Source organism: Chanodichthys erythropterus, chromosome 11, assembly GCF_024489055.1.
Source record: "Chanodichthys erythropterus isolate Z2021 chromosome 11, ASM2448905v1, whole genome shotgun sequence".
NCBI classification, from domain to species: Eukaryota; Metazoa; Chordata; class Actinopteri; order Cypriniformes; family Xenocyprididae; genus Chanodichthys; species Chanodichthys erythropterus.
In genome coordinates, this window is record NC_090231.1 from 6498001 (window position 1) to 6786358 (window position 288358).

The 288358-nt window shown below is 38.5% G+C and overlaps 1 protein-coding gene across 4 annotated transcripts; it reads left to right on the forward strand.

The window, feature by feature from the left end:
* The first annotated feature begins 35987 nt into the window (after positions 1 to 35987).
* Positions 35988 to 201411, forward strand: ntrk3b (neurotrophic tyrosine kinase, receptor, type 3b). 4 transcript variants are annotated; one of them, XM_067400335.1, is made up of 17 exons: positions 35988 to 36235; positions 61085 to 61159; positions 66550 to 66621; positions 107269 to 107337; positions 118432 to 118586; positions 121624 to 121766; positions 121856 to 121997; positions 128001 to 128306; positions 129151 to 129165; positions 132023 to 132072; positions 132174 to 132276; positions 169796 to 169984; positions 181163 to 181293; positions 184564 to 184736; positions 188660 to 188903; positions 198997 to 199155; positions 201226 to 201411. In XM_067400335.1, exons 1-17 carry the CDS (start codon positions 35988 to 35990, stop codon positions 201409 to 201411), a joined length of 2460 nt encoding a protein of 819 aa, XP_067256436.1. The 4 variants fall into 4 exon arrangements, with proteins under 4 accessions (XP_067256436.1, XP_067256437.1, XP_067256434.1 ...); XM_067400336.1 differs by lacking the exon at positions 129151 to 129165 and adding an exon at positions 129167 to 129169; XM_067400333.1 differs by lacking the exon at positions 129151 to 129165 and having other exon boundaries at positions 132002 to 132072.
* The last annotated feature ends 86947 nt before the right edge of the window (positions 201412 to 288358 follow it).

Below are 288358 nucleotides of genomic sequence, written 5' to 3' on the forward strand. Positions count from 1 at the left end.
GTGCTATATGCTGCGTTCACGTCACCTCGTATTTACCGGATTCTTGAAATGACAACACGTGACGTTATATTCGGAGCTGTTCACGTCCTCGGCACCACTATCAACGCCTAAATGAATCTACAGCGGCCACGAGGTACATGTGGGAGCTTTCAGAAAACTCCCAGCTTACAAGCTGTAATTACGAGCTCTACGAGGACGTGAACGCTTTTTACAAGCCAGAATCTCGTAACTACAGGAATTACGAGGCCGCGTGAACGCACCTATATATGGAGAACAATGCACACCACTTAGTTCATTTCTTTTTTAAATGGCGTTTATCGGTTTTTGCAAATGAACTCTTCAAATGTACAATGTACAAATATTGTAAAATGCAGTTTGTGCTTTTTTGTAGGAACAAAAAAGTTTGTTGTTGAAGAGATTGAGGACCATTTAGGGTTTTTATGACGACATATACACTATTTAATATTTCTATATTAACATAACACATTAACATATCTTCACTTTGTTGTTGTTCAGAACAACATCTACTTTGGACTCTGGCTCTGCGATAAATCTAAACATCAACACAGTTACCATAAATATCCTTCTCTCCTCACCACTAATTGAAGTTGTGGCGACAAAACTTAGTTGTAATCAATTTAATGCCTCTCTTTAAAGTAGAAAACAGCAACTCAGCACTTTAGCGAACATTCAACTTACCAAAAACACATTAGAGAGGGGAAGATTAACTTACAACAAATATTTTTTCACCTAACATAACCTAATAAACTCACAGACTTACTGATGCAGTCAATAGCATGCAAAACACTCACATTAATGGTTTTGATCAGATTGAAAAATGCTGATAAAGGCTGTTTTGGCTACTGGAAACCATTTGTCTATAGAATATAATTTGAGAGCTACTAGCATTAGTGTGAAAATGCGTCTTATAATTGTATTAAAAATGACGGCTTACAAATAAAGGCTTACATTTTTGTGTGCGACAAAGGATAGATTTATTTCCCTGCTAGGTTTTTTTGTGGTCTCTACTGGTAAACTGGACCCCAGCAAAGAGATGTTCTGAAAACAACTCAGCACTTCTTCTTTTCTTTTTCTTTTAAAGATTTTATGAGACAACTGTGGTTTATATAAGAACAGTTAAGCAGACTAAGGTCTAGAGTAGAGAATGCAGATTTTTTTTACACCATAAACGACTGTAAAAATACTGCGCATTGTAGTTTGTTGTATTAGCTTCAGGGCTTGAAAAAGCTATACTACAATAGTTTGAAAAAGTTCAGTGGCCTTGGAAAAACTGTTATTACTGTGGGTGTTTTTTCTAAGCATTCAGGGAAAATGCCTACAAGACAGTTTTGTACTTAATCTGTCACTGGTACTATTGCCCGGTTAGGGATTTGTCCTATGGACATAAGTGATACATAAATGGACATGGTGATTAATTGTGTGGCTTGTTGAGGAAAGGTGTGATATTGCTTTCAAGTAGTCTGACTTATGATTTTCACCTGGTGCGAACAAGAAGACTTACAGTGAAGGAAGAGACAGATCTAGATACCAGAATAACATAGACGTGATGGAGGTGTGATGGGGTCAGTCAAAAAAAATGTTATGTCTTAGTAAAACTGCACATTATATATATATATATATATATATATATATATATATATATATATATATATTTATTTATTTATTTATATATATATATATATATATACACACCGTTCAGGCATAACATTATGTCCACCTTCCTAATATTGTGTTGGTCCCCCTTTTGCTGCCAAAACTGCCCTGACCCGTCGAGGCATGGACTCCTCTAGACCCCTGAAGGTGTGCTGTGGTATCTGGCACCAAGATGTTAGCAGATCCTTTAAGTCCTGCAAGTTGCGAGGTGGAGCCTCCATGGATCGGACTTGTTTGTTCAGCACATCCCACAGATGCTCCATTGGATTGAGATCTGGGGAATTTGGAGGCCAAGTCAACACCTCAAACTCGTTGCTGTGCTCCTCAAACCATTCCTGAACCATTTTTGCTTTGTGGCAGGAGCATTATCCTGCTGAAAGAGGCCACAGCCACCAGGGAATACCGTTTCCATGAAAGGGTGTACATCATGGTCTGCAGCAATGCTTAGGTAGGTGGTACGTGTCAAAGTAACATCCACATGGAAGGCAGGACCCAAGGTTTCCCTGACTGGTCTGCAGCTATGCAGCTCCATACACAACAAACTGATTCACTGTGTATTCTGATACCTTTCTATCAGAACCAGCATTAACTTCTTGAGCAATTTGAGCTACAGTAGCTCTTCTGTTGGAATGGATCGGATCACACGGGCCAGCCTTCGCTCCCCACGTGCATCAATGAGCCTCGGCTGCCCATGACCCTGTCGCCGGTTCTGAAACACTGTATTTGGAAATTTTTCTAACATCTAGATGTCAGACATCTAAAATTCTTTTTGACAATTTTCATTTAAATTGCTGACCCCAAAATGCATTGGATCCTTATTTTTACAGTAAAAGTTGGGCATTTTTAATGTGGGAGGCTTGCAGTGACAGCCGCAGTTATTAAAGCTGGACAAAAGCACCTAAACAGCTGCTTGATGTTGCAAACTTGTATTTGTTATCATATTATTTTAGTTATTTAAAATTTTAATTTTAACCATAAACACACTGGTTTGTAGTGCAAAAAAAGTCACACATTCATGGGAATAAGCTTACTTCTACCAGAAAGACTCGGGAGGTAAGATAACGTAACACTGATATTTTTTACCAAACAGCAAGCAGAATATATAAGGTTAATGATCTTTGGCGTAGGCCCCATCCGTAGCTCACGTCCTGAGGGTTGCAGACTTTGCGTTTCCTGCCTGAAGCTGAAGGCAGGGGCGTAGCCAACCCCCGGGAAGTATGGACAGGGACCATCCTGGTGGTGGTGGGTTGGATGGAGGTGAAAGTTTGCGTCTGCAAACTCAGACAAGTGTAAGTACCAATCTTTTATATTGCAAGTGTTAGATAATGATTGGTTAGATCTGAATTAATAAGTGACATAACATTTGAGTCTTTCCGGCAGAACTTGCGCTAGAGCTTAATTTCTGTATTGAAAAAATAAGGAGGATAATTCGCAAACTGTTTGTTTTTTGACTTTGCCATTAAGCGCCCAGAACAAACTAGCATCTTCATAAAATTAAATCTGTATCTGATAATGTCTATAATCATTAGGAATGTGTCATTCTGGAGTATCGAGCTGTAAATGTCTCAGCTTCTGAAAGTATTCGCTGTAGACTTGCAGCTTACCATCTGTCTTCCTCAAGACTTTGGTATGAGCAAATAGTTTATACTGTCATCTTACTGTAGTGTCATCTATCATCTCATGTCTTAATGTTGCAGACCAGCACAACTCAACCTTCACTGTCTCTTACATAATGACATGGCCATGAATTTTCTTGCTGGAAAGGGTTTTGATAAATGAAAGCCCTGGGAAAGTACATTTTGTTTAAAAGTCTGTTTTTAATTTCCCCTCCCCTCCAAGATTCATTATTACTTCATCACGAGGCAGACACAGGACACTTTGTTGTTTCAAAAATTCATTTTAAGGAGCATATTTAAGATCATAATAATGTCCTCATCTCCTGGTTTAGTTAGCTAATAAAATGTCATATAAAATGAAAGCCCTTTGAACAACCATAATGACCTCACTAATAGGTACGCAGTGCTTTACAAGCATAATCCACAGAGCTAATTGTTGGTACCGCTAATAGCTTGCCGTAGCCTTTTAATTAAACACTAGATGAGCACAAAAATGGATCACTTTGCCTATCTATTGGTTCCTTCATCTTCAATAATTTACATTTAATCATGTCTTTCCTACATGTGCACTGTAAATAATGGCAGCCTTGATGGATATTCACACAATCTTGAGACTAGAAGAGAATTAGAGTCAGATTTATATAATCATGTTTAATGCTTCATGACCTCCTATCTATGAAATGTCATTGTCTGGTGTATGATAAAAGTATAAAAACATACTGGGTTCTGCTCCATAGTCTAGCATGAATACATTGTGAGTTGTGTTTTTTGTTGCATGTGTTTGCTGCCAATCATATCAGGATCAATTCATGAGAAGTTTTGTATTAACCTTTATTGAATCATTTACCTTATTTTAAATGCAACCAGCCTTTCTCAAGGCAGCTGTATGCCATCCTGCTGATATTTCATGAAATAAACAGAGAATTACAGATTCTAGGCATTGCCTGTGGATCAAAGCTAATGAGTGAATTGAAGAGAGAGAATTGGATTTTATTGAGTCATAATTGTATCACAGCTCTGCAGTGATCTCTATGTCCTTAAAGGGAACTATTATGCAAAATTCACTTTCATAAGGTATTTGAACACCGATGTGTGTGCGCAGAGAAAAAACAGCCTATAATGGTAAAAATCCACTCACTCATTTTGTTTTTAGAATTCCCATAAATGAGAAGCAATCTCTTCAAACGAGCTGATTTAGATTCCCCCCCACCGATGATGTCACCCCCCTATGATGATGTCACATACAATTGGAATTACTAAACAAGAGTTTCCTAGCTAAAAATTGCACATGAACACCGTTTCTGTCATTTTTGGTGCATGAGTTTGTCCTGTTTTGTTGTTGTCGATATGCTGGGGCATGAGTTGTTAAAGCTCTGCTTTCTTCTGGAAAGGGGCCCGGGAGCAACAGCTCATTTACATTTAAAGGGACGCACTCAAAAACAGTATGTTTTTGCTCACACCCCAAAAGTGGCAATTTTAACATGCTATAATAAATTATCTGTGTATTTTGAGCTGAAACTTCACAGACACACTTTTTAAAATATTTTTAAATGTGTGATGAACATTAGTTAGTAAAAGGGGACATCTGGGTGCAGGTAACACGGAGAAAGAGTATATTGTTCATTTGCATAAAATACAGAGATTATAATAATTTAATAATAGTTGAAAATCTGTAAAATTATTCTTTAATAAAGTGCATTGCTAATGCAACAATTGTCACCAAATGTCATTACGTCTATGTCCATCCACAAAATCTTGTAATATAGAAGTTTACTTGATTTGTATTGAGACTAAATGAATCATATTTGTTTACATTAACTGAACAGCAGATTTCTAGTTCCCAGCATGCTTTGCCTAGGAGTGGATGGGAGAATGAATTGGAAAATCAAAGTTTTTTCTTCAAATAGAGATCGCTGAACGAACAACTAAACAAAATAACATGTAATTTACTAGTATTTCTGGCAAAATGTTAATTGCTGCAGTCTATATATAATGTTTAATTAATCTGAATTAATTGTTTTAAAAAATTAATTTTCAATAACTCACTCATAAATACTTCACTTGTTTCATTACTGAATAAATCAGCATTTTTGAAAGAATCTCTTGAATGAATGATTCATTTACATATTTTTAAGTTACTTGTAATTGATACAATTGTTATTTGAAGCACAAAGTTACTTTTAAAAGGATTTGCTCTATTTTGATCGATTCCGTAGACATCAGTGTTTATATTTGACCTATAAACTTTTAATCGCAGTACTTCTGTGAAAATTTGAATATTTGTAACACAAAAATAACAATACTGTTCAAACAAAATTGCAAATACTGGTTGAAAAGACTGTTTGCTGTTTCATATGATTTGAATGCTGATTTGAATGTTCTGCATTGCGATCTTTTAACAGTTAATTGTGCAGCTCTTAAAGTGTGTTCTTTTGCACTTTAATCTGTTTGAATCATGTGTTTATGTTATACAAATTTGTGTATTGTTTTAATGTTAAAGGTCCATTTTGTCATTTAAAAAAGTTACTAAACTTGTTATTAAGAATCTAAGAGGACAACACTGTTTATCATTATATACTGTATCTTTTCTACCTGTTTTTGTAGTGTAATATAATACTGTGATAAAAGCTTCAACAGTTATATGAAAATGTGATACCGCCACATGCCTGTTTTTGTTGCACAAAGCATTTGAGTTGAGTTAACATGGCAGTTTTATGTTAAGAAAGTGCTTTTACTTGATGAACAGTAGGTTAATATTTTTTTTTTCATGTGTTAATTGGTTACTACCATGGTTACAGTCTCCTCCACACTGACGTCTTGTATTAAATTCAATATAATGATATTAAAATTTTAAAGGTATTTCTATTACACCGGTTGCAAAATTGAGTTTTCGCAGCAATGCCATAGAAGAACCATTTCAGGTTCCCCAAAAGAACTTTTCTGTGAACTTTTTTTTCTCAGTGTGAAAAAAATCTAAAGAATCTTTTTACACTATAAAGAATCTTTTGTGTAATAGAAAGGTTCCATGGATGTTAAAGGTACTTCATGGCAATAAAGAACCTTTATTTTTAGGATTGCATGTAGTATTATGAGAGTGGTGCGGAAAAAATGTAAAAAAAAATGTACATTTGTCCTCGGTTTCTGCAGCTGGTCATTGGATATGTAGTTGAGTAAGGTGTACCTGTGAATACAAAGATATGGTAATCTCCTCTTGGGCCGCATGGCACATAAGATATTCAGTTTTTCTCCCTGCACAAAATGTGCTGCTTCTTTGACCGTACAGTGACAGAGGCTGATTTCTGTCTGCTCAGCACTTCAATAACATTTCTATTCAGTGCTTTGACACTTAAGAACTGCAGTTTGCCTTCAATCAGGCGTTTCCACCATGGACGTGACCTTAACCTGCATAAGGTAATGCTTTATTCTAGGCAAGCTCTGCCTGGTGATATGCGCCCTGTGTCAGACTTTACCTCTACATGTCTATGTAAAACCAGAGATCCAGTGCATATGCAAATATATACCCTCTTGCTAAAAGGCACCAGATGATCAGGGATCATAACAAGTCAAATAGTCACGCTGTATTACACAGTTAATATTTGCTGTATTTCTCAGAGAGTGAATCAAATGTTAGAGATGACTCACTTCTAGAGACATCAAAAATGGACTGGAGTGGCTGCTTCCTCTCTTTCATGTCAATTGATTGTATCTTCACAGCAAATAGAAAGACAATATTTCCCTTTTATCGTCTTGGCTCGGGCGACAGGAAGCTCAAAACAAGGTTTTGCTGGGTGACGCATTTTCACAGCAACGCAGCAGAACTGAATGGTGTCCTTGGAGGTGTCTTGAAGACAGTTCGTGAGTGTCAGGGGGAAGTCAGTAGCGCTCTGTGACTATACTTGTTGACTGTCAAGGCCTCTGATACACCTGTGAAATTAAACACAAGCCTCGGGCTCTGACTCATCCACATATAAGACACAGCATTCACTCATTTAATGAATGACCAAATAGGAGTTCAGAATACATTTGTCATACAAAACGGTGAGTCCTTGATGATTTATTTTTTTAAAACTATCTCTTTCAAAGCTGTAATGCTGTATTTTTGTTCCGGGGCGTCATTAACTTAGTATTTATTTTTTAGAGGCTACCAGTGCCAGTCTTGGTTAATTTTTTTCATGTAAGGAGCCGTTTACACAACACCGTTTTCAGCTAAAAATGTAAAAAAATGTTGGCCTGAAAGCGCAAACTTTTGAAAACAGTATTCAAAGTGCAAGTTTTTGAAAATTATACCATGTTATCGTCTCTGTCACGAATATGGCTCCCGCGCCTCCTCCTCCGACCCACCGGAGGGAGCCGTCACCTGAATATTGACTTTCACCCATTCGGACTCGTTTCCCATAGGCCCTCATTCCTGGGACTGATTGCGCACGCACCTGCACCACATCACACTCACACTATTTAAAGGGTTAGTTCACCCAAAAATGAAAATTCTGTCAGTAATTACTCACCCTCATGTTGATACAACCATGTAAGTCTTTCTTTCATCTTCTGTTCACAAATTAATATTTTTGTGATTAAATATGAGCGGTGGAATACTCCTCCATTAGCTTTAAGGGGGCACAAACTTGTCCGTCCAGAAAGTCAGTGAAGAAAATGTTTAAATAGTCTTAAATATGCCACTACAGTGGCTCAACCGTACGTTTCTCAAGCGACGATAATACTTTTCGTGCGGAAAAAAACAAAAAAAAGAACGACTTTATTCAACTATTCATTTTCTCTCTTGTAGGCCTCTGACGTTAGTTCACGAGAGCTCCATGACAGATAAGCGAGAACTAAACTGACGACGGTCTTCTTCTACTACTACTTGTTACTGGCTGCTCACTCCTAAGGAGTATTACCGCCACCTAGTGTTCAAGATGAAGTGCTGGCATAGCTGGAAGCGCTAAACTTTGTTTACAAGCAGGTGAACGCGTGCGCTGTATGTAAAAACCATTATTTGTAAATATGTCGCCAGATTTTGACGTAGATGAAGTCTGTACTGACTGTAAACAGAAAAAAAAAAGAAATAGAAAGTGTTTACACACATAAGGATAGATGATAAAGAAAACACATTGTAAAAAGCTAGGCTGCACGTGTAATTATTCTACAGTCAAAACAAACCTACTTACTCCATAAATAAAGTGCCAGCCGATCCTTCTGGCCTCATACGTCTCTTCCAGTTCACTTTAGGCAAATTAAAAAACACTTCTAAAACACTTCGACTTAGCAGGGGCAGAAAACCGGGATCCTCGGTTATACAGCGAAATACACTTGTCCCATTGTCTGCGTTATCCAAATTTTCAAGCTGTGGCATGACAATGTCCCAATCGATGCAGCACATGCTCTCCTGTTCAGTTGGCATCGCCTGGCACTGATTACATTTACACCACCAGCTCTCCAATGCTCTCTGTCTTTCAGAAGCTTGAGACTGTGGTTGTGTTGCAGCGGCAGCCTCTTCCATCTCTTGCATTTCAATGTCAGTGTATTCAGGTTCGAATAAGTAAGGTTGGTTAAAAAAAGTCTTCATCTACGTCAAAATCTGCCGACATATTTACAAATAATGGTTTTTACATACAGCGCGCGCGTTCACCTGCTTGTAAACAAAGTTTAGCGCTTCCAGCTATGCCAGCACTTCATCTTGAACACTAGGTGGCGGTAATACTCCTTAGGAGTGAGCAGCCAGTAACAAGTAGTAGTAGAAGAAGACCGTCGTCAGTTTAGTTCTCGCGCATGCGTCATGGAGCTCTCATGAACTAACGTCAGAGGCCTACAAGAGAGAAAATGAATAGTTGAATAAAGTCGTTCTTTTGTTTGTTTTTTTTTTGCACGAAAAGTATTATCGTCGCTTGAGAAATGTACGGTTGAGCCACTGTAGTGGCATATTTAAGACTATTTAAACATTTTCTTCACTGACTTTCTGGACGGACAAGTTTGTGCCCCCTTAAAGCCACTGGAGGAGTATTCCACCGCTCATATTTAATCACAAAAATATTAATTTGTGACCAGAAGATGAAAGAAAGACTTACATGGTTGTATCAACATGAGGGTGAGTAATTACTGACAGAATTTTCATTTTTGGGTGAACTAACCCATTAAGACACACACATGCACACACATTGCGAAGTCTTGATTTGCCCCGATGATCATTTCTGAGCGTTTTTCTTGTGGATCGTTATTCTGTTGCCGTCCTGTGATTCACTGCCGCCTGCCCCTATCTCTGCCTGTGACCCGACTCTGTTTGATTGCCGCCTGTCTCGACCTTTGCCTGTCCCTGTTTATGTCTTTGCATGTCTGGCATGAATAATACAGCGTTTTCAGTCGTTTTCGCTGATCCGTGTGAACGGGGATTGTTTTGACAATGGTGTTATCTGTACGAGAAAAGTGCAAAAGAAAAACATTTCCGTTTTTAGTACATCGTTGTGGTGTAAACATACCCTTAGACAAGCTTATCAAGTGATATTGTTTTCAATTAATGTATAAGGTAACCTAAGTTCAAATCCTGGGGCCTGAGGTATATAAACATTGCATACTCACATTGCAATGCCTTTTTTTGTGCATACGCAATGTTTATACATCAGGCTCCAGGATTTGAACCCAGGTTACTATGTACATTAATTGAAAATAATACCACTTGACAAGCTTGGTACTTGGTACTACTTGACAAGCTAAAGTAAACTTAGCATAAATATGTGCGCACCTTACGGGAGCTGTAGACCGTACATACACCCTCTTTTAATGGAGAAAGAGAATGAATGATAATAATAATTCACTACTTTTGAAACTTATCAAAGAAATTGTCCAAAATATTATATATTGGGAGTTGCATTTCAAATCCACATGACTCTAAAAATAGCATCAGTTTTTATTATAATTTTTTTTTTTTTTTTTTTAATCATAGTTCAACATTGTTTTTCTCTTCAGTGTTTGCTGTTGGAAATATTTTTGTATTTTCTGTAAAATGGAACAGTGTAGAGTTAGTAACAAGCAAAGCCACATTATTGTGGCTGTAAATATGCTTTCAGTGATGAGGCAAATTGTTTGCAACTCCAGTGTTTGACAATGGCAAACATTTCAGATGCTCATTTATGCAGGACCACGAGTAAAAAAAATTTCCCTACCTGAATGAAAAAATGCATGTGAGGAATGAGAAATATTTGGAAGCTTGATTGCCAATCTTTATTTACTTATTTATTTAAAAGATGAGATACCTCACATAGGAGCAAGACTGATCAATGTTGTTGTGATTCTAGAGTATAGTTGACTGGATGTGGTTATAAACAGCTACCATGCACAACTGTGAAGCACAGTGATGAAAAATTTTACATTTAGTCTAGTTCAAGTTGAAAAAAATTAATTAGCACATATTAGAATGAATAAGAGCATATTAGATTGATTTCTGAAGGATCATGTAAGGATGTAGCTTTGATCACAGGAATAAATTACATTTTTAAACATATTAAAATAGAAAACAATTATTTTCTTTGGCCAAAACAATGGTTTGTAATGTGGGTGTGTTACCCTTTGCTCTTTAAAGAGACTATATTATTTTACAAAGTCTTGATTTTGTTTTGTTTTTTGGGTCTACTAGAACAGATTTTCATGCTTGAATGTTCAAAAAACACATTCTTTTTCACATATTTGACATTGTTGCAGCTCCTCTCTTCCCAGTCTGTCAGTAACGCTCTGTTTAGTTCCTGATTCTATGAAGCCCCTCCTTCAGAAAAGTGCAATGTGCTCTGATTGGTCGGCTGGAACAGTGTGTTGTGATTGGTCAACTGCTTCAAGTGTGTTTTGAAAATGTCACGCCCCTTACTCTAACCGCGAGTTTCAACCAAGCGGCAACCTCCCCCAGTTTCTCTTGCAGCCAATACGGAGGTGACTTAAACTGCAATTCATCGACTGGCCGCTAGGGACAGGCTCCAAAAGAGAGCAGAATCTCATTGAGTCCCATGTTAAAATGCCCAACTTTACAGCAGAAGAAAACATGTTTGCAGCCTGGTACAAATTGTGATATGTTTACCCTTTGCTGAAGATCCAATAAAAAGACTATAAATTCTATTCATTATATCAGTTTTCCACTGTGACAACCCATATTGCGTGACAGTATGTTCTGCTGTTAAGGTGTCATTATGTTTAATGAACTGTAACTTTTTACCTGGGCAACATGGTGGAAATTGCTAGTTGCACCCATACTCCCCAAGCCAATTATTATGCATACTAATGCATAAATATGTTTTGCAACTTAATGTTCTAGTTAAGTTCACAGTAGGTAATGTGGTTATGTATAATTGAAATAGAGTCCTATAGTACATAATGCAGATATGGAAGACTGTGATCTTTTCCTATCTGTCTTTACCTTTTCTAAAGTGCAAGAGTTGAGAAAGGTGACAGAAAACATCATTCACACATGGTCTCCAAGCTAACACAGATGCTCTCACCTTTATCACCTCGCTCATACACATCTCTCCTCTCACATATCTCTCCTCCTTCTTTTAATGCTGTTGATCAGCCCTATCTTCACCCACACTAGTCGCTCTGCTGTTGTGTGACACACACAATAACTGAGATACTTTCATCCCACATTATTTCCTCTTACTGACAAAAAACACCTGTACTCGATGTTCTTGAGGACGTTTTTTTTTTTATTTTTTTTTATTTCCAAATGTGTTCAGAACATGAAACAGGACTACAATTATTCTGCTCTTTTCATATGCTTTTCACACCATCTTCACTGGCACACATTTTAGTTGTAATTTTAATAGGCATAATTTAAAAGATGAATATTACTTAAAGAAACTAGATTTTTATATTTTCTGAAGAAAGTATGACTGTTTGCTTGTGCAAAACTTGCTAACACAATGCCATCCCAATACCCAGTTGCATTGCACCTTAAATTTTCCCCTTAAGTATGAGACTTAAAGGGATAGTTCATCCTAAAATGAAAATTAATTGAATAATAAAATTTAATGTATTATTTAGTGAAAATCCTGACCTTGGCTGGCGGTCTTCAGTGACTCTATTAACACTGTTATGTTATGTTGAGATTTGTCTGTTCATCTGAGGTCTTTTAAACAAATGAGATTTATATAAGAAGGAGGAAACAATGGAGTTTGAGACTCACTGTATGTCATTTCCATATACTGAACTCTTGTTATTTAACTATGCCAAGATAAATTCAGTTCTTAATTCTAGGGCACCTTTAGGTGTTACGACCAACAAAATCCCATAGACTTACATTGCCACTACTTCGCTTAGAAAAGTAACACCACACCTTTCCTGAACAAGCTGCACATTTTGAGGTATTTTAGGTTTGAAAAAACGCTAAAAAGCAAAAAGGAGGCAACATATGTCATATGTGATAATAGCACAAATTAAGAAAATTTGCTTAATGACATGGCACAAAACTTTAATTAATGTTAACGGTGTGCATCTCTCTCAAGCATTAAACTGCAGTTGGGTCGGTGAGCTGGAAGCCTTCCCTCTGGCTAACTGCCTAGATTGTCCATCTCAAATTCTGAGGCCCAAAGTTCAAATCCACCTTGGAGCTACAGCACGATCCACCCCATTAATTATTCTAAATTAATTATGACATAATGATCACAAAATCATGCTGGCTTATGACTGAAAACTGGGTTACCTTGTAGTTTTATTTCTTAGGGGAATCTTAAAGGAATATGCCATGCCAAATTCTCATTGCATTGCATTTTCAACCTGCAAAGTACTTACATTTATAACTTAACTTATCATTTATCAGCTGTTATAAGAGATGTTTGTGAATTCAGAGGGCGACATTGATGTCCAAAAAGAACACAAGACCCCTTTTACTTTCTTTGTTATGACCAAAGTTTCTGCCTTTGTTTCATAGAAAAAAATGACATACTGGTTTGGAATGACAGGGTTCTAAACAAAGAATATATATAGAAAGCCGGTGCACTCGTATAATTATGAATGGGAGAAAGTGCAACGCGCAATATGGCGGAATAAGTCCCGCCTTCTAAATAAGAGCCAATCAGCGATTGGTAAAGTCATCGCATATATAGAAACAGTCAGACGCGTGCTTCCTGTAGAGATGCGCACTTAGGACTGTGCATGCGCATTAGCTTCATCCAGCCTGAAAAATGCTATTTTTTTCATGATTCAAGCGTTTAGAAAAAAAAATTATGAGACACTTGTTGTCAGATTTCGTTGGTGATTTCAAATATGAAATTTAATCGAAAGCTTGGTGAACAACTTTGGAGAATTTGATTTGCATGCCTGAGAGGCGTTTCAAAGATGGCCGCTGAGTGAAATTACTTGTCTTAAAGGGACTTTGGTTCAAAATGAAAGCAGTTTTCATTTTTGGTAATCCTTTAAAGGTACAATTTGTGATATTTTTTTCCGCTAGAGGTCGCTAGAAGCCTATTCAAAACAAAGGCGTAGTTTCCACGGCACTGTTGTCATGTGGTTTCTACGTCAGTAAAGGCGGTAACAAAGGTAACTAACGTCATTGACAGGTGACTGCACTGCCCCGTGTCACGGTTTAGAATGGGAATTTTCTCATGATTTATAAGTAGTTGAAAACATTAGAGATATTGTTAGTAATCAGCTGGACAAAATATATAACAATAGCCTAGTGGTTTTTGGATATTTTACTGCAAAAATGTAGTGTAATCTTAAGCAAGTGAACAACCATTTTTCATACTGTACATTGTATGTTGCGATGCCTTAAATAACTTTTTAAGCATTTAAAATGAGATTTTAGTCTTTTCATTTTTTTTTTTTTGGACAAAATAATAGCCGATTTAATGGTTATCAGCCATAAAATAAATTGATTGCTAAATGGTATGCTGACAAAAGAATTATCAGCCATATCTGTCGCGAATTCTCTGTGCATGGACCTTTATTTTGATATTCTTTTGTATTACTTTGCCTGTGTTCAGCATAGATTCATATACGTAGATGTCACATTTGACCACTCCAGACACGTCGATGCGCCCGCCATCTTGTAACGGTCAACGTGTCGTCACTCAGAGTAAGAATCAATGATGCCACCACATTGAGTTAAATTGCTGAAGAAATGGGATAACCTTTCACAGGTGAGAATCTGTTTGTTTTTGTTTTTATATGTATAATTTTACAGGTTTTTATGCTATGGTAACTTTTCAATGTTGTATTAGCTAATGCCTTCATCTTCTTGTATTGTGTTAGTTTAGCAAAACTAACTTCATCTGCTGAAGTCTATTGCAGATATAGATATTCATACATACGTCTAAGGTTGCAGATGCTCAATCAGCTTGCTCTCGAATACGCTGACCATTCCAATATGGTGGATGGCTTACGTAAAGTGGCCCACAGAAATAGCCACTAATGAGGAATCTATGGATAGATATATATCTATGGTGTTCAGTTCCAGTGTGTTTAGTTCCTGTTTCATTGGTTCCCTTAGTTATTCATTGTTTGATTGATTAGAGTCTTACCTTACTCTTGCCACTGTGTATTTATACCCCGAGTTAGCCTCTGCTCTTTGTCTTGTGTTTACATTACTAGCTGGTTTGTATCTTTGGTTGATTCCTGGTTTCACATCCATAACTGTTTGTGATTTTATTTGAAACCATCTCAAAGTTTAAGTATCTTAAAAAAAGATTAACATTTCCTTTCATATAAAGTATACATAGTTTTCAAAGATTACATAAACTAATTCAGAAGAATAATACATTCTTTTGTGTGTGAATTATTATATCTGTCATATTCTTCTTTTTGTTCATATTTCACACATTTTTTTTTTGTGAGTTATTTGGTCGTCTCATCAACATAGCTATCATTAATTTCATATTCTGACATCTAGGTCATCCACTTGAAACAAAATCAAAATACATCCCATTGCACTATGGTGTCTGTCACTAATAATGAATGTATAGAGCTGAACTGAACTCATATGATGCAATTAAATGTCTGAATTGCTGATGATGTATGAAATGCTTGAATTTCTGACGATATATAATAATGTCTAATGTGCTGTTGTTGGACAGCTTTTGAAGCTTGGAGAGTTTTCCTACCTTTCAACTCACTTTTTCAAACTTGTCCTTGAACTGTATTTTCAGACAAGATCAAACAACCATCAGGATCCAGGATAAAGGTTCGCCTTGAGTGTCTTTGATGTGAGAAGAAATAATGAAACTAATGGCACCTTTCTTTGTGTAAGCATAGAATTAAAAAGAATATTCCTTACCTGCATAGCAAATGCACCAAAAAATTGCCTCATGATGTTTCAGTTCTGGTTTATTTATTTATTTTGGGAGAAATGTAATCAAATTATAATCTCATATAAAAAGGTATATTCATTTGTGATTTGTATTTAGCTTATGGATCATTTGGGGCAAAAATGTTTCCCAGAAGTTCCCTCTGGGATTTCCCAGTATATTTTTGTAAGGAAAGAAATATATACATGAACAAATGGTATCATTTCTGAGTGAAACTGTATTTGCAACTGTTCATGTTCAATTAACTTCAGATTGTCTTAAATGACACATATCTGAAATCATTTGAAAACTGACACAGATGCTGTTTTCAAATGTCATTTGCCTCCTGCTGGGCATTCTACATATTGTGTTTCTCTCTCGACATCCTCAATGTGAGAAGGGCGACAAATTAAGTCTAACTTTTTCATTGTGACAAACCTTGTCGGGGCCCTTTAGTAGACATGAATGTTGTCAAGTGCTGATCCCCAGCAGTTCTGTTGTTTGTGGTTCTGGGAAGTACGCAGCTTTCTATTTATTACCCTTGACTGACCCTCCTTTTAATTAACAGTTTAGAGATGGACAGAATCTAATTGTTGGTTTAAGAAGATGGGAAAACTCGCAACTTATGTATGTTATTAACAACACTGATGGAAAACAGCCTGTCACTACTGATCAAAAGTTTGGGGTTGGTAAGATTTTTGAAAGAAGTAAGTCTGCATTTATTTTGATCAACAGTAAAAACAGTAATATTATGAAATATTTTCACAATGTGATACACATGATCCTTCAGAAATTATTCTAAATATGCTGATTTGCTGCTTAAAGGAGACCTTTTCACAAGATGTAATATAAGTCTCTGGTGTCTGCAGAATGTGTGAAGTTTCAGCAATTTGCCATCGGCCTCGCTGAGGAGGAAGTCACCTGCCCCGCTCCCAATCCAGAGACCAGCCTGCCATGACCATTTGGCAGAGCCTGCTGTGATGAAACTGCCAGCACATCATGAAGTAACTAAGCTGGCAACATTACCCATCCCCAAAGGAGTACTCATGGTGTTCGAGGGCATGGAGTGGAGCCCCGCCTACACTCCCGTCACAGAGGGTGAGCTGTCGCTACCCATCTAGTCCCAGTTTTCCTGTGTCTCTGCTGGATCTGTCCAGCTTCAAGCCTCCTGCGTCTCCTAGGATCCTTCCCAGTCTCCCTCTCCAAACTCCTCTTCAAATTCCAGCTTCCAGTTCCTCTGCCCAGTCGCCACTGTCTCCTGTCAGCCCCTTGGTTCCTTCTTCTCTATCGCCCCTCTGAGGCGTGGATCCACCTTGTGCCTTACAGCATCCAGCTCCTCCTAGACAAAGGGATCCCCTAGCTCTGTTTCCAGCTGCTGATCCCGTCACTCCACCTTGGCCTGTCATCCAGACTCCTCCACCTTGTCGCCACTCTCCCTCGGCTCCACCTGGGACTATCGGCCTTAAGGCTTCACCGGGCTCCCTTGACCCTCTGGGTCCACCTTGGTCAGACATCCCCTCACTTACGCCTGTTTCACACATAATCCGTCTGCAGTGCGTGTGCGGTCCGTATGCAGTGCGTATGTGTTGCTGAAACAGGAAGCGGCCATTGTGCTTTCACACAGCACACGTTAGCAGTGCGTTACGAGATTCTCTAGTTTCGGCTTTACCAATACAACAATGGGTAAGTTTTTTCTTATTCTGTGTGTCGTAAATGTAAATACATATTGTAAATGCTAAAAATATCGTGAAAAAGAATTATCAGCATTATTACTTTATTTATTTTGCATGTAGTGCGTGTTGTTGACAAGAGAAAGGCCGTCGCGCTGTTTATGCTGTTACGAAGATTACGGAGGAGTAGAAGACGAGTGTGGGTTCACCCACTCAACCAGCGGAGAAGACAACTTGGAGCATATCACCACCTTGTCTCTGAACTTCGTCTCGACAGTGACCGGCACATGAAATACTTCAGAATGTCTGCTGAGCAAATGGATCAAGTTCTTTCTTTGGTTGGAGCAGACATCACAAGACAAACAACAACTTTTCGGTTGTCCATCGAACCAAAGCAGAGGCTTGCTGTTACACTGAGGTAAGGACAGTTTGAATACTTAAAAAGTACATGTGTACAGTAATAAATACAATGCTATGTTTCTTTAAATTTGTATTTATTAATGTATTTTGCATATATTTAAAATTTACAAATGAAATATTCAACAAGTGTAGTTATAACAAATATATAATACGTATAGTATATTACTTAACTATCTGAAGTGTAATATTCTAATCAGTCTTGCACATATGGAAAAAAATTTAAATATAAGATTAATAACAGCAACACTGCACACCTTGAAAAGAACATGAACGTAATAAATTATTGGCATGACCTAAATGAACAAATATTAAAATATTGCACACATATTAATAATTCACAATAAGCCAATAAGTGTAGTGTACATGTAACATTTCAGAACTAAGGTAACTGATGGTAAACAGCACCGGAATCCTGTTCTAATCCATGGTGATGGTAGGATGTAGTTGGGGGGTGACACATGGTGTGGGTGATGGGTCTGGACATTGTGGCAGGAGGTAATGGGGTGGATTGGCTGAAATCCTGGTGTTTGGGTACGTGACAACACAGGGCCAGCTTGAGTGGCTTGATGTTGTTGATTTTCATCGTCTAACTCCAAATTTGAAAGGTAATTGAGGATATGGATCTGTGCCCTATTTCGGTTCCTCGGATGAAGCCTGCTTAGTTTAGGCACTAAACTGAGTGCAAAGTAGTACATCTCATCCTCCTGTCTTGGTACATGTGGTGGAGCAGTAGTTGTTGGTTGAGTGATAATATCCAGAAGTTGTTGTTCAGTTGGACTAGGTGAATCAACTCTTCTCCTTTTTTGTCTCTGTCGACCTTCATTCCTTATTGACTGCACTCTGGGATGTAGGGCGGGTGTATCAGGTACTTGTGTTGATAGTGGAGGAGTACACGTGCCTTGGAGTGGTGTGGGGGCTGGAGATATTTGACTTTCCAGTGCAGGTGTTGCTGGCCTTTGCATAGCAGTAAAGGGACTTTGTGATCTGCTTAGCTGGCAGATCTCTGCATCAACATCCTCCTCAGCCACACTCATATCCACTGGTTCATCCTCCAGTTCCAAAGTGTTTTTTGAACTGAAATAATAACAGGTGTTATTAATTGTACATGTACAATGTAATATAGCTATGCATTTTGAAAACATTTAATCATTAATAAAAAAAGGTACTTCTGAAATGTTACAAGTATTGTTTCCAATACGTTGTTGAGTTATAATGTCAACATCTGACATATACTAACCTTCTGACTTGCATATGGGGCAACAGGAAAGACATCACTCGTTCATACTTCCACTCCTTGACAGTGCCACCAGCAGAACCACTAGGCATTTTCTTTTGTTTTTTACTTCTTACAAAAGCATCTCTTAACAGCCTCCATCGTCGCTTGCATTCAGTAACTGAAATAGAAAGTACATTTATAATTTAATACATTGTTGTTTCTTTTGTTCACAGATTCCTTGGCACAGGGGAAAGTTTCAGCAGTCTAGCATTTCAATATAGGCTCGGGATAAGCACCGTGGCTCAATCTGTGCACATGACATGCAGAGCAATTGAGCGGAAAATGATGGCCTCACAGTTACCTAAACCAACAGAGGAAATGTGGCAAAATATTGCTTCAAAGTTTTGGGAGAAATGGAATTTTCCTAATTGCATGGGTGCAATTGACGGAAAACACATCACCTTAGTGTCACCAGCACATTCAGGGAGCTTGTATTTTAATTACAAGGGAACATTCTCTATCGTCCTCCTTGCACTGGCTGATGCTGAGTACCGATTCACTTTTCTGCAAGTGGGTGACTTTGGAAGAACAAGCGATGGAGGAGTGTATAGTGGTTCAGCACTTGGACGAGCAATGGAGGCCAAAACGTTGTCTGTGCCTGCTGACTGCCCTTTGCCAGGGTCTGGAGCGCAAGGGCCAATGCCATACACCATGGTGGGAGATGCGGCATTTCCTCTCAAGACATATTTGATGAGGCCATTTCCTGGGAGGCAAATTCCACAATGGCGACGCATTTTTAACTACAGATTGTCTCGGGCACGAATGGTTATTGAGTGTGCATTTGGCATTCTTGCATCCAGATGGAGGGTTCTCCACACAAAGATGAATGTGAAGCCATCGAATGCTGATTCTGTGGTCACTGCAGCCTGCATTCTCCACAACTTCCTCCTGAATCCTTCCGAGAACCAAAGGTGGCTGGATGAGGCTGAAGAAAGAGGGGAAGTGCTACCATGTGTGAGAAATATGGGTGGCAATAGGGGATGCAGGGAAGCCTATGATGTACGCGAGAGGCTTTGCACATTTTTCAACTCCCCAGAAGGCTGTGTTTCCTGGCAAGAACAGATGATCTAGACTTGTATTATCATAATCAAAGAATTTGAAAATAGTCCTGCGTTGAACGTACAGGACATGTTGACTTGTAAATAGTTATATTTTTGTGTGTGGTGGTAGATAAAAATTATGGAAAATTGTTGAAAGGAAAAATAGTAAAAAATATAAAATACTTTAAATAGTTCTTGTCTCATTTTGTGTAAGGACAAATGTTTAGTTTTTCATAACATGAAATATTGAATATACATATTTGTACAAAAATATTTCCTTTATTTTTTTCAATCTAAATACATTAATGTTAATCTTAATATATAACTGTTCATATATTTGTCTGCCTGAATACATGGAAGTAAATCCAAATATTTATGATTATAAATATACACATGACAGTGACGTGACATAAAGCCAAGTATGGTGACCCATACTCTGAATTCGTGCTCTGTATTTAACCCATCCAAAGTCCACACACACACTGTGAACACACACCCGGAGCAGTGGGCATCATTTATGCTGCGGCGCCTGGGGAGCAATTGGAGGTTCAGTGCCTTGCTCAAGGGCACCTCAGTTGTGGTATTGCCAGCCCGAGACTCGAACCCACAACCCTAGGGTTAGGAGTCAAACTCTCTAACAATTAGGCCACAAGTTCCCCATTGACATTGATAATATGCAATTTTTACTTTTATTATATTAAGAACATAGACATTTAAACTAAAAATTGCATTTCTATATTCAAAATGTAGAAATGTATAATATTTACTAAAATGAAAAATCATCAAAATAGTAAATGTGTACTCCAGATTTATATTTATACATTATGTACACTTTCAACATACTTATTTAGATGTACATTGATACATTAAGACGTTTTATAACAACCTCATGGTCTGCCCTATATAAATGACATGTAAAAACATACAAATGTATGTACAACGAGCTATTTAATGCGTAAACTTAAATGTATACACCTACATGCTAATGACAAAAAAAAGATAGCAACACTACTGTATTCACGAACAACACATAGGCTTTACAGCAATAATATGTTTGTAATCATTTTGAAAAACCATAAACATAAATAACGTAATGTTATATTCTTTACGCTTATATATTGACAGTTGCTGGAGTAGTTTAGTACACATAAACATGACACAAAGATTTGAAAACTTACTGTCGACACCAACAGCCGACGAAACTGCTTCCCATGCCTTTTCCTTTGTAGTCAAATCTTTGTACAATGCATTCTGCGGGTCATACAGAAGTTTGTTTTTCGACCTCAACGATGAGCCGAGTGTCATCCATGTCGCCTTGTTTTTGAAAAGGTTGGTTTAGGTCCACCTGTCATTGCCTGCTGGGATGCGAGCCTCCAACGATGGGGAAAAACATATCTGATCGCATTATGCAACTAAATTTTTCATTTTTTTTTTTTTTAAATAAAATAATTGTTTTGAAATGATACAACTGAACTGTGAAATTGAAATGTTTCCTTTTGGCATGAATATAGCCTGTTGCTGGCATGCCGTTAAATCCTTAAAAAAAAAAAAATTCTTTATGTAATGTACTAAATGTACAAAGTAGTTTAAATGTGCATAATTTCAGTTTTTTTTACAATTTCAGGTCAATTCATGTTCATTTTGCCCACACACAATCTGCTGTGCTGCACTTGCAGCACATCAAAAATAGACTCGGTACGTAAACGATCGCTGCACTGCTGCAGACGCACCGCTCCTGGAACGCAATGACGGACCGCAACTGCGTGCAGTGTGAACGCTCTAATCCGTTAACATGGGTGCGTAAAAAAATACGCAACGCATACGCACTGCAGACGGATTATGTGTGAAACGGCCGTTACACTGCAGACTTGCGAGCAGTCCGCTATGCTACTTCTCTTCACCCCTATGGCTCCATCTGGCTCTGCCCTCCCTCCGGCTCCACCGTGGCCATCAGTTGCCCCGGCTCCACCTCAGCCCTCCGGTACCCTGGTTCCATCTCAGGTGATTGTCGCTGTGGCTCAGTCTCCGAAGCCTGCGGTATCACTCTGATTTATATCGCCTGTCTCCATCCATCATCCCCATGGCATCGAGTTCAACACCATGGCTCTTCCCTCCTCCTTCAGCTTTGCTGTAGGGCATCTTAGGGCTCCTCCTGCTCCTGTCTCCACCCTGGCTCTTCCCACCATCTTCGCCACCCTGGTCTTTCCTTCTTTGTCCCTGGTTCCCTTGCCTCTGCCTGCTCTGCATCCTCCTCCAGAAGTAATGTCAAATTTATGTTAATTTTAGTCCTGTTTTGTCTCTAGTTTTGTGTTTGCCTTCTGCTCACTTGTGTTACCTTGCTTGATAGCCTCCTTGGGTGTTTGATTAATTCCCCACACCTGTTCCCTTTCAGTCAATCAGCCCCTGTGTATTTAAGTCCTGCCCTGCGTCTCAGTCAGCTCCCTAGCTCCCTAGGTCGTGAATCAGTATATCATGTAAATGAGTGTGGCTGATTCCCTGATAATTGCCCTGACTACTAAACTAGGGAGCTGATTGAGACGCACCCCTTGTGTTCCCTCAGTTCATTTGTCCGTTGTCATGGATGTATATGTGGTTGTGTTTCTCTGAGTTATATTATGTTGATCATTAGATTAAAGACTGTTTGAGTATTTCCTGAGTCGTGCGCTTCACTACAGCCACCATTATCTGTGACTGTGACACAACCTTTTTATGTGGTCAGCTAAAAGAATAAATAATTCAACAAATACTTTAAAGGCAAGCATCACTAGTTCTACTGCTGCTGCAGTTTTAAATGACCAAAAATATAATCTATTTTTTTTTTTACATTAAAGAGGACCTATTATGCTTTTTTAATATAAATTTCTTCAGTGTGTAATGTTGCTGTTTGAGCATGAATAAGGTCTGTAAGTTCCAAAACACAAAGTCACTCCAGCGGGAGTTGTTCTCTATATCAGTGCTTTGCTTACTGTTTCTGAACTCCCTGAAATGCCTCAATTGTAATCTTGAGTTTTCTTCCAGGAGCATTCTTCCAGGAGCTTCCATGTCACAATAATCCTCATTTACCTAATTCTGCCTAAGGCATACGCTAATAAAGGGGCTGTGGCCTGGTTGAGTTGTATTCGTAGTGTGTTAAAACTCGGGGTTGGTAAGGGGCGTGAAACTTTTGTAACCATTTAAAGTGGTTGACCAATCACAACACACTGGTCCAGCCGACCAATCAGAGCACATTGCACTTTTCAGAAGGAGGGGATTCAGGAACTAAACAGGGCATTACTAAAAGGGAGGTGCTACAACAATGTAAAATATGTGAAAAATAAGGTTTTTTTGTAACATTGCATTTGCATTGCCACTCACAATTCATCTTGTGCCAACTGTACTTCAGAGTCCCAGCTAGCTGAACAAAAGGGTTTTTATAATTTCTTTTAATAGACACTGGTATGGTGACCTGAAAATCTCTGTCGCTCTCTCTCTCTCTGCTCACTTCTGATGAATCCATTTTTAATTAAGGGTGACAGAGTAAAGGTCCCCTGATGCTGTCTTTGCCTCATTCACTCACACTTTTTCTTTGTCGCTCTGTGCCGCCAACAGCAGTATTGTTTTATTAAACTGCTGCTACACTGATGGGGGGCATCAAGCCCCCTTTGGTATTGTCTCGCTTGACCATCTGATGTATTCTGAGGCTGCTAGACATTGATTCTACAGTGCGGTATCTCACAGTATGACGGAGACTCGTCTCCCAGGGGCAACCTACTGGGAAAAAAGATTGTTTGATGAAGTTCCTTGTAGAGAACTTCATAATGGCATCTGTAATCCCTCAAAAGTTGTCTGACTCATGGGGATTTTTTGATTCTTTAGAACAACACCTCCCTCCAACCCAATCCAAGCTTTTGATGTATTACAAGTCAAAGCGCTACTCTAATAGATGTTTGTTGAAAGTGGGTTTTGCTCCCATTAAATTAAGTTTTTTCTTTCAGAGAGCGCATCTTGCCTAAAATAGGCAACTGTGTCGCAGACTCTAAATTTTTTTGGCACCTGTGAAAGAGAGAGATCAAGAAAAGCTGATCAAAGTTCTTAGGGCAAACTGAAGCTCCCCTCAATCAGAACAACACATTCTGTGCACAATGATTGCTTCAACACCTCAGTGTCCACAATGATCTTGTAATAATAACTGTGAACAACAAAGCCAATTTGATTCTCATTAGTAAATTGCATATTTTCCTTGACACTTTCCATGAATAGGGTACAAAATCTGACTTCATTTAAGGATGAAAGGAGGTGATAAGCATTCAGAATATTTAGTTTGTCCATGCTCTTTATCTTTTATCTTTTCTCTTTACTTAAATGGTTGATCATTTTTCTTCCAGTAACCTTGGTGACAGGCTTGAAAATTAAGTTTAAGATTTATGAATTTAATTGTTTATAAAATTTCCATCCATTTGGATTACACAGTTGTTACATAAACAAACTAATAAATTGATGCATATTTGTCATGCATAAATTAAACAGGTACAGTAAGTAAGATTTAAAAAAAATGCATGTATTCAAATTGCTTAGAATCATCTGTTCATTTTTAAACCATTACATTTATTCAGTTAAAAAGTATGAACATTGTTAAACAAGCATTATTCAGTTAAATTGGACTTGTTTATGATACATATATAAACCTGACATTATGTATTTATACCAAACTGGGTTTATTAGTACTAGAGAAATCCTACCAGTTTCATTTAGGCTTATTTATAACTGACAAATATGTATCAAATTAAGTTTATTTGTTTATCTTAAAAATGTATAATCCAAATGGATTGACATTTTAGTTGCAATTCAAATAAATAAATCTCAAATTTAGGCTTAAATATTTTGAGTATATATGTCATGGTACAATGAAGATGAAGGGGATTCATTCAAACAGTCTTTATTAATCCAAAATTTCTCAGTACATTGGAATACCAAAGAGATAACACAAACCAGACTTCACATCAATGTGAACCGACAAAGCAACAGAATGAAACACATGGCTTAAATACATAGGAAATGTAATTGAAGAGAAACAGAACAGGTGCGTGGAATTAGGAACTATGTAAACTAATTAACAAACAGGGAACTAACTAGGAACTCAGACAAACAGAGTGAAAACAAAACATAACAGAAAATACACCTTACAATACAATACTTTAGTAAACATTTTTTTTTTCTTTACCAGTGGTACAGGTGTTACATGTATAGCTACATCTCATGTTAGATAAACTATTAACTAATTAGTATTATCTCTCTAAAGAATATAGGATTTAAGTAATTGAAATAATTTGGGACATTAGCTGGGATTCCATTACCAATTTGCACAAAACTTTTGCAATATTTTCTAAATGTCAATAAAAAAACTATTGCAAAATGATGGTGTTATGTAACCAAATGATATTTTTTTCACTGCAAAAATCATGTCAACAGATGTTAGTAGGTTAAAGTAGCCTATATCGCAATCACTGCACTAGCCATTATTTTTAATCGAAGGAGGCATATGCTTGCTATCCAAACATTAATGCTACATTCACGCCACCTCGTTATTACCGTAATCTTGAAATGACAACACGTGATGTTATATTCGGAATTGTTTGCGCCCTCGGACTGTGAATTGTGCATTTCTATGGCACCACTATCAACTCCTAAATGAATCTACAGCGGCCATTTCAGAAAAAACTCCCAGCTTACAAACCAGAATCTCGTATTTACAGTAATTACGATATGGCGTAAATGCAATGTCAAAAAAAGCCCCTTATACTTGGAAGCACTGACGTATGAGGTGTTTCTCCCTCCTATCTGCTTCAAGGTAAAATTGTGGCATTTCTTTGTTGTTTAGTATCCAGTATTCCCATAATTCGTTTGTCTTTTATGAGTTTAATAAAGAACTCTGTCTGGTCTTCGTGTCCAAACATGCCGTGCCATCTTTAAAGAATGATAGATGTTTCCATTGCATTGCATTTTTGCAAAATATTCCTTTTTCGAATTGCCTGAAAAACCATCTCATGCTAGTGTTTTTTTTTTTTTTGCGATATATGGGAGTTATTGTGAAATTGACGTGTTTCCATTGGGCATATTTTCAATTTGCAATTTTAATTTGTGCAATTTGAAGAGTAATGTAAATGCAGCTATTGTTTTGTATCCTATTTTTCGCGTAAAGCGCTACATATATAGCCTACAATATTTGCAACACGTTGTAGACTGCTTTTTCAATCAGCATTTGAGCAGACCAACATAAGATCAATCAAATGTCTCAATTATTAAAAGGTCAAGCCTTTTGCTTTAAGTTGTGTAATTTTCCAAATCCATTACATGTTGATAAAGGAACATATTGCTGCCTTTTTACCTGAGGCTTAAAATCTGGTGCTATTACAGATGGAGATGGTCCAAAAGATTGATTAGATAACCTCTCAGTCCAGAGAGAATTGCAGTTTATAATGACAGGCAGTCCTCAAACAGGTGATTAGGAGGATAATGTGTAAGCCGTAAGACTGCCACATTAAATGCAGAGGCAATAATATATGCCAGCATTTATGTTCAGAGAAGGACAAAGGCTGTATATGTGTCTTGACAGGTAAATGGAAACTAAAAGGCAGGAGGAGAAATATCTTTCTTTGACGATGTTAAAAGCAATTAACATTCAGTTGTGAAAAAGATTTTAAAGCTTTTAGAATGCTGTGCTTTGAAATACTTGAATAAGTTCCATTGAATGCACTGCAAGTAGATGTACACACACATGCATATGGATATATTGTTAATAGAAAGTAGACAAAATGTAATAGTCGCACTACTACACAGCGTAACAACAGATTCAGTTCAGATTTTGCAGTAGCACACACTCAAAAAACTAAAACAACAACAACAACAACAAAAAAACGCTGGGTTGTTTTTTCCATGGTTGGGTAGTTTTTGTGTAACCCAGCCGTTGGGATAGAGGCTGGTCAATCTCACTGACAGTATAATAATACACCCCTCCCCACTGCCCTCCAACGGTGACTTAGTTTACAACAGCAACCCAGCTGTTGGGTTACACTCCTATTACTATGAATGGGAGAAAGTGCAAGTCCTGCCTTCAAAGTAAAAGAGCCAATCGCTGACTGGTAAAGTCATTGCATCATTGCAGCTGCCGTTGCTATAGAAACTAAAAGACTGCGCATGTGCATTGGCTTGATCCAGCCTGAAAAATGCTATTTTTTTTGTCATGATTAAGCTTGGCAAAAAGTTTTGGAGAATTTGATGTTTCCCTATTCAAAGAGATAGGAGCTGCACTTGAATGCACGAGAGGAGTTTCAAAGATGGTCGCCGAGTGAAATTACTTTGTTTTAAAGTGACTTTGGTTATAAGGAGCCTGTCACAGTATCTTTCGGTTATTAGAGATGCAGAGCAGCGGTCTGAGGTTCGCAGTGGCCCACCCCCGGCTCAGATTTCGGCAACACACCGCTGCGCCTACGACAGGAATATGGTAACAAAAAGGAAGCTAATCGAAGGAGAGAAAATAGGAGAGAAAACTGGCTGCAGCGAGATTTGGATATAGTGCTTTTGTTGGTGTGAGGAAAAAAATAAGCGAAATATGATCAAATTTGTTTTCAAGTTGTATGTAAATGTTATTGAAAAAACTTTTAAAAAGCAATTTCATTTAATCTGCACGGATGTAGTGTCCGTGAAGTCACCCGTAGATTTCTGAAGAGCATTTTTGAAGCGAAAATGAGGCCACTGCCATCTTAGTAGCGCGTCACCGCATGTCACTCCCTGATAACTGAAAATGGGCAAAGAGGCGGGACGTGGCTAGAACTGAGCGGAGATGAAACCATGCCCGCCGAGCTCGACGTGATCATGTTATCAGGCTAAAGAAGCTATCTATCTCTTTAAGATACTATCTAAAAGATTAATAAAGAAAATTCTAAAGGTTTACTGTCAATTTTGTCTTTTTTACGATACAGATGCTCCAGCACTAGTAATTGTAATTTGTGCCAGATGTGCAAAACACATGAAAAATCAAACAGGACTTCATACCTTTATAATGAAATAGTGATCGCAAGATGAATCCAATCCGTGGCACTTTGGTAAAATGTCCATGAGTGTCCACTGAAAAAAACAAAAAACAGTACTTTTTGTCCAAAAAAAAAAGTTAAATCCATGAAATACTGATATATTATCCATTGTTTGCATCACATTTCTTCTGAATGATCTGCTGTCCATCATCGTTTTTCAATAAATTTTGCAATTTGAGCAGCGTTTATGTTGTAAAACTGTATATGATCGTATCTAACAAACAAATGAGGCGATTTAATTTTCAGCATTTTGGGTTAAGCCAGCAATATAGTAATTTTAATCAATAGTTGAGTTTAATAAAATTACCCAATGCTGGGTAATTTTGACCCAGAGCTGGGTTGCCAGTACTTTTTAACCCAGCACTTTTTTTTTAGAGTGCTCATTTTTGAGGGGTTTCTTTGAACAGGACTCTCTGGTTCATTAGAATCACTAAAATATTTTCACAAATTAAGGCACACTGTTCTTGGGGATGTTGTCATGAAACAAGTGTGCTTAAAACTTATTAAATATCCAAATTTGGACTGAAATCTGGGTTGAAATTTGTTGTCAGCTCTATGGTTCATTAAATAAGCGTATTTGATGTATTTGATGAGGGATAAATGCTGGCTTTTATTGGCTACACTTCAAGCTAAAGTGGATAATTTATTGATTGATTGATTTATTAACTGATTGTGAGGCTGTTCTCATGTTGCTCATATTGGAGAGGCACACTGATCTAAATAGGGCAAAACTTCTAAACCGACACATATACCACATACATAAAACACCCTCCTCTGGCATGTTATTACATCAACAAATTTCAAAATGTTCTTTATTATAATATTATAATTTTCTTTTTGCACCATTTATATTGTCACTTTGTAATGTCAATGTTCAGTGCAAGTGTCAACTTAATGTACAATCAATATGAACAATTATACGCTTGCATTTTTCTATTCTATATAATGCAGCTCATTAGTATTTTATGATCCATACCGAGGACAAATCAAGCATGCAGTACTTGTAACTAATTCAGTGTGATCTTCACACTGTCTTTCAAAAACAGTTCATCAGAGGTGTGATCTTTAAATAATTAGTCTGCACACACAATTCCCTCTGAAGTATATAAAAATACATAAAGACATGTACTGTAAATGACATATCGTGGTGTTTTGTCAAAACCTGGATGTACATTAACTTGACATGCAACTAATTTTCTTTCTTTTGTTGTTGTTGTGCTGTCTGTCTCGGCCGGTTTTGACATATCTAGAAGTGGTGGGATGCTGTGCTGACAGGCTTTAACGCTGAACTGAATGTGAGCCCTGCTCTTGTTTCTGCAGCCGATTTGACAGCTCCTCATAATTACCCTCGGGCATTCTGTCGCCTCAGGTATGGCTCTAAAAAACTAATGCACTTAAACTACGCAGTATCTTATTTATTCCTCATCAACACTAATATTGTGCACCATGCAGTGTCTTAAAAACCTCTGCCATTTGCTGTCATCCCATGTTGATAAGATAATCATAATATTGCATTAACCAATATAAACCACAATAATTATTTTTTCATCATTTTAAATTCCAAATGTTCACGTCTCAGTTTAAATTGTTAACTCTGTAACCTTGCATGAATTTTTTTTTTTACCTTTTGAATGATCAGGATTTGTGCATGAATGGTTCAAAATAACATCAGCTGATTGTTATCAGGTCATAACAATAAAGGCATGTTCAGCAATATCTGTGCTCTTGTTTTGTAGTCCTTTAGTTTGTATTTGTTCCAGTTCCTGTTTCTTGTGTTTTCCTCATTCAATGGCTGCATCCGAAAGCTTAGGCAGCTGACTTGTTGCCTCTTTGCCTTATCAGGCAATGACTTTATAGGCAGCGTTTGCGCACAACGCTAACTGATGGACAGACTTTTGAGGCTACTCAACGGTTTAATGATCTACAACAAAACAGTGAGAGCTTTAGAGAAATAGAGAATATTTAATTACTACAATAGTAATTTCTTGCTAGAAATGATATCAAATGTGGAAAACATTGTGCATTTACCGACAAACTGACCACCAACTGCAACTTTCAGATGCCATCTTTATTTTTCAGCTTAAAGGTACAATATGTAAAAATTTTGCAGTAAAATATCCAAAAACCACTAGGCTATTGTTATATATTTTGTCCAGCTGATTACAAACAATATCTCTAATGTTTTCAACTACTTGTAAATCATGAGAAAATTCCCATTCTAAACAGTGACACGGGGCAGTGCAGTCGCCTGTCAATGACGTCAGTTACCTTTGTTACCGCCTTTACTGACGTAGAAACCACATGACAACAGTGCCGTGGACAAATGCGGAAGTAGTGTCTAGCGTCCAGCAAACCACTAGCTTGCTTCAAGCAGTTCCTTATTTACTTCTTGCACGTTTTATGGTGGATTGTGTTACTTATTTATGGAACATAATTACTGTTTACCATCTGACGCTGGTTCTGTGGACAAGGACAGCTCCCGTAAACTCATGACCGGAAAAGCGGAAGCGGCGCCGGCGACTGTGTCATAATAAAAGTCCCGCTTCCCGTGAGGCATGTGTTGATCAATCGCTCCAGCTCCTCGTTCAGCTCCCGCAACACTCGCTCCTGCTCTGCTTCATACTACAGTAACGTTAATAATCGCATCCACGAACATGAGTTCTTCCAGACTCCAATCCCTATTCTTTTGCACCGTCCGTTGAGATGGAGACCACATGTCCCAAGTTTCTGCGCTGAAACTTGGCGTCATCAAACTACGCCTTTGTTTTGAATAGGCTTCTAGCGACCTCTAGCGGAAAAAATATCACAAATTGTACCTTTAACAGTCACAGAATGGAAAGCAGAGGATTGTGGGATATCAAAGGCAGTGAAGGATATATCTATACCGCCTTCAAATATTGATCAGATGACGTTATTGTATTGTTAGTCAGTCACCCTGATGTGTGTATTTAAGTCCATGTGTTTTTAGTCTTTTTTGTAAGGTCTTTGTAAGGTTTTGTAATTTACTAACCGTTCAGAAATATTCTAAAAGTTGTAACTTCTTCCTTAGTCTCTCCAGCAGTTTCTGACATTTTGGCTGCATGAGATTCTCCAGTTTTGTTGTTGAGTATCTGAAGCGTGAGCTGTTAAAGCTCCACCCTCTTCTGGAAAGGGGGCAGGAGCAGCAGCTCATTTGCATTTAAAGGGACACACACACAAACAGCATGTTTTTGCTCACACCCAAATAGAGGTAAATTTGACAAGCTATAATAAATGATCTGTGGGGTATTTTGAGCTGAAACTTCACAGACACATTCTGGAGACACCAGAGACTTATATTACATATTGTGAAAAGGAGCTTAATAGGTTCCCTTGAAGATACAGAGTTTCCTCATGAGGACCAAAAATAAAAAATAAAATGTCCGCACAAGGTCAAAAATTACTGATGGGTAACCACAACGTAAGGTTTACTAGGACCACATACCAAACACACACACACACACACACACACACACACACACACACACTGTAAAAATAACAGAAAAAGTACTGGCAGCTCATTACCTGGACATTATCCAGTAATTTTACAGACATTTCTATTAACCCTAAAACACACCTCAATGAAGGATTCTAAATACTGGTAAAAATTCTGTTAAAATAATACAGTACATTGTGACCTATTTTTACAGGGTTTTTTGTGTACATATCTAAAGCCTATTTTATTATATAAGACAAGCTGCAGAAGTCCATTTTCCAGAACAGCAACATCGTTGTGCATTTCAGGTGCTCATGAGGGCTATTTTTGAACCTGCTTGTTTTTGCATTGATTGCTCTGAATTACTTCTTGGAAGCCAGTGCTTAAAAGATGTAATGATCACGGTGAGCGGGTCACTGATTGTCTTGACTGTCCTCTTCCTGGATTTTAACATCAAAAGGTTTGGGGAAAGCAGGCCACAACCAGTTTCCTGCTGATCAGATGATGTGCTTTAGTCTAGCTGTGGTTTTCAGACCAGAACCAGCCAGTACTAGAAGGGGTGTGAATGGATTCAAAGATGGAGGTGTAAAACCTTGCATATTAAATTTAGTTCATCTCACAATGTACATCCTCTGTCTCTACTCGACAAACATATATTTGGCCGTAAATTGGTTTTAATTGTTTTAAATTAAGGTGTTTTATTTGTAGCACAGATTTTTTTGTGGTACACTGCAAAAAATAAAAAATAAAATCCGTAAAATAACAGAAAAAGTTAATTACCCAGACATTATCCAGTAATTTTTCTGACATTTCCGTTAACCCTAAAACACAGTACAATGAAGTGCAAAATTCTAAATACAGGTAAAAATAAATACAGAAAAAATGTTAAATTAATACAGTGCATTGTGCTCTATTTTTACTGATTTCTTTTTTATTATTTACAGCAATTTTTTACACTGTAGCTCAAGACTAATTTCACTAACTTGGTCTCTAAAATCTCTGGTTTTACATTGTTTAATGCAGACTTAAGATCTACAAAATGCATCCAGATTCTGGAATTTCAAGATGTTGTAAGTTGAAATGCAAGACAATACCACACCATTCACTTATTGAGCTCTTCTTAGAAAGAAAGGTTTATACGATCAAGTACTCAAATACTCAGAGGGCAACAGAGAATTCTTTTGCCATAACTGTTTATTTGAAAATGTGCATGAAGAGTAGATTTTAAACTTTGAATTCACTGAAGTCATTATGCATTTAAAAAAAAGTCTCTTTGGGGTTTAAAATGTATTAAAATATGCATTTCCTTATTGACTTGTTTGTCTTGCTCGTTCTGTGTTTGCAAATATTCTGAGCAAATGAGGAAAAACCAAACAATGTTACAATTAACCCTGTTAACCTCTGCTCATAGAAAACAATTAGCACTCATTTGGTAGGCTATACATACACACGTTTCATAGGATGTGTTCCATGTAGGAGGTAGCTGAGATATCACTGTAAGACAATAGTAACTACTGTAGAAGCTATTTATACATGACCATTAAAGTGACTTTTATTGATGTAAATCAATAGTCACTTTGTTTCAGTCACATTTAAATAAAAACTGTTCATTTCTAGTATTCTGGGTTCAATAAAGTTCAACTCTATATGTGGCATGCTGTCAATGACTACAGACAATATTTTGCACTCTCAATTTACAAAAACAAGCACTTGCAATGGAATGACAATGTCATAATATTAAAAAATACACATGGTCTTAAAGGATTAGTTGACTTCAGAATTAAAATTTGCTGATAATTTACTCACCCCCATGTCATTCAAGATGTTCATGTCTTTCTTTCTTCAGTCGAAAGGAAATGAAGGTTTTTGAGGAAAATATTCCAGGATTTTTCTCCATATAGTGGACTTCACTGGGGTTCAAGGTCCAAATGTCAGTTTCAGTGCAGCTTCAAAGAGCTCTACATGATCCCAGACGAAGGGTCTTATCTAGTGAAACGATCAGTCATTTTCTAAAAGAAATAAAAATTCATATACTTTTTACCCACAAATGCTGGTCTTGCACGGCTCTGAGATATGCCACGCATTACGTAATCATGTTGGAAAGTCACATGACGTAGGTGGAAGTACCACGGTAGGGCGAAAAACTCCATCTCATTTCCTCTTCCAACTTCAAAATCGTCCAACATCATTGTTTTCCCTTTTTTTGTAAAGGGCATTTGATATGTTCGCTTTGTAAACACTTGCTCTGTACTGCCACGTACGTCACGTGTAACCTTTCCAACATGATTACCTAATGCGTGGCGCATTGCAAGACCATTATGCCTCATTACAAGTACATGTAACATATGTAACAAGGACACTGTAAAATAAAGTGTTACCAATTTTTTTAATGAGTGAAGTATTACCAAGGACTATAGAGAGACAATTCACTCATAGTAATAATGAATGGGAGAAACTGCAACACGCAATATGGTGGAATACATCCCGCTTTCTAAGTAAAAGAGCCAATCGCTGATTAGTAAAGTCATTACATCACTGCAGCTGCCATTAGAATCCCGGTTCCCATAGAAACCTGAGACTCGCGATTATGACTGCACACGCGCACTGGCTCATCTAGCCTGAAAAATAATTTTTTTAAAAGTTATTTGAGCATAACAAACAACATTTATGGGAAAGTTCGATTTAATTGTAAGTTCGCCAAGCAGTTTTTGAGATTTCAGGATTTCCCCATTCAAAAGGACTTGGTCTCGGATGACCGAAATAGCTGCCCGGAGGCGTTGCAAAAATGGCCGCTGAGTGCACAGACTTTCCTTGAAAGGGACTTTGGTAGGCTATGGAGGGTATGCATCAACGTCACTTTCCCACCGTAAATGTGCTCCCTCAGCTGGACTGAGTGGCAAAAGAACCTGCTGCGTGACTGGATTTAATAGGGGAACTGCGAAAACGAGAGTAAAACTAACGAATTACACTAAAGGTTGGGACTGAATGTGTTCCTTAAAACTTGTCAAATAAACCTGACCCATGGATATTGACATACAGCCAGAAGTCGTATTCCTGACATTTATATGTGCCTGATTTCGACGCCGGGGAAATACATAAAGCAAATCTGCCTTTTTCGCACATTCACGCAGAAAACCAATGCCACTAGAGGGCGAAACCGCAGTCTTAACGGTAGACGGTGACGTCACATGCATACCCTCTATTACCAAAGTCCCTTTAAGACAAGTCATTTCACTCGGTGGTCATCTTTGAAACGCCTCTGGGGCATTCAACTGCAGCTCCTATCTCTTTGAAAGGGGAAACATCAAATTCTCCAAAGCTGTTCACCAAGCTTTCGATTAAATTTCATATTTGAAATAACCAATGAAATCTGACAACTGTCTCAAAAAAATTTTGTTTCTAAATGCTCGAATCATGATAAAAAACTGTATTATTCAGGCTGGATCAAGCTAATGCGCATGCACAGTCCTAAATGCGTGTCTCTTCAGCTTCATTTGGGAGGCGCGCATCTGACTGTTTCTATAGAAACCGGAGCTTCTAAAGGCCGCTGCAGTGACGCGATGATTTTACCAATTGTCGATTGGCTCTTATTTAGAGGGCGGGACTTAGTCCTCCATATTGCACGTTGCACTTTCTCCGATTCAAAACAACACGAGTGACGCGTTGTGTTATTCTGTAGTCTTTGCTATTACTGAGTGAACTTTTAACAAATATTTTAATTTTAATTTTTGTACAACATATTAAACACAACACAATGACATTTATGAAAACCCCTTTTCCATTTCCATTCAAAATAAAGGTTGAATGTATGAAATATTGTTGATATTTAAATTTACGTTTGGATGTGTTTGAAACCAAAATAGGCTACAAAATCCCCTCTAAAGAAAACAAGCATTTGTGTTATTGGATCTTATGACAACGTCCTCATGTGACAACTAACCCCGGACTTCTCACAAATCAGTTTACTAAAAAAAAAAAGAAGTCAGCGACAGAAAAGCAACGGCAATATGGGGGAAACAAAACCCATCACTAATGAAATAAATAGTTTTATATGAATGAATAAATCGTTTCATTATTATTATTATTATTATTATTATTTGTTATCCCCCACTGCGCAATAGTCTTGCATAAAAGCCTTTGTTGGATGAGAATCTGATTCCTCCTCCTCCTCCTCTTGCAGGTGTCAGTCTTAATTCTGTCCAGTAGGTGGGACTTTATACTCGTCATCCGGAGCATCGCCGCTCTCAGCAGTACTTTCCTCCAGCTTGGCCACTGAGAGCATCTCTATGATGGACTGTGGAAAGGAAAGTCGAGGCGAGTTGTGGCATTTGCTCTCGTTCTTTTGATAAGGCGATCAGATCACGAGCCAAGCCTCATATGATGTTCCCAGGCGCGCGCACTCTTATGTAGCAAACGCATCTAGACACTTAACACTCATATCTTCATCAGCGATCTCAACCATCACCATCCTAACCAGCCCTGGAAGACGTCGAGTCGTTTCGGACCCAACAGTCATGGATGTATGGTTCTGTTCTGCGGTTCCAGCGTTCACCTGGAGGCTTTTCTTTCTTTCAAGCATCTTCCAGGGTTATTGGAGCTCCATGCTCGATTGTCCGCCAACATGCAGCTGTTCGCCCACTGAGATCTATTGCAATAAGTCCGACAGTGGAAATTTCTTCCCTTTACTTGCTCTACAAGATCCGGCGGGCAATGGCAGTAACAATAATGACATTGAAGAGCTCTTCAGGAACATCACGTCCATGTAAGTGGGTTTCTGTGCGTCCCTCTCCTACTGCGCAAAATGATAGAAATATATATTTCACCGCGACTTCCTCACATAGGAGTCAAACTTGGCTTCCATATGAAATATGCATTATAATATCAACTTTTATTTTGCATTATGTTTATTTGAAAACTAATTCGATTATTTAAAGATTCACAATCTCCATTTATTTTTTCTTTAAAGGTTTTACGAGCTCATTTAAGAGCGTTTTAATATCAAACATTTTGAATTCGATGATGCTATTTCTGTTTTGCTGGCGCCAATTTTATGTCGTGCTTCTGCATTCATTAATAATCATAGCATGTAAGAACCTGTTTGCTTTCTCATTGATTTAATCAATGCAGCCAAGTCTGTTTTTCATATTATTGAATGAAACCTCTTTAGGAAACGTTCGGTTTGATATGACTGCCTTAGGCATTGGAAATAGTAGCCTATTGTCCACTCTGAAATGGATTGTTTGTGGGTACACATTAATATCCAGGTCTAAACATAAATCCGTTGTTGTGACATGTATATTATAGAAGTGATTGTAGTGATAATATAACACTAGTAATGACTGGTTTGAAGTGAACAGCAGTGCACCAACAGGTTACAGAGATTTCTTTCATTCAGCACTCTGGACAGCTCCTACAATCTGCTGGATGATTAAATGTACAGCCTTGATGTGTTATAAAACTTCTATATTCATATAGAACATGAGAGAGATAGCTATCTGTTTCTCTTGCTGCCGGTCTATTTTGCTGTCTGTCTGTTTGTCCTTTTCATGGCTGGCTGTACTGTGATACATGACAGTGTTTTTTTTCCATTGAAGACATGATTTATTTAGTCGCTTGCTCAGAAAATGGAGGGGATCCTTCAAAGTTTCAGTTTTTCAATCAAAGTGTCTGTTCTGCAAGTGTGGAATTCTGTATAAGAGCAGGTGTGTCTTTCTCACTGAGGTTTTTGAACCAAAATGTTTTAGCATTGAAGTGAAATTTATGTATTTAGTATTTTTAATGTTTTTGAAAGAAGTCTCTTCTGCTCACCAAGGCTTCATTTATTTAATTAAAAATACAGTAAAAATAGTGATATTGTGAAATATTATTACCATTTAAAGGAAATATTTTACTCTGTGAATATATGTTAAAATATAATTTATTCCTGTGATCAAAGCTGAATTTTCAGCATCATTCCTCCAGTCTTCAGTGTCAAATGATCCTTCAGAAATCATTTTAATATGATTTGATACTCAAGAAACATTTTGGATTATTATCAATGTTGATTTTTTAAGGATTATTTGATGAATAGAAAGTTTAAAAGAGCAACATTTATTTGAAATTGAATCTTTTGTAACATTATAAATGTATTTACTGTCACTTTTGATCAATTGAATGCATCCTTGCTGAATAAAAGTATTATATAACTTTAACCCCCCCCCCCCCACCCAAAAAAAAAAAAAAAAAAAACTTACAGCCCCCAAAAACAGTAGTGTATAATGTTACTAAAGATTCAATTTCAAATAAATTCTGTTCTTTTGAAATTTCTATTTATCAAAAAATGATGCTGAAAATTCAGCTTTGTCATCACAGGAATAAATGACATTTTTACATATATTCACATAGAAAAGAGTACTTTTAAATGGTAATAATATTACTGTTTTTACTGTATTTATGATCAAGAAGAAGAGAGAAGAGCAGGAGACTTCTTTCAAAAATATTTAAAAAAAAAAAACCTTAACATTTAAAATTTTTGGCTATATATAATAATCAACATATTTCTAATGCAACTATTGCAAGTTACCTAATGTAGCTTTTATAGCTATATATATATATATATATATCAGTTTTATTTCAAAACAGGACACTTTTGTGTCTTTTGTGATGTTCTTGCAATAGCATTTGAAACTTATCATATGACTTACAAGCACATCATCAAGTTTTTATGAGACCTTTTTTTGTGTTAAGTAGGTCAGGACTGCCATTTGAGAATTAAGAAGAACGTCAGGGTTTGGCTCTTAAATGCGAAGAACCGTAACTATAGAATGGCACTGACCCTGTCTAGCCCATGCAGTATTGGTTGAAGTTGTCCTTTAAAGCTAATTTGTGTTTAAATTTTGTTTGTCTTAATGGCTATAATAGTGATTTTTGTTGGGGAAGCTGATCGTAGATCAGTGTAAGCGGGCTACTCTGAGCCATCTGCGGGGGCCCCACTTTTACTGAGGAATATAAATGAAGCACCTTCTGAGGCAACAATCAAAAGACGCATTGATAACCTGTGGGAGCAAAGGAGGTTCAAAAAGGAAGTGCTTGAGATCTGGAAATGAGGCTCGGGTTGAGCTGTTCGAGCTTTTGAAGTTTGTTTCTAAGGTGATTGTATTTTAATTAGCTTATGATGAATCATGGAGACAAACGATAGTCGTGTTAGACATACTGTATAGAGAGAGAAACTGCAGAATTGTTGGTAGTCAGAAGCTGGATGCAGTTTTCTTCAATATTTCACAACAATCTATCAAAGATTTTGATACAAGTCTTGGGATTTACAAAGAAATTCATAGTGTATAAAATAATAGTTATTAATAATAGTGATTAAATGTCAAATCAGGAATAATATATATTATATATTAGTATACAGAATTGTGAGAAAATTATATATATATATATATATATATATATATATATATATATATATATATATATATATATATATATATATATATATATATATATATATATATATATATATATATACAATATGGTAAAAACAATTACAAAGTAAACTACAGCAGTAACATTACAGTAATGAGAAGCTAATGAAAATTACCGCTGAGAATAATGATAATTACAACAAAAAACCTTCAAAAGTAAAACATCCAGATGCATTATGGTAATGATAATTTTGAGGGAAATGTGCTCAAATCTCATGAAAATAATGAAATAATGACACACTGCAAAAAATCTTAGAGGTAATAAAAACTGGCTTCATTTGCTTAATGCGAAATATAATTTATTTTCCTTTTTCTTTTAATATTACAGTGACTGCCTGAAATTTGCCTGTACCAATTTTTACTTGACTACTAAAAGGGTCATGGCTCCTTGTTTAAAAAGTGATAATACATGTACAATCACATATTCCAAATGAATGAAAATGAATGAATAAGTTTGAGCTCCTTTCTCCCTCCTAGTCTATTCTCACTAAATGGGTGATGGGAAAGAGTTTAGGAGATGAGGAGAATGCATTAGTGCTCTACAGAAACAGTGAGGATTTGTTTTTGAACAGAGCTTATAGTTCTGTTTGAAGTCAGCTTTTTCACTACAATCAGTAAATGTATCCCACAATGTAATGCAATAAAGCGTTGATTTACCCTGCTGCTTCTTTAATTGGAAATGGCCCATGTCAAGCTCTGTCTGTGTGTTAATGGTGAGGTTTCTAGGTCAAAGCGAGCACTATTCTTTATAATTAGAGAGCCTTCAGATAGCTAAAGTTCATCTGAGGGAGCTGCAGTGTGTAATGCATAATTATGTTGTATGATATGGATATAGAGAAGCACAAAGAAACTAAATCTTGATCTTCTGTTCAAATTTAGCCAGGTTAAATTTCATTACTTAAGGCAAAACATATCATGATTTTACCTGCCAGTAGTTTTGAAAATTGAAGATTGAAGATTTTTACATCAAAAAACATCCTAATTTAGATTAGGCCATTTTTTTCCTCTCTCACTGAAAGACTCCATTTTGTTAGGCGTGCCGTATTCAAATCTTGGAATGGCCACTGCTATGATTGGGCAACAGTTTTGCATATTAAAATCAATTTCAACGTCCCCACTACACAAGTGGAATTGTTTTGACATGTTAGGATCACAAGGATGGCAATGCAAAAACTGTTTTTCCGCAATTCGGCACTTCTTGTAATCCTCAGAGGCGTCTCTATGGTTTTGTTGCTGGCGTAATCCTGTTTTTGCGTCTGTCTCGTATTTACTACTTCATGATGTGAATTGGGGGCGGGGCTAAAGAGGCAATAGTTGTGTTCGACTTCATGCAGCGCTGCGCAGACCAATCGGCGTTTGACTAGAAGCAGGTTAGACATTTTGTCTGACTTGAGACAGCCTCGACGACATGCGATTCGAGAGCAGCTTCTCAAGAGCGGCTGCGTGAGCTCTGATGACGACACAGCTGTTTTACTCTTAGTCAGATTTACTGCATGACAACGATCACGTGTGTTTCGTGTGTTTATTCTGAAAACTTCAGTTCCACTAATGCTCACAAATCTGTATTTTTATAACACTAAAAGCTCTTTTCATGTAGTTGCGGTGTTATATTGTGTCATGTTTATCAAAATAAAACTGATAAAAAACGTAGACCCCACTACATTGGTATTTAAATAGTATATGCTTATAACAATCAGGGATAACATTATGAGCACTGACAGGTGAAGTGAATAACACTGATTATCTCTTCATCACGGCACCTGTTAGTGGGTGGATATATTAGGCAGCAAGTGAACATTTAGTCCTCAAAGTTGATGTGTTAGAAGCAGGAAAATGGTCAAGCGTAAGGATTTGAGCGAGTTTGACAAGGGCCAAATTGTGATGGCTAGACGACTGGGTCAGAGCGTCTCCAAAACTGCAGCTCTTGTGGGGTGTTCCCGGTCTGCAGTGGTCAGTATCTATCAAAAGTGCTCCAAGGAAGGAACAGTGGTGAACCGGCGACAGGGTCATGGGCGGCTGAGGCTCATTGATGCACGTGGGGAGCGAAGGCTGGTCCGTGTGGTCCGATCCAACAGATGAGCTGCTGTAGCTCAAAGCAAGAAGTTAATGCTGGTTCTGATAGAAAGGTGTCAGAATACACAGTTCATCACAGTTTGTTGCGTATGGGGCTGCAGACCAGTCAGGGTGCCCATGCTGACCCCTGTCCACCGCCGAAAGAGCCAACAGTGAACACGTGAGCATCAGAACTGGACCACGGAGCAATGGAAGAAGGTGTCCTGGTTTGATGAATCACGTTTTCTTTTACATCACGTGGATGGCCGGGTGCGTGTGCTTCGCTTACCTGAGGAACACATGGCACCAGGATGCACTATGGGAAGAAGGCAAGCCAGCAGAGGCAGTGTGATGCTTTGGGCGATGTTCTGCTGGGAAACCTTGGGTCCTGCCATCCATGAGGATGTTACTTTGACACGTACCAACTACCTAAGCATTGTTGCAGACCATATTCACCCTTTCATGAAACGGTATTCCCTGGTGGCTGTGGCCTCTTTCAGCAGGATAATGCTCCTGCCACAAAGCAAAAATGGTTCAGGAATGGATTGAGGAGCACAACAACGAGTTTGAGGTGTTGACTTGGCCTCCAAATTCCCCAGATCTCAATCCAATCGAGCATAAGTGGGATGTGCTGAACAAACAAGTCCGATCCATGAAGGCTCCACCTCGCAACTTACAGGACTTAAAGGATCTGTTGCTAACATCTTGGTATCAGATACCACAGCACACCTTCAGGGGTCTAGAGGAGTCCATGCCTCGACGGGTCAGGGCAGTTTTGGCTGCAAAAGGGGGACCAACACAATATTAGGAAGGTGGTCATAATGTTAGCTCCTCCACAACTGAAAGCAGCAACTCTCGCTGACCGGTTACATCCAGCCGCAGCTGATGTCGAACACACCTAATGGTGTAGAAGTAGGCGTTGATCTTCTGCAGAGGCAATATTTTGTAACATTTTTAATGTCATACTGAGACAAAAACTGAAAGGAATCGTTCAATAAAAGGTGTTTTTGGGCTAACGGGAAAGAGTTCTGAAACTTACAGGATATTTTCATACTACAGAGAGTGACAAAGATGCGACATTTCAAATTAAATGAGCAAAATATCTCATTAAATGGATCACATCATGAAATAATCATCTGGTAGCTGTAGTAGCTGTAGGAAGAAAAAGGGAATCACACTTCTTCTCACTTTTGTGTTTTTTAAAGTTGGTGTCTGTTTCTCAAGGCAGTAAAAAACAAAGCTACATAATCGCAGCAGCACCAGAATGACAGCAGCGCGATGCCACAATGCCACTCTTTTTGACACTCCACAGATTTTGTCTGCCACCTCAAGACTACTTTCAAGGCGACGTTATTCCACCATGAAATATTGAACACTTTGAATCCATGAACAAAATTCCTTTGATCCTCCTTTTCTAGGTCACATAAAATCCTACATGCCACAAATTCCTTACCAACACAACTATTTTTAGATCCAATTTAATTAATATTTTCTCTCTTTGAAAGCTTAATTTGTGCACACTATGCGAGTAATGATTGCGTTTTAAGCTAATAGGGTAAAGACCTAGTCTGCAAAGTTTTGGATGCAGTCCACAAGACTGTATATTACAAAAAGCATCCTGATCCTACCTGCTGCATAACATCCTTGAACAGATTTCAGCTGCACTCCGGCAGAACCTTAGATGTATAGGTTTATATAATAACGTGAAATGGAATCTGTCAGACATTCACGCTTTTCCTTTTTTCCCTAGACTATGAGTCGAGTAGATATGGAGATTGAAATTGAAATACAGCAGAAAGATTTTAAATGGAAAATGTCCTATCCTATTAAAAGTGTGTACAGTTCTTGTCATGTGTGAGATTCTCCAAGGGCTTGGAATATGTGAAAAAGAGATGTATGAAAGTGTCTCAGAATCTGATTTGACATATATTACATGAAAAGACTGCTGTCACTGTCACTGTGTTTGATTTTATATAAAATTATTTCATTATAATCCAGCCTCAAGCGCCGTTCTTAGATTCCTTATTTCAGTTATGCATCTGTATTCATATTGACAGGTTTCTAAACCTGCTTACTGCAAACTTTTAAGGCAGCATCCTAACTATAATGGAACACTGTAAGTAAATAATTTGAAATACTCTACAAAAAAAGCAACTTTTACAAATAGCTCTCCTCACACAAAGTGCACAGGAGACTCACCGATGGTTTAATGTATCACTGCGCTACTCTAATAAGCATAAACATAATGAATGAAAAGCATAAAATAGTGCGGATAGTCTAATTAAAAAGTATGAAAAAATCCTAGATTTAAAAAAAAAATGTTGTATATATATATATTCTAAAATATTCTAATGTAATTAAATTATATAGGCTATATATTTACATTTTAAATAATTTCTTTTACTCTTTTTATGTAGATTACATACAAATTGAAGTCGGTTACTGATTCCAAATTACATGACAAAATAAAGTAATAAGCCCCAAGAAGCCTAACAACGCCCCTTAGCTGTTATAAATTCACTGTAAACCACAGCTTCACAGAGCTTATTACTTTTATAAAACAGTTACCACACAATAATGTTAAAAAAATATGTCTCAATGTAACATTCAGGAATGTAAAATCACTAAAAGCGTTCCTTCCACTGGAAAAACTAGTCCCTGACCGTGAAAAGCAAGAAGTATATAGAGTTTAAGTATACAGCTATTGACAAATCAGAATCAATGACTGGAATTAACCATTTTACAAACTGTTAAAAGTTAGTAACATAATCCATTACATTACATATTTAAGGTAATGTAATCTGACTACTTTTTGATTACTTTTAGATGAATTTTGATCTAACTCATTTATCACATTGATTTGAATAGGATAATCTTCTTGTATATATATATATATATATATATATATATATATATATATATATATATATATATATATATATATATATATATATATATATATATATCCATACTGATATAAAAAATACAAAGAGAAAGAAAATATATTCTATCCTTTGTTATCAACAACATGAAGTGCATTAAATATTACATTATGTAAAGGTTTCTCAGACTGGAGTTCATGAAGGAACTGCAGGGGTTTATGAGTTTAATGAAAAGCTATTAAGTAATTAAATCAAATGAAAAAACACTAACTAGAAAAGATTAAAAAAATATTTTATTTACCTGCATGTCATGTGATCATTAACTGGCATCACAGAACCGTGAATGTAATTTTATTATTATTATTATTATTATTATTATATAACTTATTAACTTAAAATCTCAGGGGTTTTTAATATATATATATATTAGACGTTTAAATATATTAGAGGTTCAGATGACAAAAAGTTGGAGAATCCCTGCATTGCATGTAAATATGAAATGAAGTGAATTTGCACATTTGAATGTGTTTGAAAGACAAAAGCTTTCCAGAGACATCAATACACGGTTAAATGAGTAATAATTCAAATAATAATGTTTGTCAGGAGCTGATTAGATATGCAATGTTGCAACATTTAGAACACTTGTTAAAAGTGAAATGATTTCTGTAAATCCAGTGATCAAATGGTCTCAGTTTTCAGTGATAGTCACATGACTGGCGACTGGTCTGTTTGTGCGATTCCACAAACCTGGAAGAGCTTCTGAATGTATACAAGCAGTAGGAAAATTAAAAAAAAAAAAAAAAAAAAAAATAGAATTATGAATAATTTACTGCCATAACTGAGAATCTGTTCAATCTGTAATCAGTAAAAAAGTAAATGATTATGAGTATGTATTTCAAAAATGTAATATAATCTAATTACAAGTAGTTAATTTTTGGAATCTGATTATGTAATCCAGATTACGTGTGTGTGTGTGTATAAGAAAACCTTTGAAATAAGTAATTCAGCTGTTGATTGCAGTAGCTTTGTATGTGTTTGCCAGCTCAAAAGGTTCAGTGTAAGCAGGAATAATAATAAAAAAAGAAGAAAAGCTTGCAGAAAGCTGCTTTTATGTGTCCCACAGCGACCACAATGGAAACGCAACACTTCCCAACCACTACTTCACAGTTGGGCTGCAAAATTTCTCACAGTGAATATCCGTCCTTACTTTATTTGAATCAGAATATAGTTAGTTAACACTTGTTGTAAGCGTGGGGAACTAGAGGAAGTCAGTGTTCACATGCACACACACTACGTTTGCTGTCCCAGCCGGTGGATTGCAAATTATGATCAACAGCATGTACTAGGACCCCAGATGGGATGTGTGCTTTAAACACTTTATTTTCACAGCCCAAAGTCTCCCAGATTTGCGTGCTGTATGTCATTTTGGGCTTCTTGCCAGTACAAAAGAGAACAGTGATCCAGTATTTTATTTAAAAGCTTCTCATACAACAATGGGCTACTCATCAGGGGATATGCCATGTATTGATCAACTTAAGACAAGAGAAGCTCTATGTGATAAAGTACTAGAAAGCTTGGTGAAAGACATACCTGCTCCCAGCACCCTGCTGCTGAAGTTTTGCACAATGAAATCAACAACAAGCCATTGACAGCATGAAAGTTTTTTTTTTTTTTTTTTTAATATTATTAACATGGTAGGTGGCCAGTGAAAATCTAATGACACCCAATAAAGACTGCCGCAATGGTGGTAAGGTTAAAGCAATGCAGTATTTACATGTAATATTTTAACAAATCATTATATAACACTAAATGACTTTAAAATGATGGTTTAAACTTGTTTAACTATGCCTTCCCTACACAACATTAAACTAAGTCACTTTTTTATTATTTTAGGGCTTCCTCAGAAGAAAGTCATACAGGTTTATAACGACATGAGGATGAGTAAATGATAACAGAAATTTCATTTTTTTAAGCCTTTTATTACATAAAAAAGTACAGTGTGTGTGCTCATGCTTGTACTCTATGTTCAATTATCTGGACATGTTTTTACAATTAAAGCTATGTACTAGTGTCTAGATTTGTATGTTATGACTTCCAGGCTGTAGGGTCCCTATAGGAAATTGTTTGGGTCCTCTACTGAGGATTGGATCTGGTGAAACATGAAGCAATATTAGTAATGTAATTCAGTGCAATAAGGCAATTCTCATTATACATATTACCCCCACCCCCCACCCCCCACCTTCAACACCATCCCAACACACACACACAGACACTTTTTAGTCACAGACTTAAAGGTGCCCTAGAACGTTCTTTCACAAGATGTAATATAAGTCTAAGGTGTCCCCTGAAGGTGTCTGTGAAGTTTCAGCTCAAAATACCCCATAGATTTTTTTAATTAATGTTTTTAACTGCCTATTTTGGGGCATCATTAAATATGCACCGATTCAGGCTGCGGCCCCTTTAAATCGCGCGCTCCCTGCCCCCCCAAGCTCTCGACTATAAACAGTGCATAAACAAAGTTCACACAGCTCAAATGGATCTTTACAAAATGTTTGTCATGCATGCTGCATGCATGCATTGATTCCTGTGAGTATAGTATTTATTTGGGTGTTTACATTTGATTCTGAATGAGTTTGAGGCTATGCTCTGTGGTTAAAGCTAACATTACACACTGTTGGAGAGATTTATAAAGAATGAAGTTGTGTTTATGAATTATACAGACTGCAAGTGTTTAAAAATGAAAATAACGACAGCTCTTGTCTCTGTGAATACAGTAATAAACAATGGTAACTTTAACCACATTTAACAGTACATTAGCAACATGTTAACGAAACATTTAGAAAGACATGTATGTCAATGTATGTCTTTTCCATGTACTGAACTCTTGTTATTCAACTATGCCAAGGTAAATAAAATTTTTGATTCTAGGGCACCTTAAAAACAGATACTTAACATGCTAGACAATACATGTCAATGAGCTTTCCTGTAGCTCAGTGGTTAGAGCATGGCACTAGCAATGCCAAGGTCATGGGTTCGATCCCAGGGATTGCACATACTCAGATACAAATGTATAGTATAATGCAATGTAAGTCGCTTTGGATAAAAGCGTCTGCCAAATGCGTAAATGTAAATGTAAATGTAATGAAACCTAGAGAACTCATTTACTCCTAAACAATAACTCTTTGAGTTCAGTTTGTGACTGTAATCTTGTTGGCATCACAGACAGCCTCACCTATCTGTTCAAAGACTGTAGAAACAGGTTCTGCCTCGGTTTCTGTCTGCTTTCTGCTGTGCTCAATGCCACTGTCTCCCGTGTCACACTCTGTGCTTCCCAATGACTTTCTGTCCTGTCAACTTCTTCCTCACATTGCTTTGCCAAGCCACAGCCTTCTTGCAAAACACTCACTGGCCACATTAGGTACACCTTGCTAGAACCAGGTTAGACCCCTTTTGCCTTCAGAACTGCCTTAAAGGGATAGTTCACCCAAAAATGAATATTTGATGTTGATCTGCTTACCCCCAGGGCATCCAAGATGTAGGTGACTTTGTTTCTTCAGTAGAACACAAATGATGATTTTTAACTCCAACTGTTGCCGTCTGTCAGTCAAATAATGGGAGTGAATGGGAACACAATCAATAAGAGTCGAAAACACTTGCATAGACAAATCCAAATGAAACCCTGCGGCTCATGATGACACATTGATGTCCTAAGACACGAAACGATCGGTTTGTGCGAGAAACCGAACAGTATTTATATCTTTTTTTACCTCTAAAACACCACTATGTCCAACTGCATTCAGCACTCGGTTAGTGAGGTCTGATCGCGCTCTGACAACGGAAGTGATGTCTCGCGCATATACTTCAATGAGTGCTAGACATTACTTACGTTGTCAGAGCGCGATCAGAAAAAAAAATCATGGTTTCCACAAAAATATCAAGCAGCACAACTGTTTTCAACATTGATAATAATTAGAAATGTGTCTCAAGCAGCAAATCAGCGTATTAGATGTGACAATGAAGACTAAAGTAATGATGCTGAAAATTCAGCTTTGAACACAGGAATAGATTACTTTTTGAAATATATTAAAATAGAAAACCTTTCTTTTAATTTGTGATCGTCACAGTCGGTTGCAAACAAATTTGAAACAGGATCTAATTGCAGTTGTTTTCAAAATGAACACGATGCAACAAAAATGCAACAATAACGGCAACTGAACCAAACGCAGGCCTTAAATACACAGTGAACTAATCAAAAAAGAAACGAGACACAGCTGACATGACTAATTATACAGGAGGTTAACTAGAAGTGGGAACAAAATAAACAGAAACAGAAAAAAAATGATAAACCAATTCAAATCTTAAACAGAATATTATAAAATATTATCTCCCTGACAGTGATAATATTTCACAATATTGTTGTTTTGATCAAATAACTGCAGCCTTGAGAGACTTCTTTCAAAAACTTCAGAAACATATTACCATCCCCAAATATTTGAATGGTAGTGTACTGTGTATATGCTCTCAGCAGCATGCAAAAAACATAATAGCAGATGTAATATTTATAATGTGTAAAATGTCTTTTTTTTTTAACTCAGCAGGCAGCCGAACACACCATCGCTGTGTTTTCTTGATATATTCTCCCCACCAGAGACCAAAATTTGTTTTCCCCTGAAATTGCCCATTGTTCTGTGTTAAGGAAGTCATCTCGTGCAGGTTTTCCAAACAAGTGCTCTCTGCAGCCTTTGGCATGGCAAGTGACATTGGCATCCCAAAACCAGGAAGTTATTGGCGTCCGTACCATTATTGCTGCTCTGTCTAATGCTCTCTGCCTCATGGGACCTAATTATGCTCATTTTCATTTTGGCTAAAGCTCAGGAGTGGATGAGGATAGAGATGTGCAGAATGTAGATACAGCACAGAAGGGTTTTTGTTGTGCCTATATTTAGATTGCCAGGTCTGGACATGGATCATGAAGCTGCGATGCATTGCACACAGTTAATCTGAGGCACATTGATACATGGCCTAAATGCATGCCTGCCTAGACACGGTTAGTTTGGGAAAGTTAAGTCTTATGCACATTAGCTTCGATAATATTCCAGCAGCACTTTGGATCAGAAATACTTAATGTGGAGGAGATCTCCTTTGAGAATGTGTAATTGCTCTGTTGCTGGTCAGAGATGTTTTGGAATGAACATGTTTGGAATAAAGAATAGTTCACCCCAAATTGAAGATGTTTTGCCTTTATGTCATTTCTTCCATGCAACACAAAAGGAGAAAGTATTTTTCCCCAATACAATAAAGCATTCAAAAAGGATGCAAAGACATAAAGTATAATAAACGTAGTCCATATAATGTTGTGTGAGGAGCAGAACAGAAGTCCAGTCATATGGGATTGAAATGACATAATGGTGAGTAAGGACAACATAATTGTCTTTTTGGTGTGAACTAACTGTTAAATGATGGTGCTAACAATGTTATTTGTGTTTTCTTTTAAGAAGAGAGCTCATTTCTGTGTCTAGCCTACATATGTTCCATAAACACATTTTTCTAAGTGATAAAATCACAATATAGGAAGATGTCAAGAATGTTGAAAGGCATTGCTGATAGGTGTATTGAATGGGGGAAATGACATTTGCACATTTTTAAAGGTCAACGCTAAATGGGGACAGTTTAATTGCCCTATGTATGTACTAGAGGTGAAACATTATCGTGAATTTACCTCAATCGAACACCTTTTCCTAAGGAAGTCAGACAAATTGATCAGTGAGCTCAGTATTTCAATACTTTTAAGTCTAAAGTGAGCAAAGAAGTCAATACTGATTTCAATCATTTCCAGTTCTCAAGCCTTTTTTGCAATACCTTCCAGTGTCTTCAAAAAGTACATTTTGCCAAACTACAACCCAATCATAAGTTGAAGTATTTATCTTGTCAAGTTTTGAAATTGTTTTATAAATAAAAATATATAACTGTCCAACGATATAAGCCTACTATGTGCAACAAAATTCCATTATTTTAATGAGTCATTCCCAAATGTAAATGAGTCATTACAGAATTGAAAACATAGTACATAGTATAGGGAGTTGAATCAGTGAATCATTTTTGTGAAACTGTTCATTTACATGAACCATCCGAACAAACTGATTTACTAGAATGAATGAGACTTTCAAAACTATGAGAGAACGGCACTTTTAGGATGAATCGATTCATTCGCTAAATGAATTAAGCTTTCTTACCCAGGCTCTGTCCCAAATGGAACGATCTAACTCACTTTTGTGACATAATGCTGCTTTGAAGCTCGCTTCAGTACGGGTTTGTCAAAAGTGCGCATCCAGGATACATATCGGCCGCAAAGGGGGGTACTCGCAAGCACCTTTCTGAAACTAAAATGACAAATGGGACACCCCATGGTCCTTAACAGACATGTGCATGAGGTGGACATCGAAGTCCACAAGACTGCAAGTGCACACGAAGTGTACCATTTAGGACAGGACATACATATGATCCAGAGGAACATTTAGGACCCACTAGAATGAATCAGACTATCCAACACTAGGGCCCTGTCCCAAATGTCACACTCCATGTACATTTGCGGTCTTGTGGACTTAAAATGGCCGACACATGCCACTTGCGGTCTTGTGGACTTAAAATGCCAACGTGTGCCTGTTAAAACTTAGGGTTAGGCCCAATCCCAAATGGCACCCTAAACCCTCACGGTCTTCCTCTGAGTCCGCACTTTTGTAATGTAATGCCGCTTTGACTGCCGGGTAAAGTCGTCTGCATAGCTCGCAGACTTGCGGGCTCAGCAGAAGTGCGCATTGAGGGCCGCAAAGGGGGCGCTCGCAAGCACCCTTCTGAAACCTAAAATGATAAATTGGACACCCTATGCTCTCGTGGACTTAATTGTGTGTTCACATCGCCGAGAGCATCAAAGTGACTGGCAGTCATTAATTTTCAATGCGAGCCAGTGGCGTGTGGCCATCGAGAAGAGTTGAAGTCAGGTCAACTTTATGCTAATGAGCTATGGCGCGGCAACCAATCGGAGTGTAGAGGTCCTTCGCTTGAGAGGATTCCAGAGAACGCAGTTGTGTAAACTTTGGTTTAGGGATGTCCCGATCACATTTTTTTGCCCTCGAGTCCGAGTCCGAGTCATTTGATTTTGAGTATCTACCGATACCGAGTCCCAATCCGATACTTCTATAACACATGAAAAACAATAAAGAAGAGCGAAAAAACAGATACAGTGCTTTTCAGGTTTTTCAGGTATCTAAACAAGGTATCGTTTTCACGTACAGAAAATGGATAAAGTAATCAAATATAAAATATCACTGCATATTATCTTTACTGTATAAAATAAATAAAGATTAATCATTATTGAAGTTACAAAAACTATTCAGTCAAGAGCAGTAAGTGATTTCTTTGTTATTTGTTGTTTTATTTAACATTAAAAACAGGCAGCAGGAATAGTTTTTCTCCCTTTAAGACATGCACGATCCAGTACATACCTATACTGTTCCACATGCGCTGTCTTTTCGACTAATATACGTTCACTTAAGACATAACCGACTATGTTTGCTAGGACGGGCATTTTTAAATAATTTTTGTATGAATTTGTCCGCTGAAGCGCAAGACCTGAACGATAACTCAGTATTTGCGCCAGGCCCGGTTCTATGATTGCGTGACTGGGGGGGCATTTCGAAAACTTGGTGGGGCAGCATAATATGATTTATGATTCATAGGTTTATGATCCCCCTACCCCCTTTTAACTACTAAACAGTTTCCTCAATTTTTCAGATTTTTCCGATTAATAACCGCTTCAAATTTAATATTAGCTAATCACAAAAGTACTTTCTATAATTCTGAAATTGAAACATTTGTTTTTTGACTATTTAGTTAGTACAACTGTTTAATTGGACTGTTTAGAGACTTTTGGTCTAAGATACGAATGGCTTAAAATTACAATTCATTTGATTACTTTATTTTCTAAATATTACACAACTTTTGGTATAATAATGGAAGATGAACACATTCAATGTCTACTGAACAATATTTTCATTTTGGGAAAATGTTATATTCATGTTATATTAATTTACTGTAAGTTCCTTAAAACAAAGCCATTGTTTTCTGTTTTGCAGAAAGAATTTTGGATTTACTCTAAATCTTTAAGAATGGTAAAATTTAAAAGTGGAAGAAGACAACTTGGTTCATTGAAGAAATTTAAACCATTAGAAGACCTGGTTGCATGATTCTTTCCTTTTTCGTGTGTTATTATATATTGTGGACTATATGTAAACATCTCATATTAATACATTTTTGTTGCAGTGCCAAAAAAAAAAAAAAAAGTTTTGATCTCACTTATTTATTTTTTTAAATTATTGATATTTTGCAGATTCTGAAAGGTGTTATCACATCAAATAATAGGCTACTATTCAACAAATAGCGCAATATGCTGATAGAATATTTTAGAGCTGAACATAACTTAGCAAAACTATTTTATATTTTACTATAATAGTTACATATATATATATATATATATATATATATATATATATATATATATATATATATTAGTTTTTAATTTATTAATTTTCAAGATTTTTCATGACTTGGAAATCACATTTTTAAAATTCCAAGCTACATTTCCAAGCGTTCCATGATCGTGTAGCAATGTATTAGCGGTGTGTGCGCGTTTAAATATTGACTAGTGCATTTATAAAGGAGCTGCATGTCATCTGCTCAAGTGATTGTCAATGGCCGTCTTGAGAAGTGATCAGATAAGGTGTGTCTTGGAAAACTGCTTAGAAAAAGGATGTGGATGAGGACATGAATGCTTTTTACAAGTTGAAATCTTGTAATTATGGCAATTCTAAGCATGGTGTGAGTGAGCACCTGATGTGCTGGGCATGTCTGTGAAGGAGAACTGTAAAAGGATGCGCGGCGCGAGGCGCGCCAGAAAAATACAACTGCACAATGTTTCTAGTTATTTAAGCCTAATGACATTTATCATTATTTTCCCCCACTAAGCAAATTGTTCTCTGCATTCCATGGAATCCTTTCAAGTTGAGAACTTCTACATTCCGTTTGTTTGACCGTTATTTTGACGTTCCCGTTGTACAGCGTTGGCGGCAGGGCAGCCAAAGCGAATTTTGACGCTCTCGCCGGCGGTGGTGTGAACGCACAGTAACGCACATGCAGTGGCCAAGTAAGTCCACAAGACCGAAAGTGCACATGAAGTTCAGCATTTGGGACACAGCCTTAGTTTTTTGAACAAATCTCTAACCCTAAGTATTGAAATTCATCACATAACTCCTCCAGCACTATTTGCGTCTATATACAGACTTAAACTGAGAGAGGAACTTTGCTCTGTGGAGCATTCTGAACACCCTACACTCTTAAAAATAAAGATTCCATAAGCAAGTTTTTACACCGATGCCATTTTTGGTTTCCCAAAGAACCTTACAGTGAATAGTTCCATCATTTGAACCATTACTTTCCATTAAAGAACCATTAAATTAAAGAATATTTTAATAATCTAAAGAACCCTTTTCCACTATAAAGAATCTGATGTGGAATGGAAAGGTTCAATGGATGTTAAAGCTTCTTTATGGAACCTGTATTAAAGATTATTGTTTCTTTTATTTTTGTCATTGTTTGTAATTCCTTTCCAGGTTTGCCTTAGTAAGATGCCCAATTTAATTTTTTCAGTCCTAGTTTTTCTTCAGTTAGCTGCTTATTGATTTGTACACTCCTTCTGTTAATTAACCAATCACTGTAGCCATGTGATTGTGTATCTTTTGCTTGTGTAATTTAAATAAGATTTATCTTGATTGAAGTGTTTGTCATTCTGTTCATGTAGAAACCACACATTAGGTAATCCCTGCTCATCTGCTTTGCTCTAGCTGCTTCAATGGATTAATAATGTGGTCAAATTGAATTGTACTACTGGACTCTGGTGTTTTTACAGACACCTCTGCTGGAATCAAGCCAGACCTCCCTTATAGAACCATTAATGCCAATAAAAAAACCTTTATTTTTAGGTGTACATTGGCATAGCAAGTGTCCAGAACACCCTAGCAACACCAGTCAGGAACCTTAGGAACCACACAGCAGTGGTCTGGCAACCACCCATAAAACTTTAGCACTGGTACAGACAAACACCACTCATTTTGTCATAAAATATAAATGCAACTGGTTGTCATTAAAGCTTTTCTTCATTTAGAAAAATATACCTTAGAATTGCTGCCTCACATAATGCTACATTACCTCCGTTTAAAATGCAAATCAGCATCCAGGCACCTACGAATGATTCATAGCTCGTTAGTGCTAAAGGTGAGGCATGTTGTATTTATACATCAGAAATGTAAATCCTGGATTGAAACCTGAAATCAGCAACAGATGGAGTCCAGCTGTAATTTCATCAACTTGATCCATTAGAAATAAAGCATGTTGTACACCTGTCTCAGAGTAATTACATTTATTCAGATGTTATGTGGGTGTAGGAACGGCAGGAAAGAATCAGTGAAGCGTAAAACAGTATGTTTACTGACTCAAGCAGTCATGCTGAAAAGTATTGTAGATGTGGTTTCTCTAATTGTTATTATAGTGTTTGAAATAATTTCATTGGTTGAATTCATGGTTGTACTCATACTCTTTATTCTTGGAATAGAAGGGCAAGGTAATAGTAAGACTTTTGGTTTTTCGGCTTTTCAGGGTTCTTTACTCAAAGCCTGTCTCTGAGATTAAAAAGAAAGGTGTCGATCAATGCCTGGAGAGCACATCTGAGACAGTCTGCTTTATTAAATGTTCTTCCATTAAGCTCTATGTACTTGTGCTGTAGATCATTTAAACAAAGTCATTAATCATGCCCAGGCATGGGTGTTGGGAACAATGGAGAGACTAGAGAGAAGATTATGGAGAAAACCGCCATGAACTTGCGCACAGCCTGAGAGAGGCTTTTCATCACATGCTGAAGTGAAACGGGCACAGAGCCTTTTGACTGATATTTGAATGATTCACAAGGTTTAGGTTGTGCATCTGTATAAACACTGTTGATCCATTGCCTCTGGATCACAACAATGCCATCCGGACTCAGTTCTATATTTCTTTGCATCCAGCAAGAAAGGTCTGATTAACAAACAAAATGTTCTTTTTTTTCAGTTAGTAAGGATTACTGATATGGAAATGTAAACGAAAGGGATGAATTTATTTCGCAGTAAAAATGAGGAGGGAACACTATTTTTAACAATATTGGGAATTAATATTATTTCTGTCATGACAACTCTCTGAGAGATTAGCATGGTAATGTATATGGCGATGTTGATGAATTTGCTCTTGGCGGAATAGATCTATTACGCTGCTGCAGAGCAAGTAGCGAGACTTGCTACTGCCAATACATTCACAGACGCTGCATATTGCTAACATCAACACTACTGGTATTTAAATGTTGATCCACAGCTCATTGGCTACTGATGCAACAGCAACCAATCAGCCTGTGGCATCTAGAGTTTCATGCCAGAACTTGGCATTTATATAGAACTTTGCATATATACTACCCGGCCAAAAAATGTCACTGTTTGGATTTAAATAGGCAAATGCTTAACAGTTTATGTCCGGATCATTACTGCAGTGATTATTATGTTTCTAGGGCTATTTCTAGTATCATTCACGATACAGTGATTCTGGATCGATTCTGATATTTTCTCTCTTGAATCGATTCTGAGCTTAGTTTTAACTGCAGATGGCGCTCCAGGGTAGTTTTTACCAGCACACTCAAATGCTCACAAAGAAGAGTGCTGGAGAGTGGTTAAATAAACTTGCACCTCAGCTCAGAATGCTTTTATGACATAAGATTAATTTAAACACAGCCCACTGTGAACACCCTTGTAATTTAAGTGCTATGTGTAAAGGAACTGCAAGCAGAGTATGGCTGTTTCTTAAGCACATAATGCTATCTGCTGTTAAAATCTAAGCTTAGAATTGATTCGAGAGAGAATCGCGATACATTCGGAAAATATCAGAATCGCTCCAGATTCTTTGTATTGCGAATCGAGAATCGATGTATTGTCCCAGCCCTAATTTCTAGCATGTTAAATGTTTGGCAACATTTCTTCTAACCCTTATTGATGGAGTGTATAGCTTTTTATTTCTTAAAACAACCATGTAGGAAAAGACATCATGGCCATATTCCAGGATGACAATGTCAAGATTTATCAGGCTTAAACTGGGAAAGAATGGTTGGGGGGAAGCATGGAGAAACATTTTTCACACATGAATTGGCACCTTAAATTCATTGAAAGTTTTTGGGATGTGCTGGAGTAGACTTTACAGAGTGCTCACCTCTTGCATTGTTAAAGGATATCTGTTTAAATATATCTATTTAAAGGATATCTGTGTAAAAACTTAAAGGTGCCCTTGAACCAGTTTTTACAAGATGTAATACAAGTCTAAGGTGTCCCCTGAATGTGTCTGTGAAGTTTCAGCTCAAAGTACCCCATAGATTTTTACATTTTTTTTAACTGCCTATTTTGGGGCATCATTAACTATGCTCCGATTCAGGCTGCGGCCCCTTTAAATCTCGCGCTCCCTGCCCCCCGAGCTCTCGACTATAAAACAGTGCATTTACAAAGTTCACACAGCTAATATAACCCTCAAATGGATCTTTACAAGATGTTCGTCATGCATACTGCGTGTATGCGTCGGATCATGTGAGTATAGTATTTATTTGGATGTTTACATTTGATTCTGAACGAGTTTGATAGTGCTCCGTGGCTAAAGCTAACATTACACACTGTTGTAGAGATTTATAAAGAATGAAGATGTGTTTATGAATTATACAGACTGCAAGTGTTTAAAAATGAAAATAGCGACAGCTCTCGTCTCTGTGAATACAGTAAGAAATGATGGTAACTTTAACCACATTTAACAGTACATTAGCAACATGCTAACGAAACATTTAGAAAGACAATTCACAAATATCACTAAAAATATCATGATATCATGGATCATGTCAGTAATTATCGCTCCATCTGCCATTTTTCGCTATTGTTCTTGCTTGCTTACCTAGTCTGATGATTCAGCTGTGCACATCCAGATGTCCTGCCCTTGTGTAATGCCTTGAACATGAGCTGGCATATGCAAATATTGGGGGCGTACATATTAATGAGCCCAACTGTTACGTAACAGTCGGTGTTATGTTGAGATTCGCCTGTTTTTCGGAGGTCTTTTAAACAAATAACTTACATAAGAAGGAGGAAGCAATTGAATTTGAAACTCAATGTATGTCTTTTCCATGTACTGAACTCTTGTTATTCATCTATGCCAAGGTAAATTAAATTTTTGATTCTAGGGCACCTTTAACAGGTTCACTTCCAGCAAGGATAAACAGTGTTGTCGTCACATGATGTCCAATGTAAAATCTGGGTCCTGAAGCAGAACCAGTGATTCTCAACTGGTTTTAGGCATCATTCAGTGGTGGGCTGTGAAGCCCACCCTCAGTCAAAGGGACCTCTTTGGGGAAATTAGTGACCTGAAGACGCTGTGTAAACCCAATGGTCAGTAAAGTAGCAGGGCCTCTGCTGTATTACATTAACTGCAGTGCGACTCATTTGTAAAGTGTCACTCTCTCCACTGCTGTAAACAGAAACATTAAATCTACCTGATATACTGTGCTGGACTGAGCTTGTGGCATTGTCAGGGTGTGTGTGGATCTAGAAGCGTGTATTCTTGTTTGCTTTTGTGTGGCTGTGCTCTGTCAGCGGCACATCGGTGATTTCTCCTGCTTAGAACATCTTTCACTTCTGTCCAGATTGTGTTTGTTTTAGCTGGCAGATAAGAAGCTTGCGGAATAGGAAATAAAGGCAGCACTGCATACCCTGGCAATTGCTGAATTTAAATTAAAGCATGTTTTCCAGCAGATTCTGACACTGATAATGGTGTTTCAGTGACATGTTAGGGGAGGCGAGGGATAATTGTAACACCTTTTGATTTTTTTTTCATTTGGATTTTAGGAATTTTTCAGAAAAGGTTTATAGCCTGAACTTTATTAAACCCGACTGACAGCAATAGATGTTTTTTTGTTTTCATTTTGCATGTAAATGCCTATTTTAAACATTTATTCTATTCATGTTTTGACATCAGGACTGACTGAAAAAAAAACGCTGCCTGGTTTACCTGCATTGCTGAGTGTTTATAATGTGTCCATTTATGATCATTATCATTGTATGAAAACACATTCACTATTGCTAATACCTAGGGTTAGTTGTTTGAACAAACCCTAAGTATTAAAATTCAGCACATAACTCCTCCCGCACTATTTGTGCTACGGAAATGACTGATACCTCAAATCATGTGGCTTGTTAAGGAGAGGTGTTCTATTACTTTTCCCAGAAATCAGACAGCAGTTTTTTTCCTGGTGGGCAATTTGGGTCAAATATGGACAAACCCAACTGCTGGGTTAAATGTTTATTTAATTTTTTAAACCAACGGTTGGGTTTGTCCATATTTGACCTGAATTTGGGTTGAAACAACCCAGCATTTTTTAGAGTCTAGCTGTCATTACAGTAAGTTTAGATGTCAATTTAACATACAGTATATGAATTAAAGTGGCCTTTGCTATGTTTCACCTGTGTCACTTGAAACGGGCTTTGAAACAGAAAGGGCCTCGGCTTGCGCTCGAAAAAGAGCCATGCAGATGCCAGAGTCTCCTTGTGAGTTCTTGTTTTTAATATTTATCATACAAGCAAGAGTGCTGTTTTCCCAAATATCAGCACATTTGCAAATGTCATATTGATTTTATGCAAGAACAATAAACAAGAAGTAAATATTAGGTGGTAACTTACATTTTAGAGTTGTTTTTGCTCTAGCAGAGCCATTGTGCATCTCAGAGCAACACAGTGATGTTTTGTAACTAAATGAATCGGTGTTTTTGAACTAATCATTCTAATGAATGACTCAATGATTCACTCATACCTGAACGGTTCAGCCGAATCATTTAACTGAATGATTCAATGACTCACTTGTTAAGACACTGAGTCGCCGCCACCTACTGGTGGTTTAGTTTCATATTTAAAAGTCTCATTTCATTATGGTTAAAGAGATAGAATGTGTAAATTATAGACTATTACGAGTAAAATATGAGATAACACTGTTGAATAGAGCAGAGATAATAAAGTAATTGCAGCTGCATTGCATTAAATGCTTGTCTGTTTTTTTTTTATATGGGGGCCTCCAACTTTAACACGGCATTGCGTCTTTACACTGAATTCTGAGCAGGTACAGACCCGCTTCAGAACAGCCATAAATCACAGACCCGCTTCAGAACAGCCATAAATCGGCTGTGTAAAGATGCCTCAACTGGTCCTCTAAAGGCATCTTTACACAGCCGATTTATGGCTGTTCTGAAGCGGGTCTGTACCTGCTCAGAATTCAGTGTAAAGACGCAATGCCGTGTTAAAGAAGACCTAAAATACGCCGGGTCTGACCCACCTCAGCCCCTAGTATCAAAGGCGAGTCTGATTCTGTTCTGGTTCAGTGTAAATGAACGCGAAATATAGCCGCTCTAAACTACGTCATTGCCATGACAACCAAAAGCATTCCAGTCAGCTCAGGCGGCGCGAGATTCAAGAAGCATGAAACGAAACATATAACTTAGGGCAAATAATAAAAATAATGTCTTCCAACAAGGGGCATTAAAGTAAAAGAGTCCTGTACTCACATCGTGAAGCAAACCACCAAAATAACAGCAGAGAATCGTCGTGTGTCATCAATTGGCTTTCGCCGTTTGTAATCTTCCTATAAGAGACTGTCGGGTCAACGCGCTGCTACATTTCTCTCAGATAAGGTAAATGCTTAACACAATCGGCGTCACTTTGATTGTGTACTGTTATATTATATTCCAAAAATCATCTCCTTGAGGATCTCCCACACACGACGGTCTGTCTGGTGATCTGCTGCTGCCTGATACACGCAAATGCTAGCATCATTTGTTGTTTGTCTCTTTGAAAAAAAAAAAAAATGTTCGACCTGTTTTAATCCTGTTGTGAACTACCCGGTGTAATAATGAATAATTTTGTTGCATCGTTCAATTTTATTTTATGACAAACATCAAAGCGTGAGATACAGCACGCAGTTTACTAACTTGTTACTTTAAATTTTCTTATTTTTTTTTTTGATTTCGAGTTATATTTAATTGTTTATTATTTAATTATTTTTAAATTAATTTTGTTAAAACTCTTAGTTTTGAAATACTTATGTTCAAAGCATTGTTTCCCGCGATTTTAATTCCTGTGTAAATGCGTTTATGCCGCTTCAGAACAGCATTAAACGTTCTGTGTAAATGCACATTTTTGTGGTATTATGCCGCTTCAGAGTTGGTTTCTGTGCCGCTTTTTCTGTGTAAAGATGCCTTAAGGGTACGTTTTCATGAAAATGATATGCTTAAAATGGATGAAACACCATAGACTGAACATGTAATACGCATGTCCATGATGTCATTGTGTTCACAGATTTGCGTTTTTGTTGTTAACACGGATACCATTTTCAAAAATTTGCACTTTGAGAACACGTTTTCAAAAGTTTGCGCTTTAAGGCACCCAAAACGCCGTTGTCTTGTAAATGAACGGCCAAAACGCATAAAAAGTTTTAAATTTTTATTTGAAAACGGTGTTGTGTAAACAGCCCCAAAATTGCAAAGGCCGCCTCTGAATAAGACCCCACACTTTTGAACTCTTTGTATAAATTATTTTGGGAAGAGAGGGTTAAATTGTGCTTGCTCATACCTGATATGACTATAATGAGTTATTGTGAGTTTTTTTACTGACGTCACAGTATTTCAGTGATCCCAGCTATCCCACAAACAAGCTGACTTTTGTCTCTGGTTGTTCTACATGGTATACATGATAATTATCTTTGTGTTTCCCATATGTTCTATGCATTTGACCTTAGAGTCTAGGGTAAAACAAATTGTTTTGCTAATTATTTCATAGAGTGGTTTGCAAGTAATCACACCCTTAGGCAATTTGTGTAACCAACACACACGAATGCCTCTGAGAGGAATGTTTCACGAGCGCTCACTGAACTATGATACATTTTTCAAAACTCCAGGGACCTTTCGTCGGGTTCCTGCCCCAGCCATCAAGCGGAAAAACACATATCCCCTGGTTGAATAAATTGGCGGTAATGGTGCTGTTTTCAATATTTTCTCTTTTTCTTTTGTAGACACATAGAGAATTGGACTGGATTGCAGATTCTTAAGGATGTTGACATGGAACTGTACACAGGACTCCAGAGACTGTGAGTATTCAAAAACAGATTCCATAGTGGTTATATGGGTTTTACTCTAAAGTCTGGTGCACACTGTACGATTTGGGTCATTTGAGATTTCTTTAATCATAGGGCAGAACATTGCTGACATTAGCTCAAGGGCTTGTGTGATATAATGTCAGTCTTGTTTGTCAATGAGGGTGTCAAAATGTGAGAAGATTTATCGCAAAGTCAACACAAAGTCAATCATGACTAGTCCTGAGATGTATATCGCACAGTCTGACATACAACAAGTTAGTTGATGTCTCCTTTGACTTTTACCCAAGAGACCTGACTGGGGTTACATCATACATTTTTTATTGTAATTTTGTAGATTTTGTAAATGATGGTAAAAAAATCACAATTTATACATTTGGGGCCAGATTTACTAACAGCTTGTGCCAGCGCAAACCCTCTTTTGGCATAAAAAAAACTACTGTCGGGATTTGCTAAAGACATGCAGTGCAAAATTAGAGCTGAAAAAGGTAGCTGACCTTATTGAATATGCATTTGTAGGAGTTTCCCTTACAGGCACAAAATTTATGAGAGGAGAGTATTTAAATGAATCACGCAAAGCGATTTACTAATATTTCCGCTAGTCAATTTACTGGTATTTACCATTATTTAATGCCTAAAAAAAGCATGCCTTAACCCATTTTGTGACATGGCTGCAATTGGAGGAGACGCCGCAGAGAACAGAGAGCGTGTGGTAGAAGGGAGAAATATATTTTCCACGTGTATTACATCTTTGGAATGTCAGAGGAAGATGTTATCCGTATATAACATGTAACAAATTGTGCCTGCGTCGACCCGCACCTGATGAGAGCATGTGCTGCTCTTGTTCGATTGCGTTGGTCATTATGTAAATGATTTGACTCCGTCTGTGTTCTTTAATTTGCGCGTCAGCAGTAGATCACACGCAAAACTTGCCACTCCCATCGGCGCATTTGTGGAATTGTGCTCTCACTAATTTGCCCCGTTTGGTAAATCTGGCCCTTATATCGTAAAGGTTTAATTATTAAAAAAGCTTTATTATCTTATATATGAAGAGTTGGGTTATATTTTAAGTCTAAGATTTTTATATACCCAAATTATAGATTCATGAGACCAAAGATGGCCCGTTAGATATACAAAAGACGAATTATGTATCATGTTTAACCACTACAGAGACATCAGAGCCAGGGGGAATCGTCAGAAGGATTAGCCGAGGTAAAGCTGTTCTCAGCGGGATACATGAGGGCTGAGCGCCCAGTGATTGCCTGGAACTCTGAAAACGTTGGATAAAATTTTCAAATAGGCGCTATTTTGTATCAATAAACCACAAATTTGAGCTTCAAACCAGTACATTCTCTCCTGAAAAACTCTTAAAACTACATATCATGACACAATAATGGTAATATGTTTAAGTTACGTGGGTTTTCTCCTTCACTATTGACGCTTGCTGTTAGTGCGAGATGCATTCTGGGATACCTGACTGTCTCAAGACTGCACAAGTCACCTCTCGATGCATCCTCGATAAAAGGAACAGATCAAGAACACATCCGGGGATTTAAACTGTACTTGGCTAGATGCAAACTTTGAATTGGAACAGTACTTGGGCAGCGACTGATGGCACAAGTACAGACAAGAACGCATATTGAGAATCGGCTCAAGTATTTGAAGGTTAGGAAGTGAGCTCATTGGCTACTGATACAGCATTAACCAATCAGCTGTGCTCTATAGAAAATTATGTGATTGCAAGCAGATTGAGTTAAGGATCTATCAACCTGTGCCATCTTTTTCTATAAGATGAAAAGGTCTGGTGGGATGAAACTGACTAGACGATCTGCTGCGGATCCAGACCTCCCACAGTGTTTCATTACTCCCACTTCTGAGTTTCCTTTCACCTCTTCCAAGCGCTCTCATCTTTCTCACCCCCTTCCTCTTCATCGTAATCTCAAGACAGTTTTCCCCTCCACTCCTCCTGATCCTTCAATAAGGAAGCCAAGTGGACTATTCCCAGCTTCCCATTTGCATTTTTCTCATTAACATTACTTTCTCTTCTGCTGACGGTGGGCTCTCCTGGTCCCACCCACGTCTGGGAACAGCACTGACCTCCAGGCCTCTAAATTACCCTCTGAGGTTTCACTAAAGGTCATTCAGCTTTAAGCACAAACATCGTAGATAGCGTTCTTACATAAGCAAACACGTGAATGCAAGACCTGTCTGTGGAGGTTCGGTGTGAAATAGATGAGTTGAGTCATACAACATCTCAGCCCACCTGTGGGCAAGAGGATAGTTTGTGCACCGATATTATGTTGACTTAACAATGATGACTCGCTGTACAAACTATTTTCAAAAGTTCTGTCCTGATTTCTATCTATCTATCTATCTATCTATCTATCTATCTATCTATCTATCTATCTATCTATCTATCTATCTATCTATCTATCTATCTATCTATCTATCTATCTATCTATCTATCATACTAATTTCTATCTATCTGATTCCATCCATCCATCCATCCATCCATCCATCCATCCATCCATCCATCCATCATACTAATTTCTATCTATCTGATTCCATCCATCCATCCATCCATCCATCCATCCATCCATCCATCCATCCATCCATCCATCCATCCATCCATCCATCCATCCATCCATCCATCCATCATACTAATTTCTATCTATCTATCTATCTATCTATCTATCTATCTATCTATCTATCTATCTATCTATCTATCTATCTATCTATCTATCTATCTATCATACTAATTTCTATCTGTCTGATTCCATCTATCTATCTATCTATCTATCTATCTATCTATCTATCTATCTATCTATCTATCTATCTATCTATCTATCTATCTATCTATCATACTAATTTCTATCTGTCTGATTCCATCCATCCATCCATCCATCCATCCATCCATCCATCCATCCATCCATCCATCCATCCATAATACTAATTTCTATCCATCTATCTATCTATCTATCTATCTATCTATCTATCTATCTATCTATCTATCTATCTATCTATCTATCTATCTATCTGTCTGATTCCATCCATCCATCCATCATACTAATTTCTATCTATCTATCTATCTATCTATCTATCTATCTATCTATCTATCTATCTATCTATCTATCTATCTATCTATCTATCTATCTATCTATCTATCTATCTATCTATCTATCTATCTGATTCCATCCATCCATCCATCCATCCATCCATCATACTAATTTCTATCTATCTGATTCCATCCATCCATCCATCATACTAATTTCTATCTATCTGATTCCATCCATCCATCCATCCATCCATCCATCCATCCATCCATCCATCCATCCATCCATCCATCCATCATACTAATCTATCTATCTATCTATCTATCTATCTATCTATCTATCTATCTATCTATCTATCTATCTATCTATCTATCTATCTATCTATCTATCTATCTATCTATCTATCTATCTATCTATCTGATTCCATCCATCCATCCATCCATCATACTAATCTCTATCTATCTGATTCCATCCATCCATCCATCCATCCATCCATCCATCCATCCATCCATCATACTAATTTCTATCTATCTATCTATCTATCTATCTATCTATCTATCTATCTATCTATCTATCTATCTATCTATCTATCTATCTATCTATCTATCTATCTATCTATCTATCTGATTCCATCCATCCATCCATCCATCCATCATACTAATTTCTATCTATCTGATTCCATCCATCCATCCATCCATCATACTAATTTCTATCTATCTGATTCCATCCATCCATCCATCCATCCATCGTACTAATTTCTATCTATCTATCTATCTATCTATCTATCTATCTATCTATCTATCTATCTATCTATCTATCTATCTATCTATCTATCTATCTATCTATCTATCTATCTATCTATCTATCTATCTGATTCCATCCATCCATCCATCCATCATACTAATTTCTATCTATCTGATTCCATCCATCCATCCATCCATCCATCATACTAATTTCTATCTATCTGATTCCATCCATCCATCCATCCATCCATCGTACTAATTTCTATCTATCTATCTATCTATCTATCTATCTATCTATCTATCTATCTATCTATCTATCTATCTATCTATCTATCTATCTATCTATCTATCTATCTATCTATCTATCTATCTATCTATCTATCTATCTATCTATCTATCCATCCATCCATCCATCCATCCATCCATCCATCGTCTTAAAGGGATAATTAAAAAAATGAAAATTCTGTCATCATTTACTTGTTTCAAACCTGTTTGACCTTTTTTCTTATGCAGAACACAAAACTGACCTTCAAAATATCTCTTTTGTTTTCCACATGAAGGTTTGAAATGACATGATGGTAAGTGATTGATGACAGAATTTTATTTCCGGGTCAACTGTCCCTTTACCGATGTATAGTTCTTAAGGTGTTTAAAGTACAAAAGGCCTAAATACCATTTGAAGTGGTAGGCTTTTTAAACATTTGTAAAAATTCAGCCCAACTTTTCTAGTTCAAACATTGGAAGCAACCATTGACCTGCTCGTAGTTCACTAGTTCACCAAATTTGCAGCAGTACAGGAATGAAATATCTGCCTACACTCGTAATCCCACCCCCACAAGTTCACGCGTGTCACGTGAAGGACCATCATGAGGCTTTCGTAATAAGGCCCCTTGCATTTGTTTTTAGGCTTTTAAGAGCTGAATGTTTAAGAAGAAAAATGGTATAAACGTGGCCAACATCCTCCTTATTTCTTTCTCATAATAGGGACGGATAATTGTATTCCTAGAAATAGTTTACTATAGAGCCATCATCATAATAAAACTAATTCTGTACTGATTACTGTTCACCGGATAAGGGTGTTGTGAGTGTAATCACTTTTTGCATTAAATTCCTGTAATGAAAAGGATGCAGTCATTACCAATTAATGCCACCGAGACTGTGCACAGAGTCTTTAGGATGCACAATTCATTCCAGCTGCCGCTGCGGCTCAGCGCTGTGAAATTGGGGACCCTGATGATACCATTATTCTAATGACACTCTCTGAAGAGATGGGAAAGATGGCAAACTGAGATTGCTTCTGCAGTTTATCATCATAAACGATGTATATCAAGCTGCAAGGCTCTAATGAACTGTTGGCTTTCTCAGGTTTGAATGATCGACTTGCAATGCCAGGTGCAAATGACCAACTCAGTCAAAATTACCAGATGAACCGCGCTGTGTGGAGGCTGAAATAAATGTTGGTGGTCTTACCTTGGGAAAGTCATTTGCAATCATCATTGCTGGATTGATGCTGGTCATTTGTGACACCTATAAGATGTTAGAGAGGAACTGTGCATTTTCATATAGTAGTCTCTCTCTTTTTTTTCAGGACAATTATGAACTGCAATTTACGGACAATCCAGCCACGTGCATTTGCACAGAACCCTCACCTCCGCTACATGTGAGTACAATGTCATCTATAAATGTGTTTGTGTCACGAAGGACACATCATTCTCAGAATGAATCGTTTAAGTGAATGAATCATTCTTGTTTACTTCCATGAACTTGTAAACATTTGCTATGTTTCCATGCTCCTATTTTTATGCACATTTTGAGATATCGAATCAAAAATTGCTGGATGGAAACGTCAAGATGCGCATAAATTCAAAAAATCGCGTTTGAGTCAGATAAATTTTCGATCCGATAAGAAAACGTGCACATTGACTACGATGAAAACACATTTAAAGAATAAATTCCTTGATGCGCATCAAAAAAAGTCATGTGAATTTGCGCGATGGGGCGGCATAACTGTACATAATCTTGTTGCAACGCATCTGAAATGCTGTTGTGGTCATTCAGATGTCTGTCGCCAGTGTGGTTTGGTATAATTCCCAGATCTGTCTTGAAAGCAAGATCACATGTTTATTGCATTTTGTCTGCGCATTCTGATATGCAAATAATGTATTATATACGAAAACTATTATATACAGTGGCTTCTACTATGTTTCTTGATGATATTTAGCAAAAGCTTATCAGGAAGTGATGATTTTGTTCTCTTTGACTCACTGGATGGAAACAGTGCTTTATTCGCAAATGTTTTATGCAATATTGCAATTCTGTACATAAGTTAAATTCGCAGGTTTGGATGGAAACATAGCTAGTGTTGGGCAAGCTACATTTAGTGTATATTGTTTTGTAATACTTTAGTTTAATGATGCAACTGACTGGACGCAAACGGCAAGCAAGTAAATTTAGAAAAAGGACAGTTAGATGCATTAGCTATTTTAGAAACTGACTGAGTGAATGAATCAAAAGATTTGAGTCATTGAAATGAGATAAAAAACAACTTCTAGTATTTTAATGTTTTTGATCATTAAAGGTACAGCAGTTCGATCAGAAATCAACATGATTTGATCTCTTTTTTTCATATTTTACATATTATTTTATTAGGTTTATTAAGTTTTTCTGGAAATGGCACTCCTACAAAGTCCATTATTTTTTTTAAATAAGCCTGCATGGATGAATTGTTCAAAATCAGATCAATAACCTGCATTTAGAAAATAGATGGGGTGATTTTTTTTTTTTATGTCAAATATTCTGCTGATAATTTTTTTACTTGTGAAATATAGGTGCCAGTTGGAGGGCATAACTATTTGCAGACCATAGCTTTTACATTTCATGTTAGCTAACATTGCTTTTAACCTTTGCACAACTAATGAATGTAGGTATTTTTTTTTATTTTTTACCATAGCTTAGAGAAACTATCATGATATTCTCATTACTACATTTTTTTTTACCTTACTTGACAGTATGCAAAACCTCTAGCCGTGACCTTTGGTGTCTTTCATAGTCTCAGAACAAGAGAAATGCATGGATTTCTAAAGTATACAGTAATGGTCTCAATTACAGGCAATCACACAGGCTAAGCACTTCATGAATGGGCTAAAATATGCCGTGTTCATTTGAGGCACAAACAGAGCAGATGGACATGCTAATTGTGTGGTCATTAAAAATATGGTCAGGAACTTCAGTAACAAAGATGATGACTGCTTGTGTCTTATTTAATTGTGGCTCTCAGAGGATTAAAGTGGCCGCTTTTGAAGTTCTAATGGCTGATGGAATTAAATCACATTCAGTAATGGGCAGCGTTTTCAAAGACAAAACATTGATTAAGGCAATGTGGAGTAAGTTAAGTACAGTACAGCTACTGAGATGAATGGCATAGCTCACAGACAGCTTTCTCCAGGACTCCAACACGTTTATATTTTGAATTTTCCTTAAAGTCAACATGAAACTGCAATTTACAAGTCAAATTTTTATGGAATATTGCAGTATTTATTATAAATATTCTATCCATGCATGTCTTTTTTTTTTTTTAAATGAATGTGTCCTCGTAATCTTTAATCAAAATAACTTCCCCTCACTCTTGCAGCGACATTTCTTCTCTGATGATGTGTTTACTGCCACGAGGACGGGGCAACCTGTCACTCACATGAGATCCACCATTGGCAAACCAAAAAAATCAAGCCCCCCCCCCTACATTTTAACCATAAAAGACTGAAAAATGCTACGATCTAATGGTACATTTACACTGCAAAAAATCCTTTTCTTATTTAGTATTTTTGTCTTGTTTCCAGTCGAAATATCTAACAGTTCTTAAATCCAGATGCTTTTACTAGATAAGTAAACATAAGATATTTTTTCCTGTTTTCTGGGAAAAAAAAAATCAAAATGAAGTGAGTTTTTGCTTAAAACAAGCAAAACAAGGGTAAGAAAAATAATCTTGTTTCTGTTTGAAATCTTGTTTCTTGTTTCTGTCCCAAACAGAACAAGATAATTTTTCATACCCCATTGGCAAAAGAAAAAAAGAAGAAAACATATTGTCATTTTACTTATCTAGTAAAAGCATCTAAATTTGATGTATTTTGTTGAAATAGCTATTTTTCTTCTTAGTTTTTCTTATTTATTTTTTTTCTAATCAGCTATGTACATTAGGGTTTTATGTTACATCTAATGTTGTTAAATTAATGTTTATTGCCTTTTTGTTTTGTTTTGTGTGTTGATGGTGTTTAGTGTTTGTGTAAAAGACACTGTGCACCTTCTATATATCAGTATTTACTTCCTCAGTTTGTGGAAAAGCTGCCTGTGATGAGCTTTCATTCATCATGTGACTCTCATCACCACCTGTGTTTGGTGGTTGTCAGTGCACAAAGGTACAAAACAGACATTAGTACTTCAATAGGTTGGTACACTCTAAAAAATGCTGGGATAAAAACAACCCAAGTTGGGTTGAAAATGGACAAACCCAGCAATTGGGTTGTTTTAACCCAGCGGTAGGGTTAAATGTTTGCCCAACCTGCTGGGTAGTTTTATTTAACTCTATTGTTTAAAAATTACTGTATTGCTTAATTAAAATTAACCAAAAGTATGTTGGAAATGAACATTTATTAATGTTCAATGAATAATTATTAAACAATAAACATTAGTTAAATTTCTTATTAATAAATTGATATTAATAAACTATTAAACTATTAAATTTATATTAATAAAATATTAAAGTTTATTAATAAACAGTCACCTTTTGTCTATTATTGTTGTCTCTAATTGCATCTGGTTTTTAATTTCCCAATTTTGTTGGGTTCATTTTAAGCTAGCCATATAGCAATCTTTAAATAATAGTTGGTTTAAATAAAACTATCCAGCAGGTTGGGCAAACATTTAACCCAACTGCTGGGTTAAAACAACCCAATCGCTGAGTTTGTCCATTTTTTAGAGAGTAAATTAACATTATATCAGTTAATGAAATTCTGTTTTACAGTAAATTTCAGTTAAATCTGTAAAACCTAAAATGTTGCTACTATATTTTTACAGAAAAATTTCTGGCAACCACAGCTGCCAGATTTTTTAATGTGATTTTTTTTTTTTTTTTTTTTTTTTACAGCTATAATATAAAATCTAATATAAAACTATATATTTTGCATTAAGCCTATAAATTAAGCCTATTTTACCGTTACATTTTTTTCTTCTTTGTATTAAGCATTTATTTTCAAGCCAATTTAGCAATAGGAAGTCCTTCAATTTTTATTTTTACTTCGAGGTAAAATATGACCTGTACATGTTTTTGTTAGATTCACCCCAGAAATGAATCTACAATAACAATATATAAGAAGTTTATTTGAAATTTGGGTTAGACTGATAGCACGCTCCTTTATCTCAAATTTCCATAACAATGAATTCCCCAGCTCCCAAAGAAAAACGCTTGTTAGTTCCACACATTGACTTGAGCGAACATTTTGGTTTTTATGTGTGTCCTAAACGTCCTGTGTGCTAAATGACGGAGTGCAGTCTGGGTGGCCAGACATTGTGTCTCCACAGCCCACATATCAACAGGGGCCTAATAAATTTGAAGGACCTATTGTAGGGGAGGAGGAAAGGTCATATCCTCTAGGGAGGGCGGAAAGTCTCTCCCTCATTAAGTCTTTCTCCTCTACGTGATTCTCCTTTTCTAAAATGTCACTTTCTTCACCGAACCCCCTCCTCAGACATGTCATTCAATTATAGGGCCAAATATATGTGTTCGTTTCAACATGACTCAGACATGCACAAGAATATTTCTAACAAAATGGCTTCACTGTAGGGCTGAGTGATCTTATGCAGGAAATACTGCTAGACATTGTAATATTATAATATAATACAGTCTAAATGCTTTTTTGTTTCTCATTTTTCATACTGTACTTACTGTCCAGTACATGTACATCCTGATTTTGCTGAGTTCGACTTGTTCCCAGGTCAACACATTCTGTTGATCCTGGAGCAACATTCCTGTCCAAAAATGTAATCCTAACCATAACCTAACCCTATCCATGAGTTATGAGTTAAAATCAGAGGGAAATTATAGGTGAATAGCACTGATGTAGAAGCAGCTAACCCTGGTTGTAAGCTTAAACTTGACATAAACTGTAACCTTGTTCCTCAAGTCTGATTGGTTGACTGGAATGTTGTACCAGGATCAACAAAACGTTGATCCAGGAGCACGTTGCACTTGGTGAAATCACGTTCTGCCCAGGTGTCACACTGTCGTCTTTTAAAAATATGGATTGTGTGAAGTATACATGCAGATTTGTCATATAATGACATATCTATATTTTCCCCAAGGCATTGCAGGGAAAGGCATTGCTATTTTTGTTTTTGCATTTTTTAAATGTAAAAGTCTGCAAATATGATAATTTAACATGACGCTAAAACATTATTAAAATGAGTGCTTGTTGACACCTCATTCATGTGGAAATATGAACTGAATTTAGAAAACTCTATTGCATATATTCAGAAAAGCTCAAATGATTTATTCTCAGTTTCAAGTTTCTTTCACTTTAGCTATATAAACATGCATTTTTAAGTCTGGATTTAGTATGTTTGACACTAGCTGGTCACTGAACTAATTATCATGCATTGGAAACGCTGTCATGTACACAAACAACACAAACAACAAGCTAGTAAAGTTAGAAAAAGGACAAATAGATGCATTAGCTACTTTAGAAATATGATTAGCCTTTACATGCTAAATATAGGACACACTATAGAATATGAAAGACAAACAAAGAAGTGGTTTGGGTTGCCCGGACAGCAAAGGGAACTAAAAATACCTCAAGATTAATCCCATTACCAGATTTTGATCCTGATGAATTTGTGCAGTAGTCAAAAAAGCAGATTATATATTAGTAGGCATAAAAATAAATTACATTAACTGCCTGAAAAGGCTACTGTCTCATTTTTATAATTTCATTCATGACTTGTAAAGGCTATTTATGAAAAGACTAATAATAGCCTGGACAAAATTAATGGTAATTTGAGCAATTGTATCGAATTATAATCTGGTTTACGATGCTTATATGACTCTAAATGTGACTGACAAAAAAAATTGACCTTAAAATCAGTACTTTCCGGTTGTATTTTCAGTATAAATCCTGTGAGATTCCGCACTGATACTAAAAGCTTTTGCCCAGTGAAGCCTGATTTCTTTTTGTGGTCTCACTGATATGTTGTTTCTTCTGGCAGATCCATCCAGACACTTATGTAGACTCACCAGAGAATGACATTACTGCTTTTTTTTTTGGCCCTAAATGTTTTAGTCAGACTAGTCAGACTCCATTTGGCAGATGCAGTATGTATTGTTCATCGAGACAACAGTGGCGGTAAAATGGTCTATTCTTATTGCAACTATTTACAGTGTCCATGCATGTTATAGTGTATTTCTCAAATATGAGCTGCTGCGTTGGCTACATTCACACAGCAGGTAAATGTGGCCTAAATATGATTTTTTTGCCTGCATGTCTGTTTCCCCCATGACAGTGTGAACACTGATCTTTTCAACTCCGATTTGTGCCACTTCCATATCTGGTACTAAATCCGATACAGATCAGATGTTTTGTAATGCGACCGTAGTGTGAACAGTCATATCGGAATTCATGCGATTTTTACGTCACTCGAGATCAACATTCGTCACGATTCTGAGCTCATGGGAGTCTATTCAAAGATTTTACCCAATGTTATCAAAACACTTGGTAAAGATAGTCAGTAGAAGAGCAGTGATGTGTCAGAACTCGACAGCTCTATAATCAGTCCTTTCAGGATTTCGCGGGACTTTTTCTGATTTTTGCGGCCTAAAATGACTGAATTTGTGGCGGCTTTTCTCAAAATTTGCGGCAATATTTACAGCATGTTTTCATGGTTTCACAGAGATGGTCGTCCTCAGTGGTGAAACATTGAAATTTCGAAACGTTTCGAAACACTTATGACATAACAAAGCCTCATTTACTGAAATCATGTGACTTTGGCAGTTTGATACATGCTCCGAACCACTGATTCGAAACAAAACATTCTGAAAGCTTTGAAGCTTCATGATGCATTGTTTTGAAATTTTTGAATGTTTGAATTTTTTTTTTTTTTTTTTTTTGGCACACGAAAAGTATTCTCGTCACTTCAGAACATTAAGGTTGAACCACTGTAGTCACATGAACTATTTTAAATATGTTTTTAGTATCTTTCTGGGCACTGAAAGTGTTAATTAACTTGCTGTCAATGGATGCCTCACTGAGCCAAAGGATTTTATCAAAAATATCTTAATTTGTGTTCTGAAGATGAACGAAGATCTTACAGAGGTGTGGAACGACATGAGGGAGAGTAATTAATGACAGAATTTTCATTTTTGGGTGAACTAACGGGGACAAACTATAAAGTATAAAAATAATGTTTTGGACATCACATTAAAAATAACATTCAAACTGGGCAACATTTAAAGCTTTGAAGTACTGGGAAAAATTGTGTGAAACAGTTGAAAGCACTTGAAAACATTAGACCGTTTCTGCCACAAGTTATTTCTGTTAGTGTCACACTGATTCTCATGGTTTCCAGATTACACATGCACTGGTAAGAAACCGCTTGAATTCACCGCCGAATTAATAACATTGCTGTGAATTCGTTGCAGAATTCTCTGTTAAACCACAGATATCAGATCAAATATCAGATATCATATCAGATCAAACGGTGTCCACAGCAGCACCGTTTGCAGCCGTTTTTGTGCAAAATGTGCATCAGATGAACAGACTAAGCTATCCACATCCATTTGGATGTAGCTCAGTAGAAATATTTTAGAGGCTGTGAAAGCTTTTCAAACATCCCCATAAGATATGCAGAACTCATAGCATTTCGCCTATGTGCTGTGGTTGGTCACAGAGTATGAATTCAGAGGGGGTTTGTCCACTAATTTGATATTCTGCTTGGATTAATTGCTGCTTTTGCTAAAGGTTGACTGTAATACCCTTTTGTTTTGTTACACGTTTGAATAGGCTTGAGAAGCACTTTGTCATTCTCTCATTGTCATTTTACAACATATATATATATATATATATATATATATATATATATATATATATATATATATATATATATATATATATATATGTTTTTAAAAGAAGTTTCATCTGCTCACCAAGGCTACATTTTTTTAATTAAAAATACAGTAAAAAACAGTAATATTGTGAAATATTATTACAATTTAAAATAACTTTGTACTATTTAAATATATTTGACAAAGTAATTTATTCCTGTGATGCAAAGCTGAATTTTCAGCATCGTTACTCCAGTCTTCAGTGTCACATGATCCTTCAGAAATCATTCTAATATGCTGATCTGCTGCTCAATAAACATTTATGATTATTCTCAATGTTGAAAACATTTGTCTACTTTTTTTTTCAGGATTCCTTGATGAATAGAAAGTTCAAAAGAACAGCATTTATCTGAAATACAAAGCTTCTGTAATATTATACACTACCGTTCAAAAGATTGGGGTCAGTAAGAATTTTAATTTTTATTTTTTTGATAAGAAATTAAAGAAATGAATACTTTTATTCAGCAAGGATGCATTAAATCAATCAATGGCAGTAAAGACATTTATAATGTTACAAAAGATTAGATTTCAGATAAACACTGTTCTTTTGAACTTTCTATTCATCAAATAATCCTGAAAAAAAATATTGTACACAAATATTTTGTACAATTGTACACATTAAATGTTTCTTGAGCAGCAGATCATCATATTAGAATGATTTCTGAAGGATCATGTGACACTGAAGACTGGAGTAATGATGCTGAAAATTCAGCTTTACCATCACAGGAATAAATTACTTTGTGAAATATATTCAAATAGAAAATTTATTAAAGAGTTTAAAGAGTTATTTTAAATTGTAATAATATTTCACAATATTACTGTTTTTTACTGTATTTTTAATTAAATAAATGTAGCCTTGGTGAGCAGACGAACTTCTTTTAAAAACATAAACAATCTTAGTGGTTCCAAACTTTTGGTCTGTACTGTATGTATGTATGTATATATATATATATATATATATATATATATATATATATATATATATATATATATATATATATATATATATATATATCTTATAGTTAACAAATTAACCAATTTTTGCTGTTTTTTACAGTATTTTTCTGTAATATATATATATATATTATATATATATATATATAATTACAGAAAAATAATGTAAAAATCAGCAAAAATTGGTTAATTTGTTAAGATACCTTGCCATATATGGTGAAAAACTGTAAATGGTTTTACAGCACATTATGTGTAATTTTACTATAAATACTGTCAAATTTGTTTTTTTTTTTTTTGCAAGCAAAATCTAAGAGTTATCATATAATTTGCAATAATAATAATATATATAAAAAGTAAAAGGACGTTCCCAGAAGTCCCTGCCTCACATATGATTACATTTTTAAAAATAAATTATTTTGTTCAGAGGGAAATGATAGGCAAGGCAATTTTATTTAATAAACAATGGTCATTCAAAGTGCTTTACATAAAGAGGAAACAAATACACAAGAATAAAAATGGAATGCATAAGAAATTAAAAATAACAGTTAAAACAGAGAATACCACAATCTGAATTTCAGGGAGTTTTTTGTTGTCTGTCAGAGCAGATCTAAACAGATCTATCCATCAGAGAGGATCTAAATTGTGAATAGGTGAATAACACTAATGTAGAAGCACCTAACCCTGGTTGTAAGCCTAAACTTGTCATAAACTGTGTTAAGGTTTTTTTTGGATCTGCTAAATTCACAGCGAGCCTTGATAATAATAATAAATGCTATTTAGTAAACATTATATTATTTAATGAACATTAAAGGGATAGTTCACCCAAAAATGAAAATGATGTCATTAATGACTCACCCTCATGTCGTTCCACACCCGTAAGACCTCCGTTCATCTTCAGAACACAGTTTAAGATATTTTAGATTTAGTCCAAGAGCTTTCTGTCCCTCCATTGAAAGTGTATGTATGGTATACTGTCCATGTCCAGAAAGGTAATAAAAACATCATCAAAGTAGTCCATGTGACATCAGAGGGTCAGTTAGAATTTGTTGAAGCATCGAAAATACATTTTGGTCCAAAAATAACAAAAACTACGACTTTATTCAGCATTGTCTTCTCTTCCGGAATCATTTCCATTGAATTGATTCCATTAAATTGATTCCACTGAATCCTTTCATCTGTGGATGTTGGTAATGCACTTTTACGTCGCCGTGGTTGTTTTTGGCGATTAGGACATCCGCGAAATGCACACTTATGCACCATTTAAAAAAATATAGCAATACCAAAATACAAACAATGTCGAATAGCTTGAATACAGTGTGCGTCTCCCTCAGACTGTAAACGAAGCTCTGGCGCACCAGATAACACGTCAGCAGTGTCTTACATCAGCAGCGTCACTGCGGAGTCGTGAACCACACTCCGGAGCAGAAGGGGGCGGTAATGCACCAATAAGCTGGATGCAAACCGCTGTAAAACAGGAAACAAGAAGAAGAAGAAGCGGAGTCGTGAACGCGGATTGACAACAGACCCAGAAGAGAATACAATGCTGAATAAAGTCGTAGTTTTTGTTATTTTTGGACCAAAATGTATTTTCGATTAATTACATAATTTTCATTTTTGGGTGAACTAACCCTTTAAATTATATATTATCACAAGAGCATACTTTGCTTTTACCAGGTTGTAGCTCTAACACCCAAATCTGTCAATAGAATCCAAAGAAGATCTGTAGTGAGCCACTATAATTGCAATATGGCAGATATATGACACACAAGTCAAAGTTATTGTTGTCTCTGCAGGCTTTAACTAATGTAATTTTTCCCTCAAGATTTCTGTCTTTTAAATAAGATTAGGGCGTATTGATCCACCCCAGCTCACATGCTTTGCTCAGTCAGCAGGTTGGATTTTGACAGACAGTTACGGACTCTCGGACTGACACTGTGTGTACATAGGTAAAGACAGCCTCTCCAAGCCACTGTCACTCATTCCAGTCCGCCGCGTTTTATCACAGCCGCTAGCTCAAGCTCATCACTGTCTGCTCAAACTCCAGGGGATTGTTGGGAGATGTCTTCCATTCACACCTTGTCCACTCACTGTTGGGGTCATCTTGTTTTAGCCTGCTTTCTCAACAACAGCTGATACAGCATAGGATGTGTTTCAGCCCAGACAATGAAAAAAAAAAAAAAAAATGGTGCACTGAACATTGTTTAGTCTCAGTCGGATGGCCTGTTTAACATAATTGCAGAAGAAAAACTGAACTCACAGTGACATTTATTCAAGTTGTAGTTTTTGAGATGTTTCAGGCAGTGAGCTAAGTTGTTTACCCGACTGGTTCAGTACAGCAAATTTGCACATATAATTACATTTTTATTTCCATTTTCATTTTTGCTGCAGTAACATTGAGCTTCTCTGCTTAACAGTCAGACTTTTATCGAATTATTGGCTGCAGCTGCATTTGCTTTCAGTCTTTCTGAATCATTTCACTTTCTTGAACATGCAAGCTGAAACTTAAGAAATAAATAATAAAAGTCTAAGTCTAAAACTGGCATTTAAATATAAATGTGAAGCTGAAGCAATATGTTGAACCAGTATGATTAAGGGCTGCACAATATATAATTTTAGCATCAAAATCTGATTAATTGCAAAGTTTGTCCATCGTACAATGAAAGATTATCATTTGAACGTGTTTTAGGTCCTGTCAGTTTAAACGTTCAAGAGATTTTAAACCATTTGAGCGCAAGACGGCGCAAAAGAAAACTCTTCTGAACGCACACAGAGCCACGCAGATGCACGTGAACGCCACGTGCCGTTCTCTTCCATGTCTATTTGTGCCTGAACGGACACATACGTGCAAAAAAACAACTGATTATGGCTTAGGTGAACGAAACAATTGAGAAAGAAAAGTGGATGTGTAACAGTATTATGTATCTGCGCCATGCGTTCGGTCTTAAAGTGACAGCAACCCCTGCTCAATGTCAATCAAACAACAAAAGACAAAGAGAAAATCACTTTTGTAGTTTTAACACAGATTAATTGTGTTTAATTTATACAGTGAGACTATGCAGTGTTATTTTACATTTGATTATTCAATTTCTGTACCTGAATACTGTTAGACTTACCTGAAATATACTATTTATTTAATTTGTATCTTTGTTCTATTATATTTATCTGTGCTTGTAATTGTTAATCATGTTCTATGCATATTCACTCAACTACAAAAACGCCCCAATCAAAACAGAGGTATTCAAGTCATATTATTAATTTTTTTATTTTTTTTTCATATCGCAATATATATCGCAGAAAAAACAAAACATTGCAATGTCAGTTTTTTCCAATATCATGCAGCCCTAGGCTACAGTCTCAGTTTTTGGGATTGACAACCACATAAAACTGAAAAGGCTTCATGACAAGAGTCCAATTGAGTGGCTCGTTCATCCGTCAAACTTAATTAACCAACAGCAGATTTTATATCTGGGTGGAGAGCGGATAATTTGAGTCGTAGAACACAAAACTGACGGGAGCAGTGGAGAAACTTGACTGGATCTAAAACCTTCTGATGATAGACATCTCACATCTCCGTCACTGTGAGTTATCGAAACCACACATGAAAACGTCAAAACACACATGAAAACCCGCAAAACACATGGCAGACACATTTGTGCAGCACAGAGCAACTCTCTCGCACTGTATGACGCAACAGACAACTAGTTGTCCAGTTTACACAGTGCAGGTTCCAAAAATGCACTTGTGAGTCCTGAAAATTTAGGTGTGAGTTTGGTTACGGAATGCGGTTGTCACTCCCGTGAATAACCGTATTGTGTGTGAATGTAACAATAGAGGACTGACAACGTATTCTGCTGCTGTGTGAATGTGGCCGTAGTTAATTATGTAACTAATTGTAATTAAGAAAAATAATCTCTTTTCAAAGCAAAAATTATACATTTCAGTGAGGTTTATGCTTAAAGCGAGAAAAACTATTTGCCAGTGAGGCAAATAAAACAGTTAATTTTGTTTCTCACATTTTGTTTGTTGTTGTAATTTGCACCAGTGCAAATTACTGTTTCAGCCTTTTAAAAAAGGCATTTTCTACAGCAAAGAGCAACTGAACAGCAGTTAAACACAACAAGGCCATTTTAATCTATTATTGCACTTGCATGCCTTTCTTCTCAGTAATTAACATGAGGGTGTTGACTTGAAAATAATGTAGTTTTGATGTATAGACAAAATTACTGAATAAAACAGCTTATTTTGCAGTTTTAGCAGTTTTTCAGCAAATCATGACTATTACGTCATGACTATAACGTCACCTAAATCTTGTCATGTAATTTTACATCATTGTAACAATGCAAAATTGTATAATGTGTAATTGTATTTCACAATATTACTATTTCTACTGTATTTTTGACCAATTTAACGCAGACTTGAGCATAAGAGACTTCTTTCATAAACATTTTAAATTTTTCCAATCCCAAATTTTTGAACGGTAATGTAAAAATCAGTTGAATCATTTCTACCATCGCTCGGTCTATACTTTGATACAGCCAAACCCTATTTTGTACTTACCTTCAAATACACCAACCGTAAGGTCAAAGCTTGTCAGGACAGATAGTAGAGGGTCCCGCGCATGACAGAGGTGTGAGGGGCACTAATGAATGCCGAACTGTCACTGTGCCCAGACCTGGCAGAATGCCGGCACCTCTCAGCAGCTCAAAGCTGTCATCCACGGAGCTGCCGTGCCCCGACACCTGGGCCCGCCACCTTCAGCTGCTCTGATGAGTTGAGAGACAGGGGCAGATGGCAATGTTTTACTGGCACAGGGTTACGGTGTTTGGAGCAAAGCTGCACGGCCCTGCAAAACTCAATCAGTGGGCTGCCTTGATCTGGTCGATCCGCTGGAGATTTGGTTTTCCTAACGTAATTGAACCCTCTGTATCTTAGAGATCAACCAAAAGCATGGCAACAGATGCTTAAAGAGATAGTTCATTCAAAAAGGAAAATTCTGGCATTAATTACTCGCCTTCATGTCGTTCCAAACCTGAACCTCATTGGTTCTTTCAGAATCTCAAGCGTGCTGCGTAACACAAGTATGAACCTCAGTGGTTATTGCTGAAGCTCAAACGTGCTGTGTAACACGAGAATGAACCTCATTGGTTCTTGCGGAAGCTCAAATTTGCTGTGTAACATGAGAATGAACCTCATTGGTTCTTGCGGAAGCACAAACGTGCTGCGTAACATGAGAATGGACCTCATTGGTTCTTGCTGAAGCTCAAACGTGCTGCGTAACACAAGAATGAACCTCATTGGTTCTTGCTGAAGCTCAAACGTGCTGCGTAACAAGAGAATGAACCTCATTGGTTCTTGAGAAGCTCAAACGTGCTGCGTAACACGAGAATGAACCTCATTGGTTCTTGCTGAAGCTCAAACGTGCTGCGTAACAAGAGAATGAACCTCATTGGTTCTTGCGGAAGCTCAAGCGTGCTGCGTAACACGAGAATGAACCTCATTGGTTCTTGTGGAAGCTCAAACGTGCTGCGTAACAAGAGAATGAACCTCATTGGTTCTTGAGAAGCTCAAACGTGCTGCGTAACACGAGAATGAACCTCATTGGTTCTTGCTGAAGCTCAAACGTGCTGCGTAACACGAGAATGAACCTCATTGGTTCTTGAGAAGCTCAAACGTGCTGCGTAACACGAGAATGAACCTCATTGGTTCTTGCTGAAGCTCAAATGTGCTGAGTAACACACAAGAATGAGATTCATTGGTTCTTGCTGAAGCTCAAACGTGCTGAGTAACACACAAGAATGAACCTCATTGGTTCTTGCTGAAGCTCAAACGTGCTGCGTAACACGAGAATGAACCTCATTGGTTCTTGCTGAAGCTCAAACGTGCTGCGTAACACGAGAATGAACCTCATTGGTTCTTGCTGAAGCTCAAATGTGCTGCGTAACACGAGAATGAACCTCATTGGTTCTTGCTGAAGCTCAAATGTGCTAAGTAAGACACGAGAATGAGATTCATTGGTTCTTGCTGAAGCTCAAACGTGCTGAGTAACACACAAGAATGAAACTCATTGGTTCTTGCTGAAGCTCAAACGTGCTGCGTAACACGAGAATGAACCTCATTGGTTCTTGCTGAAGCTCAAACGTGCTGAGTAACACACGAGAATGAGACTCATTGGTTCTTGCTGAAGCTCAAACGTGCTGAGTAACACACAAGAATGAAACTCATTGGTTCTTGCTGAAGCTCAAACGTGCTGCGTAACACGAGAATGAACCTCAGTTCTTGCTGAAGCTCAAATGTGCTGAGTAACACGAGAATGAAACTCATTGGTTCTTGCTGAAGCTCAAACGTTCTGCGTAACATGAGAATGAACCTCATTGGTTCTTGCTGAAGCTCAAATGTGCTGAGTAACACACGAGAATGAAACTCATTGGTTCTTGCTGAAGCTCAAATGTGCTGCGTAACACGAGAATGAACCTAATTGGTTCTTGCTGAAGCTCAAATGTGCTGCGTAACACAAGAATGAACCTCATTGGTTCTCGCTGAAGCTCAAACGTGCTGCGTAACACGAGAATGAACCTCATTGGTTCTTGAGAAGCTCAAACGTGCTGCGCAACACGAGAATTAACCTCATTGGTTCTTGCTGATGCTCAAACGTGCTGCGTAACACGAGAATGAACCTCAGTGGTTCTTGCTGAAGCTCAAATGTGCTGCGTAACACAAGAATGAACCTCATTGGTTCTCGCTGAAGCTCAAACGTGCTGCGTAACACGAGAATGAACCTCATTGGTTCTTGCTGAAGCTCAAATGTGCTGCGTAACACAAGAATGAACCTCATTGGTTCTCGCTGAAGCTCAAACGTGCTGCGTAACACGAGAATGAACCTCATTGGTTCTTGAGAAGCTCAAACGTGCTGCGCAACACGAGAATGAACCTCATTGGTTCTTGAGAAGCTCAAACGTGCTGCGCAACACGAGAATTAACCTCATTGGTTCTTGCTGATGCTCAAACGTGCTGCGTAACACGAGAATGAACCTCAGTGGTTCTTGCTGAAGCTCAAATGTGCTGCGTAACACAAGAATGAACCTCATTGGTTCTCGCTGAAGCTCAAACGTGCTGCGTAACACGAGAATGAACCTCATTGGTTCTTGCTGAAGCTCAAATGTGCTGCGTAACACAAGAATGAACCTCATTGGTTCTTGCTGATGCTCAAACGTGCTGCGTAACACGAGAATGAACCTCAGTGGTTCTTGCTGAAGCTCAAACGTGCTGCGTAACACGAGAATGAACCTCATTGGTTCTTGAGAAGCTCAAACGTGCTGCGTAACACGAGAATGAACCTCATTGGTTCTTGCTGAAGCTCAAACGTGCTGCGTAACACGAGAATGAACCTCATTGGTTCTTGAGAAGCTCAAACGTGCTGCGTAACACGAGAATGAACCTCATTGGTTCTTGCTGAAGCTCAAATGTGCTGCGTAACAAGAGAATGAACCTCATTGGTTCTTGCTGAAGCTCAAACGTGCTGCGTAACACAAGAATGAACCTCATTGGTTCTTGCTGAAGCTCAAACGTGCTGCGTAACACAAGAATGAACCTCATTGGTTCTTGAGAAGCTCAAACGTGCTGCGTAACACGAGAATGAACCTCATTGGTTCTTGAGAAGCTCAAACGTGCTGCGTAACAAGAGAATGAACCTCATTGGTTCTTGCTGAAGCTCAAACGTGCTGTGTAACACAAGAATGAACCTCATTGGTTCTTGCTGAAGCTCAAACGTGCTGCGTAACACGAGAATGATCCTCATTGGTTCTTGAGAAGCTCAAACGTGCTGCGTAACATGAGAATGAACCTCATTGGTTCTTGCTGAAGCTCAAACGTGCTGCGTAACACGAGAATGAACCTAATTGGTTCTTGCTGAAGCTCAAACGTGCTGCGTAACACGAGAATGAACCTAATTGGTTCTTGCTGAAGCTCAAACGTGCTGCGTAACACGAGAATGAACCTAATTGGTTCTTGCTGAAGCTCAAACGTGCTGCGTAACACGAGAATGAACCTAATTGGTTCTTGCTGAAGCTCAAACGTGCTGCGTAACACGAGAATGAACCTCATTGGTTCTTGCTGAAGCTCAAACGTGCTGCGTAACACGAGAATGAACCTCATTGGTTCTTGCTGAAGCTCAAACGTGCTGCGTAACACGAGAATGAACCTAATTGGTTCTTGCTGAAGCTCAAACGTGCTGCGTAACACGAGAATGAACCTAATTGGTTCTTGCTGAAGCTCAAACGTGCTGCGTAACACGAGAATGAACCTAATTGGTTCTTGCTGAAGCTCAAACGTGCTGCGTAACACGAGAATGAACCTCATTGGTTCTTGCTGAAGCTCAAACTTGCTGCGTAACACAAGAATGAACTTCATTGGTTCTTGTGGAAACTGAAACGTTCTATGTTGCAAATATGTACAACAATGTGTGCTCTCTTTAAGACTATACTCTTCTGCTCACTAAGGCTGCATTTATTTGAAATAGTAAACAGTAAAGGCCCCGATATGCTTCAAAGGAAATCGAAGAACGTACTGATGTGACGTCAATTCGAACAAAATCAGTGCAAAACGAAGTTCGAAACGGCTTGCCGAACTTTCAGAAGATCAGGAAAAGTTCACTCCAGCTGCAAAACACTTTTGTACTACCATTGGTCTGTGACAATAACATAATAGGAGGTATGTGCTGAGACTCCGCCTTCATTCGTGTGGAACTGTTCTCTGTTCTCTGATTTCATCTGTAGAGTTTGTTGAGGTAAGATCTCCGCGGGTGAAAACATGAACACACTGGATAGCCGCTTTATAGTACAAAATGAAGTTGTGCTTCTGATGAAATGACGCATTGACACATTTTTTTCCTTGTTTGATACTGTAAAGCTGCTTGCTTTTAAGCAATCTATTGAATAAAGTGCTATATAAATAAATGTGACATGGCTGGAGTGCTAATTTGCAGATCTCATGCTAACATAACAATTTTGTTATGATCAGACACTTTTCTTATGCTTTCTATAAAAATGCTTGCAGTTTTCTCATTTTTGTTGTGTTTATTTTATTACTGAGAAGAAAGTGTACAGCACGTATTTACATATTCATCTAACCGTCGCTCTCAGCAGTGTGGGTGGTGTCAGATGTTCGATTACTGTATATCGCTGGTCACACATTTCGTTTTACTCCTAAACGAAGAACGAAAAAGATCTTAGTTTGAAGTATATCAGGGCCTTAATATTGTGATTACAATTTAAAGTAAATATATATTTAACTTTTTTAAATGGTTATTGTCATGGTTAATATTATTAATATATGTACTTTGTCAGTGTCTTTTCTAAAAGAAATAAAACATCATTCACTTCATGCAGTGATTTCACCACAGTTATGACTTAATCGTGGTACAATAACTGTAAAGCATGGCTTCTTGTGGATTTACTGCCTAAAAACACAAACAAACAAACAAAAACTAGCTATCAGCTGTGGACAATAAAGGATGGATTGAATAGTGATGGGATATGAAATGAAATCACACTGCCCACAGAGTTTCCTGTTTTAGTTATTGACATCGTCTCTGCCAAGCTGACCAATATGGCAACCCAAAAAAAACAAAAAAAACAAAAAAAACCCCTCTGAGACTTGACAGTGCCAGTGCCCTACTGTCTTCAGGCCTAACCTGACAGGAGAGCTCTGGCCTGTTAGGCATCCAGGGGTTTAAATTAGATCAGTCAGATGAGCAGATACAAGCAAACCTGCACCTTTGGACTGCATATAGTACTGCATGCTGCAAATAAATGTCCAGTCCCTAAGATGTAGTTCAAACTATGGCATAGTGTATATACATATATATCTATCATATATATCTATCTAAAACTGAGCTCTTAAATTATAATAATCATTGCACAAAAACTTTGAGGGGCAAAGAGCCTATGTACACCCCAGTTATAATAGATGCTAAACCCCTGGTCTTACCGCCCACCCCTAGTACAAAACAAGCAGAACAAGGTGTTGATTCCTTGGCAAACCTTTGAGAAAGTCAACATGTGACTTTTATAGACAAGTCACGCTTTTGCTAGTGGTGACAGCTGATGAGACTCTGAATGGATTCGTGACTGTAATAGCGGAGCTATAGAAGGAGACAGAGGTAGTTTCACCTGCTGGGTGCACAGACCACCCGGAGGAATTGAAACACAGGAGAGGCTTCATTTGGTGTGGCTGCAGATCTTTCATGTCCCAAGTGTTTTTGTTCCCTATCCCTCCTTTTTTCCCCCCACCTGAGCTTGTATTTCCTCTCTTTTCAAGCCTCCCCTGCCAGGATTATGCCTGAAAGCATGATGTCCCATCTCATGAATCTATTTCCTCTACTCATTGTGCAATCACTGAAAACCAGCATCATCAAAGCCAGGCAATCAAAGGGGACTGTAAGCTATTTGCGGGGCAGCACGTCTCATGCGATGCAACTTTTCTTTTTAGTTCCAAGACTTGCAATATGTTACATTTAAAGTGCCTTTCTTGTTGTCTCTTTTTTTTTCTGGTGCCACAGAGTGTGCAAACACTGATGAGATAAGTCCATTATTTCGTGATAGTATACACAGCACCGGTGCAAATTACTGATTCAGCCTTTTAAAAAAGGCATTTTCTAAAGCAAAGAGCAACTGGACAGCAGTTAGACCCAACAAGGCATTAATGGAGCCATTTTAAACTATTATTGCACTTTCATGCCTTTCTATGGAACTTCTCAGTAATTAACATGAGTGTGTTGACATGGAAATAACACATTCTACAAGCTCCCGCTTGTGTCTGGGAAAATATTTCTATTTTGGTTCCCTTTAAAAGGGTTCAAAACATTTATTCCTTTCATTCACTCAGTAATAGTGAGTTGTTGCCAGTGTTGGTTTTAATGCATAACCAAGTAATTAATTACTGTAATTTAATTAATTTTCCCTAGAAAAAATAAAGTAAGGAATTTCTCTTAATTTTTCTGTAATATATTTTCAGTTACATCTGCATTAAGTACTGTTATTTTTTTAAACAATAGTGGATTTAACATGACAGTTTAACATCTAATGTTAAAATGTATGTTTTTAACGTAAACCTCACCTTTTAAATACTTTGGTTAGTTCAAGAATAATGCATGCAATTTTATATTATTTATTTGAAAGAATTAAAAGAGCAGTTTCATGTCTATTGTTTCATGCATTTTTTAATTTAACGGTCAAGGTTGATATGGGATTTGGAAAGTAATTAATAAAAAGTAATGCAATAAATTTCAGAGAGAGTATTTAGTACAGTAATGTAATTACACTGTTAAAGATAACTATTATTTAAATACTTTTTTAGAGTAACTTAGCCAACACTGGTTGCGGCCATGATGATATATTATTATTATTATTATTATTATTATTTATTTATTTTATTTTTTTTCATAATTTCCTCATAATTTTAAACATCCATATTGAAAAAGAAAACTATCTAACCAGCATTCATTGAAAATTACTTTTGAATTTAACATTCACATTTCAGTCTTCATTCCATGTAAAGAATGTAGGTTTTCCTTGTTGGTTTTTGGTCAACCTGTAGATGCAAAAAAGGGGATGGTCTAAGATGTCTCAAAAAACAGTCTGGTGGTCTTAGCTGGTCTGCTTTAATGGCATTAGAGCAGTTGATCTCAACCTTTTTGACTTCGAGGCCCTCCCCCCTTCAAAATCAACCTAATTAAATATTTTGGAGTTGTTAAGTTTAGGTATTGGGTAGGATTAAGGGATATAGAATAAGGTCATGCAGAATAAGGCATTAATATATGCTTTATAAGTGCTAATAAACAGCCAATATCCTAGTAATATGCATGCTGATAAACAACTAGTTCTTAGTGAGAATTGGACCCTAAACTAAAGGGTTACCGAAAGATATGCATTAGAAAAATATCCAAATACTAAAAAATATCATATTTTAATGCTTCTTTTGTCTTATTTTAAATAATTCAAAGTCATCTTGAGGCCCCATTGGAAGTTTGTTGATGCCCACTAGTTGAGAACCACTGTTTTAGAGGGACTTTTTAGCTTGCCACTTTTCAGCTACAGTAAATCAGCATAAACAGCAAAGATCAGCAAATCAGCTTAGTCTAGTTTAAGATGTTTTTAGTGCTTGTTGTCACTTAAATGTTTCATGTTTTGAAATTCTATGAAGTCTGTGAAACTCCTTTGATTGCTGTCAAACTTTCCAAAGTTGTGTCTAGAGAGAAAAGAAGAAAATCTCAAAATGCTGTTCACCCCCATAATGTCATAGACAGTAAAGAGAATGCTTTACTAAACTGTTACTGATCAGTGTACACCGAAGATAGAAGTAGCTTCTCCTTTTTTCTTCTGAAAGCTTAATGTTTCAGGAGTAGTAAACTGTGTTTTAAATGTAAAGTAGGTATCTGCAGTTATGAATAATAGACGGCAGCATGACTCAGCCTCGTGCAGAGAGGGGCAGAGGAAACTGAACAGGGTGGGCGGCACACTGCATCTCCACAACACAGCTTTTAGAAGTTAGCTTTAGCCAAGCCAAAAACAGATATGGCAGAACTCCATCTCAGCCCTTGAACCAGAGCTGAGCAATTAAGCTCCCGGTTGGTATTTTTTTTTTTTTCCCTAAGCATGTCATTCCAGGGATTTTTATTTAACAAAAAAACAGAAATATTCAGCCAGTCTTTAAATGTCCACAGCTTATCTCAGTTTATGACTCAATGTGTGCTTACACGGTCTGTAACCTTTTCACGATGGATTGATTGATTTGAGGAGGTTTGTACAGAGCTTTGTGAGGATGTCTTGCCTGCTAGATGATATTAAGGTCGCTTTTTGAGAAAAAGTGAGTCACATCTGTAAAAAAAAAATGTGCATAAGAGGCAGTTTACATTCAATATAGCTCTGACAACTTATTTCACCTACATTTACATTCCATCTCTCATGGTTAAAATAATTTTACTGTAAGCGAGTAGCACAAAATCATCCATTCTGAAACGCTGATTCGTCCACAAATGAAACAAGTGCAGCATTTGTGAGTCATTCATTCAAATCATTTTTTAAAAAGAATTAATTCAGATTAGTTAAGCTTTTTTAAATAGCATGCAGCAATTAAATGTTTAGTTCACCCAAAAACGGTAATTCTGTCGTTAATTACTCACCCTCATGTCGTTCCAAACCTGTAAGACTTGTTCATCTTCGGAACACAAATTAAGATATTTTTAATGAAATCTGAGTGATCTCTGTTTTTCCATTGACACCTACACAACTACCACTTTTAAGCGACGTGAGCATGCAAAAAAAAAAAAAAAAAAAAAAAAAAATAATTTACCACTTTATTTACAAAATATTAACCTCCAATGCATATTCACGAGAGCACCATGACACGTGTGATGCTGACGCGAGAGCAGACCTTGCATGAACGTGCATTGAAGATTCTTATTTTGTAAATAAAGTGGTAAAAATATTTTTTTAGTAATTTTAGTACTTCAACTTCAACTTATTTTATTTCAGTTAGTTGACAATTTTCATTTAAGTTTAAATTTTTATTCTAATATTTATATTTTAGTTTTTAAGCTTCCATTTTTTTAATTAACAAAAATAATTTTATAGTTTTAGTATTAAATGTCATTAAAGGCACAGTGTGTAAGTTTTGCCTCTAGAGGTCGCTTATTCAGAACAATAAAGGCGTACCTTGAGCGTGGAATCATGGGAATTGTCGTCTTCACGTGGAAAGCAATTTGATGAGACAGAAATCATGTTCATGGATGAGCTAATGTATTAAAGTTTTATTGACATTTCTGTAGTATGAACTTAAATTTTTAGGTTTGATCACTTAAATTCATATTATTTTATTTCATTCTGATGAAATAGCCACAAGTGATGAATTACTACTCATACAGGTCACTTTACGGTAACACTCTAGTATGGGGAACACATATTCATTATTAACTATGACTTTTGCCTTAGTAAACTCCTAATTACTGCTTACTAATAGTTAGTAAGTTAGTTGTTAAGTTTAGGTATTGGGTAGGATTAAGGGATGTAGAATATGGTGATGCAGAATAAGGCATTAATATGTGCTTTATAAGTACTAATAAACAGCCAATATCCTAGTAATTATGCATGCAAATAAGCAACTAGATAAAAGTGAGAATTGTTCCCCATACCAAAGTGTTAACCTTTACTTGACAAATTAAAATTGTGGGGGAACACAGCGCTGTTTTACTTGGTCAAAACAATCATACTAAAATACAGTCAAGTGTGTTGAAAGTTATGTTATAAGGCTACTCTGTGTGCTCACTCAGTGGCTGGTATGAGACACTTGTTGCACACTGCAGTAAGCTAAATCGATATTAGAATATCATTAATAAAAACTGGATGATGCAGTTAAATTTAAAATATATTGTATGGAAGAGAAAATGCTGTATTACTATTACTACAAATAAAGCTCTTTCTGATTATACTATGTCAGTCACTTGACGAAATAGCATTGTCTCTGATATCGTACAAACGTGACTCGAGGTAAATCAAGAAAACTCTGCTGAACATTAATTATTTATATAATAATGTAACATGTTTGGATATACAACAATAGTATGCCATATATTAATTATATTATATATTTTATGATATACATAATTTATTTAAAAAATAAATTGTAGAAAAAAACCTATCAAATTTAGTTCTCAGTCTTGACCTCAGTTTCCTGTTTTGAGCAGAGTAGTCCACCCACTCATGTGACAGTGTGTGGTTCCTGTTATTAGCGCTGAATCACTGGCCTGCCTCTCAATCCATGATTAAAGAGCAGTATTGAAATCGTACCCTCACTGACCCAGACGTAAACAGTTGCTTCAGAACCGAGCAGCAGAAGATCTGTGAGTGGCATTATGATGATTCATAAATGGCCTCTTTATATCACGGATTGTTGTGAAGTTCTATACGGACTGAATGTATTGTGGAAGTATATTCTTTTTCCACTGACAAAGAATAATGCTGTGCTCAGAGCTTTTAAAAGTCTTTAGTGTATTTTTTCCTTTGTGGCAGTTGATTACCATTTTAATGTCACATGATATTTTCCTTATACTCCAAAGTACATGATTATGGTATTATAGCGGTAGTCTTTATTGTTAGATTTTATATTTGAACCATGATTTGCATGTGCTGACATTCTGAGATCAATGCTTTTCTGTGAAACGGAAAGAAACATGTCTTTCACATAAGGAGTGGAGAATTAGAAAATGCAAATGTTCTCATTCTTATATAGGCATGATTATTTTGGTATCTCTCTCCTAGATTGCTACTTTTTTTTTTCTTCATAAATTCAGTGTGGCTCCTGCACAACTGGTACCAAATTAATGTATTTCCTAATTCATTAACTACCATCCGCCCCGTTTAATAGGCACTGACATTTTTCTTCACAGTGCTGAAAGATAACCTTTTAAAAGAGCAGCTCCTGAAATATGCAGGTGGCTCTGCACAAAACACCAAAACATTTAGATTTACATTTATCAGACTCATATCTGGTGTGACTTGCAAAAGTGTTTCGGTTTCTTTTGTGAGATTGCTGCTGTGGTCTACAGAAAACAGGATAGGAAAAAGTGTTAAGAATATGTTAGTGTGTTGTGTTACATCATTAGTAGTAGCTATTACACTACCGTTCAGCAAAATGTTTATTTTATTATAGTAAAAACAGTAATTTTGTGACTGTGAGTCATAATAATCATTTAAAAAGGACCTATTATGCTCCTTTTCACAAGGTCCCCAGAATGTGTCTGTGAAGTTTCAGCTCAAAATCCCCCACAGATCATTTATTATAGCTTGTCAAATTTGCCCCTATTTGGGTATGAGCAAAAACACGCCGTTTTTGTGTGTGTCCCTTTAAATGCAAATGAGCTGCTGCTCCAGAAGAGGGCGGAGCTTTAACAGCTCACGCTTCGGTTGCTCAACAACAACAAAGATGGAGAATCTCACGCAGCCAATGAGGATTGTCAGTAACGGTGTTCAGCCTTACATTGATCAAACCGGAGTCTGATGGAGAGACTCTTATTATCTGTTATGCATTTTAAACTGTTATGCATTTTTTTCAGGATTTAATGAATGGAAAGTTATTAAACAGCATTTAACTGAAATGTTTTTTTTTTTATTTTTTTTTTTATTAGTGTTTAAATCTTTACTGTGACTTTTGGTCACTTTAATTCATGCTTTCTATGAATTTCTTTTAAAAAAATACTTACTGACCCCAAACTTTTAAACAGCAGTTTGCTGTTCATTAGTAGTCTATTTCAAATAAGATTATATAAGATACCTAATTTTGTTTTAATCAAATTCTGTTGCAGCAATGTATGCATTATTCAGCATAAGGAAATCCCAGAATGCATTGCGAAAAAATTTAAATTCTACATATATATAATAGAATACTAAAAACAAGAGTGTATGTGTTTTTTGAACTTGGTCCAGGCATCAATAGAGGGTTCATAGCAGAGGAAATTCATATGAATATCTGGGATGTTTGAAGATCAGCTGGGCTGCAGCATTCTCCATGTGCTGCAGACATTTTATTGCTTACACTGGGCCGTCGGCCAACACTGAGTTGCAGTAATGAAGATGAGTCCAGTCTAAGGCCTGTACTGTAGTAAATCTCCTGTCCAACAGACAGGAATTGAGATATAGTACTTTGAATTCACAGGTTTGTCATTATCTTAAAGGGGTCACATGATGAGCAATCACATTTACCTTGTTCCTTTGAGATAAATGAGTTTGATGTACTATGAAAATGTACTGGCTCAAATATCAGAATTCAAAAACAGTGCTCATTGAAATTAATCTGCAAAATCGACTCTTTTGAACTCCACAACTTTCTGATGTCCGACAGATACGTCAACGCATGACTGTCCGCGATTATATGTCAATGATGATTTGTTGTGTAGACATTTGCCTTGTCTGGTCATGGTGAGTTAAAGGCACAATATGTAATCTTTCGCCACTGTCTTCTCTTCCGGGTCTGTTGTCAATCTGCGTTCACGACTCCGCAGTGATGCTGCTGAAGTAAGACGCTGCTGACGTGTTATCTGGTGCACCCGAGCTTCGTTTACAGTCTGAGGGAGACGCACGCTGTAAACAATTTCGACACAGAGGAAGACTTGCATTTTTTTGCTCAGACATATTTATTTGAACCCGAATACACAATGCTCCTACACAGCAGCAACCGCTGTCACAAGCAACGTCACTGCGGAGTCGTGAACGCGGATTGACAACAGACCCGGAAGAGAAGACAATGCTGAATAAAGTCGTAGTTTTTGTTATTTTTGGACCAAAATGTATTTTCGATGCTTCAAAAACTTCTAACTAACCCACTGATGTCACATGGACTACTTTGATGATGTTTTTATTACCTTTCTGGACATGGACAGTATACCGTACATACATTTTCAATGGAGGGACAGAAAGGTCTCGGACAAAATCTAAAATATCTTAATCTGTGTTCCGAAGATGAATGAAGGTCTTACGGGTGTGGAACGACATGAGGGTGAGTCATTAATGACAGAATTTTCATTTTTGGGTGAAACATTCTTGGAAAAATTTGTACACACGTACACAAGTCAACAAAATATATAACATTGTTCTAATGGTTTTTGGATATTTTAATCCAAAAATCTTACATTTTGAGAAAGCAGTAGAGATGTTGTTATTCCTAAACAACGAAAAATCTGCCAAACCTTGTGCTATTCCTAACTGTGTGTAGCAACTGTTGCTCTGCATATCCTTCTAAACAATCCCAATGTTACAAACAAGCAGATGAAGTTTATTTTTAACAAAGTGCTTGATCATTTCAGTCTGATTTTATCCATTTATGCAGCATATTTCAGCTTGGATTGTTTTGTGTTTCTGTCACAATGTGCATGGCTTTGCATAGAAAACTATTTTGGATCCAAAAGCAAAAAGTAAAGTTTTTCTTAAAGGCACAGCAGCAAAAAACAACCAACAAACAAACAAACAAAAAAACATATGGGTTATAGCCACAAAAAATAACTTGAGTCTCAATTTAGACTCATGAACAACTGACTTTTTTTGGACTTCAAATTAGAGATTTGTGAACAATACAAGTCTGTAGATATTCAAAGAAGAACTGTTTTGATGATTCAATGATCCATTCTTACTCTAGGGGCTTTCGCACCAAATAGTAACTAGCCACTAGGATAGTTCCCTGAGAAATAATTTCTCCCCCTGGCCATGTTCCTGGTTGCATTTGTACCGGTAGTAGGAACTCTGAAGCGGCCAACAGCAGCGTCTTTAAGCGAGGCATTTATAAACATTAAAGGTGCCCTAGATTCAAAACTTGAATTTACCTTGGCATAGTTGAATAACTAGAGTTCAGTACATGGAAAAGACATACATTGAGTTTCAAACTCCATTGTTTCCTCCTTCTTATATAAATCTCATTTGTTTAAAAAACCTCCGAAGAACAGGCGAATCTCAACATAACACTGACTGTTACGTAACAGTCGGGGTGTACGCCCCTAATATATGCATATGCCAGCCCATGTTCCCAACATTATGAAAGGCATTAGACAAGGGCAGCCAGTAACGTCTGGATCTGTGCCCAGCTGAATCATCAGACTAGGTAAGCAAGCAATAACGACAGCGAAAAATGGCAGATGGAGCAATAATAACTGACATGATCCATGATAACATGATATTTTTAGTGATATTTGTAAATTGTCTTTCTAAATGTTTCGTTAACATGTTGCTAATGTACTGTTAAATGTGGTTAAAGTTACCATCGTTTATTATTCATAAACACAACTTCATTCTTTATAAATCTCTCCAACAGTGTGTAATGTTAGCTTTAGCCACGGAGCACTATCAAACTCATTCAGAATCAAATATAAACACCCAATTAAATACTATAATCACATGACCCGAAGCATGCATGCAGCATGCATGACGAACATCTTGTAAAGATCCATTTGAGGGTTATATTAGCTGTGTGAACTTTGTAAATGCACTGTATTATAGAGTCGCAAGCTCGATGGGCAGGGAGCGTGAAATTTAAAGGGCCAGCAGCCCCTGAATCGGTGCATAGTTAATGATGCCCAAAAATAGGCAGTTAAAAAAAAAAAAAAAATTTTAAAAAAATCTATCGGGTATTTTGAGCTGAAACTTCACAGACACATTTAGGGACACCTTAGACTTATATTACATCTTGTAAAAAAACGTTCGATGGCACCTTAAAAAACCAGTGAATGGAGGATGCCGTGATCAGAGCTGTGTTTGTTGTGTGTCGTGGGTTTCGTGATAACGGAGATGGAATGCAAACACATAATTTACGCAACTGAAAGAGCAAAAAGTGGGACTAAGAGATGAAATCTCCTATGACAACTTTCAGTATTACATATCATCGAGGCGGAGAAAAGAACACAACCCTGCAGACAACTGGTAAATGCTGTTATCACTGTTTTCCATGTTTGAGAAGTAAATAGGTTTACACTGCTTTTTAAAAATGCCGGGTGCCGATGTTTGGCATGCATTTGACCAATCAACGTACACGCACGTCACTGATAGTTCCTATAGTGCTGGTTTAGACCCTACTCTGAAGTAGGAGCTAATTAAGTTCCACCAAAAGGAGTTCATAAAACTAAAATTGTTCCTAGTTCCTGTGGTGTGAACACGGAAAGCTCTGGGTACTTCAGCCAGTAGTTCTAGGAACTATGAAAAGGTTCGTCTGGTGCAAAAGCTTATGTTAGTAGGGTTCCAGTCTGCAACTAAGAATTTTGTGACCTTTTTTTTTCTTCCAGTGCAACTAACATTTGTTATAAGTCACACTTGTGGCATTGCCATTTCTGTTGCATATGAGAAACACTCTAAAAGCAGAACGAAAACGTGATACTCATTTGAACCTCATGGCATGGACCATTTATCAGCTCAGCCCAATAGACTGCGCAGCACGAGCTCAAAGCAGGTGTGTTGTGTTTACTCTCAGACCGATCTCGATCACGCGACTGTTATTAAAGAGTGCCGTGAGATCCAGTGAGAAGTGTTTGAATTCAATGCAGATTTCTGTTACAAAACCCAAATTTCTGGATGATTTAAACTGGATTTACTATAGTAACACCAACTGTACATGTCGCCTTCACAAGGAACAGTTGTGGGTAATGAAAAACAATGGTGAATTTTAATGAGCAATTTAAAAATGGAATCAAGGGCTGTAGAGAACTCAATAAAAATTAGGTTTTTCCACTTCTTACAGATATCACTGTTGTTAATAAGCATCTCAAATCATTCTCAGTGCTTTACTGTATAAACATCTATTTCCATAAGACAAATTATGCAATTTATTTAACTCAGAAAAGCGATTCAGGGAGCATAAACTTGTTAGTCAGCTAGAAAAATAACTCTAGAGAGGAGCATTTTGCTAAATATATGTACCATTACTTATTCATATTTTTTTTTTACTGTTCTTCAATATTGTATGTTTGAATAAATGTATGATGGCCACCATTTAAATGCTTATTTCAGAAAACGAATTGGAGTAGAAACATAATTTTATAACTCTGTGCCACTGCTCTCATATGTTAGTCTGGAGCCCTTGATAGCACCACAGAGAAACTAGCATATGTTAGGATACGAAGAAACATTTTAACACGAAAAAATGACACTTCACCTTCAAGTAATACCTACAATTACATAGATTGACTTATGCAACACATTTTAATAAGACTCCATCAGAAGCTCTTGAGGCAGAAACTGTATGGTTGAATTACTATGAGTTTAAAATGAAAAACAGACTAATCCTCAAAGGCCTTAGAAAGAGTGTAAGTGTGTGTTTTTGAGTGTGGGTTGCGGGTGGTGACACTTTAAAGTGCACAGCAGCAACAAAACCCCTCCCCCTGCATCAAGGAGCATCAGAGAGCTTGTTGCTATGGTGACGGGCTTTAGCAGCCAGCAGTGCTTGTTATAAAACTCATAAGAGTTTCAATGACCCTGAGAATACGCCAGTCGTCTAGTCAAAATAGCTTATTGTAATGCATCCATCACTCCAGCCATCTAACACATGTCTGTATATCAAAAAAAATAAATAAAAATAAAAAATGCTATGTGGCTGCTAAGGTGTTGCTAGGTGGTTGCTTACTGGTCCAAGTAAAAAGAAGCCACCCACAATATGATATTCTGTTGTCTCTTTCAATGTAATGTAAGGGAATTTTTCCTATTTAGACAAGCTGCATAATTTCAGGTATCCAGACACAGAAATGTATCCTTCAGAAATCATTCTAACGCCGTGTCCTAAACAGACGCGATGTGATAAGTTTCCAGCGACAAGAAATTTGTTTCTCCACACCAAGCGCGATATGACTATGAGCCACGAAAAAATCTATCAAACATCACAGCCAATCAGAAGAGCGTGTGGGCGGAGTCTCTCTGGAAGCACACAACATGCACTCCAAACGAAATGGATAAGCACATAATCAAATTCTTAAGTATTACACCATTTTAACATTATAAAAAATACATACTGAGTGACTGTAACAATCTTTGTCATAGAATACACATGTTTGTTCACGCTGTTTGTGCTCAGTATACTTAATTATTTTGAGTAGGACAAACTTAAATTAGTTCAGTTAAATTAACTGTTATGAGTATTTTAGAACGTCTCAGGTTACAGATGTAACCCTGGTTCCCTGAGTAGGGAACGAGACGCTGCGTGGTAACGCATTGGGAACCTTCTGCGTGATGTCGTCACTGAAGCACTCATGTATCTAGCCAATCGCGAAGCGAGACGTCAGAGACGGGTGACGTCACGGACCAGGAAACTATAAAGCACACTCGGATGCAGAGCACGCCAGCTTCTAAGTAAGTCTGAAGCAAGCACTTGCAAGTGTGCAGGGGTACGGCAAGAGACGCAGCGTCTCGTTCCCTACTCAGGGAACCAGGGTTACATCTGTAACCTGAGACGTTCCCTTTCGTGGGAACTGTCGACGCTGCGTGGTAACGCATTGGGAACGCAATCCCAACTGAGCCGTAGCTCAAGCACTTGCCAAGGTTATCTTGACAGGACAGAGGACCCCGGAGTGGAGCCAACATCAAGGTTATAATATTTAATAAATGTGTGCTGGCATGACCATCCAGCTGCATCACATATGTCACTCATGGAGACTCCTGACATCAGAGCTTTTGATGCCGCCATACCCCTGGTAGAATGGGCGCGAACATTCAAGGGAGAGGGCTGTCCGGCCGCTTCGTATGCAAGTGAGATGGCCTCGACCACCCACTTGCTCATTCTCTGTTTTGATGCTGGGCCCCCTTTTCTAGGGGACCCATAACAGACAAACAACTGATCTGACTTACGCCACAGGGCAGCTCTGTGGACATAAGTATCCAAAGCCCTTACTGGGCATAACAGATTCAATTTTTCCTGATCCGCAGATTCAAATGGAGGAGGATAGAAAGACTGAAGCACAATGGGGCCTGGGACATTGGTAGGGACCTTTGGGACATACCCCGGTTTAGGATACAGGAATGCTTTCACCATTCCTGGAGCAAATTCAAGGAAAGAGGGAGCAACAGAAAGTGCTTGTAAATCTCCTATCCGCTTCAGAGAAGTGATAGCTAATAAAATAATCGTTTTCAGAGTGAGGAACCTCTCAGGAACCTCCTCTAATGGTTCAAAGGGAGCCTCAGCTAACCCTTGTAAGACCACAGCCAAGTCCCAGGTTGGCACCCTTGTGCGCACTGGAGGCCTCAACCTCAGTGTGCCACGGAGGAAGCGTGTGACGAGGGGGTCTCGACCTACCGAGATATTCCCCTCAAGAGGAGCATGATATGCTGAAATTGCTGCAACATAAACCTTTAAGGTTGAGTGAGATAGGCCCTCCGAGAATTTTTTCTGGAGGAATTTTAGCACAAAGCTAACAGAAGAAAGGACAGGGTCCGTATTATTGTGTCTGCACCAGGTAGAAAACAAATTCCATTTGTAGGCATACAACTTCCTCGTGGCGGGAGCTCTGGAGTTAAGAATGGTCTCCACAACCTCGGTTGGGAGACCAGCATTTATGAGTCTGGCCCCCTCAGAGGCCAGGCCCATAGTTTCAGTCGTTCTGGGCGGGGATGTATAATCATGCCGCCCGCTTGAGACAGGAGGTCCTGTCTGAGAGGAAGCTCCATTGGGGAGCCGTTGAGTAACGACACTAGGTCTGAGAACCATATCCTGGTTGGCCAGAATGGGGCTACCAGTATTAGATTGGCCCCTTCTCGGCGTACTTTTTCCAGAACTCCCGGGAGCAGGGCGATCGGGGGAAATGCGTACAGGCGCAGCCTCGGCCACGTCTGTACCATAGCATCCAGACCCAGAGGTGCTGGATGTGTTAGGGAGTACCAGAGCGGACACTGGGTTGACTCTCCCGAGGCGAACAGGTCGACTTCCGCTCGACCGAAATTTTTCCATAGGAGACTCACCACTTCTGGGTGGAGTTTCCACTCCCCGGGCCTTGGCCCCTGCCTCGACAGGGCATCTGCTCCCACATTTTGATGTCCCGGGATGTAAGCTGCCCTCAGCGAGAGCAGCTTCCCTTGGGACCACAGGAGGATCTGACGGGCCAAGTAATATAGTCGGCGAGACCGCAGACCCCCTGATGATTTATATATGCAACCACTGCAGTGTTGTCCGTACGAACCAACACATGGTAACCTCTCAGGTCTGGGAGAAAGTGTTTCAGAGCTAGGAACACTGCCATCATCTCTAGCCGATTTATGTGCCAAGAGAGCTGATGGTCTTCCCAAAGACCCTGAGCTGAGCGACCACTCATGATCGCTCCCCAGCCCGTGAGGGAGGCGTCCGTCGTAAGCATTACTCGACGAGTAGTGGCCCCCAACACGGGTCCCTGGGACAGGAACCGGGGGTCTTTCCACATGGTCAGAGAACGAAGACATCGTTTTGAGACTTTGATCATGCGAAAGGGATTTCCCCTCGGGGAGAACCCCCTGGTCCTGAGCCACCACTGTAGGGGCCTCATGTGCAGAAGGCCAAAAGGTATCACGTTGGACGCAGCTGCCATCAGACCCAGCAGTTTCTGGAACTGTTTTACAGTGAGTGACTGGCCTAACTTCACCCCTTTCATAGCCATAAGAATGGCACTCACCCGAGCGGGAGACAAATATGCCCGCATCGTGGTGGAGTCCCACACTACACCCAGATAGTTGGTGGATTGAGCTGGAACTAGCACACTCTTTTTGGCATTGAGCCTCAGCCCAAGCCTCTTCATATGGGACAGAACAGCATCTCGATGCTGAACTGCTAGTTGCTCTGACTGAGCTAGAATCAACCAATCGTCGATATAATTCAGTATGCGAATGCCCTGGATCCTCAGCGGAGCCAGAGCTGCGTCCACGCATTTCGTGAATGTGCGGGGTGATAATGATAGGCCGGACGGAAGAACCCTGTACTGGTAAGCTTCGCCCCCGAAAGCAAACCTGAGGAACTTCCTGTGAGAAGGATGGATGGACACATGAAAGTAAGCATCTTTCAGGTCTATTGCCACAAACCAGTCCTCGGACCTGATCTGTGGTATAATCTGTTTGAGTGTCAGCATCTTGAACTTGAGCTTTTGTATTGAGCGATTTAGCACACGTAAATCTATAATAGGTCGTAGACCTCCATCCTTCTTTGGAACAATGAAGTAACGGCTGTAGAACCCTGACTGGTTGCTGGGAGGAGGAACCCTTTCTATAGCTCCTTTTCGCAAAAGTGTCGCAACTTCTTGTTCCATAACCAGAGACTGCTCGGGGGTTACCACTGTGGGAAGAACCCCGTTGAATCTGGGCGGGCGAGACCCGAACTGGATCTTGTAACCCTCTTTTATAGTGAGCAGCACCCATTTTGATATATTCGGAAGAAGTTTCCATTCTACCAGAAAATTTACTAAGGGAACCAGTCTCTCGAGACTGGCCTCTGGTGTTTTTTGAGCACCTGATTCGACGCTCTGAAGCGGCGCACCGGCAGAGAACAATCGAATCAAGTGGCCGGCCCTCCTCGGAGGGTCGGTGGAGACCGCTGCGCCCTGACGCACCCTGGGTGGCAGGGTTGGCATAACGATCCCCTGAGGGCGCCGAAGGGAAGCGGCTTTTAGATGTATTTTTCGCCGGCTCCCTTCGGAGGGGGCCGCCCTCATCGGTTCCTGACCCACAGACATCAGGACCGCTTCGAAGCCTTCCGGGCCAGGATAACGGCGCGCAGGTCCGTTCTGCCCCTAGAAGGCTTCGGCTGAGCGGGCCGACCCGATCCCCAAGCTCTCTGCGGGGGAGCACGGGCGGCCACGCTAATCTTTTGTTGCGCTCTGTGGTGCGCTGAGGAGCTCGTTGACGGCCGAGGCTGATCCCGCTCATCAGCCTCGGGGGGAGGGATTCTTGGTTTGCGGGGGATGAACCTCTGGAACGCCGCAGATTGTTTCTTAGCCTCCTGGAACCTCTCGACGACTGTTGTAACGGCGTCGCCGAAGAGGCCCGCAGGAGACAGCGGCGCGTCCATAAGGGAGGCTTTGTCACGCTCCCTTATGTCCGAGAGGTTCAGCCACAAGTGCCTCTCCGTAGCCACCAATGCTGCCATAGAGCGGCCGATTTCTTTTGCCGTCTCTTTGGTGGCACGGAGAGCCAGGTCAGTTGCCATCCTGATTTCCTGGATGCACTCATACGTGGCCTCCCCGCTATTCTCCACTTCCCCCAGCAGGTCGGCTTGATATGCCTGTAGGAGCGACATGGTATGTAGACATGCCGCTGCCTGACCTGCTGCCGCATAAGCCTTGCCCACCAAGCCTGATGTAGTTTTTAATGGCTTGGTGGGCAACGTCGGGGTTTTCAGCGACGATGCAGACTCGGGGGAGAGATAGCCCGCAAGCGTCTCTTCCACCCGAGGCATCGCCGCATAGCCTTGCTGCTTCAGCCCCACGATGTTACTATACATTGAGGTCTGGGGGCTGAAGACACGGTATGATGCCGGCTTCTTCCAAGACCTCGAGACCTCGGTGTGGAGGTCCGGAAAGAAGGGCAAACCCCGACGCTGGGGTAGTGACCGAGCGGGCAGAAAGCGCTCATCCAGCTTACTCTTTGGTCTAGTATCTGCCCGCTCTGCTGGCCAGTCAATTTTTAATTTGGCAACAGCCCTGGTCACTACCTCCAGGAGCTCCTCATGTGCTGGGGAAGAGGATGGCGGTTCCTCTTCCCCCACGCTCATCACATCAACCTCCTCAGAGGAAGAGAGATGAAGCGCGGGTGCCTCTCTCTGGGGGAAGAAACCGCAGCGCGTGCTTCCGCCGCCTGAGAAGAGGCACTGGGGCTGGCAGGTAAAGGGCGAGATAAGGCTGGGCCCGTCTCAACCCCCTCTGCCAGCTCCATTTGCGAACCCCACGAATGAAGCCGCCGCTGCGCCTCAGCAACAGCGGGACCCGATCCGCGGGGAACGCCGACCGGAGCACTCTCTTTATCGTGAAAGAGTGCCCGGCGTGATCTTAAAACTCTGAGGGTGAGCTTCTCACAATGAACACAGACAGCCCCCTCGAGAGCTGCCTGTGCATGCTCAACCCCCAGGCAGACAACACACATCTCATGAGTGTCCCCATCTGGAATAAACCGTGTGCATGGGTGAACACACTTTTTAAATTGTCTGCCTTCCGCCATTTCACTCGTGTCTTTATTCACTATATATATATATATATATATATATATGTGTGGTGCACAATAACACTCTTGTCCTCAGACGAAGAGATAATGTTTTCCAAAAATAAGCAGGACAAACAACACCAAATAAGACACACAAGATAACATAGAGCGCTTGCTGAAGACACAGAAGCTGGCGTGCTCTGCATCCGAGTGTGCTTTATAGTTTCCTGGTCCGTGACGTCACCCGTCTCTGACGTCTCGCTTCGCGATTGGCTAGATACATGAGTGCTTCAGTGACGACATCACGCAGAAGGTTCCCAATGCGTTACCACGCAGCGTCGACAGTTCCCACGAAAGGGAACTTTCTTTTTCTTTTGAGTTCACAGCACTGACATATTTCAAGTAAACGGAACTGTTTCATTGTTTTGAGTTGTGTGAACTCATTTCTTTTAATTTAGACTAAGTTCAATTTAACTGAAACTGAACTGGGATTTCTGTTTCCCAGCATGCTTTGCCCATGGCACTCGAAAGGGAGAGTAAATGCTAAAATTAAGTGTTATATATTGTTTTTGTATTCTTGTGTAAGATTAATGGTATGGGAGATTTAGTAGTGATTAATGTTTTGTTATGCTAATTTAGAAGAGTTTCTGTTAACTTTTTAGTTTCTAGTTGGAGTCAACTAGATCATTCATCGTGAAGGCCTCATCTACACGACAACCAATGGCACAGTTCCTCAACAATTGTCCATACCGGCGTGATGAATACTATCCTCTGAAATAAATACTTTGAATGTTGCGATCCTATCGGACTTATGATAGCAACCTGAATCATAACAAAGCACTGTTCTTCAGAGGAGAACTGGCCCCCCGACTAAGCCTGGTTTCTCCCAAGGTTTTTTTTTCTCCATTTTAACACCTATTTGCCACTTGTTTGCCACCTGATGTCACCTGTTGGAGTTTGGGTTCCTTGCCGCTGTCGCCTTTGGCTTGCTTAGTTGGGGACACTTGACATTTGACTTGAAATTTGATATTCAACAGTGCTTTGATCTGCCTGCATTGACACTATTCTTTAAGAGCTGCTGTGCAGCCAAAATAATGTACCAGTTATCACTGTATAGCTGCTTTGACACAATCTACATTGTAAAAAACGCTATATAAATAAAGGTGACTTGACTTGACTTGGAGAGTTACCATCATGGTCACAAGTGGCGCATGCGGCTTGGTTTTGAGAGCAGGTAAGTTACATGTTTTAAGTTGCTGTACTCAATCAGTATGTTATTCCATATCGTTAACATGTTAGCAAATTAGGATTTTTCTTAGGATTTACAGTGAAGTAAACAACTCATTTGACTTGGAAGAACTCAAAAAAGTGAATTAACTAAATATTTAATGTTAATTGCTATCAAAATGTATGAGTTAGCTAACTCAGTACTTCAAGTTAGGAGCAATTATCATGCATGAGTACTAAAACTCAAAACTTGATAGTTTTGCTTACTTAAAATTGGGAACATCATAACTCAAAAAAATTTGATGTAACTGATTACCTCAATTTTTTTGAGATTCGGATTTACAGTGTAAACGCGACACTGCAGAAATAGTTCCTAAAAGAAACGGAAACATTTTTTCTTTGTGTACGACAACACTGTCAAAATGATCCCCATTCACACAGATCTGCTAAAACAACTAAAAACGCTGTATTATGCTGCCAGGTCAGTAGTTGGTGATGTCAATTTGCACATATGCATTCTTTTACAGAGCACTCACAACAAAGTCCTTGTCCCAAATGGCACCCTAAACCCTCACAGTCTTCCTTTGAGTTCGCACTTTTGTGATGTAATGCCGCTTTGACTGCCGGGTAAAGTCCTCTGCGTAGCCTGCAGACTTGCGGGCTCAGCTGAAGTGCGCATCGAGGGCGCATAGCGGGCGCAAAGGGGGCGCTCTCGAGCACAATTCTCAAACCTAAAATGATAAATGGAACACCATACGGTTTCGTGGACTTAACGGACACACGCACGCGGCAGCCATTGTAAGTCCACAAGACCGAAAGTGCATAGAAGTGTGCCATTTGGGATTCAGCCAGTCACACATGCCTATAGACTAAACGCGTGATACGCATGTGCTGTCACTGTTTTCACAGATCCACGTTTTTGTTGATTACACAGAAATGATAACAGTCTTGTATTCAAAAACTTGCACTTTGGGACCGTTTACACAACATCGTTTTCAACTAAAAACAGAAAACTTTATGCATTTTGGCCGTTCATTGACACATTTTGGTGGCCCGAAAATGCAAACTTTTGAAAACGGGTTTCAAAATGCAAGTTTTTGAAAACAGTCTAGGTGTAAACAACAAAATAAACAACAAATCTTTGAAAACGATGACGTCATGCACATGTGCAATACATGTTCAGTCTATAGTGTTTCATCGCCATCTAATGGCCTGCCAGCATAATACAGCGTTTTTTAGTCATTTTCACGGATTCATATAAATGGGGATCGTTTTGACAATGATGTCGTCTGTATGTGGAAAACTCAAAGGAAAAATGTATTCGTTGTAAGAATATTGTTGTTGCGTAAACGTACCCTTTGAAACCGTTTTCCAAAAGTTTGCGTTTTCAGATCCCCAAAAGGCAATTGTCGTGTAAATGAATGGCCAAAAGGCATAAAAAGTTTTCTGTTTTTCGTTGAAAACGTACCCTTTTGTCGCATGTTTCAGCATTGCGTCACATCTGTTTAGGACACGGTGTAATATATTGATTTATTTCATATTAATATTTGTGCTGAAAACAGTTGTGCTGCTTAATAATTTTGTGGAAACCATTTTTATTAATAGAAAGTTCAAAAGAACAACATTTATTTGAAACAGAAATCTTTTGTAACATTATAAATATATTTACTGTCACTTTTGATCAGTTTAATGCATCCTTGTTGAATTAAAATATTTATTAAGCATTTATTTAAAAAAAAAAAAATCTCATTGGCCTCAAACTTTTGAACTATAGTGTGTGTATTGGCAATCATTTTATTGAAAGTACAACCTTTAAATCATTGAGCCAGATAGAGATACTCCATAATCTTTTTTCGCTGAGTTTACTAGTAACAAACTTAAATGTCTTCTCTACTGAAGGAAAGATAAGGGCTATTAGTTCCTTCTGAGTGCTTCCTTCAATGTATTATTTCAAATATTTGAGTCAGGCTGAAACAGATCTACCAAAAGTTTCAGACCATGGACCATTTATAACCATACTTTGGATAGAATCTAAAAATAAATGCATTAATAAAAAATGATCATATTACCAATTTTGGCCAAATATTGATGCTTAATATGATTTAAGCTGAATTACAGACCTTCAGATATCAGTTTTGTGATGTCTGTTCCATTTTTTCCTTCCATATCATGGATGTCCATCTTTCTTTATAACCAGTAGATTTATTTTAATACCCCCTACCGCATATCATGCCTTCAGCTTTCTTGGTTAAAAGCCATTTACAAGTCCCAGACCACCTCTTTGTATTGAATTTGTTGGCTTTTAAAACCTGCAGTCTTTCATTGCGTCTACTGAATTTGTAGACGGCGAACTGCTCAAGTTCTCTTTATTGATTTGGCTGAGCGGCCCCTGCAGCTGCTCCTTTTCTCTCAGCTCCTCTTGGCAGTGATGGAGGCTCTCTCTGATTTCCTGTTGCATAAAGTCCTTCTCTCTCATGTTAACTCTTTCGTTAATGTTGTGTTTGACAGAACGTGTTCACTGAATTAGTATTTGTGGAACACTTTCAATAAGTTTTAAGGTTTGCGGGATTTTTATATTCGAGTGTCTAATTTTTTTTTAGCAGATACACTTTTAAAATGTACAGCATTTGTCAGTATTCTATTATACATTGAAAAAATACATATTTGCTGCTTGTTCATTTTACTTTATGTTTTTGAAAGAAGTCTCTCATGCTCACCAAGGCTGCATTTATTTGCTCAAAAATACAGTAAGACTTTACACATGATCCTTCAGAAATCATTCTAATTTGATACTCAAGAAATATTTCTTATTATCAATGTTGAAAACAGTTGTGCTGCTTAATATTTTTGTAGAAACCATGATACATTTATTAAGGATTCTTTGATGAATAGAAAGTTCAAAAGAACAGCATTTATTTGAAATGGAAATCCTTTGATCAATTTAATGCATCCTTGCTGAATAAAAAATAAATACAAATTTTCAGAACAAAAAGTCTTACTAACCCCAAACATTTGAATGATAGTGTGTGTAAAATTAGTTTACTTAATCCATTTGTGTTGGAACTACATGAACCATTTTTGTTTCATTAACAATCCATTAGTGGTGGATTTTCCCTCATACTTTGCATAGGGCTGAATCTGGAGAGTAAGTGTTGAAATTAAGTGTCATTTTATGGTTTTTTTTTTTTTTTTGAGTAATGGAAAAGGCATGTGTTTAATATTGAGGTATGTTTGACATTTAAAAATGTTTCTGTTATGTAATTCTTCTGGTTACCATTGTGCTGAAGAGTAGAGCTTGTGTTTAGGTGGCTAAACGTACTTCTTTTACATGTTAGCTGCATATGAATGCAAACGTCTTATGTGGATTATAGAAACTCTATATAAAACATACATACAGTTGAAACACTAATTAAACACTAACAGATCTTTCCGTTTACTCAAAATAGACTTACTCAAAAATAATTGTCATTAATTACTCACCGTCATGTCGTTCCAAACCTGTAAGACTTTCGTTCATCTTCGGAACACAAATTAAGATATTTTTTTCTGAGTGATTTCTGTCCCTCCATAGACAGCTACGCAGCTGACACTTTGACGCTTCAAATAGTTCATAAAGAGATCGTAAAGCTAATCCATATGAATTGGGCGGTTTAGTCCAAATTTTCTGAAGAGACTTGATCGCTTTATATGATGAATACATTTAATTTAATGGTTTTGGAACGACGTGAGGGTGAGTAAATGATGACAGAATTTTCATTTTTGGGTGAACTATCCCTTTAAATATACTGGAATCTACTCAGTATAATTCAGTGAACCTGAACAACATTGAGTAAGTTTAACTTAAAATGTATGTCTAAAATAAATAGAAGGAAATTAATTTCCTATAGTCGATTGCCTTCAAAAATCAAAAAGCCATTCTATTGTATTCTATTCTATTCTATGTTAATAATTACATGCTTTGATTATGTAATGTCTCATCAAAAAGGTTATTATAAATGTTCATTTGTCTTACCTGAACATGCTAATATATTATTTTATGGTCAATATGAAATCAAAATTGACACACTCTTAATCTTAATGTGCTTGATTCATCAGTCCTTAAAAAAAATTCTTTATTACAATGTACAATTTTGCTTCACCTTTATTTCAGCTGATGTCATGAATATCTGATTCATATGTCATCTTTTTTTCAATGAATATCCATTTTGGGAGTATAATGGGTTGCAGACCTTATTTCATGTTGATTTTATTGCTTCATGTGTTCACAGCTGAATCTTAAATCACTGTCCCTCTTTCTTTTTATCTTTTTTTTCCACAGAAACCTGTCCAGGAACCCTCTGTCGACTCTCTCTTGGCAGCTTTTTCAGCACCTTCAGCTGGCCGAACTGTAAGTTCATCCTGCATTGGTTAAAGGGTTCACCTAAAAATGAAAATGTGTCATAATTTTCTCACCCTCAAGTTGTTCCAAACCTGTTTCTTTCTTCTGCAAAAGTACACAAAAGTAACTAAACAGTTGATGGACACCATGATGGACCCCCCCAAAATACTATGGATGTCAGGGGCGTCCATTAACTGGTTACCAACATTCTTCAAAATATCTTCTTTTGTGTTCAGCAGAAGAAAGAAATTCATACAGTTGTTTGAAACAACTTGAGGGTGAGTAAATGATTACACAATTTTCATTTTTAGGTGAACTATCCCTTTAACAGTATTCCACCAAAGTGAGATTACTACATGAATTTAGTCGCCAAATCCCACTAGGAACACACCAAGCAATGATTCCTCAATCTATGATAAATGTCAAAACTCTCTCTGCACAGATTTTCTGTGATAAGCAGCACTCGTCAGCCAAATTGGACGCTGAAATCCAGGCTTGATACTCAGTTGCATTGCTGTGTTCATCAGAAATGTCTTCTGCACATTACTGTCAACTAATTTGGTTGTGCACCCACCGCTCTCCCCCCTCAAATAGACTCGTGTCTCTGTCAAATCAAAACTTCTCCAGTGATGAAGCAGAAACACTCTTTACATGTCTGCGAACAATCAAGTTGCTTGTGCTGGATAATTAAGACATGGCATTGAAATGTATTGGTCTTGTCTGCTGGGAGCCTGACCTCATTTTCTTGTTTGTCCTGAATATTTGAGCAATCTACATGTACATAAAGTGATGAGTTTGTTTATTGATTGTGAGCGACGACATGGTGCTGTTGTGTTGTGTTTAAAATGACAAAACCATTCAATTTTTTTTAATTTGATACGTCCCGTCCTCGTTCTTTATTGTGGCTGAACACAACTTGCAGAGCCACTGACATATGTCCTGCTTAATTTTTTATTATGCACATTTTTGGCCTTTCATTTCAGAATGTGTTGAGGGATTTCGGGCCTGTGTGCAGTGCTGTCTGTTCCTGTTCTGGCTGATGTGGATATTGTGGATGATGATATAAACAACGCATGTCATTTGTCCAAATCTGTCCTCTAGGAAATTATAAATTAATTGTTAACTGTTATGGTGAATTAAGCATATTTACCAGGTGGGGTGCTTTAGAGATCATTTCAGCAACAGTTCCCCCCCTTTTGCTGCCAAAACAGCCCTGACCCATCGAGGCATGGACTCCACTAGACCCCTGAAGGTGTGCTGTGGTATCTGACACCAAAATGTTAGCAGCAGATCCATCAAGTCCTGTAAGATGCTATGTGGAGCCTCCATGGATCGGACTTGTTTGTTCAGCACATCCCACAGATGCTCCATTGGATTGAGATCTGGGGAATTTGGAGGCCAAATCAACACCTTAAACTCATTCCTGAACCATTTTTGCTTTGTGGCAGGGCGCAATAACCTACTTCCATTGCTCCGTGGTCCAGTTCTGATGCTCACGTGTCCACTGTTGGCTTTTTCGGCAGTGGACAGGGGTCAGCATGGGCACCCTGACTGGTCTGCAGCTATGCAGCTCCATACGCAACAAACTGTGATGAACTGTGTATTCTGACACCTTTCTATCAGAACCAGCATTAACTTCTTGAGCAATTTGAGCTACAGTAGCTCGTCTGTTGGATCGGACCAAACGGACCAGCCTTCACTCCCCACATGCATCAATGAGCCTCGGCCGCCCATGACCCTGTCTCCGGTTCACCACTGTTCCTTCCTTGGACAACTTTTGATAGATACTGACCACTGCAGACCGGGAACACCCCACAAGAGCTGCAGTTTTGGAGATGCTCTGACCCATTCGTTTAGAAATCACAATTTGGCCTTTGTCAAACTCACTCAAATCCTTACACTTGCCCATTTTTCCTGCTTCTAACACATCAACTTTGAGGAAAATTCTCACTTGCTGCCTAATATATCCACCCACTAACAGGTGTCGTGATAAAGAGATAATCAGTGTTGTTCACTTCACCTGTCAGTGCTCATAATGTTATGCCTGATCGGTGTATCTCACAAATTTTTTTCCCGCAATTCAGATGAAAAGAAAATCAGAATTGCAATATAAAGTCTGAAATGCATTCTGAGCAGTTTTGAGATATTGAGCTTCAAAGTTTTTGCACGCCATCCTCCTTTTGTTACAATGGTGTAGGTTGCGGTAGAGACGAGGCGTTTACGGACTTCAATAAACAGGGTATTTATTATCACAAGGAAACAGAGAACCATACACACACATAAACTAACAATAAGAACCGACAAGGGAGTGCAAGGAGTGAGTCCAACTTAAAGGGAGTGCTGATGATGACAACAGATGCAGGGAATCTGGGGCTGCGTTCCAGTTCGGTTTTAGACACGCACTCGCGAACTTCCCTAAACACTTCCCCTCGGGGAATCCCTGCAGCCATTTTGAAGTGCGTTCCACTTTGTGAAGTTTATATGGACAGACACTCGCTCCCTCGATTTTGACCGAGGGAGCGAGTCTACTTCATATGTACACTTCAGGCAGCTCCATAACCCACAATGCAACACGATTGTGACGTCACCGCATATCGCGTTTAATTTACCCCACCACAAACAACTCTATGATATATTAATTATTTTTTAAACATTTAAAACACACATATATACATATAGAATGCTGTATTAAACAATTTTGTAAGGGGAAAGAATAAATAATAAATCAGCTCAATTGCGGATCAAGGGTTTAGGACGTTCCAGTTCCGCCCATACAAAGGTTCCGCCAGAAGTGGGCAATGTAAGCAATGACGTACATCCGAGTCAGCGAGACCGAGTGAAGTTAGCGAGGGAAGGGCATTTAAAAACCGAACTGGAACGCAGCCCAGGAATGGCGGGAAGGCTGATGAAGGAAGTGTAGACAGGTGATGAACAGGGAGGATTCTGGGAAACGGAGTCCGGGACAGGCGTGATTGTAACATTACCTCCCCCTCCCCAGTTGGCGTGTCCTCGCACCGTAACCATGGGAGAGGGGGGGGGGGGAGCGCCCTGGAGAGGTGCAGATGGGTGTGGAGGTCTCCAGGGCGGGTCTAGGAGCTCGGGTCGTCACGGGGGGTCAGGAGTCTTGGGGCGGCCGGGGCACCCATGGTGGATCCTGAGCCCCACCCACATGTGTTCTACCTACATGTTCCAAAATTCGGGAAATTTAGGGAGGGCAGGAAGGGTTCATGGAATGGAGTGGGCTCGTGGGCTGCTGGAGCCGATTCATAGACTGCTGGAGCGGGCTCGTGGGAAGCTGGAGCTACTGGCTCCATCCAAAAGTCAATAAGCCAATCATTCATTTTACTCACTGGAGACTTGGGCTGCTCGGAGGCAGAATTCGCTGGAGACTTGGGCTGCTCGGAGGCAGAATTCGCTGGAGACTTGGGCTGCTTGGCGGCCTTCTTTTTCGGCCGTCTGGGCCTAGCAGTGGACTTCTCTTTGGGTGGCTTGGGCTTTTTGTCAGGCAGGACACCAGGGGAATACCCATTGGAGGGGTATGTGGGGGAAACTAGCTTTTGGCGAACTGGCCAGGCTGCTTGTATTTCTGCAGGGACTGGATGAGGAAAACACGATTCTTTTTGAACCTCTTCAACTTCAAAATCAAAACCATTCAGAAAGAGAATCAGATTAATAGTCTCGACTAGGGGAAAAAAAAAAAAAACATGCAGGTTCACTGAAGCGAATCATGTCCTCACCCAGACCCGCCAGAAAACAAGCATTAAGTGGGGCATCCGGCCAGTTCACCAAGTAAGCAAGCTCAGAAAATTCCTCCACATACCTCTCCAGTGGGCGACCGTCCTGCCGAAATCCCCAAAGACGATTGAATGCTGAAGTGAGCTCCTTGCTGGGAGGCAGGCGCTGACAGTTCTCCGAGGACAATGGAACGAGGAAGATACCCATTTTGTTTGCTGAAGTCCAACGGTTGGGTCCTTTCTTCTGTTACAATGTTGTAGGTTGCAGTAGAGATGAGGCATTTACGGACTTCAATAAACAGGGTATTTATTATCACAAGGAAACAGAGAACCAGACACACATATAAACTAACAATAAGAACCGACAAGGGAGTGCAAGGAGTGAGTCTAACTTAAAGGGAGTGCTGACGATGACAACAGGTACAGGGAATCCAGGAATGGTGGGAACAGGGAGGATATCTGGGAAACGGAGTCCACCTTTTTTTTTTTTTATATAAAAAAAAGTCCCAAAATCTACTTAAAACTTAAAAAAAAAAAAAAAAACATCACATAATGTAAATAAGTTGTCACAGAATAAGAATATGTGAATAACTCAATTTTAAGTAATTTGTATACTGTAATTGATGTAAACTCACAATTCTGAGGAAAAAAGTCAGGGTTGCCATATGAAAACTGCAAATTATAAACTCACAATTGTGAGAAAAAAAATCTGAATTGTGTGATAACTCACAATTGAAAAAAAGAACTGTGAGAAGTCACAATTACCTTTTTTTTTTAATTATTTTTTTTTTTTTCATTCCATGGCAGAACTAATCTGTAAATGTCAGGAAAATTATAATGTTCAGACCTGAAAAAGTTGTGGAAATGAATGAAATCTTAATGGAAATTTCTAGAGTGAATGTAAATCTTCCAGTTGCCTCTTTTGCTACTGTTCCATTTCAGTCAGTCTTGTTCAGCATTATGTCTCCATTCCCTATTTCCTAAAAAATCTTTAACTATTAATGATAAATGACTGTGAAGTGAGAACTCATTGGATAAATGTTGTGGGAAACCCTGCTAAAATGACATCACTAGATGCGTTTACATGGGGAATTGTATTACAGTCAGTTTAAAAGTCCAAAATGAATGAGAATGCTCCATGTAAACTCCTCAATCGGAATAAAAATGCTCAAACCGATTCAAATTTCCTTTTCTAATCCCTCCGATAGTACATGTAAACACTTGATTGGACTGAAAACTTAAACTGGAAAGTTTTGTGCATGTGCAATGACATAGAAAGTGTGTAATCACGTATGACGCATGGAACTAGCTGATGTTGTCGTTAAATATAATGTATGACTGTTGTGTCAATCTAAAATTCTCTGTGAAGTTGTGCAAATGTGCACATCAACCTGATCACTTTATTTTGCATTGATGTTTGGATTCATCAACTGGAATGATTTCATTCTGATTGAAAAAAAAGTGTCCATATAAATGTAACTACTCTTGTAATGTACATATTATCTTTACTGCCACAAGAAATTGTCAAGCATATCCAAAACAATGACTGTACCAACAGACAAAATTAAACAGGACATATGCAAATGCTGCGATGTTAAAGGGTTAGCTGTAAGACAATAAATCCAGACATTTAAAGGGAAAATTCACACAAAAATGATAATTCTGTCATCATTATCAGACTTCATGTTGTTCCAAAAAAAATTCTAAAAAATGTCTTGGTTGTTGTTTTCCATACAATGGAAGTCAATGGGCTCCAATGTTGTTTAGACTCCAAAGTTCTTAAAAATATCTTCTTTTGTGTTCCACAGCAGAAAGTCTACAGGTTTGGAATGACATGAGGGTGAGTAAACGATGACAGAATTTTCATTTTTGGGTGAACTATCCCTTTAAAAGTCTGGAATTATTAAAACAGTGTGCATGATGTGTCCATTTAAAATTATGTTTCAGAGTTCTCTTGCTATTCTGTATTATCTGAGAGTGACATTCACGACTGGCATGATGTGTCATCAAAATGATTTATCATATGGTTAAACTACACTTAAGATGAAAATGAAAAACTGCATTGCAATAAATCCAACAAAGTCGTTGTCTTCAAGGACACTTAGTAGACAAACATTTACAGACTTCATTAGCATAATGTCTGAGTGTCTCCTCTATCTATCTATCTATCTATCTATCTATCTATCTATCTATCTATCTATCTATCTATCTATCTATCTATCTATCTATCTATCTATCTATCTATCTATCTATCTATCTATCTATCTATCTATCTATCTATCTATCTATCTATCTATCTATATATCTATCTATCTATCTATCTATCTATCTATCTATCTATCTATCTATCTCCTTTTTGAAGGAAGTGACATCAAGATGGGCTTAAAGATTATAGCTCACTATTTTTTAGCCTTTAGTTTTGACAGTATGACTGTTGGGATGAAATGACAGTTGCTTTGATTGAAAAAAAATATATTACAGAAAATATGTATTTACTTAGCTTAGATGGTGTTTTTTTCACTCACAAGAACCAACCATTCAGCAAAACATTCATTATTGCCAATTGGATTAAAAAGATACAGACATGTTTTCATAGATTTTCACAAATGTAGCAGTAGATAAACAGCAATATTTATCAAAACTATAAGTATATATTTTTTGATAAATGTTGCTTTTTATCTACTACTACTACTACATTTGTGAAAATCTATGGAAAAATTTCTCCTTTTTTGAATCTAATTGGCAATATATACAATTGTGAGATTATAAATTTTGAGATTGTGAGAAAAAGTCAAAATTGTGAAACAGGTATGTAAACTCGCAGTTATGAGTTTATACCTTGCAATTGTGTGATTTAAAGTTGCAATTAAAAAAAAAAAAAAATTGTGAGATTTGCCACAGTTATTATTATTATTATTATTTAATCCTGTGATGGAAATGAGCTTCCATAATAATCTTTAAATGTCAGGGAAATTATATTCAGACCTGGAAAAGTCATGGAAATTAATGAAATCTTATCATCAAGGAAATTTCTCAAGTGAATGTAAATCTTTCTAGTTAATCCAGTCAGCTCTTTTGTTAGTTTTTAAGGAGTGAAATCTCCTGAATGCTTTAAAATGAAATGGATGCTGCATCTCTGCAATGAAAGAAGAGGCAAGGAAAAGAACAACTGGATAAATTGCATTTATTTCCACTGAATATACTTTGTTACCAAACAAATTTGAACTTCGCTGAACAAATTGCATGTATTATGGAGATTAATGGTGTAGATTGGTATCAGTTTTGTTGCTGTGGTGCTGTAATAACGGTGTAATCTTCAAAGCTAGATGAGATTCACTGGCATTATTGATTTTCAGACCCAGTGAATCCATCCTAACAGTCATTGTAATATAATATCAGCCTGAGGGTTTGGAAGAAGAATGGAGAATTCAGACTTTATCCTTTAGGACAGTGGCTCTCAACCAATGGGTCACAGGTCTGATCTGACGGGGTCACGGAGAGCAGGGGAAACCATGAAAATATTGAAATTCAGGAGACATTCGGAAAACAAATAATAACCATAATACATTTAAATGTTAATTTTTAAATATATATTTTTAAGCAGTTTTAGTAGTATGTTGGGTCTCATTTGATTTGTTTTTTTGTTTTGTTTTTTGAAGCAAACCAGTTCTTCCATGTTTTGTTTTATTCTTCAAATTAAATTGATCCCATTAGATTCAGAAGAGTTTCTTTGCATCTTACAGATTTGTTTCTCAATATCTTTCAGGTGCACACACACAACTAAACCTCATCAGCATGCATAATCATGTTATGGGCTGTCAATCATTGTTGATGATAGTCAGGCCCCCCGTTGGCCGTCGCTGGTTTATTCCTGGCAGCGTAAATGATGCCTGAGTTTAAACTCAAAGCACGTGTAATTACTTAGAAAATGAAACACATCTTTTTTTATTGTTGTTAGACTCAACTTCTTGAAAAAACAGTTTCTCACATTTCTCTCAGAATTAGATTCAAATCACTTTGGCAATTCTACCTGTCGGCTTATTCCATGCTGTACAGATGCATTTGTTCTTGCGGATGACCTGACTCCTGGAGGTTTGCAGAAAGGGATTTGCAAAATAATGAAGGGCTCTGGAAAAATACAGTAGTGTATTTTCTAACCCGAGCATACAGATTAATGGACTAAAGTTTCACGCTGAGATCAAAGCCTGTGGGTAATGATATACAGTTCATCACGTTGTGAGCGCCTCATCTTTCTTTCCATTCAGCCGCTGTGACTGTGTTTTTCAAGAAGTGAAATGTTGTATTGTTTCAGTAATCGATGGTTTCACATGTACCTACAGTATTTGTCAGCATAATATGCAGATCATCAAAAATGTAATTAGTTTTAGAACAGAAATTCTATAATATATTTTATAATATATTATATACATTAATATGAATATTTAAAGGTGCCCTAGATTGTTTTTTTACAAGATGTAATATAAGTCCTAGATGTCCCCTGAATGTGTCTGTGAAGTTTCAGCTCAAAATACCCCATAGATTTTTTTAAATTAATTTTTTTAACTGCCTATTTTGGGGCATCATTAACTATGCACTAGGGCTGTGAATCTTTGGGTAGACAGCGATTCAATTCGATTCACGATTCATAGGTGTTCGATTCGATTCAAGAACGATTTTTGCAAATTCAGAACGATTCGATTCAAGACGATTCACATTAAAATTCGATGCGATTCGATTAATTCGTTTCGAATGCATTTATAGGGACATTGAAATGCTTCCCTCAACATGTCTTATTCAGGGTGTGAATTACACAGCGGCCTTCAGGGGGTCAGAGAGTAAGGGCAAAAACAAACAAACAAACAAACAAACAAACAGAAAAACCCTTTTATTGTTAATGTTGGTTCATGTTAGTTCTCAATGATGCTACATAACTTTATTTTAACAGCCTATAAAAATTGGCATTTGTGGAAATTTACATAAGCCAAAACTTTAAAAGGGCTTTAAAAGTATTTTTAGGCCTAGTTCATGTTAAATATAGTGGAGGATATTGTTAAAGGCTACACAACCTTATTAAACTGTTCCAGGTACATTAAACATACTAATGCTTACATGGAGAGACTATCATGCACTTTCCCAACTACTCTTAAACTAACTTTTCTTCACGGAATAGTTATAAAAGCCATCTTTGTTCTCTTTATATGGAACATTTTCCTTATGGTAATTCTGAAAGAAAGCGCACTGGGTTTCTACTGTTGCTATGGTAACAAACACAACTTTAACGCTCATCTGATTGATAAACTGCGCGCTCTTATGTCAGTGTTGTAGTTATTTCAGCAGTTTCCTCGCACATTCAGTTAATGACATTAAGTTAATCATTTCATTTATAATTCATTGAACTGTGCGTATGCATTTAGACACTTACATTATGTGTTTGCTCTGATCATGCAATAAATGCGATTCACGATTCAAAAAACATGTTTCAAGATCGATGCATATGCATCGTCAGGAATTATAATCGATGCATCGAGAAAACGAGTGAAGCCCTACTATGCACTGATTTTTTTAGCACGGCCCCTTTAAGAGATGCACTTCCTCTGCCCCACGAGCTCTCGACTATAATACAGTGCATTTACAAAGTTCACACAGCTAATATGACCCTCAAATGGATCTTTACAAGATGTTTGTCATGCATGCTGTATGCATGCTTCGAATTATGTGAGTAAAGTATTTTTTTAGATGGTTACGTTTGATTCTGTGTGAGTTTGAGGCTATGCTCTGTGGCTAGAGCTAACATTACACACTGTTGGAGAGATTTATAAAGAATGAAGTTGTGTTTATGAATTATACAGACTGCAAGTGTTTAAAAATGAAAATAGCAACGACTCTCGTCTCCGTGAATACAGTAAGAAACGATGGTAACTTTAAACACATTTAAAAGTATATTAGCAACATGGTAATGAAACATTTAGAAAGACAATTTACAAATATCACAAATATCATGATATCATGGATCATGTCAGTTATTATTGCACCATCTGCCATTTTTCGCTGTTGTTCTTGCTTGCTTACCTTGTCTGTGCACAGATCAAGCCGTTAATACTGCCTTTCCTTGTCTAATGCATCGAATGGGCTGGCATTATGCAAATATTGGGGCCTAATGGTCCCGACTGTTACGTAACGTAATATATAATAGAAGCATGTTATGTCCTATCAATGATTATATTTTCTATGTAAACCAAGTAATAATGCACCTAGGACTGGAACTATATTTTTGCAGTCTTTGCAGAAAATTTGCAATCTGTAAGATTTTTTATTTTTTTTTTGCTCACCAAGGCTGTGTTTATTTGCTCAAAAATAAAGTAAAAATAGTAATATTGTGAAATATTATTATTACAATCTAAAATAACTGTTTTCTGTTCAAATATATTTCAAAATATAATTTATTCCTGTGATCAAAGCTGATTTTTCAACATCATTACTCCAGTCTTCAGTGTCACATGATCCTTCAGAAATCATTCTAATATGCTGATTTGCTTGCTGCTCAAGAAACATTTATTATTATTATCAATGTTCAAAACAGTTGTGTTGGTTCTTTGGTGAATAGAATGTTCAAAAGAGCATTTATTTGAACTGGAATATTGAACGGTAAATTATGAGTGTAAATGTACACACACACACACACACACACACACACATAAAAAATCCACATATATAAAAACACTATACTAAAAACGACAAATATCTAGAAGGTATTAAGACCTGCCTTCAGAAAATGTGTCTTGAGGTGTTTGTTTGTTTGTTTATTTTGCATATTTTTTATTTATTTATTTATTTTTTGCATAATACTACATTTACTGATCTCATGTTTTAGTAACTAAATCTTCAATGTCACTGCTTGGAATAGGAATTATATGTTATGTGCACTTGCCAGTTTTACAGCTTTGAAATGTAAATATCCATGCTTTGAATGTTGTTTATGTTATACATCATGTATGCGACGTCAAAAGATGCAGCTGACAAAATGCTCATGTGTGCATTTCAGTGCATGTCATGCAATGGTAAACATTCAATTAGCAGATGCTTTTTTTCAAAACAGGCTACAAAACAGTCCCCCTGGAGCAGCCTGTGGTTATGTGTCTTACTCAAGGGCATGATAAGGATTGCTTATGGATCTCCCCATGTGGGAAACTTACAACCTCTTAGTATTCAGCCTGGGTCACTATTTCACACCACACTGGAGATAGTGTCACAGAACTGCTGTTTTCAACCAGGGCAGGAAAATACTGACAGATTTTGTATGCCCAGCTCTGAGTTAACAGTGGTGTTTGGGGATTGTATAACTACCGTTAACTTTGTGTTGTTGATGCAGGAGGCTGGAGGGAGTCGTATTTGACTGCGGCTGTGAGATCCGATGGATTCAGCTCTGGCAGCTGCGAGGTGAAGCCGGCCTGCACACCCAGCAACTCTACTGCAAGAACGGCGCATACAAGATTCGTCTGAGATCAATGAGCATTGCCCAGTGTGGTAAGACATCTTTCTTCATAAATAATACAGCTGTAGGCCAAGCATGCACTACGCCTTTTTATATAAGATTATATTACTTGTATGATGCAATACTTATTTCACATTATGATGCAGTATTGGGGAGAATAGGGTAAGATCTGTCAGTTACAATGTCCTTGTAATGAAAGAAAATTATGCATATTTTTGTCATGCAAACATATTTAGAAAAAAACATCATATACTGATGAGAAAAGCATATTTTTCATTAAAAAAAAAGAGTAAAGTAAAAGTTTAGTAAAGTAACTAAAGCTTTATTTAAAGTAAAGCTTTATTTAAAGATGTATAAAGCACCTTTTAAAAAGATTCTTTACAGAAGAAATACATCTGTGCATTCACACACAAAAAAGAGAGAAAAAAACATACACATAACAGAAATAATATAATAATGAAAAAAAAAATGCAACTATAAAATAAACCAAGGAAAGGCCTTAGACTCAACGAACAAATTACTATTGGATGTTTGGAACGATCTTGCTTGAGTATTTTTATTCAACAAATTAGAAAGGTATTTTGGCGCAGTGCCAGAAAGACATTCAAAAACTAATAAAAGGATCTTGAATTCAGTTATGAGTGATACAGGCAGCCAGTGAAGGGATCCGAGTGTTTGATAACCCAGCTTAAACGCTATTGCAATAATCAAGTCTAGATGTAACCAATTCATGAACAACTTTCTCATTGTCAGAAGGGGAGAGAATATCACGTACTTTGGAGATGTGATAATATGCTGTTTTAGTAGCATTGCTATGTTTTTTTAATACTGAGGTCACTATTAAACATGATTTCTAATTTGACCTGATTACTGGATTTTAGTGATAGAGAGTCAAGATATGAACAATAGATGTTCTCTGTGCGTCATTATCATATCTTATCTTTGTTTAGCTGTAGAAAGTTATGTGACACCACAATTTTATGCTCTCTATGCAGTCCAAGCAGGGTGAAAATTGTATTGGGGGATTCTAGCACAAGTGAAAGATAGAGTTGCATGTCATCTGCATACTGGTGAAAGGAAATACTGTACTGATTAATTACACCAGTTAAATGAAGGTGAAATAATAGAGGACCCAAAACTGAGCCTCAGGGAACACCACAAGATATGACATAACGCCTGGAGGTGTAGGTACCCTGAAATATAATTAGGCATAATATTTACCTAATTTCCTGCTTAGAGGGGGAAAAAAAAGGAATAGCTTTTTCTTTACCATGCTAATTGCCGTGTTAGCTATAGTTTACACCAACTGTTACACTTTGGTATTAGCAAACAAAATGATCACACCATATACAGTGGGTACGGAAAGTATTCAGACCCCCTTAAATTTTTCACTCTTTGTTATATTGCAGTCATTTGCTAAAATCATTTAAGTTCATTTTTTTCCACATTAATGTACACACAGCACCCCATATTGACAGAAAAACACAGAATTGTTGACATTTTTGCAGATTTATTAAAAAAGAAAAACTTAAATATCTCATGGTCCTAAGTACTCAGACCCTTTGCTCAGTATTTAGTAGAAGCACCCTTTTGATCTAATACAGCCATGAGTCTTTTTGGGAAAGATGCAAAGTTTTTCACACCTGGATTTGGGGATCCTCTGCCATTCCTCCTTGCAGATCCTCTCCAGTTCTGTCTAGTTGGATGGTAAACGTTGGTGGACAGCCATTTTTAGGTCTCTCCAGAGATGCTCAATTGGGTTTAAGTCAGGGCTCTAGCTGGGCCATTCAAGAACAGTCACGGAGTTGTTGTGAAGCCACTCCTTCGTTATTTTAGCTGTGTGCTTAGGGTCATTGTCTTGTTGGAAGGTAAACCTTCAGCCTAGTCTGAGCTCCTGAGCACTCTGGAGAAGGTTTTCGTCCAGGATATCCCTGTACTTGGCCACATTCATCTTTCCCTCGATTGCAACCAGTCGTCCTGTCCCTGCAGCTGAAAAACTCCCCCACAGCATGATGCTGCCACCATGCTTCACTTTTGGGACTGTATTGGATAGGTGATGAGCAGTGCTTGGTTTTCTCCACACATACCGCTTAGAATTAAGGCCAAAAAGTACTATCTTGGTCTCATCAGACCAGAGAATCTTATTTCTCACCATCTTGGAGTCCTTTAGGTGTTTTTTAGCAAACTCCATGCGTGCTTTCATGTGTCTTGCACTGAGGAGAGGCTTCCATCGGGCCACTCTGCCATAAAGCCCCGACTGTTGGAGGGCTGCAGTGATGGTTGACTTTCTACAACTTTCTCCCATCTCCCGACTGCATCTCTGGAGCTCAGCCACAGTGATCTTTGGGTTCTTCTTTACCTCTCTCACCAAGGCTCTTCTCCCCCGATAGCTCAATTTGGCCGGACGGCCAGCTCTAGGAAGGGTTCTGGTCATCCCAAACGTCTTCCATTTAAGGATTATGGAGGCCACTGTGCTCTTAGGAACCTTAATTCTGTCTCTGAGCTCTTCAGGCAGTTCCTTTGACCTCATGATTCTCATTTGCTCTGACATGCACTGTGAGCTGTAAGGTCTTATATAGACAGGTGTGTGGCTTTCCAAATCAAGTCCGATTCAGTATAATCAAACACAGCTGGACTCAAATGAAGGTGTAAAACCATCTCAAGGATGATCAGAAGAAATGGACAGCACCTGAGTTAAATATATGAATGTCACAGCAAAGGGTCTGAATACTTAGGACCATGTGATATTTCATTTTTTTTTGTTTTGTTTTTGTTTTTTATAAATCTGCAAAAATGTCAACAATTCTGTGTTTTTCTGTCAATATGGGGTGCTGTGTGTACATTAATGAGGAAAAAAAATTAACTTAAATGATTTTAGCAAATGGCTGCAATATAACAAAGAGTGAAACATTTAAGGGGGTCTGAATACTTTCCATACCCACTGAACCATGTTAATTTGTTAAATATGGACTTGTGGTAAAAAAATAAAAAAATAAAAATCAATCTCTGATGTATTTAGTATAAATTCTTATAAGGATGCCATCAAAGAATAGACTTGCTTTGATCTAGACCTGCCAGATATCAGCGTTGCTCACAGTAACCTCACTGTGATGGAGGGCGATAATGTGACACTCAGCTGTAATGGCTCTGGCTCTCCGGTACCTGAGGTGGACTGGACTGTGAACGGCCTTCACTCCATCAACACGCACCAGGTGAGCTCTATTCATCACATACCAAACAAACTGTTTAACCTTATTTTCAATCTAACCATAGCGCATAATGTTTCTCGTCTGCCCTCCAGTCGAATGTCTATTGGCCCAACATTCACTCCATCAACCTGACACTGGTCAACGTGAGCAGAGATGACAATGGATTTGTTCTGACCTGCATCTCTGAGAATGTGGTTGGGATGACCAATGTGTCCCTTCAGCTGGCTGTGCTATGTACGTATATTTTACTTGTTACAGGTTTTCATGTATCATTCTTAATGGTGTTGCTCACACTGAAATGATACATCAAGTTATACAGCTTGTTGAGGAAAGATATGCTGGTACTTTTAGTGATCAGGGGCTGGATTAGTTAAGAATATAAACATTTGGAAATGTTCTTTTTTCCCTAAAGATTGTTCTGAAGACAAAACTTAAGAAGATTTTGGATACTTAAAAAAAGAGTATTCTTAAAATTCATTGTAAATAACTTTATTACAAAAATAGTGTGCACACTTAATAGTAATTATCACATCAGGCAGTGCAAAAAGATGACCTTTGAGGTGTTTTTTATTGAGTTGATGAGCGAGCCTTTGGAAAGAACTGCCATATGGTCAGAAAACAACATACACGTTCGAACTGGAGGGAGACAGCCTTCGCTCCAGCCTTTCTTGCAGGAAAGAAAGCACAGAGCTGATCGAGCATTTACGGGGGTCTTCCTGATGGGAAGAACACCAGTTAACGAACAGACTCCACTTCAAGACATAAGCTCGCCTAGTAGTGGGGGCTCTGGCTTGAGTGATCGTTTCTGCCATTGCTGGTGGTAGTCCACTTTAGTCTGCCGTGTCCCATGCAATTGCGGTGCATTTATGCCCACAAAGTGCTGCCCCATCCCTGAGAAAGCAGGTCCTTGTTCAGGGGAATTTGATAGGAAGAGGCTGTCTTGAGGACCATAAGGCCCATAGAACCAGGTCCAGGTGGGCCAATAGGGCGCAACCATCAAGACCTGCTCCACGTCCTCCCTGACCTATGCGAGCAATCTCACTGGTGTAAAGGCATAATTGCGTAGGCCCCAGGGCCAGCTGTGTGGCAAGACTCTGGCGAGGCAAACAGGTCTATCTGCACGTCTCTGAAATGTCTCCATATCAGCTGGAACACCTGGGGTGGAGTCTCCATTCTCCCGGGAACATGAGCTGTCATGAGAGCATGTCGGCTGCACGATTGAGCTTGCCCAGAATGTAAATGGCATGGAGCGACCTGAGCCACTGCTGACTCCAGAGGAGGAGATGGCTGGTGAGTTGTGAGTTGTGACATGAACGCAGTCCACCCTGATGGTCGATGTATGTCACCGTCGCTGTGTTGTTCGTCCAGACCAGCACATGCTTTTACCTCATCAATGGTCATTACTGCTAGCAACTCGAGGCAGTTGATATGGCACTGCAGTCGAGGTCCTATCTAAGAGCCAAAGCTGCACACCCATTGCATGCATCAATCCAAGCGGCGTGACTGCAGCTGCGGATGCCATATACCCCAGGCACCTGAAATAGTTTCAGTGGAGCTGCTGTTTTCCCCCTTAATGAATTCAGGCAGTTCAGCACCAACTGTGCGCACTCGATCATGAGATCATGTTGACTGAATCCAAACCATAGGAATGATCTGTGTCAAGGTAAAATCGAGACATGAAAGTATGCGTCCTTCAGGTCGATTGCTGCAAACCAATCTTGGGGTTGAACATACGTGAGGATGTTTTTCTACGTTAGCATCTTGAATGGGATCTTGTGAAGGGCCAGATTCAAGATTGGCCGTAGCTCACTGCCTTTCTTGAGAACGATGAAGTACGGTCTTTAAAACCCTGATCTCAGCTGGAGGGACTGGCTCTATTGTGTCCTTTGCCAACAGGACTGCAATCTCTGCACACAGGACAGGGGCATCCGTGTCTGCCACTAAGGTAAACTTGTCTGGAAGCCGGGCGAACTAAATCACATAGCCGAGTCTGATCGTCTGAATGAGCTAACGAGACGAGCTGGGAAGTGCTAGCCACGCCCCCAGACACAGTGAAAGCAGCACCAATGGAAGTACAGACGCGCTAGTGGAGGGGCAGGGAAGTTCCCGTGGGGGAGTGGCTGGAGATGTATGAGGACGCATTGTATCCCTGAACCACAAACTCCTGTGCTGTGGTGAGAGAAGAGGGGGATGACAGTTATGAAGCATAGTGTCACTCACTGTCAAACCACACCTCGTGTGACCCAGAGATTGAGGAAACCACTCTAAAAACTCTTTTATTAACACAGGATTCTCCACCCACACAGGATCCCTTCATCTCTAGGTCGCCCATCTCAGGGATGGTGTTTTGCCACCACTTAGAGGGTTTAGTAGCGGCTGAGACGGGCTTTGTTGCCTTTGGGGGTATGCCCTCATTGATGGGCAGGTGGAGGGGATGTGGTCTGGTGGTAGCAGGATGTGTTTGATTGCCTCTGTACTGCAGAGAACTGCTGGGCATTGTCCTCAACAGTGTCGCCGAAGAGATGGGGGCATGGGAGATATGGGGCATCGAGAAGGCGAACTTTGTCAGCTTCCTTCATCTCAGCCAGGTTCAGTCAGAGATGGCATTCCTGGACCACAAAGGTGGACATCGTACATCATCTGGCCAAGGGATTGCGTGGTGACTTTTGTCTCCCTGAGTTCCTGCATCAACCCCGGTTCAGAACTACCCTTGTGCAGCTCTTTTAGTGCTTTGGCATGATGTACCATGCAAAGCGGAGGCAGCTTGTCCAGCGGCACTGTGAGCCTTAGCAGCAAGCATTCTGAGTGGCTTTAGATGGGAGGCACCCGGTAGCAGCACTTTTGTGGGGATAAATGCACCACAATTGCACGTTCCACCTAAGGAATCTCTGCTTAACCTTTTGCTGCCCAACCATCAAGAGCAGTGAGAGTGGATCAAGCAGCGAAGCAGCTTCTCGTTGTAAAAGGTGCTGTGGCGACCAGGGTGGGCGAGAGCCGTGAGGGAACGGCGCAAGGCCGGTGGCGGGAGTGTTAATGAGCTTCACCTGGGAGGCGCACCGGCCTTGAGTCCCTCACGGAGGAGCTCCGGGAGCATAAAAGGAGGAGCGACTACAGTGAAGGAAGAGAGAGGACCAGGCCTGGACTTTACATTATGTTTTATTATGTTTGTGTGGCCGGCAGACGTCCGCGAGGGTCTGCCGGCATTACTTTCGTTTTGTTCTTTGTTTATTTTGGAATTAAAGTTACGTTGAATGTTCGCCAGTTCCCGCCTCCTTCTTCCCGTATCTACGAACTACGTTACAGGTGCCTTCCGCAACTTTGTGACCTCATTATGCACAACCGCATCTATGTCAGTCTGTCGACGTAAATTCGAACATGATTGACTGATAGGGAACTATATTAGCGTCCACATCAGCGCACAGTATTCTGTTCTGTTCTGCTGCAGTTCTGTCATCTGCCACTTGAAATGCTCAATCTCTTTAAAGCAGGATTCTGATTGACCAATGTTTTTATCTTTCATTAGTTGGTAAAAAAAAAAAAAAGATTGGGAAAGTAATTCGAACAATATTGTTTCTCCTCACTCTCGGCTGGGGTCCTGGGGATACGGGGAGAACTTTGGGTTTGGACTGAATTCCAAGCTCAGAGCCCTCGATCCCCTTGGACAGTAGACCAAATTACGCTTATTATATATTTTATTACTCTATTCAATAATTTTTGTGAACTCATGAAAACCACTGCCACAGGTATTGTCCATCGGACAATATTTATTTATTTGTTAAAGATTTATTTTTGGCGTCTCATCGTAGATTCAAATCTATAAATCAAAATGTATTGCATTTATGAAGAAAAAGTTCAGCACCTAAGGCTCTATCGTTATTATCTCCTGGTGTACAGTGTCTTTGGGTAGATTAGGACTGTTTGTTATTTGGTCTTAGTGACTTAGGAGTCCTCTTGACTACTCCTAGTGTTTCACAGATTTAGGAGCTAGTTTTAACGCTAAAATGCTTTGTGAAAAACTCTCAGAGCAAAAATTTTGGACTCCTAAAATTAGGACTAACACACCCATTAAATTGGCGATTTAGGAGCTACTTTTAGCCTTAAGATGTTTAGTGAATACGGCCCCAGATTTATACTGAATATATTTTTACAGATTGATATCAGAAAATTATCCACCCTAAACTCAGCAGCTGCTTAGCAACACACTAACACCACTCAGAGCAACCACATAGCTTAAAAAGTCATTTTATTTGAACAATTTGAATATGAGCTGTGAATCCTTATTTAGAAATCACATTAAAAATGCATTTACTGAAATCATTGCAAACTTTAATGCAGATAACACCATAATCCCTCTGTAAAAAAATGTGTATGTGTCCATGTGTATGGACACATTTAAAATAGAACAAGGTTCTAAATAAACCGATACACCAATTAACAGCTATGAACCTGTAAGCCTTTGTGTTAATTTAATCAGAGAGTGTGCATGTATTTAGGGATCGCGTTAGGTTGTGACACATAAAAATAGACCTCTTTCCCTGCACCGTGTTAAACTGGCTTGAACAGGTATAAGATGAAAATCAGCCAGTGGAAAAACTGAATCTGCAACATTTCCGTGCTTTAATAAGAAAAATCCACCATTCTCGCTGATGCCGTTAATGTTTTAGGACTCAGATATGATCTGACACTCAGGCATCATTATGTTCATTAAACAGCACATGATTTTAAGACAGCGAGTAGATGAAACGCATTACATTTTATAACTCTGCTGACTAATGACTTTGACGTTAAATTGAAATGACAGCAGCAAGATATACAGGCTCTGAGTGGAAAAATTGTCAAGTTTGGTTTTGGTTTTGAACCAAGTACAGGGTCTTGTCTTTATTAAAAAAGAATAAGGAATGATTGATGATGGCTTATAATCCATTTATATAGCAAATTTAAATATAATATTTAGATTTTTATCCTGTAAAAATTTGGTATCCCATCAAATATTCTAAAGTAATAATTATATATTTTTTTTTTTATAATTTCTATATTTTGCCATATTTCTTTTGACACACTCATGTATGTATTCATATTGGACAGCGAATTTTTATATTTTAAATGTTATTTTAAATGTAATATCCTATTGACTGGATATTGACTATAATGTCAGAACAGACAGATCTGATTTCATTATATGACGATATGGACAATCAGTCCTAAAGATCAGATTTGAGAAACATCACAATTGGGTGCATTGTCAAAAGAGCCAAAAGGTTAGACGTATTCATAATGAAAGGTGCACCAGTTGTAATTTTGCATTCCGATCAAAAGCTCTGGAATATGAGATGCACATATGGGATGCACATCCCTCCCATTCTTTCTCTCTCCTAGTGGGATTGCAGCAGGACTCCCTAAATGACAGGCCTCATGCAGCAGTGAGAGCAGACAGGCCGAGAGCAAGGGTGCTGCTGCATGCTGATTCTAAAACACATGTCATCTGTTTAGTCGGGATGTGTGCCGAGCCGCTCTACAGGAGGGATCTATCTCTCGTCTAGTCTCATCAGTCAGCCAAGCACAAATCACTTCGGTGAGAGAAGGCAGCTGACAATAATGATGCCTTCTCATTTGAATGACAAACAAATGCGCAGTGTCGGACAAGAAGTTTGCATGCGGTTTACCTTTGAATAGTGTACAATAATATACAGTCTGTGACAGCAAGATTACGAGCCGTCCCTCTGTCAATTCATGCTCTGTCCATTTTTTATTGGAGACCCAATTTATAAACGTAAAGTGAATATTAACATAACAGTAGGCATGACAAGTTTCACTGGTTCTGCTTTTTATTCAATGACAACAACTCCATTGTTAAGAAATCTGTGCATTTCACAGTTGCATTTCACTAAAAAAGTGAGTCTGTTACTTTAAAGGACAAGAAACTTATAAAGGAGTAGAAATTTTATGATTTACTCGCTCACATCATTGTCGTTGTTGTACTCTCATGTTTCCTGTATTATTTTCTTTTATCTGTGACTGTGAAACATAAAATAAGATATAAGGCAGAATGTCTGAGCTTCTGGTTTCCATACAAGGAAAGTGAATGGAAATTTATACTTCCATATCATCAATTATAGATTTCTTATTATTATCAATATATAGTTTGATATGTAGCATCCTATCTAATAAAAGGCCAAAAAAAAAAAAAAAAAAAAGAGCAATTCCTGTAGCTGCAACCCTCCATTTTTCTTTCCTCAGTTCCACCAGTAATTCTGAAGCTGGATGAACCAGAAAATCGCCATCTCACCTGCATCGAGTTCACCGTGAGGGGATTTCCCCATCCCACACTGCGCTGGTTCCACAAGGACCGCGAGATCCTGCAGAGCGAATATATCCGCACGGAGATGGCTTACTACCAAGATTACTTGGAAGGCTGCTTGACTTTTCAAAACCCAACACATTACGACAATGGATACTACACCCTAGTAGCCACTAACTCTCTTGGGTCAGTTACCAAAACTGTCCACGGCTTTTTCCTCGATCCCCCATTCAGTGAGGATGACGGTAAGTCTGCACAATGTAATTTATCATTTATCATGAGGTATGAATATTAATTCATTTTATTCTGATACACCCTGATAAGTGTACAGTACCACTCAGAAACATTACAATTTTTTATGTTTTTGAAAATCTCTTATGTTCACCAAGGCTGGATGTATTTAATCAAAAGTACATTAAAACAGCAATATTGTGAAATATTATTACATCTTTTTCATATTTTTTTCCTCTAGTAATGAAAATTATGAGCATCATTACTCCAGTCTTCAGTGTCACATGATCCTTCAGAAATTATTCTAATATACTTTATCAGTGTTTTTTTTTTTTAAATTATACCAATCAAACATTTGTGGTAAGATTAAAAAAGAGAGAAATTAATACTTTTATCCATCAAAGATGCATTAAATTCAACAAAAGTGACAATAAAAACATTTGTTATGTGACAAAAGATTTCTATTTAATAAATGTAATAAATACAAATAAATGCTGTTCAATTCATTGAAATTTCTATTTATCAACCAATTCTGAAAAAAAGTATTACCATTTCCACAAAAATATGAACAGCACAACTGTTTTCAACACTGATAATATCAGAAATGTGTCTTGAGCATCAAATCTTCATATTAGAATGATTTCTGAAGGATCATGTGACACTGAAGACTGGAGTAATAATGCTGAAAATTCAGCTTTCATCACAGAAATAAATTACACTTTAAAATATATTAAAATAGAAAACAGTTCTTTAAATTTGTAATAATATTTCACAATGTATTATATATGAAACATTTATATGTGTTTACTTTTATTCCTCTATTTTTAATCTTTATTTTTTTTCTTTCTTTTCCTTTAGGACTAATTGAATACAGTAAGTGCTTCTTTTTGACATTAAAACATACAGACAGACAAAACATATCGGTCACATATCATGTCCTTTTTCGGGCATGTTCAAATCATAACAAATATTTTGTTTCAAATACACTACTATCTATGATCTTAAATACAGGATTGAAGGATTTGATAAGACAATATCATCTGTGATGTGTTATAGGTCTCTCAAGTACACCAAAAAAAACACAGAACATAGCAAACAAGAATGCATTACATAGTAACTGTGTACCATGCCATACTTGAAACCTTCCTTATTGTCTGTAAAAGATGACACACCTAATGGCTGTTTACAAAGATAAACAGAAGAATAGCCCTCATGAATTGCAGCACATATTCAGCATGTATACATGCTCTATGCGTTAAGAGTTCGGGATGGTGTAATTGTTTTTGAGTCCAGCGGAGGACGGCTCGTGCTTCGGGTGTATGATGCAGCAATACGTGAGCCCTGCTGCACCTCTGCCATTACGAATCAATTAAATGGCAATTCCTCTCTGACACTTGTGAACAAGGCACACAAGTTCAGACAAAAGCCTCCCTTACAAAACAATGTGGCTTTCAGGCAGTGTCATAAATTTAGCCAAATGAAAATAGACATATCTAGTTAGGAACAGAAGGATTTAAATATATGGGGGGAGCAGGGCTAGTTGTAACAGGGGGGAAATTGTCACAGGGCTGAATAGTTATTAAAGGTGCCCTAGAATTAAAAATTGAATTTACCTTGGCATAGTTAAATAACAAGAGTTCAGTACATGGAAATGACATACAGTGAGTCTCAAATTCCATTGTTTCCTCCTTCTTATATAAATCTGATTTGTTTAAAAGACCTCCGAAGAACAGGCGAATCTCACCATAACACCAACTGTTACGTAACAGTCGGGATCATTAATATGTACGCCCCCAATATTTGAATATGCCAGCCCATGTTCAAGGCATTACACAAGGGCAGTCAGTATTAATGTCTGGATCTGTGCACAGCTGAATCATCAGACTAGGTAAGCAAGCAAGAACAATAGTGAAAAATGGCAGATGGAGCAATAATAACTGACATGATCCATGATATCATGATATTTTTATTGATATTTGTGAATTGTCTTTATAAATGTTTCGTTAGCATGTTGCTAATGTACTGTTAAATGTGGTTAAAGTTACCATCGTTTATTACTGTATTCACAGAGACAAGCGCCGTCGTTATTTTCATTATTAAACACTTGCAGTCTTTATAATTCATAAACACAACTTCATTCTTCATAAATCTCTCCAACAGTGTAGCATTAGCCGTTAGCCACGGAGCACTATCAAACTCATTCAGAATCAAATGTAAACATCCAAATAAATACTATACTCACATAATCTGATGTATGCATGCAGCATGCATGACGAACACTTTGTAAAGATCCATTTTAAGGGTTATATTATCTTTGTGAACTTTGTTTATGTAATGATAGAGTCGAGAGCTCGGGAGGGGGCGGAGAGCGCAAGCAATTAAAGGGGCCGCAGCCTCAATCGGCGCATTTCTAATTATGCCCCAAAATAGGCAGTTAAAAAAAATGTATTAAAAAAAAATCTATGGGGTATTTTGAGCTGAAACTTCACAGACACATTCAAGGGACACCTTAGACTTATATTACAATTTTTAAAAAAACGTTCGATGGCAACTTTAAATCAAAAGTCTAATTAAATTAATTAATTTTTTAAAATTAGGATATTATGAAGTTGTGAATTACACTGGGATACATTAAGACAAGAGTACTTTTTATATACAGTATAAAGATTGTCTTATGTTTATTGTTGTTGATTATTGGTTGACGATTTATTAATTATAATATATATTTGGCAAAACAATGGTTTGATTTTCAAACAACATTTCAAAAGTAAACTCTGAGAAATATTCAAAGTACTAAAAAGTGTGACAACTAGTCCCACTCTCCTCTACATCACTGTTATTTTACTATTTTTTATTTACTAGTATAGTATTTATTAATATTTTGAATATTTATTTTTAAATTTTATATTTTCAGTTTAATTTCAGTTTAGGTTTTAGCGATTTTGTTATGTGCTGTTGTTTATATTAGTTTAATATTCCTGTTTAGCTTTCTTTTTTCTTCACTTTTAGTTTTAGTAATTTTACTACCACGGAAGTAGGTACGCAGCCTGCCAGATCCAGGCCGTATCCAGATGAAATGAAGGACCTAGACATGACGATAACGCAGCCTTGACGTTTCAACTAAATTATCCCCTGCGAAGGCCTCCTTGCCTTTCCTTTCCCCATGTATAGATAAAACGTTATCAAAATGATTCCAGTTCAAATAGATCCACAACTAATTTTTCTGTATTATGCAGACCAGACAAGTAATTTGGCAAATATCACTTTAAAAAAATAAAAAAGAACCAAGCTTCTGCACACATGCACAATCAAACACGCAAACCTATAGACTAAACACGTAAATGAATGGCAAGGATGAATTAAAGGTATTCAGGGTTTTTTTTTTTCAGTAGGAAAGGTGTCATTTAAGCGGCACCTAAAGTAATAATTAACAATTTTTACGACAGAAGTGTTTCAATCAAAAACCAACTTTAGCTCGATAAGAAATTTCCTATTGTCACTGTGAAGCTGCTTTGAAACATTATGTATTGTGAAAAGTGTAATATATATGAAGATGACTTGACTTGACTTAAATTACGAGGCAACGTTTCTAATTTTCTTAATATATTTTTTGTTTAATTTTTCATGTAATATTATATTACAGTATTTTTTCAGCTTTATTTCATTGAATGAAAACTAGGTTTAGTATTAGTTAACATTAACATTACAGTGTCATTTCTATTTCCTGTAGGTCCAACACCTGAAGATGAGGCGAAAAGACCTGAAGAAGATTCATTCGGAGTAAGATTTTATTTCTGTCTGAAGTTCTCCTTTAATTTCAATTGTCCTTTTCAGCAGATGTAGCTGTGTCATTGACTGCTTTATTGCTTTTTTTCCTGTAGATGTCGATTGCTGTTGGTCTGGCTGGCTTTGGATGCGTCTTCCTCATTGTGATTTTCGTCCTCATCAACAAATATAGCCGACGTAACAAATTTGGGATAAAAGGTATGAATAGGTTATTCTGCTAGATTGTCTTCATGTAGAAATGCCCCTTGAAGGCAACATTTAAGTCCATATTTTGATGGATATTTTTGGCAGGATGGGGCTTTATCCGGGAATTTATTGGATCAAAAAAAAAAGTGTCTCTATAGTGGTCAGGTGCTTGGATGGGAGTAACTGAAAAGCAAGAGGGCTTTGTGAACACAGATGAAAAGGAAAGTCAGTTTAGAGCAAGTCATTACATTTTGGTAAAAGATTATAAAGACAAACATTTGTATTAAAGTAAAAAGGGTCCATTTTGATTTTATGTTGACTTTGAATATTTTATTCCCAGTGGCAAAAAGCAAAAATAGGCAGGAAAAGGAAAAAGAAAATAAAACTTAATTCTTTTCACCCTTTCTCGAAGCAACACAATAGATTTCCTCAGTCTTTCAGTTGTCAATCATCTCGAGAGACTGAGTAACATAATAGTTGTCGGCTTTGGTTTTGGGCTATGTTTAGAGGCTGCTTTTAAACAGTGGTCTGGCACATCATGAGTCAGATAGGGTTTGGTTTGTGCTGTGTGGGTTTGTGTGAATAGAATTTGAGTTGAATGCATCCTCCAGTCTCAGACCTTGGGGAGGCAGTTGGCGGAAATGCCTGCGAGTCTTTGTTTGGTTAGCCTAACTTCCTCTGCTAATATTATAGTTCATATCACGGTGGTGCAAGCGTTTTCAGAAATATAGTTTTACTCAAACATACGTTGATGATGTGAGTAATTTTAGAGAATGGTAAAGTTATATATAGCATTATAGTTGTTTTTGCTGGAAAATTGTGTAAAGCTGATTTTGCATTGATGTTATTCATATTAATCATATCATTCAAGTTATGAATCTTATCTCAAAGGGATGCCTGAGGTTCAACCAAAAATACAATTTCTGTCATCATTTACTCACCCTCATGTTGTTCCAAACCTATATGCTATTTTCTAGATAAGTATAGGCCTGTTGCAATTATTGATTCATCTTCTGATCATGGTTATTCGATCTAATCGCTATTATTTGAGATAACCTCAATAAGTGTGCCTTAACCAATTTGTTTCCATTTAAATAAGATGTATTCCAATTCCAATACTTCTTTTCTGCAGTATCAATACCAGCTGTGCATTTTCACTCATTTTACACAGGCGAACTGACACACCTGCCTCCTGTCATTCACTCTGGTTGAATAGTGCTTGCATTACGCAAAATTTTACTCATTCCCGCAGGTTTTGCACTCACCACTGATCTATATTAGTGTCGCTCTCTAATAAAGCCACCTCTCAAACAGCTCGCGAGAACCAAACTGACTTCTTTTTCGTGGCTTATAGTGCTTAAACGGTCAAATACATACAAAATTCCCGTCTTGCTGAGTATTTAGATAAAATCAAGTCAGTTTTGGAACGTAAATAGTTGAGAGAAAATGCAAGTTATGTAACAGTATAGATGATCCATGCATAAGCTCTTAAAGTGACAGCAGCCTAATAAACCTTCTGCTGCATTAAAGGGAACCCCTGGTATTAAGACTTGTATGGCTTAATATAACGAAAATTATGTCTTTTACTGAAAAATGTAGTAGAAAACCCATGAAAGATTTACATTATTTAAAAAATCCACATCGTTTTATACATATTTTGGACAATGGGATGCGCCATTTTGTTTAGGTTCACAGTGCGTTCTACGTCGATGACGTCAAATGGTTGCACTCGGTGAGCTACTGACACTACCCTGTTGCTATTTTTACTGCAACACAACTCGAAATATAATATATGATTTCACATTGTGTGGCTTTTGGTTGTAATTTTCAGTCGAAGGGCAACAAGAGAAGCAATGTAAGTCTTCACTGCTTTACTAGCGATAAGAGGAGAAAAGAATGGGAAGTTATGAAGAATGTGGACAAGAATAAAACTTCCCAAAGAACCGTGTATTAATACCCGTGGGGTTCCTTTTAAAAAATGATCAGCCTTTTTGATTTGAACCAGAGCCCAACACTAGTGAGGATGAAAACATAGAAGCTGTGCAATGTCTCTGTGGCTATTCGAACTACTATGATTGACAACAGTATGATATGATATGTAACCTGAATGCATTACACACAGTTAAACATGCTGAGAAGATGCTACTGTTTTTCAGGTGGGTCTAACAGTAGCATTCAGTTAATCACTACAGAAATGAAAGTAATAAAAATAACACTGGATAGTTTTCCCTGTGGTATCGAAATTTTTCAAGGTATCGTATCAAAGTTGGAAATTCCAGTTTTGCGACAACACTAATATCCATCTATACCATCGCAGTTATATACCCGAGATTTGCATCTACTCCCAGTTTTGCCCTCACTTCACTCTGCCTTTGAATAATGACTGTGTGTCCATGGCAATATGTCAAAGAGGAAACAGAAGACAGAAAATTATTTTATGTTTTCCATCCCCATTGCAGACCTCATATCCATCTTCGCTTTTTAAAGCCAACAAAAACACGTTGGTCTCTGCATAACCCTCTTGACCCAAGACTCCCTGCTCTTTTCTCATATGTGTGTCAAACATGAAACGTGCTCTCTTTTTTGTGACAGTCGTGTGAGAGAAAGAGAATATGAGCTCCGTTCAATCCGAGAGGAACGGCTCATAATGTCTCACTCTCATTGATTGGCAAGGTTGAAGAGGTATAAAAGGATTGACACTCAAAGCGTGACGTCAATACAAGCCCTTTTCAGAATGCTGGCCTTCCCACAATACACCACTTGTACTGTTTTTCTCTTCAAATCAGCTGGAGGTCTTAGGCAGCCATTACCTCAGATTGAGCTGTATTGGATTTTTGCCTCACTCAATCATTCTGGAGCCTTTTTTGCAGTTGGAGTTTGATCACAGACTATTTTGGGGCTGGCAGTAAAATCAGATTTCGTGTGTGCGCGTTTTCCTCGCTTTCTGTGTTTGGACCTTTAGATTGCTATTAAATCATCAAATCATAAATGGATGTTGTGCTGCACAACAACAGACTGATTGCGTTTACCTTTCAGGGCACTTCTGCAATTGGTAAAGCTTCATAATCTGGCTCACTTTGGTGCCTGGTTGTAATCAGGGGCATAAATCACGGGGGTCAGGACCCTCCCAACTGAGTGCTGTCCCCCCAAAAAATATAATTAAAAACCACACTAAGTATTGTAAATAAATGATATATACTTAAATAACTGTGTAAGTAGTAAAACAAGTTTAGAAACATTTTGAGTTACCCCTCCCTTGCCTCACAGTGGTTTGGTCCACCGGGCACGTCACCTACACACACAAGTCTGACGGCAGGAGAGAACTGTTCTTCAGACAGTAACGTTAGTTGAGGACCTCCAGTAAGTAGGCTGTCAAGGCTATTTTATTCAAAAACATCGGGTGAAGTGATTATTTTCTCTTTAATACAGACGATGCTGAGTAATTAGTCATAACACACACACAAAAAATTATATAGTCCCTATAACCTTCTTGAGAATATTTTATTCTCTCTAGTGTATTTACATTAGTTTGCCATACTAAATGGACTATAATTATTTTTTTATGATGATATGCGTGGAAGAAAAATTAAACGTATGCATTCGAATGGCAGTGGTTTTATGGGGAGAAGAGAGTTATTTTAGGGAACTTGTAAGTTTGTTTCTCTAATATGACCTTATTCCAACATCATGGCAAATAAGCAAAGTGTTAATGCATAGTCTGCCTGTTGCTGCCATTTTAATGATCAATTTGAACAGTTAATGTGATTAGATTTTGGCCCTACTGCACTTAGCAGTGCTCAAAAAGAAGCTCCTTTTCTCCTTTTTCTTCAAGATATTAATTGAGAACCTTGGTGTTTGTCAAACCACGGTGATACAACCACAGACTGTCACCTATAAATGATTTAAAGTCCCCCTGTAGTCAATAATTTTATCCCTTAAAACTCATCTTTGGTCACCAAAAAAATAAAAAAAAATAAAAAAATTTGAAACGTTTTTTTTTTTTTTTTCCTTGAAAAAATATTTCTTCATGCCTTAAAGGGGTCATATAATTAGGGTGACCAGACGTCCCGTTTTTCCTGGGACAGTCCCGTATTTCAGCTCTATTTTTAGTGTCCCGACTTATTAAGAAAAAAATAATGTTTTGTCCCGTATTTCATCTTTCAACTGGGTGATGGAGTTCTGTCACACAAGAACAGCCTAATCAATTCGTAATAGAACAAAGTTACCATTCAATCACAATTCGTTATCGATTAGTGAAGGCGGGATATGCGGAATCACGCTGAATAACACAGACCAGAAGCCTCTCTCTCACGCACTCTCTCTCTCTTTCGCGCGATCAGATCTCCTCGCGCCTGAATGGTCAAATGCACACATAGTTTTTCAAAATGTCCATCGTGTGGAGTATCTCACGTAAATACAGTCGGTTAAGTGGACGTAAACAGGTGGGTAAAAACAGGAAATGTGTCAGTAGCCTATATTACATCCATGGATTCGGTCTTAAAGGGACAGTAGCCTAATTAAATATTTGTCAGTATATTCAAATGTGAAAAATCAAGTTTAATCTCTGTCGTATTTGTTGTATTGTTTGTAACTTGTTTGTAAATTTCTTTTTATATAACAATATGTAACAAATATTTATATCTACACTGCCCTCCAAAAGTTTAGAAACGCCCTAGAAAAGTGGGGTTTTGGACAATATTGGCATGAATCCTTTTTAATTTGTGATAATTTTGCACAGGTAAGGGACAACACAAATTATAAAAACACATATTATTACATAAACAGTTTATACATAGAAAAAAACTTAAATTTTTGATTCATCAAAATATCCAGCATTAGCAGCTATCTGACCTAAACTGGGTTCTGATTGGTTCATTGTATTCTAAACTTACTTGGCAATCAATTGTTGAAGCTATTAAGGTGTGCTGACCCAAAAATCTTTTACAAACCTGGGTCAAGTTTAAACCAGTAACCAGGCATCACAGCTGGCAAAGGGGCATGTCTGACTTTGACATGTATATACTGCCATTATTATGTAATGAAATGAAATGAACACATGAAAATTATTATTGCTGGATTATGTCAAGTTACTGTAATGTATTTGCACCAAAAAATTATAAGGATTTATGCTGATATTGTCCAAAACCAGACTTTTCCAGGGGTGTTTTCAAACTCTTGGAGGGCAGTGTATATATATATATATATAATATAGTGAAATAAAATTTCTTATATCATGGTCATATTGCGCACTCGTCCCGTATTCCACCATGTGAAATCTGGTCACCCTACATATAATGCCTCTTTTACAAGATGTAACATAAGTCTCTGGTGTCCCCAGAGTGTGTATGTCAAGTTTTAGCTCAAAATACCCCACAGATCATTTTTATAGCATGTTAAATTAGTCACTTTTTGAGGGTGAGCAAAAACCCTGTTTTTGTGTGAATCCCTTTAAATGCAAATGAGCTGCTGCTCCCAAGAAGAGGACAGAGTTTCAAGAGCTCATTAGCAGTTAGCAGCTCCGAATACCTAGACTCACTGAAACTGTCAGAAACTGTTCAGCCTTTTATGTTCAAACCGGAGTCGAACAATGATGGAGACACTTAAGAAGATGTAAAATCCAACAGCACGTTTCTGAATGGTTAGTTGATGAATTTATGTAGCTGATGTGGAGTTAACTATCTTAAAGTCATAGATTAGCATATTCTGTCATGATAATCTATAAATCGCTCCTTTGGGAACTTTTGTAAGATGCCTACAGAACCAGAGAATATATGCTGCATAAAGATAGAACAGGTGTAGTTTAGTTTAATAACTACTTGCTTTTATGAAATGCTATTGCATTTGTGTTACATACTGTATTGCAATAACATGGCCTCACCCCTTTTGTTGTGTGTTCTTGGGGGCGGGGTTTATGTAAATTTTAAGATTAGTGATGTCACTAACCTGGGAAGAAGCTTGTTGTAGTCCCCACCAGCCGTTTGTTGTAGTCCTTAAACAGAGAATTCTTTAAAAGGAAAAATCTTGCTTTGCTTTCATAACTTTTCAAACTTTGAGCAATGTAACTTTGCAGATGTTGTTTATGCTGTAACAGAAACATCACACACTAACTAAAGTTAAAAAATTTAAATCATGATCAACCACCCCTTTAAAATAGCTTAAATGTAACTCAACACCCTTGCCTCATTTAGCATATGTGGTTCTCTGAATATGCAAATTAGCCCCACCTCCACTTACTTGCACCAGCTCAGAGATCCACTCGTTGATGATCACACATTGACATGATTGGTTTCAAGGTAGTTTGTGACAATCAGCGATTTCAAATCACGTTTTTTGGTTCACTGCAGTTAAGGAGAAAATTCTCAGCAATGCTGTTGACTTATGAACTTGCACATGATTTGTCTTAAAGCATATTAAAAACACCACATAGACATATAAACAACATTAAAACTTGATTTTCATTACAGGTGGACTTTAAATATGAAAGGGGCATCTTGATCATATCCTATCTCGCATTTGGAAATTAAGCTTTTGGTCTTTGCTTCAACAATTTCCTTATTCTGTGGAGGGAATCTTCTGTTAATCAGGTCCTCTATCCATATGCCACAAGAAAACAGATAATTGATTTGCATTACCAAGAAGAAAGTACACAGGAAATGTTGTTTTCAAGCATTTCTTCTTACAACATTTCCGCTGGGGATATTTAAGATGTTTTATCGAATTGATTACCATATAATGCATTCATTTCCTGTCAGGACAGGATGTTTTAAGAGAGCTTCAGGCTTGTGTCTTCATCTCATGGTCATTGTTTTATCAGACATTTTCTGCCTCAGATCTGTAATATAATTGGCCTGCTTCATCCCTCCATGATGTAGATGTGACATTACAGATACATCGGATCTCGTTCACTAACTGCGAACACAGTCCAGAAATATTCATCCATAAATTTGATTTTTTCTTTAAAAAATAACAAAAAACAAGAGAAGAGTAAAAGAACCTTTGCTTTTACATGTCCTCTTTGGACGACTAAATTGCGTATCTGTACAGACTTTAGAAGGACCCCAGTGTCAGGAACAAGTGGATGGATCATTTTTAATGGCATACCGGATCGTGTCGAAGGATTATATGTTTGTTCGGAGCATTTGACAACTGATTGTTTTGTAAAAGAGGCACAGTGTAATGGAGAGTTTGCAAAGAAACTTTTGTTGAAAGATGAAGCAGCTGACTATATTGGATCTGTATTGGATTAGAGCAACATTGCAAACTGCAACAGTTTTATAATGCTTTGCCTTTTATATGGAGGATTTCAAAGCACTTATGTGCAATAGCAAGGGGGCGTTGATACTTTTTCCTATGAAATGATGTTAGCCAATTACAACAGTGGCCGCTTACTGACAAGCCTTAAGGGACACGCCCACATAAATCTATGTATATTATCATTAATGTATATTTTTGTGAATATATGGCTGTTTTTGTGCAAAAAGTCCTTAGCATTATAATGGATACTCAAGGAACATATTACTGTATTAAAAAAATCCATGTCAAGAGCCTTTTAGTTTCTGCATAAAAATGCTGCATTGCTGCATGTGCTCTAATGCTAGAGCGCATTTTTATAGAGCGTAAGGATACATGTACAGAAAGTGCTTATATGTAGATGTTTTGGACGGGTATTATGATAATTACTAACTGTGTATGTGCTACTGCATTTAGAATAATCTGGATTCATCAGGATATGATGTTGTGCTCTAGGGCTTCTGTTTTTAATAAATAATACATCCCAAATAACAAATAATAATACATTTAAAAGTTAAAATATACTTTGCTTTACTTTCCTGCAACACTGCAAACCAAGAAGCTTTGATGTTTGTTTTCACTTTATTGAGCCAAGAGGTCAGTCAGTGATGTTTTCATCCCACATTGATTAAACATATTCTCACTATGTGAATTCGCTGGTCAGAGTTGAACAAACCTGAACGTTGGCAAAAGACAAAACATCTGCACGTTTGAATGGACGTGAATGTAGTGCGCACTTGTTGTGAATCCGGGCAAACTTTTTTTGAGTGAGAATATTTTCTTTGGACTAATCAAAAGTTGTATCATACACACAGTATGAGCTAAAGTAAGTGTCTCCATCCACATCCATCCATCATAAATGTACTCCACACAGCTCCGGAGGGTTAAATAAAGGCCTTTTGAAGCAAAGCGATGCATTTGTGTAAAAGAAAATATCCATATTTAACAAGTTATGAAGTAAAATATCTAGCTTCCACCAGACCATCTTCCATATTCAACTTACGAAAAAACAGAACTGACATCGCATCAGTTAAGCTTTTTCCGTAAGTTGAATAGGGAAGGCGTATGACGTAAGGTAAGCTTTTTGAACTGCAAGAGTTTTACACTTTCTTCGTAAGCTGAATACGGAGGGTGGTCTGGCAGAAGCTAGATATTTTACTTCATAACTTGTTAAATATGGATATTTTATTACACAAACACATTGCTTCATTTCAGAAGGCCTATATTAACCCCCCGAAGCCATGTGGAGTATGTTTAAAAAAGGCAGGACAAATGCCGTAAGAGGTGTGATGATTGTTCACCAGCTTAGTCAGTGGTACACAATGTGTTAGTTTATGATCGAATCAGGAAACAATGCACAAGCGTGGTTTCTCGAGAGAATATTGCGCGTCACATCCTGATGTCACGTGTCTTTAAGGGATATGTGTGAACGCACGCACAGATTTCAGAAAATCACTGTCAGTGTGAATGAACCAAAATCAAACGATACCGGGGCACATTCTCTGTGTGAAAGGGGCTCATCAGACATCTGAAATGGCATGAGATATGCTTTTTGCCCAATATTGGGGAGGAAGACTGAGTTATGATGACACATGATCGTAACATCACTAACTGCATGTGACAGGGTTTATTTTAGCTTCACCGTGAAAACCCTCCCCTTTGCTTCCCCTCCACGCTCTTTGCCCTGATAGCTCACCTGCCTATTAAGATCTTATCATCGCTGTCACAAGGGCTTAAACCTTCCTCGGCTACATTACCGCAGTAAGCCAAGGGCTGTTTAGCACACATCATCAAACCCAAAGATTTCACGCCTGACTGACTCACCTTGCCCCAGCGAATGAAGCAGTCAATGGAGCCACACACAGAACAACAGCTCACGTGAAGACACCCGCAAACATGTCTGAAACAACCCTGACATGCAGTTTCTTTGACAGACAGCTACGCACAAAGACACTTTGAAGCTGTCGCTGATACGGAACAATAACCATTTTCTAATGTCAAAATCACAGTAAGGAACAGCCGCCTTTTTTTGCCCATCCTTGAAAGTGAAACAGGGTCATTCAGCACCATTTTTCAATTTTGAAAAGCACTTCACTCCATTATGATTGGGGTATAAAAGGATACTTTCCCCATTGAATTAATACACTGCTTTTTCAACCATATTCCTGCCCTACCAGTGACCAAACGCGTATCTGTAATCACATCATTTTGGTAATAAAAATGAGCTTATACCCCTCTTGAGATGGAAAACTCTCTCTTCCAAAAAATCCTTGCTCATCTCGTATTTTATCATTGTTTCAGGTTCATTTGTTGCTTAAGTGCTCCCTAGCTCATACACGGTGCCAATATGTACCCATTATGTCTGACTGTAACAGTATTTGGTATTGTAAGTGGTGTTTGCTAAGGCATTTGAACAAACCTGAAACCCAAAGTATTAAACTTTGGCACATTACTGATCCTGCACCGTTTGCACTACAGACATGAATGATACTTCAGATTGTATGGCTTAGTGAAGATGTGTTATTCCTTTTTTTAAGTAATCAGACTTGCCCAATTTTGTTTAGTGGACTATAAAACAGGTGAAAAAAACAACAACAACAAAAAAACACATTGACTTACATTGAAGGAGGGATTTGAGCCATATCTAGAGGACAGCTTCTGAAATTGGATAGTAGGAAACCACATCCTATAGGCATTATGGATGTGAGCTGAGCTCTGCATAGATGCTCACATTTCCAGAAAATGGTAATTTCAGGATTGTGCAAAAATCAGAATTGAACAATTGTCTTCTTTTCAGTTCAGAAGATGGAATTTGAATTGAATTGGCAACAATATACAGTAAGTTGAACTGGAATTTGAATTGGAATAACAGGAAGAAGAATTTACTGCAATTCAAAGAAATTCAACACAGTTGAATGCATTATGGGAAATTAAGTGTTCTTTCACAAATCTGCCTGTCTGTTCATGCATCCATTCATCCATCTATCCATCCATCATCCATATCCATCCATCCATCCATCCATCAGTCTATCCATCCATCCATCCATCAATCCATCCCTCCATCTATATCTATATATCAGTCTATCCATCCATCCATTAATCCATCCCTCCATCTATATCTATATATCAGTCTATCCATCCATCCATCCATCCATCCATCCATCCATATATCAGTCTATCCAGCTGTTTGTCTATGTATCCATCCATCCATCATCCATCCATCCATCCATCCATCCATCCATTTACATATATATCCATCTATCAGTCTATCCAGCTGTTTCTCTGTCTATTTATCCATCCATCCATCCCTCCATCCATATCTATATATAAGTCCATCCATCCATCCATCTCTATATATGAGTCCCTCCATCCATCCATCCATCCATCCATCTCTATATATCAGTCCATCCATCCACCCATCTACATATATATCCATCTATCAGTCTATCCAGCTGTTTCTCTGTCTATTTATCCATCCATCCATCCATCCCTCCATCCATCCATCTACATACATATCCATCTATCAGTCTATCCAGCTGTTTCTCTGTCTATTTATCCATCCATCCATCCATCCATCCATCCATCCATCCATCTACATACATATCCATCTATCAGTCTATCCAGCTGTTTCTCTGTCTATTTATCCATCCATCCATCTATCCAACTGTTTGTCTGTCCATCCCTCCATCCACCCCTCCATCCATATCTATATATCAGTCCATCCATCCATCCATCCATCCATCCATCCATCCATCCATCTCTATATATGAGTCCATCCATCCATCCATCCATCCATCCATCTCTATATATCAGTCCATCCATCCATCCATCTACATATATATGCATCTATCAGTCTATCCAGCTATTTCTCTGTCCGTCTGTCCATCCATCCATCCATCCATCCATATCTATATATCAGTCCATCCATCCATACATCTACATATATATCCATCTATCAGTCTATACAGCTGTTTGTCTGTCTATCCATCCATCCATCTACATATATATCCATCTATCAGTCTATCCAGCTGTTTGTCTGTCCGTCCGTCTGTCCATCCATCCATCCATCCATCCATCCATCCATCCATCCATATCTATATATCAGTCCATCCATCCATACATCTACATATATATCCATCTATCAGTCTATACAGCTGTTTGTCTGTCTATCCATCCATCCATCTACATATATATCCATCTATCAGTCTATCCAGCTGTTTGTCTGTCCGTCCGTCTGTCCATCCATCCATCCATCTCTATATATGAGTCCCTCCATCCATCCATCCATCCATCCATCCATCCATCCATCCATCCATCCATCTCTATATATCAGTCCATCCATCCACCCATCTACATATATATCCATCTATCAGTCTATCCAGCTGTTTCTCTGTCTATTTATCCATCCATCCATCCATCCATCCATCCATCCATCCATCCATCCATCCCTCCATCCATCCATCTACATACATATCCATCTATCAGTCTATCCAGCTGTTTCTCTGTCTATTTATCCATCCATCCATCCATCCATCCATCCATCCATCCATCCATCCATCTACATACATATCCATCTATCAGTCTATCCAGCTGTTTCTCTGTCTATTTATCCATCCATCCATCCATCTATCCAACTGTTTGTCTGTCCATCCCTCCATCCACCCCTCCATCCATATCTATATATCAGTCCATCCATCCATCCATCCATCCATCTCTATATATGAGTCCATCCATCCATCCATCCATCCATCTCTATATATCAGTCCATCCATCCATCCATCTACATATATATGCATCTATCAGTCTATCCAGCTGTTTCTCTGTCCGTTTGTCCATCCATCCATCCATCCATCCATCCATCCATCCATCCATCCATCCATCCATCCATCCATCCATATCTATATATCAGTCCATCCATCCATACATCTACATATATATCCATCTATCAGTCTATACAGCTGTTTGTCTGTCTATCCATCCATCCATCTACATATATATCCATCTATCAGTCTATCCAGCTGTTTGTCTGTCCGTCCGTCCGTCTGTCCATCCATCCATCCATCCATCCATCCATCCATCCATCCATCCATCCATATCTATATATCAGTCCATCCATCCATCCATCCATCTACATATATATCCATCTATCAGTCTATCTAGCTGTTTGTCTGTCTATTTATCCATCCATCCATCCGTTTACCCAACTGTCCATCCATCCATCCATCCATCCATATCCGTCTGTCCATCCATATATATATATATATATATATATATATATATATATATATATATATATATATATATATATATATATATATATATATGGCAATGGCCTGTGTTTGTAGTTACCTGTGGTTAGGCTATGCTTCTCTGTGATTGAGTTGCTGTAAAAAAGAACCTCTTTTTCCAACATAAGTACTACATAGTAAAAACACTTAGCCTCTCAATGCTATTCACCAGACAGATACTGCCCATCTGAACTCTATTATAGGGAATAGGGGACATTGATAAACGTTCATTCTTGCCCTCTTAAGGCTGTATGAAATGGAGATGAAGGTGTGTGTCATACAGAGATGAGGGGTCATTATCGGTCCCCTAAAGGCAGTGCACTAAATCAATTTCATGCCAGTGAAATGGCTCAGTCCCTCTTGCTGTAACACCATTGAACATGATAGAAGCTGACGCGGTCTGGACGTGCTTTGATAATTATTGAGGTGAGAACATGTAGATTTTACAAAAAATAGTTTGTGTGTATTTAATTATTAACTTGGTGAATTGGTATTGTTGTAGAACATCCAGTCCAAGGCCAGAATTCTCATTACAGACATGTTTAGATGATTTTGGGGTTGTGTTTCTGGATCATTCTAGGTGAGGAGAAATATTCAGCTATAACTTGGCCCAGAAAAGACACTTTGGATTAGACTAGAGCAAATGCTTCAGAATGAGATCAGTTATTGTGCATGTCACTTTAAAGCACTCATATTATAGCTTGCTCTGCCACTGAGGCAACTTTCCCTTCATCGCAATCACCTAGCTATATTTGATACAGCAAGAGGGTATTGATTATAAGGTGCAATTCAATCAAAAGTGTGCTGCAAAATTATATGCTTTATAAATCAGAAAAGACTCTAAAATAGTCTCTGAATAAATTGTGGAGACGTGTTGCAAAATTTCCACATTGGTCGATCAGACAAAATGGACTTCCAATTCATGGTTGTGTGCTCTTAAATTTTTAAAATGATTGATTAATAAGTGTTTCAGCTCAGGTATATTATAAAACATTTTAGAAATCATTCTAATGTGGTAATTTGTTGCTCAAGAAACATTTCTTAATATTATCAATGTTAAAAACAGTTAATATATATATATATATATATATATATATATATATATATATATATATATATATATATATATATATATATATATATATATATATATATATATATATATATATATATGCATTTATACTTATTATCCACACTCTATATACCATTCTTCCAAAGACTCTCTGTCTGACCTATGCAATACATTTTTGAAAACATGGGGGCATTTTGTGCATTAACTTTAGCGGAACTGTCATCTATAATAGGCAATTTCTGTGATCGTCATGGTGTGTTGTCACGGTTGTCACAGGAGAGGGGGACGTGATAGTGAAGAGTGCTGTAGGGATGGAGAAATCATTTCTTTTCCACACCAAATCAAGTCTGTGTTTCCCCCTCAACAGTTATCTGCATCCATTGATAGGTCACTTAATTTAATAGAGGCTCCACAATGCTTATAATGTCAGTGGTCTGAACGCAACTGTCGCAGTGCAGAATCACAGAGTCTGTGCTAGTTTACACATCTGAAGCCTTATTGTTTTAATATGTTAAATGTGAAGGATGATTTGCATTTCTTGAAGAACAACTGCAATTCAGAATGCAGATATTATATAAAAAAAGATAAAAAAGATATATCAATGTACCTGTAAAGCCATTGGGAGATTTTCGTACTTTATTCTTTACTTTTTTAAAAAGTATACAGTTCTCTCTCTCTCTTTTTTTTAATGAAATAAATTAACACTTTTTTCTTAGCTGTCACAGGTGTTTGGTTGAATTCAACATGATGGAGTCAGAAATTTACTCAAGGTGCAGTAAGCGATTTCTGAAAAATGCTGCTGAAAGTGGATTGGACTGAGCACCAAAACACACTTGGAGCAAATCAGCAGTAGGGGGCGTATACACTCATGAAGGGGGAGGTGCCTGTGCTGCACAGCATGTTCATGAATTTGGGGGCGGAGCTATCAAAATAAAGGTGTGATCCTTTTGGATAGGGGTGTGTTTGTTTTGGTGATTTCAAATATCAACAGCGTTTCTCAGAAATCGCTTACTGCACCTTTAATGCAAAAAAACAGGAGAATCTCAGGAGAATAAACACTTATGCAACACCAGTAACTGACAAGAAACAGAACAAAACAGGCAGTACTTATGCTGCATTCCAGGGGGATTATCCCAAATTAAATGTCCCACTTCAGACCTCAGTGCATTCCAGTCACAATATGTCACGTTTACATGTTGACCACCTGATGTCGCCATGAGAGCATATCGCGTTTTGTGTAAATCATGGCAAAAAAATAACATAAAATTGTTTTTACAACAGCAGACGAAAAGCAAAAATGAACGAAAGGTTAAATTAATATCTAATATTAAAGTTTGTTTTTATGTTCATATTCACTGGATCCAGTGCACGCCAACATCTCAGAAGTGTTGTCAAATGATGCATCTCGCTGAGGTCGGGGTTGATCGATGTACCCTGAGTTCACACGCCGAATGTCCAACTTTGAGTGGTGTTCTAGAAAGAGGTGAAAAGAGTACCTGAAAACCATACTTCAGTAAAAGTACTGATACCTTACATTGAAAATGACTCCACTACAAGTTACAAGTAACCAATTCCAATACTGCTTGAGTAAAAGTCTTAAAGTATCTGATTTTAACAGTACTTAAGTATTTTACTCATGCTGAATATAGGCTCAGAGATACTAGTCCTGAGAGACATGACAATAACAATTAGAGACAATTGATTTGTAAGATGAGAAATCAAGTTTATTTTCTAAAATCAAAATAAAACTGTACACCTCAATATTGCAATAAATCAAGGTCGACACAACAACATTTTAAACGTCTACAAACTCTTAAGTCTCAGTTGAGCTCAAGTGCACAGAAAGGCCTTAATTAAACCAATATCCGTCAAAACGGTCTTGTCAATATAGCAGATAAATAAAACGATGTTAAGTAAAATTAAACAGTCAAAGTCTACTAAAAAGTACATTTACTTGTTCAAAAATGTAGTCAAGTAGAGAGTAAAAGTTGCCAATATCTTTGATACTCAGTACAACTAAGTAGCCAAAAAGATACTTAAGTACAGTGACTAATTACATTTACTCAATACTTTACACTTCTGGTTCTAGACGTTATTTCCTAGAAGGAGGTGGGAAAATCCAAAATCTGATCTGTTTGGAACGAAGCATTATACACCGACTTGACTAAGGAAACATGATTGACAGCTGAACGTAATCAGTAACCAAGGAGACTAACTATAAAACAATCAAGGCTAAACTGAACTGATGCACAAGAAGCTAACTCATAGGAATGAAAAGACAACTAAACAAAATATAATCCCGACATTAGCATAGATACATTAAATTAATTAAAAGTTACAGTAAAGACATTTTTTAATATCGTTGATTTCATGAGCATCAAATCAACATATTAGAATGATTTCTGAAGGATCATGTGACACTGAAATTTCAGCTTTGATCACAGGAATAGATTACATTTTAAAATATATTCAAATAGAAAATAGTAATTTAAAAAAAATGCAATAATAATTCATATTATTACTGTTTTTACTGTATTTTTGATCAAATAAATGCAGCCTTGGTGAGCATAAGAGACTTCTTTTAAAAACATTAAAAATAATTTATCGACCACAAACTTTTGAAAATAGTGTACATGTATTGCATTTAGAAATGGCTTTTGTACCTCAAGACCAAACAATGAGAGAGAAAAAATGTGTAGAAACAAACATTTCTTGTAAATTTCACAAATGAATTGAAATGAACATGGAATTTTGAAGTAGAAAAACTGAAATAGTACTTTCTTGTAAGACACTTCAATAACCGACTTCGAAATGCAATTTTTTTATAGAGTAGAGATCTAAAGAAAATTCTTGATGATGACAAAACTAAGAAAAAAAAAATAATGCACGGCATCTTAGGGGTTCTGCATGTCCTGCATTAATTAATGACTGTAGAATTACTCAACACCCAAAAGGCAGAGGTTTAGATGAGTGTTCGTTTCTAAAAGACTTCTGTTCTCATGTCACAGCTTTTCTAACTTAATCTGTCTTAGTGCTGCTTTTCTGCTCCAGTGGGAACAAATGCAGCCAATTTTTTCTCATTGAGCATGATAATTAGCAACAATTGTAAAAGTAATTTCACAGATTAGGCAACCTCAACAGAGCAAAGCTTGCCTATTAGCTTAAAGCCGGGTGCACACTGTATGATTCTTGCCACGATTTTCTCTTCTGAGACTAAATTTGCAGGTCACATAGTGTGGCATGCTCACCAACGGCTGATTAATTGCCTTTGTGCTGAGTCTTGTACAATCTGAGAAGCAAGCAACGTAAAAGACAGTAAAAAAAATCTCACAGTTTGCACCCAGTTTAAACTTGAAAAATTAGGTGCATGGTGACTTGGAATAGTTCATTAAATTTGGCCATCTGACCAACGGGTCACCGTCACGAGGACGTGTTGTGTTTATTTAATAAAAGAAAGTGAATTATATTGGAGCTCTATCAGTAAGACTCTAAATTCCAATTTTAAATGTATTGCTTTCATAGAAGATGAAAGGCTGGTTTGAGCCCTAGAAGATCAGAGCCATGAAGTATCACCATTGAGCCTTTGAGTAAAGCACTTAACCCCAGTTGCTCCAAGGGGATTGTCGATAGTAAACGTACTGTAGGTTGCTTTAGATAAAAGCATCTGCTTAATGGAAATAAATCTGTCATTTTTTGGTCACCAGGGTTAAATTGCTGTCCTGCCTGTCAGGATAATTTGTGCAATTTATGGCGTATTGTGATAATATTGCATTTGTGGGATCCTTGGCAACTCCCAAGCCAAATGTTTTTCTTTTCAGCATATTTAGGATCTGTTGAAGGCATGCAAAGAGTCACGTATCCAGTCACAGTCATTCATCCAGTTGATCTGCTAGAAGAACACTTGTAGCCTTTCACTGTACATCTCAAAAACACCGTCTGCCATGTTCTGAGTACCAGCGTCATCCCTCGGAGAACGCGTCATGTTCACTGTGGATGAGTGGGCGAATGCAAATCAGTCTTATTTCCAGCGCTCTAGTGTTTGTTAAACAGCACAGAAATCACTGTGCTCTCCGAATCACACACAACGAAAATAGTCTATAATCGTTTTAATCCCAGATGTGGGAGGAAGTTGCTTTTTTAAAGATCACAATTTGCTTTTAAAAAATGTCAGCACACAACTGTGTGTCTGAGACTGTAAAACTCTTATCTTCCTCTTATGTTGATCAAACAAAGGGAATATTTGTAGTGTAGTATTTTTTCCTTTTGCCCTTAGCCTTTGACAACGTGAATACTAACAAGAGGGAACAGCTGAAAAGGACCAGGAACGTGCAGAGAGTTCCTTAGACGCAGGGGCTCAAATGTAAAAATGGGGGCATATGGACTTAATTTAACCAACTATGATAGTTTCATAAAATGGTAAATCAAAATGCAGTACATAAGAGTAAATTTAACACTACACAGATTTGTGGTCAATTCATGTCTGATTTTTAAGGGATGCAATTCAATTGTGAAATAAGACTAACCAGATCGCTCCAGAAATGCAAATTCTTCCATCTATTTGGACTGTAAAAAACAATACTCGTCTTTTTTCTTTTAGTTTCATGATGGTTAAAAAACAAAAAACAAACAAACAACAACAAAACTGGAAAGCAATGCTGGATATAGAGCCAGTCCTAGACTTCTAGGGGCCCTAGTAAAACTTGTCAGTGCGTTCATTAAAACCTAACACAGTCTCACGGCAATTCGTAACGTATTTTGTGTTTTGCTGAATTGGTGGCTAATTTCTTTGAATTCATATCTCATTTGTACATTTTCATACGATCCATTTAAAACCCAGTGATGGGTAGGAAACCAAAATCAAAAACGAAACAGAAAGACAGCCATAGTCATTAAATCATTCTTGAGAGCAAGGGGGCCCCCTGGTGGTTGTATGTAATTTTCAACCGATTTTTGAATAAGACCGGGAACTTACCATCCACTTCACATTGTCCAATGAAATTTAAGCTTGTTGTGCCATTTTATGATTGGCAATTCATAACTATTTTGCTGAATTGACCCTTCGCAAAGACCCGCCCCCCTTAGTTACTGTTGCTTTGTCCGACAAGCCATGGCGCTGTCACGCCACACAGCGTGAAAAATACATTCCGGAGCAAAGAGGACACTGACAACACGTCGACAGACAAGACAGAGCAGGTTACTTATAATCTCAAACAAAGTCCCAGCTTTCAAACTGTAATTTTTTTAAGAAATTCAAACAATAAAAACAGTTTTATGGCTCTTTAATGTGTCGTGACAGATTGCTGTAGCGCCTCAGCTCAAGCAGCTTGAGAACAGATCATCTCTTTCTACTAGTTAATCTATAGCATCACACATGAATGAACATGAGAAAGAATGTTGTTTCAAACGCGGAAAGACGTCAGTACACACCATTTTTCAAGTTCAAGTCCACCAAGGTAACTCCTGACTGCTTTGTCGGACAAAATGACGGATTCGGCATAATGATTGGTTAGATCGCTTGTCAATCAAACTCCCGGAGAAGGGTCAATTGGTGGCTAATATGTGTGAATATGTGTGAAGAACAGTGAATGATTCTGTCAGTTTCTTTTGTTGCGTGATTACCATTAAATGACAGAGACAGCAGCGGGTTTATTAGGCTGCTGTCACTTTAAACTTAAAATGCACACATTGCACAGACCAAATTGCTGACAAGCATAGACATAACTGACTGTGTCTAAATGAAAACTGACCAAGACAGACATTTTGAGTGTATCTGTCCTTTTAAGCACACACCCAAAGCCCAAAGTAGCCTTCACTTGTCTTTGTTTCTCTCCGTCTCAGATTGCGCAAAGAGAACAGCCGCCTGTTGAACAGTGTCTCTTTTGCAGCTCAATGCGCTTTTACACATTACAGAATTTGACTGATTTGAGTGTTACATAGAAAGTGTGACAGCGCTCCGCTTTAACCCTTAAATGCATGACTGTTTCGCCAATCATTCTTACATATTCGGGTCTTCATCGACCCAGATCTATATCTAACACGGAAGGATCTCTACCAGTCGCGATAATATAAAACTCCTCTGATATTACAATAACAATTACAGAAGAATACAATAAAGCATATTTTGTTAGCTTTTGGAGCTTGAATGGGCTCCGTTTGAGCAGATGTTTTATGCCATCATCACTGTCCTCGTCAGAGCTCACTTCCCAGTAAATTCAGCAAATAATGGGCTAGTTTTATGTTTGAGTTCACGAATATGAGCCCATTCACGATCTCAAACGTATTCTCAAAACTATATAATTTTCAACATCTTCAAAATCAATATTTTGATTGCTAACAGCTTCACCAGATCAATCCAGTGACAGTTACAGTCATATTTGATTGCGTTCAGTACTTGCTCTGCAATAAATTGCTGAGCCATTTCATGTTTTTCTTATTATTTAGTTTTTTGTCTGAATGAGTCGTCACTTCAACATTGCGTTTCAGACATTGCCACCTTGTGGAATAAAGGTGAATTGCACTTATTCCGTCATCTAAGATTAAATTATTGTTGGCAAAAAAATATATATATATACTTACACTCATACACACCTCGGGTCGTTTGCGACCCTATATAATTTTTACAGAAAAAGAATACAAAAATAGGCATTCTTTTATAATTTTATGATTTTTTTCTTGTTATATTTTTTATAGTGAATTGATTGAGGAATACCAAGAAGGTTGATGTCTAACTTTAAAAAATGAATGAGGAGGAGGGTAGTGAATGACGTATGCATTTAAGGGTTAAAGGAAAGGAACGGAATGCGGCATCGTGTTTTCACAATCGTTTGAAACCATAATAAAAAACGAAATTGAAAGACAGCCTTATTCTTAAGTAATACGTAATATGTGGATGTAATATGTGGATAATTTATTCAACAGTAATCACTGAGAGAGCCATATAGTAGCTTATATGGTCTATGGTTCTCGATCGCTTTTTGTAAAAAGACTGTGTGGTCACAATTATGAATATGCGACTACTGTTTTGAGCCTTATTTTTACAGTGGGCAGAATAATTATAACAACAAGAAAAGAGTGAATCGTGGTTAGCAAGCAAGCGGTGTCAGAATGCCCATCTGTCAGTCAAGACTGAAGCAACATGCAAACCCATATAGCGACTCATTATGGCAACAACATTATGGCAGATACGTAAAAATAAAGAGGAATTTTGAGCGATTCGTTGCTGTTATATTATGTATTACTGGATCCTGTTTGGTCTTCACTCTGAGTGACAATCTACAGTAATTACCCCCTCTGGGACATGAGGTTTCTGGAAATCACTTAAAGAAAAAGCATGAATCATGTTGCATCCTCAAAAACCTCATGAATCAGACTAGTGCTGGTTAGTGTTTCCAGAACGGCAGCAACTTTAAGTGGCACAAAAAGCTGCCCACTTATGTCAATCACAGGCATTAGCAGGGCGTCTTTCTGAGAACTAATACAGCAATCACAGATGGACAGGTCCTAAGCAAGAGATACAGATATTTCTCTTGATTCGTGCATAACAAAATGACTTCAAAAACATTCCTATCGTTAAGCAGCACACTGATTGCTGGAGGATATTCTGCCTCATGTAAGAAAGAAACTGAAAGGGTTATGGACAGAATTTATTGAAATTCTAACAAGAGCTGTTTGCTTTCTCTCAGTGATAAGCCTCAGGCAGCATTCAGTGCTCCAAAGCCCCCTCATCGAGTATTTATATGACATCTGAAAGAGCAGGAATTAAGAAAACACAGTGTGAATGTTTGATAAGTGTAGGAATGATTTAAATGCATCAGATGCTGTCTCTCTGAATAAAGCATAACATTGAAGTTTGTCATTAGTGCTGTTTTGAATAATGCTGCTTCTCATAAAACGTATCCTTAAAAAGGTCATATTGGGACAAAAAAATCTTGATGCTTTTAAACTAAACAATTTGATGTACCAATTAAAAAGTAAACCCGGCTATGCAAGAAACCTAGACTAACATTTTTACCGGTCAAAAATCTTCACATTTAAGTCAGCATAAATTACAGTACAATTTTCTTAAAATAAGTACTTTTTCGTTATGGTACAGAGAATAAGGGGGTGGGTGCTTTATTGTAATTTATTTTTATTCATTTAGTTATTTCTCTCTTCTGTCTTTTGATTTGTGGTGAATTTCTGAGTGTTTGGTATCATGAATTATAAAAATAAATGCTGTAATATATTCATTTCTCCAATAATGTAATGTCTGCAACTACTAGTCAAAACTCCAGTAATTCACTGCAAATAGCTATATGAATCTAAATTAAATATTTCTCATATTTGCCTTTGATGAATCCCCCTATCTAGACACTGTAACAAGGTCACAGACACATGAAAACAAAAATGCTTTTATTTTTAATTAATTAATTATAAATTAAGCGTTTTGCACTTTCTCTCTCTCTCTCTCTTGTGTGTGTGTGTTTTCTTAGGCTTTAATAAATCTCTTGGACTACCCGTGGAATTCTATCTAGCATTTAAAACTGGAGAGCTAAAAAGAAATGCTGATTTGATACATGTTACATAACCGTATGCGGCAAGACTTGAGGAGAATCAGACAATAATTACATTCTTGCCTCCAGCACTGTGTCTGATTGAGCCCATTATGCTAACCCAGATTTTAGGTGACAGTGGCTCACCTCTGTGATTATCTGTACTGCATATTTAAGATTAGCTGTTGTGTACCTCAGCTCTCTGTTTGCCACGGTATTTGCAGATGTATTTCCTAGACTCTTAGGGTTGTGATTGAACCCACGCTGGTGCTTTGGTCTGGAGAGCTTCAGGAGATTATAATTGTCTGTAGTTATTGATGAGATTTCCTTCCCTTCAGGCCTAACAGACGCAGTGAAGAACCAAACTTGGCACCCTGCATTCATTTGTCTGTAAATTCATTAGGATTCAAGACATACAAATATCTATAAACATGCATTATCACACTGGGATATAATAAATAATATTATTTTTTTCCCACATTAATCCTCCAAAATGAATTTATGAGGAACAAAGTTCCTATTTTGGGTCTGTTTTTTTTTTTGTAATAAGTTCAGTTTTACAGAGAGATTATTTGTTAAATTTGCACATCACTATTTGTCACCAATATGCAAGGAGAAATCAGTTAAAGGTGCTACAGAGGATGTTTTGTTTTATACATTTTTGCAATATTACTTGAAACTGTCTTTACTAACTGACAAAAGACTATTTATTAGGTGCACTGAAAGGAATAATACTAATATACATCATCTGTGCACGAGGTAGGGCCTTAAAAACATCAGCCAATCATTTGCGCGATCATCTGCCTTGTCAATCACTGCCATGACGTTCCTTGTGAGAGACGAGCGTGGCTGCAGCTTTCCAGTAACTTTCCACACTCCACAGGCGCCGCATGCAATGTTTTTGTCAGGAGACAGGAGTAACAACTGCAGATTATGAGTTACCTGCAGTGAGTCCGACATAATGAATCCACTAACACGACACAGCGAATGCCGGTGGTAAACACTCGTGTTCCAATACTTGTGCACGAGTTTTGGGAGGCGTTCCCTCAAAATGAGCTGTGTAGGAGGGGGGCTGTTCTTATGCATGCGCTCATTTCAAAAGCTCACTAACAGTCTTTGGTTTCTCAGTCAACGAAAAGATCAGCATATATAGAGAAGCAAAATACCTATTTTATATATATTTTTTTATATTTAAACATTTTTTAGCAAAATACAGTTTACACACCATTAGAAAGTACTCCAAAATGTTAATTTTGGATAATGTATTTGCTTCAAACCTTTGGTATAATCAGTCGTTGGCTCTCTTGACTACATTATTGACTGGTGGTTGTGTTCTTGACTAATTGAAGAACCTGATTGAGATTGGCTTATATAAAAAAGGCTCTATTTTATTGCTTGTGAAAGGTCTATGTTCTGTCGTCTGTCAGATTCTCATAGGAGTTTACATTGATTACCATAATAGCCAACAATAAACCACACACTCAAGTTAATGCATCCCATAAACTGAGATTGATTGATATTATTATTACAAAATGGATAGTTCCGATCCTTGATTCTGATTGGTTTAGCCACAATCAAAGCCGTTGTAAATTACTCTAGAAACATACACCTGTGACCTCATTAAAATAAATATTCTTATGGACTAAACATTTTACAAAAGCAATAACCACCGTGAAGCCGTGGTTTACAGTGCTTTCAATTTGATAAAAATAGTATGTGAAACAATGCATGTTGTATGAATATTTCAAACAGTAGTATGCTGTGTTGTTGCCACATTACCATGTTCAGTTCAACGAGTGGCATCCAAATTATATTTCATGAATAAAAACAGCTATTTTGGATTCAAGAAGGTCATGTGTACAATTGTAGGACATGGTCACTGTGTTTTGTCTTTGGAAAGGTAAGATTAAGTTTAGGTATTGGGTTGGATTAAGGGATGTATAATAAGGTCATGCAGAATAAGTCATTAATATGTGCTTTATAAGTACTAATAATCAGCCAATATCCTAGTAATATGCATGCTAACAAGCAACTAGTTATTAGTGAGAATTGGACCCTAAACTAAAGTGTTACCGATTTAGCCCATTAACGGCAGTATCTAAAAAGAAAATAAGCGTGTATGATGCATATGGTTTAACATTCTAGTTAAAATATGCTCCTGCTTGTCTCCCAAAGCTTTTTACATATTTGTAAACAAAATAAATGATCGGCCCAAAGGAGGAGTCATACATTTTCCATAGCCTACTTCGGGAAGGACCATTAATAACAACATGTCCTCCAACCAATACGCCCATATAGGTCGTTTATCACTTCCCTGAAATACGACCCATAGGAGCGTTTACTAAAGTTGCGCCCCTATCGACAACAGGACACTTTCATTTTAATGCATTGTATCCTTTTATCTGCGCTATATTTCGTGTTTTGCCTAGCTCAATTGGTAGAGCATTGCAATATACAACAATATCATGTGATCATGCGATCATGGGTTCGATCCCAGGGAACGCATGTGCTCATAAAGTGTATATGCACTATAAATCACTAAGGGTAGGTTTAGTCATTAAAAAAAAAAATAAATAAATAAATAATAAAAAAAAAAATATATATATATATATATGTATATATATATATATATATATATATATATATATATATATATATATATATATATTTTTTTTTTTTTTTTTTTTTTTTTTTGCTAAATGAAAATAAGGTAATGGACAGTGTAAAAAGTCCATACATTGCATTTAAATAAACACACATTTTGACTGGTAACAACAGTCATACATCATTTCATGAAGACAGACATAACACGACATTGTCATTATTTTTACACCAGCTAGAGGGCGCAAGACTTCAAAATGTAAATATAGGTCGTAATAAGGCGCTTTGGAGAAGGACAGTCTCATCAATAACGGTGGTCTAACCATTTTATAAAAGCAATAAACCCCTTGAAGCTGTGGTTTACAGTGAATTTAGCGCTTTTAATTTGATAAAAATAGTATTTGAAACGATGCATGTTGTATGAATGTTTCAAACAGTAGTATGCTTTGTTGTTGCCACATGACCATGCTTAACTCAACGAGTGGCATCCAAATTATATTTCAGTAATAAAAAGAGCCATTTTGGATTCAAGGTCATGTTAACAATTGTTGGACATGGTCACTGTGTTTTGTCTTTGTAGGACAGTGTAGTACTATGTTATCATGACACACACTCTTAAAAGAAAAGGTTGTATATATAACTTCCTTTTAGGGGTTCCCATCAGGATCATTATGATGTAGTTTTAATTTATTAACTTTGACTTTTATAAAACTTTACCAATTAAATGGCTCATAAATACACTTTATCACTAGAAGAATTTGAAATAACCCATTAAACATTAGGCAATCATTTAAGATATTTATCCTTGTATAGAACCTTTTTGGCAAAGGGTTCTTTAAAATGGAGTCAAGAACCCTAGGGTTCTTTATAGAACCCACTGAATCTATTTTTTCTAAGAGTGTCAGTGTATTCACTGTCACTAAGTCAGTGGTAAAATGACTAGAATTATACAGAATTATAACAGATATCTATAAAACCTTAAATAGTCTGCTTTATCGGATCATTTGCAAATTTTAGAATCAATATGTTGCCGACATTTGGTCTACAGTACACGCAGTTCATACAGTACAGTATGAACTACAGCGCTAGCACTGAACAGTCCAAATCTTTTTTCGTTGCATCTGCTTGCCGCTGTGTGTTTTGTATATGGCTCGTTGAACAGAGTCTTTTTGCACTGTTGGATCATGAAGTCATGGGGCTGCAACATAGCCTGATCGATAGCAGTCTTACTGTCAGTATCTGAATGATCACATGTTTCTGTGTGCTCCCTGCAACTCTGTAATAAAAGGTAAATATTTAATGGCACCTGCTCAATCGTGGCCCACCACCCACTGCCCAGGATGATGCAACATTATCAATTTTTATCCCACCTCCCTCTGTTTAAATGGTTGGAGTCTGGCTGATGAAAGTGGCTCTTTATTTTTTCATTGCAGTTCACTTCAGGAGATTGTGTGCTACTGTGTAGGCCAGGAATCAAGCTGAGCCAATGCTTGTACGGTGCTTGCTTAGATTTTCTGATGAACATAAAGCCTTAATTTTTTCTTGTCAATTTAGTCATGTCTGCTATGATTCTGGTTTTTAGTCTCTTCAATATAGTTGCATAATGTTCTTGACCATTAAGTTAAGAACATTCTGCAACTATATCTTTTGTTTACCCTTGTTTATTGTTTGAGAACGGATGTGGTTTGTACTATACAAAAACAAACATAATTTTTCATGATTCTTTTTTGTTTTACATGACTTAATTCCATTCATTTATAAGCCTTTTTATGACAATCACATTTCTCCAAAAAGTAATTAATATAAAAAAGTTAATGTAGTATTCATGGTGGTATTTGTTGTTTTTTTATTTAATGTATGCTAATTTCATGCTGTGTACTAATAACAGTTACCATTGAGAATAATTGTTGAAATTAAGGAGAAATAAAGGTAACACTTTAGTATAGGGAACACATATAAACTATTAATAAACTCCTAATTTAATTAATAGTTAGTAGGGTAGTTGATAAGTTCAGGTATTGATTAAGAATGTACAATATGGTCATGTAGAATAAGGCATCAATATGTGCTTAATGAGTACAAATAAATAGCCAATATTCTAGTAATATGCATGCTAATAAGCAACTAGTTAAAAGACCCAAAGATAAAGTGTTACCGAAATTAATTTTCTTAATGCAATAAATAGTTAAAGTACACTTATTTATTTACAATTCTCACTATTAACTATGACTTTTGCCTCAATAAACTCCTAATTACTGCTTATAGTTAGTAAGGTAGTTGTTAAGTTTAGGTATTGGGTAAGATTAAGGGATGAAGTCATTAATATGTGCTTTATAAGTACTTATAAACAGCCAATATCCTAGTAATTATGCATGCAAATAAGCAACTAGTTAACAGTGAGAATTGGACCCTGAACTAAAGTGTTACCTATTAACGGCAGTAGCTAAAGACAGAATAAGCTTATATGATGCTCCTGCTTGTCTCCCAAAGCTTTTTATACAATCGTAAACAAAATAAATGATCGGCCCAAAGGAGGAGTCATACATTTTCCATGGCCTACTTCGTGAAGGACCATCAATAATGGTGGTATGTATCCCTCAGTGTGAGATTTGACGGGAAACACCAGTGAAATGTTTAAAACTGAACTCTCAGATTTACTTTGAGCCAAGAAGCAGCATTTCTCAATAGGACCCTAAATGTCAAACACAAAGATGCGTGGTTCTGTTTATGGGGTGTGTTTACTTTACCTACTTTACCTATGTGTAGTCACCATGAGCTAGTGTAGAGACTTTAGTTCATGGAAATGCAAAACTTCATCAATCTGACATTAATGTATATTTATATTTAAGACATTTAGTAGATATTCTTATCAAGATTTCATTGAAAGGCACAATATGTAATTAGATATTAGACAATATGCCAATAGAGGTCGCTTATTCAAAACAAAGAAGAGATCGGCAGACTTTTATTATGCTGCAGTCGCCACTACTGCTACTTCTGGTCAAGCGTATGCGGGTAAAGCAGCGCTGTTTATCATATTAGATACATTTGTGTGTTGAAAGTTGTTATAAACTCTGTGTTCGCTCGGCAGCAGCTATAAAACACTTGTTGCACACTGCAGTAAGCTAGATTGATATTAGTCATGGTAAAACATGGTACAGTCGCAGTAAATCAAGAAAATGAGATTCAAACAATAAGACTTACTGTGTTGAGCTATTTAACAATGATTCATTTTCTGTCTAAAATGTATCCAAACAATTGCTCAATTGTCTAATAAAACACACAATATATTAAATCATTTTTTGTGTTTCCATGGTTTCTACAAAATAAAACTGGAAATCAAGGGTATGATGTTATTGATAGGCAACACACAGACACGGTCTGTGTCCTGGTTAAAAGTGCTTATTTCTCTGGATTTAAACATTCTTGGAAACATCTGGGATAATGTAAGTACACAAGTCAAAATGTATAACATTGTTCTAGTGGTTTTTGGATATTTTAATCCAAAAATCTTACATATTGTGCCTTTAAGAAACTGGTGTGGTCAAATATACAATTTAGAAAATTGTCTTTAAAAACAAAAAACCTTAAACCTTAAGCCTTAAAATGTTTTAGCCTTAGTAAAACCCCAATATAAATAAACAAGCCATGTTACTTGTGCATGTCACTTTCGGTCTGTAGATTGTGTCTTGCCTGTGGCTCTGCTGTTATGGCATGACTTCACACACCTTGCACCTTGGGTTGTATTTGTGGGGGTTACACCTAGCAAGTCTGGGCAATGCTCCATAACCCTGACACAGTCAAGGTGAGAAAAGAAAAAAAGAAAAAACAGGTCTCTTCAACTGCCACTAACACAAGAGTTGGTGAGATTTATCGATTTACTGAAAAACTATTATTTCCTGTTGAAATTTACAGGATGTGACAAACTAGGTTCCAAAACCTAGTGAGTTGCCTACATAGAAATCATTTTAACCTGTTAACCTGCATCTCTATTTGCATTTTACTCAACTGAAGCGATCTCTGTGGATGCCTTTGTGTATATAAGGGATTTCGGAGACCATCCTCCAAAAAAAAACAAAAAACAAAAAAAAAACGACCCTATAGGTCTTTTTTCAAGCACCTTATTATGACCTGTATTTACATTTTAAATTCATGCGCCCTCTAGCTGGCGTAAAAATAATGATAGTGCCGTGTTACGTCTGTCGTCATGAAATTATGTCATTTAAATGCAATGTGTGGACTTTTTACACTATTTCTCCTATTTCCATTTAAGAAAACGTCTCGGGTTACGAGTGTAACCCTTGTTCCCTGAGTAAGGGAACGAGACGCTACGTCGGATGACGTGATGGGAACCCTCTGTATTTTTGTGTTCGTGAAGCACCTCTGTATCCAACCAATGAAAAGACGCGACGTCAGAGGCGGGTGACGTCACGGATCAGGAAGCTATAAAGCACACCTGAACACAAAGCACGCCAGCTTCTGTAGGTTGTCTGAAGCAAGCGCACCAGGTATGCAGGAGATACGGCCACGTGACGTAGCGTCTCGTTCCCTTACTCAGGGAACAAGGGTTACACTCGTAACCCGAGACGTTCCCTTTCGTGGGAACTATCGACGCTACGTCGGATGACGTGATGGGAACGCAATCCCAACTACGCCGTCTCTCCAAGTGTCTGGCTGCTATCTTGTAGCACCCTGGCCCCCGGAGTGATATTAAGGTGAAGATTGTAAAATCTGATAAAGGTGTGCTGGGATGACCATCCAGCCGCACCACAAATGTCGTCCATAGAGACACCAGATAGAAGAGCTCTGGACGCGGCCATACCTCTCGTGGAGTGAGCCCGCACCATCAAAGGACACGGGCGCCCCACCGTCTCATATGCAAGTGAGATGGCCTCGACCACCCACTTGCTCATCCGCTGTTTAGATGCTGGGCCCCCCTTCTTAGGGGACCCATAACACACAAACAATTGTTCTGTTTTTCTCCACAGGGCAGCTCTGTGGACATACGCATCTAATGCTCTTACAGGGCAAAGCAGATTCTTCCTTTCCTGATCCAAGTTTGCAAAAGGAGGCGGGCAGAAAGCCTCAAGTACAATGGGGCCTGGGACCCTCGTCGGAACCTTTGGAACATAGCCCGGCCTGGTATGCAAAAAGGCTTTCACCATACCAGGCGCAAACTCAAGACAAGATGGAGCTATTGACAGCGCTTGTAAATCACCAATTCTCTTCAAAGAAGAGACGGCCAAGAGAAAGATAGTTTTAAGTGTCAGGAATTTGTCTGACACCTCCTCTATTGGCTCGAAGGGAGCCTCAGCCAGCCCTTGGAGCACAATAGTGAGGTCCCAGGTCGGGGTCTTTGTGCGCACCACAGGCCTCAACCTGAGTGCACCACAGAGGAAGCGTACTACTAGAGGGTCTCGACCCAGCGAGGAGCCCCCTACAGGAATATGATGAGCCGAAATAGCGGCCACATATACTTTCAGCGTGGAAGGGGTTAAACCTTCCGAGAACTTTTCCTGAAGGAACCGAAGCACGTCTGAGACTGAAGAATGGACCGGGTCCAAATTATGTTGTTCACACCACACAGAGAACAATTTCCATTTGTATAAGTACAACTTCCTCGTGGAGGGAGCTCTGGAATGAAGGATGGTCTCCACAACCTCAGTTGGGAGACCAGATCCTATGAGCCTTGCCCCCTCAGGGGCCAGGCCCACAGTTTCCACATTTCTGGGCGGGGATGGAGAATCGTGCCGCCCACTTGAGACAGGAGATCCTGCCTGAGGGGAAGCTCTAAGGGAGAGCCGTGCAGAAGAATCATTATGTCCGAAAACCATATTCTGGTCGGCCAGTAAGGGGCCACCAATATTAGGTCGACCTTCTCCTGGCGAACCTTTTCCAGAACTCCCGGGAGCATTGAGACTGGGGGAAATGCATACAGACGTAGCCTCGGCCACGTCTGTAGCATGGCATCCAGCCCTAGAGGTGCTGGGTGCTGAAGTGAGTACCACAGAGGACACTGAGCTGACTCCTCTGTGGCAAAAAGATCGACTTGAGCTCGACCGAAAGTTTTCCATATTAACTCCACCACCTTGGTGTGGAGTTTCCATTCCCCCGATCTCGCGCCCTGCCTCGACAGGGCGTCCGCTCCCACATTCAACCGCCCGGGGATGTAGGCTGCTCTCAGCGAGAGGAGCTTTCCCTGGGACCAGAGGAGGATGCGACTGGCCAACTTTGATAATGGGCGAGACCGCAAACCCCCCTGATGGTTGATATACGAGACCACCGTAGTGTTGTCCGTTCGGACCAGCACATGATGGTCTCTCAGGTCGGGGAGGAAGTGTTTCAGTGCAAGAAGCACCGCCATCATCTCCAGCCGATTTATGTGCCAGGAGAGCTGATGGTCCTCCCAAAGACCCTGAGCCGAGCGACCACTCATGATCGCCCCCCAGCCCGTGAGGGAAGCATCTGTCGTAAGCATTACACGACGACCAGAAGTCCCCAGCACGGGTCCCTGGGTTAGGAACCAAGGCTTCTTCCACATGACCAGAGCACGAAGGCATCGCCGCGTGACTTTGATCATGCGAAAAGGATTTCCCCTCGGGGAAAACCCCTTGGTCCTGAGCCACCACTGTAAGGGTCTCATGTGCAGGAGGCCAAAAGTAATGACGTTGGACGCAGCTGCCATCAGACCCAACAGTCTCTGACACTGTTTTACAGTGAGTGACTGGCCTAATTTCACCCCTTTCACGGCCCCGAGAGTGGAACTCACACGAGCAGGGGACAACTGCGCCTGCATCGTGGTGGAATCCCAGATTACACCTAAATAGTTTGCAACCTGACTTGGGACCAGCACACTCTTTTTGGCGTTGAGCCTCAGCCCAAGCCTTTTCATGTGCGACAGAACAACATCTCGATGTTGAACTGCCAATTGTTCTGTTTGAGCTAGTATCAACCAATCGTCGATATAGTTCAGCACGCGGATGCCCTGGAGTCTCAGCGGAGCCAGCGCTGCATCCACGCACTTCGTGAACGTGCGGGGTGAGAGGGATAGGCCGAACGGAAGAACCCTGTATTGGTAAGCTTCTTCCCCCGAAAGCAAACCTGAGGAACTTCCTGTGTGAAGGATGGATGGATACATGAAAGTATGCGTCTTTCAGATCTATCGCTACAAACCAGTCCTCGGACCTGATCTGAGGGATGATCTGTCTGAGTGTAAGCATTTTGAACTTCAACTCTCCTTACTGATCGATTTAACACACGTAAATCTATGATCGGACGCAACCCTCCATCCTTCTTCGGAACAATGAAGTAGCGGCTGTAAAAGCCCGACATTTTGCTGGGAGGGGAAACCCTTTCTATAGCCCCTTTTTGCAAAAGCGTCGTTACTTCTTGCTCCATCACCAGAGACTGCTCTGGGGTTACCACCGTAGGAAGCACCCCATTGAACTTGGGCGGTCGTGAACCGAACTGAATTCTGTAGCCCTGTTCTACCATGAGCAGCACCCACTTCGAAACATTCGGGAGATTTTTCCACTCTTCCAAATATTCTACTAAGGGAACCAGTCTCTCGAGACTGGTCTCTGGTGTTTTTTGAGCACTTGGCTCGTCCATCTGACGCGGCGCACCGGCAGACAGGCGAATCACGTGCTGGCCAACCCTCCTCGGAGGATCGGCGGAGACCGCTGTGCCCTGACGCACGCTGGGTGGCAGGGTTGACAGGACGGTCCCCTGAGGGCACCGGGAGGGACCCGATATCCGAATCCCCCCGGAGGGGGCTGCCCTCGAGAGATCCTGCACTATAAAGGTCAGGACCTCTTCTTTGAAGCCTTCCGGGAGATAATGACGGTCCTCAGATCCGTCCTACCTCCGGGAAGGCTTCGCCTGTGCCACCCGCCCCGGCCCCCCAAATCTTTGTGGGGAGAGCGCGGGAGGCGACACTGGCTCTTTGTTGCACCCTGTGTGCTGAGGAGCTGGCTGTCGGCCGAGGCTGCTCCCGCCCAGCAGCCTCGGGGGGATGAGAGCGGCGGGGAATAATTTTAGAAAATGCCGCTGTCTGCTTTCGTGTCTCCTGAAACCTGTCGACGACAGTTGACACTGCGTCGCCGAACAGGCCATCAGGAGACAGCGGCGCGTCCATGAGAACATTTTTATCTCTCTCCTTGATGTCTGAGAGGTTGAGCCAGAGATGCCTCTCCGTGGCCACCAGGGCTGCCATAGAGCGGCCGATGGATTTGGCCGTCTCCTTGGTGGCCCGGAGAGCTAAATCTGTTGCCTTTCTGAGCTCGTGAATAGCCTCAAAGGACGCTTCCCCAGTGTCATCAATTTCCCCCAGCAGGTCGGCTTGGTATGCCTGTAAGATAGACATGGTATGAAGGCATGCCGCCGCCTGACCTGCCGCCGAATAAGCCTTGCCCACCAAGCTGGAAGTTGTCTTTAGGGGCTTGGTGGGCAGCGTCGGGGTCTTAAGGGACGATGTGGGCTCGGGTGAGAGATGGCTCGCGAGCGTCTCCTCGACCCGAGGCATCGCCCCATAGCCGTGACGTTTCAGCCCAACTATATTGCTATATAGTGACGTCTGCGGGCTGTACAGTCTGTATTGTACTGGCCTCTTCCACGACCTCGACACCTCGGTGTGGAGGTCGGGAAAACGGCAGACCCCGGCGCTGAGGTAGTGACCGCGCGGGAAGAAACCTTTCATCAAGCTTACTTTTTGGTTTATTTTCAGCTTTTCCGCGGGCCAGTCGATTTTTAACTTTTCTACTGCCCTGGTCACTACCTCTAATAGCTCCTCATAAGCAGGGGATGAGGATGGCGGTTCCTCATCGACGCTCTCCACATCAACCTCCTCGGAGGAAGATATGTTAAGCATCGGTGCCTCTCTTCGGGGGGAAGAAACCGCTACGCGTGCTTCCGCCACCAAAGAAGAGACACTGGGTCTAGCAGGTAAGGAAAGCGATAGGGCAGTGCCCGTCTCTTCCCCCTCTGCTAGATCCATCTGTGAACCCCACGAGTGCAGCCTTCGCTGTGCCTCGGCAACAGCGGGACCAGACCCGCGGGGAACACTCGCCTCGGCGCCCTCCTCAAAGAGCGCCCGGCGAGATCGCAGCACTCTGAGGGTGAGCTGATCGCAGTGTACACAGACGGCTCCCTCGAGAGCCGCCTGTGCATGCTCAACCCCCAGGCATTTCACACACATGTCGTGTGAATCTCCTGTCACTATGTAGCGTGGACAAGGAGGAGTACACTTTTTAAACTGTTGCTGCTTTTCCGCCATAATGCTTTTTGTCTTATTTTTGTGCTTTGAAACTCTTGTCCTCGGACGAAGAGATCACTGTGTGAATATGTATATATATATATCAGACAGACAACAATAAATAAGACAGACAAGATACAGAGAACGCTTGCTGAAGACAACAGAAGCTGGCGTGCTTTGTGTTCAGGTGTGCTTTATAGCTTCCTGATCCGTGACGTCACCCGCCTCTGACGTCGCGTCTTTTCATTGGTTGGATACAGAGGTGCTTCACGAACACAAAAATACAGAGGGTTCCCATCACGTCATCCGACGTAGCGTCGATAGTTCCCACGAAAGGGAACCTTTTTTTTTTTATTGACGACTACACCCACCCCACCCCTAAACCTACCCTTAGTGATTTATAGTGCATATACACTTTATGAGCAAGTCGGCGGTGAGGAAAGCAGTTGCAACAGCGAAATCAGCCCATTACGATCAGCTCTACGCCGACCTCGACACGCCAGAAGGGGCAAATAAGATCTACCGCCTCGCGAATGCATGCCACTGTTCAACGCAAGATATCGGCCAGATCAAAAGCATCAAGGACGACGACTACCAGGTCCTACAAGATCTGCCCGCCATCCTACGACGTTGGAGCGAATACTTCTTGGGGATCAGTAACCAAGAATTCCAACACCCGCCAATCGAGAGCACTGCCCCTGTGTTTGGACCTGTACCGCCTATTACACCGGCCGAAGTAGAACAGGCCATGAAGAAAATGAAGAATTGTAAAGCAGCTGGACCAGACGACATCCCAGTTGAAGTCTGGAAGCTTCTTGGCCGCCAGGGAACCGACGTCTTGGCAGTACTGTTCAACAAAATCGTCGACACTGGATAAGTCCCCTCGGCTTGGTCGACCAGCATCACAGTACCCATTTGGAAAAACAAGGGAGACGGGACCGAATGTTCCAACTACCGCCCTATCTGCCTCCTCTGCCAAGCGATGAAGATATTCGAGCAAACTATCGATGCCCGACTTCGGAAAATCGTCACGATCACCCCAAACCAGTGCGGCTTCGTCCAAGAAAGTGGAACAACCGACGCTATCCATGCCGCCCGCATCCTCCTGGAGAAGCGCAGGGAGAAGAACCAGACCGTCCACATGGCATTTCTCGATCTCGAAAAGGTGTTTGACAGAGTTCCCCATGACCTCATCTGGCATTCCCTCCATTCCCATGGAGTCCCTGAGGCCTATGTTGAGTGGATTAAACTTCTCTACAAAGGCCAGTGCAGTTAGGTGCGCAGCCGGACTGTCACCGCCCTTTCCAATCAACGTCGGAGTCCACCAAGGATCGGCTTTGTCACCCGTCCTTTTCATCCTCTGTATGGACACCATCACAGCCGACCTGCAATCGCCGCACACCTGGTCACTCCTCTTCGTCGATGATGTTTTCCTCGCTAACGAGACTAGGGCAGTGACTCAGAGGGATACCCAATTATGGAAAGACCGGTTGGACGAATGTGGCCTACGACTTAACATCAAGAAGACAGAGTACCTGGAGGGTGGCCCCCAAACCGATGGTACCATCAGCATCGACAACGAAGAACTGAAGAAGATCGAAGAATTCCAATACTTGGGCTCAGTCATCAGCCACGACGGAAGTGTCACTGCCGATGTTTGAGCAAGGATACAAGCAGCCTGGATGAAATGGCGCCAAGTGACCGGTATGCCCTGTATGGTTCCGAATGCTGGCCTGCTTCGACCATTCATGAACAGGCCTTCAACACCATGGAGATGCGTATGCTCCGATGGAGCTTGGGAATCACACGATGGGATCGTATTATGAACGAAGACATACAGAAGCGGCTAGGCGTAGCCCCTATCAAAGAAAAAATGCTTGAATCGTGTCTTCGGTGGTATGGTCACATGGTCCGAAGTGCCGAGGTCTCGGTTGCCAAGACCCTGTAGGCTATCGTCCCCGAGGTCGACCAAAGAAACGGTGGATGGACAGAATTAAGGAAGGCTTGAATATCGTCAATGCATCCCCAGAAGATGCCCAAATGAAGATGACTTTGCCAAAGAGCGGACCCTGCAAAAGCTGGAGCAATGCCAGGGTGAAGAAGAAGATACGCTTTATGAGCACATGCGTTCCCTGGGATCGAACCCACGATCGTATGATCACATGGTTGCAATGCTCTGCCAATTGAGCTACGCAAAACCCAAAAGTCCAACGCAGATAAAAGGGAACAATGCATTAAAATGAAAGTGTCCTGTTGTCGATAGGGGTGCCACTTTAGTAAACGCTCTCATGAAGTAACAAACAACCTATATGGTCGTATTGGTTGGAGAACATGTTTAATGGAACATTATAAGATTTATGACTTTATGAATCTCACTTGTGGACTTTCTGCGTGAGGGCGCCTCCGGCTTCCATGAATTCCATGTATGAATGAAGCAGACATGAATGAGAGTGTTTAGCGCTCCATAATGCTCACATCACCTGATTTTGGGTAAAAATGGAATAAATATTACTTAAATTTTAAGTATTTAATATTAATTAAATTTGAAGTAAAGAAATGAGAATCCATCAATATTTCTCCAAATGTTCACGCTTTTGAACTTAAAACCCTGAGGGACATTTTTCCATTGGCTTTGTGATATTACTGTAAACAAGCTCTGTGTCCAAAAAAGTTAATTTATTTATTCATTTTCAGACATTTAACCAAAAACCATTAAGAAAAAAAAACTTTAAACTTTGGCACTATGGAACCGGAAGTTATTTCTGGGTTTTAGCACTCTTTCCTGTAGATATGGCAACTCATTAGGTTTTGCTATTGAGATTTTCATTAGATTATCAGTATTCAAGATTTCTGACAAATAGGATTCATTTTCACATTAATTATTAACAGACAATTGCTCAGCTTGGAATGAATTTGGGGTACAATGCTCATTGGGTGGGTTTAAGGATATTTGTCTTTGTGTTTGAATTACCACATGCAGTTTTTAAACATTTGAGACCAATGTGCAGTAGGCTACTTTAGTCCCTCTGTTTTGATGATTTGCTTGGTTGCCTATGTTCAAACTGGTCCCCTGAGTGCATTTGTGAACAAACAAGAAATTGTGTTTTTAGGTAGGCTTCTTGAAAATTGTATGTTTACCAACAATTTCCAAATTCTTTAGTTCAGCTCAATGGTTTTCTCTCCTAGGTGGCAATTTTCAGATATTAAACCACTGTCAATTTCACAATGAATAAATAAGTAAACTCGATGACATTTTTTAGATGACTATGTAGAACTTTGAAGTAACTCAAAAGGATTTATTTTGTGAAATGAGCCTATGGTTGTTTAGTCATCCTGTTTAGCTGATGTTTAAAGTATAATGTCTTTTTCATTCTATAGAAAGACTTAAATGATTCAAAGTCATGTTGAGGTAGAATAGTTTTGTTTTTCTCCCACTGCTTCTCTATAACATTCACACTGCTTGTACATTCATCATTACTTTGTACTTGTTCTCCAGGTCCAGTGGCAGTCATCAGCGGGGAGGAGGACTCTGCAAGCCCTCTTCATCATGTCAACCATGGTATCGTCACACCCTGCTCTCTCGATGCGGGGCCTGACGCCGTCGTAATCGGCATGAGTCGCATTCCTGTCATCGAGAACCCGCAGTACTTTCGACACGGACACAACTGCAACAAGCCAACCACCTGTGAGTACACTTCTCACTATTTGATGATGCGATTCATTTCAATGTGATTGGTACTAAAAATACTGCAGGATGTAAACTCGCAAATGCAAGTTATAAAGTCAGAATTGTGATCTAAACTTACAATTCTTAGAAAAAAAGACAGAATTGAGAAGTTTATATCTCGCAAATCTGACCTTATAACTCGCAATTGTGAGTTTATATCACACAATTCTGAGAAAAAGTGTCAAAATTGCGAGATGTAAATTCGTAATTGAGAGGAAAACAAAGTCAGAATTGTGAGATAAAAAGTAGCAATTGCTTTTTTATTTTTTATTCAGTGGCGGAAACAAGCTTCCATACAAATTTTACCATATTTACAATACAATTATAGTTTGGGGTCAGTAGGATTTTTTTTTTTTAAATAGAGAAATTAATATTTTATTCCATAAGGATGCATTCATTTGATCAAAAAGTGACAGTAAAGGGATTTATATGTTACAAAAGTTTTTTTTTTTTTAATAGATGCTGTTCTTTTGAACTTTCTATTTATCAGAGAATCCTGGGGGGGAAAACAAACAGACAAAAACTTTATTACAGTTTCCTTAAAAATATTACACAGCACAGCTGCTTTCTACACTGATGATAATAAGAAGAAATGTTTCTTGAGCTTTAAATCAGCATATTAGAATGATTTCTGAAGGTTTTTATTGTATTTCGGATTTAATAAATGCAGTCTTGGTGAGCATGAGACTTCTTTCAAAAAAATAAATCATACTGACCCCAAACTTTTAAATTATTCTAATATCAAATTCCTGAAGGATAAAATAAAGGTTGGATTTGTCCATATTTAACCCAAATTTGGGTTGAAACAACCTAGCATTTTTTAGAGTGTACTCTTGGCCTTTTAACTATAGCCTGCAGTATATCCTCATTATATAGCAGAGTATATGAGTCACTATGAAGATATTTGAATAAGCACAATAGTGTTAAAAATAGATGACTTTTGGATACCCTGAGCTTGCATTTATTGCAGAGAGCATGAGAACAAATGCCAACACCATTGTTTGTACAAATGGCCATGAATGAGTATGCAGAGCTCCTGCTAAGATTTATGAGATCATTTATATTTTTATTTGCTATTTTTGGGGCCCATTGTGACCGATGATTTCCACATTGACAATTACTTTTCTGTAGCAAATGCCTGTGTCTTAGTTTAGACCTTTAATGTAATTAATTGGAACAAATATACTTGTCACTTTACATAAGTGATTTTGTTAGCCAAATTTAGAGGTTAAAAGGGGCCCTGACTGATTTATGGCACATAGTATCGGATATATGGGGACACAGACTTGCACACATCAACACACAGTCTATTTATATTCCAGGCACAAAACAGTGGTCTATTCACAGGGTGCACTGACGGCTATGAAAAGGAATCCAAAAAGGCAGAGGACAATCACATTTTGCCCTCATGAATAAATTAACTCTTTATGCATAATGGATGGCATAAAATCTTTATGGCTGTAGATACATAACCATCATGGCCGTGCCCATATCTGACGAGTGTGTGATATTTAAATGACAGTTAGCTGCTTAAGAGAGGGTATATTTTTACTTCTCAGGCCCTGAGCTACTAGAAAGCACTTAATGCGTTGGCTGTAGTAAGCTGAATCATTTATATAAAGATACACCTTATAAAAATGGTCCAAGGATCAGCTCATGATTTTTTTTTTATTTTTTATAGAGAATATAAACTAGATTGATGTGCATCAGACCAGTTTCACCCAGTTAATACTGAGTTTACATTTGTAGACGTGACTAATCCAAATCCATAAAGGATATGCAATAAAGCAAGAATCCAGTAGTCCATGAGAAATAATATGTATACAGTGGCATAAATAAGATAAAGACTATTTTAGAAGTGTTAAGACTTTTCCATTGTGATATTTATCAATTTAATTATAATATCTCATAATTATACTGTATTATTATTCAATAATTTAAATATTTAAATTTTATTTTCACACAGTAATATTTTATACTGCATGTTTCAATTCATAATAAAAAAAATTGTATTGCGTTATTTTACTGTTATACAGTAATGATAATATAATGGGAAATACACAAGAACTCAAAAGTAAAATGTCTGGACATTATGGTAATTTGTGGAGAAACATTTATTTAATCATCATCAATGCAAAGAAAAGAAAAAAAATCTTAAAATAGGCTTAATTATTTAAGCTATATACATTTTTTTGCGTGTGAAATGTGACTTGGATGTGTTTTTGTGAAATGCCACCTTAGAGATTCAATCATACGACAGTTTTGACAATTAAAAATTGTACTTGCATGATTACGGTTTTATTTGTAGACTTCTGCAGTAGGATTGTTTGAAAGGAAGCTGTTGCACGGTTTCAAGTAAGCAAGTCCCTTGAGCCATGACATGCTGACTTTTGAGGAATCCATAAGATGACTAATTCACACAAGCTGTTTTGCAATTACAATTGAGTTCTGCTGCATTTACATCCCTTTTCAACCCAACATGAGTTTATTCCTGAACTACTTAGTATCTCAGTTGATGGCTAGCACAGAGTTTTGCTTTACCTGTATCCAAGATCCTAGAATAATCTCTAGCATCACATTTGCACATTAGATACCAAGTGTTGACTTTTCTGTCTGTTTGAACATTCGTTCACCTTGCTTTTGCCATGTAGATCACAAAACATAGGATTATGTTAACATAACACATTTATTTCAAAAGAGCAAGGAAAATTATCAGTTTTTAAGGAGCGGCTCCTTTAAGGCTTGTCAGTAAACAGCCGCTATTATGATTGGCTAACGTCATTGCATAGGAAACAGCATCAATGCCCACTTGCTATTGTACGCGAGTGTTTTGAAAACATTTTCCATATAAAACCGTCATTTAGTTCGATGCTGGATTTACAGATCATTTGAAATTGAAAGATGGAGCGGTCACAGCGATAATGATCCCGGTCATGAGTCAGAACCGCAGGTGTGAGTAAAACTGCATCAAATGTCTGTTTTGTTGGCAGTTGGTGCATATAATGTAAACAACATGAACGTATAATAAATCAGAAGTTATCCAGGGATAATGCGATGGTGTATTGTGTGTGTTTAAATACATTTGTTTAGCTGACCATCGATAGCTTCGCTATGCAAAAGCTGTGCGTGCTCGTCACTCTTTAGCTTAGCTCTCGGCACGCCTCCAGGAGCTCGGCTGTTTTCGGAAAGACTCGGTACAGTGTATCTGTCTTTTATTAATCTGATAAAACTAAAGTCTATTCAGAGATATGAAGGAAGCTATACTACTCCATAGGTCTTCAAGATTCACATGATATTGGCAGAAACTGTGTGTTATGTCCCCTTTAAATAAGTGCTTATAATGAGGAGGACATTTTAAGCTATGAACATTGCAGGGTGATTTAATGGTACAAAGACCTCTTATATGTTTAAAGATAAAGGCAAATTTGATTTCTTATGTCATGACTTGTATGTCAAGTGTATGATTTATTAATCATGCTGGGATTTCTGGCATAAGTCATGGGAAATACAGCAGCTGGATCACGCATTATTCAGGTATCAGTATTCTTGGAGGAAGTGAGTGCACTAGCTTTTACATTGTGCTCCTTTGATCACAAAGGCTATAAGATCCTGACAGTGCATTGCAAATATATATAATTTTGAGCAGTTTTGGCACATTTATAAGATTGTCACATTATATCCCTCAAATGTTGAAAAACATATTAGCCTAAATACTTATAACTTAATATGTTGGAAGTTGTCACATATGATTTTGTAGCAAGAGCCAAACTACAATTATATATGCAAGAGTGAAAAGAATGACCTTCCATTTTAAATAACCTGTCTCAAAGATACAGTTGAGAAAAGCAATTGTTTTATCGTACTCCAGCAATATCCGCTCATTTCTCCCTCTTCATCAGATTAGCGGCAATGGCTGCTGATATTTGTATCCAGCAGTGACCGTGTTTTGTGTCCTGTTCACATTGAACTGCTCGGGACATCTGAAGAAGATATGTCCATGCCGATGTCTCCTGTGTACACCTTCATTGTTCTGGACACAATTACTTCGATTGCATTGTTTCAAGGTAACATTTGATGACAAGCTGAATTTATCAGGCTAAAGAGTGAGAGGACAAAGGCATCCGCTCTGAAAAAGGGCATTGTAAATGAATGCAGGCAAGGTTTAATGGAGCTCTGAATGCGCACACCTTCACAAAGATTCTGATTCAACCGATCCATTGTTACTGCTCATAATTGGGCTTCCATCTCATCCAACCTCATTTCAAGTTCAATGAAGGGAGACACCGACACAAACCAGGTGCTTGATAATAACTGATCAGCTGTAATTGTGAATTGAGATATATATATAATATATATATATATATATATATATATAATATATATATATATATATATATATATATATATATATATATATATATATATATATATATATATATATTTTTTTTTTTTTTTTTTTTTTTATGTTCATATTCTAGTTTAAAGTTACATTAACTCTTTCCCTGCCAGCGTTTTTTATTTATTTATTTATTTATTTATTTTTTAAAGTTGCCAGCCACCATCAGCATTTTTTTACATTTACACTAAAATGTAATGGTCTCCAGAATATTGTGTTGTATGAATATCAGAACATGTAATATATCAAAAGGAAAAACAGAGCTGCTTTAAAAAAAAAAAAAAAAAAAAATATCAACACTTGAATGTGGGCAAGTTTCATAAAAAAAAAAAATAATAATAAATGTGCATAAGCAATGCTTTTATCGCTTGTTTCAGCACCCTTTTTGCCTGTGTTTTGATCCAGAGATTCTGTACTCTTTCAGGATAACAGTGAAAACAGGGAAAGCCAGAAAATTCCAACAATGGCAAGGAAAGAGTTAATTACTGTATTTTCACTTTCTTAAATTTAAATTTGCATTTTATTTTTTTTTTTATTTATGCATTCTTTTTCTAGTTGAAAATTACATTATTTACATTTGTGGATTTCTTTGAATTTCAGTTTATTTCAATTTTACATCCTTAAAATGTTCTGCATCTTGTTTTTCCTCAATTCAGATTCAGGACTTTAATTAGAATTCATTCTAATTGGTCCTGATTGGTTAACCTCTACATACTGGCCAAATTATGAAGAAAACTGTTTCTTTTAGAATAAGAGAATCTAGAGGTTCTTTTAGAATCTAGAGAAGTACTGAATCATGAATGTTAGCGTTTATCTGCACATAGTCTCATATTTTAAAATGAACTTTTTCACAAAACTTTTGATGCCCCCCAGAATAGTTTGTTGTATGAATATCTTAACATATCAAAAGAAAGAACATAGCCTCTGCTTTAAAAAAAAAAAAAAAAAAAATATATATATATATATATATATATATATATATATATATATATATATATATATATATATATATATATATATATATATATATATATATATATATACAGTAGCTTCATGCATTCTTCTTTTAATCAATACTTGAATGTAGGTAAGTTTTATTAAAAAAAATAAATAAAAAAAAAACATTACATTACCCCCTGGTTTCACAGACAAGGCTTAAGCTAGTCCTAGACTAAAATGTGTGTTTGAGCTGTTTTAACGGAAAAGAACTTGCACTGACATTGCACTGGCATTGTTTTGTTTTTTCTAAGGCATGTTAATAAAAGCTACTTAAATGTCCTAATTGAACTAAGGCCTAATCCTGGCTTAGTCTAAGCCCTGTCTGTGAAACCGGGCCTACAGTTTCTGCTTCTTCTTTGCCTGTGTTTTGATCAAGAGATTCTGTACTCTTTCAGAAGATTCCCTCCAGGTTCGTTCACGACTGCTTTCCACTCATCATAAATGAAGGGAATTCCATCAATGGCGGGAAAGAGTCAATTGACAAAGCTTGATGAACAGCACTATTTCTAATCAGAGTTTTACTGCTGCAAACACACCTGCCTGTGTCTCTTTCCTAATTTCAGCCTTCAGGGGTTGATACATGTTCAGTCAGGATGAGGAATAAATGAATGACAGTGAGTCTCGGGATATTGCTTTTTTAATTCAGAGGCTTTCCAGAACAGGAATCGGGGTAAATAGGCTGTGGGGGGAGCAGGGCTTGCCGGTTGGGTGGGAAGCTGAAGGTTAAGTTAACCCATCCCAAACTCCTACGGCAGGTGCACATGTAATTGTTCGCTCAGAGGATGGGACAAACCCAGCGGACCACTTAATGAAAGAACGAGTGAATATAAATGAGGTTTTTGGGGACACGAAAGTGCTCCAGACTTGACCTGATTCTGCTTCAGTCTGCTAGATCCCTGCTGCTCAAGTCTCTGAGCTTTAATGATGATAGTAGCACCTGATACAGGATGTCTGTCAGTGTGATTTTTGTTGCCCTTAAAGTCCCTGTGAACCGGAAGTTGCAACCATCTTTACTTTAGTTTTGTGGCATATTTCCAAGTGAAACAGAGGGGAGTGGTTAAGGATATTCAACCCAAGCCGTCAAACTGACGGCATCAGAGATTGAACGCCATTCCAGAGCAGAAGCAAATTGTATTAACTTGCATGGATTAATTGTTCACCACAAGACTAGTAATGTGTGCTAATAAAGTAAATAGGGTCAATTTTGATTTTGTTACAACTTTAACGTAAGGTGTTAAGGCCCGTTCACACCAAGAACGATAACTATAAAGATAACTATATTTGCGTCCACGCCAACAAACTATAACAGTCTGTTTATTCTAAGTGTGTACAACATGTTTTTGCTGTTCATGTTGCATTTACATGGCTTTAACCAGCAGATGTCCTCAGCATGCTATGTTTCGAATGAATAGCTAGTGTAATCGATCTAATCTAACAGTGAATTTAGCCAACAAAGTCAGGAAAGAAAAAAGACAATGCCTAGACTTTTTTTACTGCAAGCAAGACAATGAACTATATCTTTATCATTATCTTTATAGTTATCGTTCTTGGTGTGAACGGACCTTTACACTGAATATAATCTTCCTTGTCAAGCTGTTTCAATAAATTAAATATTTTAATAAACACAACTTGAAACCGTCTTACAAAAGTATTAATTATTCTACACTGAAATGCATCATATATTTTTTCATTATAATTGTAAATTATAAACCCACATTTGAATGCAATGCAACACTTACTTAGTAATGCAATAATAACGTACAATTATGTCAAACACTGATGTACTTGTTGATCATATGCTGTGATGCATCATTCTCTTTAAATGTTGAACAATAAATGTGCGTATTATTATAATGTATTATTGTGCTTTGGTTACAGCTATATAAAAGAACATTCAGTTAATTACAACGTGCATTAAAAGGCATTATATTAATACTTTTATAATGCATTACATACACACACACAAAAAAATCACCAATCCTTTTCTACAAGGATCTACGTATCCTTGTAGAAAGTAATTGTGTCCACTATAAGTACACACAGAAGAAAAAAAATCATTTGTGCAAATGGTTATTTTTGTTGGTTTTTACAAGAGTGATCTGACAGCACTATAATAGGCAATTCAGTATGATTACATGTTTACATCATGTGTGAATAATAGTCTATGGTTTATGTTGTGTAATTCCTTCAGAAACCTACATAACTCCTCACCTATATTATTATTGAAGTGTTAGGCTTAGGCCACTGATTAGATGTGTTTATTTGAATTTAAAAATTAGTCATATTTGTTGCCTTTGGTGTATTTTTCATGCATTTTGTGGTTGAGCATTTTTGCTTTTAAGCTACTTTAAATTCACACAAATAATTGGAAATGGCAATGAGCATTGATGGCAAAGCATTACAAGTCCCAGGTGAGTTCCCAACAGATGGCAAAAAGAGACCTTTTACAATTGACTCTCATTTGCATCACACTCATTTTGTTTAGAAAAAGAACTCAGAGGATACAAAAAAACATGCAGAAAATATCCAGCTGTGACTGTGAGCAGCAATTCTAGATTCCATCTGAACAGGAACTGACCTTTTATACAATGCGAACAACTCACGATTGAAGCCTTTATTTACACTTGTACACGTACGCGTAAACACAACACGCACAATGGGCGCATACAGATAACCTGTCACTCATATTTCATTTGGCTGTTTTCCGCAATCATTTTTGCCAACTGTTCCTAAGGGACATTGTCTTGCATAATGATATTTTTTGGATAATTGTATGCCTGGACCTTTCTCATCATTGTTTGATCACATAGACGTTGATGAGAATCACTGACAGTGCTTTTTGTTTTTGTGCATGCTGTGCAACAATTCAGTGACCACATCTACAAAAATACACAATAAAAAAAAACACCATAAAAAAAAGTCCATACTATTCAAGCTGTATCCCAATTCTGAACCAATGAGGTTTATCCTCGTGTTACTCAGCACGTTTGAGCTTCTCAAGAACCAATGAGGTTCATTCTCGTGTTACGCAGCACGTTTGAGCCTCTGCAAGAACCAATGAGGTTCATTCTCATGTTACGCAGTACGTTTGAGCTTCTCAAGAACCAATGAGGTTCATTCTCGTGTTACGCAGCACGTTTGAGCTTCCACAAGAACCAATGAGGTTCATTCTCATGTTACGCAGTACGTTTGAGCTTCTCAAGAACCAATGAGGTTCATTCTTGTGTTACGCAGCACGTTTGAGCTTCTCAAGAACCAATGAGGTTTATTCTCGTGTTACGCAGCACGTTTGAGCTTCCACAAGAACCAATGAGGTCCATTCTCATGTTACGCAGTACATTTGAGCTTCTCAAGAACCAATGAGGTTCATTCTCGTGTTACGCAGCACATTTGAGCTTCAGCAAGAACCAATGAGGTTCATTCTCGTGTTACGCAGTACGTTGAGCTTCTCAAGAACCAATGACGTTCATTCTCGTGTTACGCAGCACGTTTGAGCTTCTGAAGAACCAATGAGGTTCATTATCGTGTTACGCAGCACGTTTGAGCTTCCACAAGAACCAATGAGGTTCATTCTTATGTTACGCAGCACGTTTGAGCTTCTCAAGAACCAATGAGGTTCATTCTCGTGTTACGCAGCACGTTTGAGCTTCTGAAGAACCAATGAGGTTCATTCTCGTGTTACGCAGCACGTTTGAGCTTCTCAAGAACCAATGAGGTTCATTATCGTGTTACGCAGCAAGTTTGAGCTTTTGCAAGAACCAATGAGGTCCATTCTTATGTTACGCAGCACGTTTGAGCTTCTCAAGAACCAATGAGGTTCATTCTCGTGTTACGCAGCACGTTTGAGCTTCTCAAGAACCAATGAGGTTCATTCTCGTGTTACGCAGCACGTTTGAGCTTCTGAAGAACCAATGAGGTTCATTCTCGTGTTACGCAGCACGTTTGAGCTTCTCAAGAACCAATGAGGTTCATTATCGTGTTACGCAGCAAGTTTGAGCTTTTGCAAGAACCAATGAGGTTCATTCTCGTGTTACGCAGCACGTTTGAGCTTCTCAAGAACCAATGAGGTCCATTCTTATGTTATGCAGTACGTTTGAGCTTCTCAAGAACCAATGAGGTTCATTCTCGTGTTACGCAGCACATTTGAGCTTCAGCAAGAACCAATGAGATTCATTCTCGTGTTACGCAGCACGTTTGAGCTTCAGCAAGAACCAATGAGGTTCATTCTCGTGTTACGCAGCACGTTTGAGCTTCTGCAAGAACCAATGAGGTTCATTCTCGTGTTACGCAGCACGTTTGAGCTTCTCAAGAACCAATGAGGTTCATTCTCGTGTTACGCAGCACGTTTGAGCTTCCACAAGAACCAATGAGGTTCATTCATGTGTTACGCAGCACGTTTGAGCATCTCAAGAACCAATGAGGTTCATTCTCGTGTTACGCAGCACGTTTGAGCTTCCACAAGAACCAATGAGGTTCATTCTCGTGTTACGCAGCACGTTTGAGCTTCTGCAAGAACCAATGAGGTTCATTCTCGTGTTACGCAGCACGTTTGAGCTTCCGCAAGAACCAATGAGGTTCATTCTCGTGTTACGCAGCAGGTTTGAGCTTCTGCAAGAACCAATGAGGTTCATTCTCATGTTATGCAGCACGTTTGAGCTTCAGCAAGAACCAATGAGGTTCATTCTCGTGTTACGCAGCACGTTTTAGCTTCAGCAAGAACCAATGAGGTTCATTCTCGTGTTACGCAGCACGTTTGAGCTTCCGCAAGAGCCAATGAGGTTCATTCTCGTGTTACGCAGCACGTTTGAGCTTCTCAAGAACCAATGAGGTTCATTCTCGTGTTACGCAGCACGTTTGAGCTTCTCAAGAACCAATGAGGTTCATTCTCGTGTTACGCAGCACGTTTTAGCTTCAGCAAGAACCAATGAGGTTCATTCTCGTGTTACGCAGCACGTTTGAGCTTCCGCAAGAGCCAATGAGGTTCATTCTCGTGTTACGCAGCACGTTTGAGCTTCTGCAAGAGCCAATGAGGTTCATTCTTGTGTGTTACGCAGCACGTTTTAGCTTCAGCAAGAACCAATGAGGTTCATTCTCGTGTTACGCAGCACGTTTTATCTTCAGCAAGAACCAATGAGGTTCATTCTCGTGTTACGCAGCACGTTTGAGCTTCTGCAAGAACCAGTGAGGTTCATTCTTGTGTGTTACGCAGCACGTTTGAGCTTCAGCAAGAACCAATGAGGTTCATTCTTGTGTGTTACGCAGCACGTTTAAGCTTCAGCAAGAACCAATGAGGTTCATTCTTGTGTGTTACGCAGCACGTTTGAGCTTCTGCAAGAACCAATGAGTTTCATTCTCGTGTTACGCAGCACGTTTGAATTTCTGCAAGAACCAATGAGGTTCATTCTTGTGTTACGCAGCACGTTTGAGCTTCTGCAAGAACCAATGAGTTTCATTCTCGTGTTACGCAGCACGTTTGAACTTCCGCAAGAACCAATGAGGTTCATTCTTGTGTTAAAAAAATGACAAAAGCACATAAAATTACTAAAACTAAACATTGTAATGAAAACTAAAAATATAAAAAATAAAAGCTAATTCAAAATATTATTGTACTGTTTTCTTTAAAGCAGTATCATTTCACAATCCATGTTCATTTTGCTGCACCACAGTGAACTGATGACCTTGACATACAAAACTTTAAAAACCATTATGGTTTTCTCTCTCTTTCTGTTTTTCTCTTTCAGATGTGCAGCATATTAAACGGAGGGACATTGTTCTGAAGAGGGAGCTTGGCGAGGGAGCTTTTGGGAAGGTGTTTCTGGCTGAATGTTACAACCTCAGCCCCACCAAAGATAAGATGTTGGTGGCTGTGAAGGTGAGGCATGATTTTGCAGTTAAAAGCACCTTCTTTGACCTTTGCTTTACACTGACTTTTTTCTGAATAGAAGCACTCCTCCTGTGCACTACAATCCATTACCAGGAATGTGCATTATGAAAGTAAATGCACCTTCCTGGTCTTACTGCACAAAATTCACCTTAAAAAGTCTTCAAACTCTTTGAACAAAAAGAAAAACTTTGAAACAGCTTTACTTTCAGCTAGATTTTGTCATACCCACTTTTGACAATCCAGTCAGTTCTCAATGGATAAAATCACGCACCAGTAGATAAAATCTATCTTTTTCTTGTTTAATCCAAAATAATTGTGAATACGTTTTTTTTTGTGTTCGTTCTGGTTCTTAATTGGTGGGTTGAAAGTCTAGCAACCCAAAGAAGAAATTAGTTAAAGGTAAAAAACAAACAAACAAACAAAAAAAACATTGTTATATACAAAAACACAATGCAACTAACCATATATTTGTGCATAGTCAGGATCAGTGTTTAGGAAACTACTTTGCAGCCAAAGCTTCTATATTATGGCCAAAACTGCTAATAAAAAACCTGTTGTACACAATCTCCTAAATGATTCTGTCATGTGATTGTTAATTTATGCTTTTTACCATGTAAAGGGCCTTTTAGTATCATTTTAAAAACTTCCCCCTTCAGGTTGTGGTTCATGTGTCTTTTTGCTGTGAGAATAACCTGCACATAATTTTAGTAATATTTCAAGATGTACACTTACACAAAACTACAGAGCTTTGATCATAAAACAAGGCATTTAAATATGATTTTAATAAACCATTATTGGGAGATATAGCGGGTCAGCTGATATTTATATGCCTTTTATATAAGTAGTCTGCTTTACTGTTATAAAGATCTCATTAATTTGCAATTACAATTGTATATTCATCTTACTTTTTGGCCATATAAATATCCTCCCAAAATGTTCTACTATTATTTAATATTTCAGGCTTTACAGGGTAACATTAGAACAACTTCTTAATAATATAATTTATCCACTGGAAAGCACTCTCCACATCTGAACTTCCTCTTTTAATTCGATGTACTGCCTCACTAGAGCCCATTGAAGCTATTACATCATAAAGATAACTGTGGAAAATGCTCCAGTATCATGAGGATATCTTATGAAGCCAGGGCTGTCAGGCCAGTTCCCCCGGCAGAACGCTGCAACAGAAAGACAGCGCGGGAGGACTGTGTTGAGCGCATGGCGCTAACACATCCCCTGACAGAATGAGTGCTTCACCATCTGTGTCATATACGCCATTCACTGTCAATGCCTCCCTCTGCTTGTGTCAGAGAGATCAGGGGAATTCTGTAATTAAAATCAAATTGCATCATGTGTTATCATTTAATCGGTAGGAGCAGGACTCACAATAAAAAGGCTAGTAGCACATTGGAGGGCTTTAGAAATGGTTGTTTTTGTCATGCTATAAATACTTTGGTAAGGATATCCATCCTACAGAGTTACCTGTGATTGTAAAAGTGGAAGTACAATTACAAATACTACTGCAAAATTTTTACACTACATTCAAATATTCTGAATATTAAACCTCTGCCAGACTAGTTTATGAAAGTGCAAATAATGTGCTGCAAAAGAAGACATTAGATTGTGATTTATTTTTCTGTTTACGTTCATATTTTATTTGAAATGTTAATTGTGCATTCCTCAATGAACTTAGCCCTTAAGGCTGTGACACACCTAGCTGAGGTCAAAGAACTAGCAGTGACAAATCCGTCTTTAGTTGTCGCCTCATGTTGCTGCATTTGGGCCAAAAATTTGCATTTAGTATGTGCGCTCTGCACCTGCGTATAAGGAAATAACTGTCTATATCAGCAGGTATAAATGGTTTATATTCGTCATTCAAAAAGAGAAACCAAAACTAGGGCTACTGATATACAAAATGTTAACAAAGCAGTACAGTTAAAATGCTTACCATTTTAAATATCAGTCGTGCTAATCACTTTCTTAGTTTCTGCCAGCTCATGCTGTTATGAAAATATTTGCAGAATGCTCAGGTAAGATGACGTAAAATTTAGGGATGCACCGATACTGTGCTCATTAAATGCTCTGATACCAACAACTGATACCACGCAGCAAACAGAGAGCAGAATGGATATATCAGAGAAGGATGTCTATGAAGTAAATGTATCGAATCATTAGAATGTTAAACAAATTAAATATTTACGCTTATATAGCTGCTGTGCATTAGCTGATAAACAAAACGTGGAGTGGATTGAGTGTGTGGCGGCACAGACGTGTGAGCTTGTCGAGCGAATATGCCTTTTTCAAAGACATTGCTGGAAAGTTTGTAGTTCGGTCGGATATGGCAATAGTAAAGAAAGTAAAATGAGGAGCATATTACTAACGTTAACTGACGGTAAAGAGAGAGAGAGAGCGCACTTCTGTTGCATGCACTTGGTTTTCAATTGACACATGCATCATTTGAATTAAAACTAAATTCTATGTGCAGCAAGTAAAAACATGAACTGTTACATGATTTATGTACAACAAGTGCTTCCCTACATTATTACAGGAAGGCGGTACAGTAATCACATGACGTTTTCAAGAAGTTTTCTGTGTGCAAACATCCGAAGCGCGCACCCAGAAAGCTGCGTCTCAGTCCGCAAATAGTCTATTTAATGTCTTCTTGCGCTTAAATTCCCACCAAATTATGTCAAAATGCCTGTACAGGCAAGTATCCTTGTGAAATATAGTCGGTTATGTCTTAAGTGAACGTAAACAGCTGAGAAAGAAAACGCATGTGTAACAGTATGTTGGATAAGTGCAGCTCTTAAAGTGACAGCAGCCTAATAAACCATCTTCTGTCTTTGTCTTCAATGTTAATCTAACAACAAAACTCAGCTCTTGACTGGTTGAGCCCTGCTGGAGCAGCTCTAAATAATCACTGTGATATTAAATTAAAGATAAAATATGACATATGGAACACACCTCAAAAACGAACCTGACAGATGATCACTGACGGCTCAATGAACGATCGTCAGCTTGGTGTGTCATGGCCCTTAAACATGACACTGTTATGCCAAATTGTGTCACTGAACCACTTTTGTTTTTAAAAGTCATGCTTATGCCTTTTGTTGTACATTTTCGTCTCATTTCAGTTGATGGCAGACATCCTGAAATGCAATTAGGCATATTAGTCTAACCTCATTTCTCCTTGGCTAGAGGACAACTTAAGTAAAAACGTGGCATTCAACTCTCCCTCGATGCATCCTTTCTATCTCTCAGACTCTCAAAGATCCGACCCTGACTGCCAGAAAAGACTTTCAGCGGGAGGCTGAACTTCTCACCAACCTCCAGCACGATCACATTGTGACGTTCTACGGCGTGTGTGTGGACGGCGACCCTCTCATCATGGTGTTTGAATACATGAAGCATGGAGACCTCAATAAGTTTCTGAGGTAGTTATTTTTTACATTATACAAAGAACACTGCATGCTAAAGAACCAAGCTTTGTCTCAAAACTCAGATTAGCTACCTACCTGGTTAGCTTTCATTGGGAATTATACACCCTAGGCTCATTAGGAAAACATTCCAATACCTATATTTATACAATTCACTGTAGTTTCCAGCTCAAATGTACACCGAAGGTAGTGAAACAGCAACAACCTTTCTTTTTCACACAAATTATGATTACAGATTATCGATTAAAGACTTATTTTTGCACGGTTCCTTGCATAAAACTATGTTATGATCTTAAAATGCTTTTACCATAGCTCATGATTTGTAAACTAATACATTTTGACATTTGCATCACATAACCAGCTTCAAATGTGTTTTCTGAAGTAGTAAACATGTTCAGTAGCTCACCTGGTACAGCAGTGCACTTGCGATGCCGAGTGCAGCAACAAGTCACAATAAAAGAGCTCAAAGAATTGTAGACACAAGCTAAAATGGCATGGCTGATTCAGCAAATATGTTTTGTCTTGTATTTGTTTTTGTTAACATGATCGCACAACAGAGCATTAACAAAGAACATTTCATTTGTGAATTGTCGCGGCATGTGGCCAGATTCACATTCATCTTTTTGAGATAAAACACACTGGAAATTTCAGTTTAAAAGTGTTGCAATATAAGAAGTGACATATCATTTTTGTAGAAATGGCGCCACAGGCATGCATTTCCAATGGGTTGGAATTATAGGCTGCCTCCCTAAGCAAAGGCTATCTAAAATTATAGATAGTAAAATTATTCGAGCTCCTAAGATATGTATTTTTGGCCAAAATTTGTTGGAATATCATATGTATCTAATTTCATCATGTGCTGCAACAAGCACTAAAAATTTCCATTTAATATGGTAGATGGAGCCAGGCCAGAGGAAAATGTTTTTGCTCACAGTTGCACAGGAGACTAAATTGAGTTCTATTTTTTTTTTTTTTTTTTTTTTTTTTTTTTTATCGAAGTAACAACTTTGTCTCATGTTTCTCTTAAAATCTTAAAATAAAAAAAGGCACATTAATAATATGACTGTTTCAAATATATGAGGCACATAAGGTTGATAAAAGTTTAATATCGGTTACAATGTGGTTTATGTAGACAGCTTCTTGTGCAGGCATTAGATATTGAAACAGCTCACTAGGTTTTGAAACACAAAATTGTTAGAATTCAAAATGGCATTTTAGGACTGAACTTGAATGTATGCACGTCGCAAGGTGGATTGAGGCCATGCGAATTGTAATTTGCAGGGGAGAACTGTGAAAATATAAAGGCAGATAGAGTTCTGGAGTGAGATGATTGTCTTGTGGGAGCAAAGAGAAGGGTGGTGATAATAAATTATTCTTTTGTGTAGTGAGAATTATTTCTTACACTTATGCAGATGGCCGGACTTGCATTTCAAGAAAAAAAAAAATGATGAAATTCTTTTTTGAAAAGCTGCAATGATACAATTCTGGTTGATTTTCATGGACAGCAAAAAGATTTTGGCAACAGACTCCAGTGAGGCTTCATGCAGATAATATGCGTGTTGAATTAAAAAGATTTAGCGCGAACTTCACGCAAGGCATACTAGACAAGCCAGTGTACATAATTTGGGGAACATTGCACAACAGTTTACTGCGTAGTTTTTCAGCAGCCTTGGTTCGGAAAGTTTTTCTTCCTCCATAATTCTTCAGAAATATGTTTCAAGTCATTATGTAACCAACAAATCCCAACTTGTGATTCAACTTAGAGTTGGTTGTTTGGTTCATGACTTACAAGTTTTGATTAGAATCAAAAAAAGTTACACTTTATTTCGATGTTCTACTTTAGACATTCTACTAACTATAAGTAACTTTGCAACTATATGTCAACTAACTCTTATTAGAGTATTAAAGTGTTAGTTCACCCAAAAAAATGACACACCCTCATGTAGTTCCAAAACTGTAAGACTTTTGTTCATCTTCGGAACACAAATTAAGATCTTTTTGATTAAATCTGAGAGGTTTCTGTCCCTCCATAAACAGCTACGTGACTACCAATTTGATGTTTTGAAGTTCATAAAGAGATCGTAAAACTAATCCATATGAATTAAGCAGTTTAGTCAAAATTTTCTGAAGAGAATTGATTGCTTTATATAAAGAACAGATTTAATTTAATCTTTTATTCACATATAAATGATCAGCGAACATAAACCAAAAGGAAGGGTTCTGCTCATCCCAAACGTCTTCCATTTAAGGATTATGGAGGCCACTTAGGTGCTCTTAGGAACCTTAAGTGCAGCAGAATTTTTTTTGTAACCTTGGTCAGATCTGTGCCTTGCCACAATTCTGTCTCTGAGCTCTTCAGGCTGTTCCTTTGACCTCATGACTCTCATTTGCTCTGACATGCACTGTGAGCTGTAAGGTCTTATATAGACAGGTGTGTGGCTTTCCTAATCAAGTCCAATCAGTATAATCAAACACAGCTGGACTCAAATGAAGGTGTAGAACCATCTCAAGGATGATCAGAAGAAATGGACAGCACCTGAATTAAATATATGAGTGTCACAGCAAAGGGTCTGAATACTTAGGACCATGTGATATTTCAGTTTTTCTTTTTTAATAAATCTGCAAAAATGTCAACAATTCTGTGTTTTTCTGTCAATATGGGGTACACACAATGTGTGTACATTAATGAGGAAAAAGTGAACTTAAATGATTTTAGCAAATGGCTGCAATATAACAAAGAGTGAAGAATTTAAGGGGGTCTGAATACTTTCCGTACCCACTGTAAGTAACTTTGCATGTACATGTCAACTTATTCTACTAACCCAAACCCTAACAACTAACCCAAAATAACCTAGTTACTTATAGTTAGTAGAATATCTAAAGTGGACCATTGAAATAAAGTAACATCAAAAAGGTTTTTGAAATGGTAAAACCTATGTACAAAGTAAAGACTATGTATGTAATTGAAACATAAATGATGATACATTATAAAACAAATTATTAAGTTACTGATTATACACTACCATTCAAAAATTTGGGGTAAGTATGACATTTTTTTAAAGAAATATGTTTATTCAGCAAGTATACACTAAATAGATCAAAAGTGACAATAAAGACTTATGTTGCAGCACAACTGATTTCAACATTGATCAGAAATGTTTCTTGAGCAGCAAATCAGCATATTAGAATTATTTCTGAAGGATCATGTGACACTGAAGACTGGAGTAATGATGGGGATTATGGGTATTGTAGTTCTTCACCGGGAATTTGGCAATTGAATTAATATTTCCCAAAATGACTTAAGTGGCTTCTACAGAATCACCTCTTTAGACACATCAAATCTTTTTGAATGTTGTTAAAAATCAAGTTCTTTATTGAGAAAATTAATGGGAGACTGTTGCATTCTAAAGCAGAGTTGTCCCTTGGAATGTTAGCTCCCTGATTGTTAGCTCTTCACCATACAGTTGAAGAGCACGCTGCTGAAGAGGCACTGACCAGAAGAGATGCACAAATTACAGTCGAGCTCTTTTGAACAGCCACCTTATGCAAATGCTGCTGCAATCAGACAAAAATCGTTTTCCCTGAGTGAAGAGAAAATCGAAAAAGTTAACTGAATAGGTGATTTTATTTCACCACACAGTTGAAGTCAAAGCACATCTTTCTTTGCCTTGACTTACTCACTTCAAATCAGACAGCTTTACAGGATTAAAGGATTAGAGGGGGAATTATTTTATGGAGCAATAAGGCGGTGCGTTTGAACATTTCGACCCTGTGCCCTTTTGCATTGATCCATAATCAATTTTCCCTGCTCGGATCCTAAACACAAGTAATTGCAAAAACCTGGACGTAGCTCAGCAGTGAAGGACAATTACTGCCAAGACTAACAAGTGTAACCAACATGACTTTCTCCCCACATTCAGAGCCCATGGTCCAGATGCCATGATCCTTGTGGACGGCCAACCGATGCAGTCGAACGGGGAACTTGGTCTCTCACAGATGCTTCATATCGCTACACAAATAGCGGCAGGCATGGTCTACCTGTCCTCTCAGCATTTTGTGCACCGTGACCTGGCCACCCGCAACTGCCTTGTGGGTAACGGCCTGCTTGTGAAAATTGGAGACTTCGGGATGTCCAGAGACATATACAGCTCTGATTACTATCGAGTGAGTATCACAACAGTTTAATTAAGTTTTAATGTTTGCTATAAGAAACTTTTTACAGCTTCATTACATGTACCTTTCTGGACTTAAAAGTCCATACTTCTGGACCTAAAGTATAGGAATGTTCCGGGTTCGGAATGTTCTCTGTATTGCCAGTATTTGTGGCTTAACCCTTAAATGCATACCTCGGGTCTTTAGTGACCCGGGACATCATTCACTACCCTCCTCCTCATTCATTTTTTAAAGTTAGACATCAGCCTTCTTGGTATTCCTCAATCAATTCATTATAAAGAATATAACAAGAAAAAAATCATAAAATTATAAAAGAATGCCTATTTTTGTATTCATTTTTTTGTAAAAATTGAGGTGTGTATGAGTGTACATATATTTTTTTCTGCACAACAATAATTGAATCTTAGATGACGGAATAAGTGCAATTCACCTTTATTCCACAACATGGCAATGTCTGATACACAATGCTGAAGTGACGACTCATTCAAACAGAAAACGAAATAATAAGAAAAACATGAGATGGCTCAGAAATTTACTGCAGAACAAGTACTGAACGCAATCAAATATGACTGTAACTGTTACTGGATTGATCTGGTGAAGCTGTTAGCGATCGAAATATTGATTTTGAAGATGTTGAAAACTATCTAGTTTTGAGAATACGTTTGAGATTGTGAATGGGCTCATATTCGTGAACTCAAACATAAAACTAGCCCATTATTTGCTGAATTTACTGGCAAATGAGCTCTGACGAGGACAGTGATGATGGCATAAAACATCTGCTCAAACGGAGCCCATTCAAGCTCCAAAAGGTAACAAAATATGCTTTATTTTATTCTTCTGTAATTGTTACTCTAATATCAGAGGAGTTTTATATTATCGCGACTGGTAGAGATCCTTCCGTGTTAGATATAGAGCCGGGTCGATAAAGACCCGAATATGTAAGAATGATTGGTGAAACAGCATTTAAGGGTTAAAGGGATAATTCACCCAAAAACTAAAATTCTGTCATCATTTACTTGCCCTCAAGTTGTTCCAAACCTATATGAATTCTGTTCTTCTGCTGAACACAAAAGAAGATATTTTGAAGAATGTGTGTAACCAAAAAGTTGATGGGCACCATTGACTTCCATAGCATTTTATTTTTCCATACTATGGAAGTCAATGGGGTCCATCAACTGTTTGGTTACCCATATTCTTCAAAATATCTTATTTTGTGTTCAGCAGAAGAAAAAAAAAATCATAGAGGTTTGGAAAAACTTGAGGGCAAGTAAATGATGACAGAATTTTCATTTGTGGGTGAACTATCCCTTTAATGCAAAACATAAATTATACTCAGAGTAAGGCACTTTCATTTAAAGTAAGATCCATGTACTTAAAAACACTTATTAAAGGGATAGTTCACCCAAAAATGAATATCCCATGATTTACCTTAAGCCATCCTAGGTGTATATGACTATATTCGCTTTCAGAAGAACACAATCAGAGTTATATTAAAAAATATCCTTGCTCTTCCAAGCTTTATAATGGTAGTGAATGGCGCTCCTGATTTTGAAGCACAAAAAAGCACATCCATCCATCGTAAGAATAATCCATATGGCTCCAGGGGGTTAATAAAGGCCTTCTTAAGTGAAGCGATGGGTTTTTGTAAGAAAAATATCCATATTTTTATGGATAAACTAAAATTACTAGCTTCCGGCAGACAGCTGTACACAAGTCAATTTGCACCAAAAGAATGACCTCTGATATAACGTATGACATAGGATGTAGGAGAATCGTAAGCTCAGACATCTCAAATAAATAGGTCTGGGCAACAAACTCAAGCTCAACTTCTCTTATATCAAAAAAAATGGTTTTGCTCTATCCTCTCCGCGCTCATCGATACATCAACATTGGACCCCATTAACTTTCATTGTATGGACAAAAATAGTAGAAGCATTCTTGCTTTATGTGAGTAGAAATGTTGTAGCATAACTTTGAAAAGAAATGTTTAGCAATCGATTTTAATCGCATTAGTCTCACTTTAACATATAATGTTCACATTTTGTATATTTTAATGTTTATTGCATTATCTTATGACTTCCATTGTAGGTGCCAAACTACAACCATAATTTTTTCTTTTTTCAATTGATGGATTAGTTTAAATTATTTTAAATTATTATAAACTGGACAGAACAATTTAAGTCTTTGGTAAAATTATGTTCCATTTACAATCCCATCAATAAATAGCACAAATGAAGGAAGATAATTTTTGGAATAACAATAGCTATCTATTAGATCTAGTTAAATGCAAGGACAACAAAATCTTTCTCAGAGAGATTGGATTGTGGACAAACTCTTTGCATTCTAGCCGGTCGTAAACTGAAGGTCTCACGGAGGCCAGAAACATCTTTATCAGCCACACATACACACACTTGCGCACAGTCTGCAATATTGACGAAGCAGAGAGATTACGAAATTATTACCGCATTGGACACGTTCACTGTGTCAAGTGATTATAAATAGCAGATCCTGCCAAGCACGTAATCCACACATGGCGAGTCATATTGACGTTTGTTGTCCTCTGGGGCTCGAGCGTCTGGCCACAGCAATGGAGCATGACTGGAAGAGAGATTGAGGTACTTTCATCAGTGACCAATTCAACCGCCTTCGTCAAGATGTTATAAGTGGCACATCGACGTCCTGTCACCTAATGGCTTGCCGAGTATCTTTTTGCATGAGATGATTTTGATAACTCTGTTTGGAGCCGCTGATGGCTGTAAACAGATTCAGGGAAAATGACAGCACAGGCTCGATAGCTTGAATAAGCTGCAGATGTTGTCTTGGGTTTTCTTCACCACAAATAGCTGATTACACACTATAGTGAAAATGTACAGGTCACCCTGTCACTTGTTTTTATTTTTTTTTTACACCCTATAATAAATGTTTCCCAACCACTGCTTGTGCACTAGTGTGCTGTGACAGGTTTGTCAGGTGTGCCATGGAAAAATATCAAATTCCAAAAAGATAAGTAAAAATAAATGCTACAAACAAGATAACATCACACTGTCAGGCCGAAACCTTGTATCTCTATATTTCGTCATCGTTCTATAAAATCTATACTATTGGTCATCCTTTACATCTATCTGTATGTAGGTTTTATAAATATTTAACCAATAAAAAGCATTTAAAAGAGGTTCATAACTCCATTGGCTCCTCAAACTGTCAGTCAAACCACGCACAGTTTGGAGTCTGAGATCTCTGCTTGTTTGCAATGCGAGGGTAAATAAAGAACTGATGTTTGCGTGAATACAACACTTCTTTACTCAAGAAAAACTATGTCCATTAAGGCTAGTGTTTTTTGTATTTGAAGAGCGGAGAATAGCCTTAGTCTCTGCCATCTAGTTGAAGTGTACTGTTTTAAATATCCTGTGCATAGCGCTTCATCTTTTGTATCATGAGATTTTGATCATGAGATTTCAACAATAGGAAGACTAAGGAAATTTGTCATGTTGCTGGTCAAAAACCTCATAATTTGAGCTTGATTTTCATAGAATGTTAATATTATAATGACACGTGGAAGTGTCTGACCATAAAGCCAAAATACCAACTTTGACGACATTGTTTACTTAAATATAAGGTTTCTGTCAGACAGCGACGATATTGCTTTTGCTTTGTCATCACCAACAACATCATGACTTTGTGTTCCTACCTGACTTAAGCTCAAGTTTCACATTAAATATGAGTACTACTTTTATTAAAATATATAGTTTTTATATGCCATTTGAAGCAATGCATGTTTGTGGAATTTTGTATAGTGGTGTGCCGTTGGATTTTCTCGCTTATCAAAACTGTGCCGTGGCAAAAAAGGTTGGTAAACACTGCTATAAATAAACCACTAATGTTTCTTTTCTGAACTCTAAGGCTGCGTTCACACTGTCTTAAGTCTTAATGCAGATCTGATCTTTTGACCATATCTGTTTTTTGTTTGTTTGTTTGTTTGTTTGTTTTTGTCCCGCCTGTTTACATTCTAGACATGACTCGTATCCGATATCTGTGTTTACATTAATCCCTGCCCAAAGCTATTCTGCTGGTGATCGCTTTTCTATGCGACATGGTTGACTCTAGGGTTTTGAATGGCCATGCTACTAAAATTATTTACATAATTCATGTCAGGTGGTGCCTCAAGTTAAAAGCTGTCATGGATATTTGCAGTAGAAAATATGACCAAACAGACTAGCAGATCTACAGTTTGTTAGATCTAGAATTCTAAAGTAAAAGATTATATTTGAATGAATTTGACTAACAAGAGATGCAGAGAAAGAGAGATTGTGAGTATGAATTACCTGTGTCTGTACAGCATCTCTAATAGTAAAGCTATGAGTTTACTTACAAAAACAGCAAAGTTATCACCTCATTACTGAGAAATATAATGTAGCTTTCAGTAGCGACACTTTAGTTTATAAAATTCACAGAGCAGAGGTTGAAACAGTTTCTATACTCCTGAATGTTTCTGTGTGTGTACAATTTCTATATATAAAGTAAGCACCTCAATAAAAAAGCTGTGAGTTTTAGTGTGAGGACATAAAAGCATGTCTGCTTCATAATACAACATTAAAAAGCTAGTCTGGGTAAACCCAGCCTGATCTGCCGGCGATTGAATTTCGCTCGGCAACTCAGTCTGTAAACCCGTACATTCATTTCTACTGCGCTGTTACACTTTTGCGGGAACCAATCACAGACTGGCTTATCCACCTTGCTCGCTACTGGCGGTATAACACGATGACGATAGAGAAGCGACGGCAAGCAGCTTTCAAACTCTATCTGATCTACCCGTCACTTCAAAATAACAATGCACAATCACAGTGACGCCGATTGTGTTAAGCATTTACCTTATCTGAGAGAAATGTAGCAGAGCGTTGATCCGACAGTCTCTTCTAGGAAGATTACAAACAGCGATTAATGACACACAATGATTCTCTGCTGTTATTTTGGTGGTTTGCTTCACGATGTGAGTACAGGACTCTTTTACTTCAATGCCCCTTGATTAATGGTAGACAATATTTTTATTATTTGCTCTATATGTTTCGTCTCCCTGCTTCTTGAATCTCGTGCCGCCTGAATTGACTGGAATTCTTTTTGGTTGTCATGACAATGACGTAGTTTAGGGCGGCTATATTCCGCGTTCATTTACACTGAACCAGAACAGTATCAGAGTCGCTTTTTAAACTCTCGACGATGCTGAATGACTTCTTTAGTTAGCAAACAAATTGCTCGAGTGGGTGTAAATACCGATCACTTTCATGTTTTTATGCACAACCTGCAAAAATCGCTCGATGCCATTGCTGCTTCTGCAAACCGCGGATCAATGCTACAAACATCATACGCCTCAATCAGCTCCCTAGTTCCCTAGGTCGTGCATCAGTATATCATGAAAGTGAATGTGGCTGATTCCCTAATCAGTGCCCTGACTACTGAACAAGGGAGCTGATAGAGTGCCCCAGGGATGACGCGTTTTTGTAGGCAAAACCCGGAAGCGAGTTAGCATTTTAGGACTTCCGGTTCCAACGCCGTCAAGTCTATGGGTTTTTTGAAGGGGTTTTTGCTAAATCGCCTGAAGTAAGGTCTGTGGTTAACAAAGCCTCTAAATACTTTCACGTTTTGATCAATGACATAAAACACACCAGTTATAATGTGATTTTTTAAACTTTTACTGTGTCTTAAAATCGGCGGTTGCTAACAAATTGCTAAAAGGGACTACTTCCTTTAGACGTCATCATGACAAACAGGACATTTTGACTGCATTTCTCATGAAAAAGTGGATAAGTATTCATACACAGCGCAGATCATAATCAGTGAGCATGTTTTTAAATAGAGTTGTTTTCTAAATAAAGTTTGAGGGTGGTGACGACGTTGATCCGCGACCATGGTGTGCTGTAGTCCGTTTATAGCCTACTTTTAGCTTTTTTATATCTGACGACTTTATTTAGGCTTCAAAATCTATAAATGTTGTGATAACTTGTAAAGATTATCTTGATAGACAAAACGTGTAAGTGTCATAACACTTTGTTAAACACAGAGCTTATTTTCTGCAAATTTCCAAAAGTCTATGGGAAAAATGAATAGGCTTTCAGTCGAGGGAACGCAGGCACCGCTAACTTCCAGGTTGGCCTACAAGAACGCGCCATCCCTGGGGCACTCTATTGAGACACACGGTAAACCTGTCTGGAGTTTTCGCGTCGCTCTGCAAAGTACGTCACCCGGATCATTGATCTGATTGGTTAAAGGACTATCCAATTGCGTGACTAATGCTTGTTGATCAATCCTCTTGTGCAGTAGGAAATACATAGCAAACTCCCCAGACCAATGTTCAATTTTAAATTGAGCTTGGTCTGGTGATAGCCAGACTATTAAAAAGCCATCTTTGTGGGCAAACGTGTCGCCCTCGCCTTGTGGTGACTTGGGATTCCAAGGGGAATCGGATATACATGTTTAGACGCAAGTCAGATATCAAGATAATGGACATGCATCTAATTTAAAACCACATTTAGAAGTGGCCCAGTACGGATACAAAAAAACAAAACAAAAAATTGCATTTTTGTGTTTACACGCGTGTAACATCTGTCAGATGAGAGTAAAAAGTTGTATTTTTTTGTGCCAGTGTTTACGCATGTCTGTTTCTACATGAAATTCAGCCAAGTGTTTTAAATGGTGGGAGAAATCTGTTATCGGTCATGGATGCATGAATCTGGTTCCCCTGTTTCTAAGTATAAATTCTAAATGCCCGGAGAGTAGCTCTAGTGGGGCTGTAATCCATTCTCCACCATGCTGCTTTGCTCTTCATACCCATAATCCAATCTAGCCCTCTACCACTGAGCCACAGACTAGCCAGTAATCCAGTTTACAAACTACCAAAATAAAGAAAAAAACATGTTGACTTCTTCCTGAAACCCACACTATACTGAAAGAATGGAAATATGGTCAATCAGCAGAGAGATTCTTCTTTTTTTTCCACTTTCAGTTTTTTTTTTTTTTTTTTTTTTGTATTTCCTCTTGAGCTTATCAATTTTCACCATGCCAGGCTTAATTGCTCCCGTCTCAACCACAAAGCCCAAGGTGATACAGTGGATTGTGGTTTGAATGATTGCTTAACCAATTTTTGTTGCTCGTCTTAATGAGGGATTTGAAAGTAATTTACATTATTTAAAGGCCAGAACGTTTGTGCGTCTCATGTAAGTCTGTTTTTAAGATCACTGTTACTCAGCTAGTTTAAATTAGCCATTAACAATTAACTCAAATATATCCAGTAACTCTAATCCATTATTTATATATATATATATATATATATATATATATATATATCTTTGTACATAAAACTTGCTGATTACAAGGGTTGAGAGGACATTTTTTATTTAGCTATGCTTTCAGATGTACAGTATTTTTTTAGTAAAACAGTCATCTGAAACATTTTGACTTTTGTTTCATACAAAAAAAAAATCTAATATCACAAATGAAATGCTTTCACAGCAGGGTGCTCCAATGAAATGATATGAGAAGGATCTGCAATCTGTATAATACAGCTTTTTTTTCACTACATCACTAGAATTTTCTTAAAAGAGAACATGTCAGAATTTAAATGAGAAAATAGAGCAGTGATTACTGTGATAAGTCACTCCACTGGATTTCTGTAACAAGAGATTCTTTATTAGGGCCCGAGCACCGATGGTGTGAGGACCCTATTGTAATTGCACAGTCAATTATTATTCTTCTCCGAAATGAATTGCATTTTTGAGGGCCTAAACATGCTCGAAAACTCATGAAAGTTTGCACACGTGTCAGAAGTGGTGAAAATTTACGTCCGATATGGGTTTCAGAATTAGGTGTGGCAAAATGGCTCGATAGCGCCACCTACAAAATTTCAATTAAGCACCTTTCGCTCTATGTTTCACGTACAGGTATGAAATTTGGTAGACACATGAAACAGCCCAATACCTACAAAAAAGTTAATGGGTGCAAATTCTGAAAACCCAACAGGAAGTGAGATATTTAGAATTTTCTCTGCAAAATATTTGCAGTTTTTGCCATTTCCAGATGTTCTCCTCCTAGAGATTTGATCAGATCAACATCATATTTGGTCAGTCTAATCTAAGGCCTTTACAACGTTAAATTGCGAAGATCTGGAGTTTTTGCTGAAAGTAGCAGGAAGTGTGGCAAATACAAATGACTGACCTTGTCAGTAATACTTATAACCCATCTGTTATCTTTTTGTTCATGGACACACTCAGATAAAGTACAAAATTTCACAAGTCATTGCTTTATGAAATGTGTCAGTACACGATTCATAACGTGATGCTATTATGTCTTGTTGCAAAATAACTCAATTTAAAGACCTCTTTGGGTTGATTACCTTCTTGAGTTGACCAGGTTGAGCTGTTACCGCATTAGTAACTTCCAGAAACTTCCTGTTCACCCCATCATTTTGCATCCTCTCCTGACTAGCGCTTGCAATAAGAGAAGCAAAAACACAAATAAACAGACTCAATTACAGAGCACAGGCTGCAAGGATTCCGATTAGATATTGACCATATGCAGTGGACAGTAGTCACAGGAACCTATACTAGGCTAATTTCTAATGGGGAGGTAGACTTTCATTAGTCTGCTCTCGGCCAGCCGGAAGTAAGATCAATGTGATGGCACACAACAGAGGGAATAGTAATTACAAAGAGAATTCCACGCTGAGCTGGAAGGGCTCCAGCAATACCCAACAGTCCCGTGGACATTTCATGCCGGCACAACATGATGAATGAAGTGAAATTGATGTGAATAAGAAACACACACACAATTATTGCATTACTGTTTAGTCAATTTGGCTACTACTACTAGTGGAGGACTTTATGTACTATTTTTAAGACTTGTTCTGTTATATAAGAGTCCCACATGTGCTGTGAAGAAGAACTTTCTGTCTGTTGCTTTCATTAAGGGCCTCTCAGATGGTCTGCCACCTATGGCTGCAGTAAAAGTAAGCGATTTTGCTTACTGCACCTTTTGAACATTGTGATCAACTTCTTTAGTTTGCTAGATGTTTGTTTTGTGTGTGTGCTGAAAAAAAACCATTGTGTTTGTACATAGTCTTGTCTGTTTAAATAGGAGAAAAAAGAAAGTGGATTGGACCGATTTACAGACCACCAAAACACTCTTGTAACCAATCAACAGTAGGGGGCGTATTCACTCATGATGGGGGAGGAGAGAGAGTGAGCCAATCAGCAGTAGGGGCGTGTCCCTTCATAATGGGGGAGGAGAGAGAGTGAGCCAATCAGAAGCAGGGGGCATATCCACTCATTATTGGTAAGGGGCGTGAGCCAATCAGCAGTAGGGGCGTGTCCCCTCATAATGGGGGAGGAGAGAGAGTGAGCCAATCAGAAGCAGGGGGCATATCCACTCATTATTGGGAAGGGGCGTGAGCCAATCAGCAGTAGGGGCGTGTCCCCTCATAATGGGGGAGGAGAGAGAGTGAGCCAATCAGCAGTTGGGGTGTGTCCCTCATAATGGGGGAGGAGAGAGAGTGAGCCAATCAGCAGCAGGGGCATGTTTACTCATGATGGGGGAGGAGAGAGAGTGAGCAAGAGGGAGATTTGTAGAAAGAGAGATGGCTGAGAAGACAACTTTTATCTTATGACGAATTGCAGCTCCAAAATTCAACTTTTGATAGAAAATGTATGCGATGCTGCTTTGTTTTTGTTCAAATAGGCCCTTAAAACCATTAAAGCACATGATTTCCCAGAGCACATTGGTTATGCAATTCAAAGCAAGTGTACTTATCTATCAGGGTCTGCAAAAGCAGAACGTAATACATCAATCTGAACCTTAAAATATAGAATTTATATTTCACCATTTCATTCCTCAATTCCAGATCAATTCCAAAATGCATGTATGTTATTGTGACATGTTGCATACGTATCTTGTTTTAGCTATTCAAAAGAGCTTTTCTTTACCAGTTAGAGCTAAACTAGTAGGCTAAGCTGTTAGTTTGATTACACAGAAAGGGAAATGTCATCCATACCACGCAAGATGTTTGTGAGAAATGCTTGATGTCTAATCTGTCTTCTAGGTGGGAGGTCACACCATGCTGCCCATTCGCTGGATGCCTCCGGAGAGCATCATGTACAGGAAGTTCTCCACAGAGAGTGATGTATGGAGCTTTGGAGTCATTATGTGGGAGATCTTCACCTATGGGAAACAGCCATGGTTTCAGTTATCTAATAATGAGGTAAATGTTCACAAAGCGAAAAGGGGCAGAACGTCAGTGTGAATATGACATTTTTAGAACATGAGTGTGATCTCTACAGGAGGGGTGTCAAGCTGTCAAGAGATCAGGTTAGCATCTTACATCTTGCCACACAAAATGTTCTATTTGAAAACCTTGGGAGCCATCTACATAGACAGTATTAAGTAGAGATGGAACGATTCACTCAACTCACAATGCAATACAATTCACGATACTGGTTTCACAATACAGTTCTCTCATGATTTTTTTTAACAAAATGAGATTTAAAGGAGACCAGCGGTGTGTTCACAACCACCTTATAATGGTAAAAAGCCATCCACTCCTTTTTTAAAATCCCCATAAATCATAAGCAGTGTCTCAGAATAAACTGTTTGCAGTTTCTTTGCAATGTGACGTCACACTGCACAGGCTCCGCCCATGACCACTGACGGACTCTGCCCTATTAGCATAGGCCCCGCCCTGAGTGAGCTGTACACAGTCCACCATGTTTATCTCCTCGCCAGAGTGTTTAACAGCAGCATTCAAGTAAGAAATACATTATTAAGCTTTATTATTAAAGCTACTAAAGTTATTCTATCAAGAGCAATGAGTGATTTTATAATCCTTTAAACAATTAATGTCAATTTGTTTTCATGACAAATTTATTTTAAAATATATTAAATAATTAACAGGTAAAGTAAATATATAAGCCAATATAGTGCATATATTTCCCCTCTAGAGTTCATTTCTCTAGTGAACTAACATGCTGTGGACACTAAATGACTTGCCTGAGATAAATGTAATGCTACGTGAGATATTCTCAAGCTCTTTTGTTGATATTTATTGTCTTTCTGTGGTTCAAACACTGGCTGAGAGATTACACGTAAACATATCTATGCATAGATCGTCTGTTCTTCTTGTTTTGCGCTTTTTCCTGTTGTGGCTGTTAGCAAACAGTGTCGCATTACTGCACGCGCCCCCTTCTGGATTGGAGTGTGAATCGCCTGTGGAGCAAGTGGTGATTTGTTGTTGTCTCTCTAATTGTCTGCACACCTATTGGCTTAACACTAACTCCATTGTTGGGGGTAACACATTACAAGTAACTTGAGTTACATAATCAGATTACTTTTTCAAGTAACTAGTAAAGTAATGCATTTTTTTTTTCAATTTACAACAAAATATTACTTTTTCAAATAAAGTAACGCAAGTTACTTTTTCACATTTGTTGACCGACAGCTCTCCTGTCACCATGTTAAGAGAAACAAAGTTCATAGGTGCTGTGTGCGCTGTGTGAACATGATGGTTAATGTTGTTCTAGACTAAATGAATAAAAATAGTGAAATGCAATCAGAATTTTATGCAAATCTGTAATAATTACCTATATTAAATTACACAAATATACTTTATGCATTTAATCTCACTTTATTAACCAATGTCTTTGCTGCTGACCTTCAATGATATAATTCAACCATACTAATGAATAAAAATTACTTTAGATTAGATTTAGAAATAAGAGTGTTGAACTTCCTCCTCCTGTATCCTATTCTTCTTTAATCCAGAATGACAGCACAGCTGAAAGGTTTGTTTGAGCTGCGCCCTCTACTGTACATATGTAAATATGCATTTCCTTCAACCTGAGGCTTTTTCATTTCACTTTTGGTGTGAAAGGGCCTTAATATTTGCCAAAAATATAACTTTTTTGTTGTTATTAAAAAAAAAAACAACAAACAAGCAAGCCCAACTGAGGTGAGAAAAAGTGACGCAAAAGTAATGTAACGTATTACTTTTCATAAAAAGTAAGAAAATAACGCAATTCCCCAACACTGACTAACTCTATCAGGGGTTTATTGTGAGTGAATTATGGGAATGGTACAAACGGAGAGTTTGTCTCAAATCTCAGCATTGTTTCATCCAATTTTGCTGTATCGGGCTGGTCGGGATGCTCAAACGAGTCATAGTGTGTAATATTACTTATATTTGACTCTGCATATGAAATAGCATAAACAAATTGCACACATCATCTCGAAATCAATTCCACACATTTGCTCATTTCTGTCTCTCTTGTTTCTGCAGGTCATTGAATGCATTACCCAAGGTCGGGTTTTAGACAGGCCTCGCCTGTGTCCTAAGGAAGTGTACGACCTCATGTTAGGCTGCTGGCAAAGAGAGCCGCAACAACGACTGAACATCAAAGACATTCAGAAAGTCCTTTACGCTCTGGGAAAAGCCACGCCTGTCTACTTGGACATCCTCGGCTGAGACTGGTGCAACGTCTCTCACCAGAATCCAACACAATCCAGGAATAACCAAACAAGCCCTTTTCCCGCGTCGGAGCTCCACTGTAAAAACACCAACACGTCGGAGATGGACTTTAAGTGCCTGCAACACTTTTTTCGATACACTGGGTATACATAAAAAAAGTAAAAAATATTTAAAAACAAACTTTTACATTTTGTTTACTTACTGGTACAGTATATAGTGTACAGAATTATTCTACAAAGACAAAAAAATGTTTCCTAAGAGGTGGCAGTGAAAGCAGAATGTTGCCTTCGATGTGGCGGCACTGTGTTTGAGAAATGATTTTCAGTGTTTCATTTTATAAGCATATATACACATATATGGATATATTTTTATTTATTTTGTTTCATTTTGAAGGTGAAGTATGGGTGCCTGTCATGTTTAGTGCTGTTGATATATTATCTTTTCAAGACGGCTGCTCTTTGGTTCTGCTCTGCTTTAACAGCTGGGATGTCGTGAGGAAAGCCTTATTACGTTTTGATTATTTTCCCGCTGTTGCGGTCAGCATCTTTCTCTTTTATTTTTTGTTTCTGCAACTTTGATTTGATGATCTATAGCTCTTAAGCGGGCAACTCGGAACCTTTAGAATACTAAAGCGTTGATATATTTTCATCATACGTGATTGTATATACTGTACATTTATATTCTTGTCAACCTGTTAACTTATTTTTATGTGTTTTGATTTCTTTTTTGACACAAGGGTTATTTTGTGACTTACTCTTTAGAAAGGGTCAGCCAGGAGAGAACATAAATATCACACAGTATCTTAAAATGAGCACTTGGCGGCTCATTATTAATACAGGGTCTCTAATACTGTTCGAGGGAAAACACATCACGGTCTGTAACCATGCTACCGTATTTTTATGATCACCAAACTGAATGTGGTAAAACTAGAACTAAACTGCAGGTTCGCTGTCACTGAGATCCTAAAATGACACATGTTTGAATTAATGTTTCGCCATCGCATCTAAAGTTAACGATTTCATGTTGTTGTCTGTAGCTAAACAGTTCTATGTTATTCCAGGGGCTGTTTCTCTGAGATGTTTGTCGATACGACACCAAATCTTTTTGACATCAGGATTTCGGTGTCAACGGTTTCTCTCGCCTCTTTGCAGTACCACAGATATTTGCAAACAACATATTAAAATGTATGTTTAGAATAAGTATTAAATAAATATCAGAACCTTGTCAAATTAAGTCTTTTTTGTTTGTTGTGTTTAGGCCATCTTTTGTTTGTTCAAAGATTTGTGGCATAACCTAGTTTTTTCTGTAGTGCCTTTGTCATTGTCATGCCTGGATATGCCCTTTCTTCTGCTCTTGAGGCAAAGTGGCGGGGAATCGAATTGTTTGTGGCCACCATAAGCATGAGGAAATGTGTTTGAATAACAGCCTTTGGTAGGTTGATGCACAACTGATGCAGTGCCTTGCTGGCTGGCAGTTATCTGAGGAAAAAGCCTGTGGGCCCTAACATATTTTAATGCGGCCATTTCTTTAAAAGATTTTAATAACATAATTCCTTGTAATAAAACAGACATTTTAAAATACGCAGAGTAAAATGAGCAAATCATATGTATTCAGCAGTGCCATTCGCAATGACTGTCAGGCTTAACAATTAACCAAAATCACATGATTAAACCATTAGATGCAAAATATTCTTGTATGCCTGTGATGGAAACATTGTATGCTATATATAGGACATTCAGCGTAAGCTTTTTGAAGAATACCGAAAGCGGAAGCACGTTCAAGGCGATCATTTGTGTTTATAAAGCATATACTGTTGTATGACCGATCGTTTCGCTAGATAAGACCCTTATTCCTCGTCTGGTATCGTTTAAAGCCCTTTGAAGCTGCACTGAAACTGTAATTTTGACCTTCAACCATCTGGAGGCCATTGAAGTCCACTATAAGGAGAATAATCCTGGAATGTTTTCATCAAAAACCTTCATTTCTTTTCGACTGACGAAAGAAAGACATGAACATCTTGGATGACATGGGGGTGAGTAAATTATCAGGAAAATTTTATTTGAAAGTGGACTAATCCTTTAACATGGACATCGACAAACATGCCCAGGTTATATTTCACTCAAAAATAACAAGAAAGAAATAATAAACTATATTTTGCTTTAAAAAATTTGCTTAATATTTGGTCCAGTAGGATATTTGAAATACCATTGTAATATTTTGACAATTACACACGCGATTAATATAATGTGAAACGTAGAAAAAAATGTTGTAATGCATTTATACTAGCCTGACTTCGTCATACTCATATTCTAGGCAGAATGTGAGTCTGATACTGCTCCATTGCGCTTGAATTATGGGGCGTGTCTTAACCGAACCAGCAAAAAAAAAAAAACTCTGCACTCAATTGGATAGACCTACAACCAATTAGAGCAACGCAGTAAGTGACGTATGTTGAACTTGTACTTAAACTTTTGCCGAATCCCGTTGGAAGGACGGCAAACACATCTTTCCCATCGACAAATGCCTGGATTGCGGTTCTTTGTTCGTCTTTTAAAATTAATGCGCTGTCGATTTCTTTCGGAATCTAAACATCTTACTTCTCCAGCTGCAGTCATCGTTGGTGAAAACCGATTCAACCCAAGCGCTCTTTGATGACGTGGGTGGTTACGTAACCGCAGATAGCCTGTCCATCATCGATTAAAGCCCGCCCTGGCAATTTGATTGGCTCGGCCTTCTGGGAGCCGAGCATAATTACTCCACAATGGATCGAGTCCAGACCGAACTTCCCATCCAAAAAATGTTGTGGGCGGGGTTCGGGCTGGCACCCAGGCTACATTTATACATCATAGTATGTTACACTGATTTGAATATATCCTGATACACTATCTGATTTAATGGGAATCACTGAGAATTACAAAAGAAATTAGAATTTATTTTGTCATGAAAATGTCACAATGGAAACTATAAATATTTGGTTCATTTTCAGCATCTTAAGGCTTTACATAATGTTTTGCATAAAAAAATATGTATTTATATTTTGGGCTAGACATCTCATACATGGACAATATAGATAAGGAGCATGACAAAGTGACTTAGTCTGCAAATATGGTGTCCTGGTTCTGAAATCATTTAAGCATCACAGTTTCCAATGGATAACTAGAGACGAACACAATCTGAGACATATTTTAAAATACCCTTACTCCTCCAAGGTTTATAATGGTTGTGAATGGGAACCCGAAAAAAAAAAAAAAAAAAAAAAAAAAAGCATCCATCCATAAAAAGAAATGAATCCATATGACTCCAGAGAGTTAATAAAGGCCTTTTGAAGCAAAGGTATGCATTTTTGTAATGATGTTTTGTTTTTCTCTATCCTCTGTGCCTCCGTGTTTGTCATTGCATGGGGTAAAAGGTTGCTCTTCCACCCGGTATGTGTACAGTTGTCCACCGGAAGCCAATTATTTGAATTGATAAAGTTTTAAATATGGATATTTATGGATGGATATGGATTATTTTCTTAAAAATAAATAAATAAATAAATACATCTCAGATTGTGTTCGTCTGAAAGAAGATAATCATATACAACTAGCATGGCTTGAGGGTGAGTAAATCATGGGAGAATTTTCATTTTTGGGTGAACTATCTCTTCAAGCTTAGATGTGATTGCTTCAGACAGATGAAGATGTTCCCTGTCAATGGTGCTATCATAAAGAAGGAGTTTCCAGCTGTTTCAGTGTCAATATTGAGTCTCTGAAAGGGTCATGAAACCCCAAAACACATTTTTTGAGATGTGAATATACTGTATGTACTACTGTATATACTTTATGAACTACAAACAAGATTCGAAAAAAGTTGGGACACTGTACAAATTGTGAATAAAAAAGGAATGCAATAATTTACAAATCTCATAAACTTATATTTTATTCACAATAGAATATAGATAACATATCAAATGTTGAAAGTGTGACATTTTGAAATGTCATGCCAAATATTGGCTCATTTTGGATTTCATGAGAGCTACACATTCCAAAAAAGTTTGGACAGGTAGCAATAAGAGGCTGAAAAAGTTAAATGTAAATATATAAGGAACAGCTGGAGGACCAATTTGCAACTTATAAGTTAGTCAATTGGCAACATGATTGGGTATAAAAAGAGCCTCTCAGAGTGGCAGTGTCTCTCAGAAGTCAAGATGGGCAGAGGATCACCAATTCCCCCAATGCTGCGGCCAAAAATAGTGGAGCAATATCAGAAAGGAGTTTCTCAGAGAAAAATTGCAAAGAGTTTGAAGTTATCATCATCTACAGTGCATAATATCATCCAAAGATTCAGAGAATCTGGAACAATCTCTTGTGTATAAGGGTCAAGGCCGGAAAACCATACTGGATGCCCATGATCTTCGGGCCCTTAGATGGCACTGCATCACATACAGGAATGTTACTGTAATGGAAATCACTACATGGGCTCAGGAATACTTCCAGAAAACATTGTCAGTGAACACAATCCATTCGTGCCATTCGCCTTTGCCGGCTAAATCTCTATAGGTCAAAAAAGGAGCCATATCTAAACATGATCCAGAAGCGCAGGCGTTTTCTCTGGGCCAAGGCTCATTTAAAATGGACTGTGGCAAAGTGGAAAACTGTTCTGTGGTCAGACGAATCAAAATTTGAAGTTCTTTTTGGAAAACTGGGACGCCATGTCATCCGGACTAAAGAGGACAAGGACAACCCAAGTTGTTATCAGCGCTCAGTTCAGAAGCCTGCATCTCTGATGGTATGGGGTTGCATGAGTGCGTGTGGCATGGGCAGCTTACACATCTGGAAAGGCACCATCAATGCTGAAAGGTATATCCACGTTCTAGAACAACATATGCTCCCATCCAGACGTCGTGTCTTTCAGGGAAGACCTTGCATTTTCCAACATGACAATGCCAGACCACATACTGCATCAATTACAACATCATGGCTGCGTAGAAGAAGGATCCGGGTACTGAAATGGCCAGCCTGCAGTCCAGATCTTTCGCCCATAGAAAACATTTGGAGCATCATAAAGAGGAAGATGCGACAAAGAAGACCTAAGACAGTTGAGCAACTAGAAGCCGGTATTAGACAAGAATGGGACAACATTCCTGTTCCTAAACTTGAGCAACTTGTCTCTTCAGTCCCTAGACGTTTGCAGACTGTTATAAAAAGAAGAGGGGATGCCACACAGTGGTAAACATGGCCTTGTCCCAACTTTTTTGAGATGTGTTGATACCATGAAATTTAAAATCAACTTATTGTTCCCTTAAAATGATACAATTTCTCAGGTTAAACATTTGATATGTCATCTATGTTGTATTCTGAATAAAATATTGAAATTTGAAACTTCCACATCATTGCATTTTGTTTTTATTCACAATTTGTACAGTGTCCCAACTTTTTTGGAATAGGAATTTCTGTTTTCCGGTTTGAAAAGCAAAGTCAGAGCAACATCTCGGCTTCTGACGTCAATGCGTAATACCAGCAAGATTCTGAGTGGTGATTAGCTGCCAGGGCTCCAGTCGTGGTTGGACGAATGGGGGTTGGACGTCAACCATTTCTGAGCATTTCTCTGCATTTATTCATGACAAAGAGCTCATTAATTCTATTTATGAGAATTAACTTTTTTAAAGGTGCCGTAAAATGCATTTTCAAAAGATAATATAAGTCAAAGGTGTCCCCTGCATGTGTCTGTGAAGTTTCAGCTCAAAAATACCCCATAGATTTTTTTATTTCATTTTTTTTAACTACCTATTTTGGGGCATCATTAAATATGCGCCGATTCAGGCTGCGGCCCCTTTAAATTCTTGTGCTCCCCGCCCTGAGCTCTCGACTGCCTTCAAACAGCATAAACAAAGTTCACACAGCTAATATAACCCTCAAAATGGATCTTTACAAAGTGTTCGTCATGCAACATGTCTAATCACGTTAGTATGGTATTTATTTGGATGTTTACATTTGATTCTGAATGATGGTGCTCCGTGGCTAAAGCTAACATTACACACTGTTGGAGAGATTTATAAAGAAAGTTGTGTTTGTGCATTATACAGACTGCAAGTGTTTAAAAAATGAAAATAACGACAGTCTTGTCTCCATGAATATAGTAAAAAACGATGGTAACTTTAACCACATTTAACAGTACATTAGCAACATGCTAACGAAACATTTAGAAAGACAATTTACAAATATCACTAAAAATTTCATGGATCATGTCAGTTATTATTGCTCCATCTGCAATTTTTCGCTATTGTCCTTGCTTGCTTACCTAGTCTGATGATTCGGCTGTGCACAGATCCAGACGTTAATACTGGCTGCCCTTGTGTAATGCCTTGAACATGAGCTGGCATATGCAAATATTGGGGGCGTACATATTAATGATCCCAACTGTTATGTTGAGATTCGGCTGTTCTTCAGAGGTCTTTTAAACAAATGAGATTTATATAAGAAGGAGGAAACAATGATGTTTGTGACTCACTGTATGTCATTTCCATGTACTGAACTCTTGTTATTCAACTATGCCAAGGTAAATTCATTTTTCAATTCTATGGCACCTTTAAACCAAGCACTGTATTACAAATGAGATAGCATTACAGCGGAGAGTTCAAATGACGTTCAAATTCACTTCTTGCCTGTTCAACTGCTTTGTTGTCCTTCAGGCACATATAAGTGTGCATTTCCTCAGTAACACAAAAGTGCTGTTTGCTTTTTCCCCGTGATGCATTTAGAGCTGTTGTTTGACTACAAACTCATGGGAAATATCACTGTAATATTTAATATGTAAGAACACGGCGTGCTCATGAGAGTGGTTTAACAACATTTGTCTAGTGGAACATAGATTATATACGGACTGAAGTAAGCATGTTTCAAGTTTTAGACATATTTCATATAATCTATTGCTCATTAACCAGCACCGTGTATGCGCACATTTCATCATGTCTTCAAATGAAATATATGCAAATGGACACTGATTCAGCCTTACGTCTGATAATCACAATGACATGATGAATTATTCTGATAGACAGAAGACCATGTAGAACGCAAATTCAAAGAATAATGGACAAAAAAGTAACTATGCCTTTGTGTTAAACTGACGTGTGTCATCCATTCAGAGACTGTAGTACTCGTATACATGATGAAAATATTAGACTCTTCCATGTTTGTCCCTTGTTTGTTGTCATATGATTGTATTTTTAAAACACATCAAGTTCCTCCTCTCATACATTAATATTCATTATTCTATAATGAATTCATAATGAGTATGTTGCAGGTATGTGTTTTATTGGTTGTTGTCTAACCTCCCCCCACCCCCTCTCTACAATCCCACTTTTCCACAGCTTTACACGCCCATTTATTGAGACTTTTCCAGCTCTGAGGTGTTAAAGACCAGGCTAAAGCAGGGGGGTTTCATGACACTTTAAGGGTGCAGACTGAGCACTAACCCTACAGGGGTTGCACAATGAATCTGAAACACTGGCCAATATAAGGGGCTTTTGCACCGAACCTTTTCATAGTTCCTAAAACTACTGGCTGAAATACCCAGATTTTTTCGTGTTCGCACCATAGGAACTAAGAACGATTTTAGTTCTAAGAACTCCTTTTGGGGGAACTAAATTAGCTCCTACTTCAGAGTAGGGTCTTAATCAGCACTATAGGAACTATCAGTGACGTAAGTGTACTTTTATTGGTCAAACACACATCAAACACCAGCACCCGGCATTTTTAAAAAGCTGTGTAAACATATTTACTTCTCGAACATGGAAAACAGCTATAACAGCCTTTACCTGCTGTCTGCAGGGTTGTGTTCTTTTCTCTGCCTCAATGATATGTAATACTGAATGTTGTCATATGAGATTTCGTCTCTTAGCCCCAATTTTTGCTCTTTTAGTTGCATAAATTAAGCATTTACATCCCATCCCCAAGAAACACAGCTCCGATCATGGCGTCTTCCATCCACTGGTTTTTAGGGTTTGTAAATGCCACGCTTAAAGACGCCACTGTTGGCCGCTTCACAGTTCCTATTTCCAGTGCGAATGCAACCAGGAACATGGCCTGAGGGGGAAATTAGTTCTCGGGGAACTATCCTAGTGACTAGTTCCTATAACAGAGTTCCTAGGACTATTCATTGTGAAAGACCCTACAGAGTTGGAGCATTCAGGCCTAAATGCACAGACTTGTGGCCAATCTTCACTGATTTTACATTCTATCAGTAAGAGCAGAATGTGAAGGTTGAATTATCAGAGTAATAGCACAGCTGTACATAAAATATTACAATCCACACAACATAATGGGAGACATATCAGAGTTCAAAAGAGGATAAATTGTTGGTGCGCGTCTCACTGCCTCATCTGTGACCTGGACAGCAAGTCTTTGTGATGTATCGAAGGCTATGTTATCCAGGGTTATATCGGCATACCACCATGAAGGATGAACCACATCCAACAGGAGTAACTGTGGACGCAAGAGACAGCTGTCTGAAAGGGATATCCAGGTACTGCAGACAACCGTACGCAGAATGCGCAAGTCGACATGCGCCAAATGAGTATCCAGGTACTAACCCGGATTGTATTTAAAAAAAAACATAAAATCACAGCTGCCCAAATCATTGCAGAATTAAATGCGCACCTCGATTCTCCTGTTTCCACCAAAACCGTCTGTCAGGAGCTCCACAGAGTCAATATTCAAGGTCAGGCTGCTATAGCCAAACCTTTGGTCAAATGTTGGTTTCATTGGTGCCAATAGTGCAAATCTTGGGCTGTAGACAGTGTGAGACATGTATTGTTCTCTGATGAGCCCACCTTTAAGTCAAGTCAAGTCACCTTCATTTATATAACGCTTTTTACAATGCAGATTGTGTCAAAGCAGCTTTACATTGATAATTGGTATATAATTTTTCCTTTTAAAGAATAGTGTCAATGCAGGCAGATCAAAAGCACTGTTGAATAAATGTCAAGGATACTGTTGAATATCAAATGTCAAGTCAAATTAAATTAAATTAGGGCTGCACGATTAATCGTATTTTATCACGATAATGCTGCTTCTCTCGATTGATTTTAAATAATCGTCACCATATTGGCCCACTCTATGAAAATGAAGATAATTTGGAAATATTGGAAGTAATATTAGGAATTTCGCTGTTTTATCTTTTGAAGTTCCTAAAGGTTTTACCAGTTTTCATAATGTTGAGCAGCTAGAAATGATTTTTCTTTGCTTTACGAATTTGCCGGGCAATTTGAATCTGGTTTGTCTTATTGCAAACGAATTGTGTTGCTTTAAAATCTAATGTGAATACATATTACAAAGCGCTCACCAAAACCATGTTTTGTATTGATTTACCATCTAACGAAGTTATTATAGTTTATTATATTATTTAGTATTTAAATCTTTGTGCCACCTACAGGCCTTTTGGGTGAAGTGTAGGTTGGTAAAGAACTTGCAATATAGCCATAGTTTCATTACTCTTTTGATAGAATAAACATGATTAATAATCACGATTATAATTTTGAGGAAACTGTGGCACTGGCTGTCGTGTTGATGATGTCTTCACAATGGATGATCTAGTCGACTCGATCTCTGCTGATACAGGGCTGCGTCGTGGTCGTGTCAAGGCACCGGTCCTCGGTCTCATCTGGAAACGGCCCCGAATCCGGTTGACTTTACTGTCTTTCCCACATCTGTGGGAGTTATGGTGTGGAGAAGCCCCAAGGAGGCTCAACACCCGAACTGTTGCTGCCCAGAGTTAAGAACGGGGTGGATTCAATGATGGTTTGGGCTGAAATATCATGGCATTCCCCCCTGTGCTTCATGGGCTGCCAGGTGCAAAGGTCTACCAAACTATTCCGGAGGACCATGTGAACCTAAAGGTTTAATCATTGTTCCTTGAAACGGGTGCCATGTATGGTAATGCATGATAATACACCAATACACACAGCAAGGCTTGTGACAGAATGGTTTGATGAACATGAATGTGAAGTTGAACATCTCACAAAGCCTGCACAATCACCAGATCTGAATATTATCGAGCCACTTTGGGGTATTTTGGAGGAGCGAGTCAGAAAATGTTTTCCTTGACCAGCATCACACAGTGACCTGGACACTGTTCTTGAAGAGGAATGGCTCAAAATCCCTCCGGCCACTGTGAAGGACCTATATCTGACATTCCCAAGAAGAATTGATGCTGTATTGGCCACAGAAGAAGGTCCTACACCATACTAATAAATTATTGTGGTCTAAAACCAAGTGTTTCAGTTTCAGTGTCCAACCCCTGTACATTTCCTATTGCCTTCACAAGTGCAAAAAAATGTGGACTGCAATACATTTTAGAGTTATTATTCTACAGTATTAGATTAGTATTCATGACATGTATGAAACCAGTATTAAGGCACGAATTGGAGGCAGATCTTTTGACTTGCCAGTAAGCAACTTCTATTCAGTCAAACTCACGTTTTCACCAGAAATTAAAAGATATCATAGTCAAAAACATTCTGTGACAAAGGGAAAGACTATCAAAAATGATATCTGACAAACCTAACAAAATGCTTCTCCATCCAAAATTTCTAAACCATTTAGAAACATTGTAGATGTAGTTGTTTTTCTGTAAAACTGTTGAATACTGATGCTAAATATTGAGTGATACTGAAAACTAATGGTCTGCACTTAAACCTCACAATCATAGACACAGTGTTAAAAGTTTCAGAGCACAATGTTTGGCAGAAGTAACCAGCTGATGCACATTACGACCATATTAAATGCTTAGTTTGGCAGGTGAAAATTACTCCCAAGAGAACAGGCCTATTTAGAAAACAGTATATCTAGATAAGTGATGACAGAATATTATGAATTATTGTGCACTGTTGCACCATAATCAAGTGTTAAATTTATTCAGTGTAACTCTCTTTCCGATTTTTGGTAAATAAAAAAGGGGGGTGGGGAAGATCTCGGAATTTTCTTTGAATCAAACCAAGCAAAGCCAGTGACTGATCCAAATATGGAAAATGGGAACAAAGGGAGAGTCACGTTGAGGAACTGTACGTATTCGTGGTGCTTGCTCATGTCACCCTAGAGCAATATCCAATTCCGACGACAGGTGTTGACACCTAGATTAACCTTGGTTTGCAGAGAGCCAGGCTGCAGAGAGCTTATTAGAATGCACTGGGGATGGGAGCTCTACTCCAGGGCTGTAACCCTCAGGGGCTTTGCCTGCTGTGTGTGTCTGACAGCTCGACTACATGTCTGAGTGTGAGTGTGTACCATCTAAAAGAGGACGTGTGGACTGTGGTAACATCGCATTACTGCACACACAGGCATGCACCGTGCAGTGTTCGTCAACCCTGTTGTCCTTTCATGTGCGCGCTTTTGCTCACCCTTAAATTTGATTTAAAATTAGAAAAAAGGGTTTTAAATTCAAACTCTCTCTAATTTATCTATACAATTCTGGTGGGGGTAGCATCACCCCTCACCTGGACTATGAAAATGGATTTTATTGGTCAAATAGAGTAGATTTTTAGTTTAGTAAGTGCATAGGATTTCTGGAATTGATATTAGGCTACTATAGCAACAATTTAGGTAAGGACAGTCTGTTTCACAGTCACATTTATGATTGGTGGTGGTATCACGGTAACTTGTCTGTATTCTTAAAACTTTCCTTTTTTGTTTTATGTAGTAATATTATTCAATGCTCTGCCATCTGTTTAAGTAATCTAAGCCTCAGACGTCAAACCCACAGACCGCTGGCTGAACATCTGATGCATGTAAGTCTAATGCATATATAAATAAAAAATAGCATTTCCATGACTTTCCAAAAGAGGGGAAAATATAAAGATATTAATTTCAGCAATCAGAAAAAAAGAATAAATTTGGCTTCTGTGAAAATGGTCCATTGGAAAACACTCAAATTACTAACAATGAATTGTATCACCAATAGCTTTGTGTTTGCACACAATGTTTGCAATCACACAATTCACAAAATTTGAATGCAATTTGCACAACGCAGTTCCTGTTCCTGGTGTTCAGTTCAGAGTCACTCGGCTCGTTAAAATGCAGAAAATGTGGATTAACAATCAGTTCTCGTGCTCTTCTCTGTCATTTTGATCTTTTGATGAATTCCTGCTGCTATGATCAATAGAAAACGTAAATATTACATTTCATTTACTGCCTGCTTTCCGTGGGCAACAATATGATGCTAATTGCGCAATACAAATAGCGCAGAGTTCTGTGAATGGGACACGATCTGTAATGAGTCTAATTTACATAAGACTTGTGTTTGTGCTGAAAAGAATGACAATGACTTAATTTAAATACTATTTCAGTGCATTTAGCACCATTTAGCATGTCACAGCCGTGAATGTGATTTGCTACTTGCGGTTGATAGCTGGTGACCAGCAAGGGGTCAATGTTTTCCTGGGTGTTTTGGCCTCAGGTAGATGTTGAGCATATTTCACATTGGCCATGTTTTCCAACAAAATTAACTTTTTTGCAAGCATTGCAAATATTGTATTATTGTATAGTAGATGCCTGTCCAGTGATCAGTTGTTTTTGGAGAGTTCCTAAAAGGGTGAAATAGGCTTTTTTCCCCATGTCTGCTGCCTTTGACATTGCATCTTAGGATAGTCACTAGCAAAGGGTTTTGGTGTTGTTCTGCTATTAGCCATTCAGGGTGGTAATTTTCCTACATACATTTTCCTACAAATATCATATGAAAATTTGGCAGGATGGGTATGGAAACAGTTTTTGCTGCATCCTAGCCCTGGACAAATGATGTATCACAGCTTAATTCAGATTGGAAATACAATGATTAGTTGTCAGGCAGATGCATGGTGCCCTTTACATCTGAACTCCACAAACAATTTATACTCACTACGGATTGCTTAATTGGCCTTGTGATAAGACGGAAAGCAAACATTCCAGTCATTTCATCTAAAAGTTCTTCAAGGCTATCATGGACTACTTTCCATCAATTACGCACCAGGAATGAATTATGTGCTTAAAAGCTACACTTTCTTTATTGCATGTTATAATGCTTTTATTTTTGCTTTTTAAGTATATTATGCTGTAACATATCTAACTGACAGATGGAGTTATTTCAAAAGCAACAAAAAACATGTACAGTCCTATTTTATCATATTTCAAAAGCCTATACATTATGTAACCAAGGCTTAAAGATGCAATGTGTTCCATTTGGGAGGATCTAATGACAGAAATGCAATATAATGTAAATAACTATGTTCTAAGTGGTACATAAAGACCTTACCTAATGAACCGTGTGGCGAGGGGGGCATGGTTCAGCGAGGTCTGCAACTGGAGAGAGTGTCGGGAGACACGTGGTAAGCGAGTGGGTTAAATGTAAATTACGAACACCTGTTTCTCATTCCAGTAATTGGCGCAGAGACAGGATAAAACGCCAGGAGAAGCAGGAGTGTGGGAGAGAGAGAGGGACTGCTGACTGAGAGACTGAGCACGACAACAGCACTGGAGAGAAGCCCTATTGTGGATTGTTTATACAGTTCTGGAGTGAAGCCCCTTTGTGGATTGTTTATTTTCGTTGTTGTGCGGTGCACAGACTTTTGTTGGACATTTTTTATATACACTAAATAAAGCTCAGTCAGCAGTCAAAAGCCAACCCTTGTCCTGTTCCTTCCCTACGAACTTTGAACTTTACTACACTGGTGCCAAAACCCGGGAAGGAAGAAGGGAGCCGCCGCCATGCAAACGCCCTCCGCCGGGCCGTTTGCGGACATCATATCATCCCTCGCGGTCTTACACCAAGACCAACATCAAGCCCTGCTGGACCTCCGTTCGGATCAGGAGCGGCGTTTCCAGGCCATCCTTCAGGGCAAGCAGGAAGACCGCGAGAGGTTCCGGAGCTGGATCGACCAGGAGGTTCGTACTGAGACCACCGGACAGCTGGCTGCGCCCACCCATCTCCCCCTCAACAAGATGGGCCCGCTGGATGACCCGGAGGCCTTCCTGGACCTTTTCGAGAAGTCCGCGGAGGTTTCAGGTTGGCCCCGGGATCAGTGGCCCATGCGACTCATCCCACTACTCTCGGGTGAGTCGCAGGTGGCAGCGCAGCAGCTGCCTGTACAGAACCTCCTGGTCTTCGACACCTTACACCTTACACGAACTTTACGAATTGTTGGGCGTTAAATCGATTCGTACCAGCGTCTTTCACCCACGAATGGACGGGCTGGTCGAACGTTTTAACCGCACGCTTAAATCCATGGTTCATAAGTTCGTTAGGGAAGACACCAAAAATTGGGATAAGTGGCTAGAACCCCTGTTATTCGCAGTACGAGAAGTCCCGCAAGCCTCCACGGGGTTTTCCCCCTTTGAGCTTCTCTTCGGACGCCAGCCCCGCGGGGTGCTGGATGTCCTAAGGGAGACTTGGGAGGACGGACCGTCTCAGGCTAAAAACGAAATTCAGTATGTTATGGACTTGAGAGCAAAACTCCACACTTTAGGGCGGCTATCCATGGAGAATTTGTTACAAGCCCAGCACAAACAGAGCCAACTGTTTGAAAGGGGAACTAACTTACGCAAATTTTCACCGGGAGATAAAGTGCTTGTATTGCTCCCTACTTCAAGCTCAAAGTTACTGGCAAAGTGGCAAGGATCGTTTGAGGTTACACAGCCAGTTGGGGAGCTCGATTATGAGGTAATACGGTCGGATAAGAGAGGAGCACGTCAAATTTACCACCTCAACCTTAAAAAATGGAATGAAGCAGAATCAGTGATGCTGGCTACAGTGATTAGCGGGGAGGATGATCTCGGGCCAGAGGCGAATGTCAAAAAACAATCCCTCGCTCTGGCTCCAGGGGGAGATCACCTCTCGCCCTCCCACCGGATTTTATTCGACACTGGACTTAACAAAGGGATATTGGCAGATCCCCTTGTCGCCATTATCCAAAGAAAAGACAGCTTTCACGACGCCGTTCGGATTACACCAATTTGTTACACTTCCGTTCGGGGCACCGGCTACCTTTCAGCGGCTCATGGATAAAATTTTGCGGCCCCATGGTGCATATGCTGCTGCCTATCTGGATGATATTATTATCTTCAGTAATGATTGGCAGCGGCATATGCAGCATTTGAGGGCTGTCCTGAGATCGCTGAGGGGGGCCGGGCTCACGGCCAACCCGAAGAAGTGTGCAATTGGGCGCGTGGAAGTACGGTATCTGGGCTTCCACTTGGGGCATGGACAGGTGCGTCCCCAAATTGATAAGACCGCAGCAATTGCGACTTGTCCGCGCCCCAAGACCAAAAAGGAGGTAAGACAGTTCCTTGGGCTGGCGGGATGTTATAGAAGGTTTGTACCTAATTATTCTGACCTCACCAGCTCATTGACTGATCTAACTAAAAAGGATGCACCAGATACGGTCCAGTGGACGGAGCTGTGCCAGCAGGCCTTTACCCAAGTGAAGGCTGCTCTATGTGGCGGGCCACTGCTTCATTCTCCTGATTTTTCTCTCCCCTTTTTGTTCCAGAGGGCTGGGTGCTGTCCTGTCCCAGGAGATAGAGGAGGAGGAACGGCCGGTGCTGTACATTAGCCGTAAGCTCTCCAAGAGAGAAGCTAAATACAGCACCGTAGAAAAAGAATGTCTTGCCATTAGGTGGGCCGTCCTCACCCTCCGCTATTGCAGGCTGGATGGCTCCGCCTGAGTTGGGCGGTGGGGGTATGTGGCGAGGGGGGCGTGGTTCAGCGAGGTCTGCAACTGGAGAGAGTGTCGGGAGACGCGTGGTAAGCGAGTGGGTTAAATGTAAATTACGAACACCTATTTCTCATTCCAGTAATTGGCGCGGAGACAGGATAAAACGCCAGGAGAAGCAGGAGTGTGGGAGAGAGAGAGGGACTGCTGACTGAGAGACTGAGCACGACAACAGCACTGGAGAGAAGCCCTATTGTGGATTGTTCATAGCGTTCTGGAGTGAAGGCCTGTTGTGGATTGTTTATTTTCGTTGTTGTGCGGTGCACAGACTTTTGTTGGACATTTTTTATATACACTAAATGAAGCTCAGTCAGCAGTCAAAAGCCGACCCTTGTCCTCTTCCTTCCCTACGAACTTTGAACTTTACTACAAACCATTATGTTTTTATTACCTTGGAATGAGCCATTTCTATCACGTACACTGCGGGTCCCATCTCTATATGTCAAGTCGCCTTTATTGGCCAGCATGTTTCTACAGCAGCCCTAAATGGACAAACACTCTACAGAGCGCATTTAGTCACTGTTTTTTTTCTTCTAAATCGTTCATGTTTTTAGAGGCAGCTGTTACAGTATAGACACCGGAGACGGAGATGAAAGCAGTTTGGATGTTTATTTGCAATATCAGCAGAGCAACAGGTAAGTGCAATGATGGATATGATGAACTTGGAAGTGAAAGAGAGGTAATACTGTCCTTTGTTTATGTTGCAGATGCAGGTAGATGAAGACGTTGGAGCTGGCAGACAGGAACACTCACACACACAGGCAGGTAGAGACACGAGGAGACCAGGAGACGATGGAGAGTATGGAGACAGGTAAGTATCGAGTTGAGAGTCCTTGAGGTAAGTATACAACATGCGTATCACAAACGAGACCGGACAATGTGTGTGTGTGAGTGTGGGGTTTAAATAGCGTGGTGATGATGTGGTAATGAGTTGCAGGTGGCGGTGATCAGAACTCCGGTGATTGGGTGCGTGGGTAAGGGAGTGAGGTGGAACCTGACGTGTCTGTGACAGTACCCCCCCTCCCACGGCCCGCTCCTGAGGGCCGAGGACCCCGACGTCATGGTGGTCGTCCTCGAGGTCGCGGGGCAGGTCTGTCTGGGTGGTTGGTGTGGAAAGTCTGTAACAGAGTAGGATCAAGGATATCATTCTTGGGGACCCATGAGCGTTCCTCGGGGCCATAGCCTTCCCAATCCACCAGGTATTCTAATAGACCACCACGGCGCCGGGAGTCCAAGATCTCTCGCACCACGTAAGCAGTTCCGTCGTCCAGGATGAGTGGAAGGGGGGGCTCGGCGGCTGCCACGTCAAGTTCTGTGGAGGGAATAACAGAAGGGTGGTGAGGTTTTAATAGTGACACGTGGAAGGTGGGATGAATTCTTTTGTACTGTGCAGGAAGTTGGAGTCTGTAGGTGACGGGATTGATCTGTCGAAGGATGGTGAACGGGCCAATGAAGCGGGGACTCAGCTTCTTGCAGGGCAGGCGCATCCGGATGTCTCTGGTGGACAGCCAGACCTTCTGCCCCGGTTGATAGGTTGGAGCGTGGGAGCGCCGAAGGTCCGCTGTCGTCTTGCGCCTGCGCAGGGCTCTCTGCAGCTGGTGGTGAGCTGAGTCCCATACCCTCTCGCTCTCCCGGAACCAGTAGTCGACAGCTGGAACGTTGGAGGGTTCCCCGTCCCAGGGGAACAGTGGGGGTTGGAAACCGAGTATGCATTGGAAGGGTGTTAATCCAGTGGTGGCTTGACGGAGGGAGTTCTGGGCATACTCGGCCCAACCCAGGTACTGGTTCCAGGAGTCCTGGTGGCCGTGACAGAAGGTACGCAGGAAGCGGCCTATCTCCTGGATCTTCCGTTCCGTCTGCCCGTTCGACTGAGGATGGTATCCAGACGATAGGCTGACGGTCACACCCAGGAGGGAGAAGAACGCCTTCCAGACAAATTGAGGTCCTCTATCAGAGACAATATCTTTGGGGATTCCATAGTGACGGAAGACGTGGTTGAACATTAATTCCGCTGTGGCCATGGCAGTCGGTAGACCTTCCAGGGGTATTAGACGGCAGGCTTTAGAGAAACGGTCTACGACGACCAGAATGCAGGTGTGACCATCAGACTCGGGGAGATCGGTGATGAAGTCCACTCCCAGGTGTGACCAGGGTCTCTCAGGAACGGGCAGAGGATTGAGCTTGCCGGTTGGAAGATGGCGTGGGCTCTTGGAGATGGCACACTCCCTGCAGCCCTGCACGTACCTTCTGACGTCGCTGGCCATGTTGGGCCACCAGAAGCGCTGTTTCAGCAGCGAGAGGGTCTCATTGACCCCCGGGTGACCAGTGCCAAGTGAAGAGGAGTGCAGGAGTGGAGTGCGTCGTGTCCGGGTGATGTAGTGCAAGCCTTGGGGGCAACCCGGCGGAGTGCGTGAGGAGGCATTGGAGGAGGGTAAGGTCTCTTCTGACCATTCGATAGGGCACACGAAGATTGATTCAGGCAGAATAGGTTCAGGTTCGTCGTTCTTTTCCTCGGGAGCGTGGAGATGTGAGAGAGCATCGGCTTTGAGGTTCTTGGCACCAGGGCGGTATGATATGGTGAAGTTGAAACGTGAGAAGAACATTGCCTACCGGGCTTGACGAGGGTTGAGTCGCTTAGCAGCTTTCAAATACTCGAGGTTCTTATGGTCAGTTAGAACTTGGAATGGGTGATTTGCTCCCTCCAACCAATGCCTCCACTCCTCAAGGGCGAGCTTGACAGCCAGGAGTTCACGGTCCCCGATATCATAGTTCACCTCCGCCGGGTTGAGCTTGCGGGAGAAGGCGGCGCATGGATGGAGCCTACTTGGATTCCCCTGCTGCTGCGATAGTACCGCTCCCACTCCGGTGGTGGAGGCGTCCACCTCCACGACGAATGGTAGGTCTGGATTGGGGTGGACGAGGAGGGGAGCGGTGGTGAAGGCTTTCTTGAGCGTCTCAAAAGCTTCTGTGGCAGGCTGGGACCAGGACAGAGACTTGGGCTGCTTACGGAGGAGGTTGGTGAGTGGACTGACAATGGTGCTGTAATTCTTGATGAACCGGCGGTAGAAATTGGAAAATCCGAGGAAACGTTGGAGTTCTTTTATGGTACTTGGAGTAGGCCAGTTCTGGATGGCAGAAACCTTCCCCTCGTCCATCCGGATGCCACTGTGGTCAATCAGGTATCCCAGGAAGTGGACTGAGGGCTGATGGAATGAGCACTTCTCTGCCTTTAGGAAGAGATGGAACTGCCGTAAGCGCTTGAGGACCTCCGCAACGTGGTGGCGATGTTCGGCCAGGCTCCGGGAGTAAATGAGGATGTCATCAATATACACGAGAACGAACTTGTGGAGGAACTCCCGGAGCACCTCATGGATGAAATCCTGGAATACGGAGGGGGGCGTTGACCAGGCCATACGGCATGACTAAGTATTCATAGTGGCCGGTGGGCGTGACGAAGGCGGTCTTCCACTACCCCTCGCGTATCCGGATGAGGTTATACGCGCTGCAGAGGTCCAGCTTGGTGAACACAGTGGCACCGCGGAGATGTTCCAGGGCCGCTGGGACGAGGGGAAGTGGATACCGGAATTTCACAGTTATCTTGTTAAGAGAGCGGTAGTCTATGCAAGGCCTCAAGCCTCCGTCCTTCTTGGCCACGAAGAAGAAGCTTGAAGCAGCAGGGGAAGTAGACGGGCGGATGTATCCTTGTTGAAGGGCCTCTTTGATGTATTCCTCCATGGCCTTCTCCTCCGGTACTGACAGGGGGTATATGCGTCCCCTGGGCACTGGTTCACCTGGTAACAGATCGATGGCACAGTCCCATGGCCGGTGTGGAGGAAGCTTGGAGGCGCGTTGCGGGCAGAAGACGTCACTGAAGGGGGCGTAGTCGGGTGGAACTTCGACGGAGCGTTTTTCCACAGGACTTTCGATGGAGGTAGCGTTGATGGAGAGACTTGTGGAGAGAGGAGATCTTGGAATTGGAAGTTCTGGGAAACAGCCGGGGAAGCAGTGGTCGCCCCACTTCAGGACTTCGCCCGTGCGCCAGGAGATGTTGGGATTGTGGAGTTCCAGCCACAGGCGCCCTAGAACCATGTCAGCGGTGGATTCCTCCAGAACCAGCAGATGGATGGATTCAGTGTGGAAGATACCCACGTGCAGTTGAAGGGGTCCAGTGACGCGTCGAATCGTCTTGCGACTCAGGGGTTTGCCCGTGATAGAGTGGACCTGGTAGTTAATCGGAGAAGGCGAGGTCTTGATCCCGAGGTGTCGACAGAGGGCACCGGAGATGAAATTTCCTGCTGACCCTGAATCGAGGAGCGCCACCACTGGAATGGAAGCATTAGCAGCAGTAAGGTTTACTACAGTGGTGAGTGGTTTCATCTTTTGGAGAGAGGGAATGATAGCACTCACCACGGGTCGAGGAGGACGGGTTGGGCATGTGGAGATAACATGCCCAGGCGATCCACAGTATAAGCACAGATTCAGGGTCAGCCTTCTCTGTCTTTCTGTTGGTGACAAACGGGAGTTATCCACTTGCATGGGTTCTGGAGCTGGTTCTGGGGAGCTGACGGGTTCGGACCGACGGAGGAGAGGTGTGGTTTGTGGCTGGCCCTGGTGTTCGAGGAGACACGACTGCATACGAGAACCCACGCGGATGGCGAGCTGGATGAATCTTTCAAGTCCTATGGAGTCCTCGTATGCAGCGAGATGCAGCCGCACATTAGGCTCCAGACCTTGTCGGAAGGTGGTGATGAGGGCTTGTTCATTCCATCCGCTGGTTGCGGCGAGCGTTCTGAACTGCAAGGCATAATCGTTAACAGTCTTATTTCCTTGTTTCAAATTGTACAATTTCTCACCAGTTAAAGAATTAGCCAGGGGTTTTCCGAAAACTTCTCTGAAGTGGGTGACGAATGCCATGTAGGATTTAACAACTGATCCGTTTTGAGTCTAGAGGGAATCCGCCCATTGCAGGGCCTTACCTTGCAGTTGGGATATAACGAACGCTATTTTCGCCGTGTCGGTGGGGTAGAAGTGCGGCTGCATCTCCAGGACCAACTCACACTGAAGGAGGAATCCGCTGCAATCCTCCGCCGATCCTGAGTAGGGCGCCAGTTTGGCCATGGGACTGGCGTTGAATACTGGCGGTGTAGAGGTGACAGTGGAGGCGGTGGCAGCAGCGGTGACTGGTGCTGGTGACGGCAACGGTGGTTGAGGAGTGAGTACTCAACGAACTGCGTCCACGAGCTCTTGGAAAGGGTCTTGGCGGCTCATGCTGATAGGTAGCTGTTATGGTCCGGTCTTCTGTTACAGTATAGACACCGGAGACAGAGATGAAAGCAGTTTGGATGTTTATTTGCAATATCAGCAGAGCAACAGGTAAGTGCAATGATGGATATGATGAACTTGGAGGTGAAAGAGAGGTAATACTGTCCTTTGTTTATGTTGCAGATGCAGGTAGATGAAGACGTTGGAGCTGGCAGACAGGAACACTCACACACACAGGCAGGTAGAGACACGAGGAGACCAGGAGACGATGGAGAGTATGGAGACAGGTAAGTATCGAGTTGGGAGTCCTTGAGGTAAGTATACAACATGCGTATCACAAACGAGACCGGACAATGTGTGTGTGTGAGTGTGGGGTTTAAATAGCGTGGTGATGATGTGGTAATGAGTTGCAGGTGGCGGTGATCAGAACTCCGGTGATTGGGTGCGTGGGTAAGGGAGTGAGGTGGAACCTGACGTGTCTGTGACAGCAGCTTGCATTGTCACTAAGTTGAATACACACAAAGTAGTAGTAGTAGTAATAGTAGTAGTAGTCGTCTGGTTTATTAGAAGCAGAGATTGTTCTTTATTAGAAGTAAGAAGAAACCTCATTGCTTCACACAGGCTGCTCCCTTGCTGTCTCAGACGACGACATCTTTGTCTTGTGTCGGCCAGACGGCAACCATAGCTTCTCCGAAAGGGAGGGGTGCAAGGGGTGTGTTAGTTGCAGTTCGCAATCTCACTGCTAAAATGTACACATTGCACCTTTAAAACAAACTTTTTGCCACACCTGCCATTACTGGCCATAAGTATTTTTTACTGGCCATTAAACTCCTTTTGCAAAAACCAGTAGTTATGACAGCAAAATTTTAGGAACCAGTGAAAATTCACATTTCTCTATTCCATTTAAGGTAGGTCTAACAGAAATTTAATAAATTAATCAAATGTTAAATAATCAGTTCACTGTATAAAATAAACAGATTAATCCTTTATCCTTAAGTTTTAAAAAAAAGTTATTCAGACAAGAGCAGTGATTGTTTCTCTTTGTCTTTTGTTGTTTGATTAACATTAAAAACAGAGAGAATCAGCGTTTTCACATGCGTTTTCTTACGTTCACTTAAGACATAACTGACTATGTTTACTAACATACTTTTTGTGAATTTATTTTTTTCAAGTGCAAGTTGTAAAAAAGAGAGCTCAATTCAGTTTTTGTGCGCTTCGAATGTTTGCACACAGAAAACTTCCCACACAGCGTGTGAGTAATGAATTAAGTTCCCTTTCACATCTTCTTGCACATGAGTATTTAAAATGCCAAGGCTAAACTTTCTTGACAGGCAGCACTGTCCCGTCAACTTGTTTACGTTCATGTTTTCACTCTCATTGCATTGTTATAATTCATAAAAATATTACAGACCGACTGGCAATTGACACCGTTTCATATACTCGCCAACACTTACTCTCATTCGGTGCTTGACAAGTGTTCATTCCAAGCCCTGTATGTAACCGTGAAAAGCATTATAATAAAATACATCAATAGTTCATGTACATGCAGACATGAGTATATGTTAATGAATCATATTTTAATAAAATTTGAAATATACATTATTTATTTAATAAGAATTATGAGCAATAGCAATGGTGCCTTGTTAATAATATATTATGAAGAGTCATGCATCTGAAATATCCTCAGCTGTTTTTGCTCATAAGTAGGATTCTCACATACTGTTCGGCATGAGCAATAGCTTAACTTTGAAAAACTGAACCTTATCTTGAAACATGACATATCTTGTCCGTGTCTTTAAACTGTCATTTAAAGATAAAAATACCTGTATCGCAGCTTTATTACATCCTCACAGTAACTGCTGCGCTCTTTAAATTTACATATACTTATCGAAACGGTATTTACATTTAAAGCATTAAGCTGACGTTGTTATTCAGAGCAGCTTACATAAAATGCTTTATATATAGTGTGAAAGTGAGCTCTCGTCCCCAGCGTATTGCAATAGGCTTCTGTCAGGTATCAGTAACCTGTTCAGTCTGCAGAGCAGATCACAATGCTGGATTCCTGCATGCCCGTTATCTATACACATACATTCAAACTTGACTAATTGCATCCAATTACAACATCGTCTTCAAACAGCCAATTCTGTGCTTTATATAATCCCTGAATGCAGAGTATCTCACAGGGATGCATAGCAGATTGATCAATGTGCCTGTCACATCCACTGCCTGTACGGATCTATGTTTCTTAATATAATTAGCTGGGCTTGACTTTATGTTGCCTGTCAATCGCAGGACACCGTGTGAAGGTCAAGTTCTCCTACAGAGGTGGAAGCAGACAGACAAGCATGTAAACAACTGCAGTATATGCCTCCAAAACATTTTTCACATTTATTATGCATGTTTTAAAATTCTGATGTAAGATAAATTGGTTCTTGCCTTCTTCCTTTTTAGACTTCCTTTTTAGGCGATGTTTACTTTAAAGGATTAGTTCATTTGAGAATTAAAATTTCCTGATAATTTACTCACCCCCATGTCATCCAAGATGTTTGTCTTTCTTTCTTCAGTCAAAAAGGAATTAAGGTTTTGAGGAAAACATTCCAGGATTTTTCTCCATATAATGGACTTCACTGGGGTTCAACGGGTTGAAGGTCCAAATGCAGTTTCAAAGAGCTCTACATGATCCCAGACGAGGAATAAGGGTCTTAACTAGAGAAACAATCGATCATTTTCTAAAATAAATAAAAATGTATATACTTTTTAACCACAAATGCTCATCTTGCACTGCTCTGTGATGAGCCACACATTACGTCATCACGTTGGAAAGGTCACGTGACATAGGCAGAAGTACCGCGGTAGGGTGAAACGCTTAATCTCATTTTCTCCTCCAACTTCAAAATCGTCTGACATCGTTGTTTTACCTTTTTTTTTGTAAAGGCCGTTTGACTTAGTCTTTACATGTTCGCTTTGTAGACACTGTATTCCACCTCTGTCACATGTGACCCTTACAATGTTTTCCAGGATTTCTTTTCGACTGAAGAAAGAAAGACATAACCATCCTGGATGACATGGGGGTGAGTAAATTATCAGGAAATTTTAATTCTGAAGTGAACTAATCCTTTAACATTTGAAATGATGAAATATGGACGTCAACCTGATTGTAACCAGTATATTTTCTCAAACTGAACCGTAATTTAAATACAATTAAATGACAGCAAAATCCTATACTCTTATAATGAAGGAGGGATTCAAGCCATACCAAGAGACTCCATCAGAAAGGTCTCTTGAATAGCAACCACCCTGACCTAATTAAAGCGATAGTTCACCCAAAAATTATGTCATCATTTACTCGCCCTCAAGTTTTTCCAACCTGTTTGAATTTCTTCCTTCTGCTGAACACAAAAGAAGATATTTTGAAGAATATGGGTAACCAAACAGTTGATGGACCCGACTGACAATGGGGTCCATCAACTGTTTGGTTCACGCTTCACGTTGTGGCCGCATTACCACCTTGGGAATACATTGGTATTGCACAATGGTCTTCATCATCACAGTATGCTAATGCCTATCTAGTGCGAAGGATTCATCAGTATGCTGATTGAGGACTGAAGGGACACTCCAGGCACAGGATGATTCTGTCTTGAGAGACAGAGTCATTTACACCTCAATACACCTCATCTGTACCAATTGCTTAACATGACATATATGCTTTCAACTACATGCTATTTGTTTACTAGTGTTTTCTAACTAACTATGTCATGTTTGGTCTCATCTGACAGCTTATAAACTGAACTGAATGGTAGTGTACTTAATGGAGACGTTAAAGTATCCTAATGTACAATCTAGGTATTGCTTAAACAAGCATTGAGGAGAATATGCTAATGTACTTTTCCCCCTCTTGATCGCCACCCATTTGCCATATGTTTTGGTTTTCTGTCAGTTGGTTTTGGTGTTGGTATTCCAGTCATGTATAACAATGCTTTGCTCAGGGTATAAGGAGGAAAGGTAACTGACGTTCTGGGAGAAAGGCTTCAACCCTGCCACTCCCGCACATCGACGCGTAACCTCTTAATACAAGAAAGGCTTTTACAGCCTCTTCTGCACAGCAGTGCATTATTCGTTACAACTAAGTTTTCTATACAGTATGTTGTTCCATTCTACTGTCTGTATATTTAAACATGTAACTTAATAAATAACTTTACCTGCTTTAAAGGTTTTGAGAATCTTTCCTTTTGTAACTGATAATGTTGAAAGCTAAATTGATTGAAACTTTCGTTATCTAAACGTTCAGGTCAAATCCTACGTTTTCCTATCAGTTCTAAGAAAGACTTTTATCTTTAATGAATAAGAGGTAAAAAATAACTTTAATGGAGTCAGATTAATTCTATTAGAGCCAGATAAATAACTGAATTATGCACGTCATCCTTCAACTGCTTTTTGTTTCCGATTATTGGTTGAAAAAATAGCAGCATAAGCTTCTAGCCTTACACAGCATATTGCATACTAACTCTGTCCCCACATTTCAAATACTCAAATTAATAAGACTGTTGTACAAAGTCAGTGGTTTCCTGCACGCCCACTTCTGCACTGGTGTGAATGACAACATGGCTTTCAATGCACCAAAGTCCTTTTAAGCATTTCCTTGGATTTCTGTCAAAAGCACTGTATCTTTGACAAACAGAACAGGGCGACGTGCCACAATGGTTGTTTGGATAACAGAGCAACATCCGATTCCCGTAGATCTTCTCTGTAGCTCACTCTCGGAGCTGTCAGAGGCGGTGAGACGAGCAGAAGAGACGGTTCAGCTGGCAGAGGCCTTTCACCTTGAAACTCGAAAGGTCAATGTGCAGCACTGTCATTAGACGACATTAAAGGCATTCTTTCATATACACATGCAGTTCTCTCTCGTAAGTCACTTTCATTGTAGCTACTGTGGGAATATGTGCATCCTTTGATGGGGTTAAAATAAGGGCTTGGAGCTAAAGCACTTTTCATGTTCTTTCTCAGAGGAAAAACCTGAATAAATGATACCGGCACAAAGACATTCATACTAATAAAAATGCGCTTTTCTATTTTCATCAGAGCATGAATAGTAATACGGAGAGCTGCAAATGCATGGTGGCAGTGGCGGTGAGCTAACTTAGCCTTTTAGTACAGAGGTGTGGGGTAACTAAAGGTAATCACAGAATGGGGAAGAGAAAAAGTTTAGAAACTTTGATCATGCATTGATTATGCATTGCATCACCTTGATAATGCATTGTTCAAGCATTGCATCATTATGATTGCGTAATGTTGATATCAAACAGTCATAAAACCTGTCAGAGCCATGACCTAATAATTAGCATGTAAAATTGTATTTATTGCCACACAAGCCTGGCCAGTAGAATTCATTTCCATGACTTTCACATGATGTCATCATAACAGTGCTATGAGTTTATTATAGGGACAATCAAAGGGGATCAGAGTTTGGCTTGCTGGAATATGCCATACACTATCTGGGGGCAAAAGCAAATTTTTCAATTTAGTTGTAGGCAGCATCCTGTATAAATGATAAGCGTTTCATTATATCAAATGTTTTGCTAAGGCCTAATTTTCTGGAGGGCTCTTAAAAGCGAACTATTCTTCCCAGTCTGCTAGCTGGGTAACACTTTATTACGACGGTCCACTTTAGACATTCTACTGACTACAATTGACTTTGCAACTACGTCAACTTATTCTACTAACACCTAACAGTCTACTACTTTAATGAGAGTTAGTTGCAAAGTTACTTAGAATGTTAGCAGAATGTCTTAGTAGAATGTCCAGATTGTGATATTCATAAAAAAAAAAAAGAATCTAAACCAATGGTGTCAATCCTGCTCCTGGAGGGACACTATCCTGCATAATTTACCTAATTAAACACACCTGCACCAGCTAATCAAGGTCTTATCAGACATACTAGAAACTTCCAAGCAGGGCTGTTGAGTCAAGTCAGAGCCGAACTCTGCAGGACAGTTCCCCTCCATGAACCGGTTTGGACACTTTGCCTAGATTTTATGTCGTTCTTGCTGAAATTTCACATACTGTAAAATCTCTTAAACTCATAACCACAACAATAGACTATGATCTTATCTTTCTTTCTCATCCCTGTTTGAGGTTTCCTTTGTTTACCTGTTTATATAGCCTATTTTATCCTTCACTTTTCCTTTAAAAGTTCTTTGTATTTAAAACACAATAATGTTTCTTCTTTACAATAAAAAATATATAACATCAGCGCTTCCTAAGATACGTCCTTTTGGCCAAACTCTAAAGGCAACATAACATACAGAATGCATCGCACCAAGCTGGTTAAAGAGGTGAGAGAAATTTTAATTATTTCTAAATATACAACAGCACTGGGACTTTACTTCTATCACTCCACTAGTGTGTTTGCGTGTTACAGACTGTATGCATGTGCAATAGTGATGGTGATTACAGTCACTTTTTCTACATGTTACAGTTAAATCGTTTCTCCAGTAATGAATTATTGAATCATTCACTGAACTGATTAGTTCAAACACTGGTTTATGGTGGAAGCGAAACACTACTGTGTTTAGAGCGCAATGGTTCCTGTGGTTTTGTTTGGTAATATTTTCATTGACAAAAATAGATTAAGTAACTGCATAAACTGTGTCTATAAAGTACTTTAAATTAATATTATCTTCAGGTTTATAAAATTGTCATATTAGGGGCTTTATGTAATAATTTTAATGCATTAATCGCTTTTTGTATTTCCAGTATGTGAACAGCTTGTAACGAAACATAAAAAACAAGACCTTCCCCGACTCCCTAGGCTGTTTATGAAAGACTCATTTATGTGTGAAGGACCTGGGCCAGTTTTGCCAGGAAAATCCAAAGGATGTGACGTTTAAGCACTCCATAGAACCTCTCTTTTCAGTGACACATGAAACGAATGCTTATACAATGTTCGGGATAATATCGAAAGAGCCGTTCTGAGCTGTAATGTCAATGTGTCATGCAAAGAAAAAGGAATAATTCAAACTTTAGTCTCACAGAGCCAGATCTATATAGTCTATAGACTCAAATATACTTCAAACTATCATAAGAATGTAATATTAATTACCTCATCTGTCGACATGATGGTGGTGAATTGCAGAGCTGGTGCAAACATATCCATATCGCTATGATCAGATGCTTTCATCATGGCTGTTTTCTCACCCCTGTCATATTGTGTTTATTTTGTTATTGAGAGGAAAGCGAGCAACACATATTCATCTAAACGTTGCTCTCAGCAGCGTCTAGATGTATTAACAGTATATCGCTGCAAAGGCATTTCCAAATTCTTTTTGCTTCCAAGTGAAGAATGAAAAAGTACTTTGCCGTGAGTATATCGGGGCATTGAATCACGTCAAAGACTATAGATATAGAAAGGCAGTTCACTCCTATTAGTTACGTATGAATGGGAGAAACTGCAACAGGCAATATTGCGGAATATGTCCCACCTTCTAAGTAAAAGAGCCAATCGCTGATTGATAAAGTCATTGCGTCACTGTATCTGCCCTTAGAAGCTCCGGTTCCCATAGAAACCTGAGACTCGTGCTTAGGACTGCACATGCGCATCGGCTCATCTAGCCTGAAAAATAAGCTTTTTAAATGCTATTTGAGCATACTAAACTAAATTTATGGGACAGTTCATGTCAGATTTTGTTGCCGATTTGAAATATGTTACTTAATTGCAAGTTTGCCAATCAGTTTTTGAGATTTCAGGATTCCCCTGTTCAAACAGATAGGACTAGTAGTCTACATATAGTCCCTTTAAAGCAATATCACACTTGAAATCCTGCATTCTCTCTCCCAATAATTTCCTATCCCCTATAAAAAGTCTGGAAACAAAAAGACATGTATACTGTATAATCTCTGACCATGACCAGTTTAGTGTCTCAGTAGCTGAACCTCCTTATGCAAAACATTTTTTAGTGCAAAGTCATTTAAATGATGATATAACACTGCATTATCTCAGACATTAATGTGTTATTGTCATGTGTTGGCTATAAATATTCAGAAGAGCACCCCTGACTGACTCTCTTAATTAGACCTGTGGCTGAATCCTAGTGCTTCCTTTGCACAGTCAATATCAGTCATCTGTTACCACCCAATCGGTCACCCCAGCCACCTTACACTGTAACTAATCGACTAAATGTCTTTAATGTCAAAGAGGTACTCAACTAATTGACCTGTGGTGGATTCATCAGTGATTACATTTTTCCCACTAATTTCACACCAAGATGAGCACAAGATTAATGAAAGTGTAATTTTTGGCTTAATCCAATTTGCAGATTGGTTTCATTCCTGTATGTCAGAGGCCACACAGAGGATACAAAGAAAGAAAAAGGACAGCATATGTTAAGACCATTTCTAGATGGGAAATGTGAGTATTTCAGATGAAATCTTAAAGGTGAAGTATAGTATCTGCTACACTAGTTTCACAAAGCAGAGTTATAAAAATAAAGCATATTTTGCAAACGCCCCTTTCGCATGTCGAGCCTCCCCACCTCAAACGTCACAAATAATTTTTATTTAATTTAATTTAGCTTTATTTCCAGATTCAATCATAGGCTTGTTCTTACCAGCGCACTTACACACATGCGCATTCTTAAAAAACGGTGCTTAAAATCTCTTGACAAACTAAAATATGTAAATGACATTTCCGGTCATGAGTATGAGGTAACGCAGCTCTGTTTATCATATTAGATGCATTTGAGTGTGTTGAAAATTATGTTATAACATTACTCTGTGCGTTCGCTCGGCGGCTGCTGTGAGACTCTGTTACACGCTGCAGTAAGATATGGATTTTAGAATATCATATTAAATGCTGGATTGCTTGTGTTGATAAATGGCATGGAAATCATTTTAAAACATATTGTTTATTACTGCCCTCCACAGGTCAAAGTTTGAACTAATTGTTATATACTTGCACTAGCGTATTATATATGAAATTTAGTTCAAACTTTGACCTGTAGAGGGCAGTAATACACATAGCAGTGTCTACACTGCCGGAATTCAAATAGAGAAGAAGAAGAGAGCTAGCTCAAGACGAACATTTATGGTTAAAATGTATAAAAAAAAAATATATTTTTTTTTTTTTTTTAGAAAATGGTTTCTCTAGATAAGACCCTTATTTCTCGTCTGGGATCGCATAGAACGCTTTGAAGCTGCACTGAAACTGTAATTTTGACCTTCAACCATTTGGGGTCCATTGAAGTCCACTATATGGAGAAAATCCTGGAATGTTTTCTTCATAAACCTTAATTTCTTTTCGACTGAAGAACGAAAGACATGAACATCTTGGATGACATGGGGGTGAGTAAATTATCAGGAAATTTTAATTTGAAAGTGAACTAATCCTTTAAGGTATTTTTGATGATGGTTTTTTTTTATCTCCTATAAAAAAATCGAAATTACTACATTCAAGGTCCACAAAAGTAGTAAAGACAGTCCATGTGACTACAGTGGCTCCAATGCTATGAAGTGGCAAGAATACTTTTTGGGAGCAAAAACAAAACAAAAATAATGATTTTATTCAACAATTTCCACTTTACCCTGTCATTTTCCTATGCAGTTTACACTGAAGACACACTGCAGAGCTTCTGTGTTCTACGACTAAGTATTGGCCAGCTCCGCATCAGCATCACACGCGTGCTGCACATGTCATCAGCGTTGGACAATCCTGAGCTGGCATTAGGACGTGAACACGGAAGCTCTGCATTGTGTCAACTGCGTAGAAGACTGACAGGGTAGAGAAAAAATTTAGTAAAGTCATTATTTTTGTTTTGTTTTTGCACACAAAAAGTATTCTCGTCTTTTCATAACATTAACACTGAACCACTGTAGCCACACGAACTATTTTAACGATGTCTTTACTACTTTTCTGGACCATGAATGTAGTAATTTTATTGCTTTCTATGGGAGATAAAAATCCTCTCGGATTTCATCAAAAACATCTTAATTTGTTTTCCGAAGGAGAACAAAGGTCTTGCGGGTTTGGAACTACATGAGGGTGAGTAATTAATGACAGAAATTTCAGTTTTGGGTGAACTAACCCTTTAATCCGTTGGCTGCAATCATTCATGTCACATTCAGAATGTGCAAGACAAAGTTTTTACATCACCCCCTTTCACGTATTTGACTGCACTGATATCAAGCTAGCCCTAAATCCAAGTTCTTATTGTAGCAAGATAAAAGTTTATCTTGGTAATATTTAATCAAAGTCAATGTATTTGTTTAAACTCACCCATCAACTAAACAAACCTCAGTGAAAATCTGCATATGCAAGACCTTATTTTTTACATTTTCTTTCTCAGATGAGCATTTTATCATTTTTCCTAAGTTGAAAAAGCTGACATTTTCATCATCTGAAATGTTTTTGTCCCTGCAAATACATTTCTAGAGAACTACAGAAAGATTTTTTTCCAAGCGCAAATGACGTTTGATAAATGCATTTGATCTTAAAATACTTCATGGTTGGATGAAAAAGTTCTATACTGAACTAAGTGTTCTGAAGACTTTACAGCAGTAAAAAGTGCTGTTTCTAAGAAGTTTGTCAATCAAGCAACCAATCAGTTAATCAATCAGACTGTCTAACCATCTTAGGGGCCGTTTACAACTAAAAATGGTAAACTTTTTATGCATTTTAGCTGTTCATTTACATGACAATGATGTTTTGGAGGCCTGAAAATGCAAACTTTTGAAAACGGGTTTCAAAGTGCAAGTTTTTGAAAACAATACCGTTACCATCTCTGTGTAAACTACAAAAACATGAGTTTGTGAAAATTGTGTCATCATGCACATGCATGTTACGTGTTAAGTATATAGGAGCTTAGTGGGTTTTTTTCACAAAGTGACATCGCCAACTACTGGCCTGGCATGAATAATACAGCATTTTTAGTTGTTTTCGTGGATCCGTGTGAAGGGATCATTTTGACAACGGCGAAAAACGCAAAGGAAAAACTTTTCTGTTTTTAGTACATCACTGTCATGTAAACATACACTTAATAACATTGAATAATACTTTCAATAGCATTGAAATCAGAGACATCTCTGAGTGACAACGTGTAAACATAGAGGTACCCAAAGAGCACCTTGCACCGGTAACCGTTAATGGTTCTTCAGCCTCTATGTCTTCAATAAGTTATACTAAAGTGGTTGTGTAGCTCAGAATACACGGGCATCGCTCTCATCTGGGTTAAATATATAATTCAAAGCAGACGCACCACAGAGTACATAGTGGGGGGAAAAAAAGTTTTGTGAACTTCATTTCTGTTTTTCAAAAATGCTGTTTAAAAAAAAAAAAAAAAACTAGGACAAATCCTGTGGTGTGGTTGCATAACGGTATGAATTTATCAGCAAATATCTTTCATCAAAAGCTGTGTGGGCATTTCTGCATGCTCTCAAACTATACAATTTGATGAACACCTCATAAAGAAAAGGATTATCAAGGGTTGATGATAATAAATTATTATGATGGTTTTACGGGAGTTACTCAAGCAGTATAGGCAGAATGCACCTTCCTCCTCATCTTCATGTACTAAAGGTCAGACTGAAGATCAAGACTTTCAACATTCTAGTTGCCAGAGCATATCTCTAATTAATAATTGCATAATCACATTGACAAATGAATGTAAATTTAAATCAATTTACAGGGCATTAATTGCAGGTACAGTGTCACAGGGTTAAGTGACTGGCTGAAGGGCGTAATATTCTTGTGATTTTACAGTGTAAATATGATCTCATTTTCTGCACTTATTAACCTTGACCAATAATGCAACCCAGGTCCTTAAACATTATTAACCTATGATTTCAAGTGTAATTTACAGCAAAAGTGGGGCTAGAGCAACAAAAACAAGAACAACAACAACAACAACAACCAAAAGCTAGCATGGAACATCTAGATTCTAACATTTTAAGATTCCAACTTGTATCCACATAAGAAGCTTTACTTTATCATTATATTTTACAAATTACATTTAGGCTAATACATTTCACATTATATTTAAAAAAAAAAAAAAATTTACACAATCAAAACAACAACTTATAGTGATGGCCAATTTCAAAACACTGCTTCAGAAAGCTTCGGAGCATTATGAATCTTTTGTGTCAAGTCATGATTCGGATTGCGTGTCAAACCGCCAGACTGCTGAAATCACGTGACTTTGTGCTCCGAACCGCTGATTCGACACAAAAGATTCATAATGCTTCAAAGCTTTATTCTTGTCGCTTTATAATGTTAATTTTGAACCACTGTACTCACATGAACTGATTTAAATATGTTTTTAGTACATTAATGGATCTCGAGAGAGGAAATGTCATTGCTGGCTATGCAGGCCTCACTGAGCCATCAGATTTCAACAAAAATATCTTAATTTGTGTTCCGAAGATTAACAGTGGTCTTACAGGTGTGGAACGGCATGAGGGTGAGTAATAAATGACATTTACATTTTTGGGTGAACTAACCCTTTAAGTAATTTCATAATAAAGTCACTGAATCATTCTGGCCAACGCTTTGTTCAAAAACACACGCTGCGTCCCAATTCGCCTACTTATACTACGCCCTAAAAGCATGTACTCTTTCTGTGAACAAAAAGTATGCCTACTTACTTTTGAGTGTGTAGCAAAAAAGTAGACAAGCTTTGGGACATAATATCACGTCATACAATCGCGTCTTTGCTCTCTGTCGCATCCTGTCACCGTAAACTGACCTGACAATCATCTTACATCCTCCACATTTCATTTAGCTCATTTCCAACGGTGTCGGAGAGAAATGCAGCACGTTGAGCTGCAGTCGCGGGTCTTTCATGTGGAGAACTCTCCTCATATGCATAATGCATTTAAAAGTGAATTGCCAATCGGATCTTTATAAAAGTCCACATTGGTATTTGCAGATGAAAAATAACACAGATAACATTAAATAACTATTTTCTATCAGGTTGAACTGATTATTAGTCACTCATACCTCTCAGCGTCGATCGCGCACATCCGCCATGTTTTGTAGTTTTTTAACACTTTTTACTCGTGTTTGTAGTTCTGAACTGAATCCTCGTCCAACGCGCAATGGGTTGTGGGCAATATTAGCAGGGACAGATTTAATCAGGAAATGGAAATAAAGTGAGTCATTGAATCGTTCGATTCATTTAAAAACACTGGGCCTTTCCAAATAGCCACACTTGCAGTCTACTTGACCACTTGTCTACTTGCATGACATATTTGTAAGTGGGCGTGAAGACTGCAAGTGTGTGTAGAACTTTTGATAACCCAATGAGGCACACTTGCAAAATGCAAGTTTATGTAGAGCTTTATTTACACATTTATTTATTTTTAATACTTTGCTCTTTCAGTAGTCCCTATGTAACACAAGACACAATTTCACAATTGTGCTGCTTCTGATTAAGTGATAAAAGCAGTTGTTAATGTTGTAAGAAATAAATATACTCATTTTTGAACCAATGAAATGTGCAACACTTGTGTTTTACTACCAAATTATATGAAGTATTTAATGAATTTAAATTACACTGGAATGTTTTCCTTGACATCTCGCAGTTTCAGGGCATGCAAGTTCCTGAACATGATGAATGGTGGGGTAGGTTTAGCTCGGAAGATTGTGTGGGTTTAGTATGCGTTAAGGGTTTTGGCATTTTTAAGATGTGGGACAGCCTTGCACACTTATGTTGCGTGCATGCGCTCTAAAGTGGCCAAGACTGCAAGTGTGGGTATTTGGACAGGCCCACTGTATTTGAATGAATCGTGTTTTTGAATCAATGTTTGTGAATGAATTGCATTTTTGAATCACTGAAATATTCAAGGAACAGAACAAATGAGAGTCTTTATCAGTGAATCATTCACTCAAACGATTAGTTCAAAAACTCAGATTCATTCAAACCGAAAGTGACTGACTCGTTCTTTAGTTATATGAGATGACAGCAGTCAGTAAGACTAGTAATCATTAAAGGGTTAGTTCACCCAAATGATTAACTCAACCACAACAAGGTGTATATGACTTTCTTCTTTCAGCCAAACACAATTGGAGTTATATTTAAAAAAAAAAAATCTGTCTATTCCAAACTTTATAATTGGAGTGAATAGTAACCAAGATTTTGAAGCCAAAAAAAATCTATCCACCATAAAAGGCTTCCATAGACGCGTCACGCATGATGTATTGATGAACGCAGAAGCGCAGAGGATAGACCAAAACAAAACACCGGTCACGTATTAGAAGTCTTAATGAGAATTTTTAAAGAGAAATGTTGGAGGAGTTTGAGTTTGTTGCCTAGTCCTATCTGTTTGAACCGCGAGAGACTCTCACCTAAGCTTACGTTACTCCAACATCATAGCCTATGTCATACGCCAGAACTTGACACTCTCTGTTACCAGAAGCAAGTGATTACAGTTTATTAAATTTGGATATTTTCCTTACTAAAACCCATCACTTTGCTTCAGAAGGCCATTATTAACCCCTAGAGCCATATGGATTACTTTTATGATGGATGGATGCTCTTTTTTGGGCTTCAAAATCATGGTTACTATTCACTCCCATTTTAAAGCTTGGAAGAGCCAGAATATATTTTAATATAACTTCGAATGTGTTTGGCTGAAAGAAGAAAGTCATATACACCTAGGACAGCTTGATGATGAGTAAATTATCGGATAATTTTCATTTTTGGATGAACTAACCCTTTAAGTCTTCCCCTTTCGCTAACACGCTGAAATTCAACTCGTCTATCAGATTTAAGAGGTAGCACAGAAATAAAACAGCAGGTTTAAAGTCACTAATGTCAAACCATTTGTTCTTGAATGATTTGTAGCACAACACAACAAGATATTCTAGTTCAGATATGTGGAATGCTTCCCACACAAAGCTATTATGTGGCATCAGAAGACTTACTATAGCACAGGAGTTGTATGGACTCGATCTGAACTGTCCTTGCATAAAAAATGTAATGTTGTGCTTTACGGTAGAAGTACAGTTATACTCACATGAGAGAGACTAAATAGTTTTAATTTTTTGCCTCCATACTCAAGACTCCATACCCTCAAACAGACTGTGTTTTCACACTACACTGAATCTGCTAAATAAGTCCCAGTGTGTCTTGTTAGCTGTGCAGCACACCTGGAGACATTACCACAGTGATACGGGGTTAGCGTAGCACTGCAGAGCTTCACAGTGTGGTGACCTCATTGCAGTGTTTATTATAAAACATCACGTTTTTCACAACCGCTAATACTATGTGGTCTTTTTATGCTGTGAATTTAATGCAATATTTTTTTTATTTTTTTTATTATTATTAGGCTATATATTATTTTTGTTATTGCTTTTTTTTATTATGCTTTTGAAGCATATAGGTACTTTTATAAGTATTAGTAGAAAACCACCTTTTTAAAATGGCTTATTTCTACTCTAAAGGGACTAAAGTAAATTGTGGCATGAGGTCAACTGTTCCTTGGTGGTAAAATCTAAAAAAGTCCCAAAAAGTTTGAGTGTGAAAAGCAGGTTTGGAGTACTGTCATCTTGATGTAGATGATAAATGCTTGATGAGGTGTTGTCAATGAAGTGGAACAATTCCGTATGCATTTTTCAACTCAACCCTTTGGCAAAATCACCTTTTTGACTGAAACAACTTTTTCATTATATATTGTCTGTTATGTAAGTTTTTTTTTTTTTTTTTTGCTTTTTTTTGCAATACCTTTCCCCCTCAGGCCATGGAGATGACAGGGCCTTCTAACTGGCCGTAGGCAGTGCTAGAACAAATGACTCTCTGTGGCAGGCCATGAGCTCTTGAGGTCTATGGAAGTGGCAGTACATGTAGTTGCACCAGAATCCTCAACTCTGACTCAGCTGCCATTCTGATCAATAAAGCAATGCCACAGGGTTAGCTAGAAACCTGTTTATGAAACTCTATCACAATACCTACCACATGAGGAATCCCATTCAGTTTCCTCAGGCAACTCATTCTTACTTTTGTCCTTTTTTCTTAAATAAAATAAATAAAAATTCTTCACTACTTCAGATAGATTTACCAACATGTTTGCCATTAGTTGTCCACACATATAGTTCTGCAACAGACTCAACGGATGGTTGGTTGAGCTTGTTACTTGATGCTGTAACTATATATATATATATATATATATATATATATATATATATATATATAACAATCAGGCATAACATCATGAGCACTGAGAGATGAAATGAATAACACTGATTATCTCTTCATCACAGCACCTGTTAGTGGGTGGATATATTAGGCAGCAAGTAAATATTTTGTCCACAAAGTTAATGTGTTAGAAGCAGGAAAAATGGGAAAGCATAAGGATTTGAGCGAGTTTGACAAGGGCCAAATTGTAATGCTAGATGACTGGATCAGAGCATTTCCAAAACTGCAGCTCTTGTGGTGTGTGCCCAGTTAATGCTGGTTCTGATAGAAAGGTGTCAGAATACACAGTGCGTCGCAGTTTGTTGCGTATGGGGCTGCAGACCAGTCAGGGAGCCCATGCTGACCCCTGTCCACTGCCGAAAGAGCCAACAGTGGACACGTGAGCATCAGAACTGGACCACGGAGCAATGGAAGAAGGTGGCCTGGTCTGATGAATCTCATTTTCTTTTACATCATGTGGATGGTCGGGTGCGTGTGCATCGCTTACCTGAGGAACACATGGCACCAGGATGCACTATGGGAAGAAGGCAAGCCATGTACACCCTTTCATGGAAACGGTATTCCCTGGTGGCTGTGGCCTCTTTCAGCAGGATAATGCTCCTGCCACAAAGCAAAAATGGTTCAGGAATGGTTTGAGGAGCACAACAACGAGTTTGAGGTGTTGACCTGGCCTCCAAATTCCCCAGATCTCAATCCAATCGAGCATCTGTGGGATGTGCTGAACAAACATGTCCGATCCATGGAGGCTCCACCTCACAACTTACAGGACTTAAAGGATCTGCTGCTAACATCTTGGTGTCAGATACCACAGCACACCTTCAGGGGTCTAGAGGAGTCCATGACTCGAGGGGTCAGGGCTGTTTTGGCAGCAAAAGGGGGACCAACACAATATTAGGAAGGTGGTCATAATGTTCTGCCTGATGGGTGAGTGTATATACAGTATATTATATAGTTACAGCATCAAAGTCTATGTGTGGGGAAACGCTGATTGATATATCAATCAATCAGTGTATATATATATAATATATATATATATATATATATATATATATATATATATATATATATATATATATATATATATACACTGTATACACTGTATACATATATATATATATATATATATATATATATATATATATATATATATATATATATATATACACTGTATACACTGTATACACTATATATATATATATATATATATATATATATATATATATATATATATATATATATATAATATATATCAATCAGTGTTTCCCCACACATAGACTTTACTTGGGTGGGCTGCCCAGGTATATTAATGACCGCCCAAGTATTTTTGGAGACACATTTTTGCTTTTATTATTTTTATCCTTTTATCCTCTTTTGTATAGAAAATGAAACCATCCGCAATCGATTAACTAGTAGGAAAATCTCCCCTCGCCCTACACGTTTTGTATTTGCTCATTATGTGTGCGCGACAACTGTTTACTCCCGCTGACATTCCCACGTGCGCTGCAGACATGCGGTGGATATTTCACAAAGACAGACTCGCACAATTGTGCTTCAGACTGCTTTGAAGTGATTCTCAAATTCTCAATCAATTAACAGCACACATTTATACCAAGCGAATGCTTATGAACTCGAGTTGCTGAATTATGACAATGTCTACTTTATGGCCTTTATGTATAGATCGCTGTAAGAAGGCATATTTTATCTCTCTCATCTGAAGGATCAGCCCGCAATAATATAGACATTTCAAAATAAGAGTCCCGGTGTATTTCAGGCTTGTTTATAATTAAAAGTCACTTTTTTTTCTTTTTTTTTTTTTTTTCTGGGCATTATTGGTATTTTGGTTTCAGAATAAATTGTATTAAATTTGATTTCCATTTAATTCACGGTAAATTATTGTAGTCTCTGGCTGGGATAACTCGAGAAAATTCACAAGCTTTTTACCATTTCTACCATCAAATACATGCTGAAACTGACCGACAAACCATCACAATAAAAGTGCAATTTAACTTGAAGAACATAAATATATATTAGTATTGTTTACATAAACATAATATAATTTCTTTAAAGAAGATTTCTTTAAAAAGAGTTACTTTTATAAAAAAAAAAGCATTTTTCACCCATGTTTTAATGTATACAATTCTGTTGTGTAGCATTTTATCTGATAAAAAATAAAAATGCAATGTTTTGTTGTAAATTAATTGTTATATTTTCATTTCAATTTCATTAAATTGATTGTCTCATTCGCTGTCATTTATTTTAACACATAAATGATATATATGCGATGTACATCTGCTTATCTCTCAGCATTAGAAAACTTCTTTTAGTTTAAACTGGACCGATTCATGGCACAGGGTGAGTTTGCAAGCGTCATTACAGTGTAAACTGATGAACATACAGTACCACACATGAAACAGAAAATTATTAAATACAGTAATATTATCTCTGCATGTCTGAAACTGTGGGTTTCCACACAGACACACGCACACATCAGCGTATCTCTCATATGACGAGAGTCTTTGACAGCAGGAAGAGCGTGGCCTCAAAATTAAAGGTGAATGACGCAGGGGTCACTCATAATTCATTACATAAATAATAAACAGTTTATTTTGCTGAAATACATAATAAATGGAACTATATTGATTGTTTATGTTGCTAAGGATGGTAGAGGTGTTGCAGTTACACACAGAACCTTAAGCGGACATAGCCGTGCAAGAAAATGATGTAACAGTGGTTATATTGAACGCAGGATTACACACAAAAATTGATGTGGTGGTTATCCGGCAATGTGTTTGCACTGCAGTGACTGCTAGTCTAAGTGCAGACTTCAGCAATGAAGTTTTCAGCTGGCTGACCCCCGTGAGACAGTGTGTGGCACACATTATTGATTACACACCTTCTGATTGTGACTCGAATCACTTTACACCCGATTGTGGAATACTATGATTTATCACACCACATCAAACAATATCAGCTCAGAAAGGGGCAGAGAGAGGGAGAAATGGAGCAAGAGACACAGAGTAAGCGACAATAAGGCCTTATGGCTGCTTAAGAGAGATGGATGGTACCCTGATCACCCTGATTGAAGTGGGTGAGAGAGATAGAGAGAAGGAAGAAAAGAGCTTTTGGACAGGATCATTTGGAAATGATCTTCACACAGCGCAATCTAAGGCACTTTTTTGACAGGATTTATTTTTCAAATTACGTTTATGTTACAATTACTAACAGAGGACATCTGTTAAGTAAAATAAATGAGACTTATATGTGTTTTATATTTATATATGCGTGTATAATTGAAGGAAATCATATCTGATTCTGCTACAGGTGCTCGTTCTGTCATTTTATTTTTACATCGGATGGAATGGCACCAAAAACTATTATTTTACACAAAAAGTTGATCAACATCTACAATAAAGGTTCACCAGACAGCAAAATGAAACTTTCAGTAGGTTTAGTAACGGTATTCGACAAAGGTCAAAATAAATTATGGGATGCATTATGAAAGAATTATATATTGCAACAACAGACATTACTATGCAGGAAGGATTAGATTGTCAGAGGAGTTTGTGGGGAAAGGTGCCGGTATGTGTTTTATTGGTTGTTTTCTCCTCTTTTCCCACCCTCTAACTCTCCTACTTTTCCAGTGCTTTACACTGCAATTTCTTGAGACTTTTTCAACTCGGAGGTGTGAATGAACAGGCTAAAACATGGGGGGGTTTCATGACACTTTAATTACTGTAGGCCACACAGACTGGAAGTTGTTAGCCATTGGACAAATTGCTGTTTTGGAAATTGCTACTGTTGTAGGCATTTTAACCTTTCTGTTTTTCCAATAGTTAACACAGTAATTTAAGTGGTACTTTACCGCAATAATAAATCAGATCAAATAATTGATTTTTTTAAAAGAACATTTACCTTTAACCTCCACACTCCAGCCTCCTTAAAAATGTCAGCATCGTTTCAGAAAGGCTGTTCCTGCACAATCATCCTGTATTCTGGTAAGAAACACATTTTCACAATCAGTTCCCAATGGATAAAAAAAATAATTAATTTCTCATTGATTCTCCTATTTCACTTGAAAACATGTCACATTATTCAAGTTAAAAGGGTTGTGAAAGGTCAAGGTGACTTAAAAATCAGTGGCTAAGAAAACTGCCATAACATTAAAGAGAGGAAATTACATTTTATGACTTGGTTCAGAGTGATGCACCATGTGTGTTTTGTAAAGTCATATTTATTTATATAGTGCTTTTCATGATGCACATTGTTTACATACAACAATACAATCAATCAAGCAATTAGGATTTGCTAGTATATATTACCCTATGCAAATATGCTTTATGTATGTGGAAAAAGTTGGAAATATTTATATAGTCAACTTACTTATACTCAGGACCATTTACCTCATATTGTGACACAAGCCCAAAGCCCAAACACCACAAATGGAGTTACTAGGTTTTTAACTAGCTTTTTTCAGAGAATGTCAAACATATATGTGGCCCTGGACCACAAAACCAGTCATAAGTCGCACCGGTATATTTGTAGCAATAGCCAACAACACATTGTTTGGGTCAAAATTACCGATTTTTCTTTTATGCCAAAAATCATTAGGATATTAAGTAAAGATCATGTTACATGAAGATATTATGAAAATTTCCTACCCTAAATTTATCAAAAAATTATTTTTGTGAGGGAATATGCTTTGCTAAGACTTCATTTGGACAACTTTAAAGGCGATTTTCTCAATATTTTATTTATTTATTTATTTTGCACCCTCAGATTCCAGATTTTCAAATAGTTGTATCTCAGCAAAATATTGCCCTATCCTAACAAACCGTACAAATCGTTTGTGTGATCATCGTGTAAACGATTGGCCCTCTGGCTTGTCAATCACTGCCATCACATGCCTTGTGAGAGATTGGCCCTCTTGGCCAATCATGGCAGTGATTGACAAGCCAGAGGGCCAATCGTTTACACGATGATCGCGTAAACGATTGGCTGATGTTTTTAAGGCCCTACCTCGTGCACAGATGATGTATATTAATATTATTCCTTTCAGTGCACCTAATAAATAGTTATTAAAGACAGTTTCAAGTAATATTGCAAAAATGTATAAAACAAAACATCCTCTATAGCACCTTTAAACATTACAATGCTCATGATAACTTTTGTTAACTCTACAATACTAAATCCACTTCGACAGCGATGTCATAGAAATATATGAGCTAGCGCAAAGACACAATTCTAAAGATGGCTGCACTCAAGTTTCTCTATTTGCTGACTCGATGGCAAATGCTAAACTAAGACACTCTTCTCCACTTCTCAAATACATAAAACATTAACCTTTATATAAAGTGTTTCTTGAATAAAGAAATTATGTACTTATTCAAAGAAACAGTACTTCTTTTACCCTGCAATGCAAAAAGCAGAGATGATTCAAACTGTGGGTGGCACTTCATTCAAGCTTGAGGTGGGTGGAGTTATGAGGTTTGACTGACAGTTTCAGGATCCAATGGAGATACGAGGTTCAATCACAAGCTCTTTTTCACTGGTTAAATATTTGCAAAACCCACAGACAGAGGTAAAGGTTGATGATTTGTGAAAAAAATATATTTCTGCACGATATTTGTTCATTTAGATAGTAATTTTCTTGCAGTGTTTTACTATTAGAGTGAAATAATAATAATAAAAATAGCCTAATATTCATGCAAAAACAACTTTCAAAAACAGGGTGAAAATAGATTGATAGATTGATAATGGCAGTCAGAAGAGAAAAAAAATTATTTTGCCATCACTCCCATAACCATAACCCTCACGGCAGCCGTAACTAGTTTGATGCAAAGTTAATATAATACTAAGTATAGTGTTATTAATGTACTTACATTTTAAAAAAAGAAGAAGTAAATATTAAAAACTTTGCAAGATTTACGATGCTGAAGACATATAAAATGCGTCATCACAGGTCCATGAAAAGGGTCTATTGCTATTCAGTCTTGAAACACTAACAAGACAATGAGAATTGTTGAGAAGACAATTGTTTTGCTTAGAAATATGATGTTACATTACAGTTTATTATACGTAACCCTGATGCTCTGTCAGCTGTCATGTACTTTTGCACATTTGTAGCCAAGGAAAGCAAAACATGCAATAAATGGAGGTTGTGGGTGAGCGTGGTTGCTCAAAGCGCTGTCACTTACTCATGTGTATGACTTTATGCTACACATTCTGCCACCACTTTGGCAAGATCCATCAAAATAAAGCGCCGGCACCTCTTTTGACATCTAGAAATGAAGGTAATGTTCTGTCTGTTCCTCCCTTGGAAGCACATGGCATGGTATTACGGGTGATTTGTCATTGTTGGCAGGTGTTTTATGCAGCACTCAGTGGACTCATGGAGCACCATGTTCTCTGACACACGCCAGGCAGCGCTGCAATGCTCAAGTTGTTCTTCGTCTCTTGTTCTGTGCCAAAGCATTTCAGGCCCAGTTTGACGGAATTCTCTCAGTGCATTGGCCCCAGAAAGTGGTGCTTGGAGAGATGAGACTGGGGCGGAGCTGTGTCTGCGGTAGCTTGATCCTTTACGCTTCTGTTGTCTCTTTTGGAGCGAAGAATTCATGTAAATCTAACGAGTGATTCTTGATCTGTTGACAAACAAGGGCAGTGGAAGGATTTCTGTTTCTCCAAAGTTGTAACGATAAAATATTATTCAAAAGACATTTGGAAACTAAACATGTTAAAGATGCAATAAGTAATTCTCTACAGAAATATTTTTTGTTATACTGGTTGAAAGTGTGCTGTCATTGCGATCACTATTTTAAACGGTTTAAATGTATTTTTATTCATTTAGAAGGCGTAAGATCATAAAATGTTCATCCAATCTTTATAGTCCGAATTAAATAATATGATGTCCTACATGCCTGTCAGTGTCTGTACAAACCCTGTTTGCGCAGACCTCATACGTCATCAGTGCGTTTCATGCTATGCAGAGTTTATGTAGACAGACGTCAGTCACAGAGCACCGCAAACAAACAGCAGCCACCTTTTACAGTTCCTAACTTCCTACTGAATCAAAACAACGAGCTTATGCTGCATTCACACCATAACTACCGTAATTAAGAGATGGCAACCCGTGATGTTCTAACCGGAGCTGTTCATGTCCTCAGAATGAATAGACTTTTATCACAGCGGAACTGATTACCAGAAGTGCTCATCGAAGCAGTGCATCGATTCTTTCTGTTATGTATATTTTCAATGTGCTGTCAACACCTATTTGAATTAACAACTCTGAAAATAAGCATCCGTGGGATAATTTAAAAATCTGGCCATTTTCAGAGACAGGAGAACAGATATTCTGATGATTGCTGTGTACAGAATTTATCTGAGAAAGCCGTGGCTCGTAATGATTATTTCATCACATGCTGTCAGTGCTCGTCTTAACTAGTAACGCAACGCTGCACTGTGTGTGAGACTTGATGAATGAGATCAGATTAGAATGAACATATATATTTATTTGAATTAAATATTTGCCATTATTCTACATAATTTTTCACTGACAATCATTTCACTGTATGCAATTCACAACATTTGTCAAAATGTTCAAAGCAGTTGTGCTGTCAACGCATTTCTGATTAAGATTACTTAACACATCATTACATTTCTTTAAGGCAGTTAAGGTGTATTCATTCATCTTTTTTAATAGGCTACTGCTCTTATGAAAATTAACCATGGTTTTACAAGTAAAACCAAAAAACTATGGTATTTGTAATAAAACTGTGTGGTAATCAAACAAACAAACAACAAAAAAACATGGTTACTAAATTTTTTTCTATAATAAAATCATGGTTAATTTTCATAAGGGAGCTCATCAGCCAAATTCATTTAAAAATGTAAATTGAACAGGTATGAAATACGATCAGTAGGAGAAAAACACTTTATAAAAGATGACCATTGAACTGCAGCAGGTTAGTTGGGAGATACATTTATTTATTATTAAGAATGCACATTTAAAGGTGCTACAGAGGATCTTTTCGTTAAATGAGAAACCAAAGACTGTTAGAGAGTTTTTTAAATGAGCACATGCGTAAGAACAGCCCCCCTCCTTCACAGCTCATTTTGAGGGAACGCCTCCCAAAACTCGTGCACGAGTTTTGGAACACGAGTGTTTATCACCGGCATTCGCTGTGTCGTGTTAGTGGATTCATTATGTCGGACTCACCACAGGTAACTCATAATCTGCAGTTGTTACTCCTGTCTCCTGACAAAAACATAGCATGCGGCGCCTGTGGAGTGTGGAAAGTTACTGGAGCGCGCAGCTGCGCACGTCCCTCACAATGAACGTCACGGCAGTGATTGACAAGCCAGAGGGCCAATCGTTTACGCGATGACGTAAACGATTGGCTGATGTTTTTAAGGCCCTACCTCGTGCACAGATGATGTATATTAATATTATTCCTTTCAGTGCACCTAATAAATAGTCTTTTATCAGTTTCAAGTAATATTGCAAAAATGTATAAAACAAAACATCCTCTCTAGCACCTTTAAGGGAAATATATTTATAGGAACATTTCAGCAGGTTGAAGATATGAGTTGTAAACATCCTCAGTTTGGAAATGCATAGGTCTTCTACACACGGACGTGCGCCGTGTATTATTTTGGATCTTCATCCTGCCTTATCAGTCTCACCCATGCTTTCCTCTATTCTTGCTGTGTTGGGAAACAGAGAAAACTGAGGCAAGGGTGTCATTGTTTAGAATAAGAGCCGCCGGATCGCTGCAGTAACACTGGCGATAGGATTCAGCCATAAGTTTTGATTGCGCTGCGATGGGACCAGAAGTAGCCTTACACTGCTTCGCTTACCAGAAATAGAAAGTGTGATAGAGGCCTATTTTCGTGTGTTCCTCATATGTCCTGAAAAGTGAAACTGCGGGCTCTTTGGTTGCCCCCTGGTGGCTGGATGCAGTACAGGCCATAAACCCCGCCTGCTCCATGCAAAAGAACGGGACTTGAGTCACTAAATAAATAAATACTTTGACTGTTGTGATCCCATTGGTCTTATGATAGCTGCCTCAATCATAAATCACTGTTCGCTATAGGAGAACTGGCCCCCGACTAAGCCTGGTTTTTTTCTCCATTTTAACACCTGTTTGCCACCTGTTGGAGTTTGGGTTCCTTGCCGCTGTCGCCTTTGGCTTGCTTAGTTGGGGACACTTGACATTTGCAATTCAACAGTGTTTTGATCTGCCTACATTGACACCATTGTATGCGAACTGAACAGAGCTGGATGATGACATCACTGTTTACTGATGACATCAGTGACAGTGATGGCATCAGTGTTGACATAGATAAATTAACTAAATTAATAACTATTGATTCTTACATCGGAATGAATCAATACTGAATTTAATTAAGATGGATACTGACAGTTTGATACCGCGACTCCGCCTCCGGGCTCCACTGACGATTCCTTCTGCGCATGCCCAGGCTACAAACTGACATTTTTGCCCAACATGTCAACGCCCATCGTTGAATGTTTTATGTTCAGTTCATTACAATGGAAGGAAGCGGCGTTGAGTCGTCCATCTTTTTTTACAGTGTATGCCTATTTTGCGTTTACATGTTAATAGCATCAACACCAAAATTAATCTGCAGCAGTCAGGTACAAGTAGGGTGACCATACGTCCCGTTTTTCCCGAGACAGTCCTGTATTTCAGCTCTATTTTTAGTGTCTCGACTTATTAAGAAAAAATCATGTTTTGTCCCATATTTCATATTTCCTAAACTTTCGTTACACCTGGGTGATCATAGAACAAGTAGTAGTGTTCTATCATGCAAAAACAGCCCAATCAATTCGTCATAGAACAAAATTACCACCTAATCACAATTCATTATCGATTAATGAAGGCGGGATAGGCGGAATCACACTGAATGACACAGACCAGAAATGCTCTATCTCGCGATCAGTTCTCCTTGCGCCTGACTGGTCAAATGCACACATAGTTGTCAAAATGTCCATTGTGTGGAGTATCTCACGTAAATACAATCGGTTATGGCTTAAGTGGATGTAAACAGGTGGGTGAAAACCTGGAAAAGCATATGTGTCAGTATATTACATTCATGGATTCGGTCTTAAAGGGACAGTAGCCTATTTAAATATTTGTATGTCATTAATGTTAATAAAACAACAAAAGATGTTAAATAAATGTATGTATATATTTTTTGGGACGAGGCGTGGCTTTGGAGAGCGATGTGAAGTAAAGGTGGGATGTTATGATTTAAAAGCTTGCTATAGCCTCTCTGAAAATGTACTATTGCACATTTAATTATCGTTTCATATCCTTATATCCATATTACTTAAAGAGTTCTGTGCAATAACAAATTCACATTTGCATTGTGTTTGATGTCCAATGTCAAATCTGTGTCCTGAAGCAAAACCAGGAGACAACATCACTGTGCATAATTTAAATACATTATGCATGTTATATTTATTCAAAATGAGTGTCAATATTAATTTGAAATCCAACCGAAGGGCAAACAAAATGACAGACATATTGTTTGTCTTGACTTATTTTTTATTTATTTTTTTTAATCATTTTAAAGGTCACCAAATGTATTCACAATTCTGTCTTTGATATGCATTTGAATAATTTTTTTGTGGACTTAACAAGAAAATGTATTTAATTATTTGGAGTCTTTCTGCTTAATGAGGTTTCAGAAATTTTGACCCAAACTTTGACCCAAAGCCCCAGAGCTTCCAATTATGAAGTGTTCGCTTCTGGTGTACATTGTTGAAAATCATGCGTGATGTGACTAATGAGCTATTGGTACAGAGTTTGTCATTAAAGAAAATGTATAAATGAATAAGCCTCACTGCTGAATAATATGAATGAGATAACCATTCACTGCCAACCAATCACTGTCGATCTCAATATTTGAATATGGTAATCTGTTCTGTTTTGGCAAAATGCACTTCTGAATACAGTTTAAAGCCATGAGAGGCTAAAACACACTAACTACAACACAGTTTAATGAAATGGAAATTGTATTCGTTTTTCATTGTGTTGAACTACGTGATGAGCAGAATACATTTGGTGACCTCTTTAAAGGTAGAATTTTAGATCCATCTCTGACCTTTGATGTCTTATTAGTAACGCCTCAGATTCTCTCTCTAATTCACACAATGACATCTTACAGCTGTTCAAAGCAGAGAGAAATTATAATGCAGTGAATATATTTAAAAACACAGAGACCATGTGGAATACAATAGGAGAGTATCTGATATGGGAGAAACCTTCAAATCTGTTTATAATGTTTCTTACGAGAGACTCTACCTTTGTATTGAGCAAAAAGTAAAGCCTACAGTGACCTAATTCCTCATCTTTATTATGTCTAATTTGTGAAATACACATGACACCCAAAGCTTATGCAGATTTCCTGATGGTATTGTGATCTACTTTGACATTTGTTGTGTAAACATCACTGGACTGTGGACATGTGGGTATCTGCGTGCATACATATTACATAATAGATGATGCATCATCACACATTCACACACAAAAATGTAATCAGACACCATGAGACAACGGAAAACATGAAACAGCAACATAATGTGATGTATTCATGAGTGAAACTAAATATTCACTGAGGGGAAAAAATAGGGGGACCATTCCAGTGGGAACTGACTGTGAAAAGGGTCTGTTTCATACCTGGGAAAGGATTAAAAAGGAATCAGTTCATATTTGTTTTAGCCTCTACCAGCTGGGAACAAAGATGGTTGATGGGGGGTGGAGAATAAAGGTCAAGTTCACCCTTGAGAGCAGCTCATCATATCCTAATGATAATGCTTAACCTGCATTAAATTACTGTGCTAAATACTGTCACTTTAAAGGTTGTGTTATCTACCACAATACCTTAATAAACTAATGCCTAAATAGCTTTTATTTTCACCACCCATATTGCCTGAAAGACGTCAGCCAATAAGGTAAGAGCAAGTTATTTTGTTTGCCAACACAAATTTGGCAATCAACACAATTTGTCTTTGAAAAACAGTGCACTGGGATGAATCAGGGATGGGGAACAGCTATGGAGGCAGTAAATAAGGTCAATTTAGGCTTTAAATCGAATGTAAATGAATGGTGTTACATGTGTCCAAGCAAGTCCAGTGGGCCCACCAAAGTAGGAGGAGTTCTTCCTGTTAGGGTTGGAAATAGCTTGAAAATAGTTTGGTTATTAAATGCATTGCAATTTCCTCCGGTTTCTATTTTTTCAAAATTATCAAATATGGCCTTTTATCCCTCACCGGAAATATTTCTATTTAAAACCTGCAAGCTGTGCAGTGATAATGGACAGAAGTGCATTAGTGAGGGGAAGTAAACATGTGGAATGGGTATTTTCTAGGATCAATCACATTTTCTTCATATTCACTGAAGAAGTTTTTGTATTTGCAAAAAATTTTTTTTTTTTTTTTTTTAGTTTCTTCTATATCAGCTTAATATGCAGATACGAACATTGGCTCTACAAATGATGTAAGTTTGGGACGGGACTCTCTGATTGTTTCTACCAGATTTGAGGAGTCTGAACCTGTTTGACAATTCCATTTAATGACGGAGAAATGACAACAAATATTATATTAGAATACATTCATATTACACTATTTTATGTTACACTAAATATTATATTATACAATAAATATAATATTTTATAAAATTTTCTTGACACCTTCAGATGGTCATTATACAAACCCATTTCCAGAAAAGTTGGGACACTGTACAAATTGTGAATAAAAACAGAATGCAATGATGTGGAAGTTTCAAATTTCAATATTTTATTCAGAATACAACATAGATGACATGTCAAATGTTTAAACTGAGAAAATGTATCATTTTAAGGGAAAAATAAGTTGATTTTAAATTTCATGGCATCAACACATCTCAAAAAAGTTGGGACAAGACCATGTTTACCACTGTGTGGCATCCCCTCTTCTTTTTATAACAGTCTGCAAACGTCTGGGGACTGAGGAAACAAGTTGCTCAAGTTTAGGAATAGGAATGTTGTCCCATTCTTGTCTAATACAGGCTTCTAGTTGCTCAACTGTCTTAGGTCTTCTTTGTCGCATCTTCCTCTTTATGACGCACCAAATGTTTTCTATGGGTGAAAGATCTGGACTGCAGGCTGGCCATTTCAGTACCCGGATCCTTCTTCTACGCAGCCATGATGTTGTAATTGATGCAGTATGTGGTCTGGCATTGTCATGTTGGAAAATGCAAGGTCTTCCCTGAAAGACACGACGTCTGGATGGGAGCATATGTTGTTCTAGAACTTGGATATACCTTTCAGCATTGATGGTGCCTTTCCAGATGTGTAAGCTGCCCATGCCACATGCAACCCCATACCATCAGAGATGCAGGCTTCTGAACTGAGCGCTGATAACAACTTGGGTTGTCCTTGTCCTCTTTAGTCCGGATGACATGGCATCCCAGTTTTCCAAAAAGAACTTCAAATTTTGATTCGCCTGACCACAGAACAGTTTTCCACTTTGCCACAGTCAATTTTAAATGAGCCTTGGCCCAGAGAAAACGCCTGCGCTTCTGGATCATGTTTAGATATGGCTTCTTTTTTGACCTATAGAGTTTTAGCCGGCAACAGCGAATGGCACGGTGGATTGTGTTCACCGACAATGTTTCCTGGAAGTATTCCTGAGCCCATGTTGTGATTTCCATTACAGTAGCATTCCTGTATGCGATGCAGTGCCGTCTAAGGGCCCGAAGATCACGGGCATCCAGTGTGGTTTTCTGACCTTGACCCTTACACACAGAGATTGTTCCAGATTCTCTGAATCTTTGAATGATATTATGCACTGTACACACCCTGACAAAAGTCTTGTTGCCTATCCAAGTTGTAGGAACAACAAATAATAACTTGACTTCTAGTTGATCATTTGGAATTAGAAGTGGCATACATGAAACGCAAAGGCCTCTAGATTATGCTTATTTTATCAAAATAAAATCTTATCATGCCTTGATTTTTAATTATTTAATTAGGACAGAAAGGTCAGACTTTGCTTAGACAAAAGTCTTGTCACAATTCAACCAATCACAGATTAGAGCGTCAACCGTGACAAATACTGTAATTAACACATTTCCAGGTGTGTAGAAGAAGAACCCCAGCACACCCAACCTTCATTTGAAATGCATCCTGACCTCTGATAGCATGCCAAAGATTCAACCACAGACCAAGGTGCTCATCAAGAGCCTGAAGACCAAGTCTCCTGCTGAGGTGGCAAACATCTTTAATGTATCTAAACGTCAAGTGGAGATGATAAGAAACTGGTGAAGTTCATGACAGGCCCAGGTCAGGCAGACCCCATAAGACAACTGTTCGAGAGGATCGTTTGGTGGTTCGACAGTCCAGGGCCAGCCCTTTTTCAACTGCAGCAGAGCTACATAACAACTGGTCACCAGAAACCCCTGTATCTACAAGAACAGTTTGTGGAATTCTGTCACGCAGTGGTCTCAATGGCCGAATTAGTGCTAAGAAACCAGCATTAAACAGAAGACAACTAAAAAATCGTGTTGCATTTGCCAAGGCCCACAGCTTGATTTTTTCCAATGAATCATCTATTGAACTGCATCCCAATCATCGCAAATACTGCAGAAGACCCCGCATGGACCCAAGATTCACACAGAAAACAGTCAAGTTCGGTGGAGGAAAAATCATGGTTTGGGGTTACATTCAGTATGGGGCGTGCGAGAGATCTGCATAGTGGATGGCAACATCAACAGCCTGAGGTATCAAGACATTCTTGCTGCCCATTACAGTCCAAACCACAGGAGAGGGCAAATTCTTCAGCAGGATGGTGCTCCTTCTCATACTTCAGCCTCCACATCAATGTTCCTGAAAGCAAAGAAGGCCAAGGCCAGCCCAGTCACCAGACATGAACATTATTGAGCATGTCTGGGGTAAGATGAAGGAGGAGGCACTGAAGATGAAACCAAAGAATCTTGATGAACTCTGGGAGTCCTGCAAGAATGCTTTCTTTGCCATTCCAGATGATAACCTTATTAATAAGTTATTTGAGCCATTGCCAAGATGTATGTATGCAGTCCTCCAAGCTCATGGGAGTCATACACAATATTAATTCTTTTTCCACTGCACCATGACTTTATGTTCTGTACTGTACAGTATTTCTGTTAAGTGACAAGACTTTTGTCTAAGCAAAGTCTGACCTTTCTATCCTAATTAAATAATTAAAAATCAAGGCATGATAAGATTTTAGTTTGATAAAATAAACATAATCTAGAGGCCTTTGCCTTTCATATAAGCCACTTCTGATTCTAAATCATCAACTAGAAGTCAAGATATTATTTGTTGTTCCTACAACTTGGATAGGTGACAAGACTTTTGTCAGGGTGTGTAGATGATGATAACTTCAAACACTTTGCTGAGAAACTCCTTTCTGATATTGTTCCACTATTTTTGGCCGCAGCATTAGGGGAATTGGTGATCCTCTGCCCATCTTGACTTCTGAGAGACACTGCAACTCTGAGAGGCTCTTTTTATACCCAATCATGTTGCCAATTGACCTAATAAGTTGCAAATTGGTCCTCCAGCTGTTCCTTATATGTACATTTAACTTTTCCGGCCTCATATTGCTACCTGTCCCAACTTTTTTGGAATGTGTAGCTCTCATGAAATCCATAATGAGCCAATATTTGGCATGACATTTCAAAATGTCTCACTTTCAACATTTGATATGTTATCTATATTCTATTGTGAATAAAATATAAGTTTATGAGATTTGTAAATTATTGCATTCCTTTTTTATTCACAGTTTGTACAGTGTCCCAACTTTTTTGGAATCGGGTTTGTAGACCTTAATCAGGGTAGAGCCATATTTAAAGGGTTAGTTCACCCAAAAATGAAATTTCTGTGATAAATTATTCACCCTCATCCATCTTTAGAACACAAATGAAGATCCTTTTAAAGAAATCTGAGAACTTTTTGTCCCTCCAGTGACAGTCTAAGAAACTGCCACTTTCAAGCCCCAGAAAGGCAGTAAAGACATCATTAAAGTAATCCGTGTGACTCCAGTGGTTTAACCTCAATTTAAAGAAGTGATGCTTTGTTTGCACAAAAAAAACAAAAAAACGTCAGTTACGTCACTGGAGTTGTACGCACCTTGTGGTGGCATAAACACAGTGGCAACAAGTGGAGGAAAACGGGCAGTAAGAGAAGAAATGTAGTCTTGTGCATTTGGATGTCAAATTTGTAATGCAAAAAAAAGATGCGGTGTGTCCGAAATCACGTATTGTCGGTGTAGGCACTACATTTGAATTTGAACTTACTTGGCTATCGTTAAAAAGCATGTTCTATATAGTTTAAATAAGTGTAGTATGAATGAAATTCAGACTTACTACATTCACCATGTTGTCATAATCATTTGACCTAGCGTCAGTTGTCACTTTACTGCCATTCATAAATCCTCTCCTGTGGCCTGATAGGATAAAGTGTCCATCGAATGCACATTTCAGAATCATCCAGGGACTTTTCACCTACTGTTTTTCGAATACTATGAATTTGGATATACTACTCTATTGGTGTACTATTTTTCTCATTCTATATAGTAGGGAAGTATTTGATTTCGGACACAGCGATGGTTTACATTTTATAGAATACCATCTTTGAAGATGCAAGATATTAAACGGACAGACTAAACTGATGAAAACGGTAATGATTATCCTACTATTAAAACATATATTACATATAAACAATAGATCTACACTCGCATATGCATTTCATAAGGGCATGATGTATTAACCCTTACAGCATAAAATAGTTTTAAACCTATAACATTTAGACCTAAACATTTTTATCTCACAATTCTGACTTTTTCTCACAATTGCAAGTTTATATCACAATTCTGAGGGCAAATATAAACTTGAACCTTTTTTATTCTTTTATTCCGTGGCTTCCATAGCCACCATATATAGACTCCACCCACAAAACACATCATCAATGTTTGCAAACACCCAAACGGTCTGTTTGTTTTAGCGTTGTGCAGGCAACCAGCACTGTGATTGACATGACCAATAAGAATCGGATGCGGGCCACAGAATGAATTGAGAGACATTAAATTACAATTACCTGCCGAGCAGGTAGTTGATTCAAGTCGATTCACCCGGACGAGTCGATTCAAGTCATTTTGGATAAAAGCATATGATGAATAAATGAAAAAAAAAAATACTGCTTCAATTTACCAATTAGCTTTGTGTATTCCAGAGAGCTGTGTAATAAGTTATAGCCTAATCTTAAGGCGTATGCTTATCATTTTAATTTCAACAGATAACATGTCTCATGTTCAAATAAGGAATGCCAAAAACATCTCTTGATGCTCCAGGAGTACCGCATGCATCATACTGAATAATTGAACAATGTGTCTGTTAAGAGTGAAATATTTATGCATTATCTGCGGAATAAGGGAGGGCTGGATATTATGATTGAGTTCACTGTGGAACAGAGAGTTGTTTACACATTGTAACATTGCTGAAATATTGCCTGACTTTGATGGTGGTTTAAAAAGGCACTCAAACTGAAATGACCTTGAGTATTTGAACACCGCTTGTTGAGCACTGTAGGCATGCAGGCTGATGAAGGGGGAAAAAACAAGTGGGTACGATCAGCTGAACAATCACAACTTCACACAAAATGAGTCACATGGTCATAGATTTCGTTTAGTAACTCATTGAAATGCATCTGTGATGTGATGAGCTCATGTAACCGCCTCCACTTTGCATGAACACGTTTGCCTCTTTCTGTATGCGCTCAATTATGACTATCATAAACGTACAAAACTGTCAGTCCCAATTACTGTGTGAAACAGCTTCCTAAAGTGCCAGGCATTTTTCTAATATACTGACAAATATTGTGCTTTGAACTGTAACATGACAAACATATCACATCTCATATTGCTCCTGCCTAAATATCAAGGCTAAAAGAACATAAAGTCAAACTCAGCTAACAACAACAACAACAAAAAAAAATGTTCTAAAAACATTTTGCTAACATTCCCATTAAGTTATGAAAATGTTATTTCTGAACGTTCAAAACATCTAGAACTGTAAATGTTTTTTTATTTATTTTTTTATTTCACAAACATTATGGGAACACTACTTTTAAATGTTCTCTGGAACACTAACATTTAAAAAAGTGTTCATCCAACTAAAATGTCTCAATTTCGATAAAAGTTTCCATAAACAATGTATAAATAATGTTTTTAGAACATTATTAATTACCATTGAAGACAAGCACTCTATTAACATTGTAAGAATGTTTGTTCATGACTTTGAGAGAACCTTGCCAGAATGTAACTTAAAGTTCTGTTAGAACATTCCCTGTTAGCTGGGTAAAATCCCATTGAAAAAGCATACATGCAGACTATGCGCCCTATCATACACCCGGCGCAATGCGACGCCAGGCGCGACATGTTTTTTGCTAGTTTCAGCCTGACGCTGTTATCATTTTCACACCCATGCCCATGTACCTAGTCTCTTAATGAGTCATGAGTGTGTTTTGGGCATAACATGCAATAAACCAATCAGAGTGTCATTTCCCATTCCCTCCAAAAGCCAGTTGTGCTTTCCTTGCACCATAGCGGATTGCTTTTTGTGGAATTTGCAAGTGGAAAAGCTGAACGCTTCTCCAGAGAGGAATCCTTGTATTTTTTAATATTTAAAAATGTTTGTGTGCTGCTGTCCATCCCTGTGTGTTTAATAAGCAGAGTGTACCTATAGACACATATTACTAACATGCACTCTAAGTAACAAAACAAATATTGTGCCATTGACTTTAGACCAGGTTTCAGTTGGTCAATGGCGCAGTCATTTTCAGTTGCCTCAAAATAGCAACACGCCAACAATGCGCCTGAACACACCTCGTTTTCAGACCAGCACACCCATTGGTGAACAGATGGGCGCAAATGCATTTGCTATTTAAACATCGTGGCGCAGGATGTGAAAGTGATAACTGCATCAGGCTGAAACTAGCAAAAAACACTTGAGTCGTGCCTGGTGCCGGGTGTATGATAAGGCACGAGGTATGTTCAGGCGCATCTGAATATTATTATATTATTACAATCCTTAGATTTAATCACCATTGGTAGAGCGATTTACTGTAGGCCTAATGCTTTTTTCTCAGTTAGTCAGAAAAAAAGTGGCAGACATGTTACTTACTTGTTCAGATGACATTTTCCAGATGAAAATTCTTATTTTGGTCATACTTCCAAGATGTAGAATCTGTGATTCTGAAGTACAGTATCCACAGTGGTGCGGCAAACATTAGATTCATCCGCACTGAGTCGTGCCGAGGCACAACCCGCGTAAAGATGATAATTCTGCAAATAACTGCAATTGCAGGTTTCAAACAGAGATGGTGTCAAAGAGGCAAAACTTACAGGCTGCAGCTTTAAACTGACTCATCAGGTTGAGGGTGTCTATGTAAATAGTGAATCTGCAATGGCAAGAGTGCAACTGGCTTTTAAAGGGAATAGGAGATGAGACGGTAACACTTTACAATAACAGTACATGAATAACCATGAACTAATACCTGAATTAATAGTTACTTCAACATGAACTCATGATTAGTAAAGGTATGAACTAATCATGAACTAATGAAGAGTGATCCTTAACTACGACAGGAGTCATAAGGATTCATGCATGAAAACAGCAGCCTTAACTACGCGTTAATACATGTTTGTTAATTAATGCATTAATTAACATTTAGGGGTAAACTAAATAAATCAGGCTCCATTAGAGTAAACAAGAAGTACTCTGAATTTGAATTAAACGTGATTTAATACTGTCATAATTTACACTGTAATATCATAATCTGCCATCTGCAGCTTTGTGACAAATAATTGGAATGGCACATGATTATTTAGCCATTAATTAAATAGATCTGTCTAATCAAATGTGGAAAATAGACTAACTACCACTAATAAATTTAATTTGATCCAAACTGTTTTCTGATTTTTATTGTTCATTTTATATTTAGTCATAGCTAAATAGTCATAGTTGATTCCCGGAACTAAAGTATGTAGGGTTTGTTTCTGGCGGGACACTCATTAGTGACGCACGCTAGGTGTTCTCTTGGCGTGTTTGTTGTGTTGCTGGCATTTTAATAAATGTTGACTGCTTTGGTAAGCCGAATTAATAATTAAAGATATATTTACATGTATGTTTTACTGGGGTTTTCAGGAGGTTATGTGCAGTTATTAACTGTATTTGTATTTTTGTCTTTTAAATGTACGTTATATGCTTTGATTAGCATTAGCTTGTGGTCGCGCGCTATTTTACATGTAAATGTGCCTTATGTGTGTCTTTACAGGTATGTTTATGGCTTGCTTTCAAGTCCATATATGTTTAATTATATAAATAAAAATAAAATAAAAATACATTTTATTTTGTTTTTTTGTACCGGGGTGTAAAGGAATAAGGATGGCACTAATGATTTGTAAGTGCATCGTGTCATGTCTTTACTTGAGAGGGCACAATCATAATTAACTCATTATTAAGCATATACTTACATCAACTAATGGTTTGTTAATGTATACTTATGTCATGACTTTACTTGAGGGGGCACAATCATAATTAACTCATTATTAGCTAAGCATATACTAACATCAACTAATGGTTTGTTAATGTATACTTATGTCATGACTTTACTTGAGGGGGCACAATCATAATTAATTCACTGTTAACTACTTACCAAATTCAGCTCATGATTATCATTAACTTACTATCAAATACACATGTACTAACACAACTATATAAGTAATCAGCCCAGTTAAGTGATGTTGTGTGACTTTTCAAAAAGTCAGAGAATGGAGGTACAGTATGATCACGGCCTGCGTCTGGATGGAAAGTGAACTTCTGAATCTGATCCCAGCAAACGTTCCCTTACCTTAGTTCATGTTTCCTGTTTGGTTATTTTTTTGGGAACCGATTCCTCAGGAACTGTTGTAAGTCACAGTAGTTTAGTTTGATAGGAAAGAATATCACAAAACAGATTAAGACCTTTTAAGAGAAATTATTAGTGTATTTAGTATTTTATATGTTTGATAAGGAGGATCAGTGAAAATGGCAAACTAATCCTGTGCCTTTCAGTAATGTTTATAATGAAGCTGCTGATGTCAGTAATTTAAGTTCTGACTATAATAAATTGTTTAAATTTATTTCAAAGTCCAAATATTTATTATTCCTTATAGAGACTGTTTGATTTAGTTTACCCTAAATGTTAATTAATGCATTAATTATCAAACATGTATTAACGCATAGTTAAGGCTTCTGTTTTCATGCATGAATCCCTATGACTCCTGTCGTAGTTAAGGATCACTCTTCATTAGTTCATATCTTAACTAATCATGAGTTCATGTTGAAGTAACTATTAATTCAGGTATTAGTTCATGATTATTCATGTACTGTTATTGTAAAGTGTTACCGATGAGACTCCGATTGGTATATTGTACATTAAGCCCAAAACACCTGGTGCAACAACCATTTTTTCCGTCATTAAAATAGCAAAAGTGGATTCGGACACGCCCTAAGTGCAACTTCGCCGTGTGCTTCAGACCATGTGCTCAGACTAGGGCCATTTATATTTAATTAATTAAATCACAGTCTTCTGGCCATAATTTAATTTTTATGCATTTTATTTTGAAAAAAAATGTGCAGCCCTACACTGGTCAAAAAATCCTGAATGATCTATATAGGATTGCTAAAAGAATTCCTATATGAATTTTTGAACCAATTGTAAAGGAATCTAACAGGATCAAATAAGGATCTTCTAAGAATCCACAAAGAATCAAATAAAATCCAACTGTATAAACTGAGGCTCCTATTTTTTCAATTTCGAATTATTGCAGAGCTATGTTTTTGCCTTGACACTAAATGTGAAATAAATGGGTTCAACCTCCCCAGGAGGATTGGAAATGTGCAGCCATGAGGTGTCAACTGAAGTCAATTGAATTTGGTTGTACAGAAGCCAAAGACGAAATGATTCCATAAAGATGCATTGATAGAATAGTCCATGACAATACAAAAGATCTAGCACAGATGCACACTGGACACCCTCAGTTCCATACAGATTCTCGTTTATGTTCTTTTGATTTTCTGTGCTGATTTTGGGCAATTCATTTAAAGTGCATTACATTCTTATTGGTACTGTAGCTGAAAGTATGAAATTCACTAAAATATTAAATCAGAGAATATGCAGGCAGTTATGTGTAGAACTTTGTGAATAATTGAACAAGTTATGAGCAGATGTTACAAAAACAAGTAATGTAACCACTGCATGCATTTTACGTATTTAGAATAAAAACAAGATATCAGATTTTTATCTTAATTTCTGGCCATATAAATATCAGCAACTGCATCAAATTGCACAATTTTGTGGGCTGTTTTTTCCTCTTTGAGTATGAGATCCGTATTCTCGCTATATCATACTCTAAGAGTCATTAGAGTGTGATGTATCAAATATGTTACACACCAAAAAACACATATGCAAACTTTACTTTAAGGTCTAAAGGTTCAGTAAACAGAAACTCCATTTAAAACAGATTATTTTTTGCTTGTTTTGTTCTTTTAAGATTTACTCCACACTATTGTGCAAGCTGTCACTAAGCCACATGCCAGCAATTGTGACCCGTCTTTCTCGGGTTAAACTGTCTGCCCGAAGCTCTCGACGGGCATGATTGGCGTCTTTAAGCCTGGCTGGCGCCCATGGCACCTCGCTGCAGGTAGAGCTTGAGGGGCAGTGCCAGGGCGTGGAGGCATGATGAATAACAGATGTTTCCTGATTGGCTGTGCCATTTGTCATACACCTGCCTCGCCTCAGCCGCAGAGAGCTCACAATATGTCACTGTCGCCGGGCGGATGCCCCCAATGCATCACCCCATCTCAGCAACGCTCAGCTCTCCAGATCCTTCTGCTTCTATAGAGTCATTTTTCTCCTTCCAGCACTAAATAAAAGAATACTGGACAGCTCATGTTTTTCTTTCCTTTTTCCTCAGTATGTTCTTAGCTTAGGGGTAAGGTCAAATGGACACAGTTGGTTGTTATTCATGTTTTTTTTTTTTTTTTTTATGTAACTTGAGACTACATTAGCAAAGCTGTTGTATGTTAAAACAGTGAGAAAGCCTTTAAAGGGAAACTATTATGCTTTTTTACAAAATCTTGATTTTGTTTTGGGGGTCTACTAGAATAGGTCTTCAAAAAACACATTAAAAAAGTGGACTATATCATTTTGATTCATTAACATTATTCAAGGACTTGTATGATAAAATAACAATGAAACATTTGTTTACAGCATGTTATAATCAATGTTTCTACATACAGTATACTAATACTTACATTGCATAAATTAATATTAAAGTATTATGGAAAATGGAAAACATTTTTTTTGTAGTTAGTTCATGACAGGGTTGTTCTTGTTAAATACAAATATATGTTTAAAATTTGTATATTATATTTAGAATATAATTTAATAAATATTTTTTTTTTATTAAAAAATGTAGGTGTGACGGGGTTGAGTGTGACGGGGTTGTGATTTATTGCCCAAATTGTCCACTGCTCTAAATCTAGTGAATAAATGGAGAGCGTATGGCATGCATGATATTAAGAAATCATGAATAATGTTGAAATAACAAAGATCATTTTCACAAGTAATAGTTTTCTATCTTTAATTGATGTAACGGGGTTGAGTCGTTAAGCTTGACAAACACAATTTCACAACATAATTTAGTCATAATTATTAAAGAAGGTGGTCACTTGTCTGTGTCTGCTCACAATGTTGTTCAGAAGACTTCTATGATGTCACTTCCTTTTAATGGTGTCACATAATAATCAGTTCATTATTTTTATAGGGGAGAATGGTTTGTGTAACAGGGTTGAGGGGTTACTAAATAATGGGATTTTAATGAATAATCATGAATTTACTTAGAAAAAAAAAAAAAAACATTACCAGCAAAAAAGCACAGATGGATATTTATGGGAATGGCAAAACATATGGACTTTTTCTCATTTTATTACTCATATCCCAAGTACACTTTCATAGAAGGCTTTGAGCAACACGACAAAATAGGTGGTGTCAACTGAAAAAAACAAAGTAATTTCTAATATAAAGATAAAATATATGTCATGTTTTTAAACATTATTTAAACATTTCAATTCATACAAAAAGCTTTTAATTGTATATTTTGGTGACCCAATTGATAAAATACACTGAATGGGATGGGTAGGTTAGGTTTAGATGTAGGGATAGGATTAGGACTTAATTTTCAGACAGAAATGTTGTTCCAGGATCAATAAAATATGTTGATCCAGCAACCACATATAACAACAAGCTAACAAGAACATTATATTGTCCATAGACTAATGTGTTGGTCTCATGATTGAGATGCTTGATCTAAACAAGAATAATGTGTTTTAATGGCCAATGTGAAGACAAACCAGGAAAATCAATTATCAATAAAAGAAACAAACATGAACAACAATGCAAAAAAACCTGAGAGAGCTTTTCCAAGGCAAGACTGAGATCAGAGGAAACTAAAATAAATCATAAAGGCAAAGAAGGTTTTGTTTTTTTGAAGTTTTGATCTTTTGATCTTCTTGTATTACTTTTGCTTTTACAGTCTATGGATGAAACACTGATCTCTGGCTGATGAATATGCTCATTGTCTGGTGTTGAATCTTCACGCTTTCCTCTAAAATAGCTAGTGATTTGGCTGACATTGTGATGTAGAGCCCATTTTAATGGGAACATCTTATGTATTTGTATGGCGAGCTGCTGCTTAGCTGTTCATATCCAACCTCGGCCTTGACAGAGGAAAAAGTCCTTGTTTAGTTCTGTGTGAATTTACTCGTTCCAGACACTGTATCAGTAAACACACTTCTGACCTCCCTGAACAAAAGGTGATCAAAACAAACACAGAACATTATTTTTTACATTTTCTCATGATTAATATCTATGATTTCTCCACTGCATTATGATCTCTCTTTCAGCCATGAATAATTAAAGAGAATGTGTTTTCTCTGTCTTATTTTGTACCTCATATACAGGCATTATTCATGCTTGAATCTTTAATGCTGTGATACTTGAATGGAGTGGTGCTTTTGTCTCTATCTGATCAGCTTACATCAAACAATAGGCTGCAGGATTACGCGCTTCGCATTTCTTAGACGGCTCGGATGAATATTATTAGCACTCGATTGCAGACATTTGTGATGATGGCAAAATTAATGTACTTGAACAGCTTTTATCCAGGATTTATTTGAAGCATTTTTGGCTAACAGACTTTTACTTGATTAGAGTTATTTCAGGGAAATGGTCAGACATAGCGATCAGACAGTTTTCACCTGGCAACTGGTAAAATCCCATAAACTTACTCTAAAGGAATGTCGTAAAACATATTAGGGACAACATATTGTAAAATATTATAAAGACTTTGACTATTTTGACCTGAGCCCTGACAGGAGTCATAAACCTGTAGAAAGCTATCCATTAATGTTAACATTCTCAATCAGAAGATTAACCAATGTCCATTTCATGCTTTTAGAAACTTCAGTCCATTTTTTATTGGCAATTAAAGGGTTAGTTCACCCAAAAATTAAAATTGTCATTAATTACTCACCCTCATGTAGTTCCACACCTGTAAGATCTTTGTTAATCTTCAGAACTCAAATTGAGATATTTTGATAAAATCCAATGACTCAGTAAAGGCCTGCATCACCAGCAATAACACTCCCTTTTTCAATGTCCAGAAAGCTACTAAAAACATAATTAAACCTGATTAAATGACTACAGTGGTTCAACCTTAATATTATAAAGCGACAAGAATACTTTTTGTTCTCCAAAAAAAACAAAATAGCGAATTTATTCCACAATATCTAGTGATGGGCGATTTCAAAACACTGCTTCATGAAGCTTCGAAGCTTTACGAATCATTTGTTTCGAATCATGGCTCCGAGTGCGTATCAAACTGCCAAAGTCACCTGAACTATTGAATTTTCAAAACACTTATGACATAACAAAGCCTCGTTTACTGAAATCACATGATTTTGGTGCTCTGAACCACTGATTCGAAACAAATGATTCGTAAAGCTTCGAAGCTTCATGAAGCAGTGTTTTTAAATCGCTAGATATTGTGGAATAATTTCGCTATTTTGTTATTTTTGGCACACAAAAGTATTCTCATCACTTTAAAATATTAAATTTGAACCACTGTAGCCACATTAACCGTTTTAAATATGTTTTTAGTAGCTTTCTGGACATTGAAAAAGGGAGTGTTATTGCTGGTGATGCAGGCCTTTACTGATTTTATCAAAATATCTTAATTTGTGTTCTGAAGATGAACAAGGGTTTTACAGGTGTGGAACGACATGAGGATGAGTAATTAATGACAGAATTTTCATTTTTGGGTGAACTGACCCTTTAAATGTTTTTTTTTTTTTTATTGGCTATTAAGAACCAGAAGGTGCAGTTACAACATGTACCAGCAGGGTCTAATTAGTCTTTGCTAACCCTTAATCCTAAAGTCCAAAGTATACTTTTTTCGTGTATGCTACCGCATGCGTACAGTCGAGTGTGTACTGTGTAGTGGTGTATCAAAACACCACTATATTCAACTGCCCTGGGTCAGGTCAGAAAACGCGTTTTGATGACAGAAGTGATCTCTTGCGCTTTGCTTCAATGAGTGCGAGCGATCCCTTCCGTTGTCAGAGCATGTTCAGACCTCACTAACCAGATGCCCAGGGTATTTGGACATAGTGGTGTTTTAGAGGTAAAAAATTCTATAAATACTGTTTGTTTTCTCCCACAAACTGATCGTTTCGTGTCTTAGGACATCAGTGTGTCGTCACGAGCCGCAGGGTTTAATTTGGATTTGTCTGTGCATGTTTTTTTTTACTCATAGATGGAGTTCCCATTAACATGCATTATACGACTGACAGACAGCAACGGTTGGAGTTAAAAAGTCATCATTTGTTTTCTACTGAAGAAACAAAGTCATATTGGATGCCCTGGGGTTAAGCAGATAAACATCAAATTTTCATTTTTGGGTGAACTATCCCTTTAAATCTGATGAGCTCGTAATCACGACTTCAGAAGTGGGAAGTAGGACATTTCCGATAGCATGCAAAGGCAAGATAACAATATATATATATTTTTTTTTTATATATTTTTTATATATATTTCTACCCCATAAAATATTTTAGATTATAGCTAGAAAAAATTATATTCATTATAAAATGCACATGAATATTTACATACATACAATTTTGTATTTGTTGGTTGCACTTTATTTCACAGTACATGCACTTTCAATGTACTTACAAGAAAGTACTGAATAATATAAGGTAACTACATGGGTTAAGATTAGCTTTAGGTGTAGGTTCAGGATTAGTACCTAGTTATTACCCAGTTATTGTAATTACTACATATATAGTATATAGTATTCTCTAAAAAATGCTGGGTTAAAAACAACCCATGTTGGGTTGAAAATGGTCATACCCAGTGATTGGGTTGTTTTAATCCAGTGGTTGGGTTAAATGTTTGCCTTACCTGCCGGGCAGTAACCCAACTATTGTTTAAAGATTACTGTAGGGCTGGCATAAAATGAACCCAAAATAAGTTGGAAATTAAAAATCAGACACATAATTAATAGAGGCAACAATAATAATGAAAAGATGAATATTTAATAAGAAATGTAATAAATGTTTATTGTCTATTCATTAAATGTATTAAGAAATGTTAATTTATTTAACATTAATAAATGTTAATTTACAACATAGTTTGGGTTCATTTAAAGAAAACAATACAGTAATTAAAACAATAGTTGAGTTAAATAAAACTACCTAGGAGGTTGGGTCAAACATTTAATCAGCTTGGGTTGTTTTTAATCCAGCATTTTTTTAGAGTGTGCACATCCTATCAGGACTGTAAAATAAAGTGCTATTATTTTACTTTCCAGGTCTACAAATGCACTTTTAAAATTAGACCTCCTTTTAGTTGTTTGGCTTATTTTATGGCTTGTTTTGTCTTATTTTGAATCATTTTTAAGCCCCCTTTAAAGTTTGCTGATGCCCCCTGATTGAGAACCACAGCCTGTCAACCACCCACAAAACCTACTGTGTCCTTAAAATACAATATATATTAAAGCATACATGATTTTTCTGCATAAACATTTTAAAAGGAGCTTGTGCTTGACTCCAGAAGAAATCGTCTGCTCGAGCTGGATTTTTCTGCAGTAATGGTTCTTGTGGTGAAGAGGGATTTATTTTACTCTCTTCTCACCTACACTCTGTTTAATATCTGATTGGGCACAGTGATATATAAGACAGTGATTGTTAAGTGCTGTATGTGGGTTTGAGATAACAGCATCCACAGGGGGTGAACCGCTCAACTGCACTCATTCAGGCCAGCACATGAGGAGGAAAGCACATTAAACATGTCTCATTAAGATCTCTGCTGCGATTTAGTGCCACTTTGTGAACTCACCTGTTCGGTGTTTTCAGTTTTCAGTTCATTTGCCCCGAGATACAGAGAAAAAAATAAAATATTTCAGGGAATTACTTTTACTTTATAACACGATCATTTAAAAACAGTTTAGTTAAATGATGGGGAAAGTGACTGGGACATTGGAATAGTATCATTTAAGGATAATATTTGTGTTGCAAGATCCTGATATAATTTTTCTTAAATGTAGATGTTAATGCAATGTAAATAACATACACCAATAGTTTGTTCATTATTCAGTGCTTGAAAAATCATGCTAATTCAAGGACTGATGGATGAGCGCCTCTTATGACCCATGTTTTTCATCTCCTCTAACAGTTCAAAGGCTGCAATAAAGAATGCATTTCCATAATTTCCAACAACATTGTGATAATAATAATAAATTGTTTAATTTTTATACAATTGTTTGTAATTAGATGGAAAATACTTACTGAGTCGGCGTTCATACGTAGTACCTGGAAGCGCTGGATGTAAACAGCAAAGCAGAAAGGCAGGGGACAGAAGATATTGTTGAAAAAGTCATTATTTTTGCACACAAAAAGTATTCTCGTCACTTAATAACATTAAGGTTGAACCACTGTATTCACGTTGACTATTTTAACCATGTTTTTACTACTTTTCTGGACCTTGAATGACGGTAATTATGTTGCTTTCTCTAATTTTTGGGTCAACTAACCCTTTAAGTACATTTAGTAGTAACGTATTGTCAAAACTTGAACTTGCAAGTGCTTCCCCTGGAGGAGGCAGACCCAACCTTTGCATTGCTGTGTCCTGTTCGTGGCCTGTGTGTTTACATGGACTGCGTGCAGAGCTTCAGAAGCTCTGAGCAGCTCATTGTCTGTTTTGGAGGACAGCAGAAGGGAAAGGCTCTCTCCAAGCAGAGGTTGGCCCACTGGATAGTGGATGCCATTGCCTTGGCATACCAGTCCCAAGGCGAGCCTCTAGAAGGAGTGTTGCCTCCTCCTGGGCACTGGCGCACGGCATCTCTCTTGCAGACATCTGCAGAGCTGCGGGATGGGCGACACCTAACGTCTTTGTGAGACGTTTCTTCCCATGTGTTGGGTACAAACAGGTAATGTGCAGGAAGACTGGTTCTGTGTCTCGCTTGCAGTGCCATTCTCCTCCAAGGAGGGGGTGCAAGTGCCTTCTATGCTTTTCAGGTGCGTTCCCCAGCTGGCAAACACCTCCTCTGTTCCTCTGAGCATCCGTCAGCAGTCCACCTTGAGTTGTACTGGGCTAGATGCTCCATATACTGTGATTCCGCTTGGTAATCCTGTATGAGTACTTTCCACGGTAAGGCTTCCCTGATGATAAACCTGTGTCTTTCCCTGGGCAGGTTCTACTTTGTCCTATTCAGTCCCTTATAGGTAGGACCCACCGCAGAGTTCTTTTCCATATATGTATCTCCACATTTCCTCCCTACAGGTAGAATGTAGTCTCTATATGCTTAACCGGCGTTAACAACACTGGTCATCATTGCTAAAAAGAAAACTGAAAAACAGGAAGAGCCGACGCACTCTTCCCATAAAGTAACATGTCTAAGGAATAGTAGCTATGACCTTGTCCAGGGTAAGCACTGTCCCTTCCACCCCGTTGGTTGGAAAACTATCACTGACGACTTACGTGGGGGGCTGGATAGGTTACAACTCAAAGAGAGCAGTTGCCAAAAGGGCACATTCAGTTTGCCAGCATCTGCATCTCCAACACAATTCAGTGGTTGTGGCACTTTCCATGGGTCCCCATTTGTCAGTTATCGACATAATGTTGAATTTGACTTACAGATAAAGGGAATGTCTTGGTTACTCCATCATTCCCTAATTGAGGGAACAGAGACGTTATGTGCCTCCTGCCAAAACCCTGAACCACCCCACTGAATGGCTGGGACCATGTCTTGGCTCCTCAGCAAAATCCTGAATGAGTGGATGTAAGCCACCATCTTATATACCTGTATGTACGGGGGAGAGGCTTGGCAGGCAAATTCCATTGGCAGATTTTTATACTCAGACGTGATTGGGGCTCCCAACTGAGACCCCATTTGTCAGTCACTGACGTTATGTCTCCATTCCCTCCATCAGGGAACGAGGGATACAACAGTAACCAAGATGTTATTTATGTGCATAAATATATTATATACAAATTTATTGTTGTAAAGAAGATGCTAAAAATTACACTACTCTGAAGCAAGACTTGCATAGTGACTTAACTGACTATGTGAATACCCATATTAATAAATGCGATTTAATTGTGTATTTATATTTATAGTGCATTGATAAGAAATGCATATTTGGCCAAATGTAATAAGAAAAAACTAAAAAGAATTTGCAAACCCTTAGGAAACAAAAAAGGTAAACACAATATCTCGTCACCTCTGAGGAGAGCTAAGAAACTTGGAATGAGATTAAAGATTAATCTCCTCTGTTCCTGCTGAAGTTGCTTTGGCAGCAACTCAGAGGTAACGGCACTAAATTTTGAGCTTGTTCTGTGTACAGAAGATCCAGAGGAACTCATTTGTAGTCGCTATGTATACTGTTGTATATGGCATCTGGAGAACTAAAGATCAACCCTGTGATACATTATAAAACCTATTAGATGAAATGGTGACTACTAAGCGTGTACAATAAAAGACTGATTTCATGTAAGAAAGTTCAATTTGCTCTGTATGCTATGAACAAAATTGTGACCTAAGATGTTTGCAAAGGTTAGAAAATCATAACCCATAAGTTTTAGATGATGTAGAAGTCTAAAAAGTGCAGAAGTGTTATGATTGATATACCATTATAGTTTTTGTTAATATTTTGAATTCGATTTTATTTTTATAAAAATTTTCTTTGTAATTTAGTGAGAAATTTTCGTTAATGATAAATGTTGCCATTGCAACTAGCTGAAATAAAGTTTTTTGTATTTTGTTTCAGTTAATGTTTATTCTAAAAATATAGTAATGATTCTTTTTGTGGTTTTAGTTCCCTTTCGATACTCTCACTCATACTGCGTATCGGGAAAAGCTCCTTTTTCCTCCTCACTGAAGCCTTTTTCAATAGCGCAGTGTAACTGCACGTCTATTGGCTCAAAGGAATGAAACTCTTTGAACCAATCACAGCGCGGCGTAGTCGCGCAAGCCTATGGCGAAACAGCGCACCAACAAGCCCGCCAAAACGTGCGTGGCTTATGGCTATATAAGCCGGCGTTTCGCCAAGGGATACAGTTCTCTCTCCTTCAGCGACGACTACGCTTCGCTGGATCCTTGCTGATCGCCTTCGCCGCAGGAACGAGCTCACCGCCGTAGAAAGAGGCTTCGCAGAAGACAGCTGAAGACCGCCGCCTGCTCCCGCCGGCGCCGCCGGAGACTGCCGACCAGAGCGCCGCTCTTGACCACCCGCCGCGAGCTTGCGGTTTCGCTCTCAGCGAATCTCCTGCTGCCATCCGGCGAGTTTTACAAGCGCCTTCAAGCGGATTCTTCTGCCGCTGCTTAAGAGCTTCTTCCGCGGTTGTTACCGCTCTAAAAGAGCCCACCCAAGCGCTGTTTTTACGGCGGCGGCGTTGTTCAAAGGCCGCGCCACGCTTGTGGCACCTGCAGAGCCCCTCTGGTGAGTGCGTCGGATGTTGGGGCAAGTCCCACGTGGAAGCCACACTCACCGAGACTTCGTGCCCGCACTGCGAGTGCATGAATCTCACTTCTCTCCGCGCCAGGATCGCTTTCTTCACTGAAAGCGGCTCCGCCTCCCGCGCCTTCCCGTCCTCTTCCTCCCGCGAGCCGGTCAGGAAGAGACAGCGAGGCAGAGGAGCTCAGCGCCCGGAGTTGGGGGAGCTTACGCCGGCCCCGCGCCCGCCTACCTCTCCCGCGAGAGGGCCATCCCCCATCCTCTTCGCACGCCCGGAGCAGCGTCCCTCAGCGGAAGCGAGTGACCTCGTCTCTTTTGACGGCTCGGAGGATGAGCAGCTCGACGACTCCATGTCGCTCGCTGCATCTGAACCGGAGGAGTGGGCCAGCGAGGAGGAGCCCGCCAACCTACCGTCACTGGAGCCCATTGACTCTAGGCCAGGAACGGACGCAGAATTACTCCGCGTCCTCTCCAAGGCCGTTGAGGAGCTCGACCTGGAATGGGCTACACCTGAAGAGCCGACGCGCAGTAGGCTAGATGTGTGGTTTCTGCCGGGGCCCCGCCAGACCCCTCGCCAGCGATCTGCGCCCTTCTTCCCTGAGGTATACGCGGAGCTGACAAAGTCATGGCGCGCTCTCTACTCCGCCCGCTCTCCCTCTCCCTCATGAGACGGAAGTTCAGAATGCTAACGTTGAAGTAGATCCTCGCGCAGGTCCGCCCCGAGGACTGGTTCTTCTCACTGGACCTGAAAGACGCATACTTTCACATCCAGATAGCCCCCCACCACAGACGATTCTTGAGATTCGCCTTCGAGGGTGTGGCATATCAATACAAGGTCCTGCCCTTCGGGCTGTCTCTAGCTTCTCGCACGTTTACCAAGTGCATGAACTCGGCACTTCTCCCTCTTAGAGAGATGGGGATCCGAGTTTTGAATTACCTCGACGATTGGCTCATACTGGCCCAGTCTCGTACCGAGCTAGAACATCACATGTCCGTTACCCTCTGAAGTTCTTCCAGAGGATGCTAGGACTGATGGCTTCCACCTCCCCGGTACTGCAGCTTGGCCTCCTCCAAATGCGGCCTCTGCAATACTGGCTGAAACTCAGGGTTCCACTGCATGCTTGGCGGCCGCTTCTTAGTCAGGGTCAATCAGGCCTGTGTTACAGCTCTGAGACCTTGGAGAGACCCCAGCTGGTTCAAGCGTGGCGTTCCCCTTCAGGCGGTGTCAAGAAGGAAGGTGCTCTCGACGGACGCTTCCAACACGGGTTGGGGAGCCGTTTTCGAGGGCAGACCTGCCTTCGGCTCATGGAACCACGAGCAGAGCCATTTGCACATCAACTGCCTCGAGATGCTGGCAGTGGAACACGCCCTGGCCGCATTCCAGAAGTTCCTGAGGACACCACGTCCTGGTCCAATCAGACAGTATGACGGTCGTGTCATATATAAACCACCAGGGAGGCCTATCGTCCAGCCGCCTTTGTGCCTTGACAAAGCGCCTCCTCGAATGGGCAGCGCCCAGGCTACGGTCGCTAAGAGCAACCCACATACCTGGGAAGACAAATTTTGGGGCAGACATGCTGTCTCTGAGCAATGTCCCCTCGGATGAGTGGATGCTCCATCCCCAGACGGTTCAGAAAATATGGGAAATCTTCGCCTCAGAAGACACTTCTCACTGCCCAACCTTCTTTTCAAAAGAAAGGGATGCGCTGGACCACGAATGGCCCAGGCTCCTTCTTTATGCCTTCCCCCCGGTCGCGATGATTCCTTGCGTCATCAGACGGATCAGGGAAGATCCCCACTCTGGAGGACCCAAATCTGGTCCTCGGAGCTGTTCAGGCTCTCCACAAGAGCCCCATGGCCAATCCCCCTGAGACGAGGCCTCATCTCTCAGGCAAAAAGGACAATCTGGCACCCCCAGCCCGAGCTGTGGGCTCTGCACCTGTGGTCCCTCGATGGGAGCTGGTAGATCTCCCCGGGAACATTCTGCACACCATTTCTCAAGCTAGAGCTCTGTCTACCAGGCGTCTCTATGCTCAAAAATGATCAGTCTTCGTTGACTGGTGCTCAATGCGCAGCATCGACCCTGTGGAGAGTGACATTTCTCAGATATTGTCTTTCCTCCAAGAGCAGCTGGACAGTGGTCTCACCCCTTCCACGCTCAAGGTTTACGTTGCAGCCATTGGAGCGTTCCACGCCCCTATCGCTGGCCAGACGGTGGGGAGAAACGGCCTCATTGTCCATTTCTTAAGAGGTGCTAGGCATCTTAACCATCCTAGACCACTTACTGTTCCCTCTTGGGACCTCTCCACTGTCCTTGCAGCTCTCAAGGGCCCGCCCTTTGAGCCGCTGCAGTCAGCTGACCTCCGGCCCTTGACGCTCAAAACTGCTCTGCTACTCACACTGGCATTGGTTAAGCGCGTCGGCGACCTGCAGGCCCTCTCTGTGAGACCTGCATGCCATGAATTCGGGCCCAACGACTCTAAGGTCGTTCTCAAACCCAGACATGGCTATGTCCCCAAGGTGCTCTCGACCCCGTTCAGAGCACAGGTCATTTCCCTCTTCTATATTGAGCGTTCCGAACCATTCAGGCAGTCGGTCCAGCTTTTTGTCTGCATTGGAGGCCGCACCAAGGGGTCTTCGGTCTCAAATAGTTGACGCGATTGCTCTATGCTACTCCTCTATGGGCCTGGACTGCCCCATAAGAGGCCATCCACCATCCCGCCATCCACTTTTGTCAGATTTTACAACTTGGACATCCCGACGTTACATGCTCGGGTCCTCTCTGTGTCTCCTCAGGGGTTTTTCCTGCTCCTGTACTTAGGGTTCGACGGCCTTGGCCCCTCACATATCCTCTGGGCCCCCCTCGCGCCCATGATATGTTTTGTCGTTCCCTGTCGTGGCACGGCGTGATTGTATTCGTTCCCCATACGCAGTATGAGGGAGAGTATCGAAAGGGAACGTACTCGGTTAGGTATGTAACCTCGGTTCCCTGAGATACGGGAACGAGTTCTGCGTTTTATGCCGTGCCTCGACACTGCGGCTCAGTGTCGTCGCTTCAGTCGAGTTATAACTGTATCCCTTGGCGAAACGCCAGCTTATATAGCCGTAAGCCACGCCCGTTTTGGTGGGCTTGTTGGCGCGCTGTTTCGCCATCATTGGTTCAAAGAGTTTAATTCCTTTGAGCCAATAGACGTGCAGTTACACTGCGCTATTGAAAAAGGCTTCAGCGAGGAGGAAAAAGGAGATTTTCCCGATACGCAGTACTCGTTTCCGTATCACAGGGAACCAAGGTTACGTATGTAACCGAGTACGTTATCAATAATGACTCTGAAATGCAGTAGCAAAAACAACCTGTTTAACACTAATGGTCTGAGAATCATGTTCTTGCTTTTAATTTCGAAAAGGTCACATTAAAACTGTCATAGAGAATCTTTTTAACATTTTTTAACATTTTTTTCTGGCTTTTGAAATATACATAGCCTTGTTAAAAAATTTTCAGATATTTCATGTGGTAATATAGCTGTTCGTAAGGTCTGCAAAGTTTCAAAGAACAAAATGCATGATAAATTAACTTATTGTCTCCCAAAGAAGGAACTGATTCTGAACTGCCTGAAACGAGTTGTCGATAATTCCAGTCTCACTTCTTGCACAAACCTATGTAGGTTTGTAACAAATTTGCATAATGCCAGCCTATGGTCTTCATTGGCTGCCTGTGAACAATGTCTCCTTTGACCTGCCCTCAAAAACTGTAGTTGTAGCTGAGGACTGAAAGAGTTTGGTTCATGTTGTTGACATATCGAGAAGACAATTTTTTTTGAGATCTCAAAGTAAATCCACTTTGCATGCACTTCCAAAGGATGAAGACTCTGGCTCAAATTGATACCGTAAAACCGACTCCATCGTTCATATCACTGTGTATCAAGTGCTGAGGAATATCCAGAGCTGAAATTCAGATATGGTAATGGGGCATTTAATTTCCAAACATGTGCTGAAAGCGGTAGACCAATCACATCAGACTCAGCCATCTGACCAATCAGAGCAGAGTAGGCTCTCGGAAAGGAGGGGTTTAGAGAGTTTAGAAGATTCCTTGATCGAACCATTTCAGACCCTGTGAAAAAAGAGGTGATGCTGCAATATATATTATGAGAAAATTAAATTGACCTTGACCTTGGATGCTTGGAAACCTATTATAGGAGACTCCAGAACAAAATTAGAAACCTTTAAAGTGTCACTTTAAAATATGAAACTCCATCACAGAAATATGAATTATGACTTTTTTAAAAGCAGTGATAGTTAAAATGAACATATAAACAAATCATTTCAATATTTAATGTGAAAATGATTTCAATTCGACCATCTTATTTGTCTCGTCTTTAACAAACACATGCACGAATGTGAAAGAAAACAAGTCTTCCCATCAGTGGCCACTGTTTGCCAGCTCAGGCTTTAGATCCTGTGCCGATTGTGCCCAATGGCCAGAAAGAAGCGAGAGATGAAAGACTCAAACAAGGAGAGGCAGTCAAATATTTATGAAAGCACACATTCCTCTCACAGACAGGAGAGAGAGCGAGTGCGAGGTGCCGTCAAGGTGTTTGATCGATGTAATGGAGTCCGTTTAAGAAGCAGTGGGTGCGTGGCCGATTCCCTGGAGCAGAGAGAGTGAGTTTGATATGATAATGCACCTCGTGCCAGTTCTGTGCGCCATATGCCCGTCCTTTCATTGGGGAGATCGGTGCAGATGGTCAGGCTCACTGCTAATAAGGGGAATAAAGCAGGATGGGAAAAGGGGTGAAGGGATCCCTGGTGCAACACTAATGACAAGCCCAATGACAACACCTTCAGTCTAGAACAGCAGGGTCAACTTGTCCTGCCTTCTTCCAAAAGAATCACAGAAATCTGTCTTGTTGACTATGGGCTGAATTCCTCCTTGATTCTTGAATGACTAGCCATCGCACTGCACTCACGACGAAACCATTTGTGTTTTTTTGTATAGAGGGAATGACTGGAAGGGTAAAAAGGGTCAGTCATTTGAAGTGTTACCTTGTTATACGTGATTAGCATTTTTATATGGAATGTATGTATGATACAAATGATATTAAAGGTTTATATGTGTGTATATTTAAACATTTATTGAAATGTTGAGTGGGTCATTACCTGTTCAATGGTACGTCCTTGGAAGAGGCAAATTCTTGTTCTCAAATTCTCAAATCTTTACTTTTTAACCAAGCCAATGTAAGTGTGCAACTGCAATGTCATGAGCAAACTGTCCAAAGTGAGTATACTGAAGATACACTGTAAAGATTACTGTAATTTTTACTGTAAAAGACTGTAAAAGATAATACAGGAAAAAAACATAACTGGTTAACAGCAAGTTCTTTTACTATACAGAGGAAAACTGTATAGATCTAACATTATATTTAATGTGCAATAAATATAATGTTAAATACGGTTAAATGTACCATTTTAGGAAGTAAAAAAGAACAATTCAAAGTCATAAACTGATATTCACAGAATTCCCAGTGTGACAGCTTACATTTGATGGTTTTTAATTTTAGTAATTGTTTCTTCTCAGTTTTTTGTTATCAGTTACATACATTAACATTTAATATTACATCTTATGTTGTTAATTAAAAGGGGTCATGACATGGATTTTTTATTATTATTATAATATGTTCCTTGAAGTTAAAGTTATTTCTATCAATCTCACTCTCAATCTCTCTCTCTCTCATATATATATTATATTATATATATATATATATATATATATATATATATATATATATATATATATATATATATATATATATATATATATATATATATAAGAACCACCCGTCAGCCCAAAAACGGATTCCGACGGCCTGGGCGAAGGTATAATGCGTGTCTTTTCAGTTGCGACTTTTTATCTCAGAATTCTGACTTTTTAACTCAATTGCTAGTTATAAAGTCAGAATTCTGAGATATAAAGTCGCAACTGCGAGAAAAAAGTCAGAATTGCGAGAAAAAAAAGTCAGAATTCTGACTTTTGTATCACGCAATTGCGACTTTATATCTCAGAATTGTGACTTTATAACTAGCAATTGTGAGATAAAACTATCGAGTTAGTCAGAATTCTGAGAGAAAAAAGTCGCAATTAATCTTTTTTTTTTTTTGTGGCGTAAACGGGCTTCCATAGACTCCAATTTCAAAGGATTATTACTCTTAGATCATGTTTCTAATTAGGAATTCTGGGTATCCCATACTTTCAATTATTTGTTCATTACGGACCCAATGCCGCTCAGAGATACACACCCCGGGTTTGCGGTAAACTCACGCATGCAAACTCGCCAGTCTGATCTTCGTCAGAGGGTGTAATAAGTTAGATAATACCTTTTATTCGGTTGCCTACTGCTCACTCATACAAAAAGTGCATTTAATTTAGCCACTTCCATTCATTTTGCTAAATCAGTGATAGACAAAAATCAAAAGGTCTTCAGATGACGTGCCTGCTGCTCCATTTATTCATGAGCTTTCAGTTTGTTCTATCCTGCACATAGTTTTATGGTAGCATCAGCCTTCAATAATCAGCTGATCATAATGATTTCAGGAGAGTCCAGAATAAATCAAAATTTAACATTTATTTGTCAGGTAAAAATATGTCAGCCAATTACATGTGTAAACAATTAGAAGCCAATTATGTGTAGATAATGTATAGATGTGTGAGGAGAGTTTGGGCAAGGCGTTGTCCTATACTATTTCTTTGAGATCTTCTCTACAGATGAGTTTTATTGCTGTATTGCAGGGCGCTTGATCTCAGCTTTTGTCTTAGCAGGAAAATCAAATCTTACATATATAAGCAGAAAAATGGTTATTTTCAACCCTCATTATGACCCTCTGTCTGAAATGATCAGTTTTTAAGGGGCGGCTCCTTTAAGGCTTGTCAGTTAACACCCACTGTTATGATTGGCTGACATCACCGCATAGGAAACAGGATCAGCACCCGCTCGCTATTGCACATGAGTAAGTGTTTTGAAAACATTTTCCATATAAAACCGTCATTACAAAGCATTATAAAATAATTTACCCGCGGTTTGTGATGCAGATGCAATCAGATTCAATAAAGTCGGCTGCTTCATCTTTTTAAACAGTTTCTTTGCAAACTCTCCATTACACTGTGCCTCGTTTACAAAACAAAATGCTCAGAACAAACACTGACCAAATCCGTGATGCCATTAAAATACACTATCCACTTGTTTCCGACGCTGGGATCCTTCTGAAGTGTGTACAGAGAAGCAATTCAGCTGTAAAGCAAACATTCTTTCACTCTTTCATTAGTCCTATTGTCGACAGACTTAAGTGTGTGGAGTATGTCAGAAACTGAACGCGCATATGTATACCCGCCAGTGTGATGAATACGATCTTCAACCAGATGGAAATGGATTAAATATTTTGACTGTTGCAATCCCAATCGGACTTATGACCTGTAAAGCTGCCTGAATCATAATCATGCACTGTTCGCTGTTGGCCAGAGGAGAACTGGCCCCTCAACTGAGCCTGGTTTCTCCTTGCCGCTGTCGCCTTCGCCTTGCTAAGTTGGGGACACTTGATATTCAACAATGTTTTTGATCTGCCTGCATTGACACCATTGTATGCGAACTGAACCGGGGTGCGTTTCCCAAAGCGAACTATGGTCGCAAGTTCCGTCTTTACCAATAGAGTTCAATGGGACTTACGACCATAGTTGACTAATGATGCTTTCGGGAAACACACCCCTGAGCTGGACAATGACATCACTGTTTTCTCCAGTGCTGATATATAGACAAATTACCTAAATTAATAACTATTGATTTTTACAATGGAATGGATCAATACTGAATTTATTTAATCTGGACAGTGATACCATTTTCTTCTGGAGCTGCTGTTCCAGTAATCAATGTAAAGCTGCTTTGACACAATCTGCATTGTAAAAAGTGCTATATAAATAAAGGTGACTTGACTTGACTATCTGTATCCAGTGTAGACAGCGTCAGTGATTATAATGGCTTCTATTTGCTTTTGTCGCAACACAATCCAGTGTAGGCAAAAGTCAACCGTGACTGAATGCCAGTGGGCCAATGGTGTGATGATGTATAACTATTCATCAGTGTCTTGCTCTGAAGGTAGGCATATGCAAATATATTTGACCATGTGACATCACAGGTCACACAATATCAAAACAAGCAGTTTTTGGAGCTTGATTACAGAAATTCTTTGTTTATGAGGAGGACGTTTTAAGTTATGAAAGTTGACCTCTTGTATGTGAAAAAAATCAAGGCAAATTTGATTTCTCATGTCATGACCCCTTTAAAGTTTATTGCATTATTTTTTAGTGTCACTATGTTACCATGATGAAGGAAAGGCTACGTGCCACTGCACAACTTCAAATTGACTGCATCAATAAACATGATTTCTGTTCATTTGTTTATGAGATAAAGTGATTCAGTATACAATTTCTTTGTAAGCAGTGAGGTCAGAGGACAGGACATTACTGATGGACAGTTTAAAACCTTAGGGTGTCTGTCCCTTTCATCACCGTCTCTGCTGATATTTCCATGCTTGTTTTCTCACTGTCAGTGACCATCTGCTGTGCCAAAGTGTAAGCAGTGTTAAATGATGGCAGTGTGGCAGAGCTGTGGGGAACCTTAGGTAAAGATCCATTCTCTCTGACTGGCACACTCTATATGTCAACAACTCAATGTGCTGCCTTTAATACCTTTAAGAGATTTTTCATGCAAAAATCTACGGGGATAACATCTGCGTGAAGTGCAAGAGAGATTAAAGGAATAGTTCACTCAAATACTCTTAAACAGTCAAATACACACAAAATAATGCCAAAATGCTGGTCTTGGTGAGTATTCACGTAAACACAGTCAGTTATGTTTTAAGTGAATGTAAGCAGTGGAGGAAGAAAACTAATGTGTAACAGTATAATGGATTTGTGCGTTAGTGGGTGGGATATATTAGGCAGCAAGTGAACATTTTGTCCTCAAAGTTGATGTGTTAGAAGAAGGAAAAGAGGGATTTGAGCGAGTTTGACAAGGGCCAAATTGTGACGGCTAGACGACTGGGTCAGAGCATCTCCAAAACTGCAGCTCTTGTGGGGTGTTCCCGGTCTGCAGTGGTCAGTATCTATCAAAAGTGTCCAAGGAAGGAACAGTGGTGAACCAGTTACAGGGTCATGGGCGGCTCATTGATGCACATGGGGAGTGAATGCTGGCCCGTGTGGTCCGATCCAACAGACGAGCTACTGTAGCTCAAACTGCTCAAGAAGTTAATGCTGGTTCTGATAGAAAGGTGTCAGAATACACAGTGCATCACAGTTTGTTGCGTATGGGGGTGCCCATGCTGACCCCTGTCCATCGCCGAAAGTACCAACAGTGGACACGTGAGCATCAGAACTGGACCACGGAGCAATGGAAGAAGGTGTCCTGGTTTGATGAATCACATTTTCTTTTACATCACGTGGATGGCCGGGTGCGTGTGCGTCACTTACCTGGGGAACACATGGCACCAGGATGCACTATGGGAAGAAGGCAAGCCGGTAGAGGCAGTGTGATGCTTTGGGCAATGATCTGCTGGGAAACCTTGGGTCCTGCCATCCATGTGGATGTTACTTTGACACGTACCACCTACCTAAGCATTGTTGCAGACCATGTACACCCTTTCATGGAAACGGTATTCCCTGGTGGCCGTGGCCTCTTTCAGCAGGATAAAGCTCCTGCCACAAAGCAAAAATTGTTCAGGAATGGTTTGAGGAGCACAACAACGAGTTTGAGGTGTTGACTTGGCCTCCAAATTCCCCAGATATCAAACAAATCGAGCACCTGTGGGATGTGCTGAACAAACAAGTCCGATCCATGGAGGCTCCACCTCACAACTTACAGGACTTAAAGGATCTGCTGCTAACATCTTGGTGTCAGATACCACAGCACACCTTCAGGGGTGTGTATATATAAGATACAAATATTATATACCTTCCCCTCTGAAACAGTGGTAATTGCTAAGGCATGCAAAACTATTGCTCATGTCTCAAGTATTAAACTTTGGCTCATAACTCATCGTGTTTATTCTAGTCTTGAATGATGCCTCAAATCAATGAGCTTACACAGGAGTGGTGTGCTATTTCTTTTCTGACTTCTGATTTTCGCCTAGAGGCTGATAAAACAGATGAAACAATCCCATACACTGATGGCAGGTTCAGACTCCGAACCCCTTGAGGTCTCAGCCATATCTAGGCATTACAGAAAGAGAAGTGGATATAGACAAACAGATACAGTATCTCTTGTGCTTCAGAGTGTTTAAAATTCTCCACTGTCATGTAACATAACATGCAGATAATGTGCTTAAGAATCACAATACCTCAAGAGTGCACTAGTGGACATATAAGATTGCATTTTTTTTACCCCCACCCCACACAACTCTATAGTGTATGACCATAACCATCAAGTTCACACAGCGCACATAACATCTCTACACTCGATTTCTCTCAACATGGCAACAAGAGAGCTGTCGGTCAAAAAATGTGGATTTCTTATTTGAAAAATTAACTCAGATATTTTGTTGTAAATTTAAATGTAATGTGTTACTTTACTAGTTACTTGAAAAAAAGTAATCTGATTATGTAACTCGCGTTACTTGTAATGCCCTGCCCATCACCTAAACAAAGGCTAAGTGCTGACCATATAAATTCACAATTTTTATTTCTTTTTAAACCTAAATTGCACAGTGCATGGCAGTAATATTCTTAATAAGGGCAGAATCAATTTGTTTATGCAATGATGTTATTAAGCTCTCCACAAACTCTCGTATGTGTTAGCGCTCGGTTTAGAAAAGCAGCCAACGGCAACTGGCACTGCAGGGTTCATATGTATGAGCTGAAAACCTTGGTGTAATGCTTCCAGCTACAGATTATACAAAGAAAGAGCATTTTTACTTTCTGAATAGAGCAAAAACCAACCAGCATCCCTGTTGTGCAGAATGTTATACGTGTAGAAGCACTACACCTCTATTGTGTGCAAACTGAAGTAAGAAAAGTGAAAAGAACAGCTTGATGAAAGATCATTTTAATAATTTTAATACTCATACTAAAATAACTAGTTTCCGGAAGGCGGCCTACGCAAGTCGACTTACGCCGAAAGAATGACCCCTGAGCCGAAGCATGACGCATTGATGAAATGCGGAAGCATAGAGGATTGAGCAAAACAAAACCCCAGTCAAGAATTAGAAGTCTAAAACGATATCTTTTAAAGAGAAATACTGGAAGATTTCGATATAAGAGAAGAGGAGCTTGAGTTTGTTGCCCAGCCCTAATTGTTTGAACCATGAAAGTTACTAAGCTTACGTTACTTTGACGTCATGGCTTGGGTCAGAGGTCACTCTTCGGCCAGAACTAGTCTTGCGTATGGCTGTCTGCCGGAAGCTAGTAATTTTAGATTAAAAAGTTTTAAGTATGGATATTTTTCATACAAATATGGATTACTGTATTAGTATTGATTACTTTTATGAAGGATGGATGTGCTTTTTTGGGCTTCAAAATCGTGGTTACCATTCACTCCCATTATAAAGCTTGGAAGAGTCTGAAAGAAGAAAGTCATATACACCTAGAATGGCTTGAGGGTGAGTAAATCATGGGATAATTTTCCTTTTTGGGCGAACTGTCCCTTTAATTTGCTTTATGTTATTCCTACCAAAGAGGTTTTCAGATGGTGAGTCTTTAGAACTCAAAATGCACAGTCTTGAGATTTTGTTATGAAATGCAGTGGAAGAGATATTCAAACATTCATGCCTGTACAGATGTGAAATAATTGCTCATATATTTCATATGCGGTTTGTAGTTGTAAAACAGCTAGATCACATGAAAGCGTATTCATTTTGTACATGAACATTATTTTTGACAATATTTATGAACCTCTGCTGGGTGTGTTGAACGAAACTTTATTGGGTCATTAGTTCTATATCATTAAGGAGCTTCTGGGAAAATCACATGTTTGATTCTCAATAGCTACAGTACCTAAGTGTATTATCACATGTGCAGCACATATGTGCTTTAAATATGTAAACGACAATCCATAAGTTACTATAAGCATTGGTTTCTTGATGATACATTGTATGTCTCATTAATTGCATTCATTAACTTGAAATTGTCATACTAGCTGTGATTCAAATGCTTCAAAGAGCAGCTGAAGTCAAGAGCACCTCATGGTATCAGAAAAGCGCAAAAATATGACAGATGTCAGAGAAGTTGCCTGGGCAACAGGGATTTTTGTTCCATGATTGATTCACTGCAGTCACTAGCTAGACATTACAAATGAGTCAGAGAAATTAGTCCCTAGGAATTATTAATGCTGACAAATCTATTGACTGCGGCTCAGCTGAGAAGAATATAGATGAGGAATTGTAAAAACAGCACATCCGTGTGAAAGGCTCTGCTCCATTTACATGGTGACCATGGTGCATTTTATTCTGTCAAGTCATTTTATTCTGTCAAGTCTGACCTATTATTATATGGACCAAAACAGAAAATTCAACAGCGTTTCCATCTGATGTGAAACTGTACATGTACGATTAAACTCTTTTAATTATTTTTTTAATTACATTTAATTGTATTTTTTATCTCACCCAAGGTAAAAGATCAGATGCAGACAGTGTTATTTTAGCATTAATTATATACTATTGTAGTATTTATTGATATATTAAATTAGCGTTTTATTATTTAAATATTTAATATTTTCAGTTTTTGTTTTTATTTCAAGTTTAGTATAATTTTTATGTGCTTTTGTCGTTTTTATTTTATATATTTTTTATTATTTATCTTTAATTGAGTTTTATTTCACTTTTAGTTTTATTCATTTTAGTACTTTATTTTATATAAATGTAAGTTTTTATTTATATATTTGTTTTATTTATATTTTACATTTTATTTTTTTACATTTTACACTTCCAGCACTTGGATTAGGATGCATCATGGGATGACGTTATCTTTTGCTTCTGGTAACTTCTGGTTATCTAATACCCAAGAATTGATTCTTAATACATGAACAAATATCAGAGCTGCGGCAGTGTTATACAGCCAGAGCAATGTTGGGATAAATGCTTAACATTGATCAAACGAGGAATATTCTGCTGCTCACACTGCATTCCAGTCAAAGCAAAATTGAGCTTTTCTTACAGGGGATAATTTCACCAAGCGACGCAAGGCAATTCTGCTCCAAACAAATATCGACGTACAATACATCATCTTAGCTCCATAATAGAAATAACCTGAATTCACTGATTTAATGGGAAGAAAAGTGAAGGCTTTCTGTTGCCAGTGGGAAGCAGAGAAATTGAGTTTGGTAGTAATGAGCGAGTTAGTAAATGAGTCATTTCACTGGCGGTGGAGGAAATGATTTCATAGAGCTAAAAAGTGGATTGACTGAAATAGTATCAGAACCCACTCAATACAACACACTGCAGTTCTATTGAGTTTCACTCTACACTGTTTAAACAGCTTATAAATTAATTTCTTAACTAAACCCATTTAATTATAATATTTGTCAAAGGCTTTGACAGGGTTTGTGTTTCTCTGGGAAATAGACATCATCTTTTGATTAGAAACAGCACATGGTCTTGAGGCAACGGTGCTGCTCTAGCAGTATTATTTTCAATTAGGGTTATAAAAACAAAATAAAAATCATCAATGATCAGCTAAGGACAAAAAAAGATAGAAACTTGTTTTTCTCCAGTTAATAGGACTATACAATAATAATAATTCAAAATATTATTATTTTTATTTTATTATTACTTTATAAAAATTAAATCAAAGAAATATTACTATTGCAATATTAGTGTACAGTAATGTTAAAAACAGTATTTAATAATTTATTCTTAAGTAGTGCTGTCAAATCGATTAATCTCGATTAATTGCATCTAACATAAAAGTTTGTGTCAGTACACGTGCACACAAACACACACACATACATATATATATATATATATATATATATAATCACGATTTGATAGCACTACTTTTAAGCATTTAGCAGGTAATTCAAAATATTTTTATTTTATAATTTTTAAAATACAAATGTAATCAATAAATATCTTACAATTGCAATAACAATACTGTGCTGTACAAACTTTTAATTAATTGCCTTTTATGCATTTGGCAGAAAGTAGCTAACAATAGAAATAGCGTAATGATTTATTGATCTACAGGAAAACAGAGCTTTGGTGAAAACTAAAATAGTAATTTCTTGATAGAAATGACATCAGAAGTGGAAAACTTTGGTGGTCAAAAACATACATTTACAAACAAACTGACCACCAATCGAATACTTCTCTACTATATAGTACGCAAAAAACAGTATGTGAACAGAGTAGTATGTCCGAATTCATAAGTTGCATCCCAAATGACTACACACTATGCACTTATACACTATGTACTTATGCACTATGTACTCACCCATGTAGTGCATGAATTGTATAAGGGTATTTTGTCATTTAACAAAGGAGTCTGATGCCCCCTCCCACTCCACTATGTAATTATATCTGTGACAGTTGAGTGCATGAAGTGTCCAACATTCCACACTTCATTTTTTCCGTTAATTTAGTGCATCATCCGGTTGTTTAAAGTGCACAATTTCTTTTTGGAATTTTCTGTGTGAATGCACTACTCACACTATTTGTACTTACAAACGTCATTTGATAGAATTCGATTCAGAAATGGATCTGATGAAAGTATCTCAGGAGACCGGAAGCATGGTTTGAATCTCGTAGTAGGAAAAAGTTATTTTCTCTCCTAGTCAAGCACATGGCTGGGTGCAGGGCAGGCCGAGGCCTAGGCAGAACCCCCCCACTGATGCAGTTTTGGTCAGATCAACAAGAGAGAGAGAGAGGGGCGTTGTGTGCAGGCTTTTAACCTCTGGTCAAAGTCCCACTTCTTAGGGTTGACCTGACCAGTGAGAAGATTGTATTTCCGGGCGACAACATTCATCCTGTCAGAGCTTTTATGACTGAGCAAGATTAACTGGCTGAGTTGTTGAAGAAGAACTATTAAAGATTTGTGTAATACTGATGTGTTGCACAGGTATCGACATATCGCATACACAAGCATTTACGAACCTATAGACACTAAACATGGCATAATTGAAGTTACATTAAATGCATCATAAAACATATGAATACAATACTGAGTACAATACCACAGTAATAATGGATACCAGTTCCTGGGAATATGCATGATCATTTATAGAGCAGTCTGTCTTTAGATTAATGCAGGAAAGTCTGTTTTCTGTGGGAAAGATGCAGGTTTTCTGTGTGTCTCTTTGTCTCTCCTTTTCCACATGGCAACACACACATACTTCAGGGCAATAAAACTAAGGCTGGATGGGAGCAGACCCCAGAGTAAGTTTTAAACAATTATTTGTTAAATATAACAAATAATTGTGTCTGATTTGTCTCAGTCGTCACATCCTGCTGAAAGAGGCAACCAGGGAATACCCATATGCAACAAACTGTGATGAACTGTGTATTCTGACACCTTTCTATCAGAACCAGCATTAACTTCTTGAGCAATCTGAGCTACAGCAGCTCATCTGTTGGATCGGACCACACGGGCCTTCGCTCCCCACGTGCATCGGTGAGCCTCGGCCGCCCATGACCCTGTCTCCGGTTCACCACTGTTCCTTCCTTGGAGCACTTTTGATAGATACTGACCACTGCAGACCGGGAACATCCCACAAGAGCTGCAGTTTTGGAGACGCTCTGACCCAGTCATCTAGCCATCACAATTTGGCCCTTGTCAAACTCAAATCTTTACGCTTTCCCATTTTTCCTACTTAACACATCAATTTTGAGGACATAATGTTCACTTGCTGCCTAATATATCCCACCCATTAGCAGGTACCGTGATGAAGAGATAATCAGAGTTATTCACTTCACCTGTCAGTGCTCATAATGTTATGCCTGATCGGTGTATATTCGTATAATTAAACCGCAGCCTCAGCCATAGTCACATTCTTCTGTTTTCAAGAAAACTGTACTCTCTTTTAGCACCACTCAGTGGACATTTCACTCTAGCAACTGCAAGGAAATGTGCTAAAAATCATTCGGAACAGGTAGCAACAACAGCAACACCTTGGCAACCACCTAGCACTGGGAGAAAGGCATCTGTCTCAAATTGAAAAAAGCACACAATCTGAATCATCACATTTATCCTGTAGGCTAAAATAAGCAATGTACATTGCTGTTGAACTCTTCGAGTGTGATCCTACACTCAGGCTTGAAGAGTGGAGTTTGGAGAGGTGTTTGTCTTTGACTTTTAATGACAGTGATTAAGCACAAAAGTCGAGGATATGAGCATGACTGGAATTCTGAGAAACACTTAGACCCTTTACCACCCACTGTGATGAACTCAATTAAGTCTGAACTAACCCGTTTCTGTTTATGCAAATAGGACCTGGAAAGTTTTAATAAATGCAGGTTCATGCGAGCTCAACTGCCCCAAGGACACTTGTTCCAAAGGCCACACTCAAATGAAAAGTTAGAGAACGACACGGCTTGAAGAGAAGGCTCAGGTTTTGCTCCCCAAAGGACAGTTATGGATCTGCAATTCATTCAAGTAGACCCCACTGTCTCATATTAAGACAAATGATTTATGCTCATTATAGACTAGATTGTATTATAATACACTGAACGACAAATCTGTTTATAGTGTTACAAATTCACACTCTGTAGAAACCAGGGCATGTCTATGATATTAAATGGGAACGTTTTGATGTAAATAAGTTATGTTATGGAAAAATAATGCATTCCTGTCCTCGAAGCCGAAGTGTGTAATTTTTTCCCACACTTGTTAAAATGTTTTTTCATACCCCAGATTAATATGAAGTCAACTATTGGCAAGTAGTTAAGCTGATTCCCCTGAAAAATGTAAAGACTGCAAAGCACTACAGGATTATATGTTTTAAGACTAATGACAGACTTGAAAATGTTTTGCATTTTCGGTTGACACTGGTATGTACTTCACCTTTAAAAGCTCCATGAATACAACAGCATTTAATTATCTTTAAACAAAACAAAAAAACATTGAGTGACATCAGAATGCTTTTAGGCCAGTGCTGCTTCTATCAAATTATGATATTATCAGTGTATTGATATTGATCAATACTGTTTCTCGACATCCCATTTCAAGTTTTTAGTCGGTTGGATGGATGTAAATGTCAAAGCTGAAAGCCTTTCACATCCTGAAATGCGATTATAGATCTGCATTATTTTATGTGTTACTGGTACAGTGCTTTGATGACTGATAAACTATTAGGAGAAATGATCACCATGAGTGATATAACATTCAAACAAGTTCACTTCTGAGAGCATAGATTCTCTCTCCACTATTGAGAATGCTACCAATAATATATTATATATATATATATTCTTTAACTATGGACAATTTTGCCATTTTAGAAAAGAAAAAAAAAAAAGTTTAATTTCACTTTTCCCGGATGTGTCACTTCCACCACATTTGTTTAATAGCATTCTAAACTGTCTTACTAAAGCAATAGCTAGCATTGCCATTATATAGATCCTACTGTTCAAAAGCTCAGGGTCAGTAAGATTTTTGTTTTGCAGTGCTT

Coding starts and splice junctions, on each gene's coding strand:
- ntrk3b (XM_067400333.1), top strand. CDS start 35,988: ATGGATGTATGGTTCTGTTCTGCGGTTCCAGCGTTCACCTGGAGGCTT. Junction 121,998..128,000: donor CCTTCAGCTGGCTGTGCTAT/GTACGTATATTT, acceptor TTCTTTCCTCAG/TTCCACCAGTAATTCTGAAG. Junction 199,156..201,225: donor TTCAGTTATCTAATAATGAG/GTAAATGTTCAC, acceptor TTGTTTCTGCAG/GTCATTGAATGCATTACCCA.